The sequence below is a fragment of the Punica granatum genome, chromosome 2, assembly GCF_007655135.1.
Source record: "Punica granatum isolate Tunisia-2019 chromosome 2, ASM765513v2, whole genome shotgun sequence".
Lineage (NCBI taxonomy): Eukaryota > Viridiplantae > Streptophyta > Magnoliopsida > Myrtales > Lythraceae > Punica > Punica granatum.
The window spans coordinates 19,212,401-19,500,758 of record NC_045128.1 but is presented as its reverse complement, the minus strand read 5'-3'; the positions used below and the strand labels follow the sequence as shown (position 1 = coordinate 19,500,758).

General features: G+C 49.4%; 2 protein-coding genes across 2 annotated transcripts; one reads left to right on the top strand and one right to left on the bottom strand.

The window, feature by feature from the left end:
• Nucleotides 1–25,424: 25,424 nt before the first annotated feature.
• LOC116193741 (pollen-specific leucine-rich repeat extensin-like protein 1) lies at nt 25,425–26,786 on the bottom strand. The gene is made up of 2 exons (XM_031522486.1): nt 26,032–26,786; nt 25,425–25,743 (listed from the first exon to the last, which is right to left on the bottom strand). Exons 1-2 carry the CDS (start codon nt 26,784–26,786, stop codon nt 25,425–25,427), a joined length of 1,074 nt encoding a protein of 357 aa, XP_031378346.1.
• Nucleotides 26,787–58,918: 32,132 nt separating this feature from the next.
• On the top strand, nt 58,919–60,835 carry LOC116193740. Its single transcript, XM_031522485.1, has 2 exons — nt 58,919–59,765; nt 60,504–60,835. Exons 1-2 carry the CDS (start codon nt 58,919–58,921, stop codon nt 60,833–60,835), a joined length of 1,179 nt encoding a protein of 392 aa, XP_031378345.1.
• Nucleotides 60,836–288,358: the final 227,523 nt, after the last annotated feature.

The following is a 288,358-nucleotide window of genomic DNA, read 5'->3' as shown; positions in this document are numbered from 1 at the left end:
TGGTCCAGCATGACGGTCCCTGTGTATGCATGGTTTTTGGTGCTACTGGGAGAACCGCTAACTAGGGATGGGGGCTCCCGACTCAAGGGTGTGAATTCCTTGAAATCGAGCGAGGATCTTTGGGGGCCGGTTCGGTGGCATAGCCGACTCGATCCGTTCCCTTACTCGGAACCTCTGACTAACCTAGCTTCCTATATTGGTGCCCGTGGGATGTCGGACAAGGTACCTAAAAAGCTAGTATGATGTGCGATGCATGTGCGGAAAATAAAAGTGCGTAAAATAGATAAGCGGGAAATGCGGAAAGTGGTAAATAGACAAGCAAACAAACAAGCGGGAACGAGCTCGAACCCTCTAAGTCCCCAGTGGAGTCGCCAAGCTGTGCGCACCCGAATTTAATCTCGTCGGGACACGCATGCGCGCGCCTAAGCAAACGCGGCTTGGGAGTGTCCACCTTCCCGGGGACGCGCGACGGACGCACGTGAGAAGGAGTCGCCACTTGCCATTTTACGACCCGAAGGTCGAGGGCCGGCAAGTTACTCGGGTCTAGGGGTACGGGGTACACCTAAATGCTAAGGCAATGGTCGTACGGAACCGAAAATTCCGAATTCGGGGGTTCTATTACGTGCGGGCCTATATCCCGCACGCCCTTTCGGTACTCTAGCTTGCTAGGCTTGCCATTTTGTTTATTCACCGCGTGATTTAGGGTCGCACTTGACTAGCCCGTTTTGACACCGTAAAATCGATGAATCGATTGAGTTGGGCCAAGAATCCGAAAGATGAGTAGGCTTGTGAGTCAAGGAATCGGTTCGCTATCTTAGCGTTACAGTTCTTCGAACCATGACGGTCGATTCCCTGCGCGAACCAAGACCATGATTATTCGAGCCTACTCATCCCTTGGTGACGATAGACCGACTTAACCGATTCGACACTCGGACCTCTTGCTCACCGATCGGGGATCCTTACAAGTATATGAATAAATGTACAAATAAGATCCTCGCAACGTACACTCGAATAATTACAGAATACAACCGAATGAAATAAATGGATCCCGATCGGTTTGCATTGGGCCAATATTCCACTCCGGCTCGCCGTATGTTTTGAATAACCGATAAACAAATTAAGGCAACGCGGGCTCAAAGAGCCGGGGGTCGGGTCCAATCGAACCGACGGTTTGCAGGAGAACCGATTAGTTCCCACTGTAACCGTTGGACCGATCGAGCTCCCGGGTGATATCTAAACGCGTTTCACACATCCAATCCAAATTGCCTTCCACATAGGCCATATTTGGAGTGCGATGGTGACTCGAGGCTAGATCCCATTCCGCACTCGGGTTGCACGCGCTTGGTGAATGAAGAGGCGTTGGACCTCGTGTTCGGTGACTTAGGGGCGTTGGACCCCGTGCAACACGTGACCTATGGGTTCAGGCCCGAACCGCAATAAATCATCAAAAGCAAGAACAAAACAGAAGAAAACTGATGTAACTGACACGATACAGGAAGCAACTGACAACAACTGATAAGTGTCAGTGAATACAAACGAATTGTGTATTAGGCCGAATGTACGTGATTTAATCAGTTATTAGCCGGGGTTGATTAACAAACAATGTATCTATCCTAGGCAAGCATAAGTGGTGGATTGGGATGGGGTTCTAAGTCGATTACATGTGTGTGTTCGTTTTAAGACGCTTATTCAGTTAAGTGTCACTGTGGCTTCACCGAATTTAGCCCAACTCATGTCTTGACTCTAAAATGGAATCTATCATTCCGCCTATCCATTATCTAGTGTTTGATTAAGTCGAGTGTATGATTAATCCGATTGTTCGTGTTTTATATCTGAAATAAAATGCTCCCCACTGAATCTACAATAGGGAGACAGAAACACCGAAAATGGACGGAATAGGCCGCGCGAATGAGACTCATGTCCGAACGGGTAGCCCTTTTTCGTCCATAGATCGAGGTGTTTCCGACTTCCTATTGCCTAGGGTATCGGTGAATCAAAGAATGATAATTATGCCCTTGGACAATAAAATCGTGATGTTTATGTATAAATCGGAGATCGTGTCACACGAAGGGGTCTAAGAAGGACTCTCGTGCCCCGACTCGGGCCGCCTCAAATCGGGCCCGGACTCGAGTCATGGCATGTGAGTACTCCCTAGACCTCAATCCTATACGTGTCACACGACTCGGTATTTTTGAAATTGTGAATTTTTAAGGGCATTCTCACCATTCCATAAGTCGTCGATGCGTTTACAAATTGGGGGTTCGATTAACTCAATTATTTAGTCCGAATGATTTGGTTAATCGAATGATTCGTCCCGCTTTCCCGTTTGTGAAATTATTCGATGATGATGGTCCAACATCATAGGCATCGGGTTCGGTGAGTGATTATCCACAATCAACGCGCCGATCACGTAACCACCATATAGCTAATGATAAGACCCGAATATTAAGACACCCAATTCCAAGGAGCGATCCGAAACGACTAGGGAGGTCGCCTTAAACCCGGGAGGAATCCGGGGACTCTCGGCCACTCCCCGAAGGTAGGGGCCGAATGGCCCTTGATTTGTCTCGGATTTTGAGAGATCTCCCGCACCGGTTCTAATCGTTTCTTGCATACACAGTACATCAACCACGATAATAACGCATGTTTTAGTAACTTCGATACCACCACAACATAATTGCATGGAATCACATGAACGTGCATGAATCGAGACATTTAAACGGAAATAACAAGACGATCTTGACTCGAATGATAACGAAGTAAATAAAACACGAGAACCGACCCGTCTCGAGACGGAAGAAAACCTCCCGGACTCGTGTGGTCCGAGGAAGCTCTCGGCCCTATTCCTCCAAGGGAGGCCGTGAGCTTCCATGGCCCACATGAGTCGGGAAGACTTCTCCGGCCCCGATTCGGGCCTTTTCCCGTCATGCTATCACGTTATCCATGCTCGGCGGTAAAGGAAACACGGGAACCAACCCTCTTCCGGGAAGGAGGAGACCTATCTAGCCACGGGTGGGCCAAGGGAGCTCACGGGTCTCTCCCTAGAGACTCGGCCGTGAGTCCCATGGCTCAACCCGTGGCCAAGGGGACCTCTTCCCTCCGGATCCGGGTTGTTTCCCGTCATGACATGCGAACTTGGACATCGTGTAGACACGGCAAGGTCGTGCATGAAAAGATGATGGATGTACGTTGCATGAAAATGCATGAAATAGATAGATCCGAAAGAAAAATGGGAACTTGCGTGCATTTCGACTCTTTAATCTATTTTAACATTTCACGTAAACAAATATCGAGGATCCTAGCTTCTCTAAGTCGTAAAGAGATGTTACCTAGCCTCGGTGTGCGAGGAAAAGAGTCGGGGAAGTGGCCTTGAGAGTCGCAAGACTCGGTTAGGGCGAAGGGCAGCAGGCGACCCGGGTGGGCGTGGCTGTGGCAACCACGGGAAAACGGCTTGGCACGCTCGCTCCGATCACGGAACGGTGCAAGGTCGGGCTCGTTGGACTCCTAAGAGGCAGATCTAGGTGGGCACGGAAAGCTCCGAGCGTGCCGAACCCTGAATAAGTCGGAAATGATGAGAGAAGTTTCAGTGAAAACACAGAAACCCGGTTAGTAAGAATGGGCAAAACGGAGGTCGTGCACGGTGGGTCGGCCCTCGGATCGTGACCACCTCTTCACGAGAGAGGGTGAGGGTTGTGAGGAACCCTTTAAATGTGATGGCACGACTCTCCGAGGTCGTGGGATGAAATGGCACGCCGTTAGTGTTCGGTACGCGCGGTGAGGGTCTCGGGACCCGATTGCAATTTCAGCTGAAATGGGGTCTTGAGGACCTCAAATCGAAAATCCAAGTCCGGAAATGGATTTAGGGGGTAGGAAATATGTAGGCTATGAAGTTTGAGAATTTTTGGGTTAAGTCGGGTCGGGTGGTTACCGGAATACCGGGTGGTTTTCCGGCGGTTTTGGCCGGTTTCGGCCTTAGCAAAGGGTGGACGGAAGTGAGGGGATGGGCTGAGGTTTGAGAGAGTTCTTGAGAGAGATTGGCTTGAGAGAGAGTGAAATTGAAGAAGTCATTAAGTCTAATGGTGCAAGGGCTTATAAAGGAATGACTAATGGCTTGATTGAGGGAATTTAATTGCGGTTAAGGGGACCCTAATGTGGCTGCCGAATTTTAAGAAGGGTTTAGGGAAGGGAAAGTGTCACATTGAGTGTAGGGGAAGCAAGAGGGGTGATGGATGTGATGGATGGATGGAGGGAGGTGATGGATGGATGGAGGGAGGTGATGGATGGGGGGAAAATTCAAAATGTGTGGTGGGAGAGCATTGGAGCCGATGGGTGAGAGGGCTTGAGCCGCGGCTTGGGTTGTCTAATCCGAGCCAAGGGTTGAGCCGTGGCTTGGGGTTGAGCCGCGGCTTGATGGCTTGGCTTGGCTTGGCTGTGGGTCCCATCCGGTTAGGAGAAAAGCCGGCAAACGCTTGAGACTTGATTGAGATTGCATCCGATCTCCGATGTCCAATTAATTGGAAGATTTGGAATGCTTGGACTACGAAGATTTGGATGAGCCTAATATCGCCATGCGTCATGCGAACGAGCGCTCGGGCGACTCGGCGCCTCGGGAGTCGGTTTTGCCCCGTTTGGACGTTCGGAGCGGAGTTTAGCGTCCGTCGACCCCAATTGACCTTTGTGCACTCTTTCATTCGTTTCGGCGATCCGTTTGCCCCGTTGGTGATCATTGGCTCGGAGTCCTTGGTCGGGGACCGTAGGCCCGGGAAGACCTAGGGACTTTGACCGGGATTTTCTCAGTGTGCCTTGAATGCCTTGAGGTGCTCGGGGTTATTGTGAGGCGCTCAGAGATCGTTGTGGCCTCTGTTTTCCGTGGAAATTCCCGAAGGCTCGCCGGGAGACGTTCATGACCACTGAGACGTCCCTCGAGAGGCCGAGTCGGGTTCCGAAAGGTCATCTGAAGCTTGTTCCCCGACTTTGATGGTCCCTGGGTGCCTGTAGGCCCGCTTTGAGGGGCCGTTTGCTTGTCAGTGGAGCGAACCCCGGGAGCTCTGTCAGAAAAGGCGTCCGTGGGGGATCGGGGTGTCCCTGCTTAAGCAGGATGTCCCGGAAATGCGTCCGGACGCGTCATTGGTCGTTTTGGCACTGAGGGGGATTTTTGGAGCCCCATATTGGGCACCTTTCGGTGCTTCGGTGACTCAGTGATGAATAGTGCCACAGTGCCGGCTCCGCCGTCTTCGGGATTCCTCGTTCGTCTGTTCTTCTGACTGCTCTCTTCCGTCTCTCTCAGTGGATTGTGCTCTTCTCTTACTGTCCATGGCCTCGTGCCTGCCCATTTGCTTCCGATTGCCGGGTGATGAATAGTGCCCCGGGCCTCGGTTGGGGATCCTCGCATGGGGAGCCGGTGGGCCAAAATGGGGTGCTGACAGCAACAACATTTTCATGCTTACCTGTGTCCATTACTTGTTAGTATTTCTAACATGATTTACTAGTAATGTCAGGATCACAGGTACTGCAAACAGCATGAACGACGACAGACTCTGATTCCTAGTTCCACGGGATACGTAGGCGCTCTGTCTTAGAGCTCGAGTCTCGCAATACAAGACGCCGACTTTTGGCGAACTTCTTGCAGGTCAAAGCATGACCACCCAAGCAGCAGAGCTGGCCTCCGACAAAGCACAATCATTCCTCAGCAGCAAAGTCGGTTTCCGGCAGCCCAATAGGTAACCGCCTAGCGGTGAGCCCGGCTTTCGGCAGATCAAACACATCACTGCCACAGAGGTAAGGCTTCAGTGAAATGACTTCGTCCCAGTATCAACGCTTGCCTCCGACAAATCAACGCTCCTTGGAAGATATCTCCCCAAGATCGATTCATCTCTACTTCATGTGACGGGTGACAATCTCAACCCAAGAGGAGAATCTTCAGAGCAGCGCTCCAGGCACTCAGTTGCATCGCAATCAGTTGGCAAACAATGAAACATTCTGCCACTACATCGATTGCAACACGGACAAGCTCAGTGACGGAGGAAGCACAATGATTCCTTCCACACCTCACGCAACTCCCCAACGTTTGCATTTACTTTTTGCAATGCATCCCATGCAATTTACTTTTCCGCATTTCGGGTACATCCCGACTACTTTTCCGCATTTCGGGTACGTCCCGACTACTTTCCCGCATTTCGGGTACGTCCCGACTACTTTTCCGCATTTCGGGTACGTCCCGACTACTTTCCCGCATTTCGGGTACGTCCCGACTACTTTCCCGCATTTCTGGTACGTCCCGACTACTTTTCCGCATTTCGGGTACGTCCCGACTACTTTTCCGCATTTCGGGTACGTCCCGACTACTTTTCTGCACCATGCAAACCGCCGGGCAAAACACCCCGCACCTTGCAAACCCGCTGGGCAACACGCCCCGCACCCCGCAAGTCCATTGGGTAGGCGCCTTTGAACCATGTTGTTCTTTCGGTATGCGCCCCGTGCATATTGCAAACCCTTCGGGTACGTCCCGACTACTTTTCTGCATTTCGGGTACGTCCCGACTATTTTCCGCACTTCGGGTACGTCCCGACTACTTTTCCGCATTTCGGGTACGTCCCGACTACTTTTCTGCACCATGCAAACCGCCGGGCAAAACACCCCGCACCTTGCAAACCCGCTGGGCAACACGCCCCGCACCCCGCAAGTCCATTCCCCGCAAGTCCATTGGGTAGGCGCCTTTGAACCATGTTGTTCTTTCGGTATGCGCCCCGTGCATATTGCAAACCCTTCGGGTACGTCCCGACTACTTTTCTGCATTTCGGGTACGTCCCGACTATTTTCCGCACTTCGGGTACGTCCCGACTACTTTTCCGCATTTCGGGTACGTCCTGACTACTTTTCTGCACCATGCAAACCGCCGGGCAAAACACCCCGCACCTTGCAAACCCGCTGGGCAACACGCCCCGCACCCCGCAAGTCCATTGGGTAGGCGCCTTTGAACCATGTTGTTCTTTCGGTATGCGCCCCGTGCATATTGCAAACCCTTCGGGTACGTCCCGACTACTTTTCTGCATTTCGGGTACGTCCCGACTACTTTTCTGCATTTCGGGTACGTCCCGACTACTTTCCTGCATTTCGGGTACGTCCCGACTACTTTCCTGCATTTCGGGTACGTCCCGACTACTTCTCCGCATTTCGGGTACGTCCCGAATACTTCTCCGCATTTCGGGTACGTCCCGACTACTTCTCCGCATTTCGGGTACGTCCCGACTACTTTCCTGCATTTCGGGTACGTCCCGACTACTTTTCCTGCATTTCGGGTACGTCCCGACTACTTTCCTGCACTTCGGGTACGTCCCGACTACTTATCTGTTTAGGGGTCCATCCCTTCAGGTTTATCCTGACTTTTACATTTCTGCATCAGGTATAACATCCCCACATATCCAAAGTAAGAGGGAGAAGACTGTTATCGGAAATTCCATGTCCGGTTCTGTTATGGGACGGTTCTGAAGTCTTTGGTTGCATCCTCTACTCGAGCATGCAGTCAAAGAGGGGCAAACTGTCAGCACCCCATTTTGGCTCACCTTTCCAAACAATGATATCAGCAATGATCCAAGCCACAACCTGAGAAGAATACAGAAAAACGACTTAACAGAGTAGAAAATCACTATTCATCCTCAAGTCGGCAAAATCGGGCAAATGACACATGCATATGACAGAAGGACTCCAAGGGTCACCAAAGGGTAATAGAGTGACTAGAGAGCTCAGCAATATCCAAAACCGGCATTTTCAGTATATCACACGGACAGTTCTATTTTCCGATAGTTCGCTCGATCATCGGAAGACAGCCAATATTGGACCCCAAAAATCCACTCCAATGCCAAACAGATGAAAAGTGTCCCCAAAGGCATTTTGCAAATCATCTGCTCTATACAGAACAACTTTCTGTATACAGACAACTTTTCAGTGGAAGTCCAAAAATGCCGGTTTCTCGAAGAAAAGTTAATTCCAAATATCAGATGCGGCCATGCCCCTCAATCATACAGAGCACGAGCAATGCTTCATATTGTCTTTTAGAAGCCATACAGACACTCTGAATGACTTCCGAATGACAAAACGGGCATACCCTTCTTCGGAAGAGCGTAACCGGAGACTGGTCTGATGGAATTACGGCAAACGAAGTTCACACTACATTGCCCTGAAAACTCCAGCGGACATTCGCAATTGGGCAAAACAGACAACAAAACCCTTCACGGTTTCCCGAGTAACCTCCGAGGGGCACAAAAGGCCATTTTCAGTGAAAATCCATATCCGGAGGTCCTCTTTTGGGGAACTTGACGCCGGATGCTTACCTTACACAATGCTATCCTTCTCAAGGCTCAATGTGGAATTGTCGGAATGAATCACATGACTCACCTAGACCTCCCGAGCAGTGCTTTAGAGGTCTCAGATACACTTTTCAAGTCCTTGGAGGTTTGATCTCAACAAACAGAGATTACAGTAATCTCCGGAGTGCCCAAGCAACTCAGAAATCATCCTGAGAAATCCAGTTTCGGCCTCCTAGGACGTCTCCGGCCCCACGTTAGCATTACCGGCTTAAGGGATAATTGTTCACGTTGTCTGACAATTTATGTCAAAATGACCAACGTGAGATGCAGACACAAGATATGCTGTCAGAAGCGGACAACTTCGCTCTGGTCACCTGCAATGAGCAAAATCGGCTTCCGAGCCTCGTACGCTTCTGGGGCATTTCTCCATGAAAAATGCCAATCTCGGGCTCATTAAACCCGTTTTCTCGCGCATGTCGACAATTCAGCGTTCAATTTGAACCACGAACTTCGAATGCACGACCAATCGAGACCCGAGCTTTCTCCCGGTTTCTCATCTTCGGCCGTAGGACCCACGGATTAGGCCTAGCCGCCCCATCCTTGCCCTAGGTGTCCTCTCCTTTGTCTTCTTCATCTCCATGAAGATAAGAAGACAACTTGCACACTTATCCCCTAAAATATCTAAGTGTTTCATTCTTACACTCCAACTCCCCATCAATGCTCATTAATGTTTTATCTCTTCTCTATCAATGCCACTTGCAAGAATATCTTCTTCCTTCATTAAACAAATTCGGATCTCCTAATCCATGCCCCTTAATTGCACTTTTCTTCACTTAATTGCACTTAAGCATAGCCTATATATACTTTCTAAGTCATTAACTTAAGGAGACACCTTCAAGCACTCTCTCTCTAGCATTTCTCACTCTTCAAAAGCTCTCAAACTCCATAGCAAACAGCAGCAAGCTTCAGCCATTTCCAGCAAGCAAAACCAAGCAAAACCGGGCAAAGTCTTAAGTTGGAATCCATCCCGGCTTGAATCCAAACTTTGCCAAACTTCATATCCCACATGTTTTTGAGCCCCTCTATCCATTTCTGAACTTAGATTTTAAGTTTGAAGCCTCTAAGCCATAGAACCAGCCTTGAACAAAATCTGGACAGATTTGGTCCTTCTCGGGTAAAAAATGTCAAACCGGGTTTCAAGCCTTTCCAAGTCGGTTTGAGCTACCAAAACCCATCAAACACCTTCCCACACAACCCTAGGGTGTCAAGGAGTCAAGAAATACAAGGAAAACCCGTCGGTTTAACCCCAGGAAGAAGAAACAGCCCGACTGCCCAGTCGGGTCGAAATTTCTGACTGTTTGTGCGGTTGTCTTGCAGATCGGGTCGATCCGAGACTCTTTTCGGGAAACGACCACCACAGACACCTCCAGAGGTGAGTTAGCAGTCGGGAGCCGCTGACCTTGCCTCAAAATTCCATCGGGAACCTCCGTGGCGACGTCCGACCCGACTGGTGCCAGTCGGGTCCGAAATTCCAGACGTACTCTGTTTTGGGTGATTTTTGCAGGGCTGTACGGTTCGACCCGACAACTCTGGGAACAAACGACCACCGCGGTCACCTAGAGGGGTCCCTTGGCTACCCAAGGACGCCGACCTTGCCTCAAAATTCCATCGGGAGCCTCCGTGGCGAAGTCCGACCCGACTTGTGCCAGTCGAGTCTGTCCAGCATTCCAGCCGGATCTGTTTGGTGCCATTCGGGTCTGTTCAACGGAAAACAGCCCAAACCCGACCCATCAACGGTCCAACCCGACTCTTGAAGGTCCCATCCCGCATCTCGGGATTAGGTATGACCATTCCCGACTTAGAGGAGCTAGGACTTTTACATTCTCGTTGCGTTTATGGAGTTATAAGGGGTTTTATGTATGTTTTATTTTCAAGTTTTAATCTTTATGTATTTTTCATGTTATATCATGCATATTTATCCTTGATTTATATGCTAGCATGTCGAGAAACACTTGGATCGTAGTCGAGAAGAACATCCCGACCCGGGAAAGGCAAAGAGCTCACGGGTTTCCCTCCAAGGGAGGTGACCGAATGCTCTCTTGCTCCTTTCGGGCAAGGAACGATCTTCTTCACCCGATCCAAGCTTGATTCCCGAGTTTCATCGTATTTTCTCACGCGCATGAAATCGGTATTGTTTTATCGATTCCTTAAATAACTTGTTTGTGCATGTTTCCATGTTCGAATGCGTTATTCAAATCATGGCAATACCGACTTTCGTTTAATCGTGTCATTTATCATGTTTGTCATTTAAGCATGCGAGAAATGATTCGAAACGAGACGGGGAAACCTCGTGGAACCCCATTCGGGCCATGGGACCTCTCGGCTATCTCCTAGGAGAAATAACCGAGAGCCTCTTAGACTCGTACGGGTTGCATGAGGCTTCCTCTTCCCGTTTTGAGTCCGTTCTCGGCTTTCGTGTAATTTGCAATTTACATTATTGTCGCAATCTCACATGAAATGTCTTTCCAAACCAAACTTTGCATGGATTCGTAATTCGGAGACCCTTTCGGGCCTATTAGGACCAAAAGGTGTTCCGGCCATTGTTGGCCGAATCATCCTCGGTCTTTCTTGACCTGTCTTGGTTGCCGAATCACGAATCATTTCCACAATTAATGCATTCGGCACAACCCTTAAGCATTAATTTCACGAACGGGTTAATCGGGACGCTCACATGATTAAACCCACTTCACACTGATAAAGTTTACACGAATTGGCCATTAACTGATAACTCGCGTCGACGAGTTGTCAAATGACGTTGGTGCCCTTTTCAAACTTATCAATTTCAAAACCCGAAACACGCGGTCCGATGTAGCATGGACGTTTGAAAAGGGCTTATGTGTCTCAACTTGAGTTTTTACCTGATTCCAGGTAACTCAAGTCAAGATACAGAAGATCTTTCTAGATCACTTCCGGGCAGATCGACAGGTTCTTTGGCTTTTTCGGGGTTCTTGCACAACCCTGGACGATCCAGGGATTTGGTTGACACCGGCTACAGGCCGAGGTGGCCCGCACTGCGATGTTTCCCCCTTTTCTGAAAACAATTTTCAAATAAAGGGCAAAATCATCTTTTCACAATTCAGCGACACCCTTAGGGTTAGCATGACAGAAATACTACAGTACGGGATAAGAATGGGCTACCTGTTCAGGTGCAGGTTCATCTGCATAGCCTTTTCTTATCTAACTGATGAGTTTCTGTTATCCTAACATAGACTCGGGTAACTAGAACGGTTATCTCTGTCAGAAAACATGCGAAATGCTGATTAACCTTTCACTCGACCTAACCAAACACTAGATAATGGTTAGGAGGAATTCTAGATTCCAAATCTAGAGTCAAAACACGAGTTTGGTTAATTCAGTGGTAATTCAGTGTCACAATACAGAACTGTAAAAGAAATCCACACACTTGAGATTTGACTCTTTTTGTCAAGTTCTCAAAACAAAGCCGAATGCTAAAACGTTGGCACATGTTTGATTGTTTAACATATGGCATTTGCTTGCAAAAACACCCCTGGGTTAATAATCTGTTAATTCACGTAAACACGACAATAACAAACACTTTGTCTGTTATTAACATGTTGCGTGTTATCTTTCCGCACCTGTTTGCCATGCGGGTCGAGCCTGATCCCTAGGCCGAATAATATTAGGGTTCAACGCCCTAATCATCGAGCACAGGGTCCAACACCCTAATCAACACTCACAGGGTCCAACGCCCTATTCAGTGAGAGCGTCCATTGAATTTCAGTTCTTCGGTCTTTTCCCTAAACTCACGGTGAGTTAGAGTGGAATAATAACCGAACGCAAAACGATTGGAATTCGACCCTTTTTGTAATTTGTATTTATTGTTTTGAGAGCATTGTAAGGATTCTATTTGGTGCATTTATTCTGTAAGAATTCCAGTCGGTGAGCGAACGGTCCGAGAGTCGAATTAATCGAATCGGTCTAATGCTCGCCCAGACACAAGTAAATCCAAGATCTCGCAGTTCTGGTTCATGCAGGGATTCAACCTCCATGGTTCGATGAACTGTAACGCAAGATTGTGAACCAATTCCCTGACATATAGATTTACTTCTCTCCCGGCTTCTCAACCGACATCGTTTGGTTCATCGAATCTCCGGTGTCAAAACGTGCGAGCCGAGTGCAGCTTAATTCACGCGGTAAATAATAAAACATGCAAGCCTAGCAAACCAGAGTACCGAAAGGGCGTGCGGGATATAGGCCCGCACGTAACATGAACCCCCGAACACGGACTTTTCGGTTCCGCACAGACCAATGCCTTAACAACAAACTAGGTGTTCCATACCCCTAGACCCAGGGTAACTTATCCGCCCTCGACCTTCGGGTCGTAAAATGATAAGTGGCGATTCCTTCTTTCACGCGTGTCCGACGCGCGTCCCCACGGGAAGGTGGACATTCCGACCAAGCCGCGCGATCCAAAAGCGCGCAATGCGGGCCCCGACGAAAGTCCACATTCGGGTCCGTACACTAGGGACTTGTGACCGGGATTTTCTCAGTGTTCTCTGAATGTCTTGAGGTGCTCGGGGCTCGTTGTGAGGTGCTCGGGGATCGTTGTGATCTCTGTTTTCCGTGAAAGTTCCCCGAAGGCTCGCTGGGAGACGTTCGTGACCACTGAAACGTCCCTCGGGAAACCGAGTCGAGTTCCGGAAAGTCATCTGAAGCTTGTTCCCCGACCCTGATGGTCCCTGGGTGCCTGTAGGCCCGTTTTGGGGGGCCGTCTGCTTGTCAGTGGAGCGGGCCCCGGGAGCTCTGTTAAAAAAGGCGTCTGTGAGAGATCGGGGTGTCCTGGCTCTTGTGGCTTGCCCCGGAAATGCGTCCGGACGTGTCGTTGGTCACTTTGGCACTAAGAGGGATTTTTGGAGTCCCATATTGGGCACCTTTCAGTGCTTCGGTGACTTGATGATGAATAGTGCCACAGTGCCAGCCCCGTCATTTTAGGGATTCCTTGTTCGTTCGTTCTTCTGATGGCTTTCCTTCGCTTTTCTCAGTGGCCTAGCTCTTTCTCCTATTGCTCATGACCCCGTGCCCGCCTATTTGCCTCTGATTGCCGGGTGATGAAAAGTGTCCCGGGCTTCGGTCGGGAATCCTCGTGTGGGAAGCCAGTGGGCCAAATTGGGGTGCTGACAGAGCCCATTCGTGAATAAATGTAAAAGAGAGTTTAGGGAAGAGTGCATGTTGCCCCAGTGACTAGTCGATGGCCACAGTGGAGGGTGGGCAGGGATCATTCTTCGGTTGGAGATGTGACCGTGCTAGTGACTTTCGCGGCGGGTGGGCAGGGCCATGCTCTGTTCGTCGGAGCTGTTGCTTGTGATCTTTTGCGGTTGAAGGATTAGACTTGCTTCTCGGAGTATCGCTTGGATGAATTTGAATCCAAGTCGATTTTGGATTTTAGATGAGCCTGAAAGCAGTAAATGCGAGGTGTCAAAACCTGAAAGCGGTAAATGCGGGGCCGGAGCCCAAAAGCAGTAAATACTGGGTCGGGGCCCGAAAGTAGTAAATGCAGGACCGAGGCCCGATGTGGGGCCTCAGCCCGAAAGTGGGGCTGAAGCCCAAAAGTGGGGCCGGAGCTCGATGCAGGGCCGGAGCCCGATGCGAGGCTGAAGCCCAATGCAATAAATGTGGGGCCGGAGCCCGACGCGAGGCCGAAGCTCAATGCAGTAAATGCAGGGCCGGAGCCCGATGCAGGGCTGAAGCCCGATGCGGGGTTGAAACCCGATGCAATAAATGCGGGGCCGGAGCCCGATGCGGGGCCATAGCCCGATGCGGTAAATGCAGGGCCGGAGCCCGATGCAGGGCTGAAGCCCGATGCGGGGTTAAAACCCGATGCAATAAATGCGAGGCCGGGGCCCAATGCGGGGCCGAAGCCCGATGTGGGGCCGAAGCCCAATGCAGTAAATGCAAGGTCGGAGCCCGATGCAGGGTTGAAACCCGATGTGGGGCCGAAGCCCGATGCAATAAATGCAGGATTGATAGGAAAGTGCAAGAAATGCGAAAGCAAAGGTCAATGCTGAGGAATAGCGTGAGGCGCTGCGATGCGGTGACGCTAATTTGCTTGCGGTCTTGCTTTGTGGAGCAAGGATGGGTACTTAGTGTTGAAATCCCAAGGAGCTGGATGGATGGAAGACGTTTGTTGTCTCAATCTTGTGTAGAATTTCCTACAATGGGAAAAGAAAACAATGAAGGAGCAAACTATATTCGCGATTTCAGCGTAAGGGCTTAGGGGATTGAACTAGCCTGGTAGGCGTCGTGCGAGCTCGCCGAGGGTGTGTGCATGGAGAAGGTGGAGGCATGCTCGCACGACGCGGAAATGGCACGCTCAGTTGTGCTGATGGAAGCATAGAGGGACGTGTGCTCAACCATGCAATGACATAATCGATTGCGCGGGATTAATGGGAAGTTAGTGTTGCTTGGACGGTTGGCCCTTGAGCTACTGATCGGCTCGCCCTGGAGGAAGGGTGACGACCACGATTGGTACACCTGCAAAGGCGGTCACAACTTTGTCTACCGTGTGGCAGTGTTAATTCTCGTGTAAAACTGTAAATGAATAGGATGCGTGCAATGCGTGAGTTTTCAAAAGCTAATGTTGTCGTTCACATTGACTCGAAAGGTTCAAAGTACAATGCAAATTTTGTAAAATAGAGCCTTAATCTGATTTGCCACCACACTCGGGGTTTGAGCGAGCGCCGCCTCAGAAAGCACCGGGTCTAGGCGAGGGCCTTGCAGAGACATCTATCCTAGAGTGCATGTGTGGGTCTTCATGAGGCCCTTTCCTAGACCTCTCCAGGGCGGTGTTCGCTCAAGCGAGCTCCTGACCGCATCTCTGCATCTTGGCACGAGTTTGGGAGAGCTCCCTCTGAGGTGGTTGGCCGGCGAGTTCTTCGTCTCTCAGCGACCTCTCGGTGATCGAATCTAGTGTTGATGAGGTCAATCATGTTGTCCCGGAATATACACCATTCGCATTCTGTGGCGGGTCGGTGAGGTCCTCGTGCGTTGGCGGGCTCTATCGAGGCGTGGGCAGGAGGCCGAGCAAGGCGTCCCTTACCAAGACGATAAGAAAATCTGCTTAGGACTTGTCAATGTGAACGACATCCTAGTGTGTTTTGAAAACTGCATGATGCATATGTGCAGAGAAAAGAAAATGCCCACGGCTTAGTACAAATTACAAGGTTCATCGCTCTTGAAATAGAAAAGACTCAAGTGGCACGCAGGCCGACTCGATGGACTGTTGCCGGCGTCGGGTTGAAGGCTTGCATGGAAGCATAGCACGATGCATGGTTCGGTGCTACAGGGACCGTGCTATCTATGGATGGGGGCTCCCGACTCAAGGGTGTGAATTCCTTGAAATCGAGCGAGGATCTTTGGGGGCCGGTTCGGTGGCATAGCCGACTCGATCCGTTCCGTTACTCGGAACCTCTGACTAACCTAGCTTCCTATATTGGTGCCCGTGGGATGTCGGACAAGGTACCTAAAGCTAGCATGATATGCAATGCTTGCATGAAATAAATGTGCGTAAGTAGATAAGCGGTAAACAACGAAAAGCAGTAAATAAACAAGCAAGCAAGCAAACAGGATTGAGCCCGAACCCTCTAGATGTCCCCAATGGAGTCGCCAAGCTGTGTGCACCCGAATTTAATCTCGTCGGGGCACGCATGCGCGCGCCTAAGCAAATGCGGCTTGGGAGTATCCACTTTCCCGTGGGGATGCGCGACGGACGCGCGTGAGAAGGAGTCGCCACTTACTGTTTACGACCCGTAGGTCGAGGGCCGTTGAGTCGCCCGGGTCTAGGGGTACGGGGTACACCTAAATGCTAAGGCAATGGTCGTACGGAACCAGAAATTCTGAATTCGAGGGTTCTATTACGTGTGGGCCTATATCCCGCACGCCCTTTCAGTACTCTAGCTTGCTAGGCTTGCCATTTTGTTTATTTACCGCGTGATTTAGAGTTGCGCTCGACTCGCCCGCTTTGACACTGTAAATTCGATGAATTGATCAAGTTAGGCCAAGAGTCCGAAAGATGAGTAGGCTTGTGCATCGAGGAGTCGGTTCACTATTTTAGCGTTACAGTTCATCGAACCGTGATGGTCGATTCCCTGCGTGAACCGAAACCACGAGTATCCAAGCTTACTCACCCTTTGGTGGCGATAGACCAACTTAACCGATCCAGCACTCGGACCTCTCGCTCACCGATCGGGGATCCTTACAAGGAGATGAATGAACATACAAATAGAATCCTCACAATGTTCTCTCGAACAATTACAAAGTATAATCGAATAAGTAAATGGATCCCGATCGGTTTGCATTGGGCCACTATTCCGCTCCGGCTCACCGTGTATTTTGAATAACCGATAAATGAATTAAGGCAACGCGGGCTTAAGAAGCCGGGGGTCGGGTTCGATCGATCCAAGGTTTGCAGGAGAATCGGTTGATTCCCACTGTAACCGTTGGGCCGATCGAGCTCCCGGGTGATATCTAGATCCGTTTCACATGCCCAATCCAAATTGTCTTCCACATAGGCCGTGTTCGGAGTGTAACGGTGAATCGAGGCTAGATCCCATTCCTCACTCGGGTTGCACGCGCTCGGTGAATTAGGAGGCGTTGGACCTCGTGTTCGGTGGTTTGGGGCATTGGACCCCGTGTAACACGTAACCTATGGGCTCGGGCCCGAATCTCGACAAATCAGCAAAAAGCAAGAATAAAACAGAAGAAAACTGATAAAACTGATGAAATAAAGACAACAACTGATAAGTATCGGTGAATACAGACAAGTTGTGTATTAGGTCGAATGTACGTGATTTAATAAGTTATTAACCGGGGTTGGTTAGCAAACAATGTATCTAACCTAGGCAAACATAGATGGTGGATTAGGATAGGGTTCTAGGCCAATTACATGTGTGTATTTGTTTTAAGACTCTTATTCAGTGAGGTGACACTGCGGCTTCACCGAATTAGCCAAACTCGTATTTTGACTCTAGATTGGAATCTAATATTCCGCCTACCCATTATCTAATGTTCATTTAAGTGGAGTGCATGATTAATCCGGTTCTTCGTATTTTGTAACTGAAATAAAATGTTCACCACCGAATCTACGATAGGAAGATAGAAACACCGAAAGTGAACGAAATGGGCCGTGCGAATGAAACTCGCACCCGAACGGGTTGCCCTTTCTCACCCATAGATCGAGGTGTTTCCAACTCCCTAACGCCTAGGATATCGGTGAATCTCGGAATGACGATTATGCCCTTGGATAATAAAACATGTGATGTTCGTGTACAAATTGAAGATCGTGTGACATGAAGAAGTCTAAGGAGGATTCGCGCGTCTCGACTCGAGCCACCTCAAATCGGGCCCGGACTCGAGTCGTAGCACGCGAGTACTCGCTAGACGTCGATTCTATTCGTGTTACACGTCTTGGTGTTTTGAAATTGTGGGCTTTTTAAGGAAAAGGGCATTCTCGCCGTTCCGTGAGCCATCGACGCACTTACGAATTAATAAATTTATCCAATTATTTAATCCAAGATGATTTAATTAACCGAATGATACGTCCCATTTGACCCGTTTGTGGGATTGGTTTAATGATTGAGACCTCAAACCTCAATTGTTATGGATCAATGAAATGATTGTTTGATATTAACGTATCTAGCATATGAGTTAACATGAAACAAATGATTAAATGAAAATTGTGATTACAATCAATTCCAAGAATCGGTTTTGACCGTTTCTTGCATGCATAAAACATCAAACACGATGATAACGTACATTTTTTACATAGCTGGTGCCGCCATGATCTTAGGAACACAATTAAGCATACAAACAAGCACAAACACGATATTTAGAGGAATCGATAAAACGACACCGACTCATGGAAAGCAAAAAATGTAAAAACTCGGGAAACGACTTGAGTCAGGGAAAGGAGGCCATCCATGGCCCGAGGAAGCCAAGAGGGGCTCTCGGCCACCTCCCTTGGGGTGAGGCCGAGAGGTTCCTTTGACTTGCTCGAGCCAACGAGGTCTGCTCGACTTCGATTCAAACTATTTCTCGACATGCTAGCACTACATACGATGAATACATGCATAATACGATGTAAAAGACACATAAAAACATGAACTTGCATGCGAATCGGTCATGGACCTCCTTATCTCCCCACAAACGCAAAGAAAACGTAAAAGTCCTAACTTCTCTGAGTCGGGAATGATTATACCTAGCCCCGGGATGCGGGAAAGAGTCGGAGAAGTGACAAAGGGAGTCGGGAGACTCGGCTGGAACGAACAGACCCGAACTGGTGCAGTCGGGTCGACTGGCAGACCCGACTGGCAGTCTGGCTTGTCGGGGCTGTACCGATTGATCGGGATAGAATTTTCGTGCGGGGCCAGTTACGTTGGATTTCCAAGAGACTAAGGATCGCGTCTACGGTGGTTTCGGAAGGAGAGCACGCGTAGATTTTCTGGAAATCAAAAACAAAGTCGGGTCAGTAAAAAAAGACAGACCCAGCCGGGTCAAAACAGATCCGACTGGCGCCCGATGAAGAAACGGCTCCACAGGAGGCTCCCGGTGGTCTTTTGACGCAAGGTCGGTGGCATTGAATTCCTAACGGACTGAGGATCATGGTGATAGGTGGCTCGTAGCAAGATTCAACCCGAGCTGACCTGTACGTTCCTGTAAAGTTCAGGTCAGAAAAGACGACCAGAGGAACAAACCCGACTGACACCCCGATGAAGAAACGACTCTACGGGAGGCTCCCGGTAGTCTTTTGGTGCAAGATCGGTGGCATTGGACTCCTAACCAACTGAGGATCATGCCTGTGGTTGTTTCATGAGGATTGGACATGTAGATTTTCTGGAAATCAAAAGCAAAGTCGGGTTAGCTAGCAGGAAACAAAACCGACTGGGCGGAACTGACCTGACTGGGCAGGTCGGAAAGGAATGGCTGTCCCGGAGGCTCCCGGTGGTATTTTGGTGCAAGATCAGTGGCATTGGACTCCTAACTGACTGGGGATCATTCCTACAATGGTTTCGTGAAGATTAGACATGTCGATTTTCCTGAGAGATGCAAAGAAAACCGGTAAAAACTGGAAAAAATCTGTGAAGGGAGAAAAGAGAGAAATGGCGGTGGTGCGCGGTGGAGCGGCTCTGGGCACGTGACCACCTTGTCACGAGGGAGAGTGAGGGTCGTGAGGGACCCTTAGAAGGTGGTGGCACGACTCGCCATGCTTGCGGGAAGAAATGGCATGCTTGGAACCCGATAATGACCGTGGGAACTCGGTTTTACACTGTTTCTGTGCTGAGCTAAAACGCTGGGCTGGGAGCCTCGAATGTGAAAACTAAGCTTGGAAATGGACTTAGGAGGTCGAAAACATGTGGGATATGAAGTTTGGTTGAGTTTGCTTAAGTCGAGAGGGACGAACTCGCCTAGAAACCGGGAAAACGCTTAAGGGACTGTTTCTGGACAGAGCTGGAACGAGGTGCTGGGAGCTTCAAATGAAAAATCTAAGATCGGAAATGGACTTAGGAGGTCGAAAACATGTGGGATATGAAGTTTGGTCAAGTTTGGTTTGGGTTGAATGGCGGTCACCGGAAAATGGGATTGGTTTGGCCTTGTTTTTGCCCGGATTCTGGGCTGAGGAGGGGCTGCACGAATTCTGGAATTTGCTGAAGTTGGAGAGGATTTGGGAGGTTCTCCTAGAGTGAGAAAGCTAGAGAGATATGCAAGAAGAGTTGTGATTAAGTTAATGACCCAAGAGGCTTATATAGGAAGGCTAATGATGCGAAATTAGTGAAATTAAGTGTGGTTTTGGGGGGATTAAAGGTGGCTGCCGAATTTTGAAGAGGGCTTAGGGAAGGGTTTGTGTCACTTAGAGTGTAGGGGAAGTAAGGGAGAAGTGATGGGAAGTGATGGGGAAGTGATGGGAAGTGATAGGTGTAAGAAGAAATTTGAAATGTGTGGAGGGGGGAGCTTCTTGGAGCTTGGAGCCACCGAATTGAGCCGCGGCTTAGGGATTGAGCCGTGGCTTGGGGTTGAGCCGTGACTTGGGGTTGAGCCGCGGCTTGGAGGCTTGGCTTGGCTGAGTTGTGGGTCCCATTCGATTGAGAGAAAAGCCGGAAAATACTTGAAACTCGATTGAGCTTGCATCCGATCTCCGATGTCCAATTAATTTGTAGATTTGGAATGCTTGAATGACGAGGATTTGAATGAGCCCAATATCGCCATGCGTCGTGTGAACGAATGTTCGGGTGACTCGGCGCCTCGAGAGTCGGTTTTGCCCTGTTTGGATGTTCGGAGCGGAGTTTAGTGTCCCCCGGTCCCCGATTGCTCTTTGGGCATCCTGACATTCGTTTTGGCGATCCTTTTGCCCCGTGAGGGATCGTTGGCTCGTCGCCCTCGGTCGGGGACCGTCGGCTTGGGAAAACCTAGGGACTTTGACCGAGGTTTTCTCAGTGTTCCCTGAATGTCTCGAGGTGCTCGGGGATCGTTGTGAGGTGCTCGGAGATCGTCGTGATTTCTATTTTCCGTGGAAGTGCCCCGAAGGCTCGCCGGAAGACGTTCGTGACCACTGACACGTCCCTCGGGAAACCGAGTCGGGTTCCGGAAGGTCATCTGAAGCTTGTTCCCCGACCCTGGTGGTCCCTGGGTGCCTGTAGGCCCGTTTTGAGGGGCCGTCTGCTTGTCAGTGGAGCGGGCCCCGGGAGCTCTGTTAGAAAAGGCGTCCGTGAGAGATCGGGGTGTCCCGGCTCATGTGGCTTGCCCCGGAAATGTGTCCGGACGTGTCCTTGGTCACTTTGGCACTAAGAGGGACTTTTGGAGTCCCATATTGGGCACCTTTCGGTGCTTCGATGACTTAGTGATGAATAGTGCCACAGTGCCAACTCGTCGTTTTGGGGATTCCTTGTTCGTTCGCTCTTCCGATGGCTTTCCTCCGCTTTTCTCAGTGACCTAGCTCTTCTCCCATTGTTCATGACCCTGTGCCCGCCTATTTGCCTCTGATTGCCGGGTGATGAATAGTGCTCCGGGCTTCGGTCGGGAATCCTCGTGTGGGAAGCCGGTGGGCGAAAATGGGGTGCTGACAGACCTCGACTTCCTTGTGCATCATGTCGTGGAACAATGTGACCATAGCCCTCTGATAAGTTGCTCCGGCATTCTTGAGGCCGAAAGGCATGACGTGGTAACAAAAGGTTCCCCACATGGTAGTGAACGTCGTTTTGATCTTGTCTTCCTCGGCCATCCGAATTTGGTTGTATCCAGAGAAGCCGTCCATGAAGGAAAACTGGGCGTGGCGCGCCGTGTTATCGACTAGTATGTCGATGTGGGGCAAGGGAAAGTTGTCTTTGGGGCTGGCCTTATTGAGGTCCCGATAGTCGACGCAGACTTGAACCCTTCCGTCTTTCTTCTCCACCGGCACAATGTTTGCCACCCATTCGGAATAGTTGCAGACCTCGAGAAAGCCCGCGTTGATCTGCTTGACAACCTATTCCTTGATGCGGAGAAGGAGGCTTGCCCGTTGCCGTCGCAATTGCTGTCGTTTGGGCGGGAACTTCTCAGTGTCTAGCGGGAGGAAGTGCTTTACTATCGACGGGTCTAGACCCGGCATGTCGACGTAGGACCAGGCAAAGACTTCTTGGTATCTTGTTAGGAAGTCGATCATTCGAGCTCGTTGCGTTGGGTCGAGACCCGTGCCAATCTTTAAGTTGCGGGGCTCGTCCTTAGTGCCTACATTAATCTCTTCCGTTGGCTCGACAGAGGTGAGTTGGCGATCCTCGAGGCGGTGCAAACTCTCTTCTATCTCAGGCACTAGACTGTCTTCGTCGAGCCCTTCCCCGAAGTATATGGGTCCGGGCTCTCCGAGACATTCTTCGGATGGGTTCGAATCAACGCGTCGAAGATTTGGATTCGAGTGGAGCCTGGAGAATTGAAAGAATCGTCTTAGAAAAATTTAGAATGGTATGAACAAAAGAGTAAGAGAGAGTGGAATAGACAAGGATTCAAAAATCCATATAGGGAATTCATTGATGGTGCGGATCACGAAGCCATAACAGAGTTCCCTCTTCCGTCGTGTGGCCTACAGCTACACCGACACGCGGAAAACATCTCATACATAGATAAATCTTACACATCGGCGATCACAGCCAAATAGCGCAGGACTGAGGTCCAGTTGCTAAGCTCCTCGTTTTCCTGCACCGGGCGGATGTGAACCCCTGAAGGAATCTCCTCGGTGACGGTATACACGGTTGGCAAAGCGTCGGTCGTGTCGTTGAAATCCGAGGAAGGGCCGTCAGAGGTGCTCCCGATGATGAGTGGAGGCCCGGGGAAGAAATGTGATAGCGGGGGGACTGGAATGCCCCTATTAAGCCCACCATAGTGGGTGGCGAGGCGGTGGAGACGGTTGCTCCGGCGGGCCTCAATGATTTCATGGCAGGAGGGGCGAAAGCCAAGTCCCCTCCTATGCTTGTATTCCTCAACTTCAATGGGGCGGTTGATTCCTTGTCCACGCGCCCCAAGGCCGGTGCCGGGAATGTAATTGTGGTGCAGAAGGACCTTCCCTATCATGCGGTCGGCGCGGGACGGCCCGATCTTTCTGTAATCCCGAATAACGGAGACGGTCTCGAAGGAGTGGAAGGGCAGGTTTTCGTCGTCCCCGACGCTGATGTAAGGGACCGCCGTCTCCTTGTAGATGGCGTAATCCTCCTCCCCTTTGACCGTGATGATTTTCTCCTCGACGATGAATTTCACCTTCTGGTGTAGCGAGGACGGAATGGCGCCGGCCGAGTGGATCCAAGGCCTTCCAAGGAGTAGGCTGAAGGCGTTCGGGATATCCAACACTTGGAATGTGACGCTGAAGGAGCATGAGCCGATATCTATGAGGAGGTCGATCTCACCGTTTACCTCTCTCCTCGCACCATCGAAGGCTTGGACCGCTGTTTTGCTAGGACGGATGCGGTTGAGGTCCACATTCATCTGCTTCAAAGTGGTTACCGGGCATACGTTGAGTGCGGAACCGTTGTCGATCATGACTCGGCCGACGATATGGTTGTTGCACTTGCAAACGATGTGCAGTGCCCGGAAATGAGCGCATCCTTCAGGGGGGAGTTCATCGTCCGAAAACGAGATGGTATTGGAGAAGATAGAGTTGATGGTTTCCTCTATCCGGTCCGGGGGCGTCCCTTTGGGGACTTGCGCAGCCGTCAGGACCCGCATGAGGGCCTCCCTGTGGGGTTCCGAATTGAGTAGAAGGGCGAGCAACGAGATGTGAGCCGGAAATTTGGCCATCTGCTCTACCACCTTATACTCGCTCGCTTTGATGACTTTCATGAAGGCTTCGGCCTCCTCTTCTGTCACCTTCTTGGACGGAGTAGGCAGGGTCTTAGGCCTCGTCTCCTATTCCATAGCGGGCGCCTTCCCTTTGTCGGTGGTCGCCGGGTTCTCGGATAGCCGTCCCGAGCGGGTTATGCCCATGACACCGAATTGTTGCTCGAGGCTCCCGACACCTCCTTCATAGGTCCAGGGGACCTTGTCGTCCGAGTATGGTTCTCGGTCGGGAATATCTATGATGAGCGGGGCAGGAGGTGCGTCAATCCCGGTGAACCCGACTGCGGTTTCTGCGGGTATGTACTCAATCACGAAGGGGGAGGAACAACCTTGCTCGCCTTCACCCTTCCCTGATGTGCATAGGGTGATCATGTTGATGGAGGGCCCCGGAGCTGGTCCATGGTCGGGGAGAGGATTGGCCTGTACGTTCGAAGGCCTTACAGCATTGAATACGAGCTCCTTCGCATCGATCATCTCCTGGATCCTCTCCCTCAATCTCCAACAAGTGTCCAGGGTGTGCCCTGGTGCCCCCCGATGGTATTCGCACTGCTTGCTTTGATCTTGGATGGTTGGATCGAAGCTTGGGCTGGGCGCTATTGTCCCGATCTTATTGCGAATTTGCCGGTAGATGTGGGAAAGCGGAACCGGCAGGGCCGGGTATTGTCGGCAGGGTCGCAGTTGTGCTGCACCGCCCTGTTGACTTTGCGGGGGCGGGACTCGTTGTGTCGGCTGAGAAGTCCTAGGAACTGGAGGTTGGTATTGAGGGGCTTGGGACGGAGTAGGGGCATAATGGTGGACGACAGGCGACGGCGCCGTAGATGGGGGTGGAGGCGGTAGTGCGAAATAGTAGATCGGTTGGGTAGAGGCTTGAGGCCGATATTGAGGTGCCTGCGGGGCGTAGGAGGGGGCCGTGGGAGGCGCCGCCGTGTAGTTCATCGAATATTGCTGAGGGACCTGTTGGGCCGTGTTGACGGTATTCACCGTAACTTCCTTTCCCCTTCTCCCGCTTGAAGACGATGATGTCGCGGGGACCTTCTTCGACGACTCATCTCCTTTGCTGGTGGGGTCCTCCATCCTTCCAAGCTTGATGCCCAAATCCAACTTCTTCCCGGCCTCGACGAGGTCGGAAAATGACGAAGTGTGTGCCAATAGGTGCGAATAGTACACTCCTCTCAATGTGGAGTGGAACAATTGGATCTGTTGTGCCTCGCTGATCGGGGGAATGTGCTTTGCAGCTTGGGCACGCCATTTGGCAGCATACTCTTCGAACTTTTGGCCCCTCGCCATCTCTTTGGTGCTTCACTCCAAGAGGGTGGGAGGTGCTTCCGCGCAATATCGGTATTGGTAGGAGGGGGCCGTGGGAGGCGCCGCCGTGTAGTTCATCGAATATTGCTGAGGGACCTGTTGGGCCGTGTTGACGGTATTCACCGTAACTTCCTTTCCCCTTCTCCCGCTTGAAGACGATGATGTCGCGGGGACCTTCTTCGACGACTCATCTCCTTTGCTGGTGGGGTCCTCCATCCTTCCAAGCTTGATGCCCAAATCCAACTTCTTCCCGGCCTCGACGAGGTCGGAAAATGACGAAGTGTGTGCCAATAGGTGCGAATAGTACACTCCTCTCAGTGTGGAGTGGAACAATTGGATCTGTTGTGCCTCGCTGATCGGGGGAATGTGCTTTGCAGCTTGGGCACGCCATTTGGCAGCATACTCTTCGAACTTTTGGCCCCTCGCCATCTCTTTGGTGCTTCACTCCAAGAGGGTGGGAGGTGCTTCCGCGCAATATCGGTATTGGTAGGAGGGGGCCGTGGGAGGCGCCGCCGTGTAGTTCATCGAATATTGCTGAGGGACCTGTTGGGCCGTGTTGACGGTATTCACCGTAACTTCCTTTCCCCTTCTCCCGCTTGAAGACGATGATGTCGCGGGGACCTTCTTCGACGACTCATCTCCTTTGCTGGTGGGGTCCTCCATCCTTCCAAGCTTGATGCCCAAATCCAACTTCTTCCCGGCCTCGACGAGGTCGGAAAATGACGAAGTGTGTGCCAATAGGTGCGAATAGTACACTCCTCTCAGTGTGGAGTGGAACAATTGGATCTGTTGTGCCTCGCTGATCGGGGGAATGTGCTTTGCAGCTTGGGCACGCCATTTGGCAGCATACTCTTCGAACTTTTGGCCCCTCGCCATCTCTTTGGTGCTTCACTCCAAGAGGGTGGGAGGTGCTTCCGCGCAATATCGGTATTGGTCGGTGAACTTTCGGGAGAGATCCTCCCACGTCGGGATGTCCTCAGCCTTCAGTGACATGAACCAATCGAGGGCCGATCCCGACAGGCTGTCTTGGAAGGAGTGGATGGCAAACTCCTCGTATTCCCAATATTGCAGCATCTTCCCCCGGTAGTGGCGGAGATGGTGGCGCGGATCCGTCGTGCCCTCATAAGTCTTGAATTCCGGGATCTTGAACTTCGGGGGCAGCCGCATAGCCGGGAATAGGCTGCAGTCGCCGTAGTGCGCGTCGGGACGAGCATCACCCGCTTGTAGGGCCCTTATCGTTTCTTCCATCCTCTTGAGCCTTTGTTCCTGTTCGGTGTCAGCCTCGGAGAAGAAATGCGTCGGCGAGGCGAACTGGGCTGCATGAGTCGGCGTGCCCGGTTCGTGGAAGGTGGTGTCTATGGGGGGCGGCGCCTGGTAGGAGAGGCCGACGTGAGGATGTAGAGACGGATAGGAAGGGAGCTCTGCGGCTTGAAGATGAGTCGGGACAGGTGCACTGGGCGCCGAGAAAACCATCGGCGGAGGTATCGCGTAGGCCATGGTTGGGGCTGGTATGGAGACAGGCGGGGGCGCGGACAGGACGTGCTCCGAGGATAGGAAAGCCGTCGGTGGAAGAGGGACGGCCGTGGGGGCCGGCGGCGGCGGAAATGGGTTGGTGAAGGGGTGGACCGCGGACGTGTGCAGCGTTGGCGGTGCGGGAATCTCAATGTTTCTTGGGGCTTGAGCTGGTGGAGCCTCCGGGGTTGGGTCGACCGTTGGCCCCGGTCCCGGCGGAGGCGTGGAGCTCGAAGAGGCTCGGTTAGGTTCTCTGAGTAGGGCAAGCAGTTCAGCCATGTTGGTGGCCATTTGGTTGACCGTGCTCTCGAGGGCCGCAATGCGGGCTTGGTCATTGGTGGCGGCGGAAATTGGTGAGGCCGGTGGCAGAGGTGTCCCCGAAGACGCCAGGGGCGGGAGATGTGTTAGAAGGGCGGCGGAATACGCCGGGAGTACGCCTGCAGGAGTGAGAAGCGGCGGAGCGTGTGTTTGCGATGGTTGAGAGAGAGTCGGGACCGAAGGGTTGACTTCTTCCGAAACATCGACGTGATCCCCTTCCGCCATCCTGAGACGTTGACGAGTCGGGTAGCGGTGCGACGCCAGTTGTGATCACCTAGATTCCAAGAATGTGTAAGGGCAAACGTCGACATCTAAAACGATGAGTACGGAATAGGTAAAATGACAAGATGTATGAGATGCATGAGTTTTCCGAAATGCTAATGTCATTTCATTGATTAGCTTCGAATTCCATAGTTTTACAAAATAGAACATACGACGGAAAAGAAAGGAACATAAACGTAAAGCCGGCATTCCTTTGCGCTCGGTGGCCGCTTGAAAGCGGCGTCGGTCTGAGCGAGGGCAAAAATGAGTGCGTTCGCTAATCCTAGGGGTGGGCGAGGTTGCGCGCCCTTTTGTGCACTCGATCTAACTCCTCGCTCAAGCGGGCCATCTTCCGATCTAGGTGTGCGACCCGGGCACGTGCTCGAGTCAGCTGTGTCTGAAGCTCCCGGTAGTCCGCGACCTCTGCACGGGAGTCAACAAGCTCGCAACGGAGCCTATCCCGTTCCTCCCTGATGGCCCTTAGCTCCGCGTGCATGGCCGATTGGATGGAACTCTCGGCTTCGGGGGCGAGGGTGGATGTAGCGCGGGGAGTTGGGGCGGCATGGGATGGTTGCGGCGATGCTAATCCCCGTGCGTAGAATCGAGCCACGTACGCTGAGGTGGCGGCGAAGACTCGCTCGTTGTCGGTGGGATGTTCGGGGAAGTACAGACGCTGTATGACGCAAGCGTCCTGTTGGCGGCGAATCTCTCGGATCTGAAGGAATCTTGTGGGGGCCGTGGATGTGGAATCAGCACACTGGATGCGGAAAGGTAGACGGTCCGCCTCGGCGGGAACGTCCTGCAGGCCGCCGAGCTGTCTGATTACCCGGCCGGGGAATATGAGTGTGCTCCCCAAATGGCTGAGAAGGGGGACTCCCACAATTCCAGGACATCCCGTGATCATGGGGCCGCCGGGGTTCCATCGAGCGACCCATAGGAAGCGCGCGAGCATCAACTCACGCCAAAAACGCCTCCATTCCGAGAAACTGTGCTCGGGAGGCGGGATAACTGGTACCAGGCGCTCGATCAGCGAACGCTCGTCGGCAATGTAGAAGAACGGATGTGATGAACAAAAGGGGCGGATATGGGCGAGAAGCCAAATCTAGAGTAAGTGTGGGGATCCCCTCATCCTGCCGCGCCGAACCTCCCTAACATAGTCAAGAGACCGGACGGTCTCGGCCAACAAAGCCTCTACGTAACCATGGCCTCCCACCGCTTGGAGGACGACTTGGGCTATAGCCCCGTCAATGAGGTTCGGCGAGTACGGAAATAGGAAAGTGTCAAAGACCAAGAGTAGGAATCCATGGCAGGCATCACGCTGATAGGAAGCCGTTGTGGGTGTCATTGCGCGGAGGAGCGTCCAATTGGAGAGCCATGCGATCCGGATGCCTTGGTCCCACCTCTCGTGAAGCTCCTCGTGGATGTCTTGAGCAGGTATGTGGAGGAGAGTGGAGAGCTGACCCTGGATGGTTGTGAACGGATTAGGCACGAAGATGCCGTGGATCGTGGATGTAGGCCTTTGGACGAGTGCTGTGTACTCCTCGATCGTAGGGGCTAACTCCATCCCCTGGAAATTGAATACCGCGTGCTCGGGATCCCAAAGTTCGGCGGCGGTCCTCAAGAAGATCCAATCCACCGGGGTCTCGGTGAGCATAACCACGTCTCCGATGATGCCCTGGATGAATGCGTGGTCCACCGGTCGGAGAGTCCTCCAGATGCGCATGATATCTTGCCTTGGTGGCGTGATTGCTTCGAGCCTAAGACCGGGAGCCGGGCAGTCCATCCTTACCTAGATGGAGGAGATGCCGGCTTAATGTTTTTAGAATCAAATCAATGCAATGTCCTAAGTTTTTTTCGAAAAGATGTATGCAGTGCGGAAGGATAAACTATAGTGGTGTTCTTTACAGTATACATCGCTCTTTCTTACAAAAACAACAAAATGCCCGTCCTAAAAAAACTACGGGCCGACTCAAGGACTCGACTTTTGGGTCGGTTGACGGCATGGAGGTAAAAAATTGGTCCAGCATGACGGTCCCTGTGTATGCATGGTTTTCGGTGCTACTGGGAGAACCGCTAACTAGGGATGGGGGCTCCTGACTCAAAGGGTGAATTCCTTGAAATCGAGCGAGGATCTTTGGGGGCCGGTTCGGTGGCATAGTCGACTCGATCCGTTCCCTTACTCGGAACCTCTGACTAACCTAGCTTCCTATATTGGTGCCCGTGGGATGTCAGACAAGGTACCTAAGAAACTAGTATGATGTGCAATGCATGTGCGGGAAATAAGAGTGCGTAAAATAGATAAGCGGGAAACGCGGAAAGCGGTAAATAAACAAGCAAACAAAGCAAGCGGGAACGAGCCCGAACCCTCTAAGTATATCCCCAGTGGAGTCGCCAAGCTGTGCGCACCCGAATTTAATCTCGTCGGGGCACGCATGCGCGAGCCTAAGCAAACGCGGTTTGGGAGTGTCCACCTTCCCGGGGACGCGCAACGGACGCACGTGAGAAGGAGTCGCCATTTGCCATTTTACAGCCCGAAGGTCGAGGGCCGGCAAGTTACCCGGGTCTAGGGGTGCGGGGTAGACCTAAATGCTAAGGCAATGGTCATACGGAACCGAAAATTTCGAATTCGGGGGTTCTATTACGTGCGGGCCTATATCCCGCACGCCCTTTCGGTAGTCTAGCTTGCTAGGCTTGCCATTTTGTTTATTTACCGCGTGATTTAGAGTTGCGCTCGACTCGCCCGTTTTGACACCGTAAATTCGATGAATTGATCAAGTTGGGCCAAGAGTCCGAAAGATGAGTAGGCTTGTGCATCGAGGAGTCGGTTCACTATCTTAGTTTCACAGTTCGTAGAACCGTGATGGTTGATTCCCTGCATGAACCGAAACCACGAGTATCCAAGCTTACTCACCCTTTGGTGGCGATAGACCAACTTAACCGATCCAGCACTCGGACCTCTCGCTCACCGATCGGGGATCCTTACAAGGAGATGAATGAACATACAAATAGAATCCTCACAATGTTCTCTCGAACAATTACAAAGTATAACCGAATAAGTAAATAGATCCCGATCGGTTTGCATTGGGCCACTATTCCGCTCCGGCTCACCGTGTATTTTGAATAACCGATAAGTGAATTAAGGCAACGCGGGCTCAAGGAGCCGGGGGTCGGGTCCGATCGATCCGACGGTTTGCAGGAAATCGGTTGATTCCCACTGTAACCGTTGGGCCGATTGAGCTCTCGGGTGATATCTAGATCTGTTTCACACGCCCAATCCAAATTGCCTTCCACATAGGCCGTGTTCGGAGTGTAACGGTGAATCGAGGCTAGATCCCATTCCGCACTCGGGTTGCACGCGCTCGGTGAATTAGGAGGCGTTGGACCTCGTGTTCGGTGGTTTGGGGCATTGGACCCCGTGTAATACGTAACCTATGGGCTCGTGCCCGAATCGCGACAAATCAGCAAAAGCAAGAATAAAACAGAAGAAAACTGATAAAACTGATGAAATACAGACAACAACTGATAAGTATCGGTAAATACAAACAAGTTGTGTATTAGGCCGAATGTACGTGATTTAATCAGTTGTTAGCCGGGGTTGATTAGCAAACAATGTGTCTAGCCTAAGCAAACATAGATGGTGGACTAGAATATGGTTCTGAGCCGATTACATGGGTGGATTTGTTTTAGAGCTCTTATTCGGTTAAGCGTCACTGCAGTTTCACCGAATTAACCAAACTTGTGTTTTGACTCTAGATTGGAATCTAATATTCCACCTATCCATTATCTAATGTTTGTTTAGGTCGAGTACATGATTAACCCGGTTCTTCGTGTTTTGTAATTGAAATAAAAAGTCCACCACCGAATCTACGATTGGAAGATAGAAACACCGAAAGTGAACGGAATGGGCCGTGCAAATGAGACTCGCACTCGAACGGGTCGCCCTTTTCGTTCATAGATCGAGGTGTTTCCAACTTCCTAACGCCTAGGGTATCGATGAATCGCGGAATGACGATTGTGCCCTTGGACGATAAGATTGCAATGTTCGGATATAAATTGGAGATCGCGTCACACGAGGGAGTCTAAGAAGGACTCGCGCGCCTTGACTCGAGCCGCCTCAAATCGGTCCCGGACTAGAGTCAAAGCATGTGAGTACTCGTTAGACATCAATTCTATTCGTGTTACGTGTCTCGGTATTTTGAAATTGTGAGCTTTTAATGAAAAAGGGCATTCTCGCCATTCCGTAAATCATCGATGCGTTCGTGAATTAATCCGTCAATTTGCCCAATTGTTTAACCCAAGTGATTTAATTAGCCGAGTGGTACGCTCCCTTTGCCCGTTTGTGAGATTCTTCGATACTTATTACACCATGTTACGATTACGATCTTGACGGTTGACATCCAGATATAACATGTCTAATAACTAATGAACGCGTAGACAACGATTAAAAGGAAGTATAATTACGAACAATTCCAAGGATCGATTTCGGAATGAAAGAGAGACCAACCGAGACTCCGAGGAGGTCACGGATAACTCGGCCACCCTTTTAAGGGTGAATGGCCGGATACTCCTTGACCCAATTCGAGTTTCGGTGGGTCTTTCACGGCGTTCCTAATCACCCCTTGCATGCAACAAACAACATGCGCACGAGGATAACATGTCTTTTATTAGATTGACGTCAACGCAATACCGATTCACACAAATAAACACACGAGACATTGAAAAACGTCGTATTCACGAAATCAACAAACAATCTTTGCTAATTTCACGATGGGATTTGGAGCAATGCGCGGGAATCATGCGGCCTCGAGGAAAGGAGAGGCCAAAGGCTTCGGACATACCAAGGAGCCTCACGGCCCCTATTGCAAAGGGGATGGTCGTGGGTTCCTTGGCATGGCCGAACCCTTCTAAAGCTCCCCTTCCTAGATCCCGTATTATTCCCTCCATTTAATCACGTTTTAGCCATGGTCATAATCGCATGAAATCGCACAAAACACACACGAATGACGTGTTTAAACGGAAACAACGATACGACATCGATTCAACTAATAATGAAATGGATAAAAACACGGGAATCGGCCCGTCTCGAGGTGGGAGAAAACTTCCCGGACTCGTGTGGTCCAAGGAAGCTCTCGGCCCTATTCATCCAAGGGAGGCCGTGAGCTTCCATGGCTCACACGGGTCGGGAGGGTTTCTCCGGCCCCGATCCGGGTCTTTTCCCGTCATGCCATCATGCTATATGTGATTAATCGGTAAAAAAGACGTGAGAATCAACTCTCTCCGGGAGAAGAGAGACCACCCTAGCCCCGGGCAAGCCAAGGGAGCTCACGGGTCTCTCCCTAGAGACTAGGCCGTGAGTCCCGTGGCTCAACCGTGGCCAAGGGGACCTCTCCCGTCCGGATCCGAGCCACTTCCCACCGTGGCACGCAAGCTCACGCACCATATGGACACGGCCTGATCATACAAATAGATATAATGGACGCACGTTGTATGGGAATGCATGGAAGACATAGATCCGAAAGAAAAACGTAAGCTTTCATGCACCCCGGGCCTTTAAGCCGCGTAAACACTTCATGCAAGCAAGGATTGAGGATTCTAGCTTCTCTAAGTTGTAAAGAGACGTTACCTAGCCTCGATGCACGAGGAAAAGAGTCGGGGAAGCGGCCTTGAGAGTCGCAAGACTCGGTTTGGAGCTACGGGTGGAGTGACCCGAGAGGGGTACAGCCGCGGCAGTTTCGGGAGAACAGGTCGGCACGCTTGCTCCGGCCACGGTACGGTGCAAGGTCGGGCTCGATGGACTCCTAAGGGGGAGATCTAGGCGACCATGGGCAGACCCGAATGTGCCAAGGCCTGAACAAACCCGAAAATGTGAGAGAAAGTTCGGTAAAAGTGTGAGAAACCCGGTAAGAGAGAAACGGATGAACGACGGTTATGCACTGTTGATCGGCCCTTGGATCATGACCACCTCTTCACGGGGGAGGGTGAGGGTTGTTAGAAACCCTTGGAACGTGATGGCACGACTCGCCGAAGTCGTGGGTGGAAATGGCACGTGGATGAGGTCCGGTGCACACGACTAGGGGGTCCCGGGACCCGACTCTCCTCACGGCTGGAACGTGATGTAGGAAGCTTCAAATCAAAAATCTAAGCCCGGAAATGGACTTAGGGGATGGAAAATATGTAGGCTAGGGAGTTTGATGATTTTGGCTTAAGTCGGGTCGAGTGGTTACCGGAATACCGGGTGGTTTTCCGATGGTTTTGGCCGGTTTCGGCCTTGGCTCGGGCTGAACGAAAATGAGGGAGAGGGCTGGAGCTTGAGAGGTTTTTGGAGAGAGATTGGCTTGAGAGAGAATGGAGTTGAAGAAGTGATTAAGCTTAATGGTGCAAGGGCTTATAAAGGGGAGCTTAATGGCTCGATTAGGGGAGCTAAGTGCGGTTTTAAGGCTAATAGGGGGCTGCCGAATTTTTCAAGAAGGGATTAGGGTGGGGTTTTGTGAGTGGAGGATTGATGGGAGTTGATGGAAAGATGGGAGTTGATGGATGGATGTAAGTGTGTAAGAGATATTTCAAATTTGTGGTGGAGGGAAGGAGAAGGCTCCCTTGGAGCCGCCGGCCATGGGATGGAGCCGACGGTGGGAGGGTTCTAGCCGCCGCTGGGGTCGTCACATCGGAGCCGTGGGTTTGAGCCGTGGCTTGGGGTTGAGCCGTGGCTTGACGGCTCGGCTTGGCTGAGCTGTGGGCCCCATTTGACTGAGAGAAAAGCCGGAAAATGCTTGAAACTTGATTGAGCTCACATCCGACCTCCGATGTCCAATTAATTTGAAGATTTGGAATGCTTGAGCGACGAGGATTCGAATGAGCCTAATGTCGCCATGCATCGTATGAGCGAATGTTCGGGCGACTCGGCGCCTCAAGAGTCGGTTTTGCCCTGTTCGGACGATCGGAGCGGAGTTTAGTGTCCCCCGATCCCCGATTGCTCTTTGTGCGTCTTGACATTCGTTTCGGTGGTCTTTATGCCCCGCGGGGGATTGTTGGCTCATCGCCCTCTGTCGAAGACCGTAGGCCCGGGGAGACCTAGGGACTTTTGACCGGAGTTTTCTCATTGTTCCCTGAATGTCTTGAGATGTACGGGGATCGTTGTGATCTCTGCTTTCCGTGGACGTGCCCCGAAGGCTCGCCGGGAGACGGTCATGATCACTGAAACGTCCCTCGGGAAACCGAGTCGAGTTCCGAAAGGTCATCTGAAGCTTGTTCCCCGACTCTGGTGGTCCCTGGGTGCTTGTAGGCCCATTTTGGGGGGCCGTCTGCTTGTCGGTGGAGCGGGCCCCGGGAGTTCTGTCAGAAAATGCGTCCGTGAGAGATCGGGGTGTCCTGGCTCATGTGGCTTGCCCCGGAAATGCGTCCGGACGTGTTGTTGGTCACTTTGGCGCTGAGAGGGATTTTTGGAGTCCCATATTGGGCACCTTTCGGTGCTTCGGTGACTTGATGATGAATAGTGCCACAGTGCCAGCCCCGTCATTTTGGGGATTCCTTGTTCGTTCGTTCGTTTGATGGCTTTCCTCCGCCTTTCTCAGTGACCTAGCTCTTTCTCCTATTGCTCATGACCCCGTGCCCGCCTATTTGCCTCTGACTGCCGGGTGATGAATAGTGCCCCGGGCTTCGGTCGGGAATCCTCGTGTGGGAAGCCGGTGGGCCAAAATGGGGTGCTGACGTCACCGACGAGCGTTCGCTCATCGCTCGTCTACTTCATGTGTTTCGACCCTCCGACCGTAACTACACCGACTGGACGCGGTTTATGGAAGTGCTCACCCCAGCACAGTTTTTATGGACTACATGTTGGAATCCTGGCGGTCCCATGATCATTGGATGTCCTTCAGTTATAGGACTTCCCTTAATCAGTCATTTAGGGAGCACACTTATCTTTCCAACCCGAGTCGTCAGACAACTCGGTGGACTACAAGATATTCCTATAGAGGCAGATCGCACTTCACACCGCTTCAGGTGGGCAGACACTACACTTTCACTCCCGGATAGGGTTCTACGGGTTAGAGAGGTCCGACGCTTATGGAGCACGCGCATCGTTCAGGAGCTATACTTTCCGGAGCATCCCACTGACGAGGAGCGAGCTTTCTCAGCTACAGCAGCGTATGTGATGCAATTCCATTCGTATGGATTCGCACCTGTTCGTCGGTTACGCATACCACAGATGCTGCAGACACCGCAGGCAGACATTCCAGACGCAGAGAGCTCAGTCCAAGGAGAGCATGCACACAGAGATGCAAGTCATTAGAGCATAGCGAGATCGACTCCTCTGCGAACTTGTGGATATTCGTGCAGAACTCGTTGATCACAGGGAGCTTCAGAGCGAGTTGGCTCAAACTCGTGCACGCATAGTGAGCCAAGACAGGGAGATAGCACGTTTGAGCGCTACGCTGGACCGAGCGCGGGCAAGTGCGCGCGCGATCTCCCATCCTTAAGCTCAGTTGCTGAGCGTTTTGTTGCCTGTGCAGGATCTGCGTAGCGCTCACTCAACTACGGGTTATAATAGTTGTTGGTTTAATGTTTATGTTTCCTTTTCAAACAGACTGTCCTTGTAAATTATGGAACGTGAATCAAACTGATGTAATGGCATTAGTGTTTTTAAACTCATACATCTCATGCATTCATACATTGTCATTTATATCTTGAAGATGGTCAACACATAACAATTACACTCATACACTTGTACATATAGGTACTAACAACTGGCGTCGCATCGATATCCTACTCGTGAACGCGAAAGAATGGCCGAAGAGCAACAACCCGTTATCTCGGAGCAAGACGCGCCACCAATGCCGGCACACTCCCTTCCGCAAGACACGCATGTGATGTCACCTCCAGCATCTATAGCGTATTCTGGTGTTCTTCCAACGCACCTCCCTTCTCCTGCACAGGCGCCATCCAATGTTGTCGATCCCGTGCGTTTCGCCGCACTCGAAGGGATGGTTAATCAGTTGGCTGCCAACATGAATACCAATATGACAGAGCTCATGGCTATGCTTCGGGATCAAAACCGAGCTTCCTCGAGCCACACTCCACCTCCTGAACGCAGGACAACCGTGCACCTGAATCCGGTCGACCCGCCTATTTATGTGACGGATAGCGACGATATGTCTTTTTCAGCAATGACATATGTGCCGACAGTCAGCCCAGTCAGTGATCCTATGCCACCACCACCGGCTCCTACATCGGTACCTTTTCCACCTGCGGCATTCCTATCAATAGATCTCGCAATGCTCACTTTGCCGCCGCTCACCATACCTACTCAACCTCCAATTTACACCATTCCACCACCGACGGTTCCTCCAGTCGCGATCACACAAATCCCTGCTCCCATCGCGGAACCTTTTTCCTTCCAAGCTCCACAAACCCAAATGAGCTTTCCCTACCAAACTCCACCACCCCTAAATATTCCCCCCACTGAACCAGGCACGCCTACTCATGCCGCTCCTGCAGTTCTACCGACAAACATTCCTCCTGAAAATGAATAGGAGAAAAGAATGAAGAGAATGGAGGAAACCATTCGAGCCCTCCAAGCAGGCACGTCCCGTCCTGACTTCGGTGACAATGACTGGAATCTCTTTCCAGGCATGCTGTTGCCCCCTAAGATCTAGATTCCAGATTTTAAGAGATACGACGGGACCAAAGACCCTCGGCATCATCTCCGTCACTATCATAGCAAAATGCTCTCGTATTGGGATTACGAGGAATTTGTTATTCAGACTTTCCAAGACAGTCTTACGGGATCGGCGCTAGATTGGTTTATGACCCTGAAAGCCGGCGACATCCCTACATGGACAGATCTTTCTCAGAAATTCCTCGACCAGTACCGATTCTGTGCAGAGACACCCCCCACTCTTCTTGATCTCAGCATGACAGAGATGAGAGAAAGTCAAACTTTCGAAGCATACACAACGGAATGGAGGGGAAAAGCGGCAAAACACATTCCTCCAATCACTGAGCGACAGCAAGTTCAACTGTTTGACTCCACGCTCAAGGGCGTATATTACTCACATCTCTTGGCTCATACCTCCTCTTTCTCAGACCTAATTGAGGCAGGAAAGAAGCTGGACATGGGTGTTAAGCTAGGAAGAATTGAAAGCCCGTCGAAGAAGAAGGATGGAGAGACACCGAAGAAACAAACCGCTGGAACATCCAGGAGAGGCAAAGACGCGACTATTGGCATTGTCAATTCTGGACATCAAGCTTCACAACCGATTTCGGTGGACTACACCTCTGCATTACCGACTTCTCAAGCATATGCACATCCCGTGCATTATGTGCAACCCTATCAAACGCCGCAGGCTTATTTCTCAACCTCGCCAACTGTTATCCAGTCGCAACCTCAGCAACAGTACGCTCCTGTTCAAGTTCAACAAGCTAGACCCTCGGCTTCGAGATCTCCTCAGCCGGCTCAACGTGCTCCAGCTCCTAGAACTCAACAAGGCAGTGCTATTCAACCGCGTCCACGCAAGCAATATACTACTTTACCAGCTCCCCCCTCTCACATATTCAGGCAGCTTCTTGCAGGCAACAAGATCAAAATAGAAGCACCCGGTCCCCATTTTGATCCTTCCATGCATAACCAAAATTTTCACTGTGAGTTTCATCAGGGTGCTCCTGGTCACATTTTGGATACTTGCTGGAGGCTCCGGGAAAAAATCTAGGAGATGATTGATACAAGACAAATCTCCTTTAAAGAGGTGAAGCCGCCGAATGTCCGTGCAAACCCTCTTCCTGATCATGGATCAGGTTCAGGACCTTCTGTCAACATGATTAGCATTGCTGCTATTGATGAGGAAGAAGACTCGCAGAAGGCCTCAATTCCATTTGTCATTAACTATGCTCCAGTAGAAGTTTCATTCGCTCCCATCCCGTTCGTTATCGAGGTTCCTGCAAAGGAGCCTTATCACAATAGCCGAGTTCCCTGGACATATGAGAGCGAGGTTGCCAGTGCAGAAGTAGAAATGAGCGCGATGGGAATCACACGTTCAGGACGGGTTTATCAGGGTCCAGAGCCTGTTGACAAAGGAAAGGCTCCCGCTACTGAGTTCTCAACCGTTCCAGAAGCTGTGTCACTCCCTACAAAGAAGGTCACCGATCAAGAATCTGAAGCTTTCATGAAGGTGATCAAAGCAAGCGAATACAAAGTGGTCAAGCAAATGGGAAAGTCACCAGCTCATATATCGCTGCTCGCATTGCTTTTGAACTCCGAACCTCATCGGAACGCTTTGCTGAAAGTTCTCACTGCGGCACAAGTCCCGAAAGATACTGCATCGGATAGAATCGAGGAGACTGTGAACTCTATTTTCTCGAATCAGATTCCTTTTTCGGAAGACGAAATTCACTCGGAAGGACAAGGACACTTGTGGGCATTGCACATAGTTTGCAAGTGCAACAACCATGTCGTTGGTCGATTCATGATCGACAACGGCTCTGCTCTTAACGTTTGCCCCGTCTCCACTCTGAAACCGATGAACGTGGACATGAGTCGCATTCGTGCAAGCAAGACCACCGTCCGAGCCTTTGACGGCTCTAAGAGAGTAGTGAACGGAGAAATTGATCTCTTAATTGATGTGGGTCCTTGCTCATTCTCTGTTACCTTCCAGATCCTTGAAATACCCAATGCTTTCAGTCTCCTACTCGGGAGGCCATGGATTCACGCCGCCGGCGCCGTTCCTTCATCATTGCACCAGAAGTTGAAATTCTTTGTCGAAGGCAAACTCATCACTGTCAACGGCGAGGAAGATTATGCAGCCTATAAGGAAACAGCCGTCCCTTATATCAGCATTGGGTCCGATCGATCCAACGGTTCTCGGAGAACCGGTCGGTTCTCACTGTATCCGATGGGCCGATCGAGTTCCCGGGTGATATCTAGATCCGTTTCACACGCCCAATCCAAATTGCCTTCCACATAGGCTGTGTTCGGAGTGTAACGGTGAACCGAGGCTAGATCCCATTCCGCACTCGGGTTGCACGCGCTCGGTGAATTAGGAGGTGTTGGACCTCGTGTTCGGTGGTTTGGGGCGTTGGACCCCGTGTAACACGTAACCTATGGGTTCAGGCCCGAATCGCGACAAATCAGAAAAAAGCAAGAATAAAAAACAGAAGAAAACTGATAAAACTGATGAAATACAGACAACAACTGATAAGTATCGGTGAATACAGACAAGTTGTGTATTAGAGCCGAATGTACGTGATTTAATCAGTTATTAACCGAGGTTGGTTAGCAAACAATGTATCTAACCCAGGCAAACATAGATGGTGGATTAGGATAGGTGTTCTAAGCCGATTACATGTGTGTGTTCGTTTTAAGACTCTTATTCAGTTAAGTGCCACTGCGGTTTCACCGAATTAGCCAAACTCGTGTTTTGACTCTAGATTGGAATCTATCATTCCACTTATCCATTGTCTAATGTTTGATTAAGCCAAATGCATGATTAATACGGTTTTTCGTGTTTTGCAACTGAAATGAAATGTTCACCACCGAATCTACGATAGGAAGATAAAAACACTGAAAGTGAGTGGAATGGGCCGTGTGAATGAAACTCATACCCGAACGGGTTGCCCTTTTTCGTTCATAGATCAAAGCGTTTCCAACTCCCTAACGCCTAGGGTATCGGTGAATCACGGAATGACGATTATGCCCTTGGATGATAAAATGACAATGTTCGTGTATAAATGGGAGATCGCATCACACGAAGGAGTCTAAGAAGGACTCTCGTGCCACGACTCGGGCCGCCTCAAATTGGGCCCGGACTCGAGTCACGGCACGTGAGTACTCGCTAGACATCAATTCTATTCGTGTTACGCTGCTCAGTATTTGGAAATTGTGAATTTTTAGTGGAAAAGGGCATTCACGCCGTTCCATGAATCTTCGATGCGTTTACGAATTAAGGATCAATTAACCCAATTATTTAGTCCGAGTGATTTATTTAATCGAGTGGCACGTCCCATTTCCCGTTTATGAAATTATTTGACGTTCATAAACTTACATCGCAACTAACGGGTTTAGTAGGTGTTTACTTGAAAATAACACATAAAAGGGATAATTGATGTATAATTGATAATCAAACGACAAATATAATTGCTAAACAATTTTAAGAACCGATTCCCAAGCGGATGAAGAGGCCGGTCTAGACTCGAGGAAAGTCATGGGGACATTCGGCCACATCCCTAGGGAGATGACCGAATACCTCCATGACTCGTCCTCGTGTCTCGGACGGCCTCTTACACCGGTTTCAATCATTTCTTATATTCACAATATATCAATCAAAACAATGATGCAAGTTTAGTTATCTCGACACCATTATAACCATAACCACATAAAGTCATACAACGCATACTAACGGGTTATTCAAACGGGAAACAATAAGGACGACATTGTCTCGACTAATAACTTAAACGGATAAAACACGGGAGTCGGCTCATCTCGAGGTGGGAGAAAATTCTCCGGACCCATGGGGTCTGAGGAAGCTCTCGGCCACGCCCTTTAAGGGAGGCCGTGAGCTTCCATGGCTCACACGGTTCGGGAGGTTCTCTCCGGCCCCGAGTCGGGTCTCCTCCCTTCATGCATGACGTGCTACGTGCGGTTATCGATAAAAATACGTAGGAATCGGCTCGTTTCGAGGGGAGAGAGACCATCCTAGCCATGGACGAGCCAAGGGAGCTCACGGGTCTCTCCCTTGAGACTAGGCCGTGAGTCCCTTGGCTCCACCGCGGCCTAGGAAGTCTCTCCCACCCCGATCCAAGCCACCTCCTACCATGGCATACAAACTCATGCATCATACGAACACGGGATAAACATACGGACGACAATAGCGGACGCACGTTGCATGGGAGTGCATGGGAGTCACGGATCTAAAGGAAAAAACGACAACTTTCATGTGTTCCGGTTTTCTAAGTCACGTTATCATTTCATACAAACAAACATCGAAGATCCTAGCTCTTCTAAGTTATAGAGGGACGTTACCTAGCCCCGATATACGAGGAAAAGAGTCGGGGAAGTGGCCGTGGGAGTCGCAAGACTCGGATGGAGGGCTACGGGTGGGTGACCCGGATGTTGGTAGCCGCGGCAGTCTGTGGAAAAACGGGTCGGCACGTGAGCTCCGGGCACGGGACGGTGCAAGGTCGGGTTCGTTGGACTCCTAAGAGACGGATCTAGATGACCATGGGCAGACCCGAACATGCCAAGGCCTGAACAAACCCGAAAATGTGAGATAAAGTTCGGTAAAAGTCGAGCGAACCCGGTAAAGGAGAAACGGGTGAAACGGTGGTTGTGCACGGTTGATCGGCCCTCGGACCGTGACCAACTCTTCACGGGGGAGGGTGAGGGTTATGAGGAACCCTTTGAATGTGATGGCACGACTCGCCGACGTCGTGAGAAGAAATGGCGCATCGAGAGGCTCGGTGTGCACGGCTAGGGGGTCTCGGGGCCCGACTCTCTTCACGGCTGGAACGTGATGTAGAAAGCCACAAATCGAAAATCTAAGCCCGGAAATGGACTTAGGGGGTGGAAAATGTGCAGGCTAGGGAGTTTGGTGATTTTTGACTTAAGTCGAGTCGGGTGGTTACCGGAATACCGGGTGGTTTACCGGCGGTTTCGGCCTTGGCAAGGGGTCGCACGAGCTGTGGGAGTGGGCTGGGGTTTGAGAGGATTCTTGAGAGAGACTGGCTTGAGAGAGAGTGAGAATGAAGAAGTGATTAGAGCTAATGATGCTAGGGAACTTATAGGAGGCTCTAATGGTTCGGTTAGAGGAAGTTAATTGCGGTTTGAGGCCCTAATGTGGGCTGTCGAAAATTCTAAGAGGGATTAAGATGGGGAAGAAGTCATGTTGAGTGTAGGGGAAGGCAAAGGAGAGTGATGGGTGTGATGGATGTAAGTGTGTAAGAGGAAGTGATGGGTGTAAGAGCCAAAAATTCAAATTGTGTGGAGGAGAAGCCTTGGAGCCGCCGGCCATGGGAGGGGGAGCCGCGGCTTGGGCCGTCCAATCAGAGCCGAGGGTTGAGCCGTGGCTTGGGGTTGAGCCGCGGCTTGATGGCTTGGCTTGGCTAGGTTGTGGGTCCCAATCGATTGAGAGAAAAGCCGGGAAACGCTTGAAACTTGATTGAACGCGCGTCCGATCTTCGATGTCCGATTAATTTGAAGATTTAGAATGCTTGAATGACGAGGGTTTGAATGAGCCTAATATCGCCATGCGTCGTGTGAACGAACGTTCGGGCGACTCGGCGCCTCGAGAGTCGGTTTTGCCCTGTTTGGACATTCGGAACGGAGTTTAGTGTCCCTTGGTCCCCGATTGCTCTTTGTGCATCCCAACATTCATTTTGGCGGTCCTTTTGCCCCGTAGGGGATCGTTGGCTCATCGTTCTCGGTCGGGGACCGTTGGCCCGGGAAGACCTAGGGAATTTTGACAGGGATTTTCAATGTTCCCTGAATGTCTCGAGGCACTCGGGGATCGTCGTGGGGTGCTCGAAGATCGTTGTGATCTCTGTTTTCCGTGGAAATGCCCCGAAGGCTCGCCGGGAGACGTTCGTGACCACTGAAACGTACTTCGGGAAACCGAGTCGAGTTCCGGAAGGTTGTCTGAAGCTCGTCCCCCGACCCTGGTGGTCCCTGAGTGCCTGTAGGCCCGTTTTGAGGGGCCGTTTGCTTGTCAGTGGAGCGAGCCCCGGGAGCTCTGTCAGAAAAGGCGTCCGTGGGGGGATCGGGGTGTCCCGGCTTAAGCAGGATGCCCCGGAGATGCGCCCGGACGTGTCGTTGGTCACTTTGGCACTGAGAAAGATTTTTGGAGCCCCATATTGGGCACCTTTCGGTGCTTCGGTGACTCAGTGATGAATAGTGCCACAGTGTCAGCTCCGTTGTTTCGGGGATTCCCTGTTCGTTCGTTCTTCCGATGGCTTTCCTCTGCTTTTCTCACTGGATCGTGCTCTTCTCCTGTTCTCATGACCCCGTGTCTGCCTATTTGCCTCTGATCGCCGGGTAACGAATAGTGTCCCGAGCTTTGGTCGGGGATTCTCGTGTGGGAAGTCGGTGGGCCAAAATGGGGTGCTGACAGTCATCAAGCAGGTAGACGCGGGATTCTTGGAGGTATGCAATTACTCTGAATGGGTAGCGAACATCGTTCCAGTGGAGAAGAAGAATGGGAAAGTCAGAGTCTGTATCGACTACCGAGACCTCAACAGGGCTAGCCCAAAAGATAACTTTCCGCTACCCCACATCGACGTCTTGGTGGACAATACAGCACGCCACACACAATTCTCCTTCATGGACGGCTTCTTTGGATACAATCAGATTCAGATGGCCGAGGAGGATAAGGTCAAAACTACGTTCATCACGATGTGGGGTACGTTTTGCTACAAGGTCATGCCTTTCGGTCTCAAAAATGCCGGGGCAACCTATCAGCGGGCAATGATCACTCTCTTTCATGACATGATGCATAAAGAGATCGAGGTCTACGTCGACGACATGATCGCGAAGTCCAAAGAAGGAGAAGATCATTTGGTTAACCTCAAGCGACTGTTCGACCGTCTCAGGAAGTACAAACTCCGACTTAACCCAGCGAAATGTACCTTTGGCGTCAAGTCAGGGAAATTGTTAGGGTTTATAGTTAGCGAGAAAGGCATCGAGGTCGACCCCGACAAGGTTAAAGCGATCATGGAATTGTCCCCTCCATCGACAGTGCGCGAAGTAAGGAGCTTCTTAGGACGGCTGAATTACATCGCGCGTTTCATTGCAAATTTGACGGACAAGTGCCAACCACTCTTCTGTTTGCTTCGCAAAAATGCAGCGGTTGAATGGGATGACGAGTGTCAAAAAGCTTTTGATACCATCAAGGCATACCTAATCCAGCCGCCGGTGTTGGTTCCACCTTCACCGGATCGTCCTCTCATTTTGTACCTGACAGTACGCTGACAATCCATCGGATGCATGTGAGAGCAAAAGGACGATTCTTCTCACGTAGAGCGAGCAATTTATTATCTAAGCAAAAAGTTCACTGAAGGGGAGTCCAACTACCCTGAGATAGAGAAAATGTGTTGCGCACTTGTGTGGGTCATGCAAAGGCTCCGGCAATACACTCTTTACCATACTGTTCGCCTGCTGTCGAAAATAGATCCTTTAAAGTATCTACTTTGCAGTCCGTCCTCCATGAGGAACATAGCAAAATGGCGTTGCCAACTGACGGAGTACGACATCGAATATGTGTCGCGCACATCAGTGAAGGGCCAAGCGATAGCAGATCATCTGGCAGAGTTCCCAATTGTCGATGACACACCAATCAACTCTGACTTTCCAGACGAAGGAATCCTCCAAATGAGTGGTGAGGAGGAAATTACTAGATGGAAGATGTACTTCGATGGTACAGTCAATTCCACCGGGTCGGGTATTGGCGCAATGCTGATATCCCCTGAAGGGCGTCATTTCCCTGTTGCAGCGAAGATTGATTTCCCCTGCACCAACAACATAGCCGAATATGAGGCATGTATCCTCGGCTTGCAGGCGGCGATCGACCTCAAAGTCAAGGAGCTTAAAGTGTTTGGAGACTCTATGCTCACAATCTTTCAGACACTCAAACAGTGGAAGACGAAAGATCCGAAACTGGTGCCATATCATGAGTACCTCAAAGACTTGACAGAGAACTTCGAGGACATTTCATTTACGTACACACCACGCATGAAGAACCAATTCGCCGATGCACTCGCAACGCTCGCTTCTATGGTTAGCATCACAAAAGAGAATCTCATCGAGCCCCTCGAGTTCGAGATTGCTCAGGGCCCTGCCCATTGCGATGTAATCGATGCTGTCGACGGCAAACCGTGGTACGCAGACATCAAGCACTTGCTGCAAACAGGTCAATTCCCGGCGTTCACCGATCGACATGACCGGAGGACTCTTCGGCGCATTGCAGCAAATTTCTTCCTGAGTGGTGAGACCCTCTACCGCCGTTCATTCGATGCTACACTGCTTCGGTGTGTCAATGAGAATGAGGCACAACGCCTCATGGAAGAAGTGCACGAGGGAAACTGCGGACCTCACATGAACGGGCTCATGCTAGCAAAGAAGCTCATGCGACTCGGGTATTTCTGGTCTACCATGGAGACCGACTGCGTCAAGCATGTCAGACATTGTCACCTGTGTCAAGTTTACGCGAATCAGATCAGATCACCACCCAACGAGTTGCATCCAATGGCTGCTCCGTGGCCCTTTTCAATGTGGGGCATGGACGTGATCGGTCCTATCAACCCCAAAGCATCCAATGGACACTCGTTCATACTGGTAGCTATCGATTACTTCACCAAATGGATCGAAGCTATCACCCTTGCATCCGTCACTGCAAAGACTGTGGCACGCTTCCTCAAGCGTGACATCATCGCACGTTACGGGGTCCCTGTGACTCTTGTCACAGACAACGCCAAGAACTTGAACAACAAGCTCATTGACGAGCTCTGTGCACAGTTCAAGATCCTACATCGTAACTCCTCTCCGTATCGTCCACAAATGAATGGTGTGGTAGAAGCAGCGAATAAGAACATAAAGAAAATCATCAAAAAAATGACGGTGAATTACAAAGACTGGCACGAGATACTTCCGTTCGCACTCTTGGCGTATCGGACTTCTATCCGCTCATCTACTGGAGCAACCCCGTATTCTTTGGTCTACGGCATGGAAGCAGTTCTTCCATTCGAAGTGGAGATTCCCTCCATGAGGGTCCTTGCTGAGTCCAAGCTCAAGGAAGCAGAATGGGCGAAACAACACTATGAACAGCTTAATCTCATCGATGAGAGGCAGCTAACAGCACTTTGCCACGGTCAGTGCTATCAGCAAAGAAGGCCCGAGCTTTTAACAAGAAAGTTCGTCACCGCGAGTTCAGCCCCGGCAACCTCGTCTTGCGAAAAGTTTTTCACATCGCCCCTGATTCCAGGGGCAAGTTTGCTTATAAGTACGACGGTCCCTTTATCGTTACAGAAGTCTTTGACGGAGGGGCAATCATTCTTAATGATATGGACGGGAACGAGAACGCTCTTCCGATCAATGCTGATGCACTTAAGAAATACTACCCGTGATGGTGTTTCTCTTATTCCACTGGGGGTGTTTTCTCAAATGCACATTACATTTTAGCTTCTTTCACATGTGCAATTCCCAGCACTTTCATTTCTGCTTATTAATATGTTCCCCTCTTTTGTTTTTTTTTTTTCCTTTTCTCTGAACTTTTTCCTGAGAGAAAAAGAATGAATTTCCCGCTAGGTTGTAAACCTCTTTGAGGCGGCCTAGGCAAAAATTAGGGAATGAGGGGCATGGTTTAAAATCCCGAAAAGGGGAACCGTGGCAAAAGGAGAGTATACGACAAAATCCTCGCTAGAGTGAAAACCCAAAAAGGGCGCTCTAGGCAAAAGTTAGAGGAACCGAGAGGTGTGATCAGACCCAATCAGGGCGGTCATAGCAAAAGGAGAGCTCTAAATGAGGGAAAAGTCAAACAAAACACCCCGCTAGGTCGTCACGCGTCTTGCGACCTAGGCAAAAATTAGGGGATCTTTGGCAGCTCGACCACGAAGGGACAGCTACACTCAGCGTGCAGCGATAACAAGTAGTAGTTTGGTAGTCTTCGGTGCAAGCGAACTCTCTTTGACTCTCACAGCACAAGACACGTCTCGACATGCAGTCGAATCGTCGTATCCTTGATTTGGAGGATCCCAAAATCCCTCCGTTTACCTTAATGCAAATTCTACGGGTCATGCCCGTTCTGTAAAAAAGCCTTTCTTGTCAAGTCACAATTTAGCAAGAGACGACCACCCCTTTAAATGATCATCACGTTCAAATCCCCTAAGCATTATTATTCAGACTTCTTTACACATCTTCATTATGGATGTAGAGTAAGATTGACAACCACTGTTAGCTCCTTTGGTTCTAGATGCAGGAAGCAGGATGTGAACCCCGAAAGGAGTTTTTCTTTGACAAATGCATGTCTGCCTTATTCCAAGGACTACAGTCAAAATCCGAGGAGAAACCTTCAGGATAGCACTCCAGGCATTCAGTGACATCAATATCAGTTGGCAAGCAATGAAGCATTCTACTACAGCATCGATTGCAACACGGACAAGCTCAGTGATGGAGGAAGCACAATGATTCCTCCCACACCTCACACAACTCCCCAGCGTTTGCAGTTACTTTGTGCACCTTTTATTTCCGCAATGCACTTTTCAATTGGCGTGCACCTTCTCAGGAACGCAGTGTACCTTTTATTTCCGCAATGCACTTTCAATTGGCGTGCACCTTCTCAGGAACGCAGTGCACCTTTTATTTCCGCAATACACTTTCAATTGGCGTCCACCTTCTCAGGAATGCAGTGCACCTTGCAAACCCGCCGAGCAAGCGCTCGTGCACCCCGCAAGTCCACTGGGTAAGCGCCTTTGAACCATGCAGTTCATTCGGTATGCGCCCCGTGCATATTGCAAACCCTTCGGGTCAATCCCGACTTTACTTTTCTGCACCGGGGTCAATCCCCCTCGGGTCAATCCCGACTTTACTTTTCTGCACCGGGGTCAATCCCCTTCGGGTCAATCCCGACTTTACTTTTCTGCACCGGGGTCAATCCCCTTCGGGTCAATCCCGACTTTACTTTTCTGCACCGGGGTTAGTGCCCTTCGGGTCAATCCCGACTTTACTTTCTGCACTGGGGTCAGTCCCCTTCGGGTCAATCCCGACTTTAATTGCCTATCTCAGCTCTGTTCCGGACTCTACACGTCCATTGTGCGCATCTCACTATATCTCATTTTTATTAGGTACAACATCCCACATATCCAAAGCAAGAAGGAGAGGGCCATATAGGAAATTCCACCTTGATCATTGCTATCAAACTGGGGTGCTTCTGAAGTCTTTGGCTGCATCCTCTACTCGAGCAAGCAGTCAAAGAGGGGCAAGCTGTCAACACCCCATTTTGGCTCACCATTCCAAACAACGATATTAGCAATGATCCAAGCCACGACTTGAGCAGAATACAGAGAAACGACTCAACAGAGCAGAAAATCACTATTCATCATCAAGTCGGTGAAATCGGGCAAATGACACATACACCTGACAGAAGGACTCCAGGGGTCAACAAGCAGCAACAAAGTGACTAGAGAGCTCAACAATGTCCAAAACCGGCATTTTCAGTATATCACACGGACGGTACTATTTTTCGATAGTTCGCTCGATCGTCGGAAGATAGCCAATATTGGACTCCAAAAATCCACTTCAATGCCAAACAGATGAAAAGTGTCCCCAAAGACATTTTGCAAATCATCTGCTCTATACAGAACAACTTTCTGTATACAGGCAACTTTTCAGTGGAAGTCCAAAAATGCCGGTTTCCTGGAGAAAAGTTAATTCCAAATATCAGACGCGGCCATGCCCCACCAGCACACAGAGCATGAACAATGCTTCAGATTGTCTCTTAGAAGTCACACAGACACTTCAAATGACTTCCGAACAGCAAAACAAGCATACCCCTCTTCGGAAGAGCATAGCCGGAGAATGGTCTGATGGAATTACGGCAAATGAAGTTCATTCCGCATTGCCCTGAAAACTCTAGCAGACATTCACAATTGAGCAAAACAGACAGCAAAACCCTTTTCAATTTCCCGAGTAACCTCCGAGGAGCGGAAATGGCCATTTTCAATGGAAATGCATATCCGGAGGTCCTTTTTACGGAAACTGGACGCCGGGTGTCTATCCTACACCATGCTAGCCTTTTCAGGGCTCAACGTGGAATCGTCGGAATAAATCACACGACTCATCTAGACCTCCCGAGCAATGCTTTAGAGGTCTCAGATACACTTTTCAAGTCCTTAGAGATCCAGTCTTGACAAACGGAGATCACATTAATTTCCGGAGCGCCCAAGCAACTCAGAAAGCAATCTGAGAAATCCAATTTCGGCCTCCTAGGACGTCTCCGGCTCCACGTTTGCATTACCGGCTTAAGGGACAATTGTTCACGTTGTCTGACAATTTACGTCAAAATGACCAACGTGAGATGCAGACGCAAGATATACTGTCAGAAGCGGTTAACTTCGCTCCGGTCACCCGGAATGGGCCAAAACAGCTTCTGAGCCTCGTATGCACCCGAAGCATTCTTCCACGAAAATTGACAATCTTGGGCTTATCGGGATCGTTTTCTTGCGCACATTGTCGATACAACGTTCTTTCAAGTCACGGAACTTGAACACGTAACCGATCGACATTCGAGCATTCCCGATTCACCTCCAATCTCGTGTGGGACCCACGGGACCTTCTTCCCCTTGCCAAAGACAAGAAGAACCACCCCTCTCTTGTCATCTTCTTCTTCAAGCCAAGAAGACAACTTGCCTTTGTCTTCCTTTTGCAAAATATCTAAGTGTTTCAATTCAACACTCCAACTTCCCATCCAAGCCATCAATGCTCTTATCTCTTCTCCATTAATGCAATGGATGAGAATTGAGCTTGATATTTCCTTAAGAAATTCGGATTCCACTAATCCATGGCCCTAATTGCACTTTTCTTCACTAATCTTGCATTTAAGCTTTCCTATATATTGTCCAAATGTCATTAATTTAATGAGACACCTTCAAGCACTCTCTCTCTAGCATTTCTCACTCAAACAAAAGCTCTCAAACTCTAAAGGAGTTCAGCAAAATCGCAGCTCAGCAAGAACAAGCAAAACCAAGCAAAACCGGGCAAAGTCTTAAGTCGGAATCCATCCCGGCTTAAGTCCAAAGTTTACCAAACTTCATATCCCACATGTTTTTGACCCCCTCTATCCATTTCTGAACTTAGATTTTAAGTTTGAAGCCTCTAAGCCATAGAATCAGCCTTGACCAAAATCTGGACAGATTTGGTCCTTCTCGGGTCAAAAATGTCAAACCGGGTTTCAAGCCTTTCCAAGTCCGTTTGAGCTACCAAAACCCATCAAACACCTCCCCACACAACCCTAGGGTGTCAAGGAGTCAAGAAATCCAAGAAAAACCCGTCGGTTTAACCCCAGGAAGAAGAAACAGCCCGACTGCCCAGTCGGGTCGAAATTTCTGACTGTTTGTTCGGTTTTCTTGCAGATCGGGTCGATCCAGGACTCTTTTATGAAAACGACCACCACAGCCACCTTTGGAGGTGAGTTAGCAGTCGGGAGCCGTTGGCCTTGCTCAAAAATTCCATCGGGAGCCTCCGTGGCGACGTCCGACCCGACTTCTGCCAGTCGGGTCCGAAATTCCAGACGTGCTCTGTTTTGGGTGATTTTTGCAGGACTTTACGGGTCGACCCGACAACTCTGGGAACAAACGACCCCCACAGACACCTAGCGGGGTCCCTTGGCTACCCAAGGCCGCCGACCTTGCCTCAAAATTCCATCGGGAGCCTCCGTGGTGACGTCTGACCCGACTTGTGCCAGTCGGGTCTGTCCAGTATTCCAGCCGGGTCTGTTTGGTGCCATTCGGGTCTGTTCAACGGAAAACAGCCCAAACCCGACCCATCAACGGTCCAACCTGACTCTTGAAGGTCCCATCCCGCATCTCGGGACTAGGTATGACCATTCCCGACTTAGAGGAGCTAGGACTTTTACATTCTCGTTGCGTTTATGGAGTTATAAGGGGTTTTATGTATGTTTTATTTTCAAGTTTTAATCTTTATGTATTTTCCATGTTATATCTTGCATATTTATCCTTGATTTATATGCTAGCATGTCGGGAAACATTTGGATCGTAGTCGAGAAGAACATCCCGACCCGGGAAAGACAAAGAGCTCACGGGCTTCCCTCCAAGGGAGGTGACCGAATGCTCTCTTGCTCCTTTCGGGCAAGGAACGATCTTCTTGACCCAATCCAAGTTCAATTCCCGAGTTTCATCGTATTTTCTCATGGGCATGAAGTCGGTATTGTTTTATCGATTCCTTAAATAACTTGTTTGTGCATATTTCCATGTTCGAATGCGTTATTCAAATCATGGCAATACCGACTTTCGTTTAATCGTGTCATTTATAATGTTTGTCGTTTAAGCATGCGAGAAATGATTCGAAACGAGACGGGGAAACCTCGTGGAACCCCATTCGGGCCATGGGACCTCTCGGCTATCTCCAAGGAGAAGTAACCGAGAGCCTCTTAGACTCGTACGGGTTGCATGAGGCTTCCTCTTCCCGTTTTGAGTCCGTTCTCGGCTTTCGTGTAATTTGCAATTTACATTATCGTCGCAATATCGCATGAAAATGTCTTTTCAAAACAAAACATGCATGAATTTGTGTATCGAGGACTCATTCGGATCCATTTGGTTATAAGGATATCGTCGGTTATTCAACCGGATTATTCTTGATCATTATGGATTCGTTTTGGTCGTCGAATCACGAATCGTTTTCATAATTAATGCATTCGGCAATAACCTTAAGCATTAATTCCACAAATGGGTTAATCGGGACGCTCACGTGATTAAACCCACTTCACAATGATAAAGTTTACACGAATTGGCCATTAACTGATAACTCGCGTCGATGAGTTGTCAAATGTCGTTGGTGCCCTTTTTAAACTTATCAATTTCAAAACCCGAAACGCGCAGTTCGATGTAGCATGGACGTCTGAAAAGGGCTTCTGTGTCTCAACTTGAGTTTTTACCTGATTCCAAGTAACTCAGGTTAGGATACAGAAGATCTTTCTAGATCACTTCCGGGCAGATCGACCGGTTCTTTGGTTTTTTCGGGGTTCTTGCACAACCCTTGACGATCCAGGGAATTGGTTGACACCGGCTACAGGCCGAGGTGGCCCACACTGCGATGTTTCCCCTTTTCTAAAAACAATTTTCAAATAAATGGCAAAATCGTCTTTTCACAATTCAGCGATACCCTTAGGGTTAGCATGACAGAAACACTACAGTACAGGAAAAGAACAGGCTACCTGTTCAGGTGCAGGTTCATCTGCATAGCCTTTTCTTATCTAACTGATGAGTTTCTGTCATCCTAACATAGACTCGGGTAACTAGAACGATTATCTCTGTCAGAAAACATGCAAAATGCTGATTAACCTTTCACTCGACTTAACCAAATCCTAGAAAATGGTTAGGCGGAACTCTAGGTTCCAAATCTAGAGTCAAAATACAAGTTTAGATCAATTCAGTAGTAATTCAGTGTCACAACACCAAATCACTGTAAAAGCAATCCACACACACGAAACTTGACTACGGACACCCGACATGTCAGGTTCTCAAACCAAAGCCGAATGCTAAAACATTGGCACACGTTTGTTTGTCTAGGGTAGGATTTGCATGCCAAAATACCCCGGATTAATAAACTTGCTAATCCACGTACATTTAGTGAATACAAACACATTGTCTGTTATTTATGTGTTGCGTGTTATCTTTCCGCACCTGTTTGCCATGCGGGTCGAGCCTGATCCCTAGGCTGAATAATATTAGGGTTCAACGCCCTAATCATCGAGCACAGGGTCCAACACCCTAATCATCACTCACAGGGTCCAACGCCCTATTCAGTGAGAGCGTGCATTGAATTTCAGTTCTTCGGTTTTTTTCTAAACTCACGGTGAGTTAGAGCGGAATAATAACCGAACGCGAGTCGACTGGAATTCGGCCATTTGTAATTTGTATTTATTGTTTTCGAGAGCATTGTAAGGACTTTTATTTTGTACATTTGTTCTGTAAGAATTCCAATCGGTGAGCAAACGGTTCGAGAGTCGAATTAATCGAATCGGTCTAATGCTTGCCCAGACACAAGTAAATCCAAGATCTCGCGGTTTTGGTTCACGCAGGGATTCAACCTCCATGGTTCAATGAACTGTAACGCAAGATTGTGAACCAATTCCCTGACACACAGATTTATTTCTCTCTCGGCTTCTCAACCGATATTGTTTGATTCGTCGAACTTACGGTGTCAAAACGTGCGAGCCAAGTGCAACTTAATCCATGCGGTAAATAATAAAACATGCAAGCCTAGCAAACCAGAGTACCGAAAGGGCGTGCGGGATATAGGCCCGCACGTAACATGAACCCCCGAACACGGATTTTCCTGTTCCGCACAGATCAATGCCTTAACGACAAACTAGGTGTTCCATACCCCTAGACCTGCGTAACTTATCCGCCCTCGACCTTCGGGTCGTAAAATGATAAGTGGCGACTCCTCTCACGCGTGTCCGTCACGCGTCCCCACGGGCAGGTGGACACTCCTAAACCGCGCGATCCAAAAGCGCGCATGCGGGCCCCGACAAGAGTCCACATTCGGGTCCGTACAGTCGGCATGGAGGTAAGAATGGGTCCAGCATGACAGTCCCTGTGTATGCATGGTTTTCGGTGCTACCGGGAGAACCGCTAACTAGGGATGGGGGCCCCCGATACAAGGGTGTGAATTCCTTGAAATCGAGCGAGGATCTTTGGGGGCCGGTTCGGTGGCATAGCCGACTCGATCCGTTCCCTTACTCGGAACCTCTGACTAACCTAGCTTCCTATCTTGGTGCCCGTGGGATTTCGGACAAGATACCTAGAAACCCGCTTGAATGATGCTATGCAAATGTGCAAAGTAAATGCGAGAAATAAATGTGCTTAAAATAAATGTACGGAAAACGATAAATAAACATGCAAGCAAGCAAACGGAATTGAGCCCGAACCCACTAAGTATCTCCCCAGTGGAGTCTCCAAGCTGTGCGCACCCGAATTTCATCTCGTCGGGGCACGCATGCGCGAAACCTATGCGACGCGGCTTGGGAGTGTCCACCTTCCCGGGGACGCACGATGGACACGCGTGAGAAGGAGTCGCCACTTACTGTTTACGACCCGTAGGTCGAGGGCCGTTGAGTCGCCCGGGTCTAGGGGTACGGGTTACACCTAAATTCTAAGGCAATGGTCATACGGAACCGAAAATTCCAAATTCGGGGGTTCTATTACGTGCGGGCCTATATCCCGCACGCCCTTTCGGTACTCTAGTTTGCTAGGCTTGCTGTTTTGTTTATTTACCGCGTGATTTAGGGTTGCACTTGACTCGCCCGTTTTGACACCGTAAAATCGATGAATTGATCAAGTTGGGCCAAGAATCCGGAAGATGAGTAAGCTTGCATATCGAGGAATCGGTTCACTATGTTAGCGTTACAGTTCATCGAACCGTGATGGTTGATTCCCTGCGCGAACCGAAACCGCGAGTATTCGAGCTTACTCATCTCTTGGTAACAATAGACCGACTTGATCGGTTCGACACTCGGACCTCTCGCTCGCCGATCGGGGATCCTTACAAATGAATGAGTGAATGTACAAATAAAATCCTCACAATGTTCTCTCGAATAATTACAAAATGTAACTAAATAAGTGAATGGATCCCGATCGGTTTGCATTGGGCCAATATTCCGCTTCGGCTCACCGTGTGTTTTGAATAACCGATAAACAAATTAAGGCAACACGGGCACAAGGAGCCAGGGGTCAGGTCCAATCGTTCCGACGGTTTGCAGAAGAACCGATTAGTTCCCACTGTAACCGTTGGACCGATCGAGCTCCCGGGTGATATCTAAACCCGTTTCACGCATCCAATCCAAATTGCCTTCCACATAGGCCATATTTGGAGTATGACGGTGAATCGAGTCTAGATTCCATTCCGCACTCGGGTTGCACGTGCTCGGTGAATTAGGAGGCGTTAGGCCTCGTGTTCGGTGATTTGGGGGCGTTGGACCCCGTGCAACACGTAACTTATGGGCTCGGGCCCGAACCGCAATAAATCATCATAGGCGAGAATAAAACAGAAGAAATTGATAAAACTGATGCAATACAAACAACAACTGACAACTATCGGTGAATACAGACAAGTGGTGTATTAAGTCAAATGTACGTGATTTAATCAGTTATTAACCGGGGTTGATTGACAAACAATGTGTCTAGCCTAGGCAAACATAGATGGTGGACTAGAATAGGGTTCTAAGCCGGTTACATGGGTGGGTTTGTTTTAGGACTCTTATTCGGTTAAGCGTCACTACAGTTTCACCGAATTAACCAAACTTGTGTTTTAACTCTAGATTGGAATCTAATATTCCGCCTACCCATTATTAAATGTTTGTTTAGGTCGGGTCAACAATTAATTCGGTTCTTGGTGTTTTGTAACGGAAATAAAGAGTTCACCACCGAATCTACGATAGGAAGACAGAAACACCGAAAGCGAACGGAATGGGCCGAGCAAATGAAACTTGCACCCGAACAGGCGGCCCTCTTCGTTCGTAGATCGAGGTATTTCCATCTCCCTGATGCCTAGGGTATCGGTGGATCGAGGAACGACGATCATGCCCTTGGACAATAAAATTGCAATGTTCGGATATAAATTGGGGATCGCGTCACACGAAGGAGTCTAAGAAGGACTCGCACGCCCCGACTCAAGCCGCCTCAAATCGGGCCCGGACTCGAGTCATAGCATGTGAGTACTCGCTAGACATCAATTCCATTCGTGTTACGTGTCTCGGTATTTTGAAATCGTGAGCGTTTTAAGGAAAAGGGCATTCTCGCCGTTCCGTGAACCATCGATTCGTTTACGAATTAATAATCAATTTATCCAATTATTTAGTCCAAGTAGTTTAATTAATCGAATAACACGTCCCATTTTTCCGTTTGTGAGATTCTTCGGTGATTATTGTTCCACATTGCGGTCATGGTTTGGATGGGCGATATCCGGATCTAGCATGTCTAATAAGTAAGAAACATGTAGACAACAATTAAAAGGAAGCGTAATCGCAAACAATTCCAAGGATCGACCTCGGAAAGACGGAGAGACCGACCGAAACTCCAAAGAGGTCACGGATAATTCGGCCACCTCCCACGGGTGAGTGGCCGAATGTCCCTTGACCCAATTCGAGTTTCGGTGGGTCTTTCACGTCGTTCCTAATCACCCCTTGCATACAACAAATAACATACACATGAGAATGACATATATTTCGTTAGATTGACGTCAATATGTCCCGACTTACACGGATAAACATGTGAGATATTCAAACTTCGTGTTCGCGAAATCAATAATCAATATTAGCTCATTTCGTGATAGACTTAGGAATAATATACGGGAATCGCACGACTTCACAAAAAAAAAGAGCCCTAGGGCTTCGGGTGGATCAAGGATCCTCACGGCCCCCGTAACAAAAAGATGACCGTGGGTCTCCTTGGTGCAACCGAACCCCCGAGGCCTCTCCTTTCGAGATTTCGAACCTTTCCCATCATGCCGTCATATTTTAACCAAGATTATGGACATCGTGACCGTGGAAATTGTCAAATCCGGAAGGGTGAGAGGGTCATGGACCCTAGGGAGCCAAAGAGGCTCAAGGCCCCCCTCTTTGAGGTTCGGCCGAGAGGCTCAAAGGCTTCCTCGAGTCTATGGCGGTCTCATCCTTACGGATTCGGACCATTTCACGTTATACATGCATGCATATATGACATATGAACGTGATAAAGGAATGAAACATGTAACGTTGCATGACTTGCATGGGAAAGTCCGGATCTAAGGGAAAATAACATTTATCATGCATCCCGGCTCCTTAGATCGTGTTAACATCTCATACGAGCAAATGATGAGGGTCTTAGCTTCTCTAAGTCGTAAAGAGATGTTACCTAGCCTCGATGCACGAGGAAAGGAGTCGGGGAAGTGGCAAGGGAGTCGCGAGACTCGGCTTGGAGCTATGGGTGGAATGACCCGAGAGGGGTGCAGCCGCGGCAGTCTCGGGAAAACGGGTCGGCACGCTTGCTCTGGCCACGGCACGATGTGAGATCGGGTTCGTTGGACTCCTAAGAGGCAGATCTAGATGACCGTGGGCAGACCCGAATGTGCCAAGCCCTGGACAAGCCCAAAACAGCGAGAAGAAGTTCGGAATGAACACAAAGAACCCGGTAAGAGAAAAATGGTGAAACGGTGGTTGTGCACGGTTGATCGGCCCTCGGACCGTGACCACCTCTTCACGGGGGAGGGAGAGGGTTGTGAGGAACCCTTTGAACGAGATGGCATGACTCGGCAAGGTCGTGGGGCGAAATGGCACGCGTAGAGGTCCGGCGTGCACTCGGGTGACCCACGGGACCCGATTCTCCTTTCGGCTGGAATGTGACGTTGGAGGCTTCAAATCCAAAATCTAAGCCCAGAAATGGACTTAGGGGGTAGGAAATATGTAGGCTAGGGAGTTTGATGATTTTTGGCTTTAGTCGGGTCGGGTGGTTACCGGAATACCGGGTGGTTTTCTGGTGATTTTGGCCGGTTTCGGCCTTGGCACGGGCTGGACGAGGGTGTGGGGATGGGTTGGAGTTTGAGAGGATTTTGGAGAGAGATTGACTTGAGAGAGAAGGAGAATGAAGAAGTGATTAGAGTTAATGATGAATGGGAACTTATAGGCTAGGCTAATGGCTCGGTTAAGTGGAACTAATTGCGGTTTAAGGGGATAAGTAGGGGCTGCCAAAATTGGAGGGAGGATTAGGGAGGGGTTTGTGTCATGTTGAGTGTGGGGAAAGGAAGAGGATGGGTGATGGGTGTGATGGATGGGTGATGGGAGGTGATAGATGTGAGATGAATTTGAATTGTGTGGTGGAGGGAAGAGGAGATCCCTTGGAGCCGCCGGCCATGGGTTTGAGCCGCGGCTAATTGCGGCCAAGCATAGCTTGAAGGGTTGAGCCATGGCTTGGGGTTGAGCCGCGGCTTGACAGCTTGGCTTGGCTGAGCTGTGGGTCCCATTTGATAGAGAGAAAAGCCGGAAAAAGCTTGAGACTTGATTGAACGCGCGTCCGGTCTACGATGTCCGATTAATTTATAGATTTGGAATGCTTGAACAGAGAGGATTTGAATGAGACCAATATCGCCCTACGTCGTGTGAACGGACGTTCGGGCGACTCGGCGTCTCGAGAGTCGGTTTTGCCCTGTTCGGACATTCGGAGTGGAGTTGAGCGTCCTCGTTCCCCGATTGCTCTTTGTGCGTCTTAATGTTCGCTTCGGTGGCCCTTTTGCCTCCCGAGAGATCGTTGGCTCGTCGTCCTCGACCGAAGACCGTTGGCCCGGGAAGACCTAGGGACTTGTGACCGGGCTTTCTCAGTGTTCCCCGAATGTCTTGAGGTGTTCGGGGATCGCTGTGATCTCTGTTTTCTGTGAATGTGCCCCGAAGATTCACCGGGAGGCGTTGGCTACCACCGAAACGTCATTCGAGAAGCCCCGTAGAGTTCCGAAAGGTCGTCTGAGGCTCGTTCCACGACCCCGATGGTCCCTGGGTGCCTATAGGCCTGTTTTGGGGTGTCGTTTACTCGTAAGTGGAGCGGGCCCCGGGAGCCCTGTTAGAAAAGGCATCCGTGAAGGACCGGGGTGCCCCGGCTTGAGCAGGACACCTCCGAAATACATCTGGATGCGTCATTGGTCATTTTGGCACTGAGAGGGATTTTTAGAGTCCCATATTGGGCACCTTTCGGTGCTTCAGTGATTCGGTGATGAATAGTGCCACAGTGCCGACTCCACTGTTTTCGGGGTTCTTTGCCTGTAAGTTCTTCTGACTGCTCTCTTCTGCTTTTCTAATGGACCCAGCTCTTCTCCTGTCGTTCATGACTCTGTGACCGCACGTTCGCCTTCGATTGCCGGGTGATGAATAGTAACCCGGGCTTTGATCGGGGATTCTCCTGTAGGAAGCCGGTGGGCCAAAATGGGGTGCTGACGAATATACTACTTGAGCAAGAAGTTCACGGAGGGGGAGTCCAATTATTCGAAAATTGAGAAGATGTGTTGCACGTTGGTATGGGTCATGCAAAAGCTTCGACAATACACGCTCTATCACACAATCCGCTTGCTGTCAAAAGCGGATCCCTTGCGGTATTTGCTCGATAGCCCCTCCTCTATGAGGAACATCGCAAAATGGCGCTGTCAGCTGACGGAATACGACATAGAATACGTGCCCCGCACGTCTATCAAGGAGCAGGCAATTGCCGACCACCTAGCAGAATTCTCGATCGACGACGACACGCCGATTAACACAGACTTCCCGGACGAAGGGATCCTCCAGATAGATGAAGCGAAGGAGGAGCCAACATGGAAGATGTACTTCGACAGGGCTATCAATTCTGTGGGATCAGGAGTTGGGGCAGTTTTGATATCCCCGGACGGGCGCCATTACCCGGTCACTGCGAAAGTAGATTTCTCCTGTACCAATAACGTGGCCGAGTACGAGGCGTGCATCCTCGATTTGCAAGCGGCAATCGATTTCGAGGTGAAGGAGTTAGAGGTATTCGGTGTCTCCATGCTCATAATCTTCCAAACGCTGGGGCAATGGAAGACGAAAGACGCGAAGTTAGTCCCGTACCACGAGTACCTTGAGGAATTGGCGAAGAACTTTGAGAAGATCTCATTCACCTACACTCCACGCGCGAAGAATCAGTTCGCGGACGCACTCGCAACACTCGCATCTATGGCGAGTATCTCAGAGGGGAACATCATCGAACCTCTCGAAATCGAAGTGGACAAAGGCCCGGCCTACTGCAGCGCAATTGAAGCGTCCGAAGCGAAGCCATGGTACGAAGACATCAGGAACTTCTTACAAACGGGCCAATATCCCCCGTTCGCCGATCGCCGCGATCGAAAGACACTCAGACGGCTCGCGATGCACTACTTCCTGAGTGGCGAGATACTATACCGCCGTTCCTTCGATTCCACGCTCCTCCGATGCATCGACGAACACGAATCGCGACGTCTTATGGAAGAAGTGCATGGAGGGAATTGCGGACCCCACATGAATGGCCTCATGCTCGCTAAAAAGATTATGCGCTTAGGCTATTATTGGTCCACCATGGAGACTGATTGTGTAAAGAACGTCAAGCATTGCCACCGATGCCAAGTTTACGCCGATTAGATTAAGGCGCCGCCCAATGAACTACGCCCTATGACAGCCCCGTGGCCTTTCTCAATGTGGGGGATGGACGTGATTGGCCCGATCAACCCCAAAGCGTCTAACAGACACATGTTTATCCTGGTCACAATTGATTACTTCACCAAGTGGATCGAGGCTATCACTCTCGCGTCGGTCACCGCAAAAACCGTGGCCCGTTTTCTCAGACGCGATGTCATCGCCCGGTACGGGGTCCCCGCGACGATTATCACGAACAACGCCAAGAACCTGAATAACAAGGTCATCGACGAGCTCTGTGCACAATTCAAAATCCGACACCGCAACTCCACCCCATGCCGTCCCCAAATGAACGGTGCAGTGGAGGCGGCAAATAAGAACATCAAGAAGATCATCGAAAAAATGACGGTGAACTATAAGGATTGGCACGAGATGCTTCCCTATGCACTTTTGGCGTATCGAACATCCATACGGACTTCAACCGGGGCAACTCCGTATTCCTTGGTCTACGGCATGGCGGCAGTCCTCCCAATCGAAGTGGAGATCCCTTCCATGAGGATCCTTGCCGAGGCTGAACTCGCAGAAGCGGAGTGGGCGAAACAACGATACGAGCAGTTAAACCTCATCGACGAGAAAAGGTTGAAGGCGCTATGCCACGGACAGTGCTACCAACAAAGGATGGCTCGAGCATTCAACACCAAGGTTCGTCACCGAGAGTTCAATCCCGGTGACCTTGTCTTGAGAAAGATCTTACATGTCGCACCCGATTCTCGAGGGAAGTTTTCGTACAAATACGACGGTCCCTTCGTCGTTAAAGAGACTTTCTCCGGGGGAGCAGTCGTTCTGAGCGATATGGACGGCACCGAAAATGCCCTTCCTGTCAATGCCGACGCCATCAAGAAGTATTATCCGTGACGACTCGTGCTTGCTTTTTGTTCGTTTGGTCTCGCACCCGTTTCGCTTGTAAGATATCTTCATTCACATACACGAGTACCAATTCTCGCCATCTGTCCAATGCAAAACCGTCTTGAGAGAAAAATAAATCTCCCGCTAGGTCGAAAACCTCTTTGAGGTGGCCTAGGCAAAAGCTAGGGAACGAGTGGCACGACTTAAAATCCCGCAAAGGGGAGTCGCGGCAAAAGGAGAGCATAAATCACTTCCTCGCTAGGTCGAAAACCCTCAAGGAGTGGCCTAGGCAAAAGTTAGAGGACCCGAGGGGTGCGATCCCGCCCGAATATGGGGGGACCGTAGCAAAAGGTGAGCATTCATGTGAGAAAAATTAAATAAAATACCCCGCTAGGTTATCACGCATCTCGCGACCTAGGCAAAAGTTAGGGGACAATGTCGGCTCAACCACGAAAGGAAGGCAACACTTCTCCGTGAAGCTACATCGAGTAGTGGTTCGGCATTCTCCGACGCAAGCAAACTCTCTTCGACTCTCCAGGCTCGAGACTCGCCCCGGGACGGGGTCGAATCGACGTATCCTTGATTTGGAGGATCCCATAAGATCCCTCCCATTACCTTTATGCACATAATTCTACGGGTTACCCGTCTCAGAAAAGCCATTCTCCGATAGGGACACGGCCGCCTTCCAATTGGCCACCGATATCATGTCCCCAAGACATCTTTACATAGATTCCTTTACGCGTCGTAGTCTAAACGATTTCACGCGACTGACATCCTTTGTAGGCTTCTCTTTCCTACGTACAGGTGCGATCGGGAACCCCAAGGGATGCTTCCCGCCGACGGATTCATGTCTGACTCACGCGGCAAGCCGTGCTCTCGAGGCACCTGAAATCGTCGAGGGATACGCCACACCGCCCAAACCAACAGTGTTTAGAGAAGAACAATTGATGGAAGGTCATCATCAGTTACCGCGCATGAGGTGGTCCAGACCGAATGCCAAGCAAACCGCGTCGCCGGACACTTTACGCGATCCCCGAGCAAGTATTTCGGGTCCATCCCGGTTTTAAATTCCCGTTTGGGTCCATCCCGATTTTAAATTCCTGTTCGGGTCCATCCCGATTTTAAAATTTCTGTTTTGGGTCTATCCCGGTTTCAAAATTTCTGTTTCGGGTCCATCCCGGTTTTAAATTCCTGTTCGGGTCCATCCCGGTTTTAACTTCCTGTTCGGGTCCATCCCGGTTTTAAATTCATGTTCGGGTCCATCCCGGTTTTAAAATTTTTGTCTAGGTCCATCCCGGTTTTAAAATTTTTGTCCAGGTCCATCCCGGTTTTAAATTCCTGTTCGGGTCCATCCCGGTTTTAAAATTCCTGTTTCGGGTCCATCCCGGTTTTAAATTCCTGTTTTGGGTCCATCCTGATTTTAAATTCCTATTCGGGTCCATCCCGATTTTAAATTCCTGTTCGGGTCCATCCCTGCTTTAACTTCTTGTTCGGGTCCATCCCGGCTTTAAATTCCCGTTCGGGTCCATCCCGGTTTTAAAATTTCTATTTCGGGTCCATCCCGGCCATATTCAGGTCTATTCTGGCTCATCTGCATTCGGGTCCATCCCGGCCACATTCAGGTCTATCCTGTCTCATCTGCATTCGGGTCCATCCCGGCCACATTCAGGTCCATCCTGTCTCATCTGCATTCGGGTCCATCCCGGCCACATTCAGGTCCATCCTGGCTCATCTGCATTCGGGTCCATCCCGGCCACATTCAGGTCCATCCTGGCTCATCTGCATTCGGGTCCATCCCGGCCACATTCAGGTCCATCCTGGCTCATCTGCATTCGGGTCCATCCCGGCCACATTCAGGTCCATCCTGGCTCATCTGCATTCGGGTCCATCCCGGCCACATTCAGGTCCATCCTGGCTCATCTGCATTCGGGTCCATCCCGGCCACATTCAGGTCTATCCTGGCTCATCTGCATTCGGGTCCATCCCGGCCACATTCAGGTCTATCCTGGTTCATCTGCATTCGGGTCCATCCCGGTTTTAATTTCACATAATATCCCAATACATCCAAGCAGGGCACGAGCAGCCGTGGGGGAACGGCATCAGAGCAGTCACCGGGCGCAAAGTGGGGGTGCTTCTTATAATCTTTGGCTACATCCTCTAACCTAGCATGCAACCAAAGAGGGGCAAGCTGCCAACACCCCATTTTGGACCACCGGCTTCCTACACGAGAATCCCCGACCAAAGACCGAGTTACTATTCATCACCCCGCAATCAGAGGCGAACGTGCGGGCACAGAGTCATGAATGACAGGAGAAAAGCTGGGTCCACTAGAAAAGCAGAGGAGAGCCGTCAGAAAAACAGACAAACAAGGAATCCCGAAAACAGCGAAGCCGGCACTGTGGCACTATTCATCACCGAATCACTGAAACACCGAAAGGTACCCAATATGGGACTCTAAAAATCCCTCTCAGTGCCAAAGTGACCAACGACACGTCCGAGCTCGTTTCGGGGGCATACCGCTTAAGCCGGGACACCCCCAATCTCTCACGGACGCCTTTTCTGATAGGGCTCCCGGGGTCCGATCCACTGACAAGTAAACGACACCCCAAAACGGGCCTACAGGCACCCAGGGACCACCGGGGTCGTGGAACAAGCTTCAGACGACTTTTTGGAACTCTACAGGGCTCCCCGAGGGATGTTTCAGTGGTAGCAAACGCCTCCCGGTGAATCTTCGGGGCACATTCACGGAAAACAGAGATCACAACGATCCCCGAACACCTCGAGACATTCAAGGAACACTGAGAAAGCCCCGGTCACAAGTCCCTAGGTCTTCTCAGGCCAACGGTCTTCGGCCGGGGACGACGAGTCAACAATCTCCCACGAGGCAAAAGGGTCACCGAAACGAATATTAAGATGCACAAAGAACAATCGGGGACTGGGGGCATTCAATTCCACTCCGAACGTCCGAACAGAGCAAAACCGACTCTCGAGGCGCCGAGTCGCCCGAACATCCGTTCACACGATGTATGGCTATATTAGGCTCATTCAAATCCTCTTCGTTCAAGCATTCCAAATCTATAAATTAATTAGACATTGGAGATCGGAAACGCGTTCAATCAAGTCTCGAGCTTTTCCCGGCTTTTCTCTCATTCGAATGGGACCCACAGCTCAGCCAAGCCAAGCCACCAAGCCGCGGCTCAACCCCAAGCCACGGATCAATCCCTCAAGCCGCGGCTCGGCCGCAACTTGCCTCGGCTCAACCCTTGGCCGGCGGCTCCAACTCCTCTCCTCCTTCCCTCCACCACAAATTTGAAATTCTTCTTACACACTTACATCCATCACCTCCCATCACTCCCCATCACTCAACCTCTTGCTTCCCCTACACTTCATTTGACATTTTCCCCTCCCTAACCTCCCTTTAAATTTTCGGCAGCCCTCTAATCACCTCAAAACCGCAATTAGTCTCACTTGAACACACCATTAGGACATCCTTTATAAGCCCCAAGCCTCACTAATCTAATCACTTCTCCATTGTCCTTCTCTCTCAAGCCAATCTCTCTCCAAAATCCTCTCAAACTCCAGCCCACTCCCACACATTCGTCCAGCCCGTGCCAAGGCCAAAACCGGCCAAAATCATCGGAAAACCACCAGGTATTCCGGTAACCCCCCGACCCGACTTAAACCAAAAATCACCAAACTCCCTAGCCTACATATTTTCCACCCCCTAAGTCCATTTCCGGGCTTAGATTTTCCATTTGAAGCCTCCAACATCACGTTTTGGTCACACAAAGTATCGGGTCCCTAGACGCTAGCCGGGTGCAATTGTGCCCTAACGACGCGCCATTTCGTTCCACGACTTTGCCGAGTCATGCCATCACATTCCAAGGGTTCCTCACAACCCTCACCCTCCCCCGTGAAGAGGTGGTCACAATCCGAGGGCCGATCCACCGTGCACAACCACCGTTTCATCGTTTTTCTCTTATCGGGTTCTTTGTGTTCATACCGAACTTCCTCTCATTGTTTCGGGTTAATCCAAGGCTTGGCTCATTCGGGTCTGTCCACGGTCGTCTAGATCTGCCCCTTAGGAGTCCAAGGAGCCCGACCTCGCACCGTGCCGTGACCGGAGCAAGCGTGCCGACCCATTTTCCTCGAGCTGCCGCGACTGCCTACCTCTCGGGTCATCCACCCGTAACCCTCAACCCGAGTCTCGCGACTCCCACGGCCACTTCCCCGACTCTTTTCCTCGTGCATCGAGGCTAGGTAACATCCCTCTACGAATTAGAGAGGCTAGGATCCTCGATGTTTGCTTATATGAAGTGTTAATGTGATTTAAAGAACTCGAATGCATGAAAGTTGATATTTTTCTTCTAGATCCGGGTTTCCCATGCAATCCCATGCAATATCACGTGTTTTATTTTTTCATTACGTCCATACATCGTACGAATCTGCATGCCATGGCGGGGAACAACTCGTTTCGAGGTTGGAGAGGCCCTTGTTGTCCTTAGGGGCCATGGAGACTCACGGGGAAGTTCTCCCGCCCCGAAGCTCGTTATTCCCCATACCTTGTTGTCCCAGATGTTGTATAGCATGTGAGCACGACAAGAAATGTTCGGAATCTAGGTGGGAGAGACCCTAGGGGTCGAGTGCACCAAGGAATGCCCACGGCCACCTCCCTTCCAAGGGGGCCGAGAGGTGCCTTGATCCATCCGAAACCTTGGGCCTCTTGTCCCATGATGTCGTGCGTTTCTCGTAATTCACTTCCGAATTTATCATTAATTGAGTCAATGTCACTTTGTCAATTCTTTAAATATGATGTTCGTGCTTGTCTTACACGTTCATTTGTGTAATCGAGATCATGTTGACATTGGCTTAACGATATGTGTGTTACCCCCATGTGCATGTTCCATGATGTATGCAAGAGTCGGTTAAAATTGATACAGAAACCCATCGACACTCATAGTGAGTCGTAGAGCATTCGGCCGACTATCCTTAGGGGATGGCCGAAAGCTTTGAGACCCCCTTTGAGTGAGGATAGGTTTCTATTGCCACTTTAAAACAGGCCTTTGGAATTGTTTGTGGTTATATTCCTTTTTTTTAGTTGATGAATGAATCTAAATTATGTATTAGGCATGTTAGATCCGGATAATTACCCATCGGAGTTGTAACCATGATGTGGAACGTTAATTATCAAAAAGTCTCACAAACGGGGAAACGGGACGTATCATTCGGTTAATTAACTCACTCGGATTAAATAATTGGATGAATTGATTACTAATTCGTAAACGAATCGATGGTTCATGGAACGGCGAGAATGCCCTTTTCCCTAAAAAAAAGGCTCACAATTTCAAAGCACCGAGACATGTAACACGAACAGAATCGGTGTCTAGCGAGTACTCGCGTACTATGACTCGAGTCCGGGCCCAATTTGAGGCGGCTCAAGTCGAGACGCGCGAGTCCTTTTTAGACCTCTTCGTGTCACGTGATCTTTAATTTATATGTGAACTACATACGTTTTACCGATCAAGGGCATAATCGTCATTCCGCGATTCATCGATATCCTAGGCATTAGGGAGTCTGAAACACCTCGATCTATGGACGGAAAAGGGCAACCCGTTCGGGCGCGAGTTTCATTCACACGGCCCATTCCGTTCACTTTCGGTGTTTCTATCTCCCTATTGTAGATTCGGTGGTGAACATTTTATTTCAGTTACAAAACCCGAAGAACCGGATTAATCGTGCACTCGACCTAAACAAACATTAGATAATGGATAGGTGGAATATTAGATTCCAATATAGAGTCAAAACACGAGTTTGGCTAATTCGGTGAAACCGCAATGTCACCTCACTGAATAAGAGTCTTAAAACAAATACACACATGTAATTGGCTTAGAACCCTATTCTAGTCCACCACCTATGTTTGCCTAGGTTAGACACATTGCTTGTTAATCAACCCCGGTTAATAACTGATTAAATCACGTACATTCGACTTAATACACAACTTGTCTGTATTCACCCCCGTTTGTCAGTTGTTATCTGTTTTCCATCAGTTTTATCAGTTTTCTTCTATTTTCTACTTGCTTTTGTTGATTTGTTGCGGTTCGGGTCCGAGCCCATAGGTTACGTGTTTTACGGGGTCCAACGCCTCCTAACTCACTGAGTGCCTGCAACCCGAGTGCGGAATGGGATCTAGCCTCGAGTCATCATCACACTCCAAATATGGCCTATGTGGAAGGCAATTTGGATTGGATGTGTGAAACGTGTTTAGATATCACTCGGGAGATCGATCGGTCCAACGATTACAGTGGGAACTAATCGGTTCTCCTGCAAACCATCGGTTCGATTGGACCCGACCCCCGGCTCTTTGAGCCCGCGTTGCCTTAATTTATTTGTCGGTCATTCAAAATACATGGTGAGCCGGAGCGGAATATTGGCCCAACGCAAACCGATCAGGATCCATTTACTTATTCAGTTATACTTTGTAATTATTCGAGAGAACATTGCGAGGATTTTATTTGTACATTCACTCATTCATTTGTAAGGATCCCCGATCGGCAAGCGAGAGGCCCGAGTGTCGAACCGGTCAAGTCAGTCCATTGTTACTAAGAGATGAGTAAGCTCGAACACTCGTGGTCTCGGTTCGCGCAGGGAATCGACCATCACGGTTCGATGAACTGTAACGCTAAGATAGTGAACCGATTCCTCGACGCCCAAGCCTACTCATCTTTCAGATTATTGGCCCAACTTGATCAATTCATCGATTTTACGGTGTCAAAACGGGCGACTCGAGCGCAACTCTAAATTATGCAGTAAATAAACAAAATGGCAAGTCTAGCAAACTAGAGTACCGAAAGGGCGTGCGGGATATAGGCCCGCACGTAATAGAACCCCCGAATTCGAAATTTCCGGTTCCATACGACCATTGCCTTAGCATTTAGGTGTACCCCGTACCCCTAGACCCGGGCGACTGAAAGGCCCTCGACCTACGGGTCGTAAACAGTAAGTGGCGACTCCTTCTCACGCGCGTCCGTCGCGCGTCCCCGGGAAGGTGGACACTCCCAAGCCACGTTGCGTAGGCTTCGCGCATGTGTGCCCCGACGAGATGAAATTCGAGTGCGCACAACGGTTTAAAAGATTTCAGGTACACTTTATCTATTCCCAATCTACTAGTAGGTCTTGGAATCTAATTTCACGGGTAGGTAATTTTGAATTTCTATTCCTTTTACTCTTCCGTAGGCCCCGTGAAACTAGCAATTGGTATCAGAGCCTAGCTAGTTAGAATCTAAGTAGATAGAAGCATGAAATAGGATTTTATGCTTGTTACATGTGTGCTTGGTGCTAGAATGACTGTTAGACCTGGACTAGGCTATAGTTGTGTTAGTATAATTGTTATACATACATGGATATTTTGGTGTGTTGGTATAATGGTTATACGTAGGAACTATTATGTAATGGTTACATAATAGTAAATGGTGAGATCGATTTAAATATTGTTAAAATCCCTCAATAATATTAAGTCCATAGCCTTCCATCGTGTAACGCTCGTCAAGACCAATATCGATGAGTGTGTAAACCTAGCCCTTGCAGGGTGCCCTCATCTATCCTAGTAAGGCGTGGTGTTTACCGATGAGTCAGACTTAACTGAGCAAGCCTAATAGGATTAGGAGTTCAGAGGCAAGGAGTTGGGCATCAATCTACAAGGTAGATTGGAATAAGGACAATTCACCAAACTAACCAAGAGTTGCATGTGATGTAATTGGGAAAGAGGGTTCCCTACCTAAATAGCCAGTTCTGGGAGTCTCAGCCCTCGCCAACTCAGAACTTGGTAAAATATGGATCTTGGACCGCTATGAGAATGAGATTCTCCGAATCAATGGTGATGGTCATTAATTTGATAAAAATAGTAGGAGCAATATTTAATAAAGTCCTCATTAAATATTGTTATGTCATAATACTTATTCTGTGTATTTCTATGGTAGTTTCCATGGCAGTAAACACATCTAGTGCCTTCTGTTTGCGATCAATCCTTGATAAGGAAAAATTATCTAGGAATAATTTCCTAGATTGGTACCGCAACTTGAGAATCGTTCTCACTTAGGAGAAAACGTTATATGTCTTGGAGCAACCTCTTCTTGCGCCACCGCCTGGCAATGCCACCCGAGCTGAAAGAGATGCTTATCGGAAGCATCAGATGATGTCGTGAGCGTCTGTACGGACCCGAATGTAGACTCTCATCGGGGCCCGCATGCGCGCTTTTGGATCGCACGGCTTGGGAGTATCCACCTTTTCATGGGGACGCGTGACAGACACGTGTGAGAGAAGGAGTCGCCACTTATCATTTTACGACCCGTAGGTCGAGGGCGGATAAGTTACCCGAGTCTAGGGGTATGGAACACCTAGTTTGTCGTTAAGGCATTTATCTGTGCGGAACCGGAAATTCCATGTTCGGGGGTTCATGTTACGTGTGGGCCTATATCCCGCACGCCCTTTTGGTACTCTGGTTTGCTAGGCTTGCATGTTCTATTATTTACCGCTTGAATTATGTTGCACTCGGCTCGCACGTTTTGACACCGGAGATTCGGTGAACTAAACAATGTCGGTTGAGAAAGCCGAGAGAGAAGTAAACCCGTATGTTGGGGAGTTGGTTCACAATCTTGCGTTACAGTTCATCGAACCATGGAGGTTGAACCCCTGCGTGAACCAGAACCGTGAATTCTTGGATTTACTTTCCTTTGGGCAAGCATTAAACCGATTCGATTCATTCGACTCTCGGACCGTTCGCTTACCGACTGAAATTCTTACATAATGAATGTACAAAAATAAAAGTCCTTACAATGCTCTCGAAAACAATAAATACAAATTACAAATGGTTGAATTCCAGTCGACTCGCGTTCGGTTATTATTCCGCTCTAACTCACCGTGAGTTTAGGGAAAAGACCGAAGAATTGAAATTCAAGCGCTCTCACCGAATAGGGCGTTGGACCCTGTGACTGTTGATTAGGGCGTTGGACCCTATGATCGATGATTAGGGCGTTGAATCGTAATATTATTCGGCCTAGGGATCATGCTCGACCTGCATGGCAAACAGGTGCGGAAAGATAACAAGCAGCAGGTAAATAACAGACAATGTGTTTGTATTCACCGAATGTACGTGGATTAGCAAGTTTATTAACCCAGGGATGTTTTTGCAAGCAAATGCCATATGCTAAGCAAACAATCATGCAAAACATTTTGCATTCGGCTTTCTTTTGAGAACTTGATAAAGAGAGTCAAATCTTTTATGTATGGATTGCTTTTACAATGATTCGATGTTGTGATACTGAATTACCACTGAATTGATCCAAACTTGTATTTTGACTCTAGATTTGGAACCTAGAGTTCCACTTAACCATTTTCTAGCATTCGCTTAAGTCAAGTGAAATGATCAATTAGGTAATTGTATTTTCGATACAGAATACTCGAATAGCACCCTAAACGAAGCTAAGATGACGCCAAATCACAAAATGATGTTCTTGCCCTTGATTTGAAAATTTGTTTTCAGAAAAGGGAAACAACACAATACAAATTTGAAAGTATGAGGGTTTTGAAAAGGGCATTAACATCGTTTTGTAATTCGTCAACGCGAGTTACAAATTAATGTCCAATTCATGCAAAATTGTTTAAATTGAATGAATTAACCGCGTGAATGTCCTGATTAACCCGTTCGTGGAATTAATGCTTCAGGTTATGCCGAATGCATTAATTATGAAAACGATTCGTGATTTGATAACTGAGATGGTTTCACAAGGATCGAGGATAATTTGGTCAAATAACCAAAGACACCCTCATAACCGAATGAACCCAAATAAGTCATCGATATTCGAATCCATGCATGTTTTGCTTGAAAGACATTTCATGTGAGGTTCTTGATGTAAAGAAACTTGTAAATTGCACGGGATCCGAGAACGGACTTAAAACGAGAGGAAGAAGCCTCATGGAACCCGAATAACTCCATGAAACTCTTGGCCAATTCTCCTTGGAGAAAGCCGAGAGATCTCATGGCCCGTATTAGGTTCCACGAGGTTTCCACGTCTTGTTTTGAATCATTTCTCGCATGCTCAAACAACAAACACGATAAATGACACGTTTTTTACAAAAGCCGGTATTGCCATGATTTGTTTAACACATTCAAACATGGAAGCATGCACAAACATGTTATTTACAGAATCGATAAAACAATACCGACTTCATGCACGTAAGAAAACACGAGAAAACTCGGGAATTGAGCTTTTGGATCGGGCTAAGAAGGCCGATCTTAACCCGAGGAAAGCAAGCCAAGCCTCGGTCACCTCTTCTTGAGGCAAACCCGAGAGCTCTTTTGCTTGTTTCAGGTCGAGATGGTCTTTCGAGTGACGATCCAAACGTTTCCCAACATGTTGACATGTTAATCAAGGATAAACATGCATGATATAATGTAAAAGTGCATAAAAATGAAGTCTTGCAAGTGAACACGCTTTGTGCACCATATAACTCCATGAACATGCAATAAAAATGAAAAAAGCCATAACTCCTCTAAGTCAAGAGTGATTTACCTAGCCTCGGGATACGAGAAAAGAGTCGGGGAAGTGTTCGAGAGTCGGGTGACTCGGTTGAACGCTTGGAAGGGTGCTCGGGTGCAAAGGATGCACGTTCGGGCAAGGATGGGCGCGCGGAGCGCACAGGAGCACACGGGCAGGCGCGCGGGGCGCGCACGGCTGTGCGGCTACAGGTGTACTGTTCACCCGAGAGCACGCCCTTCACCCAAAATCACCTAAATGACCTGAAATGATGAGCAAATGACTTCAAACCAAAAATCTAAGCTCATAAATGAACTCCTTGGGTCCAAAACATGTGGTCCATGGAGTTTGAGAAATTTTGAACTTAAGTCGGGATGATGAACATCGACTTTCGACTTAAGAACTCAAAGCTTTCTTCGGTTTTTTCTCTCTTGGTTTTGAAGTGTTGAAGCTTTCTGGTTTTGGCTATGGAGTTGAGAGCTTTTCTTGAGGGAGAAAGCTTGGAGAGAGTGTGCCAGAAGAGAAGTGATTAACTTAATCACTTTTGGCAATTTATAGGCAAAGCTAATGACACAATTAGCAAAAGCAAGTGCTCTTAATTCCCATGCTTAGCAAATTTCGGTTTGATTAAGAAAATATCAAGCCTCATCTTCTTCCATTGCATTAATGAAGAAGAGATAAGACATTGATGAGCATTGATGAGAAGTTGAGTGTTGTCTTCAACCTCTCCAAGATATTTTGGCTAAGAGAGGGCAAGTTGGCTTCTTGCATTGAAGAAGAAGAAATCGAAACTTCTAGGGCAAGGGGTGACTCATCTTGGGTAGCCCGTGGGTCCCACGACCGAAGAGGAGAAACCGGGAAAAAGCTCGAGTCTCGATTGATCGCGCATTTGAAACTCGTGGTTCGAACTGAATGTTGAATTATCGATATACACGAGGAAACTGATTTAATGAGTCCGAGATTGGCATTTTCCGTGAGAAATTGCCAATTGTCTGTATGAGGCTCGGAAGCCGATTTTGCTCCTTTTATGCATTCAGAGCAAGGTTACCCACTTCTGACAACATATCTTGTATCTGCATCCCACGTCGGTCATTTTGACATTAATTGTCAAATTACGTGGGCATTTGACCCTTAAGCTGGTAATGCAAATATAGAGTCGGAGATGTCCTAGGAGGCCGAAACTGGATTTCTCAGATTGCTTTCTGAGTTACTTGGGCGATCCGGAGATCAATGTGATCTCTGTTTGTTGAGATTGGGCCTCTAAGGACATGACAAGTGCATCTGAGACCCTTAAAGCATCGCTCGGGGGTATAGATGAGTTGTGTGATTTATTCCGACGATTCTACATTGAGCCTTGAGAAGGCTAGCACTGTGTAAGGTAGGCATCCGGCGTCAAGTTTCTCTAAAGAGGACCTCCGGATATGGATTTCCATTGAAAATGGCCTTTTGTGCTCCTCGGAGGTTACTCGGGAAACCGAGAAGGGTTTTGCTGTCTGTTTTGCCCAATCGCGAATGTCCGCTGGAGTTTTCAAGGCAATGTAGTATGAACTTCGTTTGCCGTTATTCCATTAGACCAGTCTCCGGTTATGCTTTTTCGAAAAGAGGTATGTCCGTTTTGTCGCTCGGAAGTCATTCAGGGTGTCTGTATGGCTTCCAAAGACAATATGAAGCACTGCTCGTGCTCTGTATGATTGTGGGGCATGGCCGCATCTGATATTTGGAATTTTTTTTTCTCCGAGAAACCGGCATTTTTGGACTTCCACTAAAAAGTTATCCGTATACAGAAAGTTGTTCTGTATAGAGCAGATGATATGCGAAATGCGTTTGAAGACACTTTTCATCTGTTTGGCGTTGATGTGGATTTTTGAAGTCCAATATTGGCTATCTTCCGACGGTCAAGCAAAACTATCGAAAAATAGGATTGTCCATGTAGTACACTGGAAATGCTGGTTTTGGCCATTGTTGAGCTCTCTAGTCACTCTGTTACCCTTTGGTGACCCCTAGAGTCCTTCTGTCACATGTGCATGTCTTCTGCTCAATTTTGCCGACTTGAGGATGAATTGTGATTTCTTGCTCTGCCAAGTCGTTTTCTGTATTCCTGCTCAAGTCATAGTCTGGACCATTGCTGATATCGTTGTTTGGAATGGTGAGCCAAAATGGGGTGCTGACAGCGTCGGATGTCTCATGCTAGCCACCATGGATCCGGAGCTTTAGAAGCAACATGAGAACATGGGGGCGTACGATATGATTGTACATCTCAGGCAACTCTATCAAGAGTAGGCCCGACATGAGCGGTTCGACGTATCGAAGGAACTTTTTCAGGCAAAGTTGACCGAGGGCATCCCAGTAGGTCCTCATGTACTCAATATGATTGGGTACGTGGAGACTCTAAGACGACTGGCATTTCCTCTGGGTCTAGAGTTGGTTACAGATTTAATTCTGCAGTCGCTGCCCAACAGTTATAGTCAGTTTGTCATGAACTATAATATGAATGACTATAACAAACTATTGCCTAAACTGCTTAGCATGTTGAGAACAATTGAGCAGGATATTGGCAAGGGAACGCTTGTCCTGATGGTCCAAGGGACCAAGAATAGGGGCAAAGGCAAGAAGAAAGGCAAGGAGGCTAAAGGCGCGTCCAAGTGTGACTTGGGTGCATTGAAGCTTAAAGCCAAGGTGGCGAAGGGTGATTACTGCTTTAATTGTGGCAATAGTGGCCACTAGAAGCGGAATTGTAAGGTATACCTGGAGGAGTTGAAGAAGAAGAAGGGAAGTGAGACTTCCACTTCAGGTATCCATGTTATAGAGATCAATGTATCTATTGCTTCTACATCTTGGGTATTAGATACCAGGTGTGGTGCTCACATTTGTGGAAATGTGTAGGTTTAAGAAACAGTAGATCATTAGCAAAGGGCGAGGTGGACCTACGAGTTGGAAATGGAGCAAGGGTTGCTGCATTAACTGTAAGGACTTATCACCTGTATTTGCCTACTGGGCTTGTACTGGATTTTGACGACTGTTATTATGTGCCTGCTATTAGTAGAAACATAATATCTGTTTCTTGTTTGGACAAGAAGGGATTTTGTTTCACTATCAAGAATAAGTGTTGTTCTATGTACATGAATGATGTATTTTATGGCAGTGCACATTTAAGTAATGGTTTGTATGTTCTTGATCTAGACACGCTCGTTTATAACGTGGAAACCAAATGGCTCAAGTCCAATGATTCGAACCCGACTTACCTCTGGCATTGTCGTATAGGCCATATTAGCGAGAATCGCATATCCAGACTCCATAAGGATGGATTACTGGACTTGTTTGATTTTGAATCAATCGAGACCTTGTTTAATGGGAAAAATGACTAAGGCCCCCTGTCAGCACCCCATTTTGGCTCACCATTCCAAACAACGATATTAGCAATGATCCAAGCCACGACTTGAGCAGAACACGGAAAACGGCTCGACAGAGCGAGAAATCACTATTCATCCTCAAGTTGGCAAAATTGAGCAAATGGCCCATGGACATGACAGAAGGACTCTACAGGTCACCAAAAGGCAACAGAGCAACCAGAGAGCTCAACAATGTCCAAAACCGGCATTTTCAGTGTACTACACGGACGGTACTATTTTCCGATAGTTCGCTCGGTCGTTGGAAGATAGTAAATATTAGACTCCAAAAATCCACATCAGTGCCAAAAAGATGGAAAATGTCTTCAAAGGCATTTTGCAAATCATCTGCTCTATACAGAACAATTTTCTGTATACAGACAACTTTTCAGTGGAAGTCCAAAAATGCCGGTTTCCTGGAGAAAAGTTAATGCCAAATATCAGACGCGGTCATGCCCCATCAGCACACAGAGCATGAACAATGCTTCAGATTATCTCTTGGAAGTCACACAGATACCTCAAATGACTTCCGAACGGCAAAACAAGCATACCCCTCTTCAGAAGAGCATAGCCGGAGAATGGTCTGATGGAATTACGGCAAATGAAGTTCATACCGCATTGCCCAGAAAACTCTAGCAGACATTCACAATGGGGCAAAACCCTTCACAGTTTCCCGAGTAACCTCCGAGGAGCGGAAATGGCCAATTTCAGCGGAAATCCATATCCGGAGGTCCTCTTTGGGGAAACTTGACGCCGAATGCTTACGTTACACAATGCTAGCCTTCTCAAGGCTCAATGTGGAATCGTCGAAATAAATCACACAACTCATCTAGATCTCTCGAACAGTGCTTTAGAGGTCTCAGATACACTCTTCAAGTCCTTGGAGGTCTGATCTTGACAAACAGAGATTACAGTAATCTCCGGAGTGCCCAAGCAACTCAGAAGTCATCCTGAGAAAACCAGTTTCGACCTCCTAGGACGTCTCCGGCCCCACGTCAGCATTACCGGCTTAAGGGATGATTGTTCACGTGGTCTGACAACTTATGTCAAAATGACCAACGTGAGATGCAGATACGAGATATGCTGTCAGAAGCGGACAACTTCGCCCTGATCACTGGCAACAGGCAAAATCGGCTTCCGAGCCTCACACGTATCCGGGACATTTCTCAATGGAAAATGTCAATCTCGGGCTCATTAACTCCGTTTTCACGCGTATACCGACAATTCGACGTTCAATTCGAACCACGAACTTCGAATACGCGGCCAATCGAGACTCGAGTCTTTTCCCGGTTTCTCCTCACAAGCCGTGGGACCCATGAGCTGCCCAAGGGCAACCGCCCTTTGCCCCAAAGTTTTCGGCCTTTTCCCCTTTCTCTCTTGCCCTCACCTAGCCCAAAATATCTTTGGTCTTTCTAGTCAACACTCAAACCATTAACTACACCTCCATTAATGCTTCTTGGCTCTTCCTCATCAAGATACATGGAGGACATTCATCCTCATCTTCATTAGGGCAACCGACTTTTGCTAATGAGGCCCTTAATGGTGCTTTGTTTTGCTTAATTGCTCATTAGCTTCACATATATATTGCCTACTTGTCATTAAGCTAATCACTCATGAAGCACACATGATCTTGCTAGTTTCTCCCTCTAGAAAATGCTCTCAACATCTTAGGAACCAGCAGCAAGCAAAGAACTTCATGAAAACCAAAAACCAAGCCAAATATCTTTGGAGTTTAGGTCGGGATCCATAGCGGGTACTATTCCGACTTATATCCAAAATTCTTCAAACTTCATAGACGACATGTTTCGGACCCAAGGATTCCATTTCTGAACCCAGTGTTTTAGTTTGGAGTCGTTTGCTCATCGTTTTGGTCGTTTCGGGTGAAGTTGGAGCTCTCGGGTGAACAGTGACGCGTCACCAGCGTCACCAGCGTCCGTCACCAAGCGTCACCGAGCGCAACTCGCGTCCGTCACCGAGCGTCACCAAGCGCAACCCGCGAGCGTCACCAGCGTCTGTCACCGAGCGCAACCCGCGTCCGTCACCGAGCGTCACCGAGCGCAACCCACGAGCGCAACCCGCGTCCGTCACCGAGCGTCACCGAGCGCAACCCCCGAGCGTCACCAGTGTCTGTCACCGAGCGCAACCCGCGTCCGTCACCGAGCACCCCAGCGTCCGTCACCAGCGCCACCCGCGTCCGTCACCAGCGCCACCAGCGCCCGTCACCAGCACGCCTGTGCCCGTCACCAGCGCGTCCGCGCCCGTCACCAGCACCCCCGTGCCCGTCACCAGTGCCGCTCGTGCCCGTCACCGTTGCCCACCAGCGCCCGTCATCGAGCACGCCCGTGCCCACCAGCGCCCGTTCGTGCCCACCAGCGCCCGTCACCGTGCTTGACCGCGCCCGTGCACGTCCACCCGTGCACCCGAATACCCTTTTAAGGGTTCCACCGAGTCACCCGACTCTCAAACACTTCCCCGACTCTTTCCTTGTATTCCGAGGCTAGGTAAAACATTTTCGACTTAGAGGAGTTAGGGCTTTTTATATTTTTGCATGGCTATGGAGTATTATGGTGTTTCATGCATGTTTCATTTGCAAGATTTAATTTTTATGCAATTTTATGTTATATTATGCATGTGCACTATCTTATGACTTGCTATCATGTTGGAAAAGGGCTTGGATCATCGTAAAGAAGACTATCCCGACCCGACTACGGCAAATTAATTCTCGGCCAACTCTCTAAATGAAAGGGTTGAGACTTAAATTGCTCTTTTCGGGTTAAGATCGGTCTCCTTAGCCTATTCAAGCTAGCTTCCGAGTTTGTCTTATCATTATTGCATGCATGAAGCCGGTGTTATTTTATCCTTTTCCTTAATTGACACGTTTGTGAATGTTTATATGTTTAAATGAGCTCAACAAATCGTGATAACGCCGGCTTTATTAAAAAGGAGTGCTATTTATCACGGTTGATGTTTGAGCATGCGAAAAATAATTGAACCACGATTAGGAAATCATTTGTGACTCGGATAGAGCCATGAGAACCTTCGGCCACCTTTCATAAGATGAAGCCGAGGGCTTCTTGGCCTTCCTTGGGTCAAGAATGAGTTCCTTATCTCAAGTTTAATTCGTTTATCGGATGGTGTGAATTTTTACTTCAATGTCTTTACGATTCCTATGTTAAAGTATCGTGTAAAGACTCTTTTAAAATTAACGTACATGGATTCATGTATCGAGGACTCATTTAGATCCATTCGGTTATAAGGATATTGTCGGTTATTCAACTGAATTATCCTTGATCGTTATGGATTCATTTTGGTCGTCGAATCACGAATCGTTTTCCTAATTAATGCATTCGGCTATAACCCTTAAGCATTAATTCCACAAACGGGTTAATCGGGACGCTCACATGATTAAACCCACTTCACACTGATAAAGTTTACCCGAATTGGACATTAACTGATAACTCGCGTCGACGAGTCGTCAAAGGACGTTGGTGCCCTTTTTAAACTTATCAATTTCAAAACCCAAAACATGCGGTCCGATGTAGCATGGACGTCTAAAAAGGGCTTCTGTGTCTCAACTTGAGTTTTTACCTGATTCCAAGTAGCTTAGGTCATGATACAGAAGATCTTTCTAGATCACTTCCGGGCGGATTGACCGGTTCCTTGGCTTTTCCGGGGTTCTTGCATAACCCTGGATGATCCAGGGATTTGGTTGACACCGGCTACAGGCCGAGGTGGCCCGCACTGCGGTGTTTTCCCCTTTTCTGAAAACAATTTTCAAATAAAGGGCAAAATCGTCTTTTCACAATTCAGCGACACCCTTAGGGTTAGCATGACAGAAACACTACAGTACGAGATAAGAATGGGCTACCTGATCAGGTGCAGGTTCATCTGTATAGCCTTTTCTTATCTAACTGATGAGTTTCTGTTATCCTAACATAGACTCGGGTAACTAGAACGGTTATCTCTGTCAGAAAACATGCGAAATGCCGATTAACCTTTCACTCGACCTAACCAAACACTAGATAATGGTTAGGAGGAATTCTAGATTCCGAATCTAGAATCAAAACAAGAGTTTGGTTAATTCAGTGGTGATTCAGTGTCACAATACAGAACAACTGTAAAAGCAATCCACACACCTGAGATTTGACTCTCTTTGTCAAGTTCTCAAAACAAAGCCGAATGCTAAAGCGTTGGCACACGTTTGATTGTTTAGCATATGGCATTTGCTTGCAAAAACACCCCTGGGTTAATAATCTGTTAATTCACGTAAACACGACAATAACAAACACTTTGTCTGTTATTAACATGTTGCGTGTTATCTTTCCGCACCTGTTTGCCATGCGGGTCGAGCCTGATCCCTAGGCCGAATAATATTAGGGTTCAACGCCCTAATCATCGAGCACAGGGTCCAACACCCTAATCAACACTCACAGGGTCCAACGCCCTATTCAGCGAGAGCGTCCATTGAATTTCAGTGCTTCGGTCTTTTCCCTAAACTCACGGTGAGTTAGAGTGGAATAATAACCGAACGCAAAACGACTGGAATTCGACCCTTTTGTAATTTGTATTTATTGTTTTGAGAGCATTGTAAGGATTCTATTTGATGCATTTATTCTGTAAGAATTCCAGTCGGTGAGCGAACGGTCCGAGAGTCGAATTAATCGAATCGGTCTAATGCTTGCCCAGACACAAGTAAATCCAAGATCTCGCGGTTCTGGTTCACGCAGGGATTCAACCTCCATGGTTCGATGAACTGTAACGTAAGATTGTGAACCAATTCCCTGACATATAGATTTACTTCTCTCCCGGCTTCTCAACCGACATTGTTTGGTTCATCGAATCTCCGGTGTCAAAACGTGCGAGCCGAGTGCAGCTTAATTCACGCGGTAAATAATAAAACATGCAAGCCTAGCAAACCAGAGTACCGAAAGGGCGTGCGGGATATAGGCCCGCACGTAACATGAACCCCCGAACACGGACTTTCCGGTTCCGCACAGACCAATGCCTTAACAACAAACTAGGTGTTCCATACCCCTAGACCCGGGTAACTTATCCGCCCTCGACCGTCGGGTCGTAAAATGATAAGTGGCGACTCCTTCTCTCACGCGTGTCCGACGCGCGTCCCCACGGGAAGGTAGACGTTCCAACCAAGCCGCGCGATCCAAAAGCGCGCAATGCGGGCCCCGACGAGAGTCCACATTCGGGTCCGTACACCCCCTTTAATGGAAAGGGTGAGCGAGCTAGTGATCTTCTGGCTCTCATACATACCGATGTATGTAGACCAGTGAACAAGCTTGCTAGAGGTGGGTATCTCTACTTTATTACATTTACTGATGATTTCAGTAGATTTGGATATGTGTATTTGATGAAACACAAATCCAAATCCTTTAAAAAGTTCAAGGAATTTAAGAATGAAGTGGATAATCAATTGGGTAAGAGCATTAAAGTTCTTCGATCAGATCGAGGAGGTGAATATTTGAGCTATGCTTTTGCTGACTCTCTTAGACAGTGTGGGATTCTATCCCAACTGACTCCACCCGGAACACCACGGTGGAATGATGTAGCTGAGAGGAGGAATCGAACTTTATTAGATATGGTTCGGTCTTTGATGAGTCATGCGGACTTATTGGACTCCTTCTAGGGATATGCTCTACAGATAGCCGCTCTTATATTAAACCACGCTTCGTCGAAATCAGTTGAAAAAACACCATATGAGATGTGGTATGGGAGGTTTACCAATATGTAGATATGAGGTTGCAAAGCTTACGTGAAAAGATTGTCTTTGGATAAGCTTGGCCCTAAATCGGATAAATGTTACTTTGTGGGGTATCCTAAGGAAACTCGATGATACTATTTCTATAATCCCACCAAGGGCAAAGTGTTTGTCACTCGAACTGCAGTATTCCTTGAGAAAGAGTTTCTCTTCAAAGGAACAAGTGGGAGGAAATTAGGACTTGGGGAAGTTCTACCACAAAATGACATTGACCAGTCGACCGGTAAGGTTACAGAACAACCACAAGGTGTCGTGGCACAATCTTCTGCATAGGTGACACAGGAGCCTCGTAGGTCTGGTAGGATACGTCATGAGCCCGAGAGATATGGATTTCTTTTGACTCAAGATAATGATGTATTTCTCGTAGATAATAATGAGCCTACAACCTATGCGAAAGCCGTGACAGGCCCAGACTCTGAGAAATGGCTGGAGGCCATGAGATCCGAGATGAATTCCATGTACACTAACCAAGTATGGACTTTGGTTGATCCACTTGAAGGGGTAAAGCCCATTGGGTATAAATGAGTCTTCAAGAAGAAGACCGACATGGACAGTAATGTGATTACCTTTAAGGGTCGACTAGTGGCGAAAGGTTTCGAACAAGTTCATGGTGTTGACTATGACGAAACCTTTTCCCCGGTGGCTATGCTTAAATCCATCAGGATCTTGCTTGCAATTGCAGCTTACTATGATTATGAGATCTGGCAGATGGACGTCAAAACTACTTTCCTGAATGGAAGGCTCCTCGAGGATGTGTACATGACACAACCTGAGGGATTTGTCGATCCACAATGTGCCGGAAAGGTTTGTAAGCTGCAACGGTCTATTTATGGACTGAAGCAAGCTTCTAGGAGCTAGAATCTTCGCTTTGATGATGCAGTCAAAGAGTTTGGCTTCATTAAGAATGAAGATGAACCCTGTATTTACAAGAAGGTTAGTGGGAGCGCAGTGATCTTCCTGGTGTTATATGTAGATGACATACTTCTGATCGGGAATGACATTCCTTCCCTACAGTCTGTAAAGACTTGGTTTGGAATGTGTTTCTCCATGAAGGACTTAGGCGAAGCTACCTACGTGTTAGGTATCAAGTTCTATAGAGATTGATCAGACTGCTTGGTTTAAGTCAGAGTGCATATGTAGATAAAGTGCTTCGGCGCTTTAGCATGTAGGATTCGAAGAAAGGATCGCTGCCCATGTTACATGTCATAAGCCTTTCGAAGGCACATAGTCCTTCTACTCAGGAGGAGAGGGATCGCATGAGTAGGATTCCATATGGATCAGCTATTGGATCCATCATGTATGCCATGTTATGCACTCAACCTTATGTCTCGTATGCTTTGAGCATGACAAGTCGGTACCAGTTAGATCTAGGTGAGAGATACTGAATCACGGTAAAGAACATCCTTAAGTACTTGCGAAGGACTAAGGAGATGTTCTTGGTATATGGGGGCTAGGAAGAGCTCGTTGTAAGAGGTTACACCGATGCAAGCTTCCAGTCTGATAAGGATGATAGTAGATCGCAATCAGGGTATGTGTTCTGCCTAAATGGAGGTGCTGTGAGTTGGAAGAGTTCCAAGCAGGAGACAATAGCCGACTCTACCACATAGGCCGAGTATATCGCTGCCTCTAACACTGCAAAAGAGGTCGTTTGGATCAAGAAGTTCGTAACAGAACTTGCTGTGGTTCCTAGTATCGCAGACCCATTGGATCTCTATTGTGATAACAATGGAGCCATTGCGCAGGCTAAGGAACCCAGGTCTCACCAGCGATCCAAACATATACTCAAGCGCTTCCATCTCATTCGCGAGATTGTCGATAGAGGAGATGTGAAGATATGCAGAATATCAACAGATGAAAATCTCGCCGATCCACTTACGAAGCCTCTTGTACAGCGCAAGCACGAAGCTCACACTAGATTCTTAGGCATTAGAGATATGTCAGATTGGCTCTAGTGCAAGTGGGAGATTGTTGGGAATTGGTGTATGCCCTAGAGGCAACATGCAATAAGTGTGATTTGATTGTGAGATCCTATAATGATTGAACACTATTCCTAAATGTCCATAGTCAAAGTATTATTATTAATTAGGCAACGATAATGCGGTTAGACTAGTGTGGGTGTAGATTGATGACCGAGTCTCACAAGTTATGGATGTGGAGACATCGAGTCACACTGCATGTATACATTGGGATTATTGTGTACTGGACTAACCCGTCATGAGACTGCCACATGGGTTGTTACGTGACTGCCATTAGCAAATCTCATAGTGACTATGGTGCAGTGGTCCTTTGACTTGAGGTCACCATAGTTTCCTACATGTAATGTCGTATACTTTGATACTATCAAACACCACTGTAACAGGCTGGTTATAAAGACAGTTATTAGGTATATCACAGAGCATGGAGAGGAATGTGAGTGACCAAAATAAGATTTGTCCCTCCTACGTAATGGGAGTGATATCTCACGGTCGCTTGATGGGTAGAGTCTATAAGTGTATGCATACACAAATGAGTCGATATAGGGATATCGAGCTCGTTTGTTCTGATAGTGTCAGCACCCCATTTTGGCCCACCGGCTTTCTACATGAGAATCCCCGATCAAAGCCCGGGTTACTATTCATCACCCGGCAATCAAAGGCGAACATGTGGTCACGGAGTCATGAACAATAGGAGAAGAGCTGGGTCCACTAGAAAAGCCGAAGAGAGCAGTCGGAAGAACTTACAGGCAAAGAACCCCGAAAACAGCGGAGCTGGCACTATTCATCCCCGAATCACTGAAGCACCGAAAGGTGCCCAATATGGGACTCTAAAAATCCCCCTTAGTGGCAAAGTGACCAACGACACGTCCGGGCGCATTTTCGGGGCATACCACATAAGCTGGGACGCCCTGATCTCTCACGGACGCATTTTCTGACAGGGCTCTCGGGGCCCGCTCCACTGACAAGCAGGCGGCCCCCTAAAACGGGCCTACAGGCACCCAGGGACCACTGAGGTCATGAGACAAGCTTCAGACGACCATTCAGAACCCTACAGGGCTCCCCGAGGGACGTTTCAGTGGTAGCAAACGCCCCCCGACGAACCTTCGGGGCACATTCACGGAAAACAGAGACCGCAGCGATTCTCGAACACCTCAAGACATTCAGGGAACACTGATAAAATCCCGGTCTCAAGTCCCTAGGTCTTCCCGGGCCAACGGTCTTCGGTCGGGGACAACAAGCCAACGATGTCCCACGAAGCAAAAGGGTCACCAAAACGAATGTTAAGATGCACAAAGAGCGATCGGGGACCATGGGCACTCAATTCCACTCCGAACGTCCAAACAGGGCAAAACCGACTCCTGAACACTCATTCTTACGACGTATGGCGATATTAGGCTCATTCCAACCCTCTTCGTTCAAGCATTCCAAATCTATAAATTAATTGGGCATCGGAGATCGGACGCGTGTTCAATCGAGTCTCAAGCGTTTTCCGGCTTTTCTCCTAATCAAATGGGACCCACAGCTCAGCCAAGCCAAGCCTCCAAGCCGCGGCTCAACCCCAAGCCACGGCTCAACCCCAAGCCACGGCTCAACCCCAAGCCACAGAAATTCAAATATCTCTTACACCTTCTTACACATATCTCCCATCCATCACTTCCCATCACTTCTCCTCTTGCTTCCACCACACTCTAAGTGACATTTCCCCATCCTAACCCCTCTTCAAAAAATCGGCAGCCCCATAAACCCCCTCTAAATCACACTTAATTTCACTAATGTTGCATCATTAGCCTTCTTATATAAGCCTCTTGGATCATTAACTTAATCACAACTCAATTTCCATTCTCTCTCAAGCTTTCTCACTCTAGGAGAACCTCCAAAACCCTCTCAAACTCCAGCAATCAGCCCTGGTCGTTCAGCCCAAGCACAGCCCCGTCCAAGGCCGAAAATGCCGGAAAACTCATCCGTTTTTCGGCGACTGCCATCCAACCCGATCCAAACTTGACCAAACTTTATATCCCACATGTTTTTGACCTCCTAAGTCCATTTCCGACCTTAGATTTTTCATTTGAAGCTCCCAGCACTTCGTTCTAGCTCTGTCCAGATTCGGGTCCCTAGGGCGATTTCCCGGTTTCTAAACTAGTTCTTCCTTCTCGACTTAAGCAAGCTCAACCAAACTTCATATCCCACATGTATTCGACCTCCCGAGTCCATTACCGGTGTTAGTTTTGCGATTTGAAGCTTCCAGCTTGCCGAACCAGCTCTGTCCAGAACCGAGTTCCCTAGACGGTTTCACGGCTTCCCGGGCTTCTTCGACGCTATTCCTTCGCACGACCATGGCGAGTCTTGCCATCACTTTCTAAGGGTTCCTCATGACCCTCACTCTCCCCCCGTGACGAGTTGGTCACGTGCCGAGAGCCGCTCAACCGCGCAAGACCGCCCTTTTTCACTCTTTTCCTTTACCGGGTTTCCACAGTTTTTTTTATCGGTTTCTCTTTGCATTTCCAGTTGAAATCGGTCATGCGCACGCCATAAGCTGATCACAAACACCAAGAGCAGTCCCTTAGGAGTCGGAGGAACTCGAGCCAGCTTGGTGCAACACCCGGAGCCTCCTTTGCAGCCGTTTCAACCCAAACAGCCCAGTCGGGTCTGTTCCTCTGGTTTTCCTTTCTGACCCGAATTTTGCAGGAACATACAGGTCAGCTCAGGTTGAACCTCCATACGAGCCACCTATCGCCGTGATCCTTAGTCAGTTAGGAGTCCAATGCCACCGATATTGCACCAAAATACCACCGGGAGCCTCCGGGACAGCCATTTCTTTCCGACCTGCCCAGTCGGGCCAGTTCCGCCCAGTCGGTTCAGTTTTCTGCTAGCTAACCCAACTTTGTTTCTGATTTCCAGAAAATCTACATGTCCAATCCTCCCGAATCCACTGCAGATGCGATCCTTGGTCTCTTGGGAATCCAATGCAACTGGCCCCGCACGAAAATTCCACCCCGATCAACCGGTACAGCCCCGACAAGCCGGACTGCCAGTCGGGTCTGCCGCCGACCCGACTTCACTGATTCGGGTCTGTTCATTCCAGGGGGGCAGAACCGACTTCCCAAGCCCTTTTTCGGGCTTTCCTCGACTTTACCCGCATCCCGGGGCTAGGTATAATCATTCCCAACTCAAAGAAGTTAGGACTTTTACGTTTTCGTTGCGTTTGCGGGGCGATAAGGCGGTCCATGACCAATTCGCATGCAAGTTTATGTTTTTATATGTTTGTACATCGGATTATGCATGTCTTCATCGTATATAGTGCTAGCATGTCGGGAAATAGCTTGAATCAGAGTCGAGGAGACATCGTTGTCTCGAGCAAGCCAAAGGAGCCTCTCGGCCTCACCCCAAGGGAGGTGGCCGAGAGCCCCTCTTGGCTTCCTCGGGCCATGGATGGCCTCCTTTCCCCGACTCAAGTCGTTTCCCAAGTTTTTACATTTTTCGCTTCCTATGAGTCGGTGTCGTTTTATCGATTCCTCCAAATATCGTGTTTGTGCTTGTTTGTATGCGTTCCTAAGATCATGGCGGTACCGGCTATGTAAAAAATGTACGTTGTCATCGTGTTTGATGTTTTATGCATGCAAAAAATGGTCAAAACCGATTCTTGGAATTGATTGTAATCACAATTTTCATTTAATTGTTGGTTTCATGTTAATTCGTATGATAGGTACGTTAATATCGAACAACCATTTCATTGATCCATAACAATTGAGGTTCGCGGTCTCATTCATTAAACTACTTCACAAACGGGAAACGGGACATACCATTCGGCTAAATGAACCACTCGGCCTAAGTAATTGGATAAATCGAAAATCAACTCGTAAACGCGTCGACGAATCACTAAACGGTGAGAGTGCCCTTTTAAAATTCACAATTTCAAAACATCGAGGCGCATAACACGAATAGAATTAGTGTCTAGGGAGTACTCGTGCGCTATGACTCGAGTCAAGGCCCGATTTGAGGAGGCTCATGTCTAAGTGCGCGAGTCCTCTTTGGACCTCTTCGTGTCATGCGATCCCAACTTCCACATACACGCCCTACACGTTTTACCGTTCAAAGGGCATGACCATCATTTCGTGATTCGCCGACATTCTAGGCGCTAGGGAGACCGAAACACCTCGATCTATGGACGGAAAAGGGCAACCCGTTCCGGTGCGAGTTTCATTCGTACGGCCCATTCCGTTCACTTTCGGTGTTTCTATCTTCCTATCGTAGATTCGGTGGTGAACCTTTTTATTTCAGTTGCAAAAGACGAAGAACCGGATTAATCATGTACTTGACTTAAACAAACATTAGATAATGGATAGGTGGAATATTAGATTCCAATCTAGAGTCAAGATACGAGTTTGGTTAATTTGGTGAAACTGCAGTGTCATCTCACTGAATAAGGATTCTAAAATAAATTCAGACATGTAATCGGCTTAGAACCATATGCTAGCCCACCATCTATGTTTGCCTAGGCTAGACAAATTGTTTGCAAATCAACCCCGGTCGATAACTGATTAAATCACGTACATTTGACTTAATACTCCACTTGTCTGTATTCACCGATAGTTGTCAGTTATTGTCTGTATTACGTCAGTTTTATCAGTTTCCTTCTGTTTTATCCTTGCCTATGATGATTTATTGCGGTTCGGGCCCGAGCCCATAGGTTACGTATTGCACGGGGTCTAATGCCCCAAATCACCGAACACGAGGTCCAACGCCTCTTAACTCACCTAGCGCGTGCAACCCGAGTGCGGAATGGGATCTAGCCTCGATTCACCGTCACACTCCAAATGCGGCCTATGTGGAAGGCGGATTTGGATTGAGCGTGTGAAACGGGTTTAGATATCACCCGGGAACTCGATCGGTCCATCGGATACAACGAGAACCGACCGGTTCTCCCGTAAACCGTTGGATCGATCGGACCCCACCCCGACTCCTTGAGCCCGCGTTGTCTTAATCCGTTCATCGGTTATTCAAAATACACGGTGAGCCAGAGCGGAATATTGGCCCAATGCAAACCGGTCGGGATCCATTTACTTATTCAGTTGCACTTAGTAATTATTCGAGAAAACATTGTGAGAATTTTATTTGTATATTTATTCAGTCACTTGTAAGGATCCCCGATCGGCGAGTGAGAGGTCCGAGTGTCGAACCGGTCAAATCGGACTATTATTACCAAGAGATAAGTAAGCTCGAATGCTCGCGGTCTCGGTTCGCGCAGGGAATCGATCATCACGGTTCGATGAACTGTAGCGCTAAGATAGTGAACCGATTCCTCGACGCACAAGCCTACTCATCTTTTGAATTCTTGGCCCAACTTGATCTATTCATCGACTTTACGATGTCAAATCGGGCGAGACGAGCGCAACTCTAAATCACGCGGTAAATAAACAAAAATGGCAAGCCTAGCAAGCTAGAGTACCGAAAGGGCGTGCGGGATATAGGCCTGCACGTAATAAAACCCCCGAATTCGGAATTTTCGGTTCCGTACGACCATTGCCTTAGCATTTAGGTGTACCCCGTACCCCTAGACCCGGGTAACTTGCTGGCCCTCGACTTTTGGGTTGTAAACTGGCAAGTGGCGACTCCTTCTCAAGTGCGTCCGTCGCTCATCCCCGAGAAGGTGGACACTCCCAAGCCGCGTTACATAGGCTTCGCGCATGCGTGCCCCGATGAGATTAAATTTGGGTACGCACAGCTTGGCGACTCCACTGGGGACATCTAGAGGGTTCAGGCTCAATCCCGTTTGCTTGCTTGCTTGTTTATTTACTGCTTTCCGTCGTTTACTGCTTATCTACTTACGCACATTTATTTCACGCATGCATTGCATATCATGCTAGCTTTAGGTACCTCGTCCGAAATCCTACGGGCGCCAAAGTAGGAAGCTATGTTAGTCAGAGGTTCCGAGTAAGGGAACGGATCGAGTCGGCTATGCCACCGAACCGGCCCCCAAAGATCCTCGCTCGATTTTAAGGAATTCACACCCTTGAGTCGAGAGCCCCCATCCATAGATAGCACGGTCCTTGTAGTACCAAGCCATGCATCGTGCTATGCCTCCATGCAAGCCTTCAACCCGACTCCGACAACAGTCCATCGAGTCGGCCTGCGAGCCATTTGAGTCTTTTCCATTTCAAGAGCGATGTACATGTAATTTCTATTAAGCCGTGGGCATTTACTCTCTTTGCACACATGCATCATGCGATTTTCAAAAAAAAAAAAATAGGATGTCATTCATGTTGACGAGTCCTAAGCGAATTTTCCTATCGTCTTGGTAAAGGACGCCTTGCTCGGCCTCCTGCCCGCACCTCGACAAAGTCCGCCAACACACGAGGACCTCACCGACTCGCCACAGAACGCGAATGGGGTATATTCCGGGACAACATGATCAACCTCATCAACACTAGGTTCGATCACCGAGAGGTCGCTGAGAGATGAAGAACTCGCCGGCCAACCACCTTAGAGGGAGCTCTCCCAAACCCGTGCCAAGATGCAGAGATGCGGTCAGGAGCTTGCTTGAGCAAACGCCGCCCTGGAGAGGTCTAGGAAGAGGGCTCAAGGAGGCCCACACATGCACTCTAGGATAGATATCTCCGCAAGGCCCTCGCCTAGAACCGGTGCTTTTCGAGGCCGCGCTCACTCAAACCCCGAGTGTGGTGGCAAATCAGCTTAAGGCTCTATTTTACAAAATTTGCATTGTACTTTGAACCTTTCGAGTCAATGTGAACGACAACATTAGCTTTTGAAAACTCACGTACTGCATGCATCCTATCCATTTACTGTTTTACACGACAATTAACGCTACCACACGGTAGACAAAGTTGTGACCGCCTTTGCAGGTGGACCTCTCGTGGTCCTCACCCTTCCTTCACGGCAAGACGATCAGTAGCTCAAGGGCCAACCATCCAAGCAACACTAACTCCCCATTGATCCCGCGCAATCAATTATGTCATTGCATGGTTGAGCACATGTCCCTCCATGCTACAAGTGCTTCCATCAGCACAACTAAGTGTGCCCTTTCCGCGTCGTGCGAGCACACCCCTACCTTGCCCATGCACGCATCCTCGACACACCTTGTGCATGTCTTTCAGTGTGCTTGCATGACGCCTACCAGGCCAGTTCGCTCCCCTATGCAGTTGCATTCAAATTACGAATAGTTCTTGTTCCTTCATTGCTTTTCCTCTTCCCATTGCAGGAAATAACTGATAAGAAGGCAACTTGAACCTTGATCGACCACAATTGAGACAACAAACGTCTCCCATCCATCCAGCTCCTTGGGATTTCAACACTAAGTCCCCATCCCTGCTCCACAAAGCAAGACTGCAAGCAAATCAGCGTCACCGCATTGCAGCGCTTTGCGCTATTCCTCAGCATTGACCTTTGCTTTCGCATTTCTTGCACTTTCCTATCAGCCCCGCATTTATTGCATCGGGCTTCGGCCCCGCATCGGGCTTCAGCCCTGCATCGGGCTCCGGCCCCGCATTTACTGCATTGGGTTTCGATCCCACATCGGGCTCCGGCCCCGCATTTATTGCATAGGGCTTCAGCCCTGCATCGGGCTCCAGCCCTACGTTTACTGCATTGGGCTTCGGCCCCGCATCAGGCTCCGACCCCACATCAGACTCCAGCCCTACATTTACTACATTGGGCTTTGGCCCCGCATCAGGCTCCAGCCCTGCATCGGGCTCCGGTCCCGCATTTACTGCATTAGGCTTCGACCTCACATCGGGCTCCGGCCCTGCATTTACTTTTGGGTTTCGGCCCTGCATCGGGCTCCGACCCTACTTCTAGGCCTCGGCCCCGCATCGGGCCTCGGACCTACATTTACTGCTTTTGGGCTTCGGCCCCGCATTTACTGCTTTCAGGTTTTGACACCTCGCATTTACTGCTTTCAGGCTCATCTGAAATCCAAAATCGACTTGGATTCAAATTCATCCAATCGATACTCCGAGGAGCAAGTCTAATCCTTCAACCGCAAAAGATCACAGACAATAGCTCCAGCGAACAGAGCATGGCCCTTCCCACCCGCCGCAAATGTCACTAGCACAGTCACATCTCCGACCGAAGAATGATCCCTGCCCACCCTCCGCTGTGGCCATCAACCAGCCACTGGGGCAACATGCTCTCTTCCCTAAACCCTCTTTTACATTTATATGCATTCCCAAACAAGCTCCCGGCATGAACGAACCTTTCACGGGCGCACTAGGACAGCCCCGAAGATGCTCCGTTGGTTCTGTCGAAATTGTTCGATTCGTCTATCCTCATGGGATCCGGCTCCTCGAGCCTTCCCTAGGACGGCTGCGCATGCCAACCCGTAATTGGGGAAAGTACACTTATGTGGCCCCAGTCACGGTCTGCCCACTCCAAGGTGGTGATGACTAAACTCTCAGAATTGAGTGTCTCTCACGCGCGGCACCCCATGGGTCGCACACTGGACGATGGGACTTCCCATGGGATCACTTTACATTTCTTACAGTACATTCCACCGAACAATCACCTAATGCATCATCTTCTTTGTCATCTCTCACAGGGACACGCCGGTCACAGGCAAAGAACGATACACGGGTTCACATCTCCCTGAGAATTCCTCTCGGACCCTTCCCTCATACTTCGACGAGGGAGGTTTCCGACTAATATGTACCCCCCACGAAGCCGAAGACAGAGACAATCGAACAAACCATTCAACCTCGACGCGTGCGTCTCCACCGAGATCGAGCGACACCCCGGGGCAAATTGGGCCTTCCCCACTGCACACCCATCACCGACAACATGCAACGACAAGTCCCGGGGAAGGACACATTCGGCTTCAAGAGCGCTTATCCCCCAAAAGGCACCCTCCACGGGAGCAACAATGCACGATCGGGAGCAGCAATCGCACAAGGCGCCCGGCACAGATCACAAAGACCGAGGCATCCCCATCCAACATTCACGCGGAGGCAACCTTGGTCACCCACACTCCTGGGGCAATTTTGTTTTCGTTTTAGACAATAGGGGAAAGGACTTGTAAAGTTTGCAAGGACAAAAGACGCGAAGTTCGACTTTCGAGTGCATAAGAATCAAACTTCTGAGAAAACCAGCCATCACAAAATTGGGCTAGGACGACGAAGTACATCAAGTCTCCATGGGGCTAAGCAAACGAAAGTGGCCTCGGCGACGCAAAGTCGAGGAGTTTCAAACAAATACAAGGGGCACAATACAGACCCCAGCTGCGAAAAAAAAAAGAGAGCGAAAAGAAGCGGGAAAAACCCGCCAACAAAGAAGAGAAGAGAGAGAGAAAAGAAGCGGGAAAAACCCGCCAACAAAAAAATGGGGCAATGTCGAGGTTCACCAAAAGCACCGGCACCCCCAATCCAAAAGAAATGAAATCCCGACAAAAAGGGAAGCAGCGGTCGCAACTCCTCGACGGAGACAGAACGTAATGCACTCGGAGGTCGAATCATTCGAACCCTCCGCCCTTGCAAACTCGAGAGGCAAAAGAATCGGGCCCACTAGGTCGAAAACCCCTCGGGCGACCTAGGCAAAAGTTAGGGCAAAAGAGAGGCACGACTGAAAATCCCGAGGAGGGCGGTCGTGGCAAAAGGAGAGTTCATCCCCTTTAGGTTGAGAGGTACGGCCCCGAGGCGGGTGACCGTAGCAAAAGGAGAGTAAAATGAGAGATAAACAGAACAGTCACCCTGGGCCTTCGTACACTACGCGGACCAGGGATCCCTGAGGGAAATGGCCAGGTTATCTACTCCAACACGATTCCCGATCGGCTCCTCAACGCAGCTCAACTGTCCTAGGCGGTTTCTTCCTCAAGAACAGTGCACAAGCAGGCACCCCATCTGAGCACTTTGCAATAGCCTACAGGACAAGAAGTCGAAAGAAGAGGGGGGGTACATCTCACGGCAGGCGTGAACCCGTGTATCCTTTCAACCTTGGGCAACGTGCTCCCCAAGCTTTCTCTTTTCTCTTTGTCATTGCACAACTCCAAAATGGGTCACAGCCACCCTTCAATCGGCTACCACAGAGCCAAAATCCTAGACATTTCTTTCCGGGAGTCTAGTCATAACACTCTGGAAATGACTAGACCAAGGTCTGACCAAATTTGAACAAAAAATTTCCCATGCGGGTTACAAACGCAGCCGCCCTACGGCACCCTGATAAGGAGGGTCCTAAGCTCAAAGGCACGTCGAACAACCGATAGAGCCGCTTAGGCACCTTTGAGAACGTCTCAATATGCCCATGCAAGGCCAACAGGAGCCCCGGAGGCCTCACATCGGGGCCTCTGAAAGCAGGACCCCCATTCGCATCACCAAAGCAAAAACTCTCCACGGGTTGCCCAGACGACTCGAAACTGAAGAGCATGCGTTACAAACACTTCTTTTTACCTGTGCTTACAAATCGCTAGTAATCCCATGACTTACTAATGTTGTCAGGATCACAGGTACAACAAACACAAGAACTACGGCGGACTCTGATTTCCGACCCTTCGGGATACGTAGGCGCTCTATCCCAGAGTTCGAGTCCCTCATCGCACGATCGGGGCATCCCCAGCAAACTACAATCGCCCTTGCGATGAAGCCGACACCTGGCAGAGCAACAAGCAATCGCCCTAGCAGCAAAGCCGGCTTCCGGCAGATCAAACACACCGCCACTCCAGGGGCAGAGCACTGACGAAGCAACTTCATCGCGATGCACATGGAACCCCAAGGGGCACCTCCTCCTTAACGGACTCATATCTATCTCACGCGACAGATCGTGCTATCGATACGCCGGAAGCCGTCAAGGGATACGCCACACCGTCCAAGCCGACGATGTTCAAAGGAGGACAAACAATAGAAGGTCATCATCAGCCACCAAGCATTAGGTGGTCCAGACCGAACGCCAAGCAAACCGTGTCGCCTGACGCTTTACGCGATCCCCGAGCAAGTGTCTCGGGTCCATCCCGGTTTTAAATTCCTGTTCGGGTCCATCCTGGTTTTTAAATTCCTGTTCGGGTCCATCTCGGTTTTAAATTCCTGTTCGGGTCAATCCCGGTTTTCTTTTAAATCTTGTTCGGGTCCATCCCGGTTTTAAATTCCTGTTCGGGTCCATCCCGGTTTCAAAATTCCTGTTCGGGTCCATCCCGGTTTTAAATTCTTGTTCGGGGTCATCTCGGTTTTAAATTCCTGTTCGGGTCCATCCCGTTTCAAAATTCCTGTTCGGGTCCATCCCGGTTTTAAATTCCTATTCGGGTCCATCCCATTTTTAAATTCCTGTTCGGGTCCATCCCGGTTTTAAATTCCTGTTCGGGTCCATTCCGGTTTTAAATTCCTGTTCGGGTCCATCCCGGTTTTAAATTCCTGTTCGGGTCCATCCCGGTTTCAAAATTCCTATTCGGGTCCATCCCGGTTTCAAAATTCCTGTTCGGGTCCATCCCGGTTTTAAATTCCTGTTCGGGTCCATCCCGGTTTTTAAATTCCTGTTCGGGTTCATCCCGGGTTTAAATTCCTGTTCGGGTCCATCCTGGTTTTTAATTCCTGTTCGGGTCTATCCCGGTTTTAAATTCCTGTTCGGGTCCATCCCGGTTTTAAATTCTTATTCGGGTCCATCCCGGTTTCAAAATTCCTGTTCGGGTCCATCCCGGTTTTACATTCCTGTTTGGGTCCATCCCGGTTTTAAATTCCTGCTCGGGTCTATCCCGGTTTTAAATTACTGTTCGGGTCTATCCTGGTTCATGCATTCGGGTCCATCCCGGTCACATTCAGGTCTATCCTAGTTCATGCATTCGGGTCCATCCCGGTCACATTCAGGTCCATCCCGGTTCATGCATTCGGGTCTATCCCGATCACATTCAGGTCCATTCTGGTTCATGCATTTGGGTCCATCTCGGTTTTACATTCCTGTTCGGGTCCATCCCGGTTTTAAATTACTGTTCGGGTCTATCCCGGTTTTAAATTACTGTTCGGGTCCATGCCGGTTTTAGATTGTTGCTTGGGTCTATCCCGGTTCTAATTTCTTGTTCAGGTCTACCCTGGTTTCTTTCAGGCCTATCCTGTTTTCGTCGGGTCCATCCCGGTTTCTTTCGGGTCTGTCCCGGTCTTAATTTCCAACGTAATGTCCCGACATGTCCAAACAAGGTACGAGCAGCAGCGGAGAGGGGACAGTATCAGAACTGTCGCCGGGCCCAAAAAGGGGATGCTTATTGTGGTCTTTGGCTACATCCTCTAACCGAGCATGCAACCAAAGAGGGGCAAGCTGTCAGCACCCCATTTTGGCCCACCGGCTTCCTACATGAGAATCCCCGATCAAAGCCCGGGTTACTATTCATCACCCGGCAATCAGAGGCGAACGTGCGGTCACGGAGTCATGAACAATAGGAGAAGAGCTGGGTCCACTAGAAAAGCCAAAGAGAGCAGTCGGAAGAACTTACAGGCAAAGAACCCCAAAAACAGCGGAGTTGGCACTGCGGCACTATTCATCACCGAATCACTGAAGCACCGAAAGGTGCCCAATATGGAACTCTAAAAATCCCCCTTAGTGCCAAAGTGACCAACGACACGTCCGGGCGCATTTCCGGGGCATACCACATAAGCCGGGACGCCCCGATCTCTCACGGACGCCTTTTCTGACAGGGCTCTCGGGGCCCGCTCCACTGACAAGCAGGCGGCCCCCTAAAACGGGCCTACAGGCACCCAGGGACCACTGAGGTCATGAGACAAGCTTCAGACGACCATTCGGAACCCTACAGGGCTCCCCGAGGGACTTTTCAGTGGTAGCAAACGCCCCCCGATGAACCTTCAGGGCACATTCAAGGAAAACAGAGACCGCAGCGATTCCCGAACACCTTAAGACATTCAGGGAACACTGAGAAAATCCCGGTCGCAAGTCCCTAGGTCTTCCGGGCCAACGGTCTTCGGTTGGGGACAACAAGCCAACGATGTCCCACGAAGCAAAAGGGTCACCAAAACGAATGTTAAGATGCACAAAGAGCGATCGGGGACCATGAGCACTCAATTCCACTCCGAACGTCCAAACAGGGCAAAACCGACCCTCGAGGCGCCGAGTCGCCCGAACACTCGTTCTTACGACGTATGGCGATATTAGGCTCATTCCAACCCTCTTCGTTCAAGCATTCCAAATCTATAAATTAATTGGGCATCGGGGATCGGACGCGCGTTCAATCGAGTCTCAAGCGTTTTCCGGCTTTTCTCCTAATCAAATGGGACCCACAGCTCAGCCAAGCCAAGCCTCCAAGCCGCGGCTCAACCCCAAGCCACGGCTCAATCCCTAAGCCATGGCTCAATTTGGTGGCTCAAACCCAAGAAGCTCCCTCCACCACACAAATTCAAATATCTCTTACACCTTCTTACACATATCTCCCATCCATCACTTCCCATCACTTCTCCTCTTGCTTCCCCCACACTCTAAGTGACATTTCCCCATCCTAACCACTCTTCAAAAATTCGGCAGCCCCATAAACCCCCTCTAAATCACACTTAATTTCACTAATTTTGCATCATTAGCCTTCTTATATAAGCCTCTTGGGTCATTAACTTAATCACAACTCAATTTCCATTCTCTCTCAAGCTTTCTCACTCTAGGAGAACCTCCAAAACCCTCTCAAACTCTAGCAATCAGCCCTGGTCGTTCAGCCCAAGCACAGCCCCGTCCAAGGCCGAAAATGCCGGAAAACTCAACCGTTTTCCGGCGACCGCCATCCAACCTGATCCAAACTTGACCAAACTTCATACCCCACATGTTTTCGACCTCCTAAGTCTATTTCCGACCTTAGATTTTTCATTTGAAGCTCCCAGCACTTCGTTCCATTTCTGTCCAGCTTCGGGTCCCTAGGGCGATTTCCCGGTTTCTAAGCGAGTTCTTCCTTCTCGACTTAAGCAAGCTCAACCAAACTTCATATCCCACATGTATTCGACCTCCCGAGTCCATTTCCGGTGTTAGTTTTGCGATTTGAAGCTTCCAGCTTGCCGAACCAGCTCTGTCCAGAACCGAGTTCCCTAGACGGTTTCACGGCTTCCCGGGCTTCTTCGACGCTATTCCTTCCCACGACCATGGCGAGTCGTGCCATCACTTTCTAAGGGTTCCTCATGACCCTCACTCTCCCCCCGTGACGAGTTGGTCATGTGCCGATAGCCGCTCAACTGCGCAAGACCACCCTTTTTCACTCTTTTCCTTTACCGGGTTTCCTCAGTTTTTTTTATCGGTTTCTCTTTGCATTTCCAGTTGAAATCGGTCGTGCGCATGCCATAAGCTGGTCACGAACACCAAGAGCAGTCCCTTAGGAGTCGGAGGAACTCGAGCCAGCTTGGTGCAATACCCAGAGCCTCCTTTGCAGTCGTTTCAACCCAAACAGCCCAGTCGGGTCTGTTCCTCTGGTTTTCCTTTCTGACCCGAATTTCGCAGGAACATACAGGTCAGCTCAGGTTGAACCTCGATACGAGCCACCTATCACCGTGATCCTCAGTCAGTTAGGAGTCCAATGCCACCGATCTTGCACCAAAATACCACCGGGAGCCTCCGGGACAACCATTTCTTTCCGACCTGCCCAGTCGGGTCAGTTCCGCCCAGTCGGTTCTGTTTTCTGCTAGCTAACCCAACTTTGTTTCTGATTTCCAGAAAATCTACATGTCCAATCCTCCCGAAACCACCGCAGATGCGATCCTTGGTCTCTTGGGAATCCAATGCAACTGGCCCCGCACGAAAATTCCACCCCGATCAACCGGTACAGCCCCGACAAGCCGGACTGCCAGTCGGGTCTGCCGCCGACCCGACTTCACTGATTCGGGTCTGTTCATTCCAGGGGGGCAGAACCGACTTCCCAAGCCCTTTTTCCTGCTTTCCTCGACTTTTCCCGCATCCCGGGGCTACGTATAATCATTCCCAACTCAGAGAAGTTAGGACTTTTACGTTTTCGTTGCGTTTGCGGGGTGATAAAGCGGTCCATGACCGATTCGCATGCAAGTTTATGTTTTTATGTGTTTGTACATCGGATTATGCATGTCTTCATCGTATATAGTGCTAGCATGTCAGGAAATAGCTTGAATCGGAGTCGAGGAGACATCGTTGTCTCGAGCAAGCCAAAGGAGCCTCTCGGCCTCACCCCAAGGGAGGTGGCCGAGAGCCCCTCTTGGCTTCCTCGGGCCATGGATGGCCTCCTTTCCCCGACTCAAGTCATTTCCCGAGTTTTTATATTTTCGCTTCCCATGAGTCGGTGCCGTTTTATCGATTCCTCCAAATATCGTGTTTGTGCTTGTTTGTATGCGTTCCTAAGATCATGGCGGCACCGGCTATGTAAAAAATGTACGTTGTCATCGTGTTTGATGTTTTATGCATGCAAGAAACGATCAAAACCGATTCTTGGAATTGATTGTAATCACAATTTTCATTTAATTGTTGGTTTCATGTTAATTCGTATGTTAGGTACGTTAATATCGAATAACCATTTCATTGATCCATAACAATTGAGGTTCGTGGTCTCATTCATTAAACTACTTCACAAACGGGAAACGGGACATACCATTCGGCTAAATGAACCACTCGGCCTAAGTAATTGGATAAATTGAAAATCAACTCGTAAACTCGTCGACGAATCACTAAACAGTGAGAGTGCCCTTTTAAAATTCACAATTTCAAAACATCGAGACGCATAACACGAATAGAATTAGTGTTTAGGGAGTACTCGTGCGCTATGACTCGAGTCAAGGCCCGATTTGAGGAGGCTCATGTCTAAGTACGCGAGTCCTCTTTGGACCTCTTCGTGTCATGCGATCCCAACTTCCACATACACGCCCTACACGTTTTACCGTTCAAAGGGCATGACCATCATTTCGTGATTCGCCGACATTCTAGGCGTTAGGGAGACCGAAACACCTCGATCTATGGACGGAAAAGGGCAACCCGTTCGGGTGCGAGTTTCATTCGTACGGCCCATTCCGTTCACTTTCGGTGTTTCTATCTTCCTATCGTAGATTCGGTGGTGAACCTTTTTATTTCAGTTGCAAAAGACGAAGAACCGGATTAATCATGTACTTGACTTAAACAAACATTAGATAATGGATAGGTGGAATATTAGATTCCAATCTAGAGTCAAGATACGAGTTTGGTTAATTCGGTGAAACTGCAGTGTCATCTCACTGAATAAGGATTCTAAAATAAATTCAGACATGTAATCGGCTTAGAACCATATGCTAGCCCACCATCTATGTTTGCCTAGGCTAGACAAATTGTTTGCAAATCAACCCCGATCGATAACTGATTAAATCACGTACATTTGACTTAATACACCACTTGTTTGTATTCATCGATAGTTGTCAGTTATTGTCTGTATTACGTCAGTTTTATCAGTTTCCTTCTGTTTTATCCTTGCCTATGATGATTTATTGCGGTTTGGGCCCAAGCCCATAGGTTACGTATTGCACGGGGTCCAATGCCCCAAATCACCGAACACGAGGTCCAACGCCTCTTAACTCACCGAGCGCGTGCAACCCGAGTGCGGAATGGGATCTAGCCTCGATTCACCGTCACACTCCAAATGCGGCCTATGTGGAAGGCGGATTTGGATTGAGCGTGTGAAACGGGTTTAGATATCACCCAGGAACTCGATCGGTCCATCGGATACAACGAGAACCGACCGGTTCTCCCGTAAACCGTTGGATCGATCGGACCCGACTCCCGGCTCCTTAAGCCCGCGTTGTCTTAGTTCGTTCATCGGTTATTCAAAATACACGGTGAGTCGGAGCGGAATATTGGCCCAATGCAAATCGATCGGGATCCATTTACTTATTCAGTTGCACTTAGTAATTATTCGAGAAAACATTGTGAGAATTTTATTTGTATATTTATTCAGTCACTTGTAAGGATCCCCGATCGGCGAGTGAGAGGTCCGAGTGTCGAACCGGTCAAATCGGGCTATTATACCCAAGAGATAACTAAGCTCGAATGCTCGCGGTCTCGGTTCGCGCAGGGTATCGATCATCACGGTTCGATGAACTGTATCGCTAAGATAGTGAACTGATTCCTCGACGCACAAGCCTACTCATCTTTCGGATTCTTGGCCCAACTTGATCGATTCATCGACTTTACGATGTCAAATCGGGCGAGACGAGCGCAACTCTAAATCATGAGGTAAATAAACAAAAATGGCAAGCCTAGCAAGCTAGAGTACCGAAAGGGCGTGCGGGATATAGGCCTGCACTTAATAAAACCCCCGAATTCGGAATTTTCGGTTCCGTATGACCATTGCCTTAGCATTTAGGTGTACCTCGTACCCCGAGACCCGGGTAACTTGCCAGCCCTCGACCTTCGGGTCGTAAAATGGCAAGTGGCGACTCCTTCTCAAGTGCGTCCGTCGCGCATCCCCGAGAAGGTGGACACTCCCAAGCCGCGTGGCATAGGCTTCGCGCATGTGTGCCACGACGAGATTAAATTCGGGTGCGCACAGATAGACTTACCCGATAAACCAAGAAAGAGAGATTGAGCCATACATGGATGACAACGACCATGCCTTGGGCTCAATAGAGATATAAAGGACAAATGGATTATACTGCAAGGTAACATAAGTCACAAGATTCGTCGATAAATTGACTTTCCAATTACTTGAGTAGCAGTGATGCATAGCTAGATGCACTCACTGTTTGTAATATTGAAATAGAGATTTTGATATTACTGTCAACGAATCGGGAACCTACAGGGTCACACACTACGACTAAATCAATGAGATGGTTATGAAACATTGAAACTGTCTAATAGAGATTAGACGAGTTTAGGTGCAACTTATTAATCGGATATTTAATGAGATTAAACTTACCGATTAATTAGACACGATTTACTTATTAATTGGATCCGATTTATACATGAAATAGAGACGCACGGCGGCACGAAATAAAGCCATTTGGCTTTTGCATGGACGGCCATATAATGGCATGCATGCATGCATGGCCACATGGAAGGCCATTTGATGGCCACGGTGAATGACCATGCAAATGGTCAACTCCATTGCATGTATATATATATATACATGATGGAGAATGGCTGTGATTTTTTCTTGGTTAGAAATGCATATGATGCATTTGTAAGTCTCTTTATGTAAGTGTGTATGCATATGTGTATGAACATTCGATCGAATTGTTCGATTCGAAGAAGTCCATTAGTCTTATAATTATTCGAGTTATACCGGTGTTTCCTTTGAGCATTGGCCGCTAGCACCGCCAATCTCGAAGTCCTGTCGAGGAAGTCGGTGTGAATACCGGTAGAGGCGTCATGCGTGGGACGCTCGGTCGACGGTTTAAAAGATTTCAGGTACACTTTATTTATTCCCATTCTATTAGTAGGTCTTGGAATCTAGTTTCACGGGTAGGAAATTTTGAATTTCTATTCCTTTTACGCTTTCGTAGGCCCCGTGAAACTAGCATGAATGGTCCTCAAGATAGCCGTGGGATCGGTCGAGCTCCCGAGTAATTTTCTTACCCCTTTTCACATGCCTGATCCGAGTTGTCCTCCGTTTGGACACTACTCGGATCGAATCAGTGACTCGAGGTTAGACCCCATGTCGTGCTCGGGTCGCACGCGCTCTGTGTGTATGGGGGCGTTGGACCCCGTGAGTGATGAATGAGGCGTTGAACCCCGTGAGTGATGAATGAGGTGTTGGACCCCGTGAGAGTCGTATCCTAAGGAATCAAACTCGACCCGCAAGAAAATCGATAAAAACAAATAAGGACAGACAAAAACAAACAGGTTTACTTGGATATCGGGTTATAAACCAGGGTCATGTTTCTATCATATCAGACAAATACTGAAGAGTTTAGATGGTGAAAATCGACCATGGAAAGCTATGTAGCATTCGATTATGCTTAAGATAGAACTTGAAAGATATGATGCCTATCGCCAAGTCTTGGGTATGTGAGTTTGTTTATGTTTATTTGTTTTGTGACACTGAGGGCTTAACAAATTATGATAGAATTTGTCAGAAACCTAAAACATGAAGTTTTGCCCCACCCGTTTGCCCATGTTTTAATTATGTTGGCTTCGAAGTTTGATCTGTTTTTGTGTTTTAACTAATTCTAAGCACTGACTTAGGGAAGTGGGAGTGCGAAACACCACGAGGATGTGATGCGGACCTCACGAAGGATTGTGAAACCCGACAAACAACTTGAATTGATTCTTAGATCGTCAAATACAAATTCAAATAAAAAGGACTATTGATCCATTGTTTATAGAGAAACAAGATCCAATAATATCAAAGAAGGATTATTGATCGGTTATTTATGAAGAAACAAGAACCAATAATATCAAATTGTGCCAAACCTCACAAACTATCACACTTGATCCTTGAAGGAGTTCAATGACGAACAAAGGAGAAAACCGCACCAAAATAGTATGACCTCTGATCAGCTACTCAGCTTCTTTTATATAAGCCTAAGAGCAATTGGAAAGAAATAAACTTGACAACTAGACTAAATTTAGTTTCCTAAAACAACAAAGGAAATTAAATATAAGTCACCTAGAGTAGTTAGCATTGATTTTTGTCCAAATTCAGCACCTCCCCACTGTCCTTATGCGTCTACTCCAATTGTGGGTGGACTATCGACTATCTCATAGTAAGTCAATTGAATAAAACCCTTTGGAAGCCTAATTGAATTAGACTCAACTTGGCCCCAAAAGCCCATCATCAAGCCCTCCATAGCTTGTTAGATTTGTCTTGTCTTCGCTCATGTGATTGATCCACTCGAAACATGCAAGCCTCCAAGATCTTGTGCATCAACTCCCTCTTCATGAATCTGACTTCCAAGCTCATGTGCATCAACCTCATCATCATGCCCGCGATCCTCATCATTCTGCCTCTCCTCAAAAGGATTCGTCCTCGAATCGAGACCTACATCAATAGGAGAGATATCATAAACATTAAAAGTCGGGCTAACATTATACTCACTTGGTAAATCTATTTTGTTAGCATTATCATTGATTTTGGCTAAGACCAAAATGGTCCAATTCCTCGTGGATTCAATTTGGATTTCCGTTGGTTCGGAAATCTTTCCGTCCTCATATGAACCTACACCCACTCTCCGAGTTCAAAAGTTATTTTCTTCCGTCTCTTGTTGGCACAATAAGCATATTGCTTATTCTTCCTCAAGATATGTTACCTCACCTCTTCATGAATCTTCTTCACCATATTTGCCTTTTTTTTCCCCATCAAGACTAGAAATCTCACTCATAAGCAAAGGAATTAGATCCAAAGGCATTAATGGAGCGTACAATTATAGGCAAACTCAAAAAATGGTATGCAATCTTCCTAAGACTTCAAATTCTTTTTAATAACAGTAGGAAGAAGAGTGGACAATGTTTTATTAACGACCTCCATTTGCCCATTCGTTTGGAGATGATAAGTAGTAGAAAACAATAATTTAGTTCCCAACTTTCCTCACAAGGTGCGCCAAAAATGACTAAAGGACTTAACATTCCGATCACTAATTATGCTCTTAGATATCCCATGCAATCACACTACCTCCCTAAAGAACAAGTCAACAACATGTCCGGCATCATCAGTTTTGCGACATGGAATAAAATGAGCTATCTTAGAAAATAGATCAACAACCACGAAAATAGAATCTCAACCTTTACTAAAACTTAGGCAATCTTAGGATGAAATCCATGAATATATCAGTTCAAGGCTCATTAGGAATAGGTAAAGGCATGTACATTTCATGGGGTTTTTCAGCACCCCATTTTGGTTCACCGGCTCCAACAGAGAACACTCGACCAAAGCTCGGGTCACTATTCACAGTCAGGGCGACAGGAGTGACCCTTCGGGCCCGGGGACAGGAACTACAAAAAAGAGGCAGGGACCTCCAGAAAGGCTCAGGGGGCAATTAGAGGAAGCAGATAGGCAGCAAACCTCGGGACAGCAGAAGCCGGCACTATAGCACTATTCATCGTCGGATCACCGGAGTGTCAAAAGGTATCCAATATGGGACTATAAAAATCTCTCTCAATACCAAAATGACCAATGGCACCTTCGAGCGCATTTCAAGAGTCTTCGGCTTAAGCTGGGGCACTCCCGAACATTTGCAGACGCCTTCCTAATGGGGCTTCCAGGACGCCCCGATCCACGAAAAAATAAACGGCACTCGAAAACAGGCCTGCACACACCCAAGGATCACCAGGACTAGGGAACATGTTTCAAACTGCTTTTCAGAACTCATCTCGGTCTCCTGAGTGGATCCCGACTCGGAAAAAGGGGGCCTTTTCTACACAGAAACATAGCTGGAGACCCTTTTAACAATTCATCGGTGCACGAAATCCGTGCCAATCAATCCCAGGGACCTCGAAGGCTTGGGAGATGAACCCTAATCACATTGCACAATCCGTGAATACAATTCTGGCAGTAAAAGGGCCCATTTCACTTGGAATCTTGCGCTCATAGCTCTTTTGAGGAAATGTTGACGTCCTAGCTTTGCACCATCCACTCCCAGCAACCCCTAGGGCCTGGGAAATCATTTTGGCTTGGACCAAGCAAAGCATACCGGTTTCCCGAGTGACGTTTTAATGGTCACAAACACTTCCTGACAAGCTTTCGGGACACGTTTTTGACAAACAGAGATCGCAGTGGTCTCCGAACACATCAGAACACTTGGGAAACACTGAGAGAACCCCGTTCGCGGATTCCTAGGTCATCTTCGATTATCGATCTCTAGCCGGGGTCGGCAAGTCAACCGTTCTGCCCAAAGTGCGAAGCACACCAACACGAGCAGTACAATACGTAGAGGCATGGACAGGCGACAAAAATGGACAAGTTGGCTCCGATCATCCATACAGAGCAAAACCGGCTTTTGAGTCCCCGGGTCACCCGAGTAGTCGCTTATAAGAAGCATGTCAATATTAGGCTCATTAAAACCGTATTCGCGAGTACATCGATAATTCGTCGTTCAAGCGAACCACAAAAATCGAACACGCGATCAATCGAGCCTCGAGCTTCTTCCGACTTTTCTTCTAGTCAAGTGGGACCCTTGAGCCAGCCAAGCCGAGCCGAGCCAAGCCCAAGCCGTAAGCCATGGCTCTCCTCTAAAGGGAAGCCAAATGAGCCTCATTCACTCATTTCAAAATATCTTCTTACACCCCTTCCCATCCATCACCTCCTATCAACTTTCCCTTAGCTTCCCCAACACTCAAGAGACCAATTCCCCTCCGTAATCTCTCTTAAGAAATTCGGATGCCCTAAGCACCACTTAATTGCACTTAACTTCACTCGATCTTGTCATTAAGCATGCATTTATAAGTCCATTGGGTCATTAACTTAAACACAACACAATTTCCATTCTCTCTCAAGCTCTCTCACTCTAGGAGAACCTCCAAAATCCTCTCAAAACCCAGCAACCAGCCTTGGTCGTTCAGCCCAAGCACAGCCTGGTTCAAGGCCGAAATTGCCGGAAAACTCAACCGTTTTCCAGCGACCGCCACCCAACTCAAACCAAACTTAACCAAACTTCATATCCCACATATATTCGGCCTTCCAAATTCATTTCCGAGTTTAGTTTTAGCATTTGAGACCCCTAGCCTGGCGTTTTAGTTCAGCACAGAAACAGTGTGCAACCGGGTTTCCACCGCCACTTCCGGATCCTAGGCGTGCTCCTCCATCCCACGACCATGGCGAGTCGTGCCATCACCTTCTAAGGGTCCCTCACGACCCTCGCTATCCCCCGTGACAAGGTGGTCACGTGCCGAGAGCATCTCAACCGTGCACAACCACCATTTGCCTCTTTCCTTCCATTTCAATTTTTTTTTTACAGTTTTTACCGGTTTTTTCTTTGAGTTTTCGGGTTTGCTCGAGTCTTGGCACACTACCAGCCTTCCATACCCATGTCCAGCAGTCCCTTGGGAGTTGAGAGGACCCGTGCCGACTTGGTCCAACACCCGGAGCCACCTTTGTAGCCGTTTCAACTCAAATAGCCAAGTCGGGTCTGTTCCTCCATTTTTCTTTTATGTACCGAACTTTGCAGGATCATACAGGTCGGTTCAGGTGCTTGCACGCCTCCAGCCACCTATAGGCGCGATCCTCAGTCTCTTGGGAGTCCAACGTAACTGACCCCGCATGAAAAAGCCATCCCGATCGACTGAAGCAGCTCCGACAACCCAAGCTGCCAGTCGGGTCTGTTTTCGAGTCTTTTTACTATTCTCTACGGCTAAATCTCATCTTGTTTGCTAATTTCAGGTCAGCTCAAGTTGAACCAAGCTACGAGCCACTTATAGCCGGGATCCTCAGTCTCTTAGGAATCCAACGCAACTGGCTCTACACGAAAAAGCCATCCCGATCGACCGGAGCAGCCCTGACAACCCAAGCTGCTAGTCGGGTCTATTTTTGGGTCTTTTTGCTGTTCTCTGCGGCTAACTCTCATCTTGTTTGCTAATTTCAGGTCAGTTCAAGTTGAACCACGCTACGAGCCACCGATAGCCGTGATCCTCAGTCTCTTGGGAATCCAACGCAATTCGCTCTGCGTGAAAAAGCCAGATCAACCGATACAGCCCCAACAAGCCGGATTGCCAATCAAGTCTGCCAGCATACCCGACTGCACCGATTCGGGTCTGTTCGTTCCAGGGGGCAAAACCGACTTCCTGAACCCCTTTTTTCGACTTTCCTCGACTTTTCCTGCATCTCGGGGCTAGGTATGACCATTCTCGACTTAGAGAAGTTAGGACTTTTACGTTTTCTTTGCATTTGTGGGGCGATAAGGCGGTCTATGACCGATTCGCATGCAAGTTTATGTTTTTATTGCATTTTCACATCGTATTATGCATGTCTTTATCGTTATAGTATGCTAGCATGTTGTGAAAAGGCTCGATTCGAAGTCGAGGAAACCTTATTGGCTCGGGCAAGCCAAAGAAACCTCTCAGCCTCACCCTAAGGGGGGTGGCCGAGAGCTTCTCTTGACTCTCCCGGGCCATACACGGTTGTACGGACACGAATGTGGACTCTCGTCGGGGCCCGCATGCGCGCTTTTGGATCGTGCAGCTTGGGAGTGTCCACCTTCCCGTGGGGACGTGTGACGGACACGCGTGAGAAGGAGTCGCCACTTATCATTTTACGACCCGAAGGTCGAGGGCAGATAAGTTACTTGGGGTCTAGGGGTATGGAACACCTATTGTTAAGGCATTGATCTGTGCGGAACTGGAAAGTCCGAGTTCGAGTGTTCATGTTAGTGCGGGCCTATATCCCGCACGCCCTTTCGGTACTCTGATTTGCTAGGCTTGCATGTTTTATGATTTAACGCATGAATTAAGTTGCACTCGGCTCGCACGTTTTGACACAGAAGATTCGATGAACTAAACGATATCGGTGGAGAAGCCGAGAGAAAAGTAAACCCGTGTGTCGGGGAATTGGTTCACAATTTTACGTTACAGTTCATCGAACCATGGAAGTTAAATCTCTGCGTGAACCAGAACCGCGAGTTATTAGATTTACTTTTGTTTGGGCAAGCATTAGACCGATTCGATTAATTCGACTCTCCGACCGTTCGCTTATCGACTGGAATTCTTACAGATTGAATGTACAAAATAAAAGTCCTTACAATGCTCACGAAAATAATAAATACAAATTACAAATGATCAAATTCCAGTCGATTTGCGTTCGGTTATTATTTCGCTCTAACTCACCGTGAGTTTAGGGAAACACCGAAAAACTGAAATTCAATGTACGCTCTTACTGAATAGGGCGTTGGACCTTGTGAGTGTTGATTAGGGCGTTGGACCTTGTGATCGATGATTAGGGCGTTGAACCCTAATATCATTCGGCCTAGGGATCAGGCTTGACTATCATGACAAACAGGTGCAGAAAGGTAACACGCAACATGTTAATAACAGACAAAGTGTTTGTTACTGTCAAATGTATGTGTCTTAGCAAATTCATTGACCCAGGGGTGTTTTTGCAAGCAAATGCCATATTCTAAGCAAGCAATCATATTCAAAATATTTATCATTCGGCTTTGCTTTTGAGAACTTGATGAGCAAGATGTTCGTAGTCAAGTTTCATGTGTGTGGATTGCTTTTACAATGATTCGGTGTTATAACACTGAATTACCACTGAATTGATTCAAACTTGTATTTTGACTCTAGATTTGGAACCTAGAATTCCACCTAACCATTTTGTAGCATTTGGTTAAGTCGAGTGAAATGATTAGTCAGGTAATTGTATTTTCAATACAGAATACCCAACTGACATCTTAAACTGCGCTAGGATGTCGCCAAATCACAAAATGATGTTCTTGCCCTCGATCTGAAAATTTGTTTTCAGAAAAGGGACAACAACACAATACGGATTTGAAAGTATGAGGGTTTTGAAAAGGGCATTAACACCGTTTTGTAATTCATCGATGCGAGTTACAAATTAATGTCCAGTTCGTGCAAAGTTGTTTAAATTGAATGAATTAACCGTGTGAGCGTCCCGATTAACCCATTCATGGAATTAATGCTTAAGGTTATTGCCGAATGCATTAATTATGAAAACAATTCGTGACTCGACGACCAAGACGACTCCATAAGGATCGAAGATAGTTCGGTCTTATGACTGAAATTACCCTTGCAATCGAATGGACCCGAATGAGTCATCGATACCCGAATCCATGCATGTTTTGTTTTAAAAATACATTTTCATGCAATATTGCGAAGATAATATAAATTGCAAATTACACGAAAGCCGAGAACGGACTTAAAACGGGAAGAGGAAGCCTCGTGCAACACGAATAAGCCCATGAAGCTCTTGGCCACTACTCCTTGGAGAGAGAGCCGAGAGGTCCCATGGCCCGAATAGGGTTCCATGAGTTTTCTCCGTCTCATTTCGAATCATTTCTCGCATGCTCAAGCGACAAACACGATAAAATGACATGATTAAACTAAAGTCGGTATTGCCATTATTTGAATAACGCATTCGAACATGCAAACATGCACAAACATATTATTTAAGGAATCAATAAAACAATACCGACTTTATGCACGTAAGAAAATACAATGAAACTCGGGAATCGAACTTGGATCGGGCCAAGAAGATCGTTCCTTGCCTGAAAAAAGTAAAAGAGCATTCGGTCACCTCCTTTGGAGTGTGACCCGTGAGCTCCATGCCTTAACCGGGTCGGGATATTCTTCTCGGCTACGATCCAAGTGTTTCCCGACATGTTAGCACGTTAATTGAGGATGAACATGCATGGTATAATGTAAAAATGCATAAAAATATAAACTTGCAAGTGAAACATGCTTAACACAACTTGTAATTCCGTAAACACGCAAGAAAAGTAAAAAGGCCTAAATTCTCTAAGTCGAGAATGTTATACCTAGCATCGGGATACGAGGAAAGAGTCGGGGAAGTGTTTGAGAGTCGGGTGACTGGGTTGAATGCTTGGAAGGATGCTCGGGTGAAAAGGATGCACGTTCGGGCAAGGATGGGCGCGCGGTAGCTTGACTGCCACTATTCACCTGAGAGCACGGGACGAACTTCCAAGCCTAAAATACACCTGAAACCATAACTTAAAGACTTTGTGCGCACCCAAATTTTATCTCGTCGGGGCACGCGTGCACACGCCTATGCAACGCGGCTTGGGAGTGTCCACCTTCTCGGGGACGAGCGACGGACGCGCGTGAGAAGGAGTCGCCACTTACTGTTTACGAGCCGTAGGTCGAGGGTCGTTAAGTCGCCCGGGTATAGGGGCACAAGGTACACCTAAATGCTAAGGCAATGGTCATACGGAGCCGGAAATTCCGAATTCGGGGGTTCTATTACGTGCGGGCCTATATCCCGCACGCCCTTTTGGTACTCTAGTTTGCTAGACTTGCCGTTTTGTTTATTTACCGCGTGATTTAGGGTCGCACTTGACTCGTCCGTTTTGACACCGTAAAGTCGATGAATTAATCAAGTTGAGCCAAGAACCCGAAAGATGAGTAGGCTTGTGCGTCGAGGAATTGGTTTACTATCCTAGCGTTTACAGTTCGTCAAACCATGGCAGTCAACTCCTTGCGTGAACCGAGACCGTGAGTATTCAGGCTTTCTCGTCTCTAGGTAGCAATAGACAAACTTGACTGGTTCGACACTCAGACCTCTCGCTTGCCGATCGGGAATCCTTACAAATGAATGAATAAATGTACAAATAAGATCCTCGCAATGTACACTCAAATAATTACAAAGTACAACTGAATAAAGTAAATGGATCCCGATCGATTTGCATTGGGTCAATATTCCGCTCTGGCTCATCGTAAGATTTTGAGTAACCGACAAATAAATTAAAGCAACGCAGGAGCCAAGGGTCGGATCCGATCGGACCAACGAATAGCAAAAGAGTCAATGGATTCTCATGTCGGCCGCTGGAGTGGTCAAGCTCCCAGGCGATTGTCTAACCTCGATTCACGCACTCGATCCAAGTGGTCTTCCGCATAGACACTGCTTGGAGCAAGGTGGTGAGTCGGGGCTAGACCCCATTCCGCACTCGGGTTGCGAACGCTCGATGTACGTGGGGGTGCTGGACCTCGTGATCGATGGTTTGGGACGTTGGACCCCATGATAAGCGTGACCTATGGGTTCGGGCTCGAACCGCAACAAACAGCAAGTAACAGTGGAAAACGGAAGAAAACCGATAAAAACTGATAAAACAGATGAAAACAGAAAAATACAGACAAGTCGTGTATGATGCCAAGTTTATGTGATTTAGCCAATTATTAACCGGGGTTGATTGGCAGACAATCTCCCTACCCTAGGCAAACAAATGAATGTGCTAGAATGCAGTTGTAGGTCAACTATGTGTGTGAGTTTGTTTTAAGACTTTATTCTGTATAGTGACAGTGCGGTTTCACTGAATATGCCAAACTCGTATTTTGACTCTAGATTTGGAACCTAGTATTCCGCCTATCCATTATCTAATGTTTGATTGAGTCAAGTGCGTGATTGATCCGATTTTATATGTTTTGTGACAGAAATAATAATGCTAACTACCGAATCTACGGTAAGAGGATAGAAATACCGAAAGTGGATGAGATGGGCCATGCGAATGAAACTTGCACCCGAACGGGCTGCCCCTTTCTATCCATAGATCGTGGTGTTTCGGTCTCCTTAACGCCTAGGATATCGGCGGATCACGAAATGACGGTTATGCCCTTGGGCGGTAAAATGTGTGAAACGCACGTGTAAAATGGAGATAACATGACACGAAGAGATCCAAAGAGAACTCACGTATTTCGACTTGAGCCGCCTCAAATTGGGCCCGAACTCGAGTCGTAGTACGCGAGTGCTCTCTAGACACTGATTCTATTCGTGTTATGCGTCTCGATGTTATGAAATTGTGGATTTTGAAAAGGGAATTTCCACCGTTTCGTAATCCGTCGATGCGTTTACAAATTGATATTCGGTTTGTCCAATTATTTAGGCCAGATGGTTTAATTAGTCAAATGACACGTCCCATTTCCCTGTTTGTAGGATTATTTAGTGATTATGTCTTCGAGTCACGAATCTTATGGGTTCGATGGGTGATTGTCCAAAACTAACGCGCCTAACATGGGAGCTAACGCGTAATCAACGATTAAACGAAAAAAAAATTACACCCAATTCCAAGAGCCGATTTCGAAGCGACAAAAGAGGCCAACTTAAACTCAAAGAGGGTCACGGGGAATTCGGTCATTCCATAATGGAGATGACCGAATATTTCCTTGACTCAATTTGAATTCCGGATGGTCTCTCGTATCGGTTCTAATCATTTCTTGCATGCATAAAACGTCAAACATGATAATAACACACATTCTATAAAGCCTATGCTGCCATGATCTTGGGTGCGCAAACAAGCACGTGATGCAAACACAAATATTGTATTTAAAAGGAATCGATAAGGCGACACCGACTCATGTGATAATAATAAGCTAAAATAAAACGTGGAATCCATCCCAAATCGAGACAACGAGACCACGGGTGGCCCGAAAGAATCATGAGGACCTCTCGGTTCATCCCCGTAGGGTATGATCGAAGGGTACCCTTGGTTCTCCCGAGCCGTCATGGTCTGTTCGACCTACATTCGAGTCCGTTTCCACCATGTTATCATATCATGACAGCAAACATTATAAGAATACGGGAAGTGAATGTATTTGGGGAAGAAGAGACCACTTAGGTCACGGGTGAGCCGCGAAACCTCATGGTCCCTTCCCGTAGGACCTAACCGTGAGACTTTGTGGCATGACCGGACCATGATGGCCTCTTCCTACGCGACTCTAAACATTTCCCGTCATGATGGACATAATATAATGATGAATGAATGTAACGAACGATGTGAACATGCATAAAAACGAATAAAAATCCAAGCTTGCATGCAATACGGTTATTAATCACTTTATCACCCCACAACAACCAAGGATCGAAGACCTAACCCCTCTAAGTCGTAGGGAGGTTATACCTAGCCTCAAAATACGAGGAAGAGTCGAAGAAGTGGCAAAGAGAGTCGGGAGACTCGGCTGGAACGAACAGACCCGAATCGGTACAGTTGGGTCGACTGGCAGACCCGACTGGCAGTTCGGCTTGTCGGGGATGTACCGGTTGATCGGGAGGGAATTTTCGTGCGGGGCCAATTGCGTTGGATTCCCAAGAGACTAAGGATCGCGCCTGCGGTGATTTTGGGAGGAGAGCACGTGTAGATTTTCCGGAAATCAAAAACAAAGTCGGGTCAATAAAAAAAAGGACAGACCAGTCGGGTCAAAACAGACCCGATTGGCACCCGATGAAGAAACGGCTCCACAGGAGGCTCCCGGTGGTCTTTTGATGCAAGGTTGATGGCATTGGACTCCTAACTGATTGAGGATCACGGTGATAGGTGGCTCGTAACGAGGTTCAACCCAAGCTGACCTGTATGTTCCTGCAAAGTTCGAGTCAGAAAAGAAAACCAAAGGAACAGACCCAACTGGGCTGTTTGGGTTGAAACGGCTGCAAAGGGGGCTCTGGATGTTGTACCAAGCTGGCTCAAGTTCCTCCAACTCCTAAGGGACTGTTCTTGGTGTTCGTGACCAGCTTGTGGGGTGCGCACGACAGATTTCAACCGGAAATGCAAAGAGAAACCGATAAAAAAACTGTGAAAACCCGGTAAAGGAATATATTAGAAAAGGGCGGTCTTGCGCGGTTGGGCGGCTCTCGGAACGTGACCACCTTGTCACAGGGGAGAGTGAGGGTCATGAGGAACCCTTAGAAAGTGATGGCACGACTCGCCATGGTCGTGGGAAGGAATGGCGTCGAAGAAGCCCGGAAAGCCGTGAAACCGTCTAGGGGGACAGATTCTGGACAAGGGCAAAACAGACTACTGGAAGCTTCCAAATGAAAATCTAAGGCCGGAAATGAACTTAGGAGGTCAAATACATGTGGCGTATGAAGTTTTTTTGAGGCTCGAATAAGTCGGGAAGGAAGAACTCGCCTAGAAACCGGGAAACTCCCTAGGGACCCGATTCTGAACTGGGCTGGAACTGCATGGTGGAAGCTTCAAATGCCGAAACTAACACCGGAAATGGACTCGGGAGGTCAAGTACGTGTGGGATATGAAGTTTGGTCAAGTTTGGTTCGGGTTGAGTGGCGGTCGCCAGAAAAAAATTGAGTTTTCCGACAATTTTGGCCTCGAGCCGGGATGTGCTTGGGCTGAACGAAATGTTGGAATTTGAGAGGAATTTGAGAGAATTTTTGAGTGAGAAAGCTAGAGAGAGAGTGCAAGAGGAGTTGTGATTAAATTAATGATCCAATGGGCTTATAAAGGTGGCTTTAATGGCTCAATTAGTGAAAACAAAGCACAATTAAGGAGAGGGTTAGGGGGATCCGAATTTTTAAGATGGATTAAGGAGGGGAAGTTGTCTTGAAAGGTGATGGGAAGTGATGGATGGAAGAGTGGAGTTGATGGGTGTAAGAGATATTTTGAAAAATGGGTGGATGAGGCTCATTTGGCTTGTCTTTAGAGGAGTGCCATGGCTCGCGGCTTGGCTAGCTCAAGGGTCTCACTTGATTAGGAAGAAAGCCGGAAGAAGCTCGGGGCTCGATTGATCGCGCATTCGATTTCCGTGGTTCACTTGAACGATGAATTATCGATGTATGCGCGAATACAGTTTTAATGATCCTAATATTGACATTCTTCGTATGAGTGAATGCTCGGGCGCTCGTTCGCGCCTCTGCGTGCTGTACTGCTCGTGTCGGCGTGCTTTGTGCTTTGGACAGAACGGTTTACTTGTTGGCCCCGGCTGGAGATTGATATCCGGAGGTGTCCTAGGAATTTGTAAACAGGGCTTTCTTAGTGTTTCACGAGTGTTCTGATGTGTTCGGAGACCACTGTGATCTCCATTTGTCAAAAACGAGTCCCGAAGGCTTGTCGGGAGGCGTTTATGACCATTAAAACGTCACTCGGAAGCTCGATATGATTTTCTTGGTCCGAGCCGAAATGATCTCCTAACCCTTGGGGGTTGTTGGGAGTGGGTGGTGCAAAGCTCGGACGTTAACATTTCCTCGAATGAGCTCTAAGCGCAAGATTTCGCTTGAAAGGGGCCCTTTTGTTGCCGGAATGGAACTCGGGAAACCTAAATGGATTGTACAATGCGATCAGGGTTCGTTTTCCTAGGCCTTGAGGTCCTCGGGATTGGTTGGCGTGGATTTCGTGCACTGACGGTTCATTAAAAGGGTCTCTGGCCACATTTCAGTGCAAAAATGGGCCCTTTCTCCGGGTTGGGATCCACTCGGGAGACCAAGACGAACTCCGAAAGGCAGTCTGAAACTTGTTCCTTGGTCCTGGTGGTCCTTGGGTGTGTGTAGGCCTGTTTCCGGGTGCCATTTATCTGTTCGTGAATCGAGCCTCTCGGGGGCTCCGTCAAGATGGTGTCTGTGAATGTTCAGGAGTGCCCCGGCTTAAGCAGGGTGCTTCTGAAGTGTGCCCGGATGTGCCATTGGTCAATTTGGCACTATGAGGGATTTTTAGAGTCCCATATTGAATACTTTCTGATGCTCCGGTAATCCGGTGATGAATAGTGCCACAGTGCTGGCCTCTGCTGTTTTCGGGGTTCACTGTTCGTTCGTTCTCCTGATTGCCCTTCTGTGCTTCTCTAGCGATTCCTGCTTCTCTTCCGTAGTCCATGCCCCCATGTCTGTTCGTTCGCCTCCGATTGCCGGGTCACGAATAGTAACCTAAGCTTTGGTCGGGAGTCCTTGTGTGGGGAGCCGATGAGCCAAAATGGGGTGCTGACAGACTTCAAATAAAAAAACCAAGTTCACCACTGAACTCCAAGGGTCCAAAACATATGGTCCATGGAATTTGAGAATTTTTTGAACTTAAGTCGGGATGATGAACATCGGCTTCCGACTTAAGAACTCAAAGCTTTCTTCGGGTTTTCTTCGGTTTTTCTCTCTTGGTTTTGAAGTGTTGAAGCTTGCTGGTTTTGGCTATGGAGTTGAGAGCTTTTCTTGAGGGAGAAAGCTTGGAGAGAGTGTGCAAGAAGAGAAGTGATTAACTTAATCACTTTTGGGCAATTTATAGGCAAAGCTAATGACACAATTAGCAAAAGCAAGTGCTTTTAACCCTCATGCTTGGCAAATTTCGGCCACTTAATGACGATGAGGATGAATGTGAGCCAAGTATCCTTCATGTGGAAGAGCCAAGAGCATTGACGAGCATTGATGAAAACTTGAGTGTTGTCTTCAAACTCTTCTTGATATTTTGGGCTAAGTGAGCAAGTTGGCTTCTTACATTGAAGAAGAAGAAGCCGAAACTTCTAGGGCAAGGGGCGGCTCATCTTGGGTAGCCCATGGGTCCCACGGCCGAAGAGGAGAAACCGGGAGAAAGTTTGGGTCTCGATTGGTTGTGCATTCGAAACTCGCGGTTAGAATTGAACGTCGAATTACCGATATACGCAAGAAAACGGATTTAATGAGCCCAACCAAATGTCTGTATGAGGCTTGGAAGCCGGTTTTGCTCATTTTAAGCATTCAGAGCAATGTCACCCACTTCTGACAGCATATCTTGTATCTGCACCTGTACGGACCCGAATGTGGACTCTCGTCGGGGCCCACATTGCGCGCTTTTGGATCACGCGGCTTAGGAGTGTCCACCTTCCCGTGGGGACGCGTGACGGACACGCATGAGAGAAGGAGTCGCCACTTATTATTTTACGACCCGAAGGTCGAGGGCGGATAAGTTACCCGGGTCTAGGGGTATGGAACACCTAGTTGTTGTTAAGGCATTGATCTGTGCGGAACCGAAAAATCCGTGTTCGGGGGTTCATATTACGTGCGGGCCTATATTCCGCACGCCCTTTCGATACTCTGTTTTGCTAGGCTTGCATGTTTTATTATTTACCGCTTGAATTAAGTTGCACTCGGCTCGCACGTTTTGACACCGAATATTCGATGAATTAGACGATGTCGGTCGAGAAGCCGAGAGAAAAGTAAACTCTCGTGTCGGGGAATTAGTTCACAATCTTGCGTTACAGTTAATCAAACCACGGAGGTTGAATTCCTGCGTGAACCAAAACCGCGAGATCTTGGATTTACTTTTATCGGGCAAGCATAGGACCGATTCGAATGATTCGACTCTCGAACCGTTCGCTCACCGACTGGAATTCTTACAGAACAAATGTACAAAATAAAAGTCCTTACAATGCTCTCGAAAACAATAAATACAAATTACAAATGGCCGAATTCTAGTCGACTAGCGTTCGGTTATTATTCCGCTCTAACTCACCGTGAGTTTAGGGAAAAGACCGAAAAACTAAAATTCAATGCACGCTCTCACTGAATAGGGCGTTGGACCCTGTGAGTGTTGATTAGGGCGTTGGACCCTGTGATCGATGATTAGGGCGTTGAACCCTAATATTATTCCGCCTATGGATCAGGCTCAACCCGCATGGCAAACAGGTGCGAAAAGATAACACGCAACATGTTAATAACAGACAAAGTGTTTGTTATTGTCGTGTTTACGTGAATTAACAGATTATTAACCCAGGAGTGTTTTTGCAAGCAAATGCCATATGCTAAGCAATCAAACACGTGCCAATGTTTTAGCATTCGGCTTTGGTTTGAAACTTGAAAAGGAGAGTCAAATCTCATGTATGTGGATTGCTTTTACAGTTGTTCTGTATTATGACACTGAATTTTCACTGAATTAGCCAAACTCGTATTTGACTCTAGATTTGGAATCTAGAATTTCACCTAACAATTATCTAGTGTTTGGTTAGATCGAGTGAAAGGTTAATCAGCATTTTGCATGTTTTCTGACAGAGATAACCGTTCTAGTTACCCGAGTCTATGTTAGGATGACAGAAACTCATCAGTTAGATAAGAAAAGGCTATGCAGATGAACCTGCACCTGAACAGGTAGCCCGTTCTTTTCCCGTACTGTAGTGTTTCTGTCATGCTAACCCTAAGGGTGTCGCTGAATTGTGAAAAGACGATTTTGCCCTTTATTTGAAAATTGTTTTCAGAAAAGGGGAAACATCGCAGTGCGGGCCACCTCGGCCTGTAGCCGGTGTCAACCAATTCCCTAGATCGTCCAAGATTATGCAAGAACCTCGAAAAAGCCAAAGAACCGGTCGATCTGCCCGGAAGTGATCTAAAAAGATCTTCTGTATCCTGACCTGAGTTACCTAGAATCAGGTAAAAACTCAAGTTAAGACACATAAGCCCTTTTCAGACGTCCATGCTACATCGGACCGCGCGTTTCGGGTTTTGAAATTAATAAGTTTGAAAAGGGCACCAACGTCATTTGACAACTCATCGACGCGAGTTATCAGTTAATGGCCAATTCGTGCAAACTTTATCAGTATGAAGTGGGTTTAATCATGTGAGCGTCCCGATTAACCCGTTCGTGACATTAATGCTTAAAGGTTGTGCCGATTGCATTAATTGTAAAAACGATTCGTGACTCGGCAACCAAGACGGGTCAAGAAAGACCGAGGATGATTTGGCCAACGATGGCCGAAACACCCTTTGGTCCTAATAGGCCCGAAAGGGTCTCCGAATTGCGAATCCATGCATGTTTTGGTTTGGAAAGACATTTCATGTGAAATTCTCGATGTAATTGAACTTGCAAATTACACGAAATCCGAGAACGGATTTAAAACGGGAAGAGGAAGCCTCATGGAACCCGAAAAGCTCCATGAGACTCTCAGCCTATTCTCCTTGAAGGAAGTCGAGAGGTCTCATGGCTTGTATTTGGTTTCACAAGTTTTCCCCGTCTTGTTTTGAATCGTTTCTCACATGCTCAAACATCAAACATGTTAAATAACACGATTAAACGAAAGTCGGTATTATCATGATTTAAATAACACATTCAATCATGCAAACATGCACAAACATATTATTTAAGGAATCGATAAAATAATATCGACTTCATGGATGTGAGAAAAACAATAAACTCGGGAAACAATTTAAATCGGGGCAAAGGAATCCGATCTTGACCCAAAAAGGTCAAGAATGCTCTCGGTTACCTCATGGAGAGGTTAACCCGAATGATCTCGGCTTTTCTGGGTCGGGATGGTTTCCTCGACTTCGATTTAAATATTTCCCGACATGCTAGCACGTTAAACGATGCTAAACGTGCATGATATAATGTAAAAGTGCATAAAAATGAAGTCTTGCAAGTGAACATGCTTTGTGCATCATATAACTTCATGAACATGCAATAAATGTAAAAAGCCCTAACTCCTCTAAGTCAAGAGTGATTTACCTAGCCTCGGGATACGAGGAAAGAGTCGGGGAATTGTTCGAGAGTCAGGTGACTTGGTAGAACGCTTGGAAGGATGCTCGGGTGCAAAGGATGCACGTTCGGGTGTGCATGGACGTCGGGCGTGCGGGCAGGCGTGCGCGAGCACACGGGCGGAGCGCTGGAGCGCGCTAGAGCGCGCGGGTGTGCGCGCTGGGGCGTCTGGCTCGCGGACGTGCTCACGGACAGGCGTCTGGCGCGCGAGCGCGCGGCTGTGAGCGCGGGCGTGCGGTTGCGCGTGCGGCGACGGGTGTACTGTTCACCCAAGAGCATTGATGAGCATTGATGAGAAGTTGAGTGTTGTCTTCAACCTCTCCAAGATATTTTGGCTAAGAGAGGGCAAGTTGTCTTCTTGCATTGAAGAAGAAGAAGAAGCTTCTAGAGCAAAGGGTGATTCATCTTGGGTAGCCCGTGGGTCCCACGACCGAAGAGGAGAAACCGGGAAAAAGCTCGGGTCTCGATTGATCGCGCATTCGAAACTCGTGGTTCGAATTGAACGTCGAATTATCGATATACGCGAGGACACAGATTTAATGAGTCCGAGATTGGCATTTTCCGTGAGGAATTGCCAATTGTCTATATGAGGCTCGGAAGCCGGTTTTGTTGCTTTTATACATTCAGAGTGAGGTTACCCACTTCTGACAACATATCTTGTATCTGCATCCCACGTCTGTCATTTTGACAAAAATTATCAAATTACGTGGGCACTTGACCCTTAAGCCGATAATACAAATATGGAGCCGGAGATGTCCTAGGAGGCCGAAACTGGATTTCTCAGATTGCTTTCTGAGTTTCTTGGGCGATCCGGAGATTACTGTGATCTCTGTTTGCCGATATTGGGCCTCTAAGGATGTGAAAAGTGCATTTGAGACCCTTAAAGCACTGCTCGAGGGGTCTAGATGAGTTGTGTGATTCATTCCGACGATTCCACATTGAGCCTTGAGAAGGCTAGCATTGTGTAAGGTAAGCATTCGGCGTCAAGTTTTCACAAAGAGGACCTTCGGATATGGATTTCCTCTGAAAATAGTCTTTTGTGTTTTTCGGAGGTTACTCAGGAAACCGAGAAGGGCTTTACTGTCTGTTTTGCCCAATTGCGAATGTCCACTGGAGTTTTTAGGGCAATGTAGTGTGAACTTCGTTTGCCGTAATTCCATCAGACCAGTCTCCGGTTATGCTCTTCCGAAGAGGGGTATGCCCGTTTTGTCGCTCGGAAGTCATTCAGAGTGTCTGTATGGCTTCCAAAAGACAATCTGAAGCATTGCTCGTGCTATGTATGATTGTGGGGCATGGCTGCATCTGATATTTGGAATTAACTTTTATCCGAGAAACCGGCATTTTTGGACTTCCACTGAAAAGTTGTCTGTATACAGAAAGTTATTATGTATAGAGCAGATGATTTGCAAAATGCCTTTGGGGACACTTTTCATCTATTTGGCGTTGGAGTGGATTTTTGGAGTCCAATATTGGCTATCTTCCGATGATCGAGCGAACTATCGGAAAATAGGACTATCTATGTGATAAATTAAAAATGCCGGTTTTGGACATTGTTGAGCTTTCTAGTCACTCTGTTACCCTTTGGTGACCCCTGGAGTCCTTCTGTCACATGTGCATGTCTTCTGCTCAATTTTGCCGACTTGAGGATGAATAGTGATTTCTACTCAGTTAAGTCGTTTTTCTGTATTCTGCTCAAGTTGTGGCTTGGACCATTGCTAATATCATTGTTTGGAAAGGTGAGCCAAAATGGGGTGCTGACAACTTGCCCCTCTTTGATTGCATGCTCGAGTAGAGGATGCAGCCAAAGACTTCAGAAGCACCCCAATTTGATAGCAATGATCGATATGGAACTTCCGATAACAGTCTTCTCCCTCTTACTTTGGATATGTGGGGATGTTATACCTGATGCAGAAATGTAAAAGTCAGGATGAACCTGAGGGGATGGACCCTTAAACAGAAGTTTAAAGTCGGGATGGACCCGAAGGGGACAGACCCCTGAACAAAAGAGTAGTCGGGAGGTACCCGAAGGAGATGACCCCTGAGCATAAAAGTAGTCGGCACGTACCCGAAGGGGACGGACCCTTGTGCAGAAAAGTAGTCGGGACGTACCCAAAGTGGACGGACCCCTGTGCAGAAAAATAGTCGGGACGTACCCGAAGGGGACGGACCCATGTGCAGAAAAGTAGTCGGGGCGTACCCGAAGGGGACGGACCCCTGAGCAGAAAAGTAGTCGGACCGTACCCGAAGGGGACAGACCCCTGAGCAGAAAAGTAGTCGGGACGTACCCGAAAGGTTTGCAATATGCACGGGGCGCATACCGAATGAACAACATGGTTCAAAGGCGCCTACCCAATGGACTTGCGGGGTGCGGGGCGTTTTGCCCGGGGGGTTTGCAATGTGCGGGGCGTTTTGCCCTACAGGTTGCATGGTGCAGGGAAAAGTAGTCGGGACGTACCCGAAGGGGACGGACCCCTGAGAAGAAAAGTAGTCGAGACGTATCCGAAGGGGACGGACCCCTGTGTAGAAAAGTAGTCGGGACGTATTCGAAGGGGACAGACCGAAGAGCAGAAAAGTAGTCGGGATGTACCCGAAGGGGACGAACCCCTGAGCAGAAAAGTAGTCGGGACGTACCCGAAGGGGACGGACCCCTGTGCAGAAAAGTAGTCGGGATGTACCCGAAGGGGACGAACCCCGGAGCAGAAAAATTGTCGGGACGTACCCGAAAGGTTTGCAATATGCACGGGGCGCATACCGAATGAACAACATGGTTCAAAGGCGCCTACCCAATGGACTTGCGGGGTGCGGGACGTTTTGCCCGGCGGGTTGCATGGTGCAGAGAAAAGTAGTCGGGACGTACTCGAAGGGGACGGACCCCTGAGCAGAAAAGTAGTCGGGACGTACCCGAAAGGTTTGCAATATGCACGGGGCGCATACCGAATGAACAACATGGTTCAAAGGCGCCTACCCAATGGACTTGCGGGGTGCGGGGCGTTTTGCCCGGGGGGTTTGCAATGTGCGGGGCGTTTTGCCCTACAGGTTGCATGGTGCAGGGAAAAGTAGTCGGGACGTACCCGAAGGGGACGGACCCCTGAGAAGAAAAGTAGTCGAGACGTATCCGAAGGGGACGGACCCCTGTGTAGAAAAGTAGTCGGGACGTATTTGAAGGGGACAGACCGAAGAGCAGAAAAGTAGTCGGGATGTATCCGAAGGGGACGAACCCCTGAGCAGAAAAGTAGTCGGGACGTACCCGAAGGGGACGGACCCCTGTGCAGAAAAGTAGTCGGGATGTACCCGAAGGGGACGAACCCCGGAGCAGAAAAATTGTCGGGACGTACCCGAAAGGTTTGCAATATGCACGGGGCGCATACCGAATGAACAACATGGTTCAAAGGCGCCTACCCAATGGACTTGCGGGGTGCGGGACGTTTTGCCCGGCGGGTTGCATGGTGCAGAGAAAAGTAGTCGGGACGTACTCGAAGGGGACGGACCCCTGAGCAGAAAAGTAGTCGGGACGTACTCGAAGGGGACGGACCCCTGAGCAGAAAAGTAGTCGGGACGTACCCGAAAGGTTTGCAATATGCACGGGGCGCATACCGAATGAACAACATGGTTCAAAGGCGCCTACCCAATGGACTTGCGGGGTGCGGGGCGTTTTGCCCGGGGGGTTTGCAATGTGCGGGGCGTTTTGCCCTACAGGTTGTATGGTGCAGGGAAAAGTAGTCGGGACGTACCCAAAGGGGACGGACCCCTGAGAAGAAAAGTAGTCGAGACGTATCCGAAGGGGACGGACTCCTGTGTAGAAAAGTAGTCGGGACGTATTTGAAGGGGACAGACCGAAGAGCAGAAAAGTAGTCGGGATGTATCCGAAGGGGACGAACCCCTGAGTAGAAAAGTAGTCGGGACGTACCCGAAGGGGACGGACCCCTGTGCAGAAAAGTAGTCGGGATGTACCCGAAGGGGACGAACCCCAGAGCAGAAAAATTGTCGGGACGTACCCGAAAGGTTTGCAATATGCACGGGGCGCATACCGAATGAACAACATGGTTCAAAGGCGCCTACCCAATGGACTTGCGGGGTGCGGGACGTTTTGCCCGGCGGGTTGCATGGTGAAGAGAAAAGTAGTCGGGACGTACTCGAAGGGGACGGACCCCTGAGCAGAAAAGTAGTCGGGACGTACTCGAAGGGGACGGACCCCTGAGCAGAAAAGTAGTCGGGACGTACCCGAAAGGTTTGCAATATGCACGGGGCGCATTCCGAATGAACAACATGGTTCAAAGGCGCCTACCCAATGGACTTGCGGGGTGCGGGGCGTTTTGCCCGGGGGGTTTGCAATGTGCGGGGCGTTTTGCCCTACAGGTTGCATGGTGCAGGGAAAAGTAGTCGGGACGTACCCGAAGGGGACGGACCCCTGAGAAGAAAAGTAGTCGAGACGTATCCGAAGGGGACGGACCCCTGTGTAGAAAAGTAGTCGGGACGTATTTGAAGGGGACAGACCGAAGAGCAGAAAAGTAGTCGGGATGTATCCGAAGGGGACGAACCCCTGAGCAGAAAAGTAGTCGGGACGTACCCGAAGGGGACGGACCCCTGTGCAGAAAAGTAGTCGGGATGTACCCGAAGGGGACGAACCCCGGAGCAGAAAAATTGTCGGGACGTACCCGAAAGGTTTGCAATATGCACGGGGCGCATACCGAATGAACAACATGGTTCAAAGGCGCCTACCCAATGGACTTGCGGGGTGCGGGACGTTTTGCCCGGCGGGTTGCATGGTGCAGAGAAAAGTAGTCGGGACGTACTCGAAGGGGACGGACCCCTGAGCAGAAAAGTAGTCGGGACGTACTCGAAGGGGACGGACCCCTGAGCAGAAAAGTAGTCGGGACGTACTCGAAGGGGACGGACCCCTGAGCAGAAAAGTAGTCGGGACGTACCCGAAGGGGACGGACCCCTGAGCAGAAAAGTAGTCGGGACGTACCCGAAGGGGACGGACCCCTGAGCAGAAAAGTAGTCGGGACGTACCCGAAAGGGACTGACCCCTGTGCAGAAAAGTAGTCGAGACGTACCCGAAAGGGACTGACCTCTGTGCAGAAAAGTAGTCGGGACATACCCGAAGGGGACGGACCCCTGAGCAGAAAAGTTATCGGGACGTACCCGAAGGGGACGGACCCCTGTGCAGAAAAGTAGTCGGGACGTACCCGAAGGGGACGGACCCCTGTGTAGAAAAGTAGTCGGGACGTACTCGAACGGGACGGACCCTTGAGCAGAAAAGTAGTCGGGACGTACCCGAAGGAGACGGACCCCTATGCAGGAAAGTAAAGTTGCATGGGATGCATTGCAGGATGAAAATGCTTGCAAAATGTAAATGCAAACGCTGGGGAGTTATTTGAGGTGCGGAAGAAATTATTGTGATTCTTCCATCACTGAGCTTGTCCGTGCTGCTATCAATGTTGTTGCAGAATGCTTCGTTACTTGCCAACTGATTGCGATGCAACTGAGTGCCTGGAGTGCTACTCTGAAGATTCTCCTCTTTCAATTCCTGTTCGGGTCCATCCCTGTTTAAATTCCTGTTCGGGTCCATCCCGGTTTAAATTCCTGTCCGGGTCCATCCCGGTTTAAATTCCTGTTTCGGGTCCATCCCGGTTTACATTCCTGTTTTCGGGTCCATCCCGAATTAAATTCCTGTTTCGGGTCCATCCCGGTTTAAAATTCCTATTTCGGGTTCATCCCGGTTTAAATTCCTGTTCGGGTCCATCCCGGTTTAAATTTCTGTATGGGGTCCATCCCGGTTTAAAATTCCTGTTTCGGGTCCATCCCGGTTTAAAATTCCTGTTTCGAGTCCATCCAGGTTTAAATTCCTGTTCGGGTCCATCCCGGTTAAAATTCCTGTTTCGTGTCCATCCCGGTTTAAAATTCCTGTTTCGGGTCCATCTCGGTTTCAATTCCTGTTCGGGTCCATCCCGATTTAAATTCCTGCTCGGGTCTATCCCGGTTTAAATTCTTGTTTCGAGTCCATCCCGGTTTCAATTCCTGTTTTCGGGTCCATCTCGGTTTAAATTCCTATTTTCGGGTCCATCCCGGTTTAAATTCCTTTTCGGGTCCATCCCGGTTTAAATTCCTGTTTCGGGTCCATCCCGGTTTAAATTCCTGTTCAGGTCCATCCTGGTTTAAATTCCTGTTTCGGTTCCATCCCGGTTTAAAATTCTTGTTTCGGGACCATCCCGGTTTAAATTCCTGTTCGGGTCCATCCTGGTCTCAATTCCTGTTCGGGTCCATCCCGGTTTGAATTCTTGTTTTCGGGTCCATCCCGGCTTAAATTCCTGTATTCGGGTCCATCCCGGTTTAAATTCCTGTTCGGGTCCATCCGGGTTTAAATTCCTGTTTTCGGGTCTATCCAGGTTTAAATTCCTTTTTCGGGTCCATCCCGGTTTAAATTCCTGTTTTCGGGTCCATCCAGGTTTAAATTCCCGTTTCGGGTCCATCCCGGATTAAATTTCTGTTTCGGGTCCATCCCGGTTGTCAGCACCCCATTTTGGCCCACCAGCTTCCCACACGAGAATTCCCGACCAAAGCTCGGGACACTATTCATCATCCGGCGATCAGAGGAAAATAGGCGGGCACGGAGTCATGAACAATAGGAGAAGAGCACGGTCCACTGGGAAAGGCGAAAGAGAGCAGTCAGAAGAGCGACCGAACAAAGAATCCCGAAAACGACGGAGCTGGCACTATGGTACTATTCATCACCTAGTCACCGAAGCACCAAAAGGTGCATAATATGGGACTCTAAAAATCCCTTTTGGTGCCAAAATGACCAATGGCACATCCGGGCACACTTCAGAAGCACCCTGCTTAAGCCAGGGCACTCCCGAACATTCACAGACGCCTTCCTAACGGGGCCCCTGAGAGGCCCGATTCACGAACAGATAAACGGCTCCTGAAAACAAGCCTGCACATACCCAAGGACCACCAGGACCAAGGAACAAGTTTTAGACTGCCTTTCGGAGTTCGTCTTGGTCTCCCGAGTGGATCCCGACCTGGAGAAAAAGTCCCTTTTTGCACAGAAACGTGGCTAGAGACCCTTTAAATGAACCGTCAGTGCACGAAATCCGCGCCAACCAATCCCGAGGACCTCAAGGCCTGGGAAAACGAACCCTGATCGCATTGCACAAACCATTTAGGTTTCTCGAGTACTATTTCGGCAACAAAAGGGCCCCTTTCAAGCGGAATCTTGCACTTAGAGCTCACTTGAGGAAATGTTGACGTCCGAGCTTCGCACCATCCACTCCCAACAACCCCCAGGGGCTAGGAAATCATTTCGGTTCTGACCAAGCAAGTCATACCGATCTCCCGAGTGACATTTCAATGGTCACGAATGCCTCCCGACAAGCCTTCGGGACTCGTTTTTGACAAACGGAGATCACAGTGGTCTCTGAACACATCAGAACACTCGGGAAACACTGAGAAAGCCCCATTCGAGGATTCTTAGGACGCCTCCGGATATCGATCTCCAACCGAGGCCAACAAGAAAACCGTTCTGCCCAAAGCACAAAGCACGCCGACACGAGCAGTACAGCACGCAGAGGCACGAACGAGCAACAGAAACGGACAACTTCACTCTGATCATCCAAACGGAGCGAAACCGGCTTTTGAGTCCCCGGCTACCCGAGCATTTACTTACACGAAGCATGTCAATATTAGGCTCATTAAAATCGCATTCGCGCGTACATCGATAATTCGTCGTTCAAGCGAACCACGAAAATCGAATGCGTGATCAATCAAGCCCCGAGCTTCTTCCGGCTTTCTTCCTAATCAAGTGGGACCCTTGAGCTAGCCAAGTCAAGCTGAGCCGAGCCGAGCCAAGCCGCGAGCCATGGCTCTCCTCTAAAGACAAGCCAAATGAGCCTCCACCACCCATTTCAAAATATCTCTTACACCCCATCACTTTTCTTCTTCTATCCATCACCTCCCATCAACTTTTCAAGACAACTTCCTCACCCTAATCTTCCATCCAAAATTCGGAATCCCTAAGCACCTATTAATTGCACTTAGTTTTCACTAAACAAGCCATTAAGTCTTCCTTTATAAGCCCATTGCATCATTAACTTAATCACAACTCAACTCCCATCATCTCTCTAGCCTTCTCACTCTAAGAAACCCTCTCCAAGCCCTCTTAAAGTTCAGCAAATTTCAGAATTCGTGCAGCCCCTCCCCAGCCCAGAAACCGGGCAAAACAAGGCCAAACCAATCCCGTTTTCCGGCGACCGCCACCCAACCTTAGCCGACTTCAACCAAACTTCATATCCCACATGTTTTCGACCTCCTAAGTCCATTTCCGACCTTATATTTTTCATTTGAAGCTCCCAGCACCTCGTTCCAGCTCTGTCCAGAAACAGTCCCTTAAGCGTTTTCCCGGTTTCTATGCGAGTTCTTCCCTCTCGACTTAAGCAAACTCAACCAAACTTCATATCCCACATGTTTTCGACCTCCTAAGTCCATTTCTGACATTATATTTTTCATTTGAAGCTCCCAGCACCTCGTTCCAGCTCTGTCCAGAAACAGTCCCTTAAGCGTTTTCCCGGTTTCTATGCGAGTTCTTCCCTCTAAACTTAAGCAAACTCAACCAAACTTCATATCCCACATGTTTTCGACCTCCTAAGTCCATTTCCGAGCTTAGTTTTTGCATTTGAACCCTTCAGCCTCGCGTTCCAGAGTTGAGCAGAATCAGGTTTCACGGGTGCATTCCGGGCTTCTTCGACGCCACTCCTTCCCACGACCATGGCGAGTCGTGCCATCACTTTCTAAGGGTTCCTCATGACCCTCACTCTCCCCCGTGACGAGGTGGTCACGTGCCGAGAGCCGCTCAACCGCGCACCACCGCCATTTCTCTCTTTTCTCCCTTCACAGATTTTTTTCCAGTTTTTACCGGTTTTCTTTGCATCTCTCAGGAAAATCGACATGTCTAATCTTCACAAAACCACTGCAGGCATGATCCTCAGTCAGTTAGGAGTCCAATGCCACCGATCTTGCACCAAAAGACCACCGGGAGCCTCCCGTAGAGTCGTTTCTTCATCGGGTGCCAGTCGGGTTTGTTCCTCTGGTCGTCTTTTCTAACCCGAACTTCGCAGGAACGTACAGGTCAGCTCGGATTGAATCTCACTACGAGCCACCTATCACCGTGCTCCTCACTCAGTTAGAAGTCCAATGCCACTGACTTTGCATCAAAAGACCACCAGGAGCCTCCTGTAGAGCCTTTTCTTTGCCGGGTGCCAGTCGGGTCTGTTTGTCCCGACTGGATCTGTCTTTTTTTTACTAACCCGATTTTGTTTTTGATTTCCGGAAAATCTACGCATGCTCTCCTTCCGAAACCACCACAGGCGCGATCCTTAGTCTCTTGGGAATCCAACGCAACTGGCCCCGCGCGAAAATTCCATCCCGATCAACCGGTACAGCCCCGACAAGCCGGACTGCCAGTCGGGTCTGTCGCCGACCCGACTTCACTGACTCGGGTCTGTTCGTTCCAGGGGGCAGAATCGACTTCCCGAAGCCGTTTTCCGACTTTCCTCGACTTTTCCCGCATCCCGGGGATAGGTATCATTCCCGACTTAGAGAAGTTAGGACTTTTACGTTTTCTTTGCGTTTGTGGGGAGATAAGGAGGTCCATGACCGATTCGCATGCAAGTTCATGTTTTTATGTGTCTTTTACATCGTATTATGCATGTATTCATCGTATGTAGTGCTAGCATGTCGGGAAATAGTTTGAATCGGAGTCGAGGAGACCTCGTTGGCTCGAGCAAGCCAAAGGAACCTCTCGGCCTCACCCCAAGGGAGGTGGCCGAGAGCCCCTCTTGGCTTCCTCGGGCCATGGATGGCCTCCTTTCCCCGACTCAAGTCGTTTCCCGAGTTTTTACATTTTTGCTTTCCATGAGTCGGTGCCGTTTTATCGATTCCTCTAAATATCGTGTTTGTGCTTGTTTGTAAGATTAATTGCGTTCTTAAGATCATGGCGGCACCGGCTATGTAAAAAATGTACGTTATCATCGTGTTTGATGTTTTATGCATGCAAGAAACGGTCAAAACCGATTCTTGGAATTGATTGTAATCACAATTTTCATTTAATCGTTGGTTTCATGTTAATTCATATGCTAGATACGTTAATATCGAACAATCATTTCATTGATCCATAACAATTGAGGTTTGAGGTCTCAATCATTAAACCAATCCCACAAACGGGTCAAACGGGACGTATCATTCGGCTAATTAAAACACTTGGACTAAACAGTTGGGCAAATTGATTATTAATTCATAAACGCATCAATGATTTACGGAACGGTGAGAATGCCCTTTTCCATTTAAAGCTCACAATTTCAAAACACCGAGACACGTAACACGAATAGAATAGACGTCTAACGAGTACTCGCGTGCTATGACTCGAGTCCGGGCCCGATTTGAGGCGGCTCGAGTCAAGACGCGCGAGTCCTTCTTGGACTTCTTCGTGTGACGCGATCTCCAATTTATACACGAACATTGCAATTTTATCATCCAAGGGCATAATCGTCATTCCGTGATTCACCGATACCCTAGGCGTTAGGGAGTTGGAAACACTTCGATCTATGAAAGAAAAGGGCAACCCGTTCGGGTGCGAGTTTCATTCGCACGGCCCATTCCGTTCACTTTCGGTGTTTCTATCTTCCTATCGTAGATTCGGTGGTGAACATTTTATTTCAGTTACAAAACACGAAAAACTGGATTAATCATACAGTTGGCTTAATTAAACATTAGATAATGGATAAGCGGAATGATAGATTCCAATCTAGAGTCAAAACACGAGTTTGGCTAATTCGGTGAAACCGCAGTGTCACCTCACTGAATAAGAGTCTTAAAACAAACACACACATGTAATTGGCTTAGAACCCTATTCTAATCCACCATCTATGTTTGCCTAGGTTAGATACATTGCTTGCTAATCAACCTCGGTTAATAACTGATTAAATCACGTACATTCGGCCTAATACACAACTCGTCTGTATTCACCGATACTTATCAGTTGTTGTCTGTATTTCATCAGTTTTATCAGTTTTCTTCTATTTTATTCTTGCTTTTGCTGATTTGTCGCAATTCGGGCCCGAGCCCATAGGTTACGTGTTACACGGGGTCCAATGCCCCAAACCACCGAACACGAGGTCCAACGCCTCCTAATTCATCGAGCGCGCGCAACCCGAGTGCGGAATGGGATTTAGCCTCGATTCACCGTTACACTCTGAACATGGCCTATGTGGAAGGCAATTTGGATTGGGCGTGTGAAACGGATCTAGATATCACCCAGGAGCTCGATCGACCCAACGGTTACGGTGGGAATCAACCGATTCTCCTGTAAACCGTTGGATCGATCGGACCCGACCCCCGGCTCCTTGAGCCCGCGTTGCCTTAATTCACTTATCGGTTATTCAAAATACACGGTGAGCCGGAGCGAAATAGTGGCCCAATGCAAACCGATCGGGATCCATTTACTTATTCGGTTATACTTTGTAATTGTTCGAGAGAACATTATGAGAATTCTATTTGTATGTTCATTCATCTACTTGTAAGGATCCCCGATCGGTGAGCGAGAGGTCCGAGTGCCAGATCGGTTAAGTTGGTCTATCGCCACCAAAGGGTGAGTAAGCTTGGATACTCGTGGTTTCGGTTCACGCAGGGAATCGACCATCATGGTTCGATGAACTGTAACGCTAAGATAGTGAACCGACTCCTCGATGCACAAGCCTACTCATCTTTCGGACTCTTGGCCCAACTTGATCAATTCATCGAATTTACGGTGTCAAAACGGGCGAGTTGAGTGCAACTCTAAATCACGCGATAAATAAACAAAATGGCAAGCCTAGTAAGCTAGAGTACCGAAAGGGCGTGCGGGATATAGGCCCGCATGTAATAGAACCCCTGAATTCGAAATTTCTGGTTCCGTACGACCATTGCCTTAGCATCTAGGTGTACCTCGTACCCCTAGACCCGGGTAACTTGCTGGCCCTCGACCTTCGGGTCGTAAAATGGCAAGTGGCGACTCCTTCTCACGTGCGTCCGTCGCGCATCCTTGAGAAGGTGGACACTCCCAAGCCGCGTTGCATAGGCTTTGCGCATGCGTGCCCCGATGAGATTAAATTCGGGTGCGCACACCGGTTTAAATTCCTATTTCGGGTCCATCCCGGTTTAAATTCTTGTTTCGGGTCCATCCCGGTTTAAATTCCAGTTTTCGGGTCCATGCCGATTTAAATTCCAGTTTTCGGGTCCATCTCGGTTTAAATTCCTATTTGGGTCCATCCCGGTTTAAATTCCTATTCGGGTCCATCCCGGTTTAAATTCCTGTTCGGGTCTATCCCGGTCTAAATTCCTGTTCATGTCCGTCCCGGTTTAAAATTCCTGTTTCGGGTCCATCCCGGTTTAAATTCCTGTTGGGGTCCATCTCGATTTAAATTCCTGTTTCGGGTCCATCTCGGTTTAAATTCCTATTGGGGTCCATCCCGGTTTAAATTCCTGTTTCGGGTCCATCCCGATTTAAATTCCTTTGTTCGGGTCCATCCCGGTTTAAATTCCTGTTTCGGGTCCATCCCGATTTAAGTTCCTGTCTTCGGGTCCATCCCGGTTTAAATTCCTGTCTTCGAGTCCATCCCGGTTTAAATTCCTGTTTCGGGTCCATTTCGGTTTAAATTCCTGTTTCGGGTCCATCCCGATTTAAGTTCCTGTCTTCGGGACCATCCCAGTTTAAATTCCTGTCTTCGGGACCATCCCGGTTTAAATTCCTATTTTCGGGTCCATCCCGATTTAAATTTCTGTTTCGGATCCATCCAGGTTTAAATTCCTGTTCGGGTCCATCCCGGTTTAAAATTTCTGTTTCGGGTCCATCCCGGTTTAAATTCCTATTGGGGTCCATCCCGGTTTAAATTCCTGTTTCGAGGTCCATCCCGGTTTAAATTTCTGTTTCGGGGTCCATCCCGGTTTAAATTCTTGTCTTCGGGTCCATCTCGGTTTAAGTTCCTGTCTTCGGGTCCATCACAGTTTAAATTCCTGTCTTCGGGTCCATCCTGGTTTAAATTCCTGTTTTTGGGTCCATCCCGGTTTAAATTCCTGTTCCGGGTCCATCCCGGTTTAAATTCCTGTTTTCGGGTCTTTCCCGGTTTAAATTCCTATTTTTGGGTTCTTCCAATCTGCAAATTTTTGTTTCAGGCACAATATCCCGATGTATCCAAGCAGAGTGCGAGCAGCCATAGGGGAACGGTACTAGAACGGTCGCCGGGACCAAAAAGGGGGTGTTTCTCATGATCTTTAGTTACCTCCTCTAATCGAGCACGCAACCAAAGAGGGGCAAGCTGTCAGCACCCCATTTTGGTCCACCGGCTCCGACAGAGGACATCCGACTAAAGCTCGGGATACTATTCACGATCGGAAAATCGGAGGCGAACGTGCGGGCACAGAGTCATGAATAACAAGAGAAAAGCAGGGCCCGCTAGGAGAGCGCGAGAGGACAATCAGAAGAGTAAACAGACGACGAGCCCCGAAGCAATAGAGATTGGCATTGTGGCACTATTCATCACCGAATCACCGAAGCATCGAAAGGTGCCCAATATGGGACTCTAAAAATCCCCTTCGGTGCCAAAGTGACCAACGGCGCCTCCAAGCACATGTCAGAAGTCTCATGTTTAAGCCGGGGCGCCACCGAACTCTCACAGGCGCCTTTCCGATAGGGCTTTCGGACGCTCGATCCACGGGCAAGTAAACGGCAACCGAAAACGGGTCTGCACGCATACAGGGACCACCGGGATCATGGAACAAGTCTCAGATGACCTTTCGGAACTTGACTTGGCTTCCCGAGGGACATTTTAGTGGTCACAAACGCCTCTCAGCGAGTCTTCGGGGCATATTCATGGCAAATAGAGACCACAGCGGTATTCAAACACCTCAGGGCATTTAGGAAACTCTAAGATGACCTCAATCGCGGATCCTTAGGTCACCTTTGGCCAATGATCTTCGGTAGAGGACGACGATCCAACAATCCCGCACAGGGCAAAAGGCTCACCGAGACGAACACTACAATGCACAAAGGAGCAATTGGAGAACGGGGACGGTTAATTCCACTATGAATGCCCAAACGGGACAAAACCGGCTCTCGAGGCGCCGAGTCGTCCGAACATTCGTTCACATGACATATGGCGATATTAGGCTCATTCAAATCCTCTTCATGCAAGTATTCCAAATCTATCAATTAATCGGACCCTAGGGATCGGACTTGCGATCAATCGAGCCTCGAGCTTCTCCCGGCTTTTCTCCTAGTCAAACGGGACCCACAGCTCAACTAGGCTAAGCCTCCAAGCCACGGCTCAACCCCAAGCCGTGGCTCAGCTGCACCTAGCCACGGCTAGAACCCAAGGCCGGTGGCTCCAACACCCAAGAACTCCCCCCTCCACACAAATTCAAATATCTTCTTACACCTATCTCCCATCCATCACTTCCCATCACTTCCCATCACTTTTCCTTTGCTTCCCCCACACTCTAAGTGACCATTTCCCCTCCCTAATCTCTTTGAAAATTCGGCAGCCCCCTAAGCATGCCCTAACCCCACTTAACTTTGCTTAATTGCATCGTTAGAGCCTCCTATAAGTTCCCTTGCATCATTAACTCTAATCACTTCTTCAATTCCACTCTCTCTCAAGCCAACTTCTCTCTAGAAAGCTCTCAACCTCCAGCCCATCCCCTCATCCTCGCTCAGCCCATCCCAAGGCCAAAACCGGCCAAAATCGACGGAAAACCACCCGGTATTCCGAGCACCGCCCGACCCGACTCAAGCCAAACATCTCCAAACTTCCTAGCCTACATATTTCCCACCCCCTAAGTCCATTTTTGGGCTTTGATTTTCGGTTTGAAGCCTTCAACATCATGTTCCAGCCATGAAGAGAGTCGGGTCTCAAGAACGTCCCTCGGGTGCATCCGAGCTTCAACAACGTGCCATTCCCTCCCACGACTTTGACGAGTCGTGCCATCACGTTCAAAAGGGTCCCTCATAGCCCTCACTCTCCCCCGTGAAGAGGTGGTCACGGTCCGAGAGCCATAGCACTGTGCACAACCTCCGTTTCATCCGTTTTCTCTTTACCGGGTTCATTGATTTTTACCGGGTCTTCTCTCACTATTTTGGGTTTGTCTAGGCCTTGGCACGTTCGGGACCTTCCACGAACGCCTAGATCTGTCCCTTAGGAGCCCAAGGAGCCTGATCTTGCACCGTGTCGTGGTCGGAGCTAGCGTTCCGACTCCATTTTCTCCAAGCTGCCGCTGTCGCTGCCTTACGGGTGCTCACTGCCCGTCACGACCAGCGAGTCTTGCGACTCCCAAGGCCACTTCCCCGATTCTTTCCCTCGTGTGTCGAGGCTAGGTAACATCCCTCTACGACTTAGAGAAGCTAGGATCCTTGATGCTTGTTTGTTATGAAGTGTTACTGTGATTTATAAACCGAAAAGCATGAAAGTTATTCGTTTTTTTTCTTTTCTTTTAGATCCGTGCTCCCCATGCAACCCCATGCATTGTTACGTGTCTTGTTTTCTTTACTACATCCGAACGTTGTATGAACATGCATGCCATAGTGGGAGACGACCTATTTCGAGGTTGGAGAGGCCCTTGTGGTCCGTAGGGGTCACGGGAACTCACGGCCATGCCTCCCGAAGGGATGGTCGAGAGTCCCCTTGTCCCTCACGGACGCACGGGGAGCTCTTTCGCCCCCGAAGCTCATTGCTCCCTACACCTTATTGTCTCTAATCGTGATTGAAATGTGATTGCACGACGGGAAAGGCTCGGAATCTAGGAGGGAGAGACCTTAGGGGGGTCGGTTGTGTCAAGGAACCTACGGCCATCTTCCTTGCAATGGGGGCCGTGAGGTTCCTTGACCCACCCGAAGCCTTGGAGCTCTTCATTTCGTGAGGCCACGCGTTTCCCGTGATTCACTTCCAAGTTTACCGATTAATGTGTCAATGTCGTTTTGTTGATTCCTTAAATATGGTGTTTTGAGTGTCTTACGTGTTTATCTGTGTAAATCGAGATCATGTTGATATTGGCTTAATGGAATGTATGTTATTCTCACGTGTATGTTACTTGATGTATGCAAGGAACGATTAGGAATGACACAAGAGACCCACCGAAACTCGAATCGGGTCAAGAAGTATTCGGCCAATTATCCTTAGGGGATGGCCGACTTCTTCGTGACCTCTTTTGAGTTTCGGTTGGCCTCTTCATCATTCCGAAGTTGATCCTTGGAATTGTTCGTAATTACGCTTCCTTTTAATTGTCGACTACATGTTAATTACTTATTAGGTACGTTGGTTTCGGACAATCACTCGTTCAATCCATAATACTCATAACACAAGATCACCGTCACCGAATAATTTCACGAATGGGAGAAATGGGACGTATCATTCGGCTAATTAAATCACTCGGACCAAAACATTGGATAAATTGATTATTAATTCGTAAACGCATCGATGGTTCACGGAACGGTAGAAATGCTCTTTTCTTTAAAAACTCACAATTTCAAAGCACCGGGACGCTTAACACGAATAGAATCGGTGTCTGGCGAGTACTCATGTGATATGACTCGAGTCCGGGCCCAATTTGAGGCGGCTCGAGTCGAGACGCGCGAGTCCTTCTTAGACCTCATCGCGTGACTCGATCTCTAATTTGCATACGAACATCACACGTTTTATTATCCAAGGGCATGACCGTCATTCCGTGATTCATCGATAGCCTAGACGTTAGGGAGTTGAAAACACCTCGATCTATGGGCGGGAAAGGGCAACCCGTTCGGGTGCGAGTTTCATTCGCACGGCCCACTCCATTCACTTTCGGCGTTTCTATCTTCCTATCGTAGATTCAGTGGTGAACATTTTATTTTTGTTACAAAACATGAAGAATTGGACTAATCACGCATTTGACTTAAGCAAACATTAGATAACGGTAGGCGGAACGCTAGATTCCAGTTTAGAGTCAAAATACGAGTTTGGCTAATTCGGTGAAACCGCAGTGACATCTCACTGAATAAGAGCTTTAAAACAAATTCACACATGTAATTGGCCTAGAACCCTACCCCAGCCCACTTCTTTGTTTGCCTAGGTTAAATACATTGTTTGCTAATTAACCCCGGTTAATAACTGATTAAGTCACGTACACTCGACTTAATACACAACTTATCTGTATTAACTATACTTGTCAGTTATTGCCTGTTTTTTCATCAGTTTCATCAGTTTTCTTCGGCTTTCCATTTACTCTTGCTAATTTGTTGCGGTTCGGGTCCGAGCCCATAGGTTACGTGTTACACGGGGTCCAACGCCCCAAATCACCGAACACGAGGTCCAACGCCTCATAACCCACTGAGCGCGTGCAACCCGAGTGCAGAATAGGATCTAGCCTCGAGTCACCATCACACTCCAAATATGGCCTATATGGAAGGCAATTTGGATTGAATGTATGAAACGTGTTTAGATATCACCTGGGAGCTCGATTGGTCCAACGGTTACAGTAGGAATTAATTGGTTCTCTTGCAAACCGTCGGTTCGATCGGACCCGACCCCCGGCTCTTTGAGCCCGCGTTGCCTTAATTTATTTATCGGTCATTCAAAACACACGGTGAGCCGGAGTGGAATATTGGTGCAATGCAAACCGAACGGGATCCATTTACTTTATTCAGTTGTACTTTGTAATTATTCGTGTGTACATTGTAAGGATCTTATTTGTACATCTATTCATTCATTTGTAAGGATCCCCGATTGGCGAGGGAGAGGTCCGAGTGTTGAACCGGTCAAGTTGGTCTATTGTTACCAAGAGAGGTGTAAGCTTGAATACTCGTGGTCTCGGTTCGCGAGGGAATCGACCATCAACGGTTCAACGAACTGTAACGCTAAGATAGTGAACCGATTCCTCGACGCACAAGCCTACTCATCTTTCGGATTCTTGGACCAAATTGATCAATTCATCGACTTTACGGTGTCAAAACGGGCGAGTCAAGTGCGACCCTAAATCACGCAGTAAATAAACAAAACAGCAAGCCTAGCAAACTAGAGTACCGAAAGGGCGTGCAGGATATAGGCTCGCACGTAATAGAACCCCCGAATTTGAAATTTCCGCTTCCGTATGACCATGGCTTTAGCATTTAGGTGTACCTTGTACCCCTAGACCCGGGCGACTCAACGGCCCTCGACCTACGGGTCGTAAACAGTAAGTGGCGACTCCTTCTCACGCATGTCCGTCGCGCGCCCCCGGGAAGGTGGACACTCCCGAGCCGCGTTGCATAGGCTCCGCGCATGCGTGCCCCGACGAGATGAAATTCGGGTGCGCACACCGGCTTAAAGGTCAAGTGCCCACGTAATTTGACAATTTATGTCAAAATGACCGACGTGGGATGCAGATACAAGATATGCTGTCAGAAGTGGATAAAAGGAGCAAAACTAGCTTCCGAGCCTCATACAGTCATTTGGCAATTTCTCACGGAAAATGCCGATCTCGGACTCATTAAATCCGCTTCCTCACGTATATCGACAATTCAACGTTCAATTCAAACTACGAACTTCGAATACGCGACCAATTGAGACCCGAGCTTTTTCCCGATTTTTCCTATTCGGCTGTGGGACCCCACGGTTTGCCTAAGGATGGCCGAAATTTGCCAAGCCTTATCCTCTTCCACTCTTGCTCACTCTTAGCCCAAAAAATCCAAGGAGTTTGAAGACAACACTCCAACTCTTCTTCAATGCCCATTAATGCTTTGATCTCTTCTTCATTAATGCAAATGGAAGAGGATAGGGCTAGATATTTCCCTAATCAAACCGCCCCCCCTAAGCATGCCCACTAATGATGCTTTGTTTCACTAATTGTGTCATTAGATTTGCCTATAAATTGTCAAAAGTGATTAAGTTAATCACTTCTCTTCTTGCACACTCTCTCCAAGCTTTCTCCCTCAAGAAAAGCTCTCAACTCCATAGCCAAAACTAGCGAGCTTCAACACTTCAAAACCAAGCGAGAAAAACCGAAGAAAACCCAAAGAAAGCTTTGAGTTTCTTAAGTCGGAAGCCGATGTTCATCATTCCGACTTAAGTTCAAAAATTCTCAAACTCCATGGACCACATGTTTTGGACCCAAGGAGTTCATTTATGAATTTATATTTTTGGTTTGAAGTCATTTGCTCATCATTTCAGGTTGATTTATTCATTTCGAGCGAAGACCGTGCTCTCGGGTGCCGCTTGCCGAGCGCCAGTGTGCCCTGCCCGCGTGCTTGACGTTCTTTAGCTCGCCCATCCTTGCCGAACGTGCATCCTTTGCACCCGAGCACTCTTCCAAGCGTTCAACCGAGTCACTCGGCTCTCGAACACTTCCCCGACTCTTTCCTCGTATCCCGAGGCTAGGTAAAACATTCTCGACTTAGAGGACTTAGGGCATTTTATATTTTTGCATGGCTATGGAGTGATATGGAGTATATGACATATTCCATATGCAAGTTTATATTTTTATGCATTTTCACATTATGCCATGCATGTTAATCCTCGATTAACGTGCTAACATGTCGGGAAACGTTTGGATCGTCACTCGGAAAACCATCCCGACTCGAAAAAAGCAAAAGAGCTCTCGAGTTTGCCTCAAGAGGAGGTGACCGAGGCTTGGCTTGCTTTCCTCGGGTTAAGATCGGCCTTCTTAGCCCAATCCAAGCTCGATTCCCGAGTTTTCTCGTGTTTTCTTACATGAATGAAGTCGGTATTGTTTTATCGATTCCGTAAATAACATGTTTGTGCATGCTTCCATGTGTGAATGCGTTAAACAAATCATGACAATACCGACTTTTGTCAAAAACGTGTCATTTATCGTGTTTGTTGTTTGAGCATGCGAGAAATTATTTAAAACAAGACGTGAAAACCTCATGGAACCTAATACGGGCCATGAGACCTCTCGGCTTTCTTCAATGAGAATTGGCCGAGAGTCTCATGGAGTTATTCGGGTTCCATGAGACTTCCTCCTCCCGTTTTAAGTCCGTTCTCGGATCCTGTGCAATTTACAAGCTTCTTTACATCAAGAACCTCACATGAAATGTCTTTCAAGCAAAACATGCATGGATTCGAATATCGATGACTTATTTAGGTTCATTCGGTTTTGAGGGTATCTTTGGTTATTTGACCAAATTATCCTCAATCCTTGTGAAACCATCTCGGTTATCGAATCACGAGTCGTTTTCACAACTAATGCATTCGGCAATAACCTTGAGCATTAATTCCACGAACGGGTTAATCGGGATGCTCAGACGATTAATTCATTCAATTTAAATAAGTTTGCACGAACAGGACATGAATTTGTAACTCGCATCAACGAATTACAAAATGGTGTTAATGCCCTTTTCAAAACCCTCATACTTTCAAATCTGTATTGTGTTGTTTCCCTTTTCTGTAAACAAATTTTTAAATCAAGGGCAAGAACATCATTTTGTGATTTGGCGTCATCTTAGTATCGTTTAAGATGTCAGTTGGGTATTCTGTATCAAAATTACAATTACCTGACTAATCATTTCACTCGACTTAACCAAATGTTAGAAAATGGTTAGGTGGAGCTCTAGGTTCCAAATCTAGAGTCAAAATACAAGTTTGGATCAATTCAGTGGTAATTCAGTGTCACAACACCGAATCATTGTAAAAACAATCCACATACACGAGATTTGACTCTCTTTGTCAAGTTCTCAAAACAAAGCCGAATGTAAAATGTTTTGGATTATTCTTTGCTTAGCATATGGCATTTGCTTGCAAAAACACCTCTGGGTCAATAAACTTGCTAAGACACGTACATTTGACAGTAACAAACACTTTGTCTATTATTAACATGTTGCGTGTTACCTTTCTGCACCTGTTTATCATGCGGGTCGAAACTGATCCCTAGGCCGAATGATATTAGGGTTCAACACCCTAATCATCGATCACAGGGTCCAACGCCCTAATCAACACTCACAGGGTCCAACACCCTATTCAGTGAGAGCGTGCATTGAATTTCAGTTTTTCGGTGTTTCCCTAAACTCACGGTGAGTTAAAGCGGAATAATAACTGAACGCGAGTCGACTGGAATTCGGCCATTTGTAATTTGTATTTATTGTTTTCAAGAGCATTGTAAGGACTTTTATTCTGTAAGAATTCCAGTCGGTAAGCGAACGGTCCGAGAGTCGAATTAATCAAATCGGTCTAATGCTTGCCCAAAGAAAAGTAATCCCAAGAACTCACGGTTCTGGTTCACGCGGGGATTCAACCTCCATGGTTCGATGAACTGTAACGCAAGATTGTGAACCAATTCCCTAACACACGGGTTTACTTCTCTCTCGGCTTATCCACCAACATCTTTTAGTTTACCGAATCTCCAGTGTCAAAACGTGCGAGCCGAGTGCAACTTAATCCACGCGGTAAATAATAAAACATGCAAGCCTAGCAAACCAGAGTACTGAAATGGCGTGCGGGATATAGGCCCACACATAACATGAACCCCCGAACATGAACTTTCTGGTTCCGCACAGGCCAATGCCTTAACAATAAACTAGGTGTTCCGTACCCCTAGACCCCGGGTAACTTATCCGCCCTCGACTTTTGGGTCGTAAAATGATAAGTGGCGACTCCTTCTCTCATGCATGTCCGTCACGCGTCCCCACGGGAAGGTGGACACTCCCAAGCCGCGCGATCTAAAAGCGCGATGCGGGCCCCGATGAGAGTCCACATTCGGGTCTATACAGCTTGGCGACTCCACTGGGGAGTTACTTAGTGGGTTCAGGCTCGATCCGTTTGCTTTGCTTGCATGTTTATTTTTCGCTTTTCGCACATTTATTTTACGCACATTTACTTTTCTGCACTTGCATTGCATCATCCTAGCAGGTTTAAGTACCAAATGCCTGAAATCCCACGGGCACCGATCTAGGAAGCTAAGTTAGTCAGAGGTTCTGAGTAAGGGAACGGATCGAGTCGGCTTTGCCGCCGATCCAGCCCCCAAAGATCCTCGCTCGATTTCAAGGAATTGATCCCCTTGAATCGGGAGCCCCCATCCCTAGTTAGTGGTTTTCCCAGTAGAACACTAAAACCATGCATAAACAGGGACCGTCATGCTGGACCAAAATAAACCTTCATGCCGTCAACCGACCCAAAGTTCGGTCTTTGAGTCGACCCCTAGTTTTCTTTTAGGCGGGCCTTTTTTTGTTTTTCTACAATGAGCGATATACATTGTAACAGATATAGTTATACTTTACTTTTATGCACTGCTCGCATGTTTTCAAAACAACCTAGGACACTGCATCGATTTGGTTTTAAACATTGAACCGACATTCTCTCCATTTAGATAAGGATGGATCGCTCGCATCCCTATCTTAGGCTCGATGTCATCGTCACACCGGCAGCGGACATCATGCGCCTTTGGAGAACATTTCTCCCTGTTGACCGCACATTTCTCCGACTCATCGTAGGAGACTTGCCACTACTTGCTGATTCCCCCATTGACTGGACCTTGCTCAGAACAACTATAAGTTTTTGGGACACTCAGCAGGCAATATTCAGCTTTCAGGGGACAGAGCTAGTTCCTACAGTAGAAGAATATGCGGCACTAATCCAGCGGCCCATGCCGACTCGCGACATCGTGGTGCCCAACCAGTTTGCCACAATACAGAGTAGACTAGCCATTCTTTTAGATCTTCGCGACGAAGAAATTCCATGAACTTCGGTATGGATGGGAGCATAGCATTAGGACCGCATGGCTCATAGACTTCATACATATTCATTCTCTCAATGCCAGGGGAGAATCGTATCAGCTTGACGCCTGTCACGGGTTCCTCTTGCTCATCTTCGGGACTATTCTGTTCCCGTACTCGTCGAACCTCATAGATGGGGCGCTTGCCCAAGTCATCCTCCAAGTGGTAGGAGGCCATAGCTATGTGGAAGCCGTCTTGGCTGAGACCATTCGGTCTCTTGACTATGTACGAGAGGTTCGACGTGGTAGAATGAGAGGAGCTCCGCATCTACTGCAGATTTGGCTTCTTGCACACATTAGGCCGTTCTACTCATCCCATCCTTTTTCCTATATCACCAACGAGCGTTCACTCATCGCTCGTCTACTTCAGGTGTTTCGACCTTCCGACCGTTATTACACCGATTGGAAGCAGGTTATGGAAAGTCTCACTCCGGCACAGTTTCTATGGGCTGCTCGTTGGAATCCCCGGCGGTCCCATGACCATTGGATGTCCTTCGGTCACAGGACTCCCTTTAATCAGTCATTTAGGGAGCACACTCATCTTTTCAGCTTGTGTCATCAGACAACTCGGTGATCTACAGGATATCCCTGCAGAGGCGGATCGCATTCCATACCGCTTCATGTGGGCAGACACGACAGCTTCACTTCCAGACAGGTTTCTACAGGTTGGGGAAGTTCGACGCTTGTGGGACACTCGCATCGTTCAGGAACTTTACTTCTCGGAGCATCCCACTGATGATGAGCGAGCTTTCTCAGCTACTGCAGCATATGTGGCTCAGCTCCATCCGCACGGGCTCGCACCTGTTCGTCGGCTACGCACGTCACGAATTCCGCAGGCACCACAAGCAGACATTCCAGACCTCAGAGAGTTCCATCCAAGGGGCCATGCGCACGGAGTTGCAATCCATCAGTGAGGAGCGAGATCGACTCTGCTGCGAGCTTGTGAATACACGTTCAGAGCTCACTGACCACAGAGAGCTTCAGAGGGAGCTAGCTCAGACTCGCTCACGCGTAGCGAACCAAGATAGGGAGATAGCTCGTTTGAGCGCTACATTGGACCGAGCGCCGACGAAAAAGCGCAAGGTCTCCCATCCTTAGGTTTAGCAGTCTACGACGTCTTTTTATCCTACTCAGACCTATGCAACGCCCACTCAGCTATCGGGCGTAGTAGGATGTCGGTTTTATGTTTATGTTCCTTTCTTTTAAACAGACTATCTTTATAAATTATGGAACGTAAATCGAACTGATGTAATGACATTAGTGTTTTCGAAGCTATGCATTTATAACACTTAGTCATTTACATGTTAAAATTTTGTCAACATACTGCAATCGCACTTACATATTTATACATACAGGTGATAACAACTGGCGTCCCATCGATATCCGACTCGTGCACGAGTAAGGATGGCAAAAGATCAACAACCCGCCATTCATGAACAGGATACTCCACCAACGCTGACACATTCTCAAACACCACTAACGCAAGTTACATCACCTCCAATACCCGCGGACATATCTACAGCGCATTCAGGCGTCCCTATCGGACATTCTCCACCAACAGCACAGACGGCGTCCAACCTTGTCAATCCCGCACGTTTTACAGCGCTAGAAGGAATGGTGAACCACTTGGCGACCAACATGGCCACCAACATGACAGAGCTCATGGCTATGCTTAGGAATCAGAATCAGGCTTCATCGAGCTTTACTCCGCCTCCAGAGCACAGGCCAATTGTCGATCCAAATCCAGCAGTCCCTCCAACCTTTGTTTCGGAGATTGAAGATGCATCTTTCTTAGTAATGGCGTATACACTGACGGTCCATCCGATCAATGATCCTCTACCGCCACCACCTGCTCCAACAGCAGTTTCGCTGCCACCAGCGACTCTCTTATCTGCGGATTCGACTATGCATACACTGCTACCACTAACCGTGTCAATGCATCCTCCAATCTATACTGTGCCACCACCGATAGTTCCTCCGGTCACGATTGCACAGGCTCCTGTTCCCACTGCAGACCAATTTCCTTTCCAAGCTCCACAACTCCAAATAAGCTTTTCTTACCCTGCTCCACCACCTCTAAACATTCCTCCCACTGAACCGGGCACGCCTACTCAGGCTACCCCTCCAGCTCTACCGACAAACATTCCTCCCGAAGCGGAGAATGAACAGGAGAGGAGAATAAAGAGAATGGAGGAAACCATTCGGGTCCTCCAAGTAGGCAACTCCCGTTTCGATTTCGGTGACAGTAACTGGAATCTCTTCCCAGGCATGCGGCTGCCCCCTAAGATCAAAATTCCATATTTCAAGAGATACGACGGGACCAAAGACCCTCGGCATCATCTCCGTCACTATTAGAGAAAAATGCTCTCATACTGGGATTACGAGGAATTCGTCATTCAGACTTTCCAAGACAGTCTTACGGGATCAGCGCTAGATTGGTTTATGACCCTGAAAGCCGGCGACGTCCCTACATGGACAGTTCTGTCTCCGAAGTTTCTCGACCAGTATCGATTTTGTGCGAAGACACCCCCTACTCTTCTCGATCTCAGCAAGATAGAGATGAGAGAGGGTCAAGCTTTCGAAGTATATGCAACGGAGTGGAGGGGAAAAGCGGCAAAGCACATTCCTCCAATCACTGAGCGACAACAAGTTCAGCTATTTCACACCATGCTCAGGGGTGCATACTACTCACATCTCCTGCCTCATACCTCCTCCTTCTCGGATCTGATCGAGGCATGAAAGAAGCTTGACATGGGTGTTAAGCTTGGGAGAATTGAAGGCTTATCGAGGAAGAATGATGGAGAGACATCGAAGAAGCAGACTGTTGGAACGTCCAAGAGAAGCACAGACGCAACTATTGGCGCCGTCAATTCCGGACATCAGGCTTCACAGCCTGTGCGGACCCGAATTTAATCTTGTCGGGGCACGCATGCGCGCGCCTAAGCAAACGCGGCATGGGAGTGTCCACCTTCCCGGGGACGCGCGACGGACGCACGTGAGAAGGAGTCGCCACTTGCCATTTTACGACCCGAGGGTCGAGGGCCGGCAAGTTACCCGGGTCTAGGGGTACGGAGTACACCTAAATGCTAAGGCAATGGTCGTACGGAACCGGAAATTCCGAATTCGGGGGTCCTATTACGTGCGGGCCTATATCCCGCACGCCCTTTTGGTACTCTAGCTTGCTAGGCTTGCCATTTTGTTTATTTACCGCGTGATTTAGAGTTGCGCTCGACTCGCCCGTTTTGACACCGTAAATTCGTTGAAGTGATCAAGTTGGGCCAAGAGTCCGAAAGATGAGTAGGCTTGTGCATCGAGGAATCGGTTCACTATCTTAGCGTTACAGTTCATCGAACCGTGATGGTCGATTCCCTGCGCGAACCGAGACCGCGAGTATTTGAGCTTACTCATCTCTTGGTGATAATAGTCCAACTCGACCGATTCGACACTCGGACCTCTCGCCCACCGATCGGGGATCCTTACAAGTGAATGATTATACAAATAAAATCCTCGCGATGTTCTCTAGAATAATTACAAAGTACAACTGAATAAGTAAATGGATCCCGATCGGTTTGCATTGGTCCAATATTCCGCTCCGGCTCACCGTGTGTTTTGAATGACCGGTAAACGAATTAAGGCAACGCGGGCTCGAAGAGCCGGGGGTCGGGTCCGATCGAACCGACTATTTGCAGAAAAACGACTTGTTTCCACTGTAACCGTTGGATCGATCGAGCTCCCGGGTGATATCTAGACACGTTTCACGTGCTCAATCCAAATCCGCCTTCCACATAGGCCGTATTCGGAGTGTGACGGTGAATCGAGGCTAGATCCCATTCCGCACTCGGGTTGCATGCGCTCGGTGAGTTAAGAGGCGTTGGACCTCGTGTTCGGTGATTTGGGGCGTTGGACCCCATGCAACACGTGACCTATGGGTTCGGGCCCGAACCGCAATAAATCATCAAAAGCAAGAATATAGACAAGTGGTGTATTAAGTCGAATGTACGTGATTTAATCAGTTATTAACCGGGGTTGATTGGCAAACAATGCATCTAACCTAGGCAGACATAGAGGGTGGGCTAAGATACGGTTCTAAGCCAATTACATGTGTGTATTTTTTTTATGATTCTTATTCAGTTAAGTGTCACTGCGGTTTCACCGAATTAGCCAAACTCGTGTTTTGACTCTAGATTGGAATCTATCATTCCACCTATCCATTATCTAGTGTTTGATTAGGCCGAATGTATGATTAGTCCGGATCTTTGTATTTTGTAACTGAAATAGAATGCTCCCCACTGAACCTACGATAGGAAGATGAAAACACCGAAAATGGACGGAATGGGCCGTGCGAATGAGACTCCTGCCCGAACGGGTAGCCCTTTTCCGTCCATGGATCGAGGAGTTTCCGACTCCCTAGCGCCTAGGGTATCGGTGAATCACGGAGTGACGATTATGCCCTTGGACAATAAAATTGCAATGTTCGTGTATAAATTGGAGATCGCGTTACACGAAGGAGTCTAAGAAGGACTCTCGTGCCCCGACTCGGGCCGCCTCAAATTGGGCCCGGACCCGAGTCGTGGCCCGCGAGTACTCCCTGGACATCAATTCTATTCGTGTTACACGACTCGGTATTTTGAAATTGTGAATTTTTAATGGAGAAGGGCATTCTCGCCGTTCCGTGAATCATCGATGCGTTTACAAATTAATAACCAATTTACCCAATTATTTAGTCCGAATGATTTAATTAGCCGAGTAGCACGTCCCGTTTATTCCCGTTTGTGAAATTATTCGATGATGGTGGCCCGACATCATGGACATTGGGTTCGGTGAGTGATTATCCAAAACCAACACATCAATCACGTATCTACCACTGTACGGACCCGAATGTGGACTCTCGTCGGGGCCCGCATTGCGCGCTTTTGGATCGCGCGGCTTGGGAGTGTCCACCTTCCCGTGGGGACGCGTGACGGACACGCGTGAGAGAAGGAGTCGCCACTTATCATTTTACGACCCGTAGGTCGAGGGCGGATAAGTTACCCGAGTCTAGGGGTATGGAACACCTAGTTTGTCGTTAAGGCATTGATCTGTGCGGAACCGGAAAATCCGTGTTCGGGGGTTCATGTTACGTGCGGGCCTATATCCCGCACGCCCTTTCGGTACTTTGGTTTGCTAGGCTTGCATTTTTGTTTTATTTACTGCATGAATTAGGCTGCACTCGGCTCACACGTTTTGACACCGTAACTTCGATGAATTAAACGATGTCGGTGGAGAAGCTGAGAGAGAAGTAAACCCGTGTGTCGGGGAATTGGTTCACAATCTTGCGTTACAGTTCATCGAACCATGGAGGTTGAATCCCTGCGTGAACCAGAACCGCGAGTTCTTGGATTTACTTGTATCTGGGCAAGCATTAGACCGATTCGATTAATTCGACTCTCGGACCGTTCGCTCACCAACTGGAATTCTTACAGAATAAATGTACAAAATAAAATCCTTATAATGCTCTCGAAAACAATAAATACAAATTACAAATGGCCGAATTCCAGTCGACTCGCGTTCGGTTATTATTCCACTCTAACTCACCGTGAGTTTAGGGAAAAAGACCGAAAAACTGAAATTCAATGGACGCTCTCACTGAATAGGGCGTTGGACCCTGTGAGTGTTGATTAGGGCGTTGAACCCTGTGCTCGATGATTAGGGTGTTGAACCCTAATATTATTCGGCCTACGGATCAAGCTCGACCCGTATGGCAAACAAGTGCGGAAAGATAACACGCAATATGTTAATAACAGACAAGGTGTTTTGTATTTACCGAATGTACGTGGATTAACAAGTTTATTAATCCAAAAGTGTTTTTACAAGCAAATGCCATATGCTAAGCAATCAAACACGTGCCAATGTTTTAGTATTCTGCTTTTGTTGGAAATTTGGAAAAGAGAATCGAATATCATGTGTGTAGATTGCTTTTATAGTGATTCGGTGTTGTGACACTGAATTACCACTGAATTGATCCAAACTTGTATTTTGACTCTAGATTTGGAACCTAGAGTTCCGCCTAACCATTTTCTAGGATTTGGTTAAGTCGAGTGAAATGATTAGTCCGATAACTGTATTTTGATACAGAATACCCAACTGACATCTTAAACTGCGCTAGGATGTCGGCGAATCACGAAATGATGTTCTTGCCCTTGATTTGAAAATTTGTTTTCAGAAAAGGAGAACAACACAATAAGGATTTGAAAGTATGAGGGTTTTGAAAAGGGCATTAACACCGTTTTGTAATTCGTCGACGCGGGTTACAAATTAATGTCCAATTCGTGCAAAGTTATTTAAATGGAATGAATTAACCGTGTGAACGTCCCGATTAACCCGTTCGTGGAATTAATGCTTAAGGTTATTGCCGAATACTTTAATTGTGAAAACGATTCGTGATTCGGCGACCAACACGAATCCGTAAGGATCGAGGATATTTGGTCCAATGACCGAAACTACCCTCGTAACCGAATGGACCCGAATGAGTCAACGATACCCGAATCCATGCATGTTTTGTTTTGAAAAGACATGTAATCGATGTTTTAACATGGGAATCGTGGAAATATCGAAATTACACTTTCGTACAATCCGAGAAATGAATTAAACTCGAAATAAGGAAATCATTCTTGATCCAAAAAGGGCCAAGAAGCCCTTGGCTTCACCTTGTCAAAGATGGTCGAATACTCTCATGGCTCGATTCAAATCACAAAGAATTTCCTTGTCTTGGTTTAATCATTTTTCGCATGCTCAAACATCAAACATCATGAATAACACGTTTTGACAAAAGCCGGTATTACCATGATTTGATTAACTCATTTAAACATGCAAACATTCACAAACATGTTATTTAAGGAATCGATAAAATAATACCGGCTTCATGCATGCAAGAACAACAAAATAAACTCGGAAAATAACTTGGATCGGGCTAAGGAGACCAATCTTAACCCGAAAAGAGCAACTCAAGTCTCGGCCATCCCATTTAGAGACTTGGCCGTGAGCTCACTTGCCATTTCCGGGTCGGGATGGTCTTCCAAACAACAATCCAAACCTTTTTCCGACATGCTAGCAAGTTATAAGGTAATACACATGCATAATATAACATAAAATTGCATAAAAGTTAAGTCTTGCAAGTTAAGTATGCATAAAATACCATAGTACTCCATAGCCATGCAAAAATATAAAAAGCCCTAACTCCTCTAAGTCAAGAGTGATTTACCTAGTCTCGGGATACGAGGAAAGAGTCGGGGAAGTGTTCGAGAGTCGGGTGACTCGGTTGAACGCTTGGAAGGATGCTCGGGTGCAAAGGATGCACGTTCGGGGAGCTAGGTGCACGGGGAATGCGGCTGGAATGCACGGGAGGCGCGCGGCGTGCGCGGGGCAGGCAGGCGCGCGGGCGTGCAGGCGTGCGGGCGGGGCGCGCGGGCGTGCGCGAGCGTGCGCGCGGCTGGCGCTGGCGGGTCACTATTCACCCGAGAGTAGCGATTTCACCCGAAATGCACTATTTGACCTGAAACAATAATTTAAAGACTTCAAATGGAAAAACCAATTTCACCAATGAACTCCATGGGTCCAAAATGAGTGGGATATGAAGTTTGAGAAATTTTGAGCTTAAGTCGGGATGATGAACATCGGCTTCCGACTTAAGAACTCAAGGCTCTCTTTTGATCTTTTCGGTTTTCTTTTCTCTTCCTTCTAAGTGCTGAAGTTTTCTGGTTCTTGAGTGTTCTTGGCTATGGAGTTTGAGAGGATTTCTTGAAAGAGAAAGGTTGGAGAGAGTGTGTAAGAGGAGAAGTGATTATCTTAATCACTTTTGGGCCATTTATAGGCAAAGCTAATGACACAATTAGCAAAAGCAAGTGCTCTTAACCCCCATGCTTAGAAAATATCAAGCCTCATCCTCTTCCATTGCATTAATGAAGAAGAGATAAGACATTGATGAGCATTGATGAGCATTGATGGAGGCTTGAGTGTTGTCTTCAAACTCTTGGATGTTTTCAAGCAAGAGTGCAAGTTGGCTTCTTGCATTGAAGAAGAAGAAGAAGCTTCTAGAGTAAAGGGTGACTCATCTTGAATAGCCTGTGGGTCCCACGACCGAAGAGGAGAAACCGGGAAAAAGCTCGAGTCTCGATTGATCGCGCATTCGAAGTTCGTGGTTTGAATTGAACGTCGAATTATCGATATACGCGAGGAAATGGATTTAATGAGTCCGAGATTGGCATTTTCCGTGAGAAATTGCCAAATGTCTGTATGAGGCTTGGAAGCCGGTTTTGCTCCTTTTATGCATTCAGAGCGAGGTTACCCACTTCTGACAGCATATCTTGTATCTGCATCCCACGTCGGTCATTTTGACATAAATTGTCAAATTACGTGGGCCCTTGTCCCTTAAGCCGGTAAATACAAATATGGAGCCGGAAATGTCCTAGGAGGCCGAAACTGGATTTCTCAGATTGCTTTCTGAGTTTCTTGGGTGATCCGGAGATTACTGCGATCTCTGTTTGCTGAGATTGGGCCTCTAAGGATATGAAAAGTGCATCTGAGACCCTTAAAGCACTGCTCGAGGGGTCTAGATGAGTTGTGTGATTCATTCCGACAATTCCACATTGAGCCTTGAGAAGGCTAGCATTGTGTAAGGTAAGCATCCGGCGTCAAGTTTCCCCAAAGAGAACCTCCGGATATGGATTTTCACTGAAAATGGCCTTTTGTGCCCCTCGGAGGTTACTCGGGAAACCGTGAAGAGTTTTGCTGTCGGTTTTGCCCAATTGCGAATGTCCGCTGGAGTTTTTAGGGCAATGTAGTGTGAACTTCGTTTGCCGTAATTCCATCAGACCAGTCTCCGGTTACGCTCTTCCGAAGAAGGGTATGCCCGTTTTGTCATTCGGAAGTCATTCAGAGTGTCTGTATGGCTTCTAAAAGACAATATGAAGCATTGCTCGTGCTCTGTATGATTGAGGGGCATGGCCGCATCTGATATTTGGAATTAACTTTTCTTCGAGAAACCGGCATTTTTGGACTTCCACTGAAAAGTTGTCTGTATACAGAAAGTTGTTCTGTATAGAGCAGATGATTTGCAAAATGCCTTTGGGGACACTTTTCATCTGTTTGGCATTGGAGTGGATTTTTGGGGTCCAATATTGGCTGTCTTCCGATGATCGAGCGAACTATCGGAAAATAGAACTGTCCGTGTGATATACTGAAAATGCCGGTTTTGGATATTGCTGAGCTCTCTAGTCACTCTATTACCCTTTGGTGACCCCTGGAGTCCTTCTGTCATATGCATGTGTCATTTGCCCGATTTTGCCGACTTGAGGATGAATAGTGATTTTCTGCTCTGTTAAGTCGTTTTTCTGTATTCTGCTCAGGTTGTGGCTTGGATCATTGCTGATATCATCGTTTGGAAAGGTGAGCCAAAATGGGGTGCTGACAGCTTGCCCCTCTTTGACTGCATGCTCGAGTAGAGGATGCAGCCAAAGACTTCAGAAGCGCCCCAATTTGATAGCAATGATTGACATGGAATTTCCGATAACAGTCTTCTCCCTCTTACTTTGGATATGTGGGGATGTCATACCTGATGCAGAAATGTAAAAGTTAGGATGAACCTGAGGGGATGGACCCCTAAACAGATAAGTAGTCGGGACGTACCCGAAGTGCAGGAAAGTAGTCGGGACGTACCCGAAATGCAGGAAAAGTAGTCGGGACGTACCCGAAATGCAGGAAAAGTAGTCGGGACGTACCCGAAATGCAGTGAAGTAGTCGGGACGTACCCGAAATGCGGAGAAGTAGTCGGGACGTACCCGAAATGCGGAGAAGTAGTCGGGACGTACCCGAAATGCGGAGAAGTAGTCCGAACATACCCGAAATGCGGAGAAGTAGTCCGAACATACCCGAAATGCGGAGAAGTAGTCGGGACGTACCCGAAATGCAGAAAAGTAGTCGGGACGTACCCGAAGGGTTTGCAATATGCAAGGGGCGCATACCGAATGAACAACACGGTTCAAAGGCGCCTACCCAATGGACTTGCGGGGTGCGGGGCGTGTTGCCCGGCGGGTTTGCAAGGTGCGGGGTGTTTTGCCCGGCGGTTTGCATGGTGCAGAAAAGTAGTCGGGACGTACTCGAAATGCAGAAAAGTAGTCGGGACGTACCCGAAGTGCGAAAAATAGTCGGGACGTACCCGAAATGCAGGAAAAGTAGTCGGGACGTACCTGAAGTGCGGAAAATAGTCGGGACGTACTAGAAATGCAGAAAAGTAGTCGGGACGTACCCGAAATGCGGAAAAGTAGTCGGGACGTACTAGAAATGCAGAAAAGTAGTCGGGACGTACCCGAAATGCGGAAAAGTAGTCGGGACGTACCCGAAATGCGGAAAAGTAGTCGGGACGTACCCGAAATGCAGGAAAGTAGTCGGGACGTACCCGAAATGCAGAAAAGTAAATTGCATGGGATGCATTGCAAAAAGTAAATGCAAACGTTGGGGAGTTGCGTGAGGTGTGGAAGGAATCATTGTGCTTCCTCCGTCACTGAGCTTGTCCGTGTTGCAATCGATTCAGTGGCAGAATGTTTCATTGTTTGCCAACTGATTGTGATGCGATTGAATGCATGGAGTATTATCCTGAAGACTTCTCCTTGGATTTTAGTTGTGGTCCTTAGCATAAGGCAGACATGCATTCATCAAAGAAAGACTTTTTCCGAGGTTCACATCTTCGTTCCTGCATATAGAACCATGGGAGTTAACAGTAGTTGTTAGTTCTACTCTACAGCCATAATGAAGATGTAGAAAGAAGTCTGAATAATAATGCTTTGGGGATTTGAACTTGATGACTATTTAAAGGGATGGTCGTATCTCGCTAGGTTTGTGATTTGACAAGAAAGGCTTTTTACAGAACATGCATGACCTGTAGAATTTGCATAAGGGTATAGGGGGATTCTTTGGGATCCTCCAAATCAAGGATACAAAGATTCGACTGTATGTCGAAACGTGTCTCATGCTCTGAGAGTAAAAGAGAGTTTGCTTGCATCGAAGACTATCAAACCACTATTTGTTGCCGCTACATGCTGAATGTAGCTGTCATTTCGTGGTCGAGCTGCCGAAGGTCCCCTAATTTTTGCCTAGGTCGCAAGACGCGTGACGACCTAACGGGGTGTTTTGTTTGACATTTCTCTCATTTAGATCTCACCTTTTGCTACGATCATCCGTATTGGGTCTGATCGCACCTCTCGATTCCTCTAACTTTTGCCTAGGCCGCCCTTTTCGGGTTTTCAGCCTAGCGAGGATTTTGATTCATGCTCTCCTTTTGCCACGGTTCCCCTTTGCGGGATTTTAAACCGTGCCTCTCATTCCCTAATTTTTGCCTAGGCCGCCTCAAAGAGGTTTTCAACCTAGCGGAAAATCCATTCTTTTTCTCTCAGGAAAAATTCAGAGAAAAGGGAAAGAGCAGAAGATGGGAGTACATGAGTTAACGAAATTAAAAGTGTTGGGAACTGTACATGCAAAGAAAGATAAAATGTAATGTGCATTTGAGAAAACATCCGCAGTGGGATAAGAGAAACACCATCACGGATAGTATTTCTTAAGAGCATCAGCATTGACCGGAAGAACGTTCTCGTTTCCGTCCATATCGTTGAGAATGATTGCCCCTCCGTCAAAGACTTCTTTAACGATGAATGGACCGTCGTACTTGTAAGCGAACTTGCCCCTGAAATCTGGGGCAATGTGTAAAACGTTTCGCAAGACGAGGTCGTTGGGGCTGAACTTGCGAGGACGAACTTTTTTGTTGAATGTTCGAGCCATTCTTTGCTGATAGCACTGACCGTGGCAAAGTGCAGTTAGCCGCTTCTCATCGATGAGATTAAGCTGTTCATAGCGTTGCTTCGCCCATTCTGCTTCCTCGAGTTTGGACTCGGCAAGAACCCTCATGGAGGGAATCTCCACTTCGATTGGAAGAACCGCTTCCATGCCGTAGACCAAAGAATACGGGGTTGCCCCGGTGGATGAGCGGATAGAAGTCCGATATGCCAAGAGTGCAAACGGGAGCATCTCATGCCAGTCCTTGTAATTCACCGTCATTTTTCCGATGATTTTCTTTATATTCTTATTCGCTGCCTCTACCGCACCATTCATTTGTGGACGATATGGAGAGGAATTACGATGTTGGATCCTGAACTGTGCACAGAGCTCGTCAATGAGCTTATTATTCAGGTTCTTGGCATTGTCGGTGATGAGAGTCGCAGGGACCCCGTATCGCGCAATGATGTCGCGTTTGAGGAAGCGAGCCACGGCCTTTGCAGTGACTGACGCAAGGGTGATAGCTTCGATCCACTTGGTGAAGTAATCGATAGCTACCAGTATGAACAAATGTCCATTGGATGCTTTAGGGTTGACTGGACCAATCACGTCCATGCCCCACATTGAAAATGGCCACGGAGCAGCCATTGGATGGAGCTCGTTGGGTGGTGCTCTGATCTGATTCGCGTAGACTTGACACAAGTGACAGTGTCTGACATGCTTGACGCAGTCGGTCTCCATGGTAGACCAGAAGTACCTGAGTCGCATGAGCTTCTTTGCTAGCATGAGTCCATTCATATGAGGTCCGCAATTTCCTTCGTGCACTTCTTCCATGAGGCGTTGTGCCTCATTCTCGTCGACACACCGAAGTAGTGTAGCATCGAATGAACGGCGGTAGAGAGTCTCGCCACTCAGGAAAAAGTGTGCCGCAATGCGGCGTAGAGTCCTCCGGTCATGACGATCAGTGAACGCTGGGAATTGACCTGTTTGCAGCAAGTGCTTGATGTCTGCGTACCACGGTTTGCCGTCAACAGCATCAATTACATCGCAATGGGCAGGGCCCTGAGCAATCTCAAACTCGAGAGGTTCTATGAGATTCTCCTTCGTAATGCTCACCATGGATGCGAGCGTTGCAAGTGCATCTGCGAACTGGTTCTTCATGCGTGGGGTGTACGTAAATGAGATATCTTTGAAGTTCTCTGTCAACTCTTCGAGGTACTCATGATATGGCACCAACTTTGGATCTTTCGTCTTCCATTGTTTAAGCGTCTGGAAGATTGTGAGCATAGAATCGCCAAACACTTTTAACTCCTTGACTTTGAGGTAGATTGCGGCCTGCAAACCGAGGATACAAGCTTCATATTCGGCTATGTTGTTGGTGCAAGGGAAATCAATCTTCGCTGCAACGGGAAATGACGCCCCTCAGGGGATATCAGCACCGCGCCGATACCAGACCCAGTGGAATTGACTGCACCGTCAAAGTACATCTTCCATCCTAGAGTCTCTTCCTCATCACTCACTTGGAGGATCCTTTCATCTGGAAAGTTAGGGTTGATCGGTGTGTCGTCCTCGATCGGAAACTCCGCTAGATGATCTGCAATTGCTTGGCCCCTCATTGACGTGCGTGATACGTATTCGATGTCATACTCCGTCAGTTGGCAACGCCATTTTGCTATGTTCCTCATGGAGGACGGACTGCTGAGTAGATACTTCAAAGGATCTGTCTTTGACAGCAGGCGAACAGTATGGTAAAGAGTGTATTGCCGGAGCCTTTGCATGACCCAAACGAGTGCGCAACACATCTTCTCTATCTCAGGGTAGTTGGACTCCCCTTCAGTGAACTTTTTGCTTAAATAATAAATTGCTTGCTCTGCATGAGAGGAATCGTCCTTTTGCCCTAACATGCATCCGATGGATTGTCGACGTACTGTCAGGTACAGAATGAGAGGACGATCTGGTGAAGGTGGAACCAACACCGGTGGCTGAACTAGGTATGCCTTGACTGTATCAAAAGCTTTCTGACACTCGTCATCCCATTCAATCGCTGCATTTTTGCGAAGCAAACGGAAGAGTGGTTGGCACTTGTCTGTTAAATTTGCAATGAAACGTGCGATGTAATTCAGCCGTCCTAGGAAACTCCTTACTTCGCGCACTGTCGATGGAGGGGGCAATTCCATGATCGCCTTGACTTTGTCGGGATCAACCTCGATGCCCTTTTCGCTGACTACAAACCCTAGCAATTTTCCTGACTTGACGCCGAAAGTGCATTTCGTTGGGTTGAGTCGGAGTTTGTACTTCCTGAGACGATCAAATAGCCGCCTGAGGTTGACAAGATGATCTTCACCTGCTTTGGATTTTGCAATCACGTCGTCGACGTAAACCTCTATCTCTTTATGCATCATGTCATGAAATAGAGTGACCATTGCCCGCTGATAGGTTGCCCCAGCGTTTTTGAGACCAAAAGGCATGACCTTGTAACAAAACGTACCCCACATCGTGATGAACGTCGTTTTGATCTTATCCTCCTCGGCCATCTGAATCTGATTGTATCCAGAGAAACCATCCATGAAGGAGAATTGTGTGTGGCGTGCTGTATTGTCCACCAAGACGTCGATATGGGGCAGCGGGAAGTTATCCTTAGGACTGGCCTTGTTAAGGTCTCGATAGTCGATGCAGACTCTGACCTTCCCATTCTTCTTTTCCACTGGCACCACGTTAGCTACCCATTCAGAGTAATTGCATACCTCTAAGAATCCCGCATCCACCTGTTTGACGACCTCCTCTTTAATGCGGAGAAGAAGATCAGCTTGTTGACGCCGTAAGTGTTGACGTTTGGGCGGAAATCTTTCACTGTCGAGTGGGAGGAAATGCTTTACGATCGAGGGGTCCAAACCTGGCATATCGGTATAAGACCAAGCGAAGACCTCTTGATACTCTGACAAGAAATCGATAATCCGGGCTTTCTGTGCGGGGTCGATGTGCGCACCCGAATTTCATCTCGTCGGGGCACGCATGCGCGCGCCTAAGCAAACGCGACTTGGGAGTGTCCACCTTCCCGGGGGGGGGGGGGGACGCGTGACGGACACGCGTGAGAGAAGGAGTCGCCACTTGCCATTTTACGACCCGAGGGTCGAGGGCCGGCAAGTTACCCGGGTCTAGGGGTACGGGGTACACCTAAATGCTAAGGCAATGGTCGTACGGAACCGAAAATTCCGAATTCGGGGGTTCTATTACGTGCGGGCCTATATCCCGCACGCCCTCTCGGTACTCTAGCTTGCTAGGCTTGCCATTTTGTTTATTTACCGCGTGATTTAGAGTTGCGCTCGACTCGCCCGTTTTGACACCGTAAATTCGATGAATTGATCAAGTTGGACCAAGAGTCCGAAAGATGAGTAGGCTTGTGCATCGAGGAGTCGGTTCACTATCTTAGCGTTACAGTTCATCGAACCGTGATGGTTGATTCCCTGCGTGAACCGAAACCACGAGTATCCAAGCTTACTCACCCTTTGGTGGCGATAGATCAACTTAACCGATCCAGCACTCGGACCTCTCGCTCACCGATCGGGGATCCTTACAAGGAGATGAATGAACATACAAATAGAATCCTCACAATGTTCTCTCGAACAATTACAAAGTATAACCGAATAAGTAAATGGATCCCGATCGGTTTGCATTGGGCCACTATTCCGCTCCTGCTCACCGTGTATTTTGAATAACCGATAAATAAATTAAGGCAACGAGGGCTCAAAGAGCCGGGGGTCGGGTCCGATCGAACCGTCGGTTTGCAGAAAAACGACTTGTTTCCACTGTAACCGTTGGATCGATCGAGCTCCCGGGTGATATCTAAACACGTTTCACGCGCTCAATCCAAATCCGCCTTCCACATAGGCCGTATTCGGAGTGTGACGGTGAATCGAGGCTAGATCCCATTCCGCACTCGGGTTGCACGCGCTCGGTGAGTTAAGAGGCGTTGGACCTCGTGTTCGGTGATTTGGGGCGTTGGACCCCATGCAACACGTGACTTATGGGTTCGGGCCCGAACCGCAATAAATCATCAAAAGCAAGAATAAAACGGAAGAAAACTGATGTAACTGACACGATACAGAAAGCAACTGACAATTATCGGTGAATACAGACAAGTGGTGTATTAAGTCGAATGTACGTGATTTAATCAGTTATTAATCGGGGTTGACTAGCAAACAATGTATCTAACCTAGGCAAACATAGATGGTGGATTAGAATAGGGTTCTAAGCCAATTACATGTGTGTGTTTGTTTTAAGACTCTTATTCAGTTAAGTGTCGCTACGGTTTCACCGAATTATCCAAACTCGTGTTTTGACTCTAGATTGGAATCTATCATTCCGCTTATCCATTATCTAGTGTTTGATTAGGCCGAATGTATGATTAGTCCGGTTCTTTGTATTTTGTAAATGAAATAAAATGCTCCCCACCGAATCTACGATAGGAAGATAGAAACACCGAAAGTGGACGGAATGGGCCGTGTGAATGAAACTCGTACCCGAACGGGTAGCCCTTTTCCGTCCATAGATCGAGGCGTTTCCGGCTCCCTAGCGCCTAGGGTATCGGTGAATCAAGGAATGACGGTTATGCCCTTGGATGATAAAATTGTGATGTTCGTGTATAAATTGGAGATTTGCGTCACATGAAGGAGTCTAAGAAGGATTCTCATGCCCCGACTCGGGCCGCCTCAAATTGGGCCCGGACTCGAGTCAAGGCACGTGAGTACTCGCTAGACGTCAATTCTATTCGTGTTACGCGTCTCGGTATTTTGAAATTGTGAATTTTAGTGAAAAAGGGCATTCTCGCCGTTCCGTAAACCATCGATGCGTTTATGAATTAAGGATCGATTAACCCAATTATTTGGTCCAAGTGATTTAATTAGCCGAATGATACGTCCCGTTTCTCCCATTCGTGAAATTATTCGGTGACGATCGTATCTTACATGCATGATACATCAAACACGATAATAACACACGTTTTAATCACATCGATGCCGCCATGGTCATAATCACGCAAAAGAGCATACAAACACGCACGAACAAAATATTTAAGCGGAATCAATAAAACGGCATCGACTCAAGTGATAACAAAACGGATAAAACACGGGAATCGGCCCATCTCGAGGCGAAAGAGGGCCTCCCGGACTTGTGTGGTCCAAGGAACCTCTCGGCCGTATTCCATCAAGAATGACCGGGAGCTTCCGTGGCTCACACGGGTCGGGATGGTCTCTTCGGCCCCGATTTGGATCTTTTCCTATCATGGCACATGAACTTATGCATCATACGGATATGATATGAGCACATAAATGGAATATGATGGACGTACGTGCATGGAAAGGCATGAGGAAGTCCGGATCTAGAAGAAAAATAGCAACTTTCATGCTTTCCGGTTTATAAATCACATTAACACTTCATAACAAGCAAACATCGGGGATCCTAGCTTCTCTAAGTCGTAGAGGAATGTTACCTAGCCTCGGAACACGAGGAAAGAGTCGGAGAAGTGGCAAAGGGAGTCGGGAGACTCGGTTGGAACGAACAGACCCGAACCGGTGCAGTCGGGTCGACTGGCAGACCCGACTGGCAGTCTGGCTTGTCGGGGCTGTACCGGTTGATCGGGATGGAATTTTCGCGCGGGGCCAGTTGCGTTGGATTCCCAAGAGACTAAGGATCGCTCCTGTGGTGGTTTCGGGAGGAGAGCATCCGTAGATTTTCCGGAAATCAAAAACAAAGTCGGGTCAGTAAAAAAAGGACAGACCCAGTCGGGTCAAAACAGACCTGACTGGCACCCGATGAAGAAACGGCTCCACAGGAGGCTCCCGGTGGTCTTTTGATGCAAGGTCGGTGGCATTGGACTCCTAACTGAGTGAGGAGCACGGTGATGGGTGGCTCGTAGCGAGATTCAACCCGAGCTGACCTGTGCATCCCTGCAAAGTTCGGGTTAGAAAAGACGACCAGAGGAAAAGACCTGACTGGCACCCGATGAAGAAACGACTCTACGGGAGGCTCCCCGTGGTCTTTTGGTGCGAGATCGGTGGCATTGGACTCCTAACTGAGTGAGAATCATACCTGCAGTGGTTTCATGAGGATTAGACATGTCTATTTTCTTGAAAGATGCAAAGAAAACCGGTAAAAAAACTGGAAAAATCTGTGAAGGGAGAAAGGAGAGAAAAGGCGGTGGTGCACGGTTGAACGGCTCTCGGCACGTGACCACCTTGTCACGAGGAAGAGTGAGGGTTGTGAGGAACCCCTATGAAGTGATGGCACGACTCGCCATGGTCGTGGGAAGAAATGGCGTGCCAAGGATCCCGGGGTGGCCATGGAAACCCGTTTCTGCACTGTTTCTGCTACCTGCTGAAACGGTGTGTTGGAGGCTTCAAATGCTAAAACTAGGTTCGGAAATGGATTTAGAAGGTCGAAAACATGTGGGGTAAGAAGTTTGGTCAAGGCTCGAGCAAAGTTGGGGGGCGGGACTCGCCTAGGAACCGAGAAAGTACCTAGAGGCCCGATTCTGAAATGTTCTAGATCTGCATGCTGGGAGCTTCAAATGCTGAAACTAACACCGGAAATGGACTCGGGAGGTCGAATACATGTGGGATATGAAGTTTGGTCAAGTTTGGTTCGGGTTGGGTGGCGGTCGCCGGAAAACGGTTGAGTTTTCCGGCAATTATGCCTTGGTTTCGGGTTGAGGGGAGGCTGGACGAATTGCTGAAATGTTCTGAAGTTGAGAGGGCTTGGAGAGGGTTTCCTAGAGTGAGAAAGCTAGAGAGATGATGGAAGTTGAGTTGTGTTTAAGTTAATGATGCAATGGGCTTATAAAGGAAGACTAAATGACAAGATTAAGTGGAATTAAGTGCAATTAAGTGGTGCTTAGGGGATCCGAATTTTTGGAGGGAAGATTAGGGTGGGGAAGTTGTCATGTTGAGTGTAGGGGAAGTTAGGGGAAAGTGGATGGGAGGTGATGGATGGGAGAAGGGAAGTGATGGGTGTAAGAAGATATTTTGAAAATGTGTGGTGGAGGCTCATTTGGCTTGTCTTTAGAGGAGAGCCATGGCTCGCGGCTCGGCTCGGCTCGGCTCGGCTCGGCTCGGCTCGGCTCGGCTCGGCTTGGCTAGCTCAAGGGTCCCACTTGATTAGGAAGAAAGCCGGAAAATGCTTGAGACCCGATTGAGCTTGCATCCGACCTCCGATGTCCAATTAATTTGAAGATTTGGAATGCTTGAACTATGAGGATTTGAATGAGCCCAATATCGCCATGCGTCGTGTGGACGAACGTTCGGGCGACTCGACGCCTCGAGAGTCGGTTTTGCCTCGTTTGGACATTCGGAGTGGAGTTTAGTGCCCCTCGACCCCCGATTGACCTTTGTGCATCCTTGCATTTGTTTTGGCGATCCTATTGCCCCGTGAGTGATTGTTGGCTCGTTGTCCTCGGTCGGGGACCGTTGGCCCGGGAAGACCTAGGGACTTTGACCGGGATTTTCTCAGTGTGCCTTGAATGCCTTGAGGTGCTCGGGGTTATTGTGAGGCGCTCAGAGATTTTTGTGGTCTCTGCTTTCCGTGGAAATTCCCGAAGGCTCGCCGGGAGACGTTCATGACCACTGAGACGTACCTCGGGAGGCCGAGTCGGGTTCCGGAAGGTCATCTGAAGCTTGTTCCCCGACTTTGATGGTCCCTGGGTGCCTGTGGGCCCGTTTTGAGGGGCCGTTTGTTTGTCAGTGGAGCGAACCCCGGGAGCCCTATCAGAAAAGGCGTCCGTGGGGGATCGGGGTGTCCCGGCTTAAGCAGGATGTCCCAGAAATGCGCCCGGACGTGTCATTGGTCATTTTGGCACTGGGCGGGATGTTTGGAGCCCCATATTGGGCACCTTTCGGTGCTTCGGTGACTCAGTGATGAATAGTGCCACAGTGCCAGCTCCGTTGTTTTCGGGATTCCTCGTTCGTCTGTTCTTCTGACTGCTTTCTTCCGCCTTTCTCAGTGGACCGTGTTTTTCTTTATTGTTCATGACCCCGTGCCCGCCTATTTGCCTCCGATTGCCGAGCGATGAATAGTGTCCCGAGCTTCAGTCGGGAATCCTTGTGCGGGAAGCCGGTGGGCCAAAATGGGGTGCTGACAGCTTGCCCCTCTTTGGTTGCATGCTCGGTTAGAGGATGTAGCCAAAGACCATGAGAGGCACCCTTTTTGGTCCCGGCGACCGCTTCTGTTATCGCTCTCTGTGATAGCTTGCTCCCTCGTGTTGGATACTTAGGGAGGATGTGCGAAGGTGCCCGGACCTGTCATAGGGTAACCACCTGATTAGGAAGCGAACATTATGAAATTTAGATAAGGGGTCTAAACCCCATACGACAGCATGTGCAGGGCCAAGGCCCGTGGAAAGCAGTAAAATGGACGCGAAGTCCGTGGACGCGAAGTCCGGAAAGCAGTGAAATGGACGGGAAGTCCGTGGACGCGAAGTCCGGAAAGCGATAAAGTCACTAGGACGAAGCCCGAGGAAAGCAGTAAAATGGACGCGAAGTCCGTGGACGCGAAGTCCGGAAAGCAGTAAAGTCACTAGGCCGAAGCCCGAGGAAAGCAGTAAAATGGACGCGAAGTCCGTGGACGCGAAGTCCGGAAAGCAGTAAAGTCACTAGGCCGAAGCCCGAGGGAAGCAGTAAAATGGACGCGAAGTCCGTGGACGCGAAGTTCGGAAAGCAGTAAAGTCACTAGGCCGAAGCCCGAGGAAAGCAGTAAAATGGACGCGAAGTCCGGAAAGCGATAAAGTCACTAGGCCGAAGCCCGAGGAAAGCAGTAAAATGGACGCGAAGTCCGTGGAGGCGAAGTCCGTGGACGCGAAGTCCGGAAAGCAGTAAAGTCACTAGGCCGAAGCCCGAGGAAAGCAGTAAAATGGACGCGAAGTCCGTGGACGCGAAGTCCGGAAAGCAGTAAAGTCACTAGGCCGAAGCCCGAGAAAAGCAATAAAATGGACGCGAAGTTCGTGGACGCGAAGTCCGGAAAGCGATAAAGTCACTAGGCCGAACCCGAAGAAAGCAGTAAAATGGACGCGAAGTCCGTGGACGCGAAGTCCGGAAAGCAGTAAAGTCACTAGGCCGAAGCCCGAGGAAAGCAGTAAAATGGACGCGAAGTCCGTGGACGCGAAGTCTGGAAAGCAGTAAAGTCACTAGGCCGAAGCCCGAGGGAAGCAGTAAAATGGACGCGAAGTCCGTGGACGCGAAGTTCGGAAAGCAGTAAAGTCACTAGGCCGAAGCCCGAGGAAAGCAGTAAAATGGACGCGCAGTCCGTGGACGCGAAGTCACTAGGCCGAAGCCCGAGGAAAGCAGTAAAATGGAGGCGAAGTCCGTGGACGCGAAGTCCGGAAAGCAGTAAAGTCACTAGGCCGAAGCCCGAGGAAAGCAGTAAAATGGACGCGAAATCCGTGGACGCGAAGTCCGGAAAGCAGTAAAGTCACTAGGCCGAAGCCCGAGGGAAGCAGTAAAATGGACGCGAAGTCCGTGGACGCGAAGTTCGGAAAGCAGTAAAGTCACTAGGCCGAAGCCCGAGGAAAGCAGTAAAATGGACGCGAAGTCCGTAAAGCAGTAAAGTCACTAGGCCGAATCCCGAGGGAAGCAGTAAAATGGACGCGAAGTCCGTGGACGCGAAGTTCGGAAAGCAGTAAAGTCACTAGGCCGAAACCCGAGGAAAGCAGTAAAATGGACGCGAAGTGCGGAAAGCAGTAAAGTCACTAGGCCGAAGCCCGAGGAAAGCAGTAAAATGGACGCGAAGTCCGTGGACGCGAAGTCTGGAAAGCAGTAAAGTCACTAGGCCGAAGCCCGAGGAAAGCAGTAAAATGGACGCGAAGTCCGGAAAGCAGTAAAGTCACTAGGCCGAAGCCCGAGGAAAGCAGTAAAATGGACGCGAAGTCCGGAAAGCAGTAAAGTCACTAGGCCGAAGCCCGAGGAAAGCAGTAAAATGGACGCGAAGTCCGTGGACGCGAAGTCCGTAAAGCAGTAAAGTCACTAGGCCGAAGCCCGAGGGAAGCAGTAAAATGGACGCGAAGTCCGGAAAGCAGTAAAGTCACTAGGCCGAAGCCCGAGGAAAGCAGTAAAATGGACGCGAAGTCCGTGGACGCGAAGTCCGGAAAGCAGTAAAGTCACTAGGCTGAAGCCCGAGGAAAGCATTAAAATGGACGCGAAGTCCGTGGACGCGAAGTCCGGAAAGCAGTAAAGTCACTAGGCCGAAGCCCGAGGGAAGCAGTAAAATGGACGCGAAGTCCGTGGACGCGAAGTTCGGAAAGCAGTAAAGTCACTAGGCCGAAGCCCGAGGAAAGCAGTAAAATGGACGCGAAGTCCGGAAAGCGATAAAGTCACTAGGCCGAAGCCCGAGGAAAGCAGTAAAATGGACGCGAAGTCCGTGGACGCGAAGTCTGGAAAGCAGTAAAGTCACTAGGCCGAAGCCCGAGGGAAGCAGTAAAATAGACGCGAAGTCCGTGGACGCGAAGTTCGGAAAGCAGTAAAGTCACTAGGCCGAAGCCCGAGGAAAGCAGTAAAATGGACGCGCAGTCCGTGGACGCGAAGTCACTAGGCCGAAGCCCGAGGAAAGCAGTAAAATGGACGCGAAGTCCGTGGACGCGAAGTCCGGAAAGCAGTAAAGTCACTAGGCCGAAGCCCGAGGAAAGCAATAAATTGGACGCGAAATCCGTGGACGCGAAGTCCGGAAAGCAGTAAAGTCACTAGGCCGAAGCCCGAGGGAAGCAGTAAAATGGACGCGAAGTCCGTGGACGCGAAGTTCGGAAAGCAGTAAAGTCACTAGGCCGAAGCCCGAGGAAAGCAGTAAAATGGACGCGAAGTCCGTGGACGCGAAGTCCGTAAAGCAGTAAAGTCACTAGGCCGAAGCCCGAGGGAAGCAGTAAAATGGACGCGAAGTCCGTGGACGCGAAGTTCGGAAAGCAGTAAAGTCACTAGGCCGAAGCCCGAGGAAAGCAGTAAAATGGACGCGAAGTCCGGAAAGCAGTAAAGTCACTAGGCCGAAGCCCGAGGAAAGCAGTAAAATGGACGCGAAGTCCGTGGACGCGAAGTCCGGAAAGCAGTAAAGTCACTAGGCCGAAGCCCGAGGAAAGCAGTAAAATGGACGCGAAGTCCGTGGACGCGAAGTCCGTAAAGCAGTAAAGTCACTAGGCCGAAGCCCGAGGGAAGCAGTAAAATGGACGCGAAGTCCGTGGACGCGAAGTTCGGAAAGCAGTAAAGTCACTAGGCCGAAGCCCGAGGAAAGCAGTAAAATGGACGCGAAGTCCGGAAAGCAGTAAAGTCACTAGGCCGAAGCCCGAGGAAAGCAGTAAAATGGACGCGAAGTCCGTGGACGCGAAGTCCGGAAAGCAGTAAAGTCACTAGGCCGAAGCCCGAGGAAAGCAGTAAAATGGACGCGAAGTCCGGAAAGCAGTAAAGTCACTAGGCCGAAGCCCGAGGAAAGCAGTAAAATGGACGCGAAGTCCGTGGACGCGAAGTCCGGAAAGCAGTAAAGTCACTAGGCCGAAGCCCGAGGAAAGCAGTAAAATGGACGCGAAGTCCGTGGACGCGAAGTCCGGAAAGCAGTAAAGTCACTAGGCCGAAGCCCGCGGAAAGCAGTAAAATGGACGCGAAGTCCGTGGACGCGAAGTCCGGAAAGCAGTAAAGTCACTAGGCCGAAGCCCGAGGGAAGCAGTAAAATGGACGCGAAATCCGTGGCGCGAAGTTCGGAAAGCAGTAAAGTCACTAGGCCGAAGCCCGAGGAAAGAAGTAAAATGGACGCGAAGTCCGGAAAGCAGTAAAGTCACTAGGCCGAAGCCCGAGGAAAGCAGTAAAATGGACGCGAAGTCCGTGGACGCAAAGTCCGTGGACGCGAAGTCCGGAAAGCAGTAAAGTCACTAGGCCGAAGCCCGAGGAAAGCAGTAAAATGGACGCGAAGTCCGTGGACGCGAAGTCCGGAAAGCAGTAAAGTCACTAGGCCGAAGCCCGAGAAAAGCAATAAAATGGACGCGAAGTTCGTGGACGCGAAGTCCGGAAAGCGATAAAGTCACTAGGCCGAAGCCCGAAGAAAGCAGTAAAATGGACGCGAAGTCCGTGGACGCGAAGTCCGGAAAGCAGTAAAGTCACTTGGCCGAAGACCGAGGAAAGCAGTAAAATGGACGCGAAGTCCGTGGACGCGAAGTCTGGAAAGCAGTAAAGTCACTAGGCCGAAGCCCGAGAGAAGCAGTAAAATGGACGCGAAGTCCGTGGACGCGAAGTTCGGAAAGCAGTAAAGTCACTAGGCCGAAGCCCGAGGAAAGCAGTAAAATGGACGCGCAGTCCGTGGACGCGAAGTCACTAGGCCGAAGCCCGAGGAAAGCAGTAAAATGGTCGCGAAGTCCGTGGACGCGAAGTCCGGAAAGCAGTAAAGTCACTAGGCCGAAGCCCGAGGAAAGCAGTAAAATGGACGCGAAATCCGTGGACGCGAAGTCCGGAAAGCAGTAAAGTCACTAGGCCGAAGCCCGAGGGAAGCAGTAAAATGGACGCGAAGTCCGTGGACGCGAAGTTCGGAAAGCAGTAAAGTCACAAGGCCGAAGCCCGAGAAAAGCAGTAAAATGGACGCGAAGTCCGTGGACGCGAAGTCCGTAAAGCAGTAAAGTCACTAGGCCGAAGCCCGAGGGAAGCAGTAAAATGGACGCGAAATCCGTGGACGCGAAGTTCGGAAAGCAGTAAAGTCACTAGGCCGAAGCCCGAGGAAAGAAGTAAAATGGACGCGAAGTCCGGAAAGCAGTAAAGTCACTAGGCCGAAGCCCGAGGAAAGCAGTAAAATGGACGCGAAGTCCGTGGACGCAAAGTCCGAAAAGCGATAAAGTCACTAGGCCGAAGCCCGAGGAAAGCAGTAAAATGGACGCGAAGTCCGGAAAGCAGTAAAGTCACTAGGCCGAAGCCCGAGGAAAGCAGTAAAATGGACGCGAAGTCCGTGGACGCGAAGTCCGGAAAGCAGTAAAGTCACTAGGCCGAAGCCCGAGGAAAGCAGTAAAATGGACGCGAAGTCCGTGGACGCGAAGTCCGTAAAGCAGTAAAGTCACTAGGCCGAAGCCCGAGGGAAGCAGTAAAATGGAAGCGAAGTCCGTGGACGCGAAGTTCGGAATGCAGTAAAGTCACTAGGCCGAAGCCCGAGGAAAGCAGTAAAATGGACGCGAAGTCCGTGGACGCGAAGTCCGAAAAGCAGTAAAGTCACTAGGTCGAAGCCCGAGGAAAGCAGTAAAATTGACGCGAAGTCCGTGGACGCGAAGTCTGGAAAGCAGTAAAGTCACTAGGCCGAAGCCCGAGGAAAGCAGTAAAATGGACGCGAAGTCCGTGGACGCGAAGTCCGGAAAGCAGTAAAGTTACTAGGCCGAAGCCCGAGGAAAGCGGTAAAATGGACGCGAAGTCCGGAAAGCGATAAAGTCACTAGGCCGAAGCCCGAGGAAAGCAGTAAAATGGACGCGAAGTCCGTGGACGCGAAGTCCGGAAAGCAGTAAAGTCACTAGGCCGAAGCCCGAGAAAAGCAATAAAATGGACGCGAAGTTCGTGGACGCGAAGTCCGGAAAGCGATAAAGTCACTAGGCCGAAGCCCGAAGAAAGCAGTAAAATGGACGCGAAGTCCGTGGACGCGAAGTCCGGAAAGCAGTAAAGTCACTAGGCCGAAGCCCGAGGAAAGCAGTAAAATGGACGCGAAGTCCGTGGACGCGAAGTCTGGAAAGCAGTAAAGTCACTAGGCCGAAGCCCGAGGGAAGCAGTAAAATGGACGCGAAGTCCGTGGACGCGAAGTTCGGAAAGCAGTAAAGTCACTAGGCCGAAGCCCGAGGAAAGCAGTAAAATGGACGCGCAGTCCGTGGACGCGAAGTCACTAGGCCGAAGCCCGAGGAAAGCAGTAAAATGGACGCGAAGTCCGTGGACGCGAAGTCCGAAAAGCAGTAAAGTCACTAGGCCGAAGGCCGAGGAAAGCAGTAAAATGGACGCGAAGTCCGTAAAGCAGTAAAGTCACTAGGCCGAAGCCCGAGGGAAGCAGTAAAATGGACGCGAAGTCCGTGGACGCGAAGTTCGGAAAGCTGTAAAGTCACTAGGCCGAAGCCCGAGGAAAGCAGTAAAATGGACGCGAAGTCCGGAAAGCAGTAAAGTCACTAGGCCGAAGCCCGAGGAAAGCAGTAAAATGGACGCGAAGTCCGTGGACGCAAAGTCCGAAAAGCGATAAAGTCACTAGGCCGAAGCCCGAGGAAAGCAGTAAAATGGACGCGAAGTCCGGAAAGCAGTAAAGTCACTAGGCCGAAGCCCGAGGAAAGCAGTAAAATGGACGCGAAGTCCGTGGACGCGAAGTCCGGAAAGCAGTAAAGTCACTAGGCCGAAGCCCGAGGAAAGCAGTAAAATGGACGCGAAGTCCGTGGACGCGAAGTCCGTAAAGCAGTAAAGTCACTAGGCCGAAGCCCGAGGGAAGCAGTAAAATGGACGCGAAGTCCGTGGACGCGAAGTTCGGAAAGCAGTAAAGTCACTAGGCCGAAGCCCGAGGAAAGCAGTAAAATGGACGCGAAGTCCGTGGACGCGAAGTCCGAAAAGCAGTAAAGTCACTAGGCCGAAGCCCGAGGAAAGCAGTAAAATTGACGCGAAGTCCTTGGACGCGAAGTCTGGAAAGCAGTAAAGTCACTAGGCCGAAGCCCGAGGAAAGCAGTAAAATGGACGCGAAGTCCGTGGACGCGAAGTCCGGAAAACAGTAAAGTCACTAGGCCGAAGCCCGAGAAAAGCAATAAAATGGACGCGAAGTCCGTGGACGCGAAGTCCGGAAAGCGATAAAGTCACTAGGCCGAAGCCCGAGGAAAGCAGTAAAATGGACGCGAAGTCCGTGGACGCGAAGTCCGGAAAGCAGTAAAGTCACTAGGCCGAAGCCCGAGGAAAGCAGTAAAATGGACGCGAAGTCCGTGGACGCGAAGTCCGGAAAGCAGTAAAGTCACTAGGCCGAAGCCCGAGGAAAGCGGTAAAATGGACGCGAAGTCCGGAAAGCGATAAAGTCACTAGGCCGAAGCCCGGGGAAAGCAGTAAAATGGACGCGAAGTCCGTGGGCGCGAAGTCCGGAAAGCAGTAAAGTCACTAGGCCGAAGCCCGAGGAAAGCAGTAAAATGGACGCGAAGTCCGTGGACACGAAGTCCGGAAAGCGATAAAGTCACTAGGCCGAAGCCCGAGGAAAGCGGTAAAATGGACGCGAAGTCCGAAAAGCGATAAAGTCACTAGGCCGAAGCCCGAGAAAAGCAGTAAAATGGACGTGAAGTCCGTGGACGCGATGTCCGGAAAGCGATAAAGTCACTAGGCCGAAGCCCGAGGAAAGCAGTAAAATGGACGCGAAGTCCGTGGACGCGAAGTCCGGAAGGCAGTAAAGTCACTAGGCCGAAGCCCGAGAAAAGCAGTAAAATGGAGAGAGCGAGGGGAAGTAAGGGTGGGGAAGGATGCTAAGCGGTTCGTCGGGGACGTCGGCAGGGGCAGATTGTCCCATTCCAGGTTGAGCTTGTCATTTGTCGTTTCCTTGAGTCAGGGTCAAGAGAATTCTCTGTTATGCCTTCCACTCGGTTCGAATCCCCAATCTGTCGCACAAGCCAATCGCGTGTTCGTCAGGAAGGAGATGCCCCCCGGGGTTCCATGCGTATCTGCAGAGAAGAGCATAACTCTTCGTTAGTCATGTGGACAGTGGCGAGCGCCAAGTGTACAGGGCTGATGCTGTCCCGAAGGTGTTGATCTACTGTAGATTGGCGTTGCTGCTGCAATGAAGTTGCTTCGTCGATGCTTTGCCCTTGGGGTGGCGGTGTGTTTGATCTGTCGGAAGTCGGCTTTGCTGCTAGGGCGGTTGCTCTTTGCCCTGCCGGATGTCAGCTCTGTCACAGTGGCGATTGTAGTTCGCTAGGGACGCCCGGTTGTGCGATGAGGGATTCGAACTCTGGGGTAGAGTGCCTACGTATCCCGAGGAGTCGGGAATCAGAGTCTGCCGTAGTTCCCGCGTTTGATGTACTTGTGATCCTGACATCATTAGTAAGTCATGGAGGTTACTAACGTGTAAGCGTGGGTAAAAAGATGTCTTTGAGACGCATGCTCTTTAGTTTCGGGTCGCCTGAGCGACCCGCAAAGAGTTTTTGTTTTAGCGATGCGAATGGGATCCCGCTTTCAGAGGCCCCGATGTGAGGCCTCCGGGGTTCCTGTTGGCCTTGCATGGGCATATCGAGACGTTCTCAAAGGTGCCCAAGCGGCTCTATCGGTTGTTCGACGCGCCTGTGAACTTAGGACCCTTCTTATCAAGGTGCCGTAGGGCGGCTGCATTTGTAACCCGCATGGGGAATTTTGTTCAAATTTGGTCAGACCTCGGTCTAGTCATTTCCAGAGTGTTATGACTAGACTCCCGAAACAAAATGTCTAGGATTTTGGCTTTGTGGTAACCGATTGAAGGGTGGCTGTGACCCATTTTGGAGTTGTGCAATGACAAAGAGAAAAGAGAAAGCTTGGGGAGCACGTTGCCCAAGGCTAAAAGGATACACGAGTTCACGCTTGCCGTGAGATGTACCCCCTTCTCTTCCGTCCTTCGGTTGGTGTTGGCTGTCTTGAACTGTTTGGATTGCGTGCTTGGTCGCCCGCTGTGCTTGAAGAAGAATCTGCCTTGGACGGTTGAGTTCGGTAGGAGAGCCGATCGGGGATCGTGTCGAAGTAGACAACCTGGCCATTTCCCTTGGGGATCCCTGGTCCGCGCAGTGTGCGAGAGCCTAGGGTGACTGCTTTGTTTATCTCTCATTTTACTCTTCTTTTGCTACGGTCACCCGCCTCGGGGCCGTACCTCTCAACCTAAAGGGGACAAACTCTCCTTTTGCCACGACCGCCCGTCTTGGGATTTTCAGTCGTGCCTCTCTTTTGCCCTAACTTTTGCTTAGGTCGCCCCGAGGGGTTTTCGACCTAGCGGGCCCGATTCTTTTGCCTCTCGAGTTTGCAAGGGCGGAGGGTTCGAATGATTCGACCTCCGAGTGCATTACATTCTGTTTCCGTCGAGGAGTTGCGACTGCTGCTTCCCTTTTTGTTGGGATTTCATTTCTTTTGGATTGGGGGTGCCGGTGCTTTTGGTGAACCTCGACATTGCCCCATTTTTTGTTGACGGGTTTTTCCCGTTTCTTTTCTCTCTCTCTTCTCTTATTTGTTGGCGGGTTTTTCCCGCGTCTTTTCGCTCTTTTTTTTTTCGCAGCTGGGGTCTATATTGTGCCCCTTGTTTTTGTTTGAAACTCCTCAACTTTGCATCGCCGAGGCCACTTTCGTTTGCTTAGCCCCGTGGAGACTTGATGTACTTCGTCGTCCTAGCCCAATTTTGTGATGGCTGGTTTTCTCAGAAGTCTGATTCTTATGCACTCGAAAGTCGAACTTTGCGTCTTTTATCCTTGCAAACTTTACAAGTCCTTTCCCCTATTGTCTAAAACGAAAACAAAATTGCCCCAGGAGTGTGGGTGACCAAGGTTGCCTCCGCGTGAATATTGGACGGGGATGCCCCGGTCTTTGTGATCTGTGCGTTGTCGCTCCCGTGGAGGGTGCCCCTTAGAGGATAGGCGCTCTTGAAGCCGATTGTGTCCTGCCTCAGGGCTTATCGTTGCATGTTGTCAGTGATAGTTCTTTACAGTGGGGAAGGCCCGATTTGCCCCGGGCCCAATTTGAACGGTTTGTTCGATTGTCCCTGTCTTCGGCTTCGTGGGGGGTACATATTCGTCGGAAATCTCCCTCGTCAAAGTATGAGGGAAGGGTCCGAGAGGAACTCTCAAGGGGATGTGAACCCGTGTATCGCTCTTCGCCCGTGACCGGTGTGTCCCTGTGAAGGATGACAAAGAGGATGATGCATTAGGCGATTATGCGGTGGAATATGTGGTAAGAAATGTAAGGTGGACCCAAGGGAAATTCCTTCGTCCAGCGCGCGGCCCATGGGGCGCCGCACGTGGGGGACACTCAATTCCGAGATCTAGTCATCGCCACCCTGGAGTAGGTAGACCGTGGCTAGGGGCCACATAGGTGTACTTTCCCCGATTGCTGGTTGGCATGCGCAGCCGTCTTAGGGAAGGCTTGAGAAGCCGGATCCCATGAGGACAGACGAATCGAACAATTCTAACAGAACCAACAGGGCATCTTCGGAGCTGTCCTAGTGCGCCCGTGAAGGGTTCATTCATGCCGGGAGCTTGTTTGGGAATGCATATAAATGTAAAAGAGAGTTTAGGGAAAAGTGCATGTTGCCCCAGTGGCTGGTTGATGGCCACAGTGGAGGGTGGGCAGGGATCATTCTCCGGTCGGAGATGTGACCGTGCTAGTGACTCTCGCGGCGGGTGGGCAGGGCCATGCTCTGTTCGTCGGAGTCGTTGCTTGTGATCTTTTGCGGATGAAGGATTAGACTTGCTCATCGGAGTATCGCTTGGATGAATTTGAATCCAAGTCGATTTTTGACTTTAGATGAGCCTGAAAGCAGTAGATGCGAGGTGTCAAACCCTGAAAGCAGTAAATACTGGGCCGGGGCCCGAAAGCAGTAAATGTAGGACCAAGGCCCGAAAGTAGTAAATGCAAGATTGAGGCCCGATGCGGGGCCGAAGCCCAAAAATGGGGCCGAAGCCCGCTGCAGGGCCGAAACCCAAAAGTAAATGCAGGGCCAGAGGCCGATGTATGGTCGAAGCCTAATGCAGTAAATGCGGGGTCGAAGCCCGATGCAGGGTCGGAGCCCGATGCAGTAAATGCAGGGCCGGAGCCCGATGCAGGGTCGGAGCCCGATGCGGGGCCGAAGCCCAATGCAGTAAATGCAGGGCCGGAGCCCGATGCGGGGCCGAAGCCCGATGCAGTAAATGCGGGGCCGGAGCCCGATGCGGGGCCGAGGCCCGATGCAGTAAATGCGGGGCCGGAGCCCGATGCGGGGCCGGAGCCCGATGCGAGGCCGAGGCCCGATGCAATAAATGCGGGGCCGGAGCCCGATGCGGGGCCGGAGCCCGATGCGAGGCCGAGGCCCGATGCAGTAAATGCGGGGCCGGAGCCCGATGCGGGGCCGAAGCCCAATGCAATAAATGCGGGGCCGGAGCCCGATGCGGGGCCAGAGCCCGATGCGGGGCCGAAGCCCGATGCAATAAATGCGGGGCCGGAGCTCGATGCGGGGCCGAGGCCCGATGCAGTAAATGCGAGGCCGGAGCCCGATGCAGGGCTGGAACCCGATGCGGGGCCGAAGCCCGATGCAATAAATGCGGGGCCGGAGCCCGATGCAGGGCCGGAGCCCGATGCGGGGCCGAAACCCGATGCAGTAAATGCGAGGCCGGAGCCCGATGCAGGGCGGGAGCCCGATGCAGGGCGGGAGCCCGATGCGGGGCCGAAGCCCGATGCAATAAATGCGGGGCCGGAGCCCGATGCAGGACCGGAGCCCGATGCGGGGCCGAAGCCCGATGCAATAAATGCGGGGCCGGAGCCCGATGCAGGACCGGAGCCCGATGCGGGGCCGAAGCCCGATGCAGTAAATGCGGGGTTGATAGGAAAGTGCAAGAAATGCGAAAGCAAAGGTCAATGTTGAGGAATAGCGTGAGGCGCTGCAATGCGGTGACGCTGATTTGCTTGCGGTCTTGCTTTGTGGAGCAGGGATGAGGATTTAGTGTTGAAATCCCAAGGAGCTGGATGGATGTAAGACGTTTGTTGTCTCAATTGTGGTCGATCAGTGTTCATGCTGTCTTCTTGTGTAGAATTTTCTACAATGGGAAAGAAAACAATGAAGGAGCAAACTATATTCGCGATTTCAGCGTAAGGGCTTAGGGGATTGAACTAGCCTGGTAGGCGTCGTGCGAGCGCGCTGAGGGACATGCACAAGGTGTGTCGAGGATGCGTGCATGGGCAAGGTAGGGGTGTGCTCGCACGACGCGGAAAGGGCACACTATTGTGCTAGTGGAAGCACTTGTAGCGTCGAGGGACGTGTGCTCAACCATGCAATGACGTAATCGATTGCGCGGGATTAATGGGGAGTTAGTGTTGCTTAGATGGTTGGCCCTTGAGCTACTGATCGTCTCGCCGTGGAGGAAGGGTGAGGACCACGAGAGATCCACCTGCAAAGGCGGTCACAACTTTGTCTACCGTGTGGTAGTGTTAATTCTCGTGTAAAATAGTAAATAAATAGGATGCGTGCAATGCGTGAGTTTTCAAAAGCTAATGTTGTCGTTCACATTGACTCGAAAGGTTCAAAGTACAATGCAAATTTTGTAAAATAGAGCCTTAAGCTGATTTGCCACCACACTTGGGGTTTGAGCAAGCGCCGCCTTGGAAAGCACCGGGTCTAGGCGAGGGCCTTGCGGAGATATCTATCCTAGAGTGCATGTGTGGGTCTTCATGAGGCCCTTTCCTAGACCTCTCCAGGGCGGCGTTCGCTCAAGCGAGCTCCTGACCGCATCTCTGCATCTTGGCACGAGTTTGGGAGAGCTCCCTCTGAGGTGGTTGGCCGGCGAGTTCTTCGTTTCTCAGCGACCTCTCGGTGATCGAACCTAGTGTTGATGAGGTCGATCATGCTGTCCCAGAGTATACGCCATCTGCATTTCGTGGCGGGTCGGTGAGGTTCTTGTGTTCTGGTGGACTCTGCCGAGGCGCGGGCAGGAGGCCGAGCGAGGCGTCCCTTACCAAGACGACAGGAAAATCCGCCTAGGACTCGTCAACATGAATGACGTCCTATTTTTTGAAAATTGCATGATGCATGTGTGCGAAGAGAGTAAATGCCCACGGCTTAATAGAAATTACATGTACATCGCTCTTGAAATGGAAAAGACTCAAGTGGCACGCAGGCCGACTCGATGGACTGTTGTCGGCGTCGGGTTGAAGGCTTGCATGGAGGCATAGCATGATGCATGGTTCGGTGCTACAAGGACCGTGCTATCTATGGATGGGGGCTCCCGACTCAAGGGTGTGAATTCCTTGAAATCGAGCGAGGATCTTTGGGGGCCGGTTCGGTGGCATAGCCGACTCGATCCGTTCCCTTACTCGGAACCTCTGACTAACCTAGCTTCCTATTTTGGCGCCCGTGGGATTTCGGACAAGGCACCTAAAGCTAGCATGATATGCAATGCATGCGTGAAATAAATGTGCGTAAGTAGATAAGCTGTAAACGACGGAAAGCAGTAAATAAACAAGCAAGCAAGCAAACGGGATTGAGCCCGAACCCTCTAGATTTCCCCAGTGGAGTCGCCAAGCTGTGCGCACCCGAATTTCATCTCGTCGGGGCACGCATGCGCGCGCCTAAGCAAACGCGACTTGGGAGTGTCCACCTTCCCGGGGGGGGACGCGTGACGGACACGCGTGAGAGAAGGAGTCGCCACTTGCCATTTTACGACCCGAGGGTCGAGGGCCGGCAAGTTACCCGGGTCTAGGGGTACGGGGTACACCTAAATGCTAAGGCAATGGTCGTACGGAACCGAAAATTCCGAATTCGGGGGTTCTATTACGTGCGGGCCTATATCCCGCACGCCCTCTCGGTACTCTAGCTTGCTAGGCTTGCCATTTTGTTTATTTACCGCGTGATTTAGAGTTGCGCTCGACTCGCCCGTTTTGACACCGTAAATTCGATGAATTGATCAAGTTGGACCAAGAGTCCGAAAGATGAGTAGGCTTGTGCATCGAGGAGTCGGTTCACTATCTTAGCGTTACAGTTCATCGAACCGTGATGGTTGATTCCCTGCGTGAACCGAAACCACGAGTATCCAAGCTTACTCACCCTTTGGTGGCGATAGATCAACTTAACCGATCCAGCACTCGGACCTCTCGCTCACCGATCGGGGATCCTTACAAGGAGATGAATGAACATACAAATAGAATCCTCACAATGTTCTCTCGAACAATTACAAAGTATAACCGAATAAGTAAATGGATCCCGATCGGTTTGCATTGGGCCACTATTCCGCTCCTGCTCACCGTGTATTTTGAATAACCGATAAATAAATTAAGGCAACGAGGGCTCAAAGAGCCGGGGGTCGGGTCCGATCGAACCGTCGGTTTGCAGAAAAACGACTTGTTTCCACTGTAACCGTTGGATCGATCGAGCTCCCGGGTGATATCTAAACACGTTTCACGCGCTCAATCCAAATCCGCCTTCCACATAGGCCGTATTCGGAGTGTGACGGTGAATCGAGGCTAGATCCCATTCCGCACTCGGGTTGCACGCGCTCGGTGAGTTAAGAGGCGTTGGACCTCGTGTTCGGTGATTTGGGGCGTTGGACCCCATGCAACACGTGACTTATGGGTTCGGGCCCGAACCGCAATAAATCATCAAAAGCAAGAATAAAACGGAAGAAAACTGATGTAACTGACACGATACAGAAAGCAACTGACAATTGTCGGTGAATACAGACAAGTGGTGTATTAAGTCGAATGTACGTGATTTAATCAGTTATTAATCGGGGTTGACTAGCAAACAATGTATCTAACCTAGGCAAACATAGATGGTGGATTAGAATAGGGTTCTAAGCCAATTACATGTGTGTGTTTGTTTTAAGACTCTTATTCAGTTAAGTGTCGCTACGGTTTCACCGAATTATCCAAACTCGTGTTTTGACTCTAGATTGGAATCTATCATTCCGCTTATCCATTATCTAGTGTTTGATTAGGCCGAATGTATGATTAGTCCGGTTCTTTGTATTTTGTAAATGAAATAAAATGCTCCCCACCGAATCTACGATAGGAAGATAGAAACACCGAAAGTGGACGGAATGGCCCGTGTGAATGAAACTCGTACCCGAACGGGTAGCCCTTTTCCGTCCATAGATCGAGGCGTTTCCGGCTCCCTAGCGCCTAGGGTATCGGTGAATCAAGGAATGACGGTTATGCCCTTGGATGATAAAATTGTGATGTTCGTGTATAAATTGGAGATTTGCGTCACATGAAGGAGTCTAAGAAGGATTCTCATGCCCCGACTCGGGCCGCCTCAAATTGGGCCCGGACTCGAGTCAAGGCACGTGAGTACTCGCTAGACGTCAATTCTATTCGTGTTACGCGTCTCGGTATTTTGAAATTGTGAATTTTAGTGAAAAAGGGCATTCTCGCCGTTCCGTAAACCATCGATGCGTTTATGAATTAAGGATCGATTAACCCAATTATTTGGTCCAAGTGATTTAATTAGCCGAATGATACGTCCCGTTTCTCCCATTCGTGAAATTATTCGGTGACGATCGTATCTTACATGCATGATACATCAAACACGATAATAACACACGTTTTAATCACATCGATGCCGCCATGGTCATAATCACGCAAAAGAGCATACAAACACGCACGAACAAAATATTTAAGCGGAATCAATAAAACGGCATCGACTCAAGTGATAACAAAACGGATAAAACACGGGAATCGGCCCATCTCGAGGCGAAAGAGGGCCTCCCGGACTTGTGTGGTCCAAGGAACCTCTCGGCCGTATTCCATCAAGAATGACCGGGAGCTTCCGTGGCTCACACGGGTCGGGATGGTCTCTTCAGCCCCGATTTGGATCTTTTCCTATCATGGCACATGAACTTATGCATCATACGGATATGATATGAGCACATAAATGGAATATGATGGACGTACGTGCATGGAAAGGCATGAGGAAGTCCGGATCTAGAAGAAAAATAGCAACTTTCATGCTTTCCGGTTTATAAATCACATTAACACTTCATAACAAGCAAACATCGGGGATCCTAGCTTCTCTAAGTCGTAGAGGAATGTTACCTAGCCTCGGAACACGAGGAAAGAGTCGGAGAAGTGGCAAAGGGAGTCGGGAGACTCGGTTGGAACGAACAGACCCGAACCGGTGCAGTCGGGTCGACTGGCAGACCCGACTGGCAGTCTGGCTTGTCGGGGCTGTACCGGTTGATCGGGATGGAATTTTCGCGCGGGGCCAGTTGCGTTGGATTCCCAAGAGACTAAGGATCGCTCCTGTGGTGGTTTCGGGAGGAGAGCATCCGTAGATTTTCCGGAAATCAAAAACAAAGTCGGGTCAGTAAAAAAAGGACAGACCCAGTCGGGTCAAAACAGACCTGACTGGCACCCGATGAAGAAACGGCTCCACAGGAGGCTCCCGGTGGTCTTTTGATGCAAGGTCGGTGGCATTGGACTCCTAACTGAGTGAGGAGCACGGTGATGGGTGGCTCGTAGCGAGATTCAACCCGAGCTGACCTGTGCATCCCTGCAAAGTTCGGGTTAGAAAAGACGACCAGAGGAAAAGACCTGACTGGCACCCGATGAAGAAACGACTCTACGGGAGGCTCCCCGTGGTCTTTTGGTGCGAGATCGGTGGCATTGGACTCCTAACTGAGTGAGAATCATACCTGCAGTGGTTTCATGAGGATTAGACATGTCTATTTTCTTGAAAGATGCAAAGAAAACCGGTAAAAAAACTGGAAAAATCTGTGAAGGGAGAAAGGAGAGAAAAGGCGGTGGTGCACGGTTGAACGGCTCTCGGCACGTGACCACCTTGTCACGAGGAAGAGTGAGGGTTGTGAGGAACCCCTATGAAGTGATGGCACGACTCGCCATGGTCGTGGGAAGAAATGGCGTGCCAAGGATCCCGGGGTGGCCATGGAAACCCGTTTCTGCACTGTTTCTGCTACCTGCTGAAACGGTGTGTTGGAGGCTTCAAATGCTAAAACTAGGTTCGGAAATGGATTTAGAAGGTCGAAAACATGTGGGGTAAGAAGTTTGGTCAAGGCTCGAGCAAAGTTGGGGGGCGGGACTCGCCTAGGAACCGAGAAAGTACCTAGAGGCCCGATTCTGAAATGTTCTAGATCTGCATGCTGGGAGCTTCAAATGCTGAAACTAACACCGGAAATGGACTCGGGAGGTCGAATACATGTGGGATATGAAGTTTGGTCAAGTTTGGTTCGGGTTGGGTGGCGGTCGCCGGAAAACGGTTGAGTTTTCCGGCAATTATGCCTTGGTTTCGGGTTGAGGGGAGGCTGGACGAATTGCTGAAATGTTCTGAAGTTGAGAGGGCTTGGAGAGGGTTTCCTAGAGTGAGAAAGCTAGAGAGATGATGGAAGTTGAGTTGTGTTTAAGTTAATGATGCAATGGGCTTATAAAGGAAGACTAAATGACAAGATTAAGTGGAATTAAGTGCAATTAAGTGGTGCTTAGGGGATCCGAATTTTTGGAGGGAAGATTAGGGTGGGGAAGTTGTCATGTTGAGTGTAGGGGAAGTTAGGGGAAAGTGGATGGGAGGTGATGGATGGGAGAAGGGAAGTGATGGGTGTAAGAAGATATTTTGAAAATGTGTGGTGGAGGCTCATTTGGCTTGTCTTTAGAGGAGAGCCATGGCTCGCGGCTCGGCTCGGCTCGGCTCGGCTCGGCTCGGCTTGGCTAGCTCAAGGGTCCCACTTGATTAGGAAGAAAGCCGGAAAATGCTTAAGACCCGATTGAGCTTGCATCCGACCTCCGATGTCCAATTAATTTGAAGATTTGGAATGCTTGAACTATGAGGATTTGAATGAGCCCAATATCGCCATGCGTCGTGTGGACGAACGTTCGGGCGACTCGACGCCTCGAGAGTCGGTTTTGCCTCGTTTGGACATTCGGAGTGGAGTTTAGTGCCCCTCGACCCCCGATTGACCTTTGTGCATCCTTGCATTTGTTTTGGCGATCCTATTGCCCCGTGAGTGATTGTTGGCTCGTTGTCCTCGGTCGGGGACCGTTGGCCCGGGAAGACCTAGGGACTTTGACCGGGATTTTCTCAGTGTGCCTTGAATGCCTTGAGGTGCTCGGGGTTATTGTGAGGCGCTCAGAGATTTTTGTGGTCTCTGCTTTCCGTGGAAATTCCCGAAGGCTCGCCGGGAGACGTTCATGACCACTGAGACGTACCTCGGGAGGCCGAGTCGGGTTCCGGAAGGTCATCTGAAGCTTGTTCCCCGACTTTGATGGTCCCTGGGTGCCTGTGGGCCCGTTTTGAGGGGCCGTTTGTTTGTCAGTGGAGCGAACCCCGGGAGCCCTATCAGAAAAGGCGTCCGTGGGGGATCGGGGTGTCCCGGCTTAAGCAGGATGTCCCAGAAATACGCCCGGACGTGTCATTGGTCATTTTGGCACTGGGCGGGATGTTTGGAGCCCCATATTGGGCACCTTTCGGTGCTTCGGTGACTCAGTGATGAATAGTGCCACAGTGCCAGCTCCGTTGTTTTCAGGATTCCTCGTTCGTCTGTTCTTCTGACTGCTTTCTTCCGCCTTTCTCAGTGGACCGTGTTTTTCTTTATTGTTCATGACCCCGTGCCCGCCTATTTGCCTCCGATTGCCGGGCGATGAATAGTGTCCCGAGCTTCAGTCGGGAATCCTTGTGCGGGAAGCCGGTGGGCCAAAATGGGGTGCTGACAGTCGAGATCCGTCCCGATCCTTAGGGTGCGTTGCTCTTCTGTGGTGCCTATGTTGATCTCTTCGGTTGGCTCGATCGAAGTGAGTTGATGGTTTTCAAGATGATGCAAACTCTCTTCTATCTCGGGCACGCGACCGTCCTCGTCAAGTCCTTCCCCGAAGTATATGGGTAGGGACTTTCTGAGGTGTGTTTCGGACGAATTCGAATCGTTGCATCGTTGATTTGGATTCGATTGGAGCCTAGACACGAAAGCGAATTGTTTTAGAAATTAAAGATGCTAGAAGTAAGCATGAGAGAGATAATCTAGACACAAAAATTCCAAAAGCATGTAGGGATTTTATTAACAAGCCATAACAAAAACCCCTCTTCTGTTGTGTGGCTTATGGCGTTGTCGACACACAGGTAGCATTATATATAAAGACCGTCTTACACATCGGCAACTACGGCCGAGTAGAGCGGAACTGAAGTCCAGTTGGTAAGCTCCTCATCCTCCCGTACAGGGCGGATATGAACCCTGGAAGATGTCTCCTCAGTGACGGCATATATGGCTGGCAAAGCCAAAAACGCTTCAACTGCATCCGAAGAGAAGTCATCTGTTTTAGTGATTGGGCTATCGGAGGTGCCTTCCATGATCTGCGGTGGTGCTGCAAAAAACTGTGAGAGTGGTGGAACCAGAATGCCCCTGAAGAGCTTTTCGTAATGTACAGCAAGGCGGTGTAGATGCTTTCCACGGCGAGACTGCACGATCTCATGACAGGAGGGGCGAAAGCCAAGTCCCCTCCTATTGTGGTATTCCTCCATTTCAATCGGTCGAAGGATTCCCTGTGCACGTGCCCCAAGTCCAGTTCCGGGGACGTAATCGTTCTTCAACAGAACCTTTCCAATCATACGATCGGTTCGTGATGGACCGACTTTTCTGTAGTCTCGGATTACGGAAATCGTGTCGAAAGAGTGAAGGGGAAGATTCTGATCTTCTCCAATGCTGATGTAAGGAACGGCTGTCTCCTTGTAGACTGCGTAATCTTCCTCACCGTTGACAGTGATAAGCTTACCTTCGACGAAGAACTTCAGTTTCTGGTGCAGCGACGAAGGAACAGCGCCGGCGGCGTGAATCCATGGTCTCCCGAGCAAGAGACTGAAAGCATTGGGTATCTCGAGGATCTGAAAGGTGACAGAGAATGAGCAAGGACCCACATCGATCAGGAGATCGATTTCTCCATTCACTTCTCTCCTAGAGCTATCAAAGGCTCGAAAAGTGGTCTTGCTTGCACGGATGCGGCTCATGTCCACATTCATCTGTTTCAGTGTGGAGACGGGGCAAACGTTGAGAGCAGAGCCGTTGTCGATCATGACTCGACCAACAATGTGATTGTTGCACTTACAGACTATGTGCAATGCCCGTAAGTGTTCCTGACCTTCGGATGGAAGCTCATCATCTGCAAAGGATATCTGATTCGAGAAGATTGAACTAACAGTCTGCTCGATATTATCCGGTGCCGTGTCTTTTGGGACTTGTGCCGCGGTGAGGACTTTCAACAAAGCATTCCGATGCGGCTCGGAGCTCAAAAGCAACGCGAGGAGCGAGATATGGGCGGGTGACTTGCCCATTTGCTCCACCACTTTGTACTCACTTGCCTTGATCACTTTCATGAAAGCTTCCGCTTCTTGATCGGTGACCTTCTTTGTAAAGACTGGCACGGCTTCTGGAATGGCTGAGGATGTAATAACAGGGGCTTTCCCTTTGTCTGTAGACTCTGGACCCTGATAAACTCGTCCTGAGCGCGTGATGCCCATCGCACTCATCTCATGCTCCATGTTGGCAACCTCATTCCCATAATCCCAGGGAACTCGACGGTCTTGGTATGGCTCCTTCGCAAGAACCTCGATAACGAATGGGACGTCAGATGTAAATGCATCATTTGTCGGAGCATAATTGACAATAAAGGGAATTGAGGTCTTCTGCGCGTCTTCTTCCTCTTTGATAGAATCGATGCTGATCATGTTGATAGAAGGTCCTGAACCTGATCCATGATCGGGGAGAGGGTTTGCGCGGACATTCGGTGGCTTCACTTCATTAAAGGAGATTTGCCTTGCGTCGATCAACTCCTGAATTTTATTCTGGAGTGTCCAGCAATTGTCGAGGGTATGACCAGGAGCACCCCAATGGAATTCACAGTGTAAGTTCTGATTCTGCACTGCGGGGTCAAAGTTGGGACCAGGCGCTTCTGTTCTGATCTTGTTGCCTGCAAGAAGCTGCCTGAATATGTGAGAGAGAGGGGCTGGTAAAGTGGTGTACTGCTTGCGTGGACGCGGTTGTGCAACTTTGTCCTGATAAGTTCTGGGGGCTCGAGCACGTTGAACCGACTGAGGAGATCTCGAAGCCGGGGGTCTACCTTGTTGAGCCTGAGCAGGAATATGCTGTTGCGGAAGTTGCGACTGGATAACAGTTGGCGGGGTTGGGAAATAAGCCTGCGATGTTTGGTAGGGCTGCACATAATGCACGGGATGTGCATATGCCTGGGGAGTCTGTAATGCAGGAGTATAGTCCACCGAAATCGGCTGTGAAGCCTGATATCCGGAGTTGACGGCGCCAATAGTCATGTCTTTGCTTCTCCTGGAGGTTCCAGCAGTCTGCTTCTTTGACGTCTCTCCATCCTTCTTCTTTGATGGGCCTTCGATTCTTCCTAACTTAACACCCATATCAAGCTTCTTTCTTGCCTCGATCCAGTCCGAGAAGGAGGAAGTATGAGCCAGGAGATGTGAGTAATACGCGCCTCTGAGTGTGGAGTGGAACAGCTGAACTTGTTGTCGCTCAGTGATTGGAGGAATGTGCTTTGCTGCTCTTCCTCTCCATTCCGTTGCGTATGCTTCGAAAGCTTGACCCTCATTCATCTCTGTCATGCTGAGATCGAGAAGGGTAGGAGGTGTTTCCGCACAAAATCGATACTGGTCGAGGAACTTCTGAGAAAGATCTGTCCATGTAGGGACATCGCCGGCTTTCAGGGTCATAAACCAATCTAGCGCCGATCCCATAAGACTATCTTGGAAAGTCTGAATGACGAATTCCTCATAATCCCAGTATGAGAGCATTTTGCTCTGATAATGACGGAGATGATGCCGAGGGTCTCTGGTCCCATCATATCTTTTGAACTCTGGAATTTTGATCTTAGGGGGCAGCCGCATGCCTGGAAAGAGATTCCAGTCACTGTCACTGAAATCGAAACGGGGGTTGCCTACTTGGAGGGCTCGAATGGTTTCCTCCATTCTCTTTATTCTCCTCTCCTGTTCATTCTCCGCTTCGAGAGGAACGTTTGTCGGTAGAGCTGGAGGGGCAGCCTGAGTAGGCGTGCCCGGTTCAGTGGGAGGAATGTTTAGGGGCGGTGGAGCAGGCTAAGAAAAGCTTATTTGGGGTTGTGGAGTTTGGAAAGGAAATTGGTCTGCAGTGGAAACAGGAGCCTGTGCGATCGTGACCGGAGGAACTGTTGGTGGTGGCACAGTATAGATTGGAGGATGCATTGACACGGTTAGTGGTGGCAGCGCATGCATAGTAGAGTCCGTGGATAAGAAAGCTGCTGGTGGCAACGGAACTGCTGTTGGAGCAGGTGGTGGCGGTAAAGGATCATTGATCGGATGGACTGTTGGTGCAAACGCCATTGCCGAGAAAGATGCGTCTTCAGCCTCCGAAGCAAAGGTTGGAGTGACCATTGGATTTGGATCGACAATTGGTCTATGCTCCAGAGGCGGAGTAAAGCTCGATGAGTCCTGATTCTGATTCCTGAGCATGGCCATGAGCTCAGTCATGTTGGTGGCCATGTTGGCCGCCAAGTGGTTCACCATTCCTTCTAACGCAGTAAAACGTGCGGACTCCACAAGGTTGGACGCCGTCTGTACTGTTGGTGGAGGATGTCCGATAGGGACGCCTGAATGCGCTGTAGATATGTCCGTGAGCATTACAGGTGATGTAACTTGCGTCAGTGGAGTTTGAGAATGTATCGGCGTTGGCGGAGTATCCTGTTCAAGAATGGCGGGTTGTTGGTCTTCTGCCATCCTTACTCGTGCACGAGTCGGATATCGATGGGACGCCAGTTGTTAGTACCTGTATGCGTAAGTGTATGAGTGTACTTATAGTGCTTTGACTATCTTCAAAATATAAATGACAGTATATGAATGCATGAGGTGCATAAGTTTGAAAATACTAATGCCATTACATCAGTTTGATTCATATTCTATAATTTATAAAGACAGTCTGTTTGAAAAGGAAACATAAACATTAAACCGCCAACTATTACAACCCGTAGCTGAGTGAACGCTGCGTGGGTCCGGTGCGGGGCAAAAGCATTAACAAACTAAACCTAAGGATGAAAGACCTTGCGAGCTTTTGCCCGCGCTCGGTCCAGCATAGCGCTCAAACGCTCTATCTCCCTGTCTTGGTTCGCTATGCGTGCGCGAATCTGAGCCAACTCGCTCTGAAGCTCTCTGTGATTAGTGAGTTCTGCGCGAATATCCACAAGCTCACAACGGAGTCGATCTCGCTCTTCTCTGATGGACTGCAATTCTGTGCGCATGACTCGTTGGACTGAGCTCTCCGCGTCTGGAATGTCTGCATGCGGTGCGTGAGGAATCCGCGGCAAATGTCGTCGACGAACGGGTGTGAGTCCCTGTGGATGGAATTGCGCCACATATGCTACGGTAGCTGAGAAAGCTCGTTCGTCGTCGGTAGGGTGCTCCGGGAAATAGAGCTCTTGAACGGTGCGCGTGTTCCATAAACGTTGAACTTCTCTAATCCGCAGAACCCTATCTGGAAGTAAAGTTATAATATCCGTCCACATGAAGCGGTGTGGAGTGCGATCTGCCTCTCTAGGAATATCTTGTAAGCCGCCAAGTTGTCTGATGACTCGGGCTGGGAAAACAAGTGTGCTCCCTAAGTGACTGATCAGAGGAAGTCCTATGACTGAAGGGCATCCAATGGTCATGGGTCCACCGGGATTCCAGCGAGCAGCCCACAAAAACTGTGCCGGGGTGAGTCTCTTGAAGAATTGGATCCAATCAGTGTAGTCGCGATCGGAGGGCCGAAACACTTGAAGTAGGCGAGCGATGAGCGAACGCTCGTCAGTGATGTAGGAAAAGGGATGTGATGAGCAGAACGGCCTGATGTGTGCGAGGAGCCAAATCTGAAGAAGATGCGGAGCTCCTCTCATTCTACCACGTCGAACCTCTCGTACATAGTCAAGAGACCGAATGGTCTCAGCCAAGACGGCTTCTACATAGCTACGGCCTCCTACCACTTGGAGGATGACTTGGGCAAGTGCCCCGTCTATGAGGTTCGACGAGTGGGGGAATAGGATGGTCCCAAAGATGAGCAAGAGGAACCCGTGACAGGCGTCACGCTGGTACGATTCTCCCCTGGCATTGAGAGAACGAACATGTATGAAGTCTATGAGCCATGCGGTCCTAACGCTATGCTCCCATCCATGCTGAAGCTCAAGACGAATTTCTTCGTCGCGGAGATCTAAGAGGATGGCGAGTCTACTCTGTATCGTGGCGAACTGGTTGGGCGCCACGATGTCGAGGGTCGGCATGGGTCGCTGAATGAGTGCCGCGTACTCCTCTACTGTGGGAGCTAACTCTGACCCCTGAAAACTGAATACGGCCCGCTGAGCGTCCCAAAAACTAATAGCAGTTCTGAGTAGGGTCCAGTCAATGGGGGAATCAGCGAGTAATGGCAAGTCTCCTATGATGAGCCGGAGGAATGCACGGTCAACTGGGCGGAATGTATTCCAAAGGCGAGTAATGTCCGCAGATGGCATGATGATGACATCGAGCCTAAGACAGGGATGCGAGCGATCCATCCTTACCTAATGGAGAGATGTTGGTTTAATGTTTATAAACAAACTGATGTAATGTCCTAGGTTGTTTTGAAAACATGCATGCAGTGCAGAAAAGTAAAGTATATCTGTATCTATTACAATGTACATCGCTCATTGTAGAAAAACAACAAAAGGCCCGCCTAAAAGAAAACTAGGGGCCGACTCAAAGACCGGACTTTGGGTCGATTGACGACATGAGGTTTGTTTTGGTCCAGCATGACGGTCCCTGTTTATGCATGGTTTCAGTGTTCTACTGGGAAAACCACTAACTAGGGATGGGGGCTTCCGATTCAAGGGGATCAATTCCTTGAAATCGAGCGAGGATCTTTGGGGGCCAGTTCGGTGGCGGAGCCAACTCGATCCGTTCCCTTACTCGGAACCTCTGACTAACCTAGCTTCCTAGATTGGTGCCCGTGGGATTTCAGGCATTTGGTACCTAAATCCACTAGAATGATGCAATGCGAGTGCAGAAAAGTAAATGTGCAAGAAAAGTAAATGTACAGAAAGCGATAAATAAACATGCAAGCAAGCAAACGGATCGAGCCTGAATCCACTAAGTATGTCCCCAGTGGAGTCGCCAAGCTGTACGGACCCGAATGTGGACTCTCGTCGGGGCCCGCATTGCGCGCTTTTGGATCGCGCGGCTTGGGAGTGTCCACCTTCCCGTGGGGACGCGTGACGGACACGCGTGAGAGAAGGAGTCGCCACTTATCATTTTACGACCCGTAGGTCGAGGGCGGATAAGTTACCCGAGTCTAGGGGTATGGAACACCTAGTTTGTCGTTAAGGCATTGATTTGTGCGGAACCGGAAAATCCGTGTTCGGGGGTTCATGTTACGTGCGGGCCTATATCCCGCACGCCCTTTCGGTACTTTGGTTTGCTAGGCTTGCATTTTTGTTTTATTTACCGCATGAATTAGGCTACACTCGGCTCACACGTTTTGACACCGTAACTTCGATGAATTAAACGATGTCGATGGAGAAGCTGAGAGAGAAGTAAACCCGTGTGTCGGGGAATTGGTTCACAATCTTGCGTTACAGTTCATCGAACCATGGAGGTTGAATCCCTGCGTGAACCAGAACCGCGAGTTCTTGGATTTACTTGTATCTGGGCAAGCATTAGACCGATTCGATTAATTCGACTCTCGGACCGTTCGCTCACCGACTGGAATTCTTACAGAATAAATGTACAAAATAAAATCCTTACAATGCTCTCGAAAACAATAAATACAAATTACAAATGGCCGAATTCCAGTCGACTCGCGTTCGGTTATTATTCCACTCTAACTCACCGTGAGTTTAGGGAAAAAGACCGAAAAACTGAAATTCAATGGACGCTCTCACTGAATAGGGCGTTGGACCCTGTGAGTGTTGATTAGGGCGTTGAACCCTGTGCTCGATGATTAGGGTGTTGAACCCTAATATTATTCGGCCTAGGGATCAAGCTCGACCCGTATGGCAAACAAGTGCGGAAAGATAACACGCAATATGTTAATAACAGACAAGGTGTTTTGTATTTACCGAATGTACGTGGATTAACAAGTTTATTAATCCAAAAGTGTTTTGCAAGCAAATGCCATATGCTAAGCAATCAAACACGTGCCAATGTTTTAGTATTCTGCTTTTGTTGGAAATTTGGAAAAGAGAATCGAATATCATGTGTGTAGATTGCTTTTATAGTGATTCGGTGTTGTGACACTGAATTACCACTGAATTGATCCAAACTTGTATTTTGACTCTAGATTTGGAACCTAGAGTTCCGCCTAACCATTTTCTAGGATTTGGTTAAGTCGAGTGAAATGATTAGTCCGATAACTGTATTTTGATACAGAATACCCAACTGACATCTTAAACTGCGCTAGGATGTCGGCGAATCACGAAATGATGTTCTTGCCCTTGATTTGAAAATTTGTTTTCAGAAAAGGAGAACAACACAATAAGGATTTGAAAGTATGAGGGTTTTGAAAAGGGCATTAACACCGTTTTGTAATTCGTCGACGCGGGTTACAAATTAATGTCCAATTCGTGCAAAGTTATTTAAATGGAATGAATTAACCGTGTGAACGTCCCGATTAACCCGTTCGTGGAATTAATGCTTAAGGTTATTGCCGAATACTTTAATTGTGAAAACGATTCGTGATTCGGCGACCAACACGAATCCGTAAGGATCGAGGATATTTGGTCCAATGACCGAAACTACCCTCGTAACCGAATGGACCCGAATCCATGCATGTTTTGTTTTGAAAAGACATGTAATCGATGTTTTAACATGGGAATCGTGGAAATATCGAAATTACACTTTCGTACAATCCGAGAAATGAATTAAACTCGAAATAAGGAAATCATTCTTGATCCAAAAAGGGCCAAGAAGCCCTCGGCTTCACCTTGTCAAAGATGGCCGAATACTCTCATGGCTCGATTCAAATCACAAAGAATTTCCTTGTCTTGGTTTAATCATTTTTCGCATGCTCAAACATCAAACATCATGAATAACACGTTTTGACAAAAGCCGGTATTACCATGATTTGATTAACTCATTTAAACATGCAAACATTCACAAACATGTTATTTAAGGAATCGATAAAATAATACCGGCTTCATGCATGCAAGAACAACAAAATAAACTCGGAAAATAACTTGGATCGGGCTAAGGAGACCAATCTTAACCCGAAAAGAGCAACTCAAGTCTCGGCCATCCCATTTATAGACTTGGTCGTGAGCTCACTTGCCATTTTCGGGTCGGGATGGTCTTCCAAACAACAATCCAAACCTTTTTCCGACATGCTGGCAAGTTATAAGGTAATACACATGCATAATATAACATAAAATTGCATAAAAGTTAAGTCTTGCAAGTTAAGTATGCATAAAATACCATAGTACTCCATAGCCATGCAAAAATATAAAAAGCCCTAACTCCTCTAAGTCAAGAGTGATTTACCTAACCTCGGGATACGAGGAAAGAGTCGGGGAAGTGTTCGAGAGTCGGGTGACTCGGTTGAACGCTTGGAAGGATGCTCGGGTGCAAAGGATGCACGTTCGGGGAGCTAGGTGCACGGGGAATGCGGCTGGAATGCACGGGAGGCGCGCGGCGTGCGCGGGGCGCGGGCAGGCGCGCGGGCGGGCAGGCGTACGCGCGGGGCCCGCGGGCGTGCGCGCGGGCAGGCGCGCGGGCGTGCGCGGGCGTGCGCGGGCGTGCGCGCGGCTGGCGCTGGCGGGTCACTATTCACCCGAGAGTAGCGATTTCACCCGAAATGCACTATTTGTCCTGAAACAATAATTTAAAGACTTCAAATGGAAAAACCAATTTCACCAATGAACTCCATGGGTCCAAAATGAGTGGGATATGAAGTTTGAGAAATTTTGAGCTTAAGTCGGGATGATGAACATCGGCTTCCGACTTAAGAACTCAAGGCTCTCTTTTGATCTTTTCGGTTTTCTTTTCTCTTCCTTCTATGTGCTGAAGTTTTCTGGTTCTTGAGTGTTCTTGGCTATGGAGTTTGAGAGGATTTCTTGAAAGAGAAAGGTTGGAGAGAGTGTGTAAGAGGAGAAGTGATTATCTTAATCACTTTTGGGCCATTTATAGGCAAAGCTAATGACACAATTAGCAAAAGCAAGTGCTCTTAACCCCCATGCTTAGAAAATATCAAGCCTCATCCTCTTCCCTTGCATTAATGAAGAAGAGATAAGACATTGATGAGCATTGATGAGCATTGATGGAGGCTTGAGTGTTGTCTTCAAACTCTTGGATATTTTCAAGCAAGAGTGCAAGTTGGCTTCTTGCATTGAAGAAGAAGAAGAAGCTTCTAGAGTAAAGGGTGACTCATCTTGAATAGCCCGTGGGTCCCACGACCGAAGAGGAGAAACCGGGAAAAAGCTCGGGTCTCGATTGATCGCGCATTCGAAATTCGTGGTTTGAATTGAACGTCGAATTATCGATATACGCGAGGAAATGGATTTAATGAGTCCGAGATTGGCATTTTCCGTGAGAAATTGCCAAATGTCTGTATGAGGCTTGGAAGCCGGTTTTGCTCCTTTTATGCATTCAGAGCGAGGTTACCCACTTCTGATAGCATATCTTGTATCTGCATCCCACGTCGGTCATTTTGACATAAATTGTCAAATTACGTGGGCCCTTGTCCCTTAAGCCGGTAAATACAAATATGGAGCCGGAGATGTCCTAGGAGGCCGAAACTGGATTTCTCAGATTGCTTTCTGAGTTTCTTGGGCGATCCGGAGATTACTGCGATCTCTGTTTGCTGAGATTGGGCCTCTAAGGATATGAAAAGTGCATCTGAGACCCTTAAAGCACTGCTCGAGGGGTCTAGATGAGTTGTGTGATTCATTCCGACAATTCCACATTGAGCTTTGAGAAGGCTAGCATTGTGTAAGGTAAGCATCCGGCGTCAAGTTTCCCCAAAGAGGACCTCCGGATATGGATTTTCACTGAAAATGGCCTTTTGTGCCCCTCGGAGGTTACTCGGGAAACCGTGAAGGGTTTTGCTGTCTGTTTTGCCCAATTGCGAATGTCCGCTGGAGTTTTTAGGGCAATGTAGTGTGAACTTCGTTTGCCGTAATTCCATCAGACCAGTCTCCGGTTACGCTCTTCCGAAGAAGGGTATGCCCGTTTTGTCATTCGGAAGTCATTCAGAGTGTCTGTATGGCTTCTAAAAGACAATATGAAGCATTGCTAGTGCTTTGTATGATTGAGGGGCATGGCCGCATCTGATATTTGGAATTAACTTTTCTTCGAGAAACCGGCATTTTTGGACTTCCACTGAAAAGTTGTCTGTATACAGAAAGTTGTTCTGTATAGAGCAGATGATTTGCAAAATGCCTTTGGGGACACTTTTCATCTGTTTGGCATTGGAGTGGATTTTTGGGGTCCAATATTGGCTGTCTTCCGATGATCGAGCGAACTATCGGAAAATAGAACTGTCCGTGTGATATACTGAAAATGCCGGTTTTGGATATTGCTGAGCTCTCTAGTCACTCTATTACCCTTTGGTGACCCCTGGAGTCCTTCTGTCATATGCATGTGTCATTTGCCCGATTTTGCCGACTTGAGGATGAATAGTGATTTTCTGCTCTGTTAAGTCGTTTTTCTGTATTCTGCTCAGGTTGTGGCTTGGATCATTGCTGATATCATCGTTTGGAAAGGTGAGCCAAAATGGGGTGCTGACAACCACGTAGCTAACAATAAGATCCGAACATTAAGACATCCAATTCCAAGGAGTGGTTCGAAACGACTAGGGAGGTCGGCTTAAACTTGGGAGGGGTCGGGGGACTCTCGGCCACTTCCCAAAGGAAGAAGCCGAGTGACCCTTGACTCGTCTCGAGTTTTGAGCGATCTCCCGCGCCATTTCGGATCGTTCCTTGCATACACAACACATTAATCACGACAATAACATATGTTCTAGTCATCTTGATCCCGACACGACTATGATTACATGAGATCGCATAAATATGCATAAGCGAGGTATTCAAGCGGAAATAACAGGACGGTCTTGACTCGAATAATAACGAAATAAGTAAAAACACGGGAACCGACCCGTCTCGAGGTAAGGGAAAGCCTCCCGGACCCGTATGGTCCATGGAAGCTCTTGGCCACTTTCCTCCAAGGGTGGCCGTGAGCTTTCGTGACTCACACGAGTCGGGAGGATTTCTCCGACCCCGATCCGAGTCCTTTCCCGTCGTACTATCACGTTGTATACGATTAACGATAGAATACATAGGAACCAACTCGTTTCGGGAAGAAAGAGGTCACCCTTGCCCCGGGTAAACCAAGGGAGCTCACGGGTCTCTCCTTGGAGACTCGGCCGTGAGTCCCGAGGCTCAACCGTGGCTAAGGGGGGCCTCTCCCGTCCGGATTCGAGCCATTTCCCGTCATGGCACGCAAGCTCGGACATCATACAAGCACGGCATGGTCATGTATAGGGGCATAATGGACGTACGTTGTGAAAGAACGTTACCTAGCCTCGGTGTATGAGGAGAAGAGTCGGGGACGTGGCCGTGGGAGTCGCTAGACTCGGTTTGAAGTCACGGATGGGTGACCCGGGTGGAAGACAGTCGCGGCCAGTCGGGGAAAAACAAGTCGGCACGCTTGCTCCGGTCACGGCACGGTGCGAGGTCGGGTTCGTTGGACTCCTAAGAGGCGGATCTACACGACCATGGGCAGACCCGAGCGTGCCAAGGCCTGAACAAACCCGAAAATGTGAGAGAAAACTCGGTAAAAATGAGGAAAACCCGGTTAGAGAGAAACGGGTGAATGGCGGTTGTGCACGGTTGATCGGCCCTCGGACCGTGACCACCTCTTCACGGGGGAGAGTGAGGGTTGTGAGGAACCCTTTGAACGTGATGGTACAACTCGCCGAAGTCGTGGGAAGAAATGACACGTGGCTTAATCGGTGTGCGCGGCTAGGGAAGTCTCGGGACCCGAAAGTTCTCACAGCTGGAACGGGGTGTTGGAGGCCTCAAATCGAAAATCTAAGCCCGGAAATGGACTTAGGGGGTGGGAAATATGTAGGCTAGGAAGTTTGATGATTTTTGGCTTAAGTCGGGTCGGGTGGTTACCGGAATACCGGGTGGTTTTCCGGCGATTTTAGCCGGTTTCGGCCTTGGCATGGGCTGAACGAAAGTGAGGGAGAGGGCTGGAGCTTGAGAGGTTTTTGGAGAGAGATTGGCTCGAGAGAGAAGGAGAATGGAGAAGTGATTAAGGTTAATGAAGAATGGACTTTATAGGCTATGCTAATGGCTCGGTTAAGTGAAGTTAATTGCGATTAGAGGGGGCTTAGGGGCTGCCGAATTTACTTAGGGTGGCTGCCGAAATTTGTAATGGGATTAGGGAGGGGGAAGTGTCATGTTGAGTGTAGGGGAAGTTAGGAAAAGTTGATGGGAAGTGATGGAGAGGTGATGGGTGTAAGAGATGTGAGAGGAGTTTGAATTGTGTGGTGGAGGGAAGAGGAGCCGCCGGCCATGGAGGGAAGCCGCGGCTAATTGCGGCCAGCCGAGGCTTGAGGGGTTGAGCCGCGGCTTGTTGGCTTGGCTTGGCTGAGCTGTGGGCCCCATTCGGTTGAGAGAAAAGCCGGAAAATGCTTGAGACTTGATTGAGCGCGCGTCCGATCTCCAATGTCCAATTAATTTATGGATTTGGAATGCTTGAATGACGAGGATTTGAATGAGCCTAATATCGCCATGCGTCGTGTGGACGAACATTCGGGCGACTCGGCGCCTCGAGAGTCGGTTTTGCCCTGTTCGGACGTTCGGAGTGGAGTTTGGCGTCCCTTGACCCTTGATTGATCTTTGTGCATTCTTGCATTCGTTCTGGCGATCCTTTTGCCCCGTGGGTGATCGTTGGCTCGTCGTCCTCGGTCGGGGATCGTTGGCCCGAGAAGACCTAGGGACTCTGACCGAGATTTTCTCAGTGCGCCCTGAATGCCTTGAGGTGCTTGGGGATTATTGTGAGGTGTTCAGAGATCGCTGTGGTCTCTGCTTTCCGTGGAAATGTCCGAAGGCTCGCCGGGAGGCATTCGTGACCACTGAAACGTATTTCGGGAGACCGAGCCGAGTTCCGGAAGGTTGTCTGAAGCTTGTTCCCCGGCCCTGGTGGTCCCTGGGTGCCTGTAGGCCCGTTTTGAGGGGCTGTTTGCTTGTCAGTGGAGCGAACCCCGGGAGCTCTGTCAGAAAAGGCGTCCGTGGGGTTATCGGGGTGTCCCGGCTTAAGCAGGATGTCCCGGAAATGCGCCCGAACGTGTCATTGGTCATTTTGGCATTGAGAGGGATTTTTGGAGCCCCATATTGGGCACCTTTCGGTGTTTCGGTGACTCAGTGATGAATAGTGCCACAGTGCCAGCTTTGTCGTTTTCGGGGTTCTTTGTCCGTTCGTTCTTCTGATGGCTTTCCTTTGCTTTTCTCAGTGACCCAGCTCTTCTCTCATTGTTCATGACTCCGTGCTCGCCTATTTGCCTCTAATTGCTGGGTCATGAATAGTAACCCGGGCTTTGATCGGGGATTCTCGTTTGGGAAGCCGGTGGGCCAAAATGGGGTGCTGACAGCTTGCCCCTCTTTGGTTGCATGCTCGGTTACAGGGTGTAGCCAAAGACTATAACAAGCATCCCCTTTTTGGTCCCGGCGACCGCTCCGTTATAGCTTCACCGTGGCTGCTCGCGGCCTGCTTGGATGTATTGGGATATTGCTGGAAATTAAGATCGGGACGAACCCGAAAGAAGCCGGGATAGACCCGAGAGAAAACAGGATGAATCTGAAAGAAACCAGGGTGGACCTGAACAAGAATTTAAAAGCCGGGATGGACCCGAGACAGGGATTTAAAAGCCGGGGTGGACCCGAAACAGGAATTTAAAAGCCGGGATGGACCCGAGGGGCCAGGATAGACCTGAACAGAAAATTAAAAGCCGGGATGGACCCGAGGGGCCAGGATAGACCTGAACTGGAATTTAAAAGCCGGGATGGACCCGAGGGGCCAGGATAGACCTGAACTGGAATTTAAAAGCCGGGATGGACCCGAGGGGCCAGGATAGACCTGAACTGGAATTTAAAAGCCGGGATGGACCCGAGGGGCCAAGATAGACCTGAACTAGAATTTAAAAGCCGGGATGGACCCGAGGGGTCAGGATAGACCTGAACTGGAATTTAAAAGCCGGGATGGACCCGAGGGGATGGACCCGAGGGGCCAGGATAGACCTGAACTGGAATTTAAAAGCCGGGATGGACTTGAGACAGGAATTTGAAATTTTGAATTTGTACAGAGCGCTGTGTGATACCGCTTGCTTGGCGTTTGGATGCGGATTGCTCTGTGCGTGGCGACTAATGATGACCTCTTGACACTTGTCCTTTTCTGAACATCGTTGGTTGGGGTGGTGCGGTGCATTCCTCGACGGTTTCCAAGTCTTCGAGAACACGGTTCGCCACGTGAGGCAGACGCGAGTCCGTCGGCGGGGAGCGTCCCCTGGGGTTCCTGATCGCACCTGTACAGGGAAAAGAGAAGCCTACGAAGGATGTCAGCCGCGTGAAATCGTCTAGACTACGACGCGTAAAGGAATCTATGTAAAGATGTGTTGGGGCATGACATTGGTGGCCATTTGGAGGGCGGCCGCATCCCTATTGAAGAATAGCTTTTCTGAGACGGATAACCCGTAGAATTATGTGCATAAAGGTAATGGGAGGGATCTTCTGGGATCCTCCAAATCAAGGATACGTCGATTCGATCCCGCCCCAAGGCGAGTCTCGAGCCTGGAGAGTCGAAGAGAGTTTGCTTTTGTTGAAGAGTGTCGAACCAATACTCGGCGTAGCTTCACTAGGAAAGTGTCACTATTCTTTCGTGGTCGAGCCGACATTGTCCCCTAACTTTTGCCTAGGCTGCAAAATGCATGATGACCTAGCGGGGTGTTTTATTTGATCTTTCCCACATAAATGCTCACCTTTTGCTGCGGTTCCCGCGTTCGGGTGAGACCGCACCCCTCGGGTCCTCTAACTTTTGCCTAGGCCGCCTCGAAGAGGTTTTTCGCCCTAGCGAGGAAATGATTTATGCTCTCCTTTTGCCGCGACTCCCCTTTGCGGGATTTTAAGTCGTGCCACTCGTTCCCTAGCTTTTGCCTAGGCCGCCTCAAAGAGGTTTTCGACCTTGCGGGAAAGTTTATTTTTTTCTCTCAGGAAAGCTCAATATTGGACAAATGGTGGGAGTTGACGTTCGTTTACAGAAACAGAAATGTCTTACGATAGGAACGGGCACGGAACCCGGTGGACAAAGAATGTACAGGCGTTCACGGATAGTACTTCTTGATGGCATCAGCGTTGATGGGGAGGGCGTTTTCAGCGCCGTCCATGTCGCTCAGGATGACCGCTCCTCCGGAGAAAACCTCTTTGACGACGAAGGGGCCGTCGTATTTGTACGAGAACTTCCCTCGAGAGTCCGGCGTGACGTGTAGGACTTTCCTCAAAACGAGGTCGCCGGGTTTGAAGTCGCGGTGGCGGACTCTTGTGTTAAAGGCTCGAGCCATTCTTTGCTGGTAGCACTGTCCGTGGCATAGCGCTTTCAGCCTCTTTTCATCGATGAGATTCAGTTGCCCGTATCGCTGTTTTGCCCACTCCGCTTCTGCAAGTTCGGTCTCGGCGAGAGATCTCCACTTCGATTGGGAGGACGACCTCCATGCCATAGACTAGGGAGTACGGGGTTGCCCCGGTTGAAGTCCGTATTGATGTCCGGTACGCTAGGAGTGCATAGGGGAGCATCTCGTGCCAATCCTTGTAGTTCACCGTCATTTTCTCGATGATCTTTTTAATATTCTTATTCGCCGCTTCCATCGCGCCGTTCATTTGGGGACGGTATGGGGTGGAGTTGCGGTGTCGGATTTTGAATTGTGCACAGAGCTCATCGATAACCTTGTTGTTCAGGTTCTTAGCGTTGTCCGTGATGATCGTGGCGGGGACTCCATACCGGGCGATGACGTCGCGTCTGAGAAAGCGGGCGACGGCCTTTGCGGTGACTAACGCAAGAGTGATGGCCTCGATCCATTTGGTGAAGTAATCGATCGCCACCAAAATGAACATATGCCCGTTAGACGCTTTGGCGTTGATCGGGTCGATCACATCCATTCCCCACATCGAAAAAGGCCATGGTGCTGTCATGGGGCGCAATTCGTTAGGGGGCGCTTTGATCAGGTCGGCGTAGACTTGACATCGGTGGCAGTGTCTGACGTGCTTCACGTAGTCTGTCTCCATGGTGGACCAATAATAGCCCAGGCGCATGATCTTCTTTGCGAGCATGAGACCGTTCATATGGGGTCCGCAGTTTCCCCCGTGCACCTCTTCCATGAGACGTCGTGATTCATGTTCGTCGATGCACCGGAGGAGTGTGGAGTCGAAGGAACGGCGGTAGAGTATCTCGCCGCTCAAGAAATAATGTATCGCGAGGCGTCTGAGAGTCTTCCGATCACGGCGATCGGCGAATGGGGGGTATTGGCCGGTTTGCAGAAGGTTCTTGATGTCTTCGTACCACGGCTTTGCCTCAGATGCTTCAATCGCGTTGCAATGTGCCGGTCTCTCGGCTATCTCGATCTCGAGGGGTTCGATAAGGTTTTCCCTTGTGATGCTCACCATGGAGGCGAGCGTTGCAAGTGCATCCGCGAATTGATTTGTCATGCGCGGGGTATGGGTGAACGAAATGTCCTCGAAGTTCTCGGTTAACTTCTCGAGGTACTCGTGATATGGCACTAGCTTTGCGTCCTTCGTCTTCCATTGCCTCAGTGTCTGGAAGATAGTGAGCATAGAGTCGCCGAACACTTCGAGCTCTTTTACCTCGAAATCAATCGCCGCTTGCAGGCCAAGAATACATGCCTCGTACTCGGCCACATTGTTGGTGCACGGGAAATCGATCTTCGCCGCTACCGGGAAATAATGTCCGTCCGGGGATATCAGTACTGCGCCGATACCTGACCCCATGGAGTTGACGGCACCGTCAAAGTGCATCTTCCACGTCGGTTCCTCTTTCTCTTCATCCACCTGAAGGATTCCTTCGTCCAGGAAGTCCATGTTGATCGGTGTGTCATCGTCGACCGGGAATTCTGCTAGATGGTCGGCAATTGCTTGCCCCTTGACTGATGTGCGAGGCACGTATTCTATGTCGTACTCCGTCAACTGACAACGCCATTTTGCGATGTTCCTCATGGATGAGGGGCTATCAAGCAAATACCGTAAGGGGTCCGCTTTTGACAATGAGCGAATTGTGTGGTAGAGCGTGTACTGTCGAAGCCTTTGCATGACCCATACTAACGCGCAACACATCTTTTCGATCTCCAGGTAATTGGATTCCCCTTCGGTGAACTTTTTGCTCAGGTAGTATATCGCCCTTTCCGTGCGCGTTGACTCGTCTTCTTGCCCCAGCATGCACCCTAAGGACTGTCGGCGCACTGTGAGGTACAAAATGAGAGGCCGGCTCGGCACGGTGGTACCAATATCGGCTGCTGAATTAGATAGGCCTTGATGGTGTCAAAAGCCTTTTGGCACTCGTGGTCCCATTCCATCGCTGCGTTTTTGCGGAGCAAGCGAAAGAGCGGTTGGCACTTATCCGTTAGGTTCGCAATGAAGCGTGCAATGTAATTCAGTCGCCCCAAGAAGCCGCGCACCTCTCGGACCGTCGACGGCGGGGGAAGCTCTTTGATCGCCTTGACTTTATCCGGGTCTACCTCGATACCGCGCTCACTAACCACGAATCCCAGTAGTTTTCCTGACCGGGCGCTGAATGTGCACTTTGCCGGATTGAGCCGGAGTTTATATTCTTTTAGGCGGTTGAAAAGGCGTTTCAAGTTGACGAGGTGATCTTCCCCTTCTTTGGACTTGGCGATCATGTCGTCGACATACACCTCGACTTCCTTGTGCATCATGTCGTGGAATAGTGTGACCATGGCCCTCTGATAAGTTGCCCCCGCATTCTTGAGGCCGAAAGGCATAACGCGGTAGCAAAAGGTTCCCCACATCGTAGTGAACGTCGTCTTGAGTTTGTCCTTCTCGGCCATTCGGATCTGATTGTACCCGGAGAAGCCGTCCATGAAAGAGAATTGGGCGTGGCGCGCCGTATTGTCGACTGGGACGTCGATGTGCGGCAGGGGGAAATTGTCTTTAGGGCTGGCCTTATTGAGATCCCGGCAGTCGACGCAGACTCGGACCCTTCCGTCCTTCTTTTCCACTGGCACAATGTTCGCCACCCATTCGGAATAATTGCAGACCTCGAGGAACCCTGCGTTGATCTGCTTGACGACTTCCTCCTTGATGCGGAGGAGAAGGCTAGCCCGCTATCGTCGTAACTGTTGCCGCTTGGGCGGGAATTTCTCAGTGTCGAGTGGGAGAAAATGCTCGACTATTGAGGGGTCTAGGCCGGGCATGTCGGCGTAAGACCAGGCGAAGACCTCTTGATATTCCTTCAGGAAGTCGATCATCTGGGCTCGCTGCGCAGGGTTGAGGGCTGTCCCGATCTTCAGGGTGCGAGGCTCTTCTTCGGTGCTCACGTTGATCTCCTCCGTCGGCTCGACCGAGGTGATTTGATGGTCTTTGAGGCTACGCAAACTCTCTTCTATCTCGGGCACTTGACTATCCTCGGGGAGCCCTTCCCCAAAGTATACGGGTTGAGGCTCACCGAGTAGCTCTCGGGATAGGTTCGTATCGACGCGTCGAGGATTTGGATTCGAGTGGAGCCTGGAAATTCAAGAGAATCGTCTTAGAAAATTTCATAGTACTACGAAGTAGAGAATAGGAGAGAGAGAAAGAATGCAAGAGAATTCAAAAAATGCGTGAGAGATTTCATTGATGTTGTGAACAAAAAGCCATAATGGAAACCCCTCTCCCGTCGTGTGGCGCATGGCTATGCCGACACGCGGGGAACATCTTATACATAGATAAGCCTTACACATCGACAATCACAGCCGAGTAGCGCGGGACTGAGGTCCAGTTGTCCAGCTCCTCATTCTCCTGCGCCAAGCGAATGTGAACCCCTGAAGGAATCTCCTCGGTGACGGCGTACACGGTTGACGGAGTGGCAGAAGTGTCGTCGGAGTCTGAGGAAGAGCCGTCAAGGGCGCCTCCTATGACGCGTGAAGGCCCGGAGAAGAAATGAGATAGTGGGGGGACTGAAGTGCCCCTATTGAGCCTCCCGTAGTATGCGGCGAGGCGATGAAGATGGTTGCCCTTGCGGGCCTCGATGATCTCATGACAGGAGGGGCGAAAGCCGAGTCCCCTCCTGTGTTTGTACTCCTCGATCTCAATGGGGATGTTGATCCCTTGTCCGCGTGCCCCAAGGCCGGTGCCGGGAATATAATTGTTGCGCAGGAGAACTTTCCCTATCATGCGGTCGGCGGGAGATGGTCCACTCTCTCCGTAGTCTCGGATGACGGAGATGGTTTCGAATGAGTGGAACGGGAGGTTTTCATCGTCCCCAATGCTGATGTAGGGCACCGCCGTCTCTTTGTAGATGGCGTAATCCTCCTCTCCTTTCACCGTGATGAGCTTTTCTTCGACGATGAACTTTAGCCGTTGGTGCAGAGAAGAGGGGACGGCGCCGGCCGAGTGGATCCAAGGCCTCCCGAGCAGCAGGCTGAACGCGTTCGGGATGTCGAGCACCTGAAATGTGATGCTGAACGAGCACGGGCCAACGTCTATGAGGAGGTCGATCTCCCCGTTCACCTCCCTGCGAGAGCCATCGAAGGCTCGGACCGCCGTCTTGCTTGGGCGGACTCGGTTAAGATCCACGTTCATCTGTTTGAGGGTGGTCACCGGGCAGACATTGAGGGCGGACCCGTTGTCAATCATGACCCGGTCGATGATGTAGTTGTTGCACTTGGAGACGATGTGCAACGCCCGTGAATGTGACCAACCCTCGGACGGGAGCTCGTCGTCCGAGAACGAGATAGTGTTGGAGAAGATGGACCCGATCGTCTCCTCTATCCTGTTAAGGGGCGTCTCCTTCGGCACTTGTGCCGCGGTCAGTACCCGAAGGAGGGCCTCTCGGTGAGGTTCCGAGCCGAGGAGGAGGGCAAGCAATGAGATGTGGGCCGGGGATTTGGCCATTTGCTCGACCACCTTATATTCGCTTGCCTTCACAATCTTCATGAAAGCTTCGGCTTCCTCCTCGGTCACCTTCTTGGACGGGAAGGGTGATCTTTCGGGAGTCGCCCCGTCTCCAACAGCAGGTGCTTTCCTTTTGTCCTTGGCCGTCGGGTTCTCATATACCCGTCCTGAGCGTATCAACCCCATGACACTGAATTGCTGCTCAACACTCCCGATGCTTCCTTCGTAGGTCCAGGGGACCTTGCTGTCTGAATACGGCTCCCGAGCAGGGACGTCAACGACGAATGGGGCCGGTGAGGCCGCGTGTCCCGTGAACCCGACCGTGAGTTCCTCGGGAGTGTAATTGATTACAAAGGGAGGGGGGTTCCCCTGCGCTTCTTCGTCCCTCTCTGAGACGCATACAAAGATCATGTTGATGGATGGTCCCGAGTTCGGCCTGTGGTCCGGGAGGGGGTTGGCCTGCACGTTTGGAGGTCTGACGGCGTTGAAAGTGAGTCGGTTGCTGTCGATTCTCCTTTGAATTTCGTCTCTCAACCTCCAACAATTGTCGAGAGTGTGCCCCGGTGCGCCCTGATGGTATTCGCAGCGTTTGGATTGGTCCTGGACGGACGGGTCGAAGTTCGGACCCGGGGATATCGGTTGGATCTGATCTCCTGCCAAGAGCTGCCGATATATGTGAGAGAGAGGAGCAGGCAGCGGCGAGTATTGTTTGCGGGGTCGGCTCGGTGCACCGCCGGCCTGTTGACCCTGCGAAGCAGGGTTCTGTTGCGCCAGTGGAGGAGTTCTCGACACCGGGGGCCTGGGTTGAGAGGGTTGAGCGGGGGCGGGCGTAAAGTGGTCATATGACTATGAGGTCGTTGGCGGTAAGACCGGTGGGGCCGAATAGTAGATCGACTGAAGTTGGTGCTGCGGAGGCGGGGGAAAGTAGGTAGGAGCGGTGGTCGTTGCGGTTGTGAGATTCACCGAATATTGTTGTGGCGCCTGATGCGCCGTGTTGATGGCGTTGACTGAAATCTCTTTCGCTCTCGTCCCGCTGGAAGATGACGGCGCCGCGGGAGCCTTCTTTGACGACTCCTCTCCTTTGTTGGTGGGGTCCTCCATTCTTCCGAGCTTGATCCCCAAATCCAGCTTTTTCCCGGCCTCGATGAGGTCGGAGAACGACGAAGTGTGCGCCAACAGGTGTGAATAGTACACCCCTCTCAGCGTGGAGTGGAACAGTTGGATCTGCTGTGCTTCGCTGATCGGGGGAATGTGCTTTGTGGCTTGGGCACGCCACTTGGCGGCATACTCCTCGAACTTTTGGCCCCGCGCCATTTCTTTCGTGCTCAACTCTAGAAGAGTAGGAGGCGTCTCCGCGCAATATCGGTATTGGTCGGTGAACTTCCGGGAGAGATCCTCCCACGTCGGGATGTCCTCAACCTTCAGTGACATGAACCAATCGAGGGCCGATCCCGACAGGCTATCCTGGAAGGAGTGGATGACAAATTCTTCGTATTCCCAATATTGCAGCATCTTCCCTCAGTAATGGCGGAGATGGTGGCGTGGATCCGTCGTGCCTTCATAGGTCTTGAACTCTGGAACCTTGAACTTCGGGGGCAGGCGCATACCCGGGAATAGGCTACAGTCGCCATGGCGGGCGTCGGGACGAACATCGTTTGCTTGCAAGGCCCGTATCGTTTCCTCCATTCGCTTCAACCTACGCTCCTGTTCGGCGTCGGCCTCAGGGAAGAAGTGTGTCGGTGAGGCGAATTGGGCCGCGTGGGTCGGTGTGCCCGGTTCGTGGAAGGCGGTGTTTATAGGAGGCGACGCCTGGTAGGAGAGGCCGGCGTGAGGCTGTAGGGGAGGATAGGGAGGAAGCTCAGTGGCTTGAAGGTGCGTCGGAGCAGGTGCGGTGGGTGCCGGGAAAACCGTCGGTGGAGGTACCGCATAGGTCATAGCCGGAGCCGGTATGGAAATTGGTGGAGGCGCGGACAAGATGTGCTCCGAGGATAGGAAGGTAGCCGGCGGAAGAGGGACTACCGAAGGGGCCAGTGGCGGCGGGAGTTGACTGGTAAAGGGGTGAATCGTGGACGTATACAGCGTTGGCGGTGCGGGAGCCACGACATTCTCCGGGGCTTGGGTTGGTGGAGCCCACGGGGTTGGATCGACTGTTGGCCCCAGTCCCGGTGGGGGTGTGGAGCTCGAAGAGGCCCGGTTCGGTCCTCTGAGCAGAGCGAGCAGCTCCGCCATGTTAGTGGCCATTTGGTTGACCGTACCCTCGAGGGCCGCGATGCGGGCTTGGTCATTCGTGGCGGTGGAAGTTGGTGAGGCCGGTGGCAGAGGCGCTCCCGACGACGCCGGGGGCGGGAGATGTGTTGGAAGGGCACTGGAATACACCGGGAGTACGCCTGCAGGAGTGAGAGGCGGCGGGGCGTGTGTCTGCGACGGTTGAGAGATGGTCGGGATGGAAGGGTTGACCTCTTCGGAAACATCAACGTGATCTCCTTCTGCCATCCTGAGACTTTGACGAGTCGGGTAGTGGTGTGACGCTAGTGGTAATCACCTGCATTCCAAGGATGCATAAGGACAGACACCAATAACTCGAATGATAAGTGCGGAATTAAGTAAAATGACAAAATGTATGAGATGCATGAACTTTCAAAACACTAATGTCATTACATTGATTAGCTCCAAGTTCCATGGTTTTACAAAATAGAACATTCGGAAGAAAAGAAAGGAACATAAACGTAAAGCCGACATCCCTTTGCGCTCGGTGGCCGCTCGAAAGTGGCGTGGGTCCGAGCGAGGGCAAAACTGAGTGCGCCTACTAATCCTAAGGATGGGCGAGGTTGCGCGCCCTCTTGTGCACTCGATCCAACTCCGCGTCCAAGCGAGCCATCTCCAGGTCTAAGTGTGCGACCCGGGCGCGTGCTCGAGTCAGCTGTGTCTGAACCTCCCTATAGTCCGCGACCTCTGCGCGGGAGTCAACAAGCTCGCAACGGAGCCTTTCTCGTTCCTCTATGACGGCCCGTAGCTCCACGTGCATGGCCGCTTGGATAGAACTCTCGGCTTCGGGGGCGAGGGTGGATGTAGCGCGGGGAGTTGGGGTGGCCTGAGGTCGTTGTGGTGGTGTCGATCCTTGCGGGTAGAACCGGGCTACGTATGCTGAGGTGGCAGAAAATGCTCGCTCCTCGTCGGTGGGGTGCTCGGGGAAGTACAGGCGCTGTATGGTGCTAGCATCCCGCTGACGGCGGATCTCTCGAATCTGTAGGAATCTATCGGGGGCCGTGGACGTGGAGTCAGCCCATTGGATGCGGAAAGGTAGGCGGTCCGCCTCGACGGGAATGTCCTGTAGGCCGCCGAGTTGTCTGATTACTCGGCCGGGAAATATGAGGGTGCTCCCCAAATGGCTGAGGAGGGGAACTCCCACAATTCCGGGACATCCCGTGATCATGGGGCTGCCGGGATTCCATCGGGCGACCCATAGGAACCGTGAGGGCGTCAGCTCGCGCCAAAAGCGCCTCCATTCCGAGAAGCTGTGCTCGGGAGGTGGGATGACCGGCGCCAAGCGTTCGATCAGCGAGCGCTCGTCGGTGATGTAGGAGAACGGATGTGACGAGTAGAACGGGTGGATATGAGCTAGAAGCCAAATCTGTAGCAAGTGTGGGGATCCTCTCATCCTTCCGCGCCGAACCTCCCTAACATAGTCAAGAGACCGAACGGTCTCGGCTAACAAAGCCTCCACATAACTATGGCCTCCCACCGCTTGGAGGACGACTTGGGCTATAGCCCCGTCGATGAGGTTCGGCGAGTACGGGAACAGGAGGGTGCCAAAGATCAAGAGCAGGAATCCATGGCAAGCATTGCGCTGATAGGAAGCCGTAGTAGGCGTCATTGCGCGGAGGATTTCTCCGACCCCGATCCGAGTCCTTTCCCGTCGTACTATCACGTTGTATACGATTAACGATAGAATACATAGGAACCAACTCGTTTCGGGAAGAAAGAGGTCACCCTTGCCCCGGGTAAACCAAGGGAGCTCACGGGTCTCTCCTTGGAGACTCGGCCGTGAGTCCCGAGGCTCAACCGTGGCTAAGGGGGGCCTCTCCCGTCCGGATTTGAGCCATTTCCCGTCATGGCACGCAAGCTCGAACATCATACAAGCACGGCATGGTCATGTATAGGGGCATAATGGACGTACGTTGCATGTGAGTGCATGGGAAATATGGATCTGGCGGAAAAATGCAAGCTTTCATGCATTCGACTTCTTTAAACCAATATTAACACCTTATGTGGACGAATATCGAAGATCCTTACTCCTTTAAGCTGTGAAAGAACGTTACCTAGCCTCGGTGTACGAGGAGAAGAGTCGGGGACGTGGCCGTGGGAGTCGCTAGACTCGGTTTGAAGTCACGGATGGGTGACCCGGGTGGAAGACAGCCGCGGCCAGTCGGGGAAAAACAAGTCGGCACGCTTGCTCCGGTCACGGCACGGTGCGAGGTCGGGTTCGTTGGACTCCTAAGAGGCGGATCTACACGACCATGGGCAGACCCGAGCGTGCCAAGGCCTGAACAAACCCGAAAATGTGAGAGAAAACTCGGTAAAAATGAGGAAAACCCGGTTAGAGAGAAACGGATGAATGGCGGTTGTGCACGGTTGATCGGCCCTCGGACCGTGACCACCTCTTCACGGGGGAGAGTGAGGGTTTTGAGGAACCCTTTGAACGTGATGGCACGACTCGCCGAAGTCGTGGGAAGAAATGACACGTGGCTTGCTCGGTGTGCGCGGCTAGGGAAGTCTCGGGACCCGAAAGTTCTCACGGCTGGAACGGGGTGTTGGAGGCCTCAAATCGAAAATCTAAGCCTGGAAATGGACTTAGGGGGTGGGAAATATGTAGGCTAGGAAGTTTGATGATTTTTGGCTTAAGTCGGGTCGGGTGGTTACCGGAATACCGGGTGGTTTTCCGGCGATTTTAGCCGGTTTCGGCCTTGGCACGGGCTGAACGAAAGTGAGGGAGAGGGCTGGAGCTTGAGAGATTTTTGGAGAGAGATTGGCTTGAGAGAGAAGGAGAATGGAGAAGTGATTAAGGTTAATGAAGAATGGGACTTTATAGGCTATGCAAATGGCTCGGTTAAGTGAAGTTAATTGCGGTTAGAGGGGGCTTAGGGGCTGCTGAATTTACTTAGGGTGGCTGCCGAAATTTGTAATGGGATTAGGGAGGGGGAAGTGTCATGTTGAGTGTAGGGAAAGTTAGGGAAAGTTGATGGGAAGTGATGGAGAGGTGATGGGTGTAAGAGATGTGAGAGGAGTTTGAATTGTGTGGTGGAGGGAAGAGGAGCCGCTGGCCATGGGAGGGAAGCCGCGGCTAATTGCGGCCAGCCGAGGCTTGAGGGGTTGAGCCGCGGCTTGGGGTTGAGCCGCGGCTTGTTGGCTTGGCTTGGCTGAGCTGTGGGCCCCATTCGGTTGAGAGAAAAGCCGGAAAATGCTTGAGACTTGATTGAGCGCTCGTCCGATCTCCGATGTCCAATTAATTTATGGATTTGGAATGCTTGAATGACGAGGATTTGAATGAGCCTAATATCGCCATGCGTCGTGTGGACGAACATTCGGGCGACTCGGCGCCTCGGGAGTCGGTTTTGCCATGTTCGGACGTTCGGAGTGGAGTTTGGCGTCCCTTGACCCTTGATTGATCTTTGTGCATTCTTGCATTCGTTCTGGCGATCCTTTTGCCCCGTGGGTGATCATTGGCTCGTCGTCCTCGGTCGGGGACCGTTGGCCTGGGAAGACCTAGGGACTCTGACCGGGATTTTCTCAGTGTGCCCTGAATGCCTTGAGGTGCTTGGGGATTATTGTGAGGTGCTCATAGATCGCTGTGGTCTCTACTTTCCGTGGAAATGTTCGAAGGCTCGCCGGGAGGCGTTCGTGACCACTGAAACGTACTTCAGGAGACCGAGCCGAGTTCCGGAAGGTTGTCTGAAGCTTGTTCCCCGGCCTTGGTGGTCCCTGGGTTCCTGTAGGCCCGTTTTGAGGGGCCGTTTGCTTGTCAGTGGAGCGAACCCCGGGAGCTCTGTCAGAAAAGGCGTCCGTGGGGGATCGGGGTGTCCCGGCTTAAGCAGGATGTCTCGGAAATGCGCCCGAACGTGTCATTGGTCTATTTGGCACTGAGAGGGATTTTTGGAGCCCCATATTGGGCACCTTTCGGTGCTTCGGTGACTCAGTGATGAATAGTGCCACAGTGCTAGCTCTGCCGTTTTCGGGGTTCTTTGTCCGTTCGTTCTTCCGATGGCTTTCCTTTGCTTTTCTCAGTGACCCAGCTCTTCTCTCATTGTTCATGACTCCGTGCTCGCCTATTTGCCTCTGATTGCTGGGTCATGAATAGTAACCCGAGCTTTGATCGGGGATTCTCGTGCGGGAAGCCGGTGGGCCAAAATGGGGTGCTGACACAGCCGATTTCAGTGGACTATACCCCTACATTGCAGACTTCTCAAGCATATGCACATCCCGTGCATTATGTCTAGCCCTACCAAACATCGCAGCCTTATTTCCCAACCCCACCAACTGTTATCCAGTTACAACCTCCGCAACAATATGATCCTGCTCGGGCTCAACAAGGTAGACCCCCGGCTTCGAGATCTCCTTAGCCGGCTCAACGTGCTCCAGCCCTTGGAACTCAACAGGGCAATGCTGCTCCACCACGTCAGCGCAAGTAGTATACCACTCTACCAGTTTGTCCCTCCCACATATTCAGGCAACTTCTTGCTGGCAATAAGATCAAAACAGAAGCGCCCGGTCCTAACTTTGACCCTGCAGTGCAAATCAAAACTTGCACTGTGAATTCCATCAAGGTGCTCCTGGTCACACCCTGGACAATTGCTGGACACTCCGGAACAAAATTCAAGAGATGATTGACACAAGGCAGATCTCCTTTAATGAGGTGAAGCCATCGAATGTCCGCGCAAACCCCCTCCCCGATCATGGATCAGGTTCAGGACCTTCTATCAACATGATTAGCATCGCCGCTATCGGAGAAGACGAGGACACGCAGAAGACTCCAATTCCATTCGTCATCAACCATGCTCCGACAGAAGTTGCAATTGCTGCCGTCTCGTTCGTTATCGAGGTTCTTGTAAAGGAGCCATACCAAGATAGCCGAGTTCCCTGGACATATGAGGGTGAGGTTGCCAATGCAGAACTAGAAATGAGCGCGATGGGTATCACGCACTCAAGACGAGTTTATCAGGGTCCAGAGCCTGCTGACAAAGGGAAAGCTCCTGCTACCGCATTCTCAGCCGTTCCAGAAGCCGTGCCACTCCTTACAAAGAAGGTCACCGATCAGGAAGCTAAAGCTTTCATGAAGGTGATCAAAGCAAGCGAGTACAAAGTGGTGGAGCAAATTGGCAAGTCACCAGCCCACATCTCGCTACTTGCATTGCTTTTGAGCTCCAAGCTGCATCGGAATGCTTTGTTGAAAGTTCTCACTCGACACAAGTCCTAAAAGATACTGCACCAGATAGGATCGAGGAGACTGTGAACTCCATCTTCTCGAATCAGATCTCCTTTGCCGATGATGAGCTTCCATCGGAAGGTCAGGGACACTTGCGGGCATTGCACATAGTTTGCAAGTGCAATAATCACGTCGTTGGTCGAGTCATGATCGACAACGGCTCTGCTTTCAACGTTTGCCCCGTCTCCACGATGAAACAAATGAATGTGGATATGAGTCGCATCCATGCAAGCAAGACCACTATTCGAGCCTTTGATGGCTCCAAGAGAGAAATAAACAGAGAAATCGACCTCCTGATTGATATGGGTCCTTGCTCATTCGCTGTCACCTTTCAGATCCTCGAGATACCCAATGCTTTTAGCCTCTTGCTCGGGAGGCCATGGATTCACGCCGCCGGCGCTGTTCCTTCATCGCTGCACTAGAAGTTGAAGTTCTTTGTCAAAGGCAAGCTCAATACTGTCAACGGCGAAAAAGATTACGCAGTCTATAAGGAGATAGCAGTCCCTTACATCAGCATTGGAGAAGATCATAATCTTCCCTTTCACTCTTTCGACACCATTTCCGTGATTCGGGATTACAGAGAAGTCGGTCCATCACGGACCGATCGCATGATTGGGAAAGTTCTGTTGAAGAACGACTACATCTCTAGAACTGGACTCGGGGCACGTGCACAGGGAATCCTTCGACCGATTGAAATGGAGGAATACCGCTGTGCGCACCCGAATTTAATCTCGTCGAGGCACGCATGCGCGGAGCCTATGCAACGCGGCTTAGGAGTGTCCACCTTCCCGGGGGCGCGCGACGGATGCGCGTGAGAAGGAGTCGCCACTTGCCATTTTACGACCCGAAGGTCAAGGGCCGACAAGTTACCCGGGTCTAGGGGTACGGGGTACACCTAAATGCTAAGGTAATGGTCGTACGGAATCGAAAATTCCGAATTTGAGGGTTCTATTACGTGCGGGCCTATATCCCGCATGCCCTTTCGGTACTCTAGCTTGCTAGGCTTGCCATTTTGTTTATTTACCGCATGATTTAGGGTTGCCCTTGACTCGTTCGTTTTGACACCGTAAATTCGACGAATTGATCAAGTTGGGCCAAGAGTCCGAAAGATGAGTAGGCTTGTGCATCGAGGAGTCGGTTCACTATCTTAGCGTTACAGTTCATCGGACCGTGATGGTCGAATCCCTGCGTGAACCGAAACCACGAATATCCGAGCTTACTCACACTTTGGTGGCGATAGACCAACTTAACCGATCCGGCACTCGGACCTCTCGCTCACCGATCGGGGATCCTTACAAGTGGATGAATGAACATACAAATAGAATTCTCACAATGTTCTCTCAAACAATTACAAAGTACAACTAAATGAGTAAATGGATCCCGATCGGTTTGCATTGGGCCAATATTCCACTCCGACTCACCGTGTATTTTGAACGACCAATAAACAAATTAAGGCAACGCGGGCTCAAAGAGCCGGGGGTCGGGTCCGATCGATCCAACGGTTTACGGGAGAACCGGTTGGTTCTCACTGTATCCGATGGACCGATCAGGTTCCTGGGTAATATCTAAACCCATTTCACGCGCCCAATCCAAATTTGCCTTCCACATAGGCCGCATTAGGAGTGTGACGGTGAACCGAGGCTAGATCCCATTCCGCACTCGGGTTGCACGCGCTCGGTGAATTAGGAGGCGTTGGACCTCGTGTTCGGTGATTTGGGGCATTGGACCCCGTGTAACACGTAACCTATGGGCTCTGGCCCGAATCGCGATAAATCAGCGAATGCAAGAATAAAATAGAGGGAAACTGATAAAACTGATGAAATACAACCAACAACTGATAAGTATTGGTGAATACAGACAAGTTGTATATTAGGCCGAATGTACATGATTTAATCAGTTATTAACCGGGGTTGGTTAGCAAACAATGCATCTAACCTAGGCAAACATAGATGGTGGATTAGAATGGGGATCTAAGCCAATTACATGTGTGCGTTTTTTTTAAGACTCTTATTCAGTGAGGTGACACTGTGGTTTCACCGAATTAGCCAAACTCGTGTTTTGACTCTAGATTGGAATCTATCATTCCACCTACCCATTGTCTAGTGTTTGATTAGGCCGAATGTATGATTAATCTGGTTGTTCGTGTTTTATAATTGAAATAAAATGCTCCCCACCGAATCTACGATAGGAAGAAAGAAACACCGAAAATGAACGAAATGGGCCGCGTGAATGAAACTCGCACCCGAACGGGTTGTCCTTTCTCGTTCATAGTTCTAGGTGTTTCCATCTCCCTAATGCCTAGGGTATCGGTGAGTCACGGAATGACGATTATGCCCTTGGATGGTAAAATTGCAATGGTCGTGTATAAGTTGGAGATCGCGTTACACGAAGAAGTCTAAGGAGGACTTGCGCATCTTGACTTGAGCCACCTCAAATCGGGCCCGGACTCGAGTCATAGCACGCGAGTCCTCGTTAGACGTCTATTTTATTCGTGTTACGTGTCTCGGCATTTTGAAATTGCGAGCTTTTTAATGGAAAAGGGCATTTTCACCGTTTCGTAAATCATCGACGCATTTACAAATTGATACTCGATTTGTCCAATTATTTAGTCCAAGTAGTTTAATTAATCGAATAACACGTCCTATTTTCCCGTTTGTGAGATTCTTCGGTGATTATTGTTTCATATTGCGGTTATGGTTTGGATGGGCGATATCCGGATCTAGCATGTCTAATAAGTAAGAAACATGTAGACAACAATTAAAAGGAAGCGTAATTACAAACAATTCCAAGGATCAACTTCGGAATGACGAAGAGGCCAACCGGAACTCCAAAAGGGGTCACGAAGGAGTCGGCCATCCCCCAAGGATGATTGGCCGAATGCTCCTTGACCCGATTCAAGTTTCGGTGGGTCTCTCACGTCATTCCTAATCGTCCCTTGCATACATCAAGCAACACACATGTGAAGGTAACATATATTATTAAATCGATGTCAACATAACCCCGATTTGCACAAATAAGCATACGATGCACTCGGAAAATAACATATTCATGGAATCAATGGACAAAATTGACTTGTTTAACGATAAACTCGGAAATAAATCCACGGGAATCGCACGGCCTCGAGGAGGAAGAGCCCTAGGACTTCGGGTGACCCAAGGAACCTCACGGTTCCCGTAGCAAAGGGGATGGCCGTGGGTCCTCTTGGGGCAACCGAACCTTCCGAGATCTCTTTCCCTTAGATGCCGAGCCATCCCCTTCACTTAGTCATGTCTTAGCCACGGTTAGGATCCTTTTCAAACGTGAAGGTGACCCTATCCGGAAGGATGAGGCGGTCACAAACCCAAAGGAGCCGAGGAGGCTCACGGCTCTCCATCTAGGAGGCTCGGCCGAGAGGTTCCTTGGCTCTTTTGAGTCTATAACCGTTTCATTCTCCTAGATTTGGCCATGCCACGTTACATGTGCATGCTCTCGCGGTATATGAACGTAATAAGGGGAAATAAATGTATGACAATGCATGGCGTGCATGGAGAAGTCTGGATCTAAAAGGAAAAGCAACATCTTCATGCATTCGGGTCTTCCAACCACATAAACATTTCACGCAAACGAAAAAAAAAGGATCCTAGTTCCTCTAAGTTGAAGAGAGACGTTACCTAGCCTCGTTGCAAGAGGAAAAGAGTCGAGGACGCGGCCGTCGGAGTCGCAAGACTCGACTTGAGCGCAACGGGTTGAGAGATAGAGGGGCTGCCGAATTTTTAAAGGGATTAGGGAGGGGAAATGGTCACTTAGAGTGTGGGGGAAGCAAGAGGGGAAGTGATGGGAGGTGATGGATGTGAGTGAGTGTAAGAAGATATTTCAAATTTGTGGTGGGGGGAAGCTCTTGGGGATTGGAGCCGCCGGCCTTGGAGGGATCTAGCCGAGCTTGGGCGGCCAAACCGTGGCTTGGGATCTAGCCGAGATCTTGGGTATGAGCCGCGGCTTGGTGGCTTGGCTTGGCTGAGCTGTGGGTCCCATTCGATTGAGGGAAAAGCCGGAAAACGCTTGAGACTTGATTGAGCTCGCATCCGATCTCCGATGTCCAATTAATTTGTAGATTTGGAATGCTTGAACGAAGAGGATTTGGATGAGCCTAATATTGCCATGCGTCTTGTGAACGAACGTTCAGGCGACTCGGCGCCTCAAGAGTCGGTTTTGCCCTGTTTGGGCGTTCGGAGTGGAGTTTAGTGCTCCCAGTCCCCGATTGCTCTTCGTGCATCTTAACATTCGTTTCGGCGACCCTTTTGCTTCGTGGGACATCGTTGGCTCGTTGTCCCTGACCGAAGGCCGTTGGCCCGGGATGACCTAGGGACTTGTGATCGGGGTCTTCTTAGTGCTCTCTGAACGTCTTGAGGTGCTCGGGGATTATTGTGGTCTCTGTTTTCCATGGACGTGCCCCGAAGGCCCGCCGGGAGACGTTTATGGCCACTGGAACGTCCCTCGGGAGACCAAGTCAAATTCCGGAAGGTCATCTAAAGCTCGTTCCTCGACCCTGGTGGTCCCTGAGTACCTGTAGGCCCGCTTCCGGGTGTCATTTACTTGTCAGTGGGTCGGGCCTCCCGGAACCCCGTCAGAAAAGGCGTCTGTGAGGGATCAAGGTGTCCCGGCTTAAGCAGGATGTCTCCGGAGTGCGCTCGGATGTGTCGTTGGTCACTTTGGCACTGAGAGGGATTTTTAGAATCCCATATTGGGCACCTTCCGATTCTTCGGTGACTCGGTGATGAATAGTGCCACAGTGCCAGCTCCGTTGTTTTCGGGATTCCTTGTTTATCTGTTCTTCTGATGGCTCTTCTCCGCCTTTCTCGGTGGACCAGGCTTTTCTTCCGCAATCCATGACTCTGTGCCCGCCTACTTGCCTCCGGTTTCCCGATGGTGAATAGTGTCCCGAGCTTTGGTCGGAAGTCCTCTGTTGGAGCCGGTGGACCAAAATGGGGTGCTGACAACCGCAATAGGAGGGGACTCGGCTTTCGCACCTCTTGTCATGAGATCGTGCAGGCTCGTCGTGGAAAGCATCTTCACCGACTTGCTGCACATTACGGAAAGCTTTTCAAGGGCATTCCGGTTCCACTGCTCCCATAGTTTTTTGCCGCACCACTACAGATCATGGGAGGCACCTCCGATAGCCCAATCACTGAATCAGATGACTTCTCTTCGGATGCAGTTGAAGCGTTTTTGGCTTTGCCGGCCATATATGCCGTCATTGAGGAGACATCTTCCAGGGTTCATATCCGCCCTGTACGGGAGGATGAGGAGCTTACCAACTGGACTTCAGTTCCGCTCTACTCGGCCATAGTTGCCGATGTGTAAGACGATCTTTATATATAATGCTACCTGTATGTCGGCAATGCCGTAAGCCACATAACGGAAGAGGGGTTTTTGTTATGGCTTGTTAATAAAATCCCTGCATGCTTTTTGAATTTCTGTGTCTAAATTCTCTCTCTCTTGCACTTACTTTTAGCATCTTTAATTTCTAAAACAATCCGCTTTCGTGTCCAGGCTCCAATAGAATCCAAATCACCGATGCAACGATTCGAATTCATCCGAAACACACCTCAAAAAGTTCCTACCCATATACTTCGGGGAAGGACTTGACGAGAACGGTCGCGTGCCCGAGATAGAAGAGAGTTTGCATCGTCTTGAAAACCATCAACTCACTTTAATCGAGCGCAACCGAAGAGAACCCGAATGATCGATTTCTTAACAGAGTATCAAGAGGTCTTTGCTTGGTCTTCTACTGATATGCCAGGCTTAGACCCCTCGATCGTAAAGCATTTCCTCCCACTCGACACTAAAAGATTTCCGTCCAAACGTCAACACTTACGGCGTCAACGAGCTGATCTTCTTCTCCGCATTAAAGAGGAGGTCGTCAAGCAGGTGGATGCGGGATTCTTGGAGGTATACAATTACTCTAAATGGGTAGCGAACGTTGTGCCAGTGGAAAAGAAGAACGGGAAAGTCAGAGTCTGCATCGACTACCGAGACCTTAACAAGGCCAGTCCTAAGGATAACTTTCCGCTGCCCCATATCGACGTCTTGGTGGACAATACAACACGTCACACACAATTCTCCTTCATAGACGGTTTCTTTGGATACAATCAGATTCAGATGGCCGAGGAGGATAAGATCAAAACGATGTTCATCATGATGTGGGGGACGTTCTGTTACAAGGTCATGCCTTTCGGTCTCAAAAATGCCGGGGCAGCCTATCAGCGGGCAATGGTCACTCTCTTTCATGACATGATGCATAAAGAGAAAGAGGTCTACGTCGACGACATGATTGCAAAGTCCAAAGAAGGTGAAGATCATCTGGTCAACCTCAAGCGGCTATTCGATCGTCTCAGGAAGTACAAGCTCCGACTCAACCCGGCGAAATGCACCTTCGGCGTAAAGTCAGGGAAATTGCTAGGGTTTGTAGTCAGTGAGAAGGGCATCGAGGTCGACCCCGACAAGGTCAAGGCGATCATGGAATTGCCCTCTCCATCGACAGTAAGCTAAGTAAGGAGCTTCCTAGGACGGCTGAATTACATCGCGCGTTTCATTGCAAATTTAACAGACAAGTGCCAACCACTCTTCCGTTTGCTTCGCAAAAATGCAACGATCGAATGGGATGATGAGTGCCAGAAAGCTTTTGATATAGTCAAGGCATACCTAGTTCAGCCGCCGGTGTTGGTTCCACCTTCACCGAATCGTCCTCTCATTCTGTACCTGACGGTACGCCGACAATCCATCGAATGCATGTTAGGGCAAAAGGACGATTCCTCTCATGCAGAGCGAGCAATTTATTATTTAAGCAAGAAGTTCACTGAAGGGGAGTCTAACTATCCTAAGATAGAAAAAATGTGTTGCGCACTTGTGTGGGTCATGCAAAGACTCTAGCAATACACTCTCTACCATACTGTTCGCCTGCTGTCAAAGGCAGATCTGTTGAAATATCTACTCGGCAGTCCATCCTCCATGAGGAACGTAGCAAAATGGCGTTGCCAACTGACGGAGTACGACATCGAGTACGTATCACGCACATCAGTGAAGTTCCCGATTGATGATGATACACCAATCAACTCTGACTTTCCTGACGAAAGGATCCTCCAAGTGAGCGATGAGGAAGAGACTCTAGGATGGAAGATGTATTTTGACGGTGCGGTCAATTCCACCGGGTCTGGTATTGGCGCAGTGCTGATATCCCCTGAGGGCGTCATTTCCCTGTTGCAGCAAAGATTGATTTCCCTTGTACCAACAACATAGCCGAATACGAAGCTTGTATCCTCGGCTTGCAGGCGGCGATCGACCTCAAAGTCAAGGAGTTAAAAGTGTTTGGCGATTCTATGCTCACGATCTTCCAGACGCTCAAACAATGGAAGATGAAAGATCCGAAGCTGGTGCCGTGTCATGAGTACCTTGAAGAGTTGATAGAGAACTTCGAGGATATCTCATTTACGTACACACCACGCATGAAGAACCAGTTTGCAGATGCACTTGCGACGCTCGCATCCATGGTGAGCATTACGAAGGAGAATCTCATCGAGCCTCTCGAGTTTGAGATTGCTCAGGGCCCTGCCCATTGCGATGTAATTGATGCAGTTGAAGGCAAACCTTGGTACGCAAACATCAAGCACTTGCCGCAAACAGGTAAATTCCCAGCGTTCACCGATCGTCATGACCGGAGGACTCTTTGACGCATTGCAGCACACTTTTTCCTGAGTGGCGAGACTCTCTACCGCCGTTCATTCGATGCTACACTACTTCGGTGTGTTGATGAGAACGAGGCACAACGCCTCATGGAAGAAGTGCATGAGGGAAACTGTGGACCTCATATGAACAGGCTCATGCTAGTAAAGAAGCTCATGTGACTCGGGTACTTCTGGTCTACCATGGAGACTGATTGCGTCAAGCATGTCAGGCACTGTCACTTGTGTCAAGTCTACGCGAATCAGATCAGAGCACCACCCAACAAGCTGCATCCAATGGCTGCTCCATGGCCCTTTTCAATGTGGGGCATGGACGTGATCGATCCAGTCAACCCCAAAGCATCCAATGGACACTTGTTCATACTGGTAGCTATCGATTACTTTACTAAGTGGATCGAAGCTATCACCCTTGCATCGGTCACTGCAAAGGCCGTGGCTCGCTTCCTCAAATGCGACATCATTGCGCGGTACGGGGTCCCTTCAACTCTCATCACCGACAATGCCAAGAACTTGAATAATAAGCTCATTGATGAGCTATTTGCACAGTTCAGAATACAACATCGCAATTCCTCTCCGTATCGTCCACAAATGAATGGTGTGGTAGAGGCAGCGAATAAGAAAATAAAGAAAATCATCGAAAAAATGACGGTGAATTACAAGGACTGGCACGAGATGCTCCCATTCGCACTCTTGGCATATCGGACTTCTATCCGCTCATCTACTAGGGCAACCCCGTATTCTTTGATCTATGGCATGGAAGCAGTTCTTCCAATCGAAATGGAGATTCCCTCCATGAGGGTTCTTGTCGAGTCCAAACTCAAGGAAGTAGAATGGGCGAAGCAACGCTACGAACAGCTTAATCTCATTGACGAGAAGCGGCTAACAGCACTTTGCCACGGTCAATACTATCAACAAAGAATGGCCCGAACATTCAACAAGAAAGTTCGTCCTCGCGAGTTCAGCCCCAGCGACCTCGTCTTGAGAAAAGTTTTACACATCGCCCCAGATTCCAGGGGCAAGTTTGCTTACAAGTACGACGGTCCCTTCATTGTTAAAGAAGTCTTTGACGGATGGGCAATCATTCTCAATGATATGGACGGAAACGAGAACGCTCTTCCAGTCAATACTGATGCTCTTAAGAAATACTATCCGTGATGGTGTTTCTCTCATCCCACTGCGGGTGTTTTCTCAAATGCACATTACATTTTATCTTTCTTCGCATGTACAGTCCCCAGCACTTTTAATTTCGCTAACTCATATACCCCCGTCTTTTGCTCTTTCCCTTTCTCTGAACTTTTCCTGAGAGAAAAAGAATGAATTTCCCGCTAGGTTGAAAACCTCTTTGAGGCGGCCTAGGCAAAAATTAGGGAATAAGAGGCACGGTCTAAAATTCGGCAAAGGGGAACCGTGGCAAAAGGAGAGCATGAAACAAAATCCTCGCTAGGCTGAAAACCCAAAAAGGCCGGTCTAGGCAAAAGTTAGAGGAACCGAAAGGTGCGATCAGACCTGTCAGCACCCCATTTTGGCCCACCGGCTCCCGCACGAGGACTCCCGGCCGAAGCTCGGATTACTATTCATGACCCAACAATCGGAGGCGAACGCGTGAACGTGGGAGCATGGACTACAGAAGGGAAGTAGGGTCCTCCAAAAGGCTCAGAAGGGCAATCAAAAAGGAGATAAACAACGAGTCCCGAAGCAACAGAAGCTGGCACTGTGGCACTATTCATCACCGGATCACCGAAGCGTCAGAAGGTATCCAATATGGGACTCTAAAAATCCCTCTTGGTGCCAAAATGACCAACGGTACATCCGGGCGCATTTTAGAAGCATCCTGCTTGAGCCGAGGCACTCCCGAACATTCACAGACGCCTTTCCTAACAGGGCTCCCGGGGCGTCCGATCCACGAACGAGCAAACGACTATCGGAAACAGGCCTACACATGCCCCAGGACCACCAAGGCCATGGAACAAGCTTCAGATTGCCTTTCGGAATTCGACTTGGTCTCCCGAGTAGACCCCGACTTGGGAAAAGGGCCCCCTTCAAACGGAATCTAACGCTCATAACTCATTCGGTGGAAGGCCGACGTTCGAGCTTCATCCCACTCACTCCCTACAACTCCTAGGATTAGGGAAAGCATTTCGCCTCGGGCCAAGCAAGTCAGTTAGGTCTCCCGAGTGACATTTCAATGGTCGCAAACGTCTCTCGACAAGTCTTCGGGTAACGTTCTTGACAAACTGAAGCCACAACAGTCTCCAAACACCTCGAGACATTCGGAAAGCCTTGAGAAAATCCTTGTCACGGATCCCTAGGTCAGCTCCGGCTATTTGTCTTCAAACGAGGATGACGGGGGTAACGGTTCCACACAGGACAAAAAGCACACCGAGACGAACAATACAGTGCACATAGAAGTAATTGGAGAACGGGGACGGTCAACTCCACTTAGAATGCCCAAACGAGGCAAAACAGCCTTTGGAGCTCTAGGACACCCGAATAATCCCGCATGGGAGGCGTGCCAATGTTGAGCTCCTTTAAATCGTAATCATGTGTGCATCAATAATTCAAGGCTCAAACAAACCACGGAAGGCACACGCGTAACCAATCGAGCCTCGAGCTTCTCCCGGCTTTTCTCCTAGTCGAATGGGACCCACAGCTCAGCCAAGCCAAGCCTCCAAGCCATGGCTCAACCCCAAACCGTGGCTCAACCGCACCTAGCCACGGCTAGATCCCATGGCCGGCGGCTCCAACCCCCAAGAGCTCCCCTCCACCACACAATTTGAAATATCTTCTTACACACACTCACATCCATCACCTCCCATCACTTCCCATCACTTCTCCTCTTACTTCCCCCACACTCTAAGTGACCATTTCCCCTCCCTAATCCCTCTTTGAATTTTAGCAGCCCCCTAAGCATGCCTTAATCATCCTTTGCCTCACTTAATCAAGCCATTAAGCTCCCCTTTATAAGCCCTTGCACCATTAAGCTTAATCACTTCTTCAATCTCACTCTCTCTCAAGCCAACTTCTCTCTAAAATCCTCTCAAACCCCAGCCCTCTTCCTCATTTTCGTCCAACCCATCCTAAGACCGAAACTCACGGAAAACCACCCGGTATTCCGATCACCGCCCGACCCGACTTAAGTCAAACATCACCAAACTCCCTAGTCTACATATTTCCCACCCCCTAAGTTCATTTCCGAGCTTAGATTTTCGATTCGAAGCCTTCAAGCTCACGTTCCGACCGTGAACACCATCGAGTCCCGAGACCGTTCACCGGGTGCACTCGGACTTCTACAACGTGCCATTTCTTCCCACGACTTCAGCGAGTCGTGCCATCACGTTCAAAGGGTCCCCCACAACCTTCACTCTTCCCCGTGAAGAGGTGGTCACGGTCCAAGAGCCATACCACCGTGCACAACCTCCGTATTATCAATTTTCTCTTTACCGGGTCCACTATTTTTACCGAGTTTATTCTCATCATTTCGGGTTTGTCCAGGCCTTGGCACGTTCCGGACTGTCCACGAACGTCTAGGTACGTCCCTTAGGAGTCCAAGGAGTCCGATCTTGCACCGTGCCGCGGTCAGAGCTAGCGTGCCGACCCCGTTTTCTCCGAGCTACGTTATGGGTGTCTTCTGCCCGCGACGTCCAGCCGGGTCACCTAACCCTCTTGCCACTTCCCCGACTCTTTTCCTCGTACATCGAGGCTAGGTAACACTCCTCTACAACTTAGAGAAGTTAGGTTCTTCATATTTGCTTGTCTAAGGGCATCGAGATGATTATTGATCGAAGAACATGCAAGTTAGTTTCTTTTGGACGGATTCATGCATTTCCATGCAACCCCCATGCAATCCCATGCAATATCACGTGTTTTATTTTTTTTGTTACGTCCATACATCGTACAAACATGCATGCCATGACGGGGAACAACTTGTTTCGAGGTTGGAGAGGCCCTTGTGGTCCGTAGGGGCCATGGAGACTCACAGCCATGCCTCCCGTAGGGATGGCCGAGAGTCCCCTTGTCCCTCACGGACTCACGGGGAAGTTCTCCCGCCCCGAAGCTCGTTATTCCCCGCACCTTGTTGTCCCGGATGTCGTGTAGTATGTCGGTATGACGAGAAATGTTCGGAATCTAGGCGGGAGAGACCCTATGGATCGGTTGCACCAAGGGATGCCCACGACCACCTCCCTTGCAAGGGGGCCGAGAGGTCCCTTGGTCCATCCGAAGCCTTGGACCTCTTGTTCTATGATGTCGTGCGTTTCTCATGATTTACTTCCGAGTTTATTATTGAGTGAGCCAATGTCACTTTGTCGATTCCTTAAATACGATGTTTGTGTTTGTCTTACGCGTTCATTTGTGTAACCGAGATCATGTCGACATTGGCTTAATGGAATGCGTGTTATTCTCGTGTGCACGTTACTTGATGCATGCAAGGATCGGTTAGAAACGATACGAGAGACCCATCGACACTCACATTAGGTCGAGAGGCATTCGGCCGATTACCCTTTGGGAATGGCTGGATCCCTCGTGGCCCCTTTGAGTGAGGGTTGGTCTCTTTTATCATTTTAAAACCGATTCTTGGAATTGTTTGTAATTATGTTTCTCTTTAATTATTGACTATATGCAAATTACTTGTTAGGCACGTTAGCTTCGGACAATTACCCACCAAAACCATAACCGTGACGTGGAACGATAATCATCGAAGAATTTCACAAATGGGAAAAAAGGGGACGTGCCATTTGGTTAATTAAATCACTTGGACTAAATAATTGGATAAATTGATCACTAATTCGTAAGCGCATCGATGATTCACGGAACGGCGGAAATGCCCTTTTCCTTGAAAGACTCACAATTTCAAAGCACCGAAACGTGTGACACGTATAGAATCGGTGTCTAGCGAGTACTTGCGCACTATGACTCGAGTCCGGGCCCAATTTGAGGCGGCTCGAGTCGAGACGCGCGAGTACTCTTTAGACTTCTTCGTGTCACACGATCTTTAATTTATATGTGAACTACCCACGTTCTACCACTCAAGGGCATAATAGTCATTCCGTGATTCACCGATATCCTAGGCATTAGGGAGTCAGAAGCACCTCGATCTATGGACGAAAAGGGGCGGCCCGTTCGGGCGTGAGTTTCATTCGTACGGCCCATTCTGTCCACTTTCGGTGTTTCTATCTCCCTATTGTAGATTCGGTGGCGGGCATCTTCATTTATGTTGCAAAACATGAAAAACCGGATTAATCATGCATCTGACTTAATCAAACATTAGATAACGGATAGGCGGAATGCTAGATTCCAATCTAGAGTCAAAATACGAGTTTGGCAAATTCGGTGAAACCGCAGTGACACCTCACTAAATAGAGTTCTAAAACAAATTCACACATGTAATTGGCCTAGAACCATATCCCAGCCCACTTCTTTGTTTGCCTAGGTTAGATACATTGTTTGCTAATCAACCCCGGTAATAACTGATTAAACCACATACATTCGACTTAATATACAACTTGTTTGTATTTAGCTATATTTGTCAGTTATTGTCTGTTTTTTCATCATTTTTATCAGTTTTCTTCTGTTTTCCATTTGCTTTTGCTAATTTGTTGCGGTTCAGGTCCGGACCCATAGGTTACGTGTTGCACGGGGGCCAACGCCCCAAATCACCAAACACGAGGTCCAACGCCTCCTAACTCACTGAGCTCGTGCAATCCGAGTGCGGAATGAGATCTAGCCTCGAGTCACCATCACACTCCAAATATGGCCTACGTGGAAGGCAATTTGGATTGGATGAGTGAAACGTGTTTAGATATCACCTGGGAGCTCGATTGGTCCAACGGTTACAGTGGGAACTAATCGGTTCTCTTGCAAACCGTCGGTTCGATCGAACCCGACCCCCGGCTCTTTGAGCCCGCGTTGCCTTAATTTATGTATCGGTCATTCAAAACACATGGTGAGCCGAAGTGGAATATTGGCCCAATACAAACCGATCGAGATCCATTTACTTTATTCAGTTGTACTTTGTAATTATTCGAGTGTACATTGTGAGGATCTTATTTGTACATCCATTCATTCATTTGTAAGGATTCTCGATCGGCAAGTGAGAGGTCTAAGTGTCGAACCGGTCAAGTTGGTCTATTAATGCCTAGAGAAGAGTAAGCCCGAATACTCGCGGTTTCGGTTCACGCAGGGAGTCGACGGCCGTGGTTTGACGATCTGTAAACGTTAGGATAGTGAACCGATTCCTCGACGCACAAGCCTACTGATCTTTCGGGTTCTTGGCCCAACTTGATCAATTCATCGACTTTACGGTGTTAAAACGGGCGAGTCAAGTGCAACCCTAAATCACGCGGTGAATAAACAAAACGGTAAGCCTAGCAAACTAGAGTACCGAAATGGTGTGCGAGATATAGGCCCACACGTAACAGAACCCCCGAACTCGAAATTTTCGGTTCCGCACGACCATTGCCTTAGCATTTAGGTGCACCCCGTACCCCTAGACCTGGGTAACTTGCCGGCTCTCGACCTTCGGGTCGTAAAATGGCAAGTAGCGACTCCTTCTCACGTGCGTCCGTCGCGCGTCCCTGAGAAGGTGGACACTCCCAAGCCGCATTGCATAGGTACGCGCATGTGTGCCCCGACAAGATTTAAATTCGGGTGCGCACAGCTTGGCGACTTCACTGGGGATATCTAGAGGGTTCGGGCTCGATTCCATTTGCTAGCTTGCATGTTTATTTATCGCTTTCCGTACATTTATTTTTTAAGCACATTCATTTCGCTCATTTACTTTACGCATTTACATCGCATCATTCTAGCTGGTTTCTAGGTACCTTGTCTGAAATCCCACGGGCACCAAAATAGGAAGCTAGGTTAGTCAGAGGTTCCGAGTAAGGGAACGGATCGAGTCGGCTATGCCACCGAACCGGCCCCCAATCACAATTGTAAAGCACCGAGACGTGTAACACGAATAAAATCGGTGTCTAGCGAGTACTCGCGTACTATGACTCGAGTCCGGGCCCAATTTGAGGCTGCTCGAGTTGAGATGCGCGAGTCCTTTTTAGACCTCTTCGTGTCACGCGATCTTTAATTTATATGAGCACTATACACGTTTTACCGATCAAGGGCATAATCGTCATTCCGCTATTCACCGATATCCTAGGCATTAGGAAGTCGGAAACACCTCGATCTATGGACGGAAAAGGGCGACCCGTTCGGGTGCGAGTTTCACCCGCATGGCCCATTCCGTTCACTTTCGGTGTTTCTATCTCCCTATTGTAGATTCGGTGGTGAGCATTTTATTTCTGTTGCAAAACACGAAAAATCGGATTAATCATGCATTTGGCTTAATCAAACATTAGATAATGGATAGGCGGAATGCTACATTCCAATCTAGAGTCAAAATACGGGTTTGGCGAATTCGGTGAAACCGTAGTGACACTTCACAGAATAGAGTTCTAAAACAAATTCACACATTTAATTGGCCTAGAACCACATCCCAGCCCACCTCTTTGTTGGCTTAGGTTAGATACATTGTTTGCTAATCAACCCCGGTTAATAATTGATTAAGTCACGTACATTCGACTTAATATACAACTTGTCTGTATTTACCTATATTTGTCAGTTGTCGTCTGTTTTTCATCTGTTTTATCAGTTTTCTTCTGTTTTCCCTTTGCGTTTGCTAATTTGTTGCGGTTCGGGTTCGAGCCCATAGGTTACGTGTTGCACGGGGCCCAACGCCCCAAATCACCGAACATGAGGTCCAACGCAACAAATTAGCAAACGCAAATGTGGCCTATGTGAAAGACAATTTGGATTGGATGTGTGAAATGTGTTTAGATATCACCCGGGAGCTCGATCGGTCCAACGGTTACAGTGGGAACTAATCGGTTCTCCTGCAAATCGTCAGTTCGATTGGACTCGACCCCCGACTCTTCGAGCCCGCGTTGCCTTAATTTATTTATCGCTTATTCAAAACACATGGAGAGCCGGAGTGGAATATTGGCCCAATGCAAACCGATCGGGATCCATTTACTTATTCAGTCGTACTTTGTAATTATTCGAGAGAACATTGTGAGGATTTTATTTGTACATTCACTCATTCATTTGTAAGGATCCCCGATCGGCGAGCAAGAGGTCCGAGTGTCGAACCGGTCAAGTCGGCCTATTGTTACCAAGAGATGAGTAAGCTTGAATACTCGTGGTTTCGATTCGTGCAGGGAATCGACCATCACAGTTCGATGAACTGTAACGCTAAGTGTGCGCACCCGAATTTAATCTCGTCGGGGCACGCATGCGTGAAGCCTATGCAACGCGGCTCGAGAGTGTCCACCTTCCCGGGGAGGCGCGATGGACGCACGTGAGAAGGAGTCGCCATTTACTGTTTACAACCCGTAGGTCGAGGGCCGTTGAGTCGCCCGGGTCTAGGAGTACGGGGTACACCTAAATGCTAAGGCAATGGTCATGCGGAACCGAAAATTCCGAATTCGGGGGTTCTATTACGTGCGGGCCTATATCCCGCACGCCCTTTCGGTACTCTAGTTTGCTCGGCTTGCCGTTTAGTTTATTTACCGCGTGATTTAGGGTTGCACTTGACTCGTCCGTTTTGACACCGTAAAATCGACGAATCGATCAAGTTGGGCCAAGAATCCGAAAGATGAGTAGACTTGCGTGTCGAGGAATCGGTTCACTATCTCAGCGTTACAGTTCATCGAACCGTGATGGTCGATTCCCTGCGTGAACCGAAACCGTGAGTATTCGAGTTTACTCATCTCTTGGTAACAATAGACCGACTTGACCGGATCGACACTCGAACCTCTCGCTCACCGATCGGGGATCCTTACAAATGAATGAGTGAGTGTACAGATAAAATCCTCACAATGTTCTCTCGAATAATTACAAAATGTAACTGAATAAGTAAATGGATCCCGATTGGTTTTCATTGGGCCAATATTCCACTCCGGCTCACCGTGTGTTTTGAATAATCGATAAATGAATTAAGGCAACGCTGGCTCAAGGAGCCGGGGGTAGGGTCCTATCGAACCAACGGTCTGCAAGGGAACCGGTTGATTCCTCCTGTAACCGTTGGACCGATCGAGCTCCCGGGTGATATCTAAACACGTTTCACACACCCAATCCAAATTGCCTTCTACATAGGCCATATTTGGAGTATGATGGTGAATCGAGGCTAGATCCCATTCCGCACTCGGGTTGCGCGCGCTCAGTGAGTTAGGAGGCCTTGGACCTCGTGTTCGGTGGTTTGGGGCGCTGGACCCTGTGCAACATGTAACCTATGGGTTTGGGCCCGAACCGCAACAAATTAGCAAAGACAAATGGAAAACAGAAGAAAAATGATAAAACTGACGAAAAATAGACAATAACTGGCAAATACCGATGAATACAGACAAGTGGTGTATTAAGTCAAGTGTACGTGATTTAATCGGTTATTAGCCGGGGTTGATTAGCAAACAATGTGTCTAGCTTAGGCAAACATAGATGGTGGAGTAGAATACGGTTCTAGGCCGATTACATGAGTGGATTTGTTTTAGAGCTCTTATTCGGTTAAGTGTCACTGCGATTTCACCGAATTAACCAAGCTTGTGTTTTGACTTTAGATTGGAATCTATCATTCCACCTATCCATTATCTAATGTTTGTTTAAGTCGAATGCACAATTCATCCTGTTCTTCATGTTTTGTAACTGAAGTAAAATGTTCACCACCGAATCTACGATAGGAAGATAGAAACACCGAAAGTGAACGAAATGGGCCATACGAATGAAACTCGCACCTGAACGGGTTGCCCCTTTTCATTCGTAGATCGAGGTGTTTCTAACCCCCTAACGCCTAAGGTATCGGTGAATCACGGAATGACGATTATGCCCTTGGATAAAATTGCGATGTTCGTATGTAAATTGGAGATCGCGTCACACGAAGAAGTCTAGGGAGGACTCGTGCGTCTTGACTTGAGCCGCCTCAAATCGGGCCCGGACTCGAGTCATAGCACGCGAGTACTCATTAGACATCAATTCTATTCGTGTTACGTGTCTCGGTGTTTTGAAATTGTGATCTTTTAAGGAAAAGGGCATTCCCACCGTTCCATGAACCATCGATGCGTTTACGAATTAATAATCAATTAACCCGATTATTTAGTCCAAGTGATTTAATTAGCCACATGATACGTCCCTTTTATCCCGTTTATGAGGTTCTTCGATATTTATTATTTCATGTCGCGGTTACGGTTTTGACGAGTGATGTCAGGATCTAGCACATCTAATAAATAATAAACTCATAGACAACGATTAAAAGGAAATGTAATTACGAACAATTCCGAGGACCGACTTCAGAATAATGGAGAGGCCAACCGAGACTCCAACGAGGTCACGGATGATTCGGCCACCTCTCAAGGGTGAGTGGCCGAATACTCCTTGACCCGGCTTGAGCTTCGGTGGGTCTTTCACATTGTTCCTAACCGTCCCTCGCATACACCATATAATATGCACGTGATAACAACACACATTTCATTATACCGACGTCGACAAGACCCCGATTTTCACAAATGAGCACGTGAGACATTCAAAACATTATATTCACGGAATCGACAAACAATATTAGCTCATTTCATGGTAAACCCTAAAATAATACACGGGAATCGCGCGGTATCAAGGAAAGGGGAGCCCTAAGGCTTCGAATAGGCCAAGGAGCCTCACGGCCCCTATTGTGAGGAGGTGACCGTGGGTTCCTCGGCATGGCCGAACCCTCCAAGGGCTCTCCTTCCTAGATTCCGAGCCATTCCCCTCATTTAAGCGTGTTTTAGCCGTGGTTAGAGACTTCCCGGCGTAGAGGTGGCCTAATCCGGGAAGAGGAGAGAGTCATGGACCCTAGGAGGCCGAAGAGGCTCACGGCCCTCCTTCATGAGGCTCGACCGAGAGGCTCTATGGCCTCCTCGAGTTTATGATGATCTCCTCCCCTCGGATCCGGTCCTTCTCGCGTTATGCATGCATATTAATACGACGTACGGATGTGATAATGACACGTAACGATGCATGGTTTACATGGGACTTAGATCCGAAAGAAAAACGCTATCTTTCATGCTTCCCGATTATTCTAACCATATAAACGTTTCATACAAGCAAGAATCGGATATCCTAGCTTCCCTAAGTTGTAAAGAGACGTTACCTAGCCTCGATGTGCGAGGAAAAGAGTCGGGGAAGCGGTCTTGAGAGTCGCAAGACTCGGCTAGGAGCTACGGGTTGAATGACCCGAGAGGGGGCAGCCGTGGCAACTCGGGAAGAACGACGTTGGCACGCTAGCTCCGGCCACGGCACGACGCGAGATCGGGCTCCTTGGACTCTTAAGGGGAAGACCTAGACGTTCACGAACAACTCCGAGCGTGCCGAGGCTTGAACACACCCGAAACAGTGAGAGGAAACTCGGGGAAAACCGACGAAACCTGATAAAAGGAAAGGAATGGGACTGAGGTTGTGCACGGTGGATTGGCCCTCGAATCGTGACCACCTCTTCACGGGGGAGGGTGAGGGTTGTGAGGAACCCTTTGAACGTGATGGCACAACTCGCCAAGGTCGTGGAGCGAAATGGCACGCGTAGAGGTCTGGCGTGCACTCGGGTGACCCACGGGACTCGATTCTCGCTGGAACCCGACGTTAGAGGATTCAAATGGAAAAACTAAACCCGGAAATGGACTTAGGGGGTGGAAAATATGTAGGCTAGGGAGTTTGGTGATTTTTGGTTTAAGTCGGGTCGGGTGGTCACGGAATACCGGGTGGTTTTCCGGTGATTTTGGCCGGTTTTGGCCTTGGCACGGGCTGGACGATGGTGAGGGAGTGGGCTGGAGCTTGAGAGGTTTTTGGAGAGAGATTGGCTTGAGAGAGAATGAAGTTGAAGAAGTGATTAAGTCTAATGATGAAAGGGAACTTATAGGAGGCTCTAATGGTTCGGTTAAGTGAAGTTAATCACGGTTTTTGGGCTTAAACATGGGTTGCCAAAATTGGAGGGAGATTAGGATGGGGTTTGGGTCATTTAGAGTGTAGGGGAAGCAAGACTAAGAGTGATGGGTGTGATGGATGGGTGATGGGAGGTGATAGATGTGAGAGGAATTTGAATTTGTGGTGGGGGGAAGCCTTGAGCCGCCGGTTGGAGGGAGTAGCTGCGGCTGATTGCGGCCGAGCCGAGGCTTGAGGGGTTGAGCCGTGGCTTGGTGGCTTGGCTTGGCTGAGCTGTGGGTCCCATTCGACTAGGAGAAAAGCTGGAAAAAGCTAGAGACTCGATTGAACGCGCGTCCGATCTCCAATGTCTGATTAATTTATAGATTTGGAATGCTTGAACGAAGAGGATTGGAATGAGCCTAATATCGCCATACGTCGTGTGAACGAATGTTCGGGCGACTCGGCGCCTCGAGAGTTGGTTTTGCCTTGCTCGGACATTCGGAGTGGAGTTGAGCGTCCCCGGTCCCCGATTGCTCTTTGTGCATCTTAATGTTCTTTTCGTTGACCCTTTTGCCTCGTGGGGGATCGTTGGCTCGTCGTCCCCGACCGAAGACCGTTGCCCCGGGGAGACCTAGGGACTTGTGACCGGGGCTCTCTCAGTGTTCCCCGAATGTCTTGAGGCGTTCGGGGATCGCTGTGATCTCTGTTTTCTGTGGATGTGCCCCGAAGATTCACTGGGAGGCGTTTGCTACCACTGAAACGTCCCTCGGGAAACCCTGTAGAGTTTCGAAAGGCCGTCTGAAGCTTGTTCCATGACCCCGGTAGTCCCTGGGTGCCTGTAGGCCCGTTTTGGAGTGCCGTTTACTTGTCAGTGGATCGGGCTCCGGGAGCCCTGTCAGAAAAAGGCGTCCGTGAGAGATCGGGGGTGTCCCGGCTTACGCGGGATGTCCCCGGAACGCGCCCGGACGTGTCGTTGGTCATTTTGGCACTGAGAGGGATTTTTAGAATCCCTTATTGGGCACCTTTCGGTGTTTCAGTGATTCGATGATGATAGTGCTACAGTGCCGGCTCCGCTGTTTTCGGGATTCCTTGTTTGCCTGTTCTTTTGACGGCTCTCCTCTACCTTTTTAGTGCACCCTGCTTTTCTCCTGTAATTCATGTCTCTGTGCCCGCATGTTCGCCTCTAATCGTCGGGTGATGAATAGTAACCCGAGCTTTGGTAGGGGATTCTCGTGTAGGAAGCCGGTGGGCCAAAATGGGGTGCTGACACTAAGATAGTGAACCGATTCCTTGACGCACAAGCCTACTCATCTTTCGGATTCTTGGCCCAACTCGATCAATTCATCGACTTTACAATGTCAAAACGGGAGTCAAGTGCAACCCTAAATCACGCGGTAAGTAAACAAAACGACAAGCCTAGCAAATTAGAGTACCGAAAGGGCGTGCGGGATATAGGCCTGCACATAATAGAACCCCCGAATTCGGGATTTCCGGTTCCGTATGACCATTGCCTTAGTATTTAGGTGTACCCCGTACTCCTATACCCAGGTAACTTGCCGGCCCTCGACCTTCGGGTCGTAAAATGGCAAGTGGTGACTCCTTCTCACGTGCATCCGTCGTGCGTCCCCGGAAAGGTGGATACTCCCAAGCCACGTTGCATAGGCTTCGCGCATGCGTGCCCCGACGAGATGAAATTCGGGTGCGCACAGCTTGGCGACTCCACTAGGGACATCTAGAGGGTTCGGGCTCGATTCCGTTTGCTTGCTTGCATGTTTATTTATTGCCTTCTGTACATTTATTTTAAGCATATTTATTTCGCGCACATTTACTTTATGCATTTGCATCGCATCATTCTAGCGGGTTCTTAGGTACCTTGTCTGAAATCCCACGAGCACCAAAATAGGAAGCTAGGTTAGTCAGAGGTTCCAAGTAAGGGAACGGATCGAGTCGGCTATGCCACCAAATCGGCCCCCAAAGATCCTCGCTCGATTTCAAGGAATTCACACCCTTGTATCGGGAGCCCCCATCCCTAGTTAGCGGTTCTCCCAGTAGCACCGGAAACCATGCATACACAGGGACCGTCATGCTGGACCAATCTTTGCCTCCATGCCACCAACCGACCCCAAAGTCAAGTCGTTGAGTCAGCCCGTAGTTTTTTTAGGACGGGTTTTTTGTTATTTTCTTGAAGAAGGAGTGATGTATACTGTAAAGAACACGATTATAGTTTATCTTTTCGCACTACATGCATAATTTCCGAAAATGACTTAGGACATTACATTGGTTTGATTCTTAAAACGTTGAGTCGACATCTCCTCCATTTAGGTAAGGATGGACCACCCGGATCCCGGCCTTAGGCTCGAAGCAATCACACCGCCTAGGCAAGAAATCATGCGCATTTGGAGGACATTCCGCCCAGTGGATTGCGCCTTCATTCAAGACATCATCGAAGACGTGGTTATGCTCACTAAAACTCCGGTGGACTGGATCTTCTTAAGGACCGCCGCCGAATTCTGGGACCCCCAACATGCAGTGTTAAACTTTCAGGGAATAGAATTGGCACCCACAATTGAGGAGTATACGACGCTCATCCAGAGGCCCACGCCTACTACCCAAGGCATCTTTGTGCCCAACCCGTTCGCAGTAATTCGAAGTCAACTCTCCACCCTCCTCGGCATACCCGTCCAAGAAGTCCACCAAGAGCTTCATCAAGGATGGGATCACGGCGTCAGGATCGCATGGCTTTCAGACTGGACGCTTCTCCGTGCATTGACACCTTCGACGGCGTCCTACCAGTGCGACGCGTGTCACGGGTTCCTGCTTTTGATCTTCGGCACCCTGCTATTCCCATACGCGCCAAACCTCATTGACGGGGCTATAGCCCAAGTCGTCCTCCAAGCGGTGGGAGGCCATAGTTATGTGGAGGCTTTACTAGCCGAGACCGTTCGGTCTCTAGACTATGTTGAGAGGTTCGGCGCGGCAGGATGAGAGGATCCCCGCACCATCTGCAAGTTTGGCTCCCCGCACATATTCGCCCCTTCTGCTCATCACATCCTTTCTCCTACATTGCGGACGAGTGTTTGCTGATTGAGCGTCTAGTGCCGGTTTTCCACCTCCTGAGCGTAGTTTCTCGAAATGGAGGCACTTTTGGCGCGAGTTGACACCCGCGCGATTCTTATGGGTCGCTCGTTGGAATCCCGGCAGCCCCATGATCACAGGGTGTCCCGGAATAGTGGGTGTCCCTCTTCTCAACCACTTGGGAAGCACGCTCATATTCCCCGGCCGGGTAATCAGACAACTCGGCGGCCTACAGGACATTCCCGCTGAGGCAGACCGCCTACCCTACCGCATCCAATGGGCCGACTCCACATCCACGGCCCCTGCAAGATTCCTACAGATCCGAGAGATTCACTGTCAACGGGACGCTAGCACCATACAGCGTCTTTACTTCCCTGAGCATCCCACCGACGAAGAGCGAGCACTTTCTGCCACATCAGCATACGTGGCCCAGTTTTATTCACAAGGGCCGACATCGCCGCAGCGGTCCCAAACCGCCCCGATTCCCCGAGCCACACCTACATCTGTCCCCGAAGCTGAGAGCTCCACCCAAGCGGCCATGCGCGCAGAGCTACAATCCATTAGGGAGGAACGAGATAGACTCCGTTGCTAGCCTGTTGACTCTCGTTCGAAAGTCGCGAACTACAGATAGCTTCAGACGGAGTTGGCTCGAGCACACGCTTGAATCGCAACCTTAGACCGAGAGATGGCCCGCCTGAGCGCTACGTTAGACCGAGTGCGGGCAAGGGTGCGCGGGGCCCCCCATCCCTAGGATTAGCGGACGCACTCATTTTGCCCTCGCTCGGACCTACGCTGCTCTCAGCCGGCCACTGAGCGCAAAGGGATGTCGGCTTACATTTATGTTCCTTTTTTTCTTCCGTGTGCTGTACTTTATAAAACTATGGAACTCGAATCAAACCAATGTAATGACATTAGCGTTTTGAAACTCATGCATCTCATACATCTTGTCCTTTCATTTATTCCGCACTTATCCTTTCAAAGTGTTGACATCACACTTACACACTTTTGGAATTTAGGTGATCGCAATTGGCGTCACACCTGTCAGCACCCCATTTTGGCCCATCGGCTTCCTACAAGAGAATCCCGATCAAAGCCCGGGTTACTATTCATCACTCGGCAATCGGAGGCGAACGTGCGGTCATGGAGTCATGAACAACGGGAGAAGAGCTGGGTCCACTAGAAAAGCAGAGGAGGGCGGTCAGAAGAACAGACAAGACAAGGAACCCCGAAAACAGCGGATCCGGCACTGTGGAACTATTCATCATCGAATCACTGAAATACCGAAAGGTGCCCAGTATAGGACTCTAAAAATCCCTCTCAGTACCAAAGTGACCAACGACACGTCCGGGCGCATTTCGGGGGCAAACCGCTTAAGCTGGGATGCCTCCGATCTCTCACGGACGCCTTTTTTGACGGGGCTCCGGGAGGCCCGACCCACCAACAAGTAAACGGCACCCCAAAATGGGCCTACAGGCACTCAGGGACCACCGGGGTCGTGGAACGAGTCTCATACGACCTTTCGAAACTCTACGGGGCTCCTCGAATGACGTTTCAGTGGTAGCCAATGCCTCCCGGTGAATCTTCGGGGTACATTCACGGAAAACAGAGATCGCAACGATTCCCGAATGCCTCGAGACCTTCAGCGAGCACTGAGAATATCCCGGTCACAAGTCGTTAGGCCTTCCCGGGCTAACGGTCTTCAGCCGAAGGCGACGAGCCAACGACCCCCCACGGGGCGAAAGGGTCACCGAAACGAATGTCAAGATGCACAAACAGCAATTGGGGACCGGGGACGCTCAATTCCACTCCGAATGTCCGAACAGGGCAAAACCGACTCTCGAGGCGCCGAGTCGCCCGAACATTCGTTCACACGACGCATGGCGATATTAGGCTCATTCAAATCCTCTTCGTTCAAGTATTCCAAATCTATAAATTAATTGGACATCGGAGATCGAATGCGAGCTCAATCAAGTCTCGAGCGTTTTCCGGCTTTTCTCTTAATCGGATGGGACCCACAGCTCAACCAAGCCAAGCCACCAAGCCACGGCTCAACCCCAAGCCACGGCTCAACCCTCCAAGCCTCGGCTGGCCGCAATTAGCAGCGGCTAGATCCCAAACTCGACGGTTCCAAGCTCCAAGAAGCCTCCCTCCACCACAAAATTCAAATTCTTCTTACACACACTCACATCCATCACCTCCCATCAACTTTCCCTAACTTCCCCTACACTCAACATGACACAAACCCCTCCCTAATCCCTTGATATTTTCGGCAACCCCTATTTACCCCCCTAAACCGCAATTAGTTTCACTTAATCGAGCCATTAACCACTCCTATAAATTCCCATCCATCATTAACTCTAATCACTTCTTCATTCTCAATCTCTCTCAAGCCAATCTCTCTCAAGAACTCTCCCAAGCTCCAGCCCACTCCCACTCATTCGTCCAGCCCGTGCCAAGGCCAAAACCGTCGGAAAACCACCCGGTTTTCCGGCAACCACCCGACCCGACTTAAACCAAAAATCACCAAACTCCCTAGCCTACATATTTTCCACCCCCTAAGTCCATTTCCGGGCTTAGATTCCCCATTTGAAGCCTCCATCATCGCGTTCCAACCAAAAGTTCAATTGGGTCCCTAGGCGCTAGACACGTGCACCGAGCCTCTACAACGTGCCATTTCTTCCCACGACTTCAGCGAGTCGTGCCATCACGTTCAAAGGGTTCCTCACAACCCTCACTCTCCCCCGTGAAGAGGTGGTCATGGTCCGAGAGCCGATCCACCGTGCACAACCACCGTTTCACTCGTTTCCTTTTTACCGGGTCCCTCGGTTTTTACCTAGTTTCTTCTCACTGTTTCGGGCTTGTCTAGGGCTTGGCACGTTCGGGACCACCCACGAACGTCTAGATCCATCCCTTAGAAGTCCAACAAGACCGATCTTGCACCGTGCCGTGGCCGGAGCTCGCGTGCCGACCCGTTTTTCCCGGACTACCGCGGCTGCCACCTATCGGGTTTCTCAACCCGTAACTTCAAACCGAGTCTAGCGACTCCCACGGCCGCTTCCCCGACTCTTCTCCTCGTTCAACGAGGCTAGGTAACGTCCCTCTACAACTTAGAAGAGCTAGGATCCTCAATGTTTGTTCATATGAAGTGTTTAATGTGATTTAAAGTACCCGAAGGCATGAAAGTTCGTTTTTTTCTTTCAGATCCGTGATGCCATGCACCCCCATACAACGTACGCCCGTTATTTCCGTTTGTATGTCCATGCCGTGTCCGTATAATGCTTAAGCTTGCGTGCCATGACGGGAAACCGCTCGGATCCGGACGGGAGAGGCTCCCTTGGCCACGGATTGAGCCATGGGACTCACAGCCAAGTCTCTAGGGAGAGACTCGTGAGTCCCCTTGGCCCACCCGAGGCTAAGGCGGCATCCCCCTTTTCGAAAAGGGTCGGTTCCTATGTTGTTTTTATCCTTAATCGTATGTAACATGTTAACATGACAGGAAATGTTCCGAATCGGGGCCGAAGAAACTCTCCCGACTAGTGCGAGCCATGAAAGCTCACGGCCCTCCTTGATGGAGTGTGGCTGAGAGCTTCCTTGGACCACACGAGCCCGGGAAGCATTCTTCCACCTCGAGACGGACCGGTTCCCGTGTTTTGTCCATTTCGCCATTATTTGAGTCGATGTCGCCTTATTGCTTTTGTTCAAATATCTCGTTCGTGCGTATTTGTATGATTTTATGTGATTACGGTCACGGCGGTATTGAGATGAGTAAAACATGTATTATTAACGTGCTTGACGTATTATGCATGCAAAGAATGGCCCGAACCGACGTGGGATACCACCCGTGACCCAAGGTGGGTCAAGGAGGCCTCTCGGCCTAATCCTTCGGAAAAGGGCCAAGTGCTCCTTGACCCCTCTCGGGTCCGGGGTGGTCTCCTTCATCATTTCGCGTTCGATCCTTGGAATTGAGTGCATTCGTATTCGTGTCCCGTCGCTAGACGTGTGTTAATCTCATAATAGGCGAATGGATTTCGGACCATTACCCATTAAACCAATGATGCCAGTAATGTAAGGTCATCACCACTGAATAATTCCACGAATGGGATAAACGGGACGCATCATTCGGCTAATTGAATCACTTGGACTAAATAACGGGGTGAATCAATCCTCAATTCGTAAACGCATCAACGATTTACGAAACGGCGAGAATGCCCTTTTTCATTAAAAAAGCTCACAATTTCAAAATACCGAGACACGTAACACGAATAAAATAGACGTCTAACGAGTACTCGCGTGCTATGACTCGAGTCCGGGCCCGATTTTAGGCGGCTTGAGTCAAGACGCGCGAGTCCTTCTTAGACTTCTTCGTGTAACGCTATCTCCGATTTAGACACGAACATTGCAATTTTATCATCCAAGGGCACAATCGTCAATCCGTGACTCACCGATACCCTAGGCTTTAGGGAGTTGGAAACACCTAGAACTATGAACGAGAAAGGACAACTCGTTCGGGTGCGAGTTTCATTCGCGCAGCCCATTTCGTTCATTTTCGGTGTTTCTTTCTTCCTATCGTAGATTCGGTGGGGAGCATTTTATTTCAGTTGTAAAACACGAAAAACCGGATTAATCATACATTTGGCCTAATCAAACACTAGATAATGGATAGGCAGAATGATAGATTCCAATCTAAAGTCAAAACACGAGTTTGGCTAATTCGGTGAAACCGCAGTGTCACCTCACTGAATAAGAGTCTTAAAACAAACACACACATGTAATTGGCTTAGAACCCTATTCTAATCCATCATCTATGTTTGCCTAGGTTAGATACATTGTTTGTCAATCAACCCCGGTTAATAACTGATTAAATCATGTACATTCGGCCTAATATACAACTTGTCTGTATTCACCGATACTTATCAGTTGTTGTCTGTATTTCATCAGTTTTATCAATTTTCTTCTGTTTTATTCTTGCATTTGCTGATTTATCGCGATTCAGGCCCGAGCCTATAGGATACGTGTTACACGGGGTCCAATGCCCCAAATCACCGAACACTAGGTCCAACGCCTCCTAATCCACCGAGCGCGTGCAACCCGAGTGCGGAATGGGATCTAGCCCCGGTTCACCGTCACACTCCGAATGCGGCCTATGTGGAAGGCAAATTTGGGTTGGGCACGTGAAACGGGTTTGGATATCACCCGGGAACTCGATCGGTCCATCGGATACAGTGGGAACCAACCGGTTCTCTTGCAAACCGTTGGATCGATCGGACCCGACCCCCGGCTCTTTGAGCCCGCGTTGCCTTAATTTGTTTATCGGTCGTTCAAAATACGCGGTGAGCCGGAGCGGAATATTGGCCCAATGCAAACCGATCGGGATCTATTTACTTATTCAGTTACACTTTGTAATTATTCGAGAGAACATTGTGAGGATCTTATTTGTACATCTATTCATTCATTTGTAAGGATCCCCGATCGGCGAGCGAGAGGTCCGAGTGTCGAACCGGCCAAGTCGGTCTATTGTTACCAAGAGGTGAGTAAGCTCGAATACTCGCGGTTTCGGTTCACGCAAAGAATCGACCATCACGGTTCGATGAACTGTAACGCCAAGATAGTGAACTGATTCCTCGATGCACAAGCCTACTCATCTTTCAGACTCTTGGCCTAACTTGATCGATTCATTGAATTTATGATGTCAAAACGGGCGAGTCGAGTGCAACTCTAAATCACGCGGTAAATAAACAAAATGGCAAGCCTAGTAAGCTAGAGTACCGAAAGGGCGTGCGGGATATAGGCCCGCACGTAATAGAACCCCCGAATTCGGAATTTCCGGTTCCGTACGACCATTGCCTTAGCATTTAGGTGTACCCTGTACCCCTAGACCCGGGTAACTTGCCGGCCCTCGACCTTCGGGTCGCAAAATGGCAAGTGGCGACTCCTTCTCACGTGCATCCGTAGCACATCCCCGGGAAGGTGGACACTCCCAAGCCGCGTTGCTTAGGCTCCGCGCATGCGTGCCCCGACGAGATTAAATTCGGGTGCGCACAACACCGATACCCAACTCGTCAATGTGTCAGGATGGTGGAAGAAGACCGTGTCGATATCTTCGAGGAAGTCAATCCACCGGCCCCGGCACATTCTCAGCCGCCCCCGACGCATGCTCCACCACCTCCGACTCCCGCGGGCGTACTTCCAGCATATTCGGGCGCCCCTCCGACACATCTCTAGCCCCCGACGTCTTCAGGGGCGCCTCTTCCACGAGTTTCACTAACGTCGTCCGCCTCCGACGACCACGCCCGCATCGTAGTACTTAAGGGCACAGTTAACCAATTAGCTGCAAGCATGACCACCAACATGGCGAAATTGTTCGCCCTACTCAGAGGACCAAACCGCGCATCCTCAAGCTCTACACCACCTTCGGGACAAGGACCAACGGTCGACCCGACATCTTGGATTCCGCCAACCCAAGTTCCGAAAAACACTGATGCTCCCGCACCGCCAACGACGCACACGGCCGCGGCCCACCCATTTACCATCCCTTTTCCACCACCACCGGCCCCCGCAACCGTCCCTTTTCCATCGACGACGTTACTCACTTCGGATCAGGTCCTATCCGCGCCGCCACCTGCTTCCATGCCAGCCCCAGCTGCAGTCTATACCGTCCCTTCGCCGATGATTTTTCCAGCGCCAAGCGCACCTGCTCCGACTCACCCTCAAGCCGCAGAGCTTCCCTCCTACCCGCCTCTACAACCTCACACCAACTTCCCCTACCAAGCACCGCCGCCCATAAACACTACTTTCCTCGAACCAGGCACGCCGACTCACGCGACCCAGTTCGCCTCACCGACTCACTTTTTCACTGAGGCTGACACCGAGCAGGATCGAAGGCTCAAGAGGATGGAAGAAACAATACGGGCCCTACAGGCAAGTGAGGCTCGACCCGACGCGCGCTACGGCGACTATAGTCTATTCCCGGGCTTGCGGTTACCATCGAAGGTCAAGATCCCGGAGTTCAGGACCTACGAAGGCACAACAGATCCGCGGCACCATCTCCACCATTCCCGTCATGGCACACAAGTTCTTGCATCATATAAACATGGCATGGTCGTACATAGGCACATAACGGACACACGTTGCATGGGAATGCATGGGAGACGTAGATCCGAAAGAAAAATGGAAACTTTCATGCATTCGGTTCTTTAAATCATATAAACGTCTCATACAAACAAGAATCGAGGATCCTAGCTTCTCTAAATTGCAAAGAGACGTTACCTAGCCTCGAATGCACGAGGAAAAGAGCCGGGGAGGTGGCCTTGAGAGTCGTAAGACCCAGTTAAGGCTACGGGTAGGGGGACCCGAGAGGAGACAGCCGTGGTAGGTTGGGTAAAACGGGGTCGGCACGCTTGCTCTGGTCACGACACGGTGCAAGGTCGGGCACGTTGGACTCCTACGAGGAGGATCTAGATGACTGGTGGCAGACCTGAGTGTGCCAAGGCCTGAACAAACCCGAAAATGTGAGAGAAAACCCGGTAAAAAATCAGTGGACCCGATAACAGAGAAACAGGAGAGTGATGGTTGTGCACAGTCGGTCGGCCCTCGGAACGTGACCACCTCTTCACGGGGGAGGGTGAGGGTTGTGAGGAACCCTTTGAACGTGATGGCACGACTCGCCGAAGTCGTGGAGTGAAATGGCACGTCGTTGGTGGCTCAGTACGTGCGGCTAGGGGTCTCGGGACCCGATTATGTTCACGGCTGGAACGGGGTGTTGGGGACCTCCAATCAAAAATCTAAGCCCGGAAATGGATTTAGGGGGTGAGAAATATGTAGGCTAGGATGTTTGGTGATTTTTGTCTTAAGTCGGGTCGGGTGGTTGCCGGGAAACCGGGTGGTTTTCCGACTATTTCGGCCGGTTTTGGCCTTGGTATGGGCTGACCGAAAGTGAGGGAGAGGGCTGGAGCTTGAGAGGTTTTTGGAGAGAGATTGGCTTGAGAGAGAATGGAGTTGAAGAAATGATTAGGGTTAATGAAGAATGGGACTTTATAGGCTATGCTAATGGCTCGGTTAAGTGAAGTTAATTGCGGTTAGAGGGGGCTTAGGGGCTGCCGAATTGGCTTAGGGTGGCTGCCGAAAATTGGAGGGGGATTAGGATGGGGAAATGGTCATGTTGAGTGTAGGGGAAGTTAGGGAAAGTTGATGGGAGATGATAGATGTGAGTGTGTGTAAGAGGAAATTTGAATTTGTGGTGGAGGGGAGCTCTTGGAGCTTGGAGCCGCCGGCCATAGGGGCAAGCCGTGGCTAATTGCGGCTGAGCCGTGGCTTGGAGGGTTGAGCCGTGGCTTGGGGTTGAGCCGCGGCTTGATGGCTCGGCTTGGCTGAGCTGTGGGTCCCGTTCGATTGAGAGAAAAGCCGGAAAATGCATGAAACTTGATTGAGCTCGCATCCGATCTCCGATGTCCAATTAATTTGAAGATTTGGAATGCTTGAATGACGAGGATTTGAAGGAGCCTAATATCGCCATGCGTCGTGTGAACGAACGTTCGGGCGACTCGGCGCCTCGAGAGTCGGTTTTGCCCTGTTTGGACGTTCGGAGCGGAGTTTAGTGTCCCCCGGTCCCTGATTGCTCTTTGTGCGTCTTGACATCCATTTCGGTGACCCTTACGCCCAGTGGGGAGCGTTGGCTCGTCGTCCCCGGCCGAAGACCGTTGGCCCGGAAAGACCTAGGGACTTTTGACCGGGGTTTTCTCAGTGTTCCTTGGATGTCTTGAGATGTACGGGGATCGTTGTGATCTCTGCTTTCCGTGGACGTGCCCCGAAGGCTCGCCGGGAGACGGTCATGATCACTGAAACGTCCTTCGGGAAACCGAGTCGAGTTCCGGAAGGTTATCTGAAGCTTGTTCCCCGACTCTGGTGATCCCTGGGTGCCTGTAGGCCCGTCTTGGGGGGCCGTCTGCTTGTTAGTGGAGAGGGCCCCGGGAGCTCTGTCAGAAAAGGCGTCCGTGAGAGGTCGGGGTGTCCTGGCTCATGTGGCTTGCCCCGGAAATGCGTCCGGACGTGTCGTTGGTCACTTTGGTACTGAGAGGGATTTTTGGAGTCCCATATTAGGCACCTTAGAGTGCTTCAGTGACTCGATGATGAATAGTGCCACAGTGCCAGCCCCGTCGTTTTGGGGAATTCCTTGTTCGTTCGTTCTTCTGATGGCTTTCCTCCACTTTTCTCAGTGGCCTAGCTCTTTCTCCTATTGCTCGTGACCCCGTGCCCGCCTATTTGCCTCTGATTGCTGGGTGATGAATAGAGTCCCGGGCTTCGGTAGGGAATCCTCGTGTGGGAAGCCGGTGGGACAAAATGGGGTGCTGACAGCTTGCCCCTCTTTGGTTGCATGCTCGGTTAAAGGATGTAGCCAAAGATCATGAGAGGCACCCTTTTTGGTCCCAGCGACCGCTTCTGTCGTCATTCTCTGTAATAGTTTGTTCCCTCGTGTTGGATACTCAGGGGGGATGTGCAAAGGTGCTCGAACCTGTCATAGGGTAACCACCTGATTAAGAAGCGAACATTGCGAAATGCGGGTGAGGGGTCTAAGCCCGCACGACAGCATGTGCAGGGCCAAGGCCCGTGGAAAGCAGTAAAGTTACTAGGCCGAACCCCGTGGAAAACGATAAAGTTACTAGGCCGAAGCCCGTGGAAAACGGTAAAGCAGACGCGAAGTCCGGAAAGCAATAAAGTTACTAGGCCGAAGCCCGTGGAAAGCAGTAAAATTACTAGGCCGAAGCCCGTGGAAAACGGTAAAGTGGACGCGAAGTCCGGAAAGCAATAAAGTTACTAGGCCGAAGCCTGCGGAAAGCAGTAAAGTTACTAGGCCGAAGCCCGTGGAAAGCAGTAAAGTTACTAGGCCGAAGCCCGTGGAAAACGGTAAAGTTACTAGGCCGAAGCCCGTGGAAAACGTTAAAGTGGACGCGAAATCCGGAAAGCAATAAAGTTACTAGGCCGAAGCCCGTGGAAAGCAGTAAAGTTACTAGGCCGAAGCCCGTGGAAAACGGTAAAGTTACTAGGCCGAAGCCCGTGGAAAACGGTAAAGTGGACGCGAAGTCCATGGACACGAAGTCCGGAAAGCAATAAAGTTACTAGGTCGAAGCCTGTGGAAAGCAGTAAAATTACTAGGCCGAAGCCCGTGGAAAACGGTAAAGTGGACGCGAAGTCCGGAAACCAATAAAATTACTAGGCCGAAGCCCGTGGAAAGCAGTAAAGTTACTAGGCCGAAGCCCGTGGAAAGCGATAAAGTTACTAGGCCGAAGCCCGTGGAAAACGGTAAAGTTACTAGGCCGAAGCCCGTGGAAAACGGTAAAATGGACGCGAAGTCCGGAAAGCAATAAAGTTACTAGGCCGAATCCCGTGGAAAGCAGTAAAATTACTAGGCCGAAGCCCGTGGAAAATGGTAAAGTGGACGCGAAGTCCGGAAAGCAATAAAGTTACTAGGTCGAATCCCGTGGAAAGCAGTAAAGTTACTAGGCCGGAGCCCGTGGAAAGCAGTAAAGTTACTAGGCCGAAGCCTGTGGAAAATGGTAAAGTTACTAGGCCGAAGCCCGTGGAAAACAGTAAAGTGGACGCGAAGTCCGTAAAGCAATAAAGTTACTAGGCCGAAGCCCGTGGAAAGCAGTAAAATTACTAGGCCGAAGCCCGTGGAAAACGGTAAAGTGGACGCGAAGTCCGGAAAGCAGTAAAGTTACTAGGCCGAAGCCCGTGGAAAGCAGTAAAGTTACTAGGCCGAAGCCCGTGGAAAACGGTAAAGTTACTAGGCCGAAACCCGTGGAAAACGGTAAAGTGGACGATGTGCAAGGGGGAGCAGAGGCGGGGATCCGTGTTAGGTGGTGTGCCGGAGGTGTTGGCAGAGGCAAATTGTCCCGCCCTGAGTCGAGCTTGTTATTTGTCGTTCCCTCGAGCTAGAGCCAAGAGGATTCTTTGTCATGCCCTCCATTTGGTTCGAAACCCGGATCTGTCGCACAAGCCAATCGTGCATTCGTCAAGAAGGAGATGCCCCTTGGAATTCCCAATCACACCTGTGCATGGAGATAGGGAAACCTACAAAGGATGTCAGTTGCACTTAATCGGCGAACGGGGTATATGTAAGAGGAATCTATGTAAAAATGTGTCGGGGATTTGATATCGGTGACCATTGCAGGGTGGTCGTGTCCTTATCGGAGAATGGCTTTTTCTGAAACGGGTAGCCCCTAGAATATGTGTGTAAAGGTAAAAGGAGGGATCTTATGGGATCCTCCAAGTCAAGGATACATTGATTCGGCCCCCATTTCGAAGCGAGTCTCGAGCTTGGAGAGCCGAAGAGAGTTTGCTTGCGTCGGAGAGTGCCGAACCACTACTCGGTGTAGCTTCACAGGGAAAGTGTCGCTTTTCTTTCGTGGTCGAGCCGACATTGTCCCCTAACTTTTGCCTAGGCCGCGGGATGCGCAACAGCCTAGCGGGGTTTTTTATTTGATTTTTCTCACATGAAAGCTCACCTTTTGCTACGATCTCCCATGTTTGGGTGGGACCGCACCTCTCAGGTCCTCTAACTTTTGCCTAGGCAGCCTCAAAGAGGTGTTCGACCTAGCGAGGAAGTGACTTGTGCTCTCTTTTTGTCGCGACCCCCCTGTCAGCACCCCATTTTGGCTCACTCATTCAGATTACATTATTAGCAATGATCCAAGCCACGACTTGAGAAGAATACAAAAAACGGCTTAGCAGAGCAAGATATCACTATTCATCCTCAAGTTGGCGAAATCAGGCAAATGACACATGCATATGACAGAAGGACTCTAGGGGTCATCAAGAAGCAACAGAGCGACTAGAGAGCTCAACAATGTCCGAAACCGGCATTTTTAGAGTTCACACGAACAGGCCTATTTTCCGATAGTTCGCTCGATCATCGAAAGATAGCCAATATTAGACTTCAAAAATCCACTCCAATGCCAAACAGATGAAAAGCGTCCCCAAAGGCATTTTGCAAATCATCTGCTCTATACAGAACATCTTTCTGTATACAGACGACTTTTCAGTGGAAGTCCAAAAATGCGAGTTTCTCGGAGAAAAGTTAATTCCAAATATCAGATGCGGCTATGCCCCACAATCATACAAAGCACGAGTAGTGCTTCATATTGTCTTTTAGAAGCCATACAGACACCCTGAATGACTTCCGAGCGACAAAACGGGCATACCAATCTTCGGAAGAGCATAACCGGAGACTAGTCTGATGGAATGACGGCAAACGAAGTTCACACCACATTGCCCTGAAAACTCCAGCGGACATTCGCAATTGGGCAAAACAGACATCAAAACCCTTCACGGTTTCCCGAGTAACCTCCGAGGAGCACAAAAGGCCATTTTCAGTGAAAATCCATATCCGGAGGTCCTCTTTGGGGAAACTTGATGCCGGATGCTTACCTTACACAATGCTAGCCTTCTCAAGGCTCAATGTGGAATCGTCGGAATGAATCACACAACTCATCTAGATCCCTCGAGCAGTGCTTTAAGGGTCTCAGATGCACTTTTCATATCCTTAGAGGCTCAATCTCAGCAAACAGAGATCACAGTAATCTCCGGATCGCCCAAGAAACTCAGAAACCAATCTGAGAAATCCAGTTTCGGCCTCCTAGGACATCTCCGGCTCCATATTTGCATTACCGGCTTAAGGGTCAAGTGCCCACATAATTTGACAATTTATGTCAAAATGACCGACGTGGGATGCAGATACAAGATATACTGTCAGAAGTGGGTAACCTCGCTCTGAATGCATAAAAGGAGCAAAACCGGCTTCCGAGCCTCATACAGACATTTGGCAATTCCTCACGGAAAATGCCAATCTCGGACTCATTAAATCCGTTTCCTCGCGTATATCGATAATTCAACATTTGGTTCGAACCCCGAGCCTCGAATGCGCGATCAATCGAGACCCGAGCTTTTTCCCGGTTTCTCCTCTTCGGTCGTGGGACCGACGGGATGCCCAAGATGAGTCACCCTTTATTCTAGAAGCTTCTTCTTCTTCAATGCAAGAAGCCAACTTGCACTCTTGCTTGAAAATATCCAAGAGTTTGAAGACAACACTCAAGCCTTCATCAATGCTCATAAATGCTCTTGGATCATCTTCATCAAGAACACTTGGTCCACATTCATCCTCATCCTCATTAGGCAAACCGAAATTTGCTAATGGGAGGCTTAAGTGTGCTTACTTTTGCTTAATTACCCATTAGCTTTGCCTATAAATGGCCCAAAAGTGATTAAGATAATCACTTCTCCTCTTACACACTCTCTCCAACCTTTCTCCTTCAAGAAATCCTCTCAAACTCCATAGCCAAGAACACTCAAGAACCAGCAAGCTTCAACACTTCAAAATCAAGAGAGAAAAACCGAAGCAAACCCGAAGAAAGCTTTGAGTTTCTTAAGTCGGAAGCCGATGTTCATCATCCCGACTTAAGTTTAAAACTTCTCAAACTCCATGGACCACATGTTCTGGACCCAAGGAGTTCATTCATGAACTTAGATTTTTGGTTTGAAGTCATTTGCTCATCATTTCAGGTTGATTTCCTCATTTTGGGCGAAGATCGTGCTCTCGGGTGAATAGTGCACCCGTAGCCGCACGCTCGCGCGTCCAGCCACTCGCCCCGCTCACACAGCCGCGCACAGCCGGGCGCCCCGGCGCCCCGGGCGCCCGCGAGCACAGCCGCACGCCCCGTGCACCTAGCTCCCCGAACGTGCATGCCCTTGCACCCGAGCACTCTTCCAAGCGTTCAACCGAGTCATCCGACTCTCGAACACTTCCCCGACTCTTTCCTCGTATCCCGAGGCTAGGTAAATCACTCTTGACTTAGAGGAGTTAGGGCTCTTTACATTATTTGCATGGCTAATGGAGTAATATGGCGTTTTATGCATGTTTAACTTGCCAGACTTAATTTTTATACACTTGTTATATTATGCATGTTCATCATCATATAACATGTTAGCATGTCGGGAAACGTTTGGATTGACTCTCGGAAAACCTTCCCGACCCGAAATAAGCAAAAGAGCTCTAGGGTTTGCCTCAGGAAGAGGTGACTGAGGCTTGGCTTGCTTCCCTCGGGTTAAGATCGGCCTTCTTAGCCCGATCCAAGCTTGATTCCCGAGTTTTCTCGTGTTTTCTTACGTGCATGAAGTCGGTATTGTTTTATCGATTCCTTAAATAACTTGTTTGTGCATGTTTGCATGTTCGAATGCGTTAGTCAAGTCATGGCAATACCGACTTTCGTTTAATCATGTCATTTATCATGTTTGTCGTTTAAGCATGCGAGAAATGATTCGAAACGAGACGGGGAAACTTCGTGGAATCCCATTCGGGCCATGAGGCCTCTCGGCTATCTCCAAAGAGAAGTAACCGAGAGCCTCTTAGACTCGTACGGGTGGCATGAGGATTCCTCTTCCCGTTTTGAGTCCGTTATCGGCTTTCGTGTAATTTGCAATTTACATTATTGTCGCAATCTCACATGAAATGTCTTTCCAAACCAAACTTTGCATGGATTCGTAATTCGGAGACCCTTTCGGGCCTATTAGGACCACAAGGTGTTTCGGCCATTGTTGGCCGAATCATCCTCGCTCTTTCTTGACCTGTCTGGGTTGCCGAATTACGAATCGTTTTCACAATTAATGCATTCGGCACAACCCTTAAGCATTAATTTCACAAACGGGTTAATCGGGACGCTCACATGATTAAACCCACTTCCCACTGATAAAGTTTACATGAATTGGCCATTAACTGATAACTCGCGTTGATGAGTTGTCAAATGACGTTCGTGCCCTTTTCAAACTTATCAATTTCATAACCCGAAACGCGCGGTCCGATGTAGTATGGACGTCTGAAAAGGGCTTCTGTATCTCAACTTGGGTTTTTACCTGATTCCAGGTAACTCAGGTCAGGATACAGAAGATCTTTCTAGATCACTTCCGGGCAAATCGATCGGTTCTTTGGCTTTTTCGGGGTTCTTGCACAACCCTGGACGATCTAGGGAATTGGTCGACACCGGCTACAGGCCGAGGTGGCCCGCACTGCGATGTTTCCCCTTTTCTGAAAACAATTTTCAAATAAAGGGCAAAAATCGTCTTTTCACAATTCAGCAACACTTTTAGGGTTAGCATGACAGAAACACTATAGTACGGGATAAGAACAGGCTACCTATTCAAGTGCAGGTTCATCTGCATAGCCTTTTCTTATCTAACTGATGAGTTTCTGTCATCCTAACATAGACTCGGGTAACTAGAACGGTTATCTCCGTCAGAAAACATGCAAAAATGCTGATTAACCTTTCACTCGACCTAACCAAACACTAGATAATGGTTAGGAGGAATTCTAGATTCCAAATCTAGAGTCAAAACACGAGTTTGGCTAATTCAGTGGAAATTCAGTGCCACAATACAGAACAACTGTAAAAGCAATCCACACACATGAGATTTGATTCTCTTTGTCAAGTTCTCAAAACAAAGCCGAATGCTAAAACATTGGCACGTGTTTGATTGCTTAGCATATGGCATTTGCTTGCAAAAACATCCCTGGTTAATAATCTGTTAATTCACGTAAATACGACAATAACAAACACTTTGTCTGTTATTAACATGTTGCGTGTTATCTTTCCGCACTTGTTTGCCATGCGGGTCGAGCCTGATCCCTAGGCCGAATAATATTAGGGTTCAACGCCCTAATCATCGATCACAGGGTCCAACGCCCTAATTAACACTCACAGGGTCCAACGCCCTATTCAGTGAGAGCGTGCATTGAATTTCAGTTCTTCGGTCTTTTCCCTAAACTCACGGTAAGTTAGAGTGGAATAATAACCGAACACGAGTCGACTGGAATCGGCCATTTGTAATTTTTATTTATTGTTTTCGAGAGCATTGTAAGGACTTTTATTTTGTACATTTGTTCTGTAAGAATTCCAGTCGGTGAACGAACGGTCCGAGAGTCGAATTAATCGAATCGGTCTAATGCTTGCCCAAAGGAAAGTAAATCCAAGAACTCGCGGTTCTGGTTCACGCAGGGATTCAACCTCCACGGTTCGATGAACTGTAACGTAAGATTGTGAACCAATTCCCCGACATACGGGTTTACTTCTCTCTCGGCTTCTCAACCGACATCGTTTAATTCACCGAATCTCCGGTGTCAAAACGTGTGAGCCGAGTGCAGCTTAATTCATGCGGTAAATCATAAAACATGCAAGCCTAGTAAACCAGAGTACCGAAAGGGCGTGCGGGATATAGGCCCGCACGTAACATGAACCCCCGAACACGGATTTTTCGGTTCCGCACAGATCATTGCCTTAATAACAAACTAGGTGTTCCATACCCCTAGACCCGGGTGACTTATCCGCCCTCGACCTACGGGTCGTAAAATGATAAGTGGCGACTCCTTCTCTCACTCGTGTCCGTCACGCGTCCCCACGGGAAGGTGGATACTCCCAAGCCGCGCGATCCAAAAGCGCGCAATGCGGGCCCCAACGAGAGTCCACATTGCGGGATTTTAAGTCGTGCCACTCGTTCCCTAGCTTTTGCCTAGGCCGCCTCGAAGAGGTTTTCGACCTAGCGAGAAAATTTATTTTTTTCTCTCGAGAAAGCTTAGTATTGGGCAGATTGTGGGAATTGAAGCTCGTCCACGGAAATGGAAATGTCTTACAATGAAAGGGGCACGGAGCCCGGAGAATAAAGAATATACGAGTGCTCACGGATAATACTTCTTAATAGCGTCAGCGTTGACGGGAAGGGCGATTTCAGTGCCGTCCATGTCGCTCAAGACGACTGCTCCACAGGAGAAAACCTCTTTGACGACGAAGGGGTCGTCGTATTTGTACGAGAACTTCCCTCGAGAGTCCGGCGTGACGTGTAGGACTTTCCTCAAAACGAGGTCGCCGGGGTTGAAATCGCGGTGGCGGACTCTTGCGTTGAAGGCTCGAGCCATTCTTTGTTGATAGCACTGTCCGTGGCATAGTGCTTTCAGCCTCTTCTCATCAATGAAATTCAACTGTTCGTACCGCTGCTTTGCCCATTCTGCTTCTTCGAGTTCGGCCTCAGCAAGAATCCTCATGGAAGGGATTTCTACTTCGATTGGGAGGACGGCCTCCATGCCATAGACTAGCGAGTACGGGGTTGCCCCGGTTGAGGTCCGTATGGATGTACGGTACGCCAAAAGTGCATAGGGGAGCATCTCGTGCCAATCCTTGTAGTTCACCGTCATTTTTTCAATGATCTTTTTGATGTTCTTATTCGCCGCTTCCACCGCACCTTTCATTTGGGGACGGTACGGGGTAGAGTTGCGATGTCGGATTTTGAATTGTGCATAGAGCTCATCGATGACCTTGTTGTTCAGGTTCTTGGCGTTGTCTGCGATGATTGTCGCAGGGACCCCGTATCGGGCGATGACGTCGCGTTTGAGAAAACGGGCCACGGCTTTTGCGGTGACTGACGCAAGAGTGACGGCTTCGATCCACTTGGTGAAGTAGTCAATTGCCACCAAAATGAACATGTGTCCGTTAGACGCTTTGGGGTTGATCGGGCCAATCACATCCATCCCCCACATTGAAAAAGGCCATGGTGCCGTCATAGGGCGCAGTTCGTTGGGCGGCGTTTTGATCTGATCGGCGTAAACCTGACATCGGTGACAATGCCTGACATGCTTCACACAATCAGTCTCCATGGTGGACCAATAATAGCCTAGGCGCATGATCTTCTTAGAAAGCATGAGACCGTTCATATGAGGTCCACAGTTTCCCCTGTGCACTTCCTCCATGAGACGTCGCGATTCGTGTTCGTCGATGCACCGGAGGAGTGTGGAGTCGAAGGAGAGGCGGTAGAGTATCTCGCCGCTCAAAAAGTAATGTATCGCGAGGCATTTGAGAGTCTTCCGATCGCGGCGGTCGGCTGTGCGCACCCGAATTTAATCTCGTCGGGGCACGCATGCGTGCGCCTAAGCAAACGCGGCTTGGGAGTGTCCACCTTCCCAGGGACGAGCGACGGACGCACGTGAGAAGGAGTCGCCACTTACTGTTTACGACCCGTAGGTCGAGGGCCGTTGAGTCGCCCGGGTCTAGGGGTACGGGGTACACCTAAATGCTAAGGCAATGGTCATATGGAACCGAAAATTCCGAATTCGGGGGTTCTATTACGTGCGGGCCTATATCCCGCACGCCCTTTCGGTACTCTAGCTTGCTAGGCTTGCCATTTTGTTTATTTACCGCGTGATTTAGGGTCGCGCTTAACTCGCCCGTTTTGACACCATAAAGTCGATGAATCGATTAAGTTGGGCCAAGAATCCAAAGGATGAGTAGGCTCGTGAGTCAAGGAATCAGTTCGCTATCTTAGCGTTACAGTTCTTCGGACCATGATGGTCGATTCCCTGCGCGAACCGAGACCACGATTATTCGAGCTTACTCATCCCTTGATGACGATAGACCGACTTAACCGAATCGACACTCGGACCTCTCGCTCACCGATCGGAATCCTCACAAGTATATGAATAAATATACAAATAAGATCCTCACAATGTACACTCGAATAATTACAGAATACAATTGGATGAAATAAATGGATCCCGATCAGTTTGCATTGGGCCAATATTCTGCTCCGGCTCACCTTGTGTTTTGAATAATCGATAGACAAATTAAGGCAACGCGGGCTCAAGGAGTAGGGGGTCGGGTCCGATTGAACCGATGGTTTGCAGGAGAACCGATTAATTCCCACTGGAACCATTGGACCAATCGAGCTCCCGGGTGATATCTAAACACGTTTCACGCGCTCAATCCAAATCCGCCTTCCACATAGGCCGTATTCGGAGTGTGATGGTGAATCGAGGCTAGATCCCATTCCGCACTCGGGTTGCATGCACTCGGTGAGTTAAGAGGCGTTGGACACGTATCATATGGGCTCGGGACCGAACCACAATAAATCATCAAATGCGAGAATAAAACAGAGGAAAACTGATAAAATTGATGAAATACAGACAATAACTAATAAGCATCGTTAGATACAGACAAGTTGTATATTAAGTCGAATGTACGTGATTTAATCAGTTATTAATCGGGGTTAATTGACAAACAATGCATCTAACCTAGGCAAACATAGGGGCGGGCTAGGATAAGATTCTGAGCCAATTACATGTGTGTGTTTGTTTTATGACCCTTATTCAGTTAAGTGTCACTGCGGTTTCACCGAATTAACCAAACTCGTGTTTTGACTCTAGATTGGAATCTATCATTCCGCCTATCCATTATCTAGTGTTTGATTAGGCCGAATGTATGATTAGTTCGATTCTTTGTATTTTGTAACTGAAATGAAATGCTCCCCACCGAATCTACGATAGGAAGATAGAAACACCGAAAGTGGACGGAATGGGCCGTGCGAATGAGACTCGTACCCGAACGGGTGGCCCTTTCCCGTCCATAGATCGAGGCGTTTCCGACTTCCTAGCACCTAGGGTATCGGTGAATTACGGAATGACGATTATGCCCTTAGATGTTAAAATTGCGATGTTTGTGTATAAATTGGAGATCGCGTCACACGAAGGAGTCTAAGGAAGACTCTCGTGCCCCGACTCGGGCCGCCTCAAATTGGGCCCGAACTCGAGTCGTGGCACGTGAGTACTCCCTAGACATCGATTCTATTCGTGTTACGCGACTCGGTATTTTGAAATTATGGATTTTTAATAGAAAAGGGCATTTTCACCGCTCTGTAAATCATCGATGTGTTTGCAAATTGAAGGTTGATTCATCCCATTATTTAGTCCAAGTGATTTAATTGGCCGAATGATACGTCCCGTTCATCCCGTTTGTGAGATTCTTCGGTGATCATCGTTCTGCATTATGGTTGCGGTTTTAACGGGAAACTCCGGGTCTAGCACGTCCATGGCATAATTCGGATTCATCCATCAACTAAAGGTATAACATAACCACGAACAATCCCAAAGACCCGTTTTAAAGCGACAATGGAAACCCATTCTCACTCAAAGGGGGTCCCAAAGCTTTCGGCTATCTCTAAGGATAAATGGCCGAATGCTCCTTGACTCGCTTCGAGTGTCGATGGGCTTCCGTGTCCATTCTAACCGGCCTTTGCATACAACACACAACATGCACGTGAATATAGCGCACGCTTCATTAAACCAATACCAATGCGGTCCCGATCTACACAAATAATCATGTGGGACGCGCAAAAATAACACGTTCAAAGGATCAACGAAGACGGCATCGAATCATTTAGTGATAAACCCGAAGATAAACCGCGGGAAACACACGGCATCACGAAGCAAAGAGCTCCAAGGCTTCGGATGAATCAAGGGACCTCTCGGCCCCCTTGCAAAGAGGATGGCCGTGGGTCTCCCTTGACGCACCCGACCCCTTTGGGTCTCTCACGTCAAGATTCCGAACCTTTCCATCGTGTGTGCATGCCATGAACATAATAGACGACCATAAGATGTGGGGAGCAACGTATTTCGGGGCGGAAGAGCTCCCCGTACGTCCGTGAGGGGCAATGGAACTCTCGGCCGTCCCTTCGGGAGGCACGGCCGTGAGTTCCGTGACCTTACGGACCACAAGGGGCTCCCCAACCTCGAAATGGGTTGTCCCCCCCCCCCCCCATTTTCGGTATGCATGTTCATGCAACATTCGGACGTAGCCGACGAAGTAAAGAAACGTTACGATGCATGGGGTTGCATGGATCCAAAGAAAAATGTAAGCTTTGATACATTCGGGCCTTTAAAACATACGAATATTTCACACAAGCAAAGAACCGAGGATCCTAGCTCGTCTAAGTCGTAGAGGGACGTTACCTAGCCTCGTGCACAAGGAAAGGAGTCGGGGAAGTGGCCGAGGGAGTCGCTAGACTCGGTTCGGGTGTCACGGCTTGAAGGACCCGAGAGATGGCAGTCTCGGCAGCTCGGGAAGAACGAGGTCGGTACGCTAGCTCCGATCACGGCACGGTGCAAGGTCGGGCTCGTTAGACTCCTAAGAGGCGGATCTAGGTGACCGTGGGCAGCCCCGAGCGTGACAAGGCCTGAATAAACCCGAAATGTGAGAGAAAGTTCGGTAAAAAATGAGAGGAACCCGGTAAGAGAGAAACAGATGAATGGTGGTTGTGCACGGTTGATCGGCCCTCGGACCGTGACCACCTCTTCACGGGAGAGGGTGAGGGTTGTGAGGAACCCTTGGAACGTGATGGCATGACTCGCCGAAGTCGTGGGAGGAAATGGCACGTCGGGAGGTTCGGTGTGCACGGCTAGGGGGTCTCGGGACCCGAATGTTCTCACGGCTGGAACGGGGTGTAGGAAGCTTCAAATCGAAAATCTAAGCCCGGAAATGGACTTAGGGGGTGGAAAATATGTGGGCTAGGAAGTTTGATGATTTTTGGCTTAAGTCGGGTCGGGTGGTTACCGGAATACCGGGTGGTTTTCCGATGGTTTTGGCCTGTTTCGACCTTGACTTGGGGCTGGACGGAACTTGGGTGAGGGGTGGAGGTTGAGAGGATTCTAGAGAGAAGTTAGCTTGAGAGAGAGTGAGAATGAGGAAGTGATTAGAGTTAATGATGGAAGGGAACTTATAGGCTAGCTTAATGAGATAATTAAGGGAGGCAAAGTGCGGTTTGAGGCCCTAATGTGGGCTGCCGAAAATCCCAAGTGGGATTAAGATGGGGAATGTGTCTTGTTGAGTGTAAGGGAAGGCAAAGGAGAGTGATGGGTGTGATGGATGTGTAAGAGGAAGTGATGGGTGTAAGAGCAAAATTCAAATTTGTGGATGGGGGGGCTTGGAGCCGCCGGGTGAGCCGCCGGCCAAGGGAGTTAGCCGCGGCCTGGGGTTGTCATGTCAGAGCCGAGGGTTGAGCCGTGGCTTGGGGTTGAGCCGCGGCTTGATGGCTTGGCTTGGCTGAGTTGTGGATCCCATTCGATTGAGAGAAAAGCCGAGAAATGCTTGAGACAAGATTGAGCTCGCATCCGATCTCCGATGTCCAATTAATTTGTAGATTTGGAACGCTTGAACGATGAGGATTTGAATGAGCTTAATATCGCCATGCGTCGTGTGAACGAACGTTCGGGCGACCTGGCGCCTCGAGAGTCGGTTTTGCCTTGTTTGGACGTTCGGAGCGGAGTTTAGTGTCCCCCGATCCCCGATTGCTCTTTGTGCATTCTAACATTCGTTTTGGCGATCCTTTTGCCCCGTGGGGGATCGTTGGCTCGTCGCCCTCTGACGAAGACCGTAGGCCCGGGAAGACCTAGGGACTTGTGACCGGGATTTTCTCAGTGTCCCCTGAATGTCTTGAGGTGCTCGGGGATCGTTCTGAGGTGCTCGGAGATCGTTGTGATCTCTGTTCTTCGTGGGCGTGCCCCGAAGGCTCGCCGGGAGACGTTCATGACCACTGAAACGTCCCTCGGGAAACCGAGTCGAGTTCCGGAAGGTCACCTGAAGCTTGTTCCCGGACCTTGGTGGTCCCTGGGTGCCTGTAGGCCCGTTTAGAGGGGCCGTCTGTCTGTCAGTGGAGCGGGCCCCAAGATCTCTGCTAGAAAAGGCGTCCGTGGGACATCGGGGTGTCCCGGCCTAACCAGGATGTCTTCGGAGCGCGCACGGATGTGTCGTTGGTCACTTTGGCACTGAGAGGGATTTTTGGAGTCCCATATTGGGCGCCTTTCGGTGCTTCGGTGACTCGATGATGAATAGTGCCACAGTGCCAGCCCGTCGTGTTGGAGATTCCTTGTTCGTTCGCTCTTCTGATGGCTTTCCTCCGCTTTTCTCAGTGACCTACCTCTTCTCCCATTGTTCATGACCCCGTGCCTGACTATTCGCCTCTGATTGCTGGGTGATGAATAGTGTCCCAGGCCTCGGTCGGAAATCCTCGTGTGGGAAGCCGGTGGGCCAAAATGGGGTGCTGACAGCTTGCCCCTCTTTGGTTGCATGCTCGGTTAGAGGATGTAGCCGAAGACCATGAGAGGCACCCTTTTGGTCCCGGCGGCCGCTTCTATCGTCGTTCTCTGTGGTAGCTCGCCCCTCCCCCTGTCATGAGATAGTGGCGTGTGCGGGATTTGGGGAATGTGAAGTGGTAAGTGAAGGGCTGAAGCCCGCAGAAAACAGTAAAATGGACGAGGAGTCCGGAAAGCAGTAAATGTGGACGCGAAGTCCAGAAAGCAGTAAATATGGACGCGAAGTCCGGAAGGCAGTAAAGTGGACGCGAAGTCCAGAAAGCAGTAAACCGGAAGCGAAGTCCGGGGACACGAAGTCCTAAAAGCAATAACCGGACGCGAAGTCCTGAAAGCAATAAAGTGGACGTGGAGTCCGGAAAGCAGTAACCGGACGCGAAGTCCTGAAAGCAATAAAGGGGACGCGGAGTCCGGAAAGCAGTAACCGGACGCAAAGTCCGGGGACGCGAAGTCCTGAAAGCAATAAAGGGGACGCGGAGTCCGGAAAGCAGTAACCGGACGCAAAGTCCGGGGACGCGAAGTCCTAAAAGCAATAAAAGGGACAAGGAGTCCGGAAAGCAGTAACCGGACGCAAAGTCCGGGGACGCGAAGTCCTGAAAGCAATAAAGGGGACGCGGAGTCCGGAAAGCAGTAACCGGACGCAAAGTCCGGGGACGCGAAGTCCTGAAAGCAATAAAGTGGACGCGGAGTCCGGAAAGCAGTAACCGGACGCAAAGTCCGGGGACGCGAAGTCCTGAAAGCAATAAAGTGGACAGAGTCCGGAAAGCAGTAACCGGACGCAAAGTCCGGGGACGCGAAGTCCTAAAAGCAATAAAGTGGACGCGGAGTCCGGAAAGCAGTAACCGGACGCAAAGTCCGGGGACGCGGAGTCCTGAAAGCAATAAAGAGGATGCGAAGTCCGGAAAGCAGTAACCGGACGCAAAGTCCGGGGACGCGAAGTCCTGAAAGCAATAAAGTGGACAGAGTGTAAGGGAAGGTAGAGGTGGAGATGGATGCTAGTCGGTCTGTCGGGGACGTCGACAGAGGCAGATTGTCCAATTCCAAGTCGAGCTTGTTATCGGTCTTTTCCTTGAGTTAGGGCCAAGAGGATTCTCTGTTATGCCTCCCACTCGGTTCGAATCCCCAATCTGTCGCACAAGCCAAACGCGTGTTCGTCAGGAAGGAGATGCCCCTTGGGATTCACAATCACACCTGTGCACGGAGACAGGGAAACCTACAAAGGATGTCAGTTGTGCTTAATCGACGAGACGGGGTACATATAAGAAGAATCTATGCAAAGATGTGTCGGGGATTTGGCATCGGTGACCGTTGTAGGGCGGTCGTGTCCCTATCGAAGAATGGCTCTTTATTTTTTTTTGAAACGGGTAGCCCATGGAATATGTGTGTAAAGGTAAAAGGAGGGATCTTATGGGATCCTCCAAGTCAAGGATACGCTGGTTCGACCCCATTTCGAAGCGGGTCTCGAGCCTGGAGAGTCGAAGAGAGTTTGCTTGCGTCAGAGAGCGCCGAACCACTACTCGGTGTAGCTTCACAGGGAAAGTGTCGCTTTTCTTTCGTGGTTGAGCCGACATTGTCCCCTAACTTTTGCCTAGGCCGCGGGATGCATGACGGCCTAGCGGGGTATTTCATTTAATTTCTCCCACATGAATGCGCACCTTTTGCTACGATCCCCCATGTTTGGGTGGGACCGCACCCCTCGGGTCCTCTAACTTTTGCCTAGGCTGCCTCAAAGAGGTTTTCGACCTAGCGAGGAAGTGACTTATGCTCTCCTTTTGCCACGACCCCCCTTTGCGGGATTTTAAGTCGCGCCACTCGTTCCCTCACTTTTGCCTAGGCAGCCTCGAAGAGGTTTTCGACCTAGCGAGAAAATTTATTATTTATTATTATTTTTTTTTTCTCAAGAAAGCATAGTATTGGGCAGATTGTGGGAATTGCAGCTCGTCCACGGAAATGGAAATGTCTTACAATGAAAGGGGCACGGAGCCCGGAGAATAAAGAATATGCGAATGCTCACGGATAATACTTCTTAATGGCGTCAGCGTTGACGGGAAGGGCGTTTTCAGTGCCGTCCATGTCGCTCAAGACAACTGCTCCTCCGGAGAAAACCTCTTTGACAACGAAGGGGCCGTCGTATTTGTACGAGAACCTTCCCCGAGAGTCCGGCGTGACGGGTAGGACTTTCCTCAAAACGAGGTCGCCGGGGTTGAAATCGCGATGGCGGACTCTTGCGTTGAAGGCTCGAGCCATTCTTTGTTGATAGCACTGTCCGTGGCACAGCGCTTTCAGCCTCTTCTCGTCAATGAAATTCAACTGTTCGTATCGCTGCTTCGCCCATTCTGCCTCTTCAAGTTCGGCCTCGGCGAGAATCCTCATGGAAGGGATCTCCACTTCAATTGGGAGGACGGCCTCCATGCCATAGACTAGCGAGTACGGGGTTACCCCGGTCAAGGTCCGTATGGATGTACGGTACGCCAAGAGTGCATAGGGGAGCATCTCGTGCCAATCCTTGTAGTTCACCGTCATTTTTTCGATGATCTTTTTGATGTTCTTATTCGCCGCTTCCACCGCACCGTTCATTTGGGGACGGTACAGGGTGGAGTTGCGGTGTCGGATTTTGAATTGTGCAGAGAGCTCATCGATGACCTTGTTGTTCAGGTTCTTAGCATTGTCTGTGATGATTGTTGCAGGGACCCCGTGCCGAGCGATGACATCGCGTCTGAGAAAACGGGCCACGGCTTCGATCCATTTGGTGAAGTAATCGATCGCCACCAAAATGAACATGTGTCCGTTAGACGCTTTGGGGTTGATTGGGCCAATCACATCCATCCCCCACATCAAAAAAGGCCATGGTGCCGTCATGGGGCGCAATTCGTTGGGCGGCGCTTTGATTTGATCGGCGTAAACCTTACATCGGTGGCAATGTCTAACATGCTTTACACAATCAGTCTCCATGGTGGACCAATAATAGCCCAGGCGCATGATCTTCTTAGCTAGCATGAGACCGTTCATATGGGGTCCACAGTTTCCCCCGTGCACCTCCTCCATGAGATGTCGCGATTTGTGTTCATCGATGCACCGGAGGAGTGTGGAGTCGAAGGAGCGGCGGTAGAGTATCTCGCCGCTCAAAAAGTAATGTATCGCGAGGCGTCTGAGAGTCTTCTGATCGCGGCGGTCGGCGAATGGGGGGTATTGGCCTGTTCGTAGAAGGTTCTTGATGTCTTCGTACCACGGCTTTGCCGCGGATGCCTCAATTGAGTTGCAGTGTGCCGGTCCTTCGGCTATCTCAATCTCGAGAGGCTCGATAAGGTTTTCCTTCGTGATGCTCACCATGGAGGCGAGCGTTGCGAGCGCGTCCGCGAATTGATTTGTCATGCGCGGGGTATAGGTGAACAAGATGTCCTCGAAATTCTCGGTTAACTTCTCGAGGTACTCGTGATATGGCACTAGTTTTGCGTCCTTTGTCTTTCATTGCCCCAGTGTTTGGAAGATAGTGAGCATAGAATCGCCGAATACTTCGAGCTCTTTTACCCGGAAATCAATCGCCGCTTGTAGGCCAAGAATACATGCCTCGTACTCGGCCACATTATTGGTGCACGGGAAGTCGATCTTTGCTGCTACCGGGTAATAGTGTCCGTCCGGGGATATCAGTACTGCGCCGATACCTGATCCCATGGAATTGACGACGCCGTCAAAGTACATCTTCCACCTTGATTTCTCTCCTTCGTCGTCTACTTGGAGAATCCCTTCATCCGGGAAGTCGGGATTAATCAGTGTGTGGTCTTCAATTGGGAATTCCGCCAAATGATCCGCGATCACTTGCCCCTAGACCGAAGTACGGGACACGTACTCGATGTCATATTCCGTCAACTGACCGCGCCATTTGGCGAGGTTCCGCGTGGAGGAGGGACTGTCGAGTAAATATTTCAAAGGGTCCGCCTTTGACAGCAAGCGGACCATGTGATAAAGCGTGTATTGTCGGAACCTTTGCATGACCCACACCAATGCGCAGCACATCTTCTCGATTTCCGGATAATTGGACTCTCCATCAGTGAACTTCTTGCTCAAATAGTAGATCGCGCGCTCCGTGTGTGTGGACTCCTCCTCCTGTCCCAGCATGCATCCTAATGATTGGCGGCGCACCGTTAGGTAAAGTACGAGGGGACGGCCCGGTGTAGGCGGGACCAATACCGGTGGTTGGACCAAATACGCCTTGATGGTGTGAAAGGCCTTTTGACATTCTTCGTCCCATTCGATCGCCGCGTTCTTGCGGAGCAAGCGAAAGAGTGGTTGGCATTTGTCGGGATCTACCTCGATGCCACGCTCGCTGACCACGAATCCTAGTAGTTTTCCCGATCGAGCGCCGAACGTGCATTTTACCGGATTAAGCCGAAGCTTGTACTCTTTTAAGCGGTCGAAGAGACGCTTCAGATTAACGAGGTGGTCTTCTCCTTCTTTGGACTTGGCAATCATGTCGTCGACGTAGACCTCGACTTCCTTGTGCATCATGCCGTGGAACAACGTGACCATAGCCCTCTGATACGTTGCCCTGGCGTTCTTAAGGCCGAAAGGCATGACGCGATAACAAAAGGTTCCCCACATGGTGGTGAACGTCGTCTTGATCTTATCTTCCTCGGCCATCCGAATTTGATTGTATCTGGAGAAGCCGTCCATGAAAGAAAACTGAGAGTGGCGCGCCGTGTTATCAACTAGTATGTCGATGTGGGGCAAGGGAAAATTGTCATTGGGGCTGGCCTTATTGAGGTCCCGATAGTCGACGCAGACTCGAACCCTTCCATCTTTCTTCTCCACCGGCACGATGTTTGCCACCCATTCGGAATAGTTGCAGACCTCGAGAAAGCCCGCGTTGATCTGCTTGACAACCTCCTCCTTGATGCGGAGAAGGAGGCTTGCCCATTGCCGTCGCAATTGTTGCCGTTTGGGCGGGAACTTCTCGGTGTCCAACGGGAGAAAGTGCTTTACTATTGACGGGTCTAGCCCCGGCATGTCGGCGTAGGACCAGGCAAAAACTTCTTGATACCTGGTCAGGAAATCGATCATTCGAACCCGTTGTGTTGGGTCGAGGCTTGTACCGATCTTTAGGATGCGGGGCTCCTCTTGAGTACCCACGTTGATCTCTTCTGTTGGCTCAAGCGAGGTGAGTTGGCGGTCCTGTCAGCACCCCATTTTGGCTCGCCATTCCAAACAACGATATTAGCAATGATCCAAGCCATGACTTGAGCAGAATACAGAAAACGGCTCGGCAGAGCAAGAAATCACTATTCATCCTCAAGTCGGCAAAATTGAGCAAATGACCCATGGATATGACAGAAGGACTCCCGGGGTCACCAAACGGCAACAGAGCGACCAGAGAGTTCAACAATGTCCAAAACCGGCATTTTCATTATATCACACGGACGGTACTATTTTCCGATAGTTCGCTCGGTCGTCGGAAGATAGTAAATATTGGACTCCAAAAATCCACATCAGTGCCAAAAAGATGGAAAATGTTTTCAAAGGCATTTTGCAAATCATCTGCTCTATACAGAACAATTTTCTGTATACTGACAACTTTTCAGTGGAAGTCCAAAAAAACCGGTTTCCTGGAGAAAAGTTAATGCCAAATATCAGACGCGGCCATGCCCCATCAGCACACAGAGCATGAATAATGCTTCAGATTGTCTCTTGGAAGTCACACAGACACTTCAAATGACTTCTGAACGGCAAAACAAGCATATCCCTCTTCAGAAGAGCATAGCCGGAGAATGGTCTGATGGAATTACGGCAAACGAAGTTCACACCGCATCGCCCAGAAAACTCTAGCAGACATTCACAATTGGGCAAAACAGACAGCAAAACCTTTCACGCTTTCCCGAGTAACTTCCGAGGAGCGGAAATGACCATTTTCAGTGGAAATCCATATCCGGAGGCCCTCTGTGGGGAAACTTAACGCCAAATGCTTACGTTACACAATGCTAGCCTTCTCAAGGCTCAATGTGGAATCGTCGGAATAAATCACACGACTCATCTAGACCTCCCGAGCAGTGCTTTAGAGGTCTCAGATACACTTTTCAAGTCCTTGGAGGTTTGATCTCGACAAACAGAGATTACAGTAATCTCCAGAGTGCCCAAGCAACTCAGAAATCATCTTGAGAAATCCAGTTTCGGCCTCCTAGGACGTCTCCGGCCCCACGTTAGCATTACCGGCTTAAGGGATAATTGTTCACGTTGTCTGACAATTTATGTCAAAATGACCAACGTGAGATGCAGACACAAGATATGCTGTCAGAAGCGGACAACTTCGCTCTGGTCACCTGCAATGAGCAAAATCGGCTTCCGAGCCTCGTACGCTTCCGGGGCATTTCTCCATGAAAAATGCCAATCTCGGGCTCATTAAACCCGTTTTCTCGCGCATGTCGACAATTCAGCGTTCAATTTGAACCACGAACTTCGAATGCACGACCAATCGAGACCCGAGCTTTCTCCCGGTTTCTCATCTTCGGCCGTAGGACCCACGGGTTGCCCAAGGGCAACCATCCCTTGCCATTGCCGCCCTCTCCATTGCCTCTTGTCTTCTCTTGCACACTTGCACCAAAATATCTTCAAGTCTTCCAAGATCACACTCCAACTTCACTTCCATGCCATTAATGCTTCTTGGCTCATCTTCATGAAGAATGCATGGAGGAGATTCATCCTTATCTTGCTTAGCAAATTCGGATCCCCATAAGCATGCCCTTAATTAAGCTTTTTCACACTTAATTGCACTTAAGCATAGCCTATATATACTTTCTAAGTCATTAACTTAATCATACACCTTCAAGCACTCTCTCTCTAGCATTTCTCACTCTTCAAAAGCTCTCAAACTCCATAGCAAACCGCAGCAAGCTTCAGCCATTTCCAGCAAGCAGAAACTAAGCAAAACCGGGCAAAGTCTTAAGTCGGAATCCATCCCAGCTTAAATCCAAACTTTACCAAACTTCATATCCCACATGTTTTTGACCCCCTCTATCCATTTCTGAACTTAGATTTTAAGTTTGAAGCCTCTAAGCCATAGAACCAGCCTTGAACAAAATCTGGACAGATTTGGTCCTTCTCGGGTCAAAAATGACAAACCGGGTTTCAAGCCTTTCCAAGTCGGTTTGAGCTACCACAACCAATCAAACACCTCCCCACACAACCCTAGGGTGTCAAGGAGTCAAGAAATCCAAGAAAAACCCGTCGGTTTAACCCCAGGAAGAAGAAACAGCCCGACTGCCCAGTCGGGTCGAAATTTCTGACTGTTTGTACGGTTTTCTTGTAGATCGGGTCGATCCAGGACTCTTTTTGGAAAACGACCACCACAGTCACCTCCGGAGGTGAGTTAGCAGTCGGGAGCCGTTGGCCTTGCTCAAAAATTCCATCGGGAGCCTCCGTGGCGACGTCCGACCCGACTTGCGCCAGTCGGGTCTGTCCAGTATTCCATCCGGGTCTGTTGGGTGCCATTCGGGTCTGTTCAACGGAAAACAGCCCAAACCCGACCCATCAACGGTCCAACCCGACTCTTGAAGGTCCCATCCCGCATCTCGGGACTAGGTATGGCCATTCCCGACTTAGAGGAGCTAGGACTTTTACATTCTCGTTGCGTTTATGGAGTTATAAGGGGTTTTATGTATGTTTTATTTTCAAGTTTTAATCTTTATGCATTTTCCATGTTATATCATGCATATTTATCCTTGATTTATATGCTAGCATGTCGAGAAACACTTGGATCGTAGTCGAGAAGAACATCCCGACCCGGGAAAGGCAAAGAGCTCACGGGTTTCCCTCCAAGGGAGGTGACCGAATGCTCTCTTGCTCCTTTCGGGCAAGGAACGATCTTCTTGACCCGATCCAAGCTTGATTCCCGAGTTTCATCGTATTTTCTCACGCGCATGAAGTCGGTATTGTTTTATCGATTCCTTAAATAACTTGTTTGTGCATGTTTCCATGTTCGAATGCGTTATTCAAATCATGGCAATACCGACTTTCGTTTAATCGTGTCATTTATCATGTTTGTCATTTAAGCATGCGAGAAATGATTCGAAACGAGACGGGGAAACCTCGTGGAACCCCATTCGGGCCATGGGACCTCTCGGCTATCTCCTAGGAGAAATAACCGAGAGCCTCTTAGACTCGTACGGGTTGCATGAGGCTTCCTCTTCCCGTTTTGAGTCCGTTCTCGGCTTTCGTGTAATTTGCAATTTACATTATTGTCGCAATCTCACATGAAATGTCTTTCCAAACCAAACTTTGCATGGATTCGTAATTCGGAGACCCTTTCGGGCCTATTAGGACCAAAAGGTGTTTTGGCCATTGTTGGCCGAATCATCCTCGGTCTTTCTTGACCTGTCTTGGTTGCCGAATCACGAATCGTTTCCACAATTAATGCATTCGGCACAACCCTTAAGCATTAATTTCACGAACGGGTTAATCGGGACGCTCACATGATTAAACCCACTTCACACTGATAAAGTTTACACGAATTGGCCATTAACTGATAACTCGCGTCGACGAGTTGTCAAATGACGTTGGTGCCCTTTTCAAACTTATCAATTTCAAAACCCGAAACGCGCGTTCCGATGTAGCATGGACGTCTGAAAAGGGCTTCTGTGTCTCAACTTGAGTTTTTACCTGATTCCAGGTAGCTCAGGTCAGGATACAGAAGATCTTTCTAGATCACTTCCGGGCAGATCGACCGGTTCTTTGGCTTTTTCGGGGTTCTTGCACAACCCTGGACGATCCAGGGATTTGGTTGACACCGGCTACAGGCCGAGGTGGCCCGCACTGCGATGTTTCCCCCTTTTCTGAAAACAATTTTCAAATAAAGGGCAAAATCGTCTTTTCACAATTCAGCGACACCCTTAGGGTTAGCATGACAGAAACACTACAGTACGGGATAAGAATGGGTTACTTGTTCAGGTGCAGGTTCATCTGCATAGCCTTTTCTTATCTAACTGATGAGTTTCTGTTATCCTAACATAGACTCGGGTAACTAGAACGGTTATCTCTGTCAGAAAACATGCGAAATGCTGATTAACCTTTCACTCGACCTAACCAAACACTAGATAATGGTTAGGAGGAATTCTAGATTCCGAATCTAGAGTCAAAACACGAGTTTGGCTAATTCAGTGAAAATTCAGTGTCACAATACAGAACAACTGTAAAAGCAATCCACACAAATGAGATTTGACTATCTTTGTCAAGTTCTCAAAACAAAGCCGAATGCTAAAACATTGGCACGTGCTTGTTTGTCTAGGGTAGGATTTGCATGCCAAAATACCCCGGCTTAACAACTTGTTAAATCACGTAAACACGACAATAACAAACACTTTGTCCGTTATTAACATGTTGCGTGTTATCTTTCCGCACCTGTTTGCCATGCGGGTCGAGCCTGATCCCTAGGCCGAATAATATTAGGGTTCAACACCCTAATCATCGAGCACAGGGTCCAACACCCTAATCAACACTCACAGGGTCCAACGCCCTATTCAGTGAGAGCGTCCATTGAATTTCAGTTCCTCGGTCTTTTCCCTAAACTCACGGTGAGTTAGAGTGGAATAATAACCGAACGCGAAAAGACTGGAATTGGACCCTTTTGTAATTTTTATTTATTGTTTTCGAGAGCATTGTAAGGATTTTATTTTGTACATTTATTCTGTAAGAATTTCAGTCGGTGAGCGAACGGTCCGAGAGTCGAAGTAATCGAATCGGCCCGTCACCCGCGCCCGTCCGTGCTCGTCATCCAGCATGCCCGTGCCCGTCACCCGCGCCCGTCCGTGCCCGTCACCAGCACGCCCGTGCCCATCACCAGCACGCCCGTGCCCGTCACCGGCGCCACCCGCGCCCGTCACCCAGCGCCCGTCCGTGCTCGTCATCCAGCACGCCCGTGCCCGTCACCCGCGCCCGTCCGTGCTCGTCATCCAGCACGCCCGTGCCCGTCACCCGCGCCCGTCCGTGCCCGTCACCAGCACGCCCGTGCCCGTCACCAGCACGCCCGTGCCCATCACCAGCGCCACCCGCGCCCGTCATCCAGCGCCACCGCGCCCGTCATCCAGCGTCCGTCCGTGCTCGTCATCCAGCGCGCCCGTACCCGTCACCCAGCGCATCCGTGCCCGTCACCAGCGCCACCAGCGCCCATCACCAGCGCCACCCGCGCCCGTCATCGTGCCCACCAGCGCCTGTCATCGTGCCCACCAGCGCCCGTCACCGTGCTTGACCGAGCCCGTGCACGTCCACCCTTGCACCCGAATACCCTTTTAAGGGTTCCACCGAGTCACCCGACTCTCAAACACTTCCCCGACTCTTTCCTCGTATTCCGAGGCTAGGTAAAACATTTTCGACTTAGAGGAGTTAGGGCTTTTTATATTTTTGCATGGCTATGGAGTATTATGGTGTTTCATGCATGTTTCATTTGCAAGATTTAACTTTTATGCAATTTTATGTTATATTATGCATGTGCACTATCTTATGACTTGCTACCATGTCGGAAAAGGGCTTGGATCATCGTAAAGAAGACTATCCCGACCCGACTATGGCAAATTAATTCTCGGCCAACTCTCTAATTTAGAGGGTTGAGACTTAAATTGCTCTTTTCGGGTTAAGATCGGTCTCCTTAGCCTATTCAAGTTAGTTTCCGAGTTTGTTTTATCATTATTGCATGCATGAAGCCGGTGTTATTTTATCCTTTTCCTTAATTAACACGTTTGTGAATGTTTGTATGTTTAAATGAGCTAAACAAATCGTGATAACGCCGGCTTTTGTTAAAAAGGAGTGCTATTTATCACGATTGATGTTTGAGCATGCGAAAAATAATTAAACCACGATTAGGAAATCATTTGTGACTCGGATAGAGCCATGAGAACCTTCGGCCACCTTTCATAAGATGAAGCCGAGGGCTTCTTGGCCTTCCTTGGGTCAAGAATGAGTTCCTTATCTCAAGTTTAATTCGTTTATCGGATGGTGTGAATTTTTACTTCAATGTCTTTACGATGCCTATGTTAAAGTATCATGTAAAGACTCTTTTAAACGAAGCATGCATGGATTCGAGTATCGATGACTCATTTGGGTCCATTCGGTTACGAGGGTAGTTTCGGTCATTGGACCAAATTATCCTCGATCCTTATGGAATCGCCTTGGTCGTCGAATCACGAATCGCTTTTACAATTAATGCATTCGGCACAACCCTTAAGCATTAATTCCACAAACGGGTTAATCGGGACGCTCACATGATTAAACCCACTTCACACTGATAAAGTTTACCCGAATTGGACATTAACTGATAACTCGCGTCGACGAGTCGTCAAAGGACGTTGGTGCCCTTTTCAAACTTATCAATTTCAAAACCCAAAACACGCGGTCCGATATAGCATGGATGTCTAAAAAGGGCTTCTGTGTCTCAACTTGAGTTTTTACCTGATTCTAGGTAGCTTAGGTCACGATACAGAAGATCTTTCTAGATCACTTCCGGGTAGATCGACCGGTTCCTTGGCTTTTCCGGGGTTCTTGCACAACCCTGGATGATCCAGGGATTTGGTTGACACTGGCTACAGGCCGAGGTGGCCCGCACTGCGATGTTTTCACCTTTTCTGAGAACAATTTTCAAATAAAGGGCAAAAATCGTCTTTTCACAATTCAGCGACACCCTTAGGGTTAGCATAACAGAAACACTACAGTACGGGATAAGAATGGGCTACCTGTTCAGGTGCAGGTTCATCTGCATAGCCTTTTCTTATCTAACTGATGAGTTTCTGTTATCCTAACATAGACTCGGGTCACTAAAATGGTTATCTCTGTCAGAAAACATGCGAAATGCCGATTAACCTTTCACTCGACCTAACCAAACACTAGATAATGGTTAGGAAGAATTCTAGATTCCAAATCTAGAGTCAAAACACGAGTTTGGTTAATTCAGTGATAATTCAGTGTCACTATACAGAACAACTATAAAAGCAATCCACACACCTGAGATTTGACTCTCTTTGTCAAGTTCTCAAAACAAAGCCGAATGCTAAAACGTTGGCACATGTTTGATTGTTTAGCATATGGCATTTGCTTGCAAAAACACCCCTGGGTTAATAATCTGTTAATTCACGTAAACACGACAATAACAAACACTTTGTCTGTTATTAACATGTTGCGTGTTATTTTTCATGACTTGTTTGCCATGCGGGTCGAGCCTGATCCCTAGGCCGAGTAATATGAGGGTTCAACGCCCTAATCATCGAGCACAGGGTCCAACACCCTAATCAACACTCACAGGGTCCAACGCCCTATTCAGTGAGAGCGTCCATTGAATTTCAGTTCTTCGGTCTTTTCCCTAAACTCACGGTGAGTTAGAGTGGAATAATAACCGAACGCAAAACGACTGGAATTCGACCCTTTTGCAATTTGTATTTATTGTTTTGAGAGCATTGTAAGGATTCTATTTGGTGCATTTATTCTGTAAGAATTCCAGTCGGTGAGCGAACGGTCTGAGAGTCGAATTAATCGAATCGATCTAATGCTCGCCCAGACACAAGTAAATCCAAGGACTCGCGGTTTTGGTTCACGCAGGGATTCAACCTCCATGGTTCGATGAACTGTAACACAAGATTGTGAACCAACTCCCCGACATACGGGTTTACTTCTCTCTCGGCTTCTCAACCGACATCGTTTGGTTCATCGAATCTCCGGTGTCAAAACGTGCGAGCCGAGTGCAGCTTAATTCACGCGGTAAATAATAAAACATGCAAGCCTAGCAAACCAGAGTACCGAAAGGGCATGCGGGATATAGGCCCGCACGTAACATGAACCCCCGAACACGGACTTTCCGGTTCCGCACAGATCAATGCTTTAACAACAAACTAGGTGTTCCATACCCCTAGACCCCGGGTAACTTATCCGCCCTCGACCTTCGGGTCGTAAAATGATAAGTGGCGACTCCTTGTCTCACGCGTGTCCGACGCGCGTCCCCACGGGAAGGTGGACGTTCCGACCAAGCCGCGCGATCCAAAAGCGCGCGATGCGGGCCCCGACGAGAGTCCATATTCGGGTCCGTACAGCTTGGCGACTCCGCTGGGGACATACTTAGTGGGTTCAGGCTCGATTCGTTTGCTTGCTTGCATGTTCATTTACCGCTTCCTGCAATTTTCCGCTTATCTACTTTATGCACCTTCACTTTCTGCACTTGCATTGCATCATTCTAGTGGATTTAGGTACCTCGCCTGAAATCCCACGGGCGCCGATTTAGGAAGCTAGGTTAGTCAGAGGTTCCGAGTAAGGGAGCGGATCGAGTCGGCTCCGCCACCGAACCGGCCCCCAAAGATCCTCGCTCGATTTCAAGGAATTGACGCCCTTGAATCGAGAGCCCCCATCCCTAGTTAGTGGTTTTCCCAGTAGAACACTGAAACCATGCATAAACAGAGACTGTCATGCTGGACCAAAAATAACCTTCACGCCGCCAACCGACCCAAAAGTTGAGTCTTTGAGTCGGCTCGTAGTTTTCTCTTTTAGGCGAGCCTTTTGTTGTTTTCACTAAAGGAGTGTTGTATAATGTAAAGAACTCGTGCTATAATTTATTTTCTGCACCTGCATGCATATTTTCAAAACAAACTAGGACATTGCATCAGTTTGTTTATAAACATTAAACCAATATCTTATCCATTTAGGTAAGAATGGATCGCCCGCGTCCCTGTCCTAGGCTGGATGCATCATCACACCGTCTGCGGACATTACTCGCCTTTGGAACATATTCCGCCCAGTAGACCGTGCATTCCTCCGGCTCTTCATAGGAGACCTACCATTACTCGCCGATTCTCCCGTTGATTGGACCCTACTCAGAACTGCTATTAGTTTTTGGGACACTCAGCGAGCCGTTTTCAGCTTTCATGGGACAGAGTTAGCCCCTACAGTAGAAGAATATGCGACACTTCTTCAACTGTCTACACTGATTCATGACATCGTGGTGCCTAACCAGTTTGCCACGATACAGAACAGACTAGCCATCCTTTTAGGTCTCCGCAACGAAGAAGTTCATTGCGAGCTGCAGTATGGAGGGGAGCACAGCATTAGGACCACATGGCTCATAGATTTCATACAGACCCGTGCTCTGAATGCCACAGGAGAGTCTTATCAGCGGGACGCTTGTCACGGGTTTCTTTTACTCATCTTCGGAACTATGCTATTCCCATACTCGTCGAACCTCACAGACGGGGCACTTGCTCAGGTCATCCTCCAAGTGGTAGGAGGCCATAGTTATGTGGAAGCCGTTTTGGCTGAGACCATTCGGTCTCTTGACTATGTACGAGAGAATCGACGGGGCAGGATGAGAGGATCTCCACATCTGCTTCAGATCTGGCTTCTAGCACACATTAGACCGTTCGGCTTATCTCATCCTTTTTCATGTATCACCGACGAGCGATCACTCATCGCTCGTTTACTTCATGTGTTTCGACCCTCCGACCGTAACTACGCCGACTGGAGGCAGTTTATGGAGGAGCTCACCCCAGCACAGTTTTTATGGACTACACGTTGGAATCCTGGCGGTCCCATGATCATGGGATGTCCTTCGATTATAGGACTTCCCTTAATCAGTCATTTGGGGAGCACACTTATCTTTCCATCCCGAGTCATCAGACAACTCGGCGGGCTACAAGATATTCCTATAGAGGCGGATCGCACTTCACACCGCTTCAGGTGGGCAAACACCGCAATTTCACTCCCGGATAGGATTCTACGGGTTAGAGAGGTCCGACGCTTATGGAGCACGCGCATCGTCCAGGAACTGTACTTCCCAGAGCATCCCACTGACGAGGAGCGAGCTTTCGCAGCTACAGCAGCGTATGTGATGCAGTTCCATCCATATGGATTCGCACTTGTTCGTCGGCTACGCATGCCACAGATGTTGCCGACATCGCACGCAGACATTTCAGATGCAGAGAGCTCAGTCCAAGGAGTCGTGCGCACAGAGCTGCAGGTTATTAGGGCAGAACGAGATCGTCTTCGCTGTGAGCTAGTGGATATTCGTGCAGAACTCACTGATCACAGAGAGCTTCAGAGCGAGTTGGTTCAAACTCGTGCACGCGTAGCCGGCCAAGACAGGGAGATAGCGCGTTTGAACGCTACGCTGGATCGAGCGCAGGCAAGAGCGCGCAGGATCTCCCACCCTTAAGCTCATTTGCTGAGCGTTTTTGCTTGTACAGAACCCGCGTAGCGCTCACTCAGCTACGGGTCGTAACAGTTGGCGGTTTAATGTTTATGTTTCCTTTTGTACAGACTGCCTTTGTAAATTATGAAACGTGAATCAAGCTGATGTAATGGCATTAGTGTTTTTAAACTCATACATCTCATGCATTCATATATTGTCATTTACATCTCGAAGATGGTTAACACACAACAATTGCACTTATACACTTACACATATACAGGTACTAACAACTGGCGTCGCATCATACCCTACTCGGGCACGCGGAAAAATGGCCGAAGAGCAACAACCTGTTATCTCGGAGCAAGACGCGCCACCGATGCCTGCACAGTCCATTCCGGAAGACACACGCGTGATATCATCCCCAGCATCTACAGCGTATTCCGGTGCTATTACAACGCATTTCCCTTCTCCTGCACAGGCGTCATCCAATGTTGTCGATCCCGTGTGTTTTGCTGCACTTGAAGGGATCGTTAATCAGTTGGCTGCCAACATGAACACCAACATGACAGAGCTCATGGCTATGCTTCGGGATCAAAACCGAGCTTCCTCAAGCCATACTCCGCCTCTTGAACGCAGGACAACTGTTCATCGGAATCCGATCGACCCTCCTATTTATGTGACTGATAGCGAAGATATGTCTTTTCCAGCAATGACATATGTGCCGACAATCAGCCCAGTCAGTGATCCTATGCCACCACCACCGGCTCCTACATCAGTGCCATTTCTACCCGCGGCATTCCTATCAACAGATCCCGCAATGATCACTTTGCCGCCGCTCACCATACCTACTCAATCTCCAATTTACACCGTTCCACCACCGACGGTTCCTCCAGTCGCGATCGCACAAATCCCTGCTCCTGCTGCGGAACCTTTTTCCTTCCAAGCTCCACAAACCCAAATGAGCTTTTCCTACCAAACTCCATCGCCTCTAAATATTCCTCCCACTGAGCCAGGCACGCCTACTCATGCCGCACCTGCAGTTCTACCGACGAACATTCCTCCTGAAAATGAACAGGAGAAAAGAATGAAGAGAATGGAGGAAACCATTCGAACCCTCCAAGCAGGCACGTCCCGTCCTGACTTCGGTGACAGTGACTGGAATCTCTTTCCGGGCATGTTATTACCCCCTAAGATCAAAATTCCAGATTTTAAGAGGTACGATGGGACTAAAGACCCTCGGCATCATCTCCGTCACTACCATAGCAAAATGCTTCCGTATTGGGATTACGAGGAATTTGTCATCCAGACTTTCCAAGACAGTCTTACGGGATCGGCGCTAGATTGGTTTATGACCCTGAAAGCCGGCGACATCCCTACATGGACAGATCTTTCTCAGAAATTCCTCGACCAATACCGATTCTGTGCAGAGACACCTCCTACTCTTCTTGATCTTAGCATGGCAGAGATGAAAGAAAGTCAAACTTTCGAAGCATACGCAACGGAATGGAGGGGAAAAGCGGCAAAGCACATACCTCCAATCACTGAGCGACAGCAAGTTCAACTGTTTCATTCTACGCTCAGAGGCGCATATTACTCACATCTCCTGGCTCATACTTCCTCTTTCTCAGACCTGATTGAGGCAGGAAAGAAGTTGGATATGGGAGTTAAGCTAGGAAGAATTGAAGATCCGGCAAGGAAGAAAGACAGAGAGACACCGAAGAAGCAAACTGCCGGAACATCCAGAAGAGGCAAAGACGCGACTATTGGCATCGTCAATTCTGGACATCAAGCTCCACACCCAATGTCGGTGGACTACACCCCTGCATTACCGACTTTTCAGCCATATGCGCATCCGTGCAGTATGTGCAACCTCATCAAACGCCGCAAGCTTATTTCTCAACCCCGCCCACTGTTATCCAGTCGCAACCTCCGCAACCGTACCCTCCTGTTCAAGTTCAACAAGCTAGACCTCCAGCTTCGAGACCTCCTCAGCCGGCTCAACGTGTCCCAGCTCCTAGAACTCAACAAGACAGTGCTGCTCAACCGCGTTCACGCAAGCAATACACCAATTTACCGGCTCCTCCCTCTCACATATTCAGACAGCTCCTTGCAGGCGACAAGATCAAAACAGAAGCACCAAGTCCCCGTTTCGATCCGTCCATGCATAACCAGAATCTTCGATGCGAATTTCATCAGGGTGCTCCTGGTCATACCCTGGATACTTGTTGGAGACTCCGGGATAAAATTCAGGAGATGATTGATGCAAGACAAATCTCCTCTAATGAGGTGAAGCCGCCGAATGTCCGTGCAAATCCTCTTCCTGATCATGGATCAGGTTCAGGACCTTCTGTGAACATGATTAGCATTGCTGCTATTGAGGAGGAAGAAGACACGCAAAAGGCCTCAACTCCATTTGCCATTAACTATGCTCCAGTAGAAGTCGCATTCGCTCCCGTCCCGTTCGTTATAGAAGTTCCTGCAAAGGAGCCTTATCACGATAGTCGAGTTCCCTGGACATATGAGAGCGAGGTTGCCAGTGCAGAACTAGAGATGAGCGCGATGGGAATCACGCGTTCGAGACGGGTTTATCAGGGTCCAAAGCCTGTTGACAAAGGAAAGGCTCCCACTAATGAGTTCTCAACCGTTCCAAAAGCCGTGTCATTCTCTACAAAGAAGGTCACCGATCAAGAAGCCGAAGATTTCATGAAGGTGATCAAAGCAAGCGAATACAAAGTGGTTGAGCAAATGAGCAAGTCACCAGCTCATATATCATTGCTCGCATTGCTTTTGAGCTTCGAACCGCATCGGAACGCGTTGCTGAAAGTTCTCACTGCGGCACAAGTCCCGAAAGATACTGCACCAAATAGAATCGAGGAGACGGTGAATTCTATTTTCTCGAATCAGATTTCCTTTTCGGAAGACGAAATTCCCACGGAAGGACAAGGACACTTGCGGGCATTGCACATAGTTTGCAAGTGCAACAACCACGTCGTTGGTCGAGTCATGATCGACAACGGCTCTGCTCTTAACGTTTGCCCCGTCTCCACGTTGAAACAGATGAACGTGGACATGAGCCGCATTCGTGCAAGCAAGACCACCGTCCGAGCCTTTGACTGCTCTAAAAGAGTGGTGAACGGCGAAATTGATCTCCTAATTGATGTGGGTCCTTGCTCATTCTCTATTACCTTCCAGATCCTGGAAATACCCAATGCTTTTAGTCTCCTACTTGGAAGGCCATGGATTCACGCCGCCGGCGCCGTTCCTTCATCTTTGCACCAGAAGTTGAAATTCTTTGCCGAAGGCAAACTCATCACTGTCAACGGCGAGGAAGATTACGAGGTCTATAAGGAAACGACTATCCCTTATATCAGCATTGGAGAAGATCAGAATCTTCCCTTCCATTCTTTCGACATGATCTCCGTAATTCGAGACTACGGAGAGGTCAGTCCATCGCGAACTGATCACATGATTGGAAAGGTTCTCTTGAAGAACAATTATGTCCCTGGAACTGGACTCGGGGCACGTGCACAGGGAATCCTTCGGCCGATTGAAATGGAGGAATACCGCAATAGGAGGGGACTCGGCTTTCGCCCCTCCTGCCATGAGATCATGCAAGCTCGTCGTGGAAAACATCTACACCGCCTTGCTGCATATTATGGGAAACTCTATAGGGGCATGCCGGTTCCACCACTCTCACAGTTTTTTGCAGCACCACCGCAAATCATGGGAGGCACCTCAGAGAACTCGATCACGGAAACAGATGACTTCTCTTCGGATGCAGTTGAAGCGTTTTTGGCTTTGCCAGCCATATATGCCGTCACTGAAGAGACATCTTCTAAGGTTCATATCCGCCCTGTACAGGAGGATGAGGAGCTTACCAACTGGACTTCAATTCCGTTCTACTCGGCCATAGTTGCCGATGTGTAAGACGGTCTTTATACATAATGCTACCTGCATGTCGGCAATGCCATAAGCCACATGACAGAAGAGGGGTTTTTGTTATGGCTTGTTAATAGAATCCCTGCATGTTTTTTTATTTCCTGTGCCTAAATTCTCTCTTGCACTCGCTTCTAACACCTTTAATTTCTAAAACAATTCACTTTCATGTCCAGGCTCCAATCGAATCTAAATCATGGATATAACGATTCGGATTCACTCGAAACACATCTCGGAAAGTCCCTACCCATATACTTCGGGGAAGGACTTGACAAGGACGGTCGCGTGCCCGAGATAGAAGAGAGTTTGCATCGTCTCGAAAACCACCAACTCACTTCCGTCGAGCCAATCGAAGACATGAACATAGGCAATGCAGAAGAACCACGCACCCTTAGAATCGGAACGGGACTCGACCCTGCACAGAGGGCCTGAATGATCGACTTCTTGACAGAGTATCAGGAGGTCTTTGCTTGGTCCTACGCCGATATGCCAGGCCTAGACCCCTCAATTGTAAAGCATTTCCTCCCACTTGATACTGAAAGATTCCCACCCAAACGCCAACACTTGCGACGTCAACGAGCTGACCTTCTCTTATGCATTAAGGAAGAAGTCATCAAGCAAGTAGACGCGGGATTCTTGGAGGTATGCAATTACTCTGAATGGGTAGCGAACATTGTTCCAGTGGAGAAGAAAAATGGGAAAGTCAGAGTCTGCATCGACTACCGAGATCTCAATAGGGCTAGCCCAAAGGATAATTTTCCGCTGCCACACATCGATGTCTTGGTGGACAATACAGCACGCCACACACAATTCTCCTTCATGGACGGTTTCTCTGGATACAATCAGATTCAGATGGCCGAAGAAGACAAAGTCAAGACCACATTCATCACGATGTGGGGTACATTTTGCTACAAGGTCATGCCTTTCGGTCTCAAAAATGCCGGGGCAACCTATCAACGGGCAATGGTCACTCTCTTTCATGACATGATGCATAAAGAGATCGAGGTCTATGTCGACGACATGATCGCGAAGTCCAAAGAAGGAGAAGATCATTTGGTTAACCTCAAACGATTGTTCAACCGCCTCAAGAAATACAAACTCCGACTTAACCCAGCAAAATGCACATTTGGCGTCAAGTCAGGGAAATTGTTAGGGTTTATAGTTAGTGAGGAAGGCATCAAGGTCGACCTTGACAAAGTTAAAGCGATCATGGAATTGCCCCCTCCATCGACAGTGCGCGAAGTGAGGAGCTTCTTAGGACGGCTGAATTACATCGCGCGTTTCATTGCAAATTTGACAGATAAGTGCCAACCACTCTTCCGTCTGCTTCGCAAAAACGCAGTGGTCGAATGGGATGATGAGTGTCAGAAAGCTTTTGATACCATCAAGGCATATCTAATTCAGCCGCCGGTGTTAGTTCCACCTTCACCTGATCGTCCTCTCATTTTGTACTTGACGGTGCGCCGACAATCCATCGGATGCATGTTAGGGCAAAAGGACGAATCCTCTCACGCAGAGCGAGCAATTTATTATTTAAGCAAAAAGTTCACTGAACGGGAGTCCAACTACCCTGAGATAGAGAAAATGTGTTGCGCACTTGTGTGGGTCATGCAAAGGCTCCGGCAATACACTCTCTACCATACTGTTCGCCTGCTGTCGAAGACAGATCCTTTGAAATATCTACTTAGCACTCCGTCCTCCATGAGGAATATAGCAAAATGGCGTTGCCAACTGACGGAGTACGACATCGAATATGTGTCGCGCACATCAGTCAAGGGCCAAGCGATAGCAGATCATCTAGCAGAGTTCCCGATTGTCGATGACACACCGATCGACTCTGACTTCCCAGACGAAAAAAATCCTCCAAATGAGTGGTGAGGAGGAAATTACCAGATGGAAGATGTACTTCGATGGTGCAGTCAATTCCACCGGGTCAGGGATTGGCGCAGTGCTGATATCCCCGGAAGGGCGTCATTTCCCTGTTGCAGCGAAGATTGACTTCCCCTGCACCAACAACATAGCCGAATATGAGGCATGTATCCTCGGCTTGTGGGCGGCAATCGACCTCAAAGTCAAAGAGCTTGAAGTGTTTGGAGATTCCATGCTCACAATCTTTCAGACACTCAAACAGTGGAAGACGAAAGATCCAAAACTGGTGCCATATCATGAGTACCTTGAAGACTTGACAGAAAACTTCAAGGACATCTCCTTTACATACACACCGCGCATGAAGAACCAGTTCGCCGATGCACTCGCAACACTCGCTTCCATGGTTAGCATCACAAAAGAGAATCTCATCGAGCCCCTCGAGTTTGAGATTGCTCAGGGTCCTGCCCATTGCGATGTAATCGACGCTGTCGACGGCAAACCGTGGTACGCAGACATTAAACACTTGCTACAAACGGGTCAGTTCCCAGCATTCACCGATCGACATGACCGGAGGACTCTTCGGCGCATTGCAGCAAATTTCTTCCTGAGTGGTGAAACCCTTTACCGCCGTTCATTCGATGCCACACTGCTTCGGTGTGTTGATGAGAATGAGGCACAACGCCTCATGGAAGAAGTGCACGAGGGAAATTGCGGACCTCACATGAACGGGCTCATGCTAGCAAAGAAGCTCATGCGACTTGGGTATTTCTGGTCCACCATGGAGACTGACTGCGTCAAACATGTCAGGCATTGTCACTTGTGTCAAGTTTACGCAAATCAGATCAGAGCACCACCCAACGAGCTGCATCCAATGGCTGCTCCGTGGCCCTTTTCAATGTGGGGCATGGACGTGATTGGTCCTATTAACCCCAAAGCATCCAATGGGCACTTGTACATACTGGTAGCTATCGATTATTTCACCAAATGGATCGAAGCTATCACCCTTGCATCGGTCACTGCGAAAACCGTGGCACGCTTCCTCAAACGCGACATTATCGCACGTTACGGGGTCCCTGCGACACTTGTCACAGACAACGCCAAGAATTTGAATAATAAGCTCATCGACGAGCTCTGTGCACAGTTCAAGATTCTACACCGCAACTCCTCTCCGTATCGTCCACAAATGAACGACGCGGTAGAGGCAGCAAACAAGAACATAAAGAAAATCATTGAAAAGATGACAGTTAATTACTGAGACTGGCACGAGATGCTCCCGTTCGCACTCTTGGCGTATCGGACTTCTATCCGCTCGTCCACTGGATCAACCCCATATTCTTTGGTCTACGGCATGGAAGCAGTTCTTCCAATCGAAGTAGAGATTCCCTCTATGAGGATCCTTGCCAATCCAAGCTCAAGGAAGCAGAATGGGCGAAGCAACGCTGCGAACAGCTCAATCTCATTGATGAGAGGCGGCTAACAGCACTTTGCCACGGTCAGTGCTATCAGCAAAGAATGGCCCGAGCTTTTAACAAGAAAGTTCGTCCCCGCGAGTTCACCCCCGGCGACCTTGTCCTGCGGAAAGTTTTGCATATCGCCCCTGATTCCAGGGGCAAGTTTGCTTACAAATACGACGGTCCCTTCATTGTTAAAGAAGTCTTTGACGAGGGGGGGGGGGCAATCATTCTCAATGATATGGACGGGAACGAGAACGCTCTTCCGGTCAACGCTGATACACTCAAGAAATACTATCCGTGATGGTGTTTCTCTCATTCCACTGTGGACGTTTTCCTCAAATGCACATTACATTTTTAACTTTCTTCGCATGTACAATCTCCCAGCACTTTCATTTCTGCTTATTAATACACTCCCCGTTTCTGCTCTTCCCCTTTCTCTGAACTTGTCCTGAGAGAAAAATAATAAATCTCCCGCTAGGTTGAAAACCTCTTTGAGGCGGCCTGGGGAAAAATTAGGGAATGAGGGGCACGGTTTAAAATCCCGCCAAAGGGGGACCGTGGCAAAAGGAGAGTACAAAACGAAATCCTCGCTAGAGTGAAAACCCGAAAGGGTGCTCTAGGCAAAAGTTAGAGGAACCGAGAGGTATGACCAGATCCAAGTGGGACGGTCATAGCAAAAGGTGAGCTCTAAATGAGAGAAGAGTCTAAAAGAATACCCCGCTAGGTCGTCACGCACCTTGCGACCTAGGCAAAAGTTAGGGGCCTTCGGCAGCTCGACTATAAAATGACAGCTACACTCAGTGTGAAGCGACAACAAGTAGTAGTTTGGCAGTCTCCGATGCAAGCAAACTCTCTTTGACTCTCACAGCACAAGACACGTTTCGACATGCAGTCGAATCGTCGTATCCTTGATGTGGAGGATCCCAAAATCCCCCCGTTTTCCCTAATGCAAATTCTACGGGTCATGCCCGTTCTGTAAACATAAGCCTTTTTGTCGAGTCACAATTTAGCGGGAGACGACCACCCCTTTAAATGGTCATCATGTTCAAATCCCCAAAGCATTATTATTCAGACTTCTTTATACATCTTCATTATGTCTATAGAGTAGGATTGACAACCACTATTAGCCCTTTTGATTCTAGATGCAGGAAGCAGGATTTGAACCCCGAAAAGAGTTTCTCTTCGACGAATGCATGGCTGTCTTATGCCAAAGACTACAGTCTAAATCCGAAGAGAGACCTTCAGGATAACACTCCAGACACTCAGTTGCATCGCAATCAGTTGGCAAGTAATGAAACGTCCTACCACAGCATCGATTGCGACATGGACGAAATCAACAAGGGAAGAAACACAATGATTCCTTCCACACCTCACACTACTCCTCAGTGTTTGCATTTACTTCGCGCGCCTTTATTTCTGCAATGCACTTTCATTAGCGTGCACCTTCTCAGGATCGCAGTGCACATTTATTTCCGCAATGCACTTTAATTAGCGTGCACCCTCTCAGGATCGCAGTGCACATTTATTTCCGCAATGCACTTTAATTGGCGTGCACCGTCTCAGGATCGCAGTGCACATCGCAAGTCCACCGGGTAGGCGCCTTTGAACCATGCGGTTCATTCGGTATGCGCCCCGTGCATATTGCAAACCCCTTCGGGTCAGTCCCGACTACTTTCTTGCATTGGGGTCAGTCCCCTTCGGGTCAGTCCCGACTACTTTCTTGCATTGGGGTCAGTCCCGACTACTTCCTTGCATTGGGGTCAGTCCCCGTCGGGTCAGTCCCGACATTAATTGCCTGTTTCAGCTTTGTTCCGAACTCTACATATCTATTGTGCGCATCTCACCATATTCCCTTTTATTAGGTACAACATCCTACATATCCAAAGCAAAAAGGAGAGGGCCATATAGGAAATTCCACCTTGATCATTGCTATCAAACTGGGGTGCTTTTGAAATCTTTGATTGCATCCTCTACTCGAGCAAGCAGTCAAAGAGGGGCAAGCTGTCAGCACCCCATTTTGGCTCACCATTCCAAACAACGATATTAGCAATGATCCAAGCCACGACTTGAGCAGAACACAGAAAACGGCTCGGTAGAGCAAGAAATCACTATTCATCCTCAAGTTGGCAAAATTGAGTAAATGACCCATGGACATGACAGAAGGACTCTACGGGTCACCAAAGGGCAACAGAGCGACCAGAGAGATCAACAATGTCCAAAACCGGCATTTTCAGTGTACTACACGGACGGTACTATTTTCCGATAGTTCGCTCGGTCGTCGGAAGATAGTAAATATTGGACTCCAAAAATCCACATCAGTGCCAAAAAGATGGAAAATATCTTCAAAGGCATTTTGCAAATCATCTGCTCTATACAGAACAATTTTCTGTATACAGACAACTTTTCAGTGGAAGTCCAAAAATGTCGGTTTCCCAGAGAAAAGTTAATGCCAAATATCAGATGCGGCCATGCCCCATCAGCACACAGAGCATGAACAATGCTTCAGATTGCCTCTTGGAAGTTACACAGATACTTCAAATGATTTCCGACCGGCAAAACAAGCATACCCCTCTTCAAAAGAGCATAGCCGAAGAATGGTCTGATGGAATTACGGCAAACGAAGTTCATACTGCATTGCCCAGAAAACTCTAGCAGACATTCACGATTGGGCAAAACAGACGGCAAAACCCTTTACGGTTTCCCGAGTAACCTCCGAGGAGCGGAAATGACCATTTTCAGTGGAAATCCATATCCGGAGGCCCTCTTTGGGGAAACTTGACGCCGAATGCTTACGTTACACAATGTTAGCCTTCTCAAGGCTCAATGTGGAATCGTCGGAATAAATCACACAACTCATCTAGATCTCTCGAACAGTGCTTTAGAGGTCTCACATACACTCTTCAAGTCCTCGGAGGTCTGACCTCGACAAACAGAGATTACAGTAATCTTTGGAGTGCCTAAGCAACTCAGAAGTCATCCTGAGAAAACCAATCTCGGCCTCCTAGGACGTCTCCGGCCCCACGTTAGCATTACCGGCTTAAGGGATGATTGTTCACGTGGTCTGACAACTTATGTCAAAATGACCAACGTGAGAGGCAGATACGAGATATGCTGTCAGAAGCGGACAACTTCGCCCTGATCACTTGCAATGGGCAAAATCGGCTTCCGAGCCTCACACACATCCGGGACATTTCTCAATGGAAAATGTCAATCTCGGGCTCATTAACTCCGTTTTCACGCGTATACCGACAATTCGACGTTCAATTCGAACCACGAACTTCGAATACGCGACCAATCGAGACCCGAGTCTTTTCCCGGTTTCTCCTCTCAAGCCGTGGGACCCACGGGCTGCCCAAGGGCAACCGCCCTTTGCCCCAAAGTTTTCGGCCTTTTCCTCTTCCTCTCTTGCCCTCACCTAGCCCAAAATATCTTTGGTCTTTCTAGTCAACACTCAAGCCATTAACTACACCTCCATTAATGCTTCTTGGCTCTTCCTCATCAAGATACATGGAGGACATTCATCCTCATCTCCATTAGGGCAACCGACTTTTGCTAATGAGGCCCTTAATGGTGCTTTGTTTTGCTTAATTGCTCATTAGCTTCACATATATATTGCCTACATGTCATTAAGCTAATGACTCATGAAGCACACATGATCTTGCTAGTTTCTCCCTCTAGAAAATGCTCTCAACTTCTTAGGAACCAGAAGCAAGCAAAGAACTTCATGAAAACCAAAAACCAAGCCAAATATCTTTGGAGTTTAGGTCGGGATCCATAGCGGGTACTATTCCGACTTATATCCAAAATTCTTCAAACTTCATAGACGACATGTTTCGGACCCAAGGATTCCATTTCTGAACCCAGTTTTTTAGTTTGGAGTCGTTTGCTAGTCGTTTTGGGTTGTTTCGGGTGAAGTTGGAGCTCTCGGGTGAACAGTGACGCGTCACCAGCTTCACCGAGCGCAACCCGCGTCCGTCACCGAGCGCAACCCGCGTCCGTCACCGAGCGTCACCAGCGTCTGTCACCGAGCACCACAGCGTCCGTCATCGAGCGCCACCTGCGTCCTGTCATCCAGCACGCCCGTGCCCGTCACCAGCGCCCGCCACCAGCGCCCGTCACCAGCGCCCGTCACCAGCGCCACCCGCGCCCGTCACCCAGCGCCCGTCCGTGCTCGTCATCCAGCACGCCCGTGCCCGTCACCCGCGCCCGTCCGTGCCCGTCACCAGCACGCCCGTGCCCATCACCAGCACGCCCGTGCCCATCACCAGCGCCACCCGTGCTCGTCATCCAGCACGCCCGTGCCCGTCACCGCGCCCGTCCGTGCCCGTCACCAGCACCCCGTGCCCATCACCAGCACGCCCGTGCCCAACACCAGCGCCGCCCGCGCCCGTCATCCAGCGCCACCCGTGCCCGTCATCCAGCGCCACCGCGCCCGTCACCCAGCGCCCGTCCGTGCTCGTCATCCAGCGCGCCCGTCCGTGCCCGTCACCCTGCGCGTCCGTGCCCGCCACCAGCGCCCGTCACCAGCGCCACCAGCGCCCGTCGTGCCCACCAGCGCCCGTCCGTGCCCACCAGCGCCCGTCACCGTGCTTGACCGCGCCCGTGCACGTCCACCCTTGCACCCGAATACCCTTTTAAGGGTTCCACCGAGTCACCCGACTCTCAAACACTTCCCCGACTCTTTCCTCGTATTCCGAGGCTAGGTAAAACATTTTCGACTTAGAGGAGTTAGGGCTTTTTATATTTTTGCATGGCTATGGAGTATTATGGTGTTTCATGCATGTTTCATTTGCAAGATTTAACTTTTATGCAATTTTATGTTATATTTTGCATGTGCACTATCTTATGACTTGCTACCATGTCGGAAAAGGGCTTGGATCATCGTAAAGAAGACTATCCCGACCCGACTATGGCAAATTAATTCTCGGCCAACTCTCTAAATGAGAGGGTTGAGACTTAAATTGCTCTTTTCGGGTTAAGATCGGTCTCCTTAGCCTATTCAAGTTAGTTTCCGAGTTTGTTTTATCATTATTGCATGCATGAAGCCGGTGTTATTTTATCCTTTTCCTTAATTAACACGTTTGTGAATGTTTGTATGTTTAAATGAGCTAAACAAATCGTGATAACGCCGGCTTTTGTTAAAAAGGAGTGCTATTTATCACAATTGATGTTTGAGCATGCGAAAAATAATTAAACCACGATTAGGAAATCATTTGTGACTCGGATAGAGCCATGAGAACCTTCGGCCACCTTTCATAAGATGAAGCCGAGGGCTTCTTGGCCTTCCTTGGGTCAAGAATGAGTTCCTTATCTCAAGTTTAATTCGTTTATCGGATGGTGTGAATTTTTACTTCAATGTCTTTACGATGCCTATGTTAAAGTATCATGTAAAGACTCTTTTAAACGAAGCATGCATGGATTCGAGTATCGATGACTCATTCGGGTCCATTCGGTTACGAGGGTAGTTTCGGTCATTGGACCAAATTATCCTCGATCCTTATGGAATCGCCTTGGTCGTCGAATCACGAATCGCTTCCACAATTAATGCATTCGGCACAACCCTTAAGCATTAATTCCACAAACGGGTTAATCGGGACGCTCACATGATTAAACCCACTTCACACTGATAAAGTTTACCCGAATTGGACATTAACTGATAACTCGCGTCGACGAGTCGTCAAAGGACGTTGGTGCCCTTTTCAAACTTATCAATTTCAAAACCCAAAACACGCGGTCCGATATAGCATGGATGTCTAAAAAGGGCTTCTGTGTCTCAACTTGAGTTTTTACCTGATTCTAGGTAGCTTAGGTCACGATACAGAAGATCTTTCTAGATCACTTCCGGGTAGATCGACCGGTTCCTTGGCTTTTCCGGGGTTCTTGCACAACCCTGGATGATCCAGGGATTTGGTTGACACCGGCTACAGGCCGAGGTGGCCCGCACTGTGATGTTTTCACCTTTTCTGAGAACAATTTTCAAATAAAGGGCAAAAATCGTCTTTTCACAATTCAGCGACACCCTTAGGGTTAGCATAACAGAAACACTACAGTACGGGATAAGAATGGGCTACCTGTTCAGGTGCAGGTTCATCTGCATAGCCTTTTCTTATCTAACTGATGAGTTTCTGTTATCCTAACATAGACTCGGGTCACTAGAATGGTTATCTCTGTCAAAAAACATGCGAAATGCCGATTAACCTTTCACTCGACCTAACCAAACACTAGATAATGGTTAGGAAGAATTCTAGATTCCAAATCTAGAGTCAAAACACGAGTTTGGTTAATTCAGTGATAATTCAGTGTCACAATACAGAACAACTATAAAAGCAATCCACACACCTGAGATTTGACTCTCTTTGTCAAGTTCTCAAAACAAAGCCGAATGCTAAAACGTTGGCACATGTTTGATTGTTTAGCATATGGCATTTGCTTGCAAAAACACCCCTGGGTTAATAATCTGTTAATTCACGTAAACACGACAATAACAAACACTTTGTCTGTTATTAACATGTTGCGTGTTATTTTTCCGCACCTGTTTGTCATGCGGGTCGAGCCTGATCCCTAGGCCGAATAATATTAGGGTTCAACGCCCTAATCATCGAGCACAGGGTCCAACACCCTAATCAACACTCACAGGGTCCAACGCCCTATTCAGTGCGAGCGTCCATTGAATTTCAGTTCTTCGGTCTTTTCCCTAAACTCACGGTGAGTTAGAGTGGAATAATAACCGAACGCAAAACGACTGGAATTCGACCCTTTTGCAATTTGTATTTATTGTTTTGAGAGCATTGTAAGGATTCTATTTGGTGCATTTATTCTGTAAGAATTCCAGTCGGTGAGCGAACGGTCCGAGAGTCGAATTAATCGAATCGGTCTAATGCTCGCCCAGACACAAGTAAATCCAAGGACTCGCGGTTTTGGTTCACGCAGGGATTCAACCTCCATGGTTCGATGAACTGTAACACAAGATTGTGAACCAACTCCCCGACATACGGGTTTACTTCTCTCTCGGCTTCTCAACTGACATCGTTTGGTTCATCGAATCTCCGGTGTCAAAACGTGCGAGCCGAGTGCAGCTTAATTCACGCGGTAAATAATAAAACATGCAAGCCTAGCAAACCAGAGTACCGAAAGGGCGTGCGGGATATAGGCCCGCACGTAACATGAACCCCCGAACACGGACTTTCCGGTTCCGCACAGATCAATGCCTTAACAACAAACTAGGTGTTCCATACCCCTAGACCCTGGGTAACTTATCCGCCCTCGACCTTCGGGTCGTTAAATGATAAGTGGCGACTCCTTCTCTCACGCGTGTCCGACGCGCGTCCCCACGGGAAGGTGGACGTTTCGACCAAGCCGCGCGATCCAAAAGTGCACGATGCGGGCCCCGACGAGAGTCCACATTCAGGTCCGTACAGACAAGGATTCAAAAAAATGCATATAGGGAATTCATTGATAGTACGGATCACGAAGCCATAACAAAAGCTTCCCTCTTCCGTCGTGTGGCCTACGGCTACGCCGACACGCGGGAAACATCTCATACATAGATAAATCTTACACATCGGCGATCACAGCCGAATAGCGTAGGACTGAGGTCCAGTTGTTAAGCTCCTCGTCTTCCTGCGCCAGGCGGATGTGAACCCCTGAAGGAATCTCCTCGGTGACGGCATACACGGTTGGCAAACCGTTGGTCGTGTTGTCGAAGTCCGAGGAAGGGCCGTCAGAGGTGCTCCCAATGATGAGTGGAGGCCCTGGGAAGAAATGTGATAACGGGGGGACTGGAATGCCCCTGTTGAGCCTACCGTAGTACGTGGCGAGGCGGTGGAGATGGTTGCCCCGGCGGGCCTCAACGATTTCATGGCAGGAGGGGCGAAAGTCGAGTCCCCTCCTGTGCTTGTATGCCTCAACTTCAATGGGGCGGTTGATTCCTTGTCCATGTGCCCCAAGGCCGGTGCCGGGAATGTAGTTGTGGCGCAGAAGGACCTTCCCTATCATGCGGTCAGCGCGGGACGGCCCGACCTCTCCGTAATCCCGAATAACGGAGATGGTCTCGAAAGAGTGGAAGGGCAAATTTTCGTCGTCTCCGACGCTGATGTAAGGAACCGCCGTCTCCTTATAGATGGCGTAATCCTCCTCCCCTTTGACCGTGATGATCTTCTCCTCGACGATGAATTTCACCTTCTGATGTAGGGAGGACGGAATGGCGCCGGACGAGTGGATCCAAGGCCTTCCAAGTAGTAGGCTGAAGGCATTCGGGATATCTAACACTTGGAATGTGACGCTGAAGGAGCATGGGCCGATATCTATGAGGAGGTCGATTTCACCGTTCACCTCTCTTCTCGAACCATCGAAGGCCCGGACCGCTGTTTTGCTAGGACGGATGCGGTTGAGATCCACATTCATCTGCTTCAAAGTGGTCACCGGGCACACATTGAGCGCGGAGCCGTTGTCGATCATGACTCGGCCAACAATATGGTTGTTGCAATTGCAAACGATGTGCAGTGCCCGGAAATGCGCGCATCCTTCGGAGGGGAGCTCATCGTCCGAAAACGAGATGGTATTGGAGAAAATGGAGTTGATGGTTCCCTCTATCCGGTTCGGGGGCGTCCCTTTGGGAACTTGAGCAGCCGTCAGGACCCGTATGAGGGCCTCCCTGTGAGGTTCTGAGTTGAGCAGGAGGGCGAGCAATGAGATATGGGCCGGAGATTTGGCCATCTGCTCCACTACCTTGTACTCGCTCACTTTGATGACTTTCATGAAGGCTTCGGCCTCCTCTTCTGTCACCTTCTTGGACGGAGTAGGCAGGGTCCTAGGCCTCGTCTCCTCTTCCGTAACGGGCGCCTTCCCTTTGTCGGTGGTCGCTGGGTTCTCATATAGCCGCCCTGAGCGGGTTATGCCCATGACATCGAATTGTTGCTCCAGGTTCCCGACACTTCCCTCATAGGTCCAGGGGACCCTATCGTTCGAGTATGGCTCTCAGACGGGAACGTCTATGACAAGCGGGGTATGGGGCGCGTCTACCCCGGCGAACCCGACAGCGACTTCTGCCGGTACGTATTCAATCACAACGGGGGAAGGCCCACCTTGCTCGCCTCCGCCCTCGCTCGACGTGCACACGGTGATCATGTTGATAGAGGGCCCCTGAGCCGGTCCATGGTCGGGGAGGGGATTAGCCTGTACGTTCGGAGACCTCACGGCGTTGAACACAAGCTCCTTTGCATCTATCATCTCTTGGATCTTCTCCCTCAACTTCCAGCAGTTGTCTATGGTGTGTCCTGGTGCCCCTTGGTGGTACTCGCATCGCTTGCTCTGATCTTGGATGGTGGGATCAAAGCTTGGGCTAGGCGTCGTTGTCCCAACCTTGTCACGAATTTGCCAGTAGATGTGGGAAAGTGGGACCGACAGGGCCGGGAACTGTTTGCGGGGTCGTGGTTGCGCTGCACCGGCTTGTTGACCTTGCGGGGGCGGGGCCCGTTGTGCCGGTTGAGTAGCCCTAGGAGCCGGAGGTTGATATTGAGGGGCTTGGGATGGAGCAGGGGCATAATGGTGGACGACGGGCGATGACACCGCAGGTAGGGGTGAAGACGGCAGTGCGGAATAGTAGATTGATTGGGTAGGGGCTTGAGGCCGATATTGAGGTGCCTGCGGGGCGTATGAGGGAGCTACGGGAGACGCCGCCATGTAGTTCATCGAATATTGCTGAGGGGCCTGTTGCGCGGTGTTGACGGTATTCACCGAAATTTCCTTTCCCCTTCTCCCGCTTGAGGACGATGATGTCGCGGGGACCTTCTTCGACGACTCCTCTCCTTTGCTGGTGGGGTCCTCCATTCTTCCGAGCTTGATGCCCAAATCCAATTTCTTTCCGGCCTCGATGAGGTCGGAGAACGACGAAGTGTGTGCCAATAAGTGCGAATAGTATACTCCTCTCAGCGTGGAGTGGAACAATTGGATCTGTTGCGCCTCGCTGATCGGGGGAATGTGCTTCGCGGCTTGGGCACGCCACTTGGCGGCATACTCCTCGAACTTTTGGCCCAGCGCCATTTCTTTCGTGCTCAGCTCTAGAAGAGTAGGAGGCGTCTCCTCGCAGTATCGATATTGGTCGATGAACTTCCGGGAGAGATCCTCCCACGTCGGGATATCCTCGGCCTTCAGTGACATGAACCAATCGAGGGCCGACCCTGACAGGCTATCTTGGAAAGAGTGGATGACAAACTCCTCGTATTCCCAATATTGTAACATCTTTCCTCGGTAATAGCGGAGGTGGTGGCGCGAATCTGTCGCGCCCTCGTAAGTCTTGAATTCCGGGATTTTGAACTTCGGGGGTAGTCGCATGTCCGGGAATAGGCTACAGTCGCCATGATGCGCGTCGAGACGGGCATCACCTGCTTGTAAGGCCCGTATCGTTTCTTCCATCCTTTTGAGCCTTCTCTCCTGTTCGGCGTCGGCCTCGGGGAAGAAATGCGTTGGGGAGGCGAACTGGGCCGCATGAGTCGGCGTGCCCGGTTCGTGAAAGGTGGTGTTTATGGGGGGTGGTGACTGGTAGGAGAGGCCGGCGTGAGGCTGCAGAGTCGGATAGGGAGGAAGCTCCGTGGCTTGAGGATGAGTTGGAGCAGGTGCGGTGGTTGCCGGGAAAACCGTCGGCGGAGGCGCAGTGTAGATCATAGCCGGAGCCGGTATGGAAACGGGTGGAGGCGCAGACAGGATGTGCTCCGAGGATAGGAAGGTAGCCGGTGGAAGAGGGACTACCGAAGGGGCCGGCGGTGGAGGCGGAAGTTGACTAGTGAAGGGGTGGACCGTGGACGTATACAGCGTTGGCGGTGCGGGAGCCTCAACGTTTTCCGAGGCTTGGACCGGTGGAGCCCACGGGGTTGGATCAATTGTTGGCCCCGGTCCCGGCGGGGGTGTGGAACTCGAGGAGGCCCGGTTAGGTCCTCTGAGCAGGGCGAGTAGCTCCGCCATGTTAGTGGCCATTTGATTGACCGTGCCCTCGAGAGCCGCTATGTGGGCTTGGTCATTGGTGGCGGCGGAAGTTGGTGAGGCCGGTGGCGGAGGAGCCCCCGAAGACGCCGGGGGCGGGAGATGTGTTGGAAGAGCGCCGGAGTACACCGGGAGTACGCCTGCAGGAGTGAGAGGCGGTGGAGCGTGCGTTTGCGGTGGTGGAGAGAGAGTCGGGACCGAGGGGTTGACCTCTTCGGGAATATCGACATGATCCCCTTCCGCCATCCTGAGACGCTGACGAGTCGGGTAACGGTGCGACGCCAGTTGCGATCACCTAGATTCCAAGAGTGTGTAAGGACAAACACCGATATCTCAAACGATAAGTGCGGAATAAGTAAGATGACATGATGTATGAGATGCATGAGCTTTCAAAATGCTAATGTCATTACATTGATCAGCTTCAAATTCCATAGTTTTATAGAATAGAACATATGACGAAAAAAGAAGGGAACATAAACGTAAAGCCGACATCCCTTTGCGCTCGGTGGCCGCTTGAAAGCGGCGTGGGTCCGAGCGAGGGCAAAAATGAGCGCGTCCGCTAATCCTAAGGGTGGGCGAGGTTGCGTGCCCTTTTGTGCACACGATCCAACTCCGCACTCAAGCGGGCCATCTCCCGATCTAAGTGTGCGACCCGGGCGCGTGCTCGAGTCAGCTGCGTCTGAAGCTCCCTGTAGTCCGCGACCTCTGCACGGGAGTCGACAAGCTCGCAACGGAGCATATCACGTTCCTCCCTGATGGCCCTTAGCTCCGCGTGCATGGCCGCTTGGATGGAGCTCTCGGTTTCGAGGGCGAGGGTGGATGTAGCGCAGGGAGTCGGGGCGGCATGGGACGGTTGTGGCGATGCTAATCCCCGTGCGTAGAACCGAGCCACGTATGCTAAACTGGCGGCGAAAACTCGTTCGTCGTCGGTGGGGTGCTCGGGGAAGTACAGGCGCTGTATGATGCTAGCGTCCCATTGATGACGAACCTTTCGGATCTGTAAGAATCTTGCGGGGGCCGTGGATGTAGAGTCGGCCCACTGGATGTGGAAAGGTAGACGGTCTACCTCGGTGGGAACGTCCTGCAGGCTGCCGAGCTGTCTGATTACCCGCCCTGGGAATATGAGTGTGCTCCCTAAATGGCTGAGAAGGGGGACTCCCACAATTCCAGGACATCCTGTGATCATGGGGCCGCCGGGATTCCATCGAGCGACCCACAAGAAGCGCGCGAGTGTCAACTCCCGCCAAAAGTACCTCTATTCCGAGAAACTGTGCTCGGGGGGTGGGATAACCGGTACCAGGCGTTCGATCAGCGAACGCTCGTCGGCGATGTAGGCGAACGGATGTGATGAGCAAAAAGGGCGGATATGGGCGAGAAGCCAAATCTGGAGTAAGTGCGGGGATCCCCTCATCCTGCCGCGCCGAACCTCCCTAACATAGTCAAGAGACCGGACGGTCTCGGCCAATAAAGCCTCCACGTAACTATGGCCTCCCACTGCTTGGAGGACGACTTGGGCTATAGCCCCGTCAATGAGGTTCGGCGAGTACGGAAATAGGAGAGTGCCAAAGACCAAGAGTAGGAATCCATGGCAGGCATCGCGCTGATAGGAAGCCATTGTAGGCGTCATTGCGCGGAGGAGCGTCCAGTCGAAGAGCCATGCAATCCGGATGCCTTGGTCCCACCTCCCGTGAAGCTCCTCGTGGATGTCTTGAGCAAGTATGTGGAGGAGAGTGGAGAGCTGACCCTGGACAGTTGTGAACGGATTAGGCACGAAAATGCCGTGGATCGTGGACGTAGGCCTTTGGAGGAGTGCCGTGTACTCCTCGATCGTAGGGGCTAACTCCGTCCCCTGGAAATTGAATACCGCGTGCTCGAGATCCCAAAGTTCGACGGCGGTCCTCAAGAAGATCCAGTCCACCGGGGTCTCAATGAGCATAACCACGTCTCCAATGATGCCCTAGATGAATGCGTGGTCCACCGGTCGGAGAGTCCTCCAGATGCACATGATGGAGGAGATGTCGGCTTAACGTTTTTAGAATCAAATCAATGCAATGTCCTAATTTTTTTCGAAAAGAATGTATGCAGTGCGGAAAGATAAACTATAGTTGTGTTCTTTACAGTATACATCGCTCTTTCTTACAAAAACAACAAAATGCCCATCCTAAAAAAACTACGGGCCGACTCAAGGACTCGACTTTTGGGTCGGTTGACGGCATGGAGGTAAAAGTTGGTCCAGCATGACGGTCCCTGTGTATGCATGGTTTTCGGTGCTACTGGGAGAAC

What these genes read in the sequence shown, in the direction of transcription:
- LOC116193741 (XM_031522486.1), bottom strand. Translation starts at nt 26,786, where the DNA reads ATGGCCACCAACATGGCTGAACTGCTTGCCCTACTCAGAGAACCTAAC. An exon ending in CAATATTGGGAATACGAGGA is followed by an intron (nt 25,744 to 26,031) that starts GTTTGCCATCCA and finishes CTCCACACTGAG; the next exon opens with AGGAGTGTACTATTCGCACC.
- LOC116193740 (XM_031522485.1), top strand. Translation starts at nt 58,919, where the DNA reads ATGAGGAACATCGCAAAATGGCGCTGTCAGCTGACGGAATACGACATA. An exon ending in CGACGAACACGAATCGCGAC is followed by an intron (nt 59,766 to 60,503) that starts GTCTTATGGAAG and finishes CTGAACTCGCAG; the next exon opens with AAGCGGAGTGGGCGAAACAA.